This window comes from Corythoichthys intestinalis, chromosome 1, assembly GCF_030265065.1.
Source record: "Corythoichthys intestinalis isolate RoL2023-P3 chromosome 1, ASM3026506v1, whole genome shotgun sequence".
Lineage (NCBI taxonomy): Eukaryota > Metazoa > Chordata > Actinopteri > Syngnathiformes > Syngnathidae > Corythoichthys > Corythoichthys intestinalis.
Window position 1 is genome coordinate 53,563,507 of NC_080395.1, and position 264,409 is coordinate 53,827,915.

The following is a 264,409-nucleotide window of genomic DNA, read 5'->3' on the forward strand; positions in this document are numbered from 1 at the left end:
TGTCCAAATTGAGTATTGCTTGTCATTTTCCCTCCAAAATGTCATGTAACTCGTTACAGGAGTGCTATCAGCATTGCCGCAGGGATTGAAGAGGTTAGCCTGTTAGTGCTCAGACCATACGCCGCACTCTACATTAAATTGGTGTGCATGGCTGTCACCCCAGGAGGAAGCCTCTTCTGAAGACGGTACACAAGAAAGCCCACCCGTCTCATCAGACCATAGGACATGGTTCCAGTAATCCATGTGCTTTGTTGACATGTCTTCAGCAAACTGTTTGCGGGCTTTTTTGTGTACCATCTTCAGAAGAGGCTTCCTCCTAGGGTGACAGCCATGCACACCAATTTGATGTAGAGTGCGGCGTATGGTCTGAGCACTAACAGGCTGACCCCCCATCTCTTCAATCTCTGCAGCAATGCTGACAGCACTCCTGTAACGAATCACATCACATTTTGGAGGGAAAATGATAAGCAGTACTCAATTTGGACATTTAGGCATGTACGTTTTTTCAAAGGGGTGTACTCACTTTTGTTGCCAGGGGTTTAGATATTAATGGCTATATTTTATTTTGAGGGGAAAATAAATTAACTCTTTTATATAAACTGCACACAGACTACTTATCATTGTGTCAAAGTGTCATTTTGCCAGTGTTGTCCCATGAAAAGATAAACTTAAATATCTGCAGAAATGCAAGGGGTGTACTTACTTTTGTGATAGACTGTAACTTCTCCTTCGTTATTAATGGATGGATTGGAATGAAAATTTGTATCATTATATCGTAGGGATATATGTGCATCAATCCTTGGTGCCCGATGTTTTAATTCTTGGTCCCCAGGATTAATTATTTGCGGATTTATCGTTGCCTGTATGTTTCAAATTAGCCAGTAGAGGACAAGCATACTTATAGTATGCTTATCATGTCTCTGGGCTGACGAGACGTTTAGGGAGTCAGGTGGTTGTAGTTCAATTAGAACTTGTCTTCATGTCCCACTATCCCTTTGCAAAAAAATAAAATAAAAAAGAAATAATAATAATAATCCACGACATTATTACAAACTGGCAGCGCAGAAAAGTACTGTAACAGATTGCTGAATAAATGTACAAGAGCTTTTAAAATGGTAAATAAAGAATTATTACTGCAGTACATCTGGGAGTGACCAACCACAATACAACATCCACTATTGACTTACCCCGTAGTTAAAGCTCATTTCTCCTAAATGATGCAATACCACTGACATTTTAGTTTGCAAGTAACATGTTATTTGTATTGTGTAGTGTGAAATGCTCAAATGCTTTAGACAATGTTAGCCCTCCCAGCTATTAAAACCAAACAAAACAAACTATAAAAAAAACAACACAATTTTCTATCAGTCCATATGGCTCTATTTCTACCACACTTTACTCTGCTTCTGTGGCATTTTACAGCAGAATGGAACCCAATGGGTGACTGATCATTTGATTGAAAATTAAATTAATTGCTAACACTTTAACATACTGATTTTTATTGATATGTTGTTGCAACCCTAAAGCAAAAAGATATCACTCTTTCATAGAGGTAAAAAAAAAAAAAAACAATTGACCCTTTTGAAGTCTACACTGCTGGCCAAAAATATCGGCACCGCTGCAATTCTGTCAGATAATGCTCAATTTCTCCCAGAAAACGATTGCAATTACAAATGCTTTGGTAGTAATTTCTTCATTTATTTTGCTTGCGATGAAAAAACACATAAGAAATAATAAGAAAAAAGACATTATAAAAAAATCATTATCATTTTACGCAAAACTCAAAACAAAAATGGCCCGGACAAAAGTATTGGCACCCTCAGCCTAATACCTGGTAGCTCAACCTTTAGACAAAATAACTGCGAAGAACCGCTTCCGGTATCCATCAATGAGTTTCTTACAATGCTCTGCTGGAATTTTAGACCATTCTTCTTTGGCAAACTGCTCCAGGTCTCTGAGATTTAAAGGGTGCCTTCTCCAAACTGGCATTTTCAGTTCTCTCCACAGCTGTTCTATAGGATTCAGGTCTGGACTCATTGCTGGCCACTTTAGAAGTCTCCAGTGCTTTCCCTCAAACCATTTTCTAGTGCTTTTTGAAGTGGGTTTTGGATTATTGTCCAGCTGAAAGACCAATCACCTCTGAGGGACACCCACCTTTTGCTGGTAGTCTTCAGACTTCATAATGACATGCACACGGTCAAGCAGTCCAGTGCAAGAGGTAGCAAAGCAACCCCAAAACATCAGGGAAACTCCAGCCTGGCTTTTTTACATCTCTGGGTCAGAAGTGGGGTCTTCCTGGGTATCCTACCAAAGAGTCCCTTTTCATTCAGATGCTGACGGATAGTACGGGTTCACACTGTTGTACCCTCAGACTGCAGGACAGCTTGAACTTGTTTCGATGTTAGTCAAGGTTCTTCATCCACCATGCGCGGAATCTTTCATTGAAATCTCTAGTGAATTTTTCTTTTCCGTCCACATCTAGGGAGGTTAGCCACAGTGCCGTGGGCTTTACACTTATTGATGACACTGCGCACGGTAGACACAGAAACATTTAGGTCTTTGGAGATGGACTTGTAAACTTGAGATTGCCCATGCTTCCTCACAATTTTGCTTCTCAAGTCCTCAGACAGTTCTTTGGTCTTCTTTCTTTTCTCCATGCTCAATATGGTACACACAAGGACACAGGACCGAGGTTGAGTCAACTTTAATCCATTTTAACTGGCTGCAAGTGTGATTTAGTTATTACCACCACCTGTTATGTGCCACAGGTAAGTAACAGGTGCTGCTAAGTACACAAATTAGAGAAGCATCACATAATTTTTCAATGGTGCCAATACTTTTGTCTTGCCCATTTTGGGAGTTTTGTGTTAAATGATAATGATTTTTCCCCCATTCTCTTTAGTGTTTTTGTCATTGCAAGCAAAATAAATGAGGATATTACTACCAAAGCATTTGTAATTATTATGTAATTATCTGACAGAATTTTAGGGGTGCCAATACTTTTGGCCAGCAGTGTAAATGTCTGACAATCCAATCTTATTTGGTGCACTTGCTGAGAAATAAACCTTTCTAAATAGTTTGAGCTTCATGTCTCCAACTAGGCAATGTCCAGCACATCTATTTCTGTACGGCTCACGTCTATCATACTGTTTCACACTGGGGAGTCTTGTCCCTGATTCAATTGCACCAGAGTGAGTTTGCTGAAAATCTGGTGGTCACCTCCTGCTAATATACTTTCTGCGCAGAACGAGAAGACAGAATGTATTTTCGTCTCTGCGTGTCCTAAACTGCAAGATTTTTTGTTTTTGTACTCTCTCTGGTAAACCATATAGTCCAACACAAATATTTTAATTAGCTGCAAATGTTGTCTCTATGGATAACCACTCAAATATTTGTTCATTGGAAAGGACAACTGGTGCGCCACATTTCTGTTGTGCTTGTCATTTGTGTTTAAGAACAGTTTAAGGACAATGACCGTGAGGGAAAGTGCTTTTTCTCCCTCTGGAGTGCAGCAAGGAGAGGAGTAATGTTCCATGCCCGCTACATGGAACGTGTAATCTCTTTTGAGAAGCTCACAGCAGCTGTTAATTTGCTAGAGAGGAAGGCTGTGGGAAAAGTCTGCTGAGAAAAGAGACTCACTTTTCAGGTATTTATCTTTAGACACACTGCACCATATTGACTCTGCACTGCCCTGGCACCATGAACAAATGCCCCCTTCGATTGGTATCCCTGTAATACTGTATGTCTGGAACTTTTGTGACCTAAGGTAACATAAATTACACAATATGCACATGCACAAATCTGGCCATGGCCCTTAAGTTTTTATATCGTTTTGAGGTTAAAGTCTGAAAGAAAAAGGACTGTATAGAGTGACCTTAGTCCTTTGAGTACAAATATCGTTCTTAACTCAGCATTCAGCTTGCTTTCAAGTAGACAGCTTGGTCTGTGAGTAGTGTGCAGAAACTCTGATTTATGTTGGGAAGTTGTGTTATTAATAAAATAAATCCTAAGAAGAAAAAGTCTTGTAAAGGTCAGTATAGTCGAATGCGTACAAACTTCTAAGAACTCATAATAAAGAAAATTAGTCAGATTTGTTTGAGAAGCTTGTCTCAGGCAATTTAACTGTAATGGCATACTACTGTTTCTTTCTTTTGTTTTGCATTTGAATCATGTTCAAATAAACAATACATACATGTTATTTTACTCCAATTATGTATGGTTACGTTGATATAGCATCAAAGGAAACACTTGACACATCTTTTGACTGTGAAAAACAAGGTAATCTGATTAGTGCTTTAAAACAAATCAAGTTCATTATTTGTTAGTGTGCAAGGCAATTCCCTCATTGAATTCCTCGATCCCTATTTTGAAGAGCAGATGTGCATGTACACGATGGCTAAAGAAAAGTAGACACCTGATGTAAGCATACATCTCAACATGGATACTAGGACCTACTGGTGTAGACTGTTCATCAATATAACTGTTCTAAACCCTACATTGAAAAAAAACAAAACAAAACAAATCAAAACAAAACAAACAAAAAATAAACAAAAACAAAGAATATCAGAGCTTTATTTCCTCACATGCACACAGAAAGCCAAGTTTTTAAATCAGGCTGAGGGTGGGGAAAGGCCAATAAGATAAACTAAATTCTGTTCCAGAGTTGTTGCTCAGAGGAAAAACACATTCTCGAATGAGCTCTAAAAGTGTGTTGTCATCTGGCATGAAAATACACTTTCAAACATTGAGTGAACGCCACCATTTTTGTCAGGGAGGTGAAAGCTGATTCAGTGTTGTCATCTAGCATTCTTTTGGGGATGACAAATGATGCAGCACTGTACTTACTTCAGTCCTCACACACAGTCATCCACTCTCAACTGGGTGGGTTCCGGAAAGTTCTACAGGTCTGGTGAAGAAGCAGCTGTAGAACGTGTTTAAACATACTGTACGCAGCAGTATAGTCATATATTATCTCCATCGGGACTGAATTGCGCAGAATGATGCTATGAGGGCCATAGTCATTATCAGCAGTGATGGTCTGTGGGATTGTGTCTTTCCTGCTTCTGCAGTGTGCACATCACTTCTGTCTGCTCCGATCACAGGTGCTTCAGATCCTGCAACAACAGCCTCAGTGGTGCAGCCATCTGGGCAACCGCTACCGCTACCAGAAGTACTGCCTTCGTCACCTGTATGGAAAAATTAGTCAAAATAGACACTCATACACATGTACGGACTGTGCGAACAGGGCTGAACCAGATTTTAACCAATTTTTATCAAATTCACAACCTGTTGTTATGCTCTGTTCCTGCTGTTGAAAAACACTTCTCAGTCAGTGAACTACTTACCTAATTTTTAATAATAACTTTGATTTCTTAGTCATATCATTACTTTTATATATTTATCGTTAGTATATTCACCTGTATTTATTATTTATTAACCTGTTCAGTTCATGCCCTGCGATTGGCTGGCAACCAGTTCAGGGTGTACCCTGCCTACTGCCCATAGTTAGCTGGGATAGGCTCCAGCACCTCCGCGACCCTCGTGAGGAAAAGCGGCAAGGAAAATGAACGAACGAACGAACGAACGAACGAATGAACTGTTCAGTTCTTCTGTCCATGGGAGCTATTTCTAATTTCAATTTTGCTGTACTTCCTTCCTCATGACAATAAATACATTCTGATTCTGAAAGAAACATATTCAAGATCTGCCTCAGATAGGAATACTCAATTTATATTAATGCAACAATTTTCATAAATATGTTTAGGATTGTTTCTTAAAAAGAAAAAACAAAACATCTGCTTTTTGAAGTCCTCAATCTTACAGCAAGGATTATAGAAATGTTATTTATAACTTAATTTAGTGAGAAACATAAGGTCAATGCACATAATTTACTTTCATTAGCTACCAGATCTGATTCCTGTGCCGTGAGTTTGACGCGAATGGGGGGCGCTCAAAGCGTCAGCGGGACAAAGAATGACTGCTAGGGGGCGCTACATAGTGTATTTGGAATTTGTCTTTACACGGTGTCAAAGATTGCACCTGTCTGACCTACCTGACCATTTTGGTGCATTTTGAAGCATTCTAAGTGGGCCAAATTGAGCTCAAAGGGGCTGCTGAACAAAGAATAACTATAATAATAACAATAATAATAATAATAATAATAATAAAATCGAGGAACCACAATAGGTTACCTAAAAAACACATTGTCACCTGCATGTCCATACTGTTCAGTTATGGATGTGTTCTAAGTCAAATAAAATCAAATCAACTTTTATTTGTTTAGACCAAATCACAACAAGATATCTCAAGGAGAAAACAAAACATGTTTTTTGGTGCAGTAGCCCTATGCTGGATTTTGACCTACTTGAGCATTGTAGCTTTTTATTTATTTTTTTTGCCCCCCCCCCACCCCAAGGTAAGACTAATGCCCACTCACACCTGGCATCCTGGTAACACCACTGCTGTTTGGGATTGCAAAATGTACATATGTTTGCACATAATCTGCCCTTTCCCCCCCTCCTTTAATCCGTCCATCCTTCTAACCACAAGATTATATGCAATTTATATGATGCACATACTTTATACAAAAATGAATCCGCACAACCATAGCGAATCTTACTGGAGTCTTGGAAGTAGATATCATTTCCATTGTATGCATTTTTCAATTTATTGGACATGACTCGCAGAGCCATTATTTGTTGGCGAATTAATGTGTCTGGCCGGGTGATGTCCAAGTTCACTTCAGGGTTGTTCAGTTGGTTGGTTAGTCCCTCTTTCACCACTTCTGGGAAATATCTGGATGGAATAACAAACAACACCAATAATTTTGGTAAATCACCACATTTAATTAACTGGACCTATATTGGTCATTACTAAAAATCTCAAGTCAACAACTGGTTTGAGTTATTTAAGTTCTCCCCCAAAATTACTTAAAATTTGTTTAAGCAACAAATTGCTTCATCATGGTATATTAATTTCACAGCATCTCTACAAATTTTCAACTATGCAGATTACAAACGTAAAAACAAATATCCACAGTACAGATCTTGGTTTCGTGAATCACCCATTTAGGAGGGAGAGAGCAATATAAAATGTTCAGCAGTAGTTATTGTCCCGATCCATACATATTGTGGATCTGCAGTTTTGCATCAAAAAAAAAAAAAGTCAAGTACAGCTTTTTTGTGATAAAGCAAAAATAATTTCATTATTAATGGTCCTCTCATGTTAATGCTCTTTTATTGCTGCACAGCAATTGATTCTGGTTCTAGAGTTGGAGTGGTGTTTAAAACAACCCTGGCACATGCAAGAGAATTAACATCTTTTAATGCACCATCTGTGATTTTGTTATTTGCGAGGGGCAAAGGGGATGGTGTGGTGAAATTATTCAGCCTGTCTCTCTGGTTTGCTGTCAAAGGAGCCAATCCAATCTTCTATACAGCTCAGTGATCTCCACACTGCAGTGGTAATAACTGAAGTCCACACTCCTCTGGGCATTATAATCTTGGTGCTTATAGCAGTTCTCCATACAAGCACTAACCATACAAGCAATTAAAAAGAAAGTGTTATTCTAGTAACACAGTGTTGTTACTTTAATCCCAAAGTACAAAAAACAGACCGCTGGCCAATTTTATTGTGGTTCCGCAGTGGCATCTAATCAAATTAATTAGTAGCAAATTACTTATCCCAAAAACTAAAAGTGTTAGCAACTCAGTTACCTCATTGTAAGAGTAATTAGTTACTCAGCAAAGTAACTGACGTTATTTTTAATGTTCTACATGTCATCACAATATAGATTCTATAATATCTTTCACATAAAAATTTTTATATTAACTGACTGAATATATATTTTCACCTATATAACAGTGTAACATTATACAAATTTTAACTTTCTAATGCTGTGAGGAAAAAAAGCCTTTTTGTTTTTCCCGTTGTACCGAACCATGACCCCCGTACCACGGTGCGTACTAAACCGTTACTTGTGTGGAATCGTCAGATCGTAGAATAAAAGGTACTGTATGCACTAATTCTGGAGGTGATGCATCAGTGAAATTTATCCGTTTAAAAAAAAAAAAAAAAGTCCTCACCTTCCCTTGGTGTGGCTATTCCAACATTGCTCTTCATCAGACTCTGTCAATTTGACATCGCCGCAGATATCGTCTGGTAGATTAGACCAGAACCTTTTGGACATCTGAAATTTCTCTCTAATGTCAATTACCTGCCACAGACCAAAGAAAACAGAGAAAGACATTATGATAATTTGTAGTTAACTGGTTGAAGGAACAAAGTCTTTGGAATACACAAAAGTCACAAAAAAAGTGATATGAGTTTAATTTTATGTTTTCACAACAAAAAGAAACTAAAACATCTGAAATATTCACTTTTTATTTGCACTCATCCAGAGAAATAAACCTTTTGTTGCATATTGAGTTGTGACAACCAATCACCATCGAGAACATACAGGTTACTGTAACATCCAGTGAGAAAGTAAAGCTGTTTTTTGCCAGTCAAAGGAGGGCAAAATTATTCTCACAGTCTTTTGGCACCCCGACCTCTACAACACAGTTCACTATTAATACAAGGACCAACCCATAAATGAGGAAGCATGGAAAATTGTGAGCAAAGCAGTTGGCCTATCTAGCATTGACTTATTTACTGTTATCAAACTGTGAACCAAGATTAGCCATATTTTAACGCAGCCACCAACCACCTGATTGACGAGATACTGTAGGGTGACCATATTTTGATTCACAATTTTACTCACGGTTCACTCAAAGGTGCCTATATCACTTTAATATACTCCTCCGTCTGGATGGAAAAATTCAGTTTTATTTAAAAAAAAAAATTTATATACAAAAATGTATATATATATATATATATATATATATATATGTGTGTGTGTGTGTGTGTGTATGTATATACTGTATATACTATCATATAGTATATATTATATACTATATGGAAATATATATATTTTTTTACTCAACAGGTTACCCAACAGGCTTTATTCTTACTAAAAATAATCAAACAATAAAAACGAAAAAAACAAACAAAAAAAAAAAAGATAAAAAAATAAATGATAAAAAAATAATAATATAATGCAGACCCATGCAAATGTATGTAAGTATACATTCTGTGACTGCGCACGCATGCGCAAATTTGTATCCAAAGTAGAATAAAGGTATTTTTGACCTAATTACTTTTTTGGGTTCATGAGCATTTGATTAGCTACATATTGATCATACAAAACTCTTAACAACTTGGCAGACTCTCTGGGACCACGTCACAGGTGGCAGAGTATCTTAGTGTTCTGTGCAAAGTGTCAGTCAATTTCAACACACGCTAATTGTGAAGGAATATTCCTCCATGTCAATTTGGAATTTCCTTTTATTAACATAGATGACGGAACCCTGAGGCATAAGAAAGGCAGCTACTTAGAATATAATGCAAACATTCAACCAAATACACGAACGCAGAACAATTACTACAAGACTAATACAATATACTGTATCTCTGTGCACGTATAACCCAATATGCAACAGAAGATACAGTGGGGCAAATAAGTATTTAGTCAACCACTAATTATGCAAGTTCTCCTACTTGAAAATATTAGAGAGGCCTGTAATTGTCAACATAGGTAAACCTCAACCATGATAGACAGAATGTGTAAAAAAAAAAATCACATTGTTTGATTTTTAAAGAATTTATTTGCAAATCATGTTAGAAAATAAGTCAATACCAAAAGTTCATCTCAATACTTTGTTATGTACCCTTTGTTGGCCATAATGGAGACCAAATGTTTTCTGTAACTCTTCATAAGCTCTTCACACACTGTTGGTGGTATTTTGGCCCATTCCTCTATGCAGATCTCCTCTAGAGCAGTGATGTTTTGGGGCTGTCGTTGGGCAACACGGACTTTCAACTCCCTCCACAGATTTTCTACGGGGTTGAGATCTGGAGACTGGCTAGGCCACTACAGGACATTGAAATGCTTCTTACGAAGCCACTCTTTTGTTGCCCTGGCTGTGTGTTCGGGATCATTGTCATGCTGAAAGACCCAGCCACGTCTCATCTTCAATGCCGTTGCTGATGGAGGGAGATTTTCACTCAAAATCTCTTGATACATGGCCCCATTCATTCGTTCTTTACACAGATCAGTCATCCTGGTCCCTTTGCAGAAAAACAGTCCCAAAGCATGACGTTTCCACCCCCCTGCTTCACAGTGGGTATGGTGTTCTTCGGATGCAATTCAGTATTCTTTCTCCTCCAAACAGGAGAACCTGTGGTTCTACCAAAAAGTTCTATTTTGGTTTCATCTGACCATAACACATACTCCCAGTCCTCTTCTGGATGATCCAAATGCTCTCTAGCGAACCGCAGACGGGCCTGGACGTGTACTGGCTTCAGCAGGGGGACATGTCTGGCAGTGCAGGATTTGAGTCCCTGGCGGCGCATTGTGTTACTGATAGTGGCTTTTGTTACTGTGGTCCCAGCACTCTGTAGGTGATTCACTAGGTCCCCCCGTATGGTTCTGGGATTTTTGCTCACCGTTCTTGTTATCATTTTGACCCCACGGGGTGAGATCTTGCATGGAGCAACAGATCGAGGGAGATTATCAGTGGTCTTGTATGTCTTCCATTTTCTAATAATTGCTCCCACAGTTGATTTCTTTACACCAATCATTTTACCGATTGCAGATTCAGTCTTCCCAGCCTGGTGCAAATCTACAATTTTGTCTCTGGTGTCCTTCGACAGTTCTTTGGTCTTGGCCACAGTGGCGTTTGGAGTGTGACTGACTGAAGTTGTGGACAGGTGTCTTTTATACCGATAATGAGTTAAAACAGGTGCCATTAATACAGGTAACGAGTGGAGCCTCGTTAGACCTCGTTCGAAGACGTTAGACCTCTTTGACAGCCAGAAATCTTGCTTGTTTGTAGGTGACCAAATACTTATTTTCCACTCTGATTTGGAAATAAATTCTTTAAAAATCAAAGAATGTGATTTTCTGTTTTTTTCACATTCTGTCTCTCGTGGTTGAAGTTTACCCATGTTGACAATTACAGGCCTCTCTAATCTTTTCAAGTAGGAGAACTTGCACAATTGGTGGTTGACTAAATACTTATTTGCCCCACTGTACTAGTATATGTAATTACCTTAAGAAACATGGTAATTACATTAAAAAGAAATTAACTATATCATTTCTATTCAGGGCGTAGGTTTGCATAGGGAAGGTAGGGACATAACGCTACCAACTATTCATGATCCTCAAATTGTCCCCACCAACTTTCAAGCAATCTTATATGCATTAAATAATGAGTTCAGTTATATAGGTAATTTAGATTGTATGTTGTAATGATAGAATTGACCCTACCATTTTATTATTATTATTATCATTATTATTATGTTAAAAATAACATTTAGCCCTTTTCACTTTCTGAATGTGCCGGTCCATTTTTTCCCCCCTCAAATGCATGTTTGATTGGCTGATAACCTGATCCAGCCACAGATCCCAGATCACACTCACACAGCCCCGACAGAAATGCATGTCGACAACATGCCGCCTCCTCCGCCCCTTTCAAAGAGGAGGGCTATAAGAAGTTTTTTTGCAAGTAATTTAAAAAGACGCCAATGTTGTCGAGGTGGAAAACCCATGACCAATTTTGCAACTGAAAGTCTGACCTGCATCAGATTTAACATAACATTAAACTGTGAAAACTTGCTAACCTGCAAAACTCAAGTAGAAAGCTCCTTCTGTTTGTGTTTTCTACAGCTAACGTTAATCAAACTGTGAGAAATGTAGTGAACTCTGTTAGAAACTAGAGAACCAGAAAAAGGTGAGCAAGAAACTGCTAAGAGAGCGACGGGTGCTGCATAACCTCATATGTTGCTCACACAACACAACATACACACAACATAATCATAATTAACTATGTACAAAAATATATGTATATTTTTGCATGCCGCAAGCTACCCACACTAGAGTTGCGATCGACTGGTTGATCGTGATCGACATAATGATCACCCCTGATTCAGTATATCAATTAATTAGTTTCATATTTGTAAGAAATGTAGCCTTGACCCCCATTCACCCAATCTGTTTGGTCTTATTAATGTTCCATCTCGAGCAAAAAGTGTACATCCAGGTTATGCTGTTATACCGTAATGTTGAGACCAAACCTACGCCCTTGATTTCTGTTAGAAGATACCGACAAATGGTAGTATTCATAGCAGGAAATTTTTGTACTTGCATCATTTTTATTATTTATTCCATCAAAAGAATTTACATTTTATGTTCTTCACAGGTCTTGTCTACTTGCATCTATATTGTGTTTGTCTTTGATCCAAACAAGAGAGACGTGGGGTTTTGGCTTGAATATTTAGAACAAGTGGCCACCCGTGACTGATTCCATCTGGGCCCAGCATGAAGTTTGAGTGGGTGAAAAGCAAACAGGAGGGAAATAACGGGGAGGGGGGGTGGACTCATCACTCATCAACAGATGTTGTTACCATTGTGTTTGATATCATGATAAGAGAGTACACAAGTTTACCGGCTCAACAATCTCAGAAGCTGTAGCAATTGAACACGATCCGGTCAGTACAAGAGTAGTCAGTACATAGACACTGCCGTTCAAAACCAAAAATACTGTGCCAAAGTTTGATTTTTAACATGAACAATTTCTACTGCAGTAAATTATTAACATGGTCAGCGTAGTTGCAGGATTATTAATTAATTATCCAGGGGGTGGTGCAAAAGTAGATATAGTTATAAATAAAAATGTTCTGATTCTTGATTTCTGATTTCACAATGATATACCTACCTTTGCACCCCCAGCTTTGATTAAAGCTAATTTGAAGTAATATATCAGAAATGTGTATCAAACTGGTATCCATTTGCATGAATCAGTCCACAAGAAGTAGGTCTCCAAACAAAAATTTCAAAATGAGCTATTTGACCACCATGCTTGCTTCCTAAACAACACATCAGCCCAGAGATATTAAAAGCACAGAAGAACGTGCACGTCCTCTATTGGCTAAGTCGGACCCTGCAGGCAACAATAAGCCCGCATATAATGAATTAAATTAATTAGCCTTGAGACAAAAGAATAAAAACCAGACTCCAAAGTTTGAAGCATGTATATATTTATGTATTCCTAGAATATACTGTAAATTTCATTGTGCTGCTTCCACAAATAACGGAGTAGACTTAATATTACTGAGTGTCCTCCTTAAAAAGAGGAAAAACAATAAATAAAGCAGGCCAGTTTTTGAGACCTCCCTCTGGTTGCTCTATCAAAGAACAAAGCAAGAAAGTTTTTGAGACATCCAACTGGGTGGTTTAAAAATCTTGGTAACCCATGGTATATGATAAAATTGCCTTTTTTTTCTATGTACATAATTACTTCTCGCAGTTATTGTATTGGATACACTTTGCGGGTATTACTACATAAGCTTCATATTTAAAATATTTCTTGCTGAATTATAATCCTATTACGTTTGTATTTCTAGCAATTGTTCCGAGTTTCTATCCATTTCATGCTCACATTGCACTCCCAGCTAGATGTCTCAAGAGAAGAGCTTCCTCTTTGAATTTCTTCTCCAGAGACGTCTCTTTTATGTTCTTGGGGTTTGACGAGGACTTATTTCCTTCCTTCACAGAAAGTTGTCTCATAAAAAACTGTTGCTGGTCCCCGAAAGTGATACAATGTGCACTCACCAACAACAACAGTGAGCACAATTAAATGAATCCCAAAAAGAGAAATGTATAAGCATACAGTATTTGTGAAACATAATGTTGCCTGTACCCTCTATGTTTGACAATCAGATTTATTTAGTAATAAAAGAAAAGAAATCATTGTACTTGGCAATGATGCTTTTGAAAATAATTGGTATGGATGAAACATTATGTCACGGGGCGTACTCAAGCAAATGGGTGAACTGAGATTGATTTATACGTTTTCATTCTGTACAGAAAACATACTTCTTTCATTACATTTGTGCTGCTGCAACCAGATTAGCTACAGATGAACATTTCTCAATGCCCCAGTGCTGCAATACTCAAAATAAACCAAACAGGGTTTCCAGAGAAGATTGAGATGAGTGATACAGATTCACTCTCTGAATTGCACCCCGGGCTCAATCAAACATTGAACTTCATAAAGCCACAATCTATATAGGACATTTTCCCAGAGGCTTTGTAGCTTGTCAACATGCAGTTTGGCAAATTACAGGCTCACTCTTTTTTTTTTTTAAAATGTTAACTTTTCCTTTTTTTCCCCCTTTAGCAGTCATTGTTCACAAGTGTCCGTACCACTCTGTTAAACATACTGTGGTCACAGTTGTCCCTACTGTCAAACATGGAGGAGGTGCTGTTTGTCTCACGCCAACGTTGTGGTTCTTGTGACAAAATAATTACTCAACATGGATCTTTTTTTTTTTTTTTTTTTTTTTTTTTTTAATAATTTTGATAAAAATGGAATTTAAAACAAATAGCTTCTTTTCAGTGGTCAATTTCCACTTCTTTTTAATGATTAAAAAAATAATCAGTGACAAGTGTATTCTTTGTTAATTAACAGAAGGATACCAATACGTTCAGAATGTGTGTGGGTGTGTAAATACACTCTGGCCTCTGGGAGAGATACATTCCAATACATTCCATGACACGGCAGAAGCAAGCGTCATGGTATTATCTGTGGAGATAATAATGAGATGTAAATACCTAAGATCCCCAGGATGTCATTTCTCTGACAATCACACTTAGCACATTAATACGTTTGTAAGATTTATTTACTCTGAGCAATTAGACAGTATTCCACATTAAATATTTGTTTTTTTTTACATGACCCATTCTGGGCTTTGATTTATTGCCTTTTCTCTTTTTTTAAACACTAATCAAACCTGACAGTTACGTGCATGGTATTAGGAACAACATACAGCAGAATAAATATGCAATGGAAAATTTCAGTCAATATTTAATCTGTCCCTGGGCAGTTGTGTTTGCAATCGGTCTAAAGGAACAAAAGCTCTGAAGTTTTTCTTCTACGCAATACCCTCAAATAAACTTAAATTCCTATATATAGCACTAGATCAAATTCAGACTGTACTTTGTTTAAACCGATAGGAGTAGGTCTTAAAAACTTAGTACTTTATTCTCTTTGTCATAACTGCAAAACGTTAAGAGTATTTGCCAAAAGAGAAATCAAATGCTGTCTTTTCAAGATTGAGTTTGAGCTAGACACTGATGCATGTGTAAATGCCCAAGGGCTCACAGTGTACAATTTATTTTTGTATATATAATGAAAACAATATGTTGTTTCTGTATTCATTTACATGCAGTATACAATAATACATTACTGGTCCAGGGTTCAAAGTTAAGTGCTTCCCGATGCCCTGGATCAAGAAAAAAACATACTCACAACCTGAATATACTGAATGGCAGAATGGCCAAGCGAATGAACAAATATATACTTTGAGATGCTGCACGAATCGGCAGTGAAAAAAATAAAAAATAAAATAAACAAAGTGCTCAGCACGAATCGGCGGTGGAAGAATATATATACTGTACATTCTTCATGTATATTCACCCAATACATTACCGGTTTAACTTTTCAGTCCTTTGCTTTTTTTTTTTAAAGATATTTTCTGACAGTAACATCACGGTGGACTGATTTTCACATGTTGGAGCACTTTGGCAGTACAGTCATTCCTCGTTTTTCGCGGTTAACGGGGACCAAAACCAGCCGCGATAAGTGAAAAACCGCGAAGTAGTGTCAAATTAAAAAAAAAAAAAAAAATTTAATTAATAAAAAATTGTCTTTTGTGTGTTCAATGTATTTATATAGATTTAGCATTGGAAAGAAACCCTAATCATTATATATATATATATATATATATATATATATATATATATATATATATATATATATATATATATATATATATATATGTAATTTATCGCATTAACGGGTAGTAATTTTTTTTTTAATTAATCACGTTAAAATATTTGACACATTTAACGCATGCGCGGAATGACCCGCGCATTCATGCATTGCCTCAAACAGATTACAATGACGCCGTTTTTTGCACATTGAGAGCCAAGAGGCAGAGAAAGGCAGTTGACACAGGCATTCATTGAACCGCACCGTTTATTGGCATAGGCTTCAGCAACTCCTTTACAACAAACAAAAGTATCATATAGTTAAAGCAAAACAAAAATAATATTCCTATCTCTCCAAAAAAATAATGTTCACAAAAAGAAAAGCTGGCATTCCCAATCAAACTAGCTATGCAAAATACACATAAAACATACTCAGACTTATTCAAACATTTAGTTTAGCTCAACAAATACAGTGAATGGCAATATTTAGTCACAATATACAAAGTGGTCTCGTACGTTGTAAAGCCAGCACTCAAATGACTCAAATGAACGTGAATGAGCCATTGACACCTTGTGGTGTATTTCAATCACTACCTTACGTAGTTAAAGAACTGTGGAAGAACAGCTGTGACGTTACCGCTCGACGACGTCAACAACGGTGAGCTACTAGTTTATTTCTTGATTGAAAATTTAACAAATTTTATCAAAACGAAAACATTGATGGGTTTTAATATAAAATTACTATAACTTGTACTAACATTTATCTTTTAAAAACTACAAGTCTTTTTATCCGTGGATCCCTTTAACAAAAAGAATATTAATAATGTTAATGCCATCTTGTGGATTTATTGCTATAATAAACAAATACAGTACTTATGTACAGTATGTTGAATGTACATATCCGTCTTGTGTCTTGTCTTTCCATTCCCAAAAAAATTTACAGTAAAACATGGCATATTTTAGAGAATAATTAATTAATTTTTAAGCTGTGATTAACTCAATTAAAAATTGTAATCGTTTGAGAGCCCTAGTATACACACATACTGTATTAGGGCTTTCAAAATTATCGCGTTAACGGGCGGTAATTAATTTTTTAAATTAATCACGTTAAAATATTTGATGCAATTAACGCACATGGCCCGCTCAGACAGATTTAAATGGCAGTACAGCCACTTGCCCACTTGTTAACTGTCTTTTATGGAGTTTTGCCGCCCTCTGATGGCGCTTGGTTGCCACTGATTTTATAGGCTTCAGCACCCATGAGCATTGTGTAAGTAATTATTGACATCAACAATGGTGGGCTACAAGTTTATTTTTTGATTGAAATTTTTACAAATTTTATTAAAACGAAAATATTAAGAGAATTTCTATAACATGTACTAACATTTATCTTTAAAGAACTACAAGTCTTTCTATACATTGATCGCTTTAACAGAATGTTGATAATGTTAATGCCCTCTTGTTGATTTATTGTTATAATAAACAAATACAGTCCCTATGTACCGTATGTTGAATGTATATATCCATCTTGTGTCTTATCTTTCCATTCCAACAATAATTTACAGAAAAATATGGCATATTTTATACATGGTTTGAATTGTGATTAATTACAATTAATTAATTTTTAAGCTGTAATTAACTCTATTAAAATTTTTAATCGTTTGACAGCCCTAATATATATACATATTGTTCTCCTTCTTCTTTCTTTATTTTCCCTTCAGGCATGACAAATCCAACAAACATACAGCATTTATATGTGGTGTTTACAATTAATTCAACCCGAAAAGAAAAGGGCAGACGGGAGAAGCCGAAGCTTATTGAGACCCGCTCCCAGTATACCATAGGACGCAGAAAATATCGTATAACAATTTTTGAAATTCAGATTGCGTAGTGATAACAAGGTTTTTTTTAAAAAAAAAAAAATTAATTTAACCATTCCCCTTGATTGTTCATTTTCCCAATAGTTCATTGTCGACCGTGTCCATGTGATCGTTATGTTGATTAGATCCAGTAGATTAGTTCATAATTCAGTGGTTAGTTTATTCAGCTTTATATATATATTTGAAACATGTTTTTTCACTTTTCCCCCCAATGTATAATTAAAAAAAAAAAAAAAAACTTACAGTATGTATAAATGAATTTTATTAAATGTTTTTTTAAGCACTTAAAAAGTAATTATTACGATAAGTTTTAAACATGATACTGTCCCAACAAATTATTTTTAAACAAGAATAAAGCAGGAAAATGCTTGGCTTTATTAAATGCTTCATTGAGTGATTCCACTCAAATCCACTCAAGGAGCTCACTTACACTCAATGAGTTGCCACAGCAACTGTTTAACAAGTTAAATGATGATTGACGCATGCATTACTTTCAATCTCGGTTCCCTGACATCATCAAACATCAACGTCTTTCAATCATTGTTAACTTTGTCAAGCAACTCCAGTGCACTCACTGCCTGACCAACAATGAGCAGGGAAAGGGAGGTAGGGAGGGTGAGACTACGCGATCGGCTCAGCACAGCTCATCTGTTTTTTTTTTTTTTTTTTAATTGAAAAAAACAAACAAACAAAAAAAAACGATGGACAATAATGGACTGAGGGCGCGAAGTTTGAAGTGCAAAGTAGCGAGTGAAGTAGAAGAAGGATAGATCACTTTAGTGCAGAACAGCATATGTCACAGCAGGTAGCTTTGAAAGCTACCACCCTGGTTTTTCCAAGCCGATGGATTGACATTGGGGACAGGCAATCACACGTAGGTTTAACATAATGACTAGCCAATCAGGGAAAAATATTGAGGTTGTAGGTGGGCCTTTTAGTTTATTATTTTAAACCCAAATTTAACCCTTTGTGTAACATAATCATTTATGAAATACAAAGGGCAGAGGTTGTAATTAAAGTGAACACACGATAGCGGCTGAATATTGGTAGGTACGTGTCACTAGCGTCCTTATCCAATTCTATGTCCTTGGCCTACTGTTACGTATGTAGCACTAGAATGAGAGCTGCAAACACAAGGACGCAGATGCCTTAAATAAAATAAATCTTGAGGCCTACAACTGATAAAGTCCTACACTGTAGACACACACAAAATATATTACATAAAACATATAAACACTATAGGACACTTTTTACGGGCTCTGATTCTTATTACTGCTTACTACTTATCTTACTCTTACTATTATTGACATTTTCAAACTTAGACGATCCTTATCGGGGAGGATGTTTTAGCGCAGCAAATTCATGCTAAACAAACCATAACCTGACTAATATAAGCACAGATGGATGTTTCAAACCCGACTGGTTTCATATCTTATCCCAAGGGTAAAAATTCCATTTGGGGGAAAGGGTTTCACAAACAGATGGTTCTCTGTCAGGTACACTTTCAAAACAACTTGAATATTAACTAGGTTACAGTTTTCTCAACACGCCAAAAAGCTGTGTAATATTATGTAAATTAACCTTTGTATTTTGTTCGGGTCAAAATTGACCCGTTTTCAAGCTTGAATATGATAAAATCAATGGTACTCTTTACATACCCAAACTTGAAAACGGGTTATCTTGACCCGAAAAACAATATCCTACAGAGATTATTAGTATAGTATTATAGTATTAGTATTTTCAGGCTGATTTTAATGACAGGTAAAATTTGACACACTTGCAAAAATGTGGGCTTATCGAACATTGTCACATTTGCAGAAATAATTATCATAACGGTTATTCCATTCAAGCAACAGAAATCATTTTTCCTGTTCAATAATGACAACGACAATAGTATTATATTTGGGAACAGAAGCCTTGACAAAAACAAAAGCAAGCTGCAAATTACTGAAGTGAAAAAGTAACCTCAATGAATATTATACATGGTTTTGCTGTGGGATGATGAAAAGTAATCCATTTGAAGACCACATACTGTATAAAGTCACCAACACTAACAATAAATTTCATCAGAGAGGAGTTGTTCTGCCCAAAGAGCAATTTTAGACCAGTGTTAAATGCATAAAAGTAATTAAGTTGGACTTGGAAGATAACAAAAAAAACAAAAACATGAAAGTGACAGGAAGTGAAAGCCCCGGGTATGTCGTTAATCTCGTGGTATTGTTGGGTTAGTTTTCTGCACAATGACCTTAGGTAATTCACTGTGTCAAATAGTTTCCCAAATAGGATTCCTTTAGTCACAGCGTCGCCTATTTCAACTTCCTTCTCAACATGCAGCATTTGCAGATGCCCTCTTTCCCATAATGCACGCTTTATTACAGGGAAAATGTGAGTCAATGTAGAATGCTTAACAGACAGTGGCATCTTGGCAGAAAAGCTCCTCAAGGGGGAACAAAGACAAGTCTGACAGATCACCTGTTTGGGTCCAAAGGGCCCAAATGGGAAACTGCTCTTCATTTTGCTGGAAAATTGTGATGTCATGGTGTGATCGTAGGTCAGCCTCAAGTACGCTGGTCTTAAGTTTTGTTGTTGTTGTTTCAAATAACTTTGTGGGATCGATAGAAACCAACTAGACCTGTCTAAGCGTACAACAAAAGAAGGTTCAGTCAAATAAATTTCCTGTAGTAAGTGAGAACCACTGTTCGTTAATTGAAAGAAAGTATTTGACCAATTAATGCATGACCTAGGTAAGAAATGATTAGTTTTGCCATTTCACTGACAGATTAAGTATTCAAACTACTCAATGACCAAATTACACTGCCTTTACGAATATGTTGATGGTCATGTACTCATTATTTACTTGACATAGACCACTCTAAAATGAAAAGGGGGATATTTACGGTGCAATTTATTCATCAGGAATATTCTCAACTCTATCCTTATTGCCTGCTTTTTCTTTAATTACCAGTCAGTGTTTTTTGGAGCACACAATCAGTGCTGCCCTTTATTTCTAATGGAATGTGCAAAGTTACTTAACCTTGCAGTGATACCCACTAAAATGATGTCTGAAAATAGACTCCACTCAGCCTCAAATTGTTTGGTAAACACTCTTATGTCAGGCATGTTTATTATCTATTGCCAGCAAAAAGTTCAAGTTCTGTTCTAAAAGTCTTCATTATTTAAACTTGTATTATGTTTCTACTCAATTGAAGGAAAGCTCTGTGGAAAATGCAAAGAGGAGAGCGACAGGAAGAGAGAAAAATGCAGCTGTCTATTCCAATAACAAATGATTGTTTACTTTTAGTTTTCATTTTAAGTGTGTTTGTCTTGGGGAGTTTTTGAAAGCTGAGGCAGAAGCTACACAAAAATGACAATAGAAGGTGTGAACGACAGTCACTGATGGCCATTAAGCTTGAGCAGATGAGACAGGAAATCCATTAGGAGGTTTTTGTGCCAACTCAGTCAGAATTTTATGATCTTGTCAACATAAAATCAGGCTGAGGTCCTATGGCATAAGTCTATAAATATGACTGAACAGCATCAGCTCTTGTTTTCATACTTTATGTAGTGAGCAAACAAACTTGAGTGCTTTTCAAACTATACAATAAACTCACAACGGCTTGAGACGTTGACGAATCATACCCTGCCCAACAATGAAAAGGTTCACTATAATTGGTGTCTACACACCTGTAGTATTTTGTCTTCATTTGATAAGGTGGGTTTGAAACAATTATGTCATAGACACTGCAGACAGTGCACAACACCTCATGCTCCCAAACCTAGTTACTGTCTGATTCATGAAGAATGCTTGGTTCATTCATTTGGAATTCTATAGACAAGTTTCCTGAGCGAAACCATCTTCACATTTTCTGCTACGGACTTCCAGTTTAGACAGTGCAACATGAAGTGCGGTTTAAGTAAGCAGTGTGTAAACAAATAATATTACAACCGCAAAATGCAAAGAATGCAAGGAAATACTATGTGCCCGATCTCGGCATGACTTCCTGGACATAAATGACAAAAAAAACCCAGCAGAACGGAAATTGTTGGCACTCAGAAAAGAACGGAAATTTTGAAATACCAAATTTATAGCCAATGAGAGACGAGCGATGACGCACAGGCAGAGGGCGGTGCGTGTCGCTTGCTGCTGCAGTTACATCTTGAGCATTCAGCTCAACGGCGATGACTTTTGCATTTCGCCATCGCTCAATCGCCTCGCATGTGGCTTTCCCTTAAGACTGAAAGGGAAGCTCAGCTTCCCCAAACGGTGTTGAAAGTTCATTTCCTACATGAACTAGTTTAAACTGCAGTTCACACATTTTAAAATGAACAGTTAATAGTTCATAATTCAAAATTTTGTTCCTGGTTCCACAAATTGAACTACTGTAGTTCTGTTCTTTCTTCTCCTAAATAACTTCTGCAAGCTATAATTGATGGTGTCAATATAGAACCACAGATTTTATCCACTTTAACACTGAAACTGCGCCAGATTCATTTTCGTATTCAATTTCAAATCTGTGTCAGTACTGACTTGTTCGTAAAACTGTTGTTTTGGTACTTGGCTAGTGTTCTGCGCATGTGTGTAACGTTACAAACTGTCGAGAATCCAGCGATTCCAAAGTAAACACCAAAAGGAGGAAGGAAAGTTCTCCTCACACACATCCTACCATGAGGTTGTGCTCAACTCTACTGCACACCGCTCTCTCACTGTTAATGTCTTCTCCGTGCGGTCAAGCATGCAGTATATTTACGCCTTATTCATGTTGCACATGTTGTAGTTTATGATGTAACTTGATTATTTTGCACCTTTGGATAATATTTAAAGTCCAACTAAACTAAAGAATGCTATTCGCCTCCATAAAACCTTTGGAAGCAAAAGCTGCCGTATTTGCTATCACAATACAGCCGTGACAGGCAGCTTGGGTTGCCAGGTTGGATAGTTTTCCGCTATTAGGATTTGTTTTTAAAATTTTTTTTATAGTATGCTTTTAGCCTATAGATTTAGTTTTGTCAGAAAGGCCCTAATTCTGAACTCATGAAGGAGATTATGAACGCCACTCACAATCACTAGAATGAGCGTGTTGACAGTGAATTTCATGAGACAGAATTATGATGTGTTCTTATGATGTGTTCAATTAATGTTTGCCCAAAATATGAACGTGTTCATGAACACTCGTTAATGGAACGGCTACATCGTGCTCCACTTTTGTTCAGAATTAGCTTCTCATCACTGGTTACGATGCGTCTTAATTTTCATTCATTCGCGCAGCTTAACAGTGCGGAAGCTGTGCTTCTCCAGAGTTGACAGTACATTGTTCCTCTACAGCGAAACGAGATGAGTCATTGGCTTAAGGCTGAGTTTATCCCGCCCATTGGACGCTCTGCGTCTCTGGGGGTCTATGGGAAGTGGGCGATGCTTGGCTGGCCTAGATGCTCAAGTTCTGTGCATGATGATTGGATGATCTGTCTGAGGCTAAATCCTTTTTCCACGAGGGGGAAATGAGCGAACCAGTGATCTTGTTGTATTAACATCCGTCTGAGGCATTTTTAAATTTTCATTCCGTTGTTCTGAGTTGAACCAGAGACTTTCATAATCATCATAGTGACACTTGCTTTGTCAAAAACAACTCGTGGAAAATCAAACTTATTTGTAGTGTTTTTTTCTATTGTAGCTGCTTGGTTTTGGAGACTTGACTTCTGGCACTCAAGTTCCATTCCCTACCGATGCCGCTGAGCCCCTGATCCGTCACAAAGCACTCACAGGCAGACACACTTTGAGCTTCCCCTGTTTGAAAAACCAGCATCCGCCATTGCCAAATCAACAATGACAAAGCTGTAAAGGGACAATGTTTTGGTCTTACTGCTTACTCTCTTTGCCCCTAAATGAAAACAAAAGCCTGAAGGCGTCACATGAACTTAGAGCAGAATTGGATAAATGTATGGCACATCTAACTGTGTATTTGTGTTGTTATTGGTCATACAGTAATTGATGGTTCAGTCTAACCTTCGATTGAGCAGAAGAATTGTCAAAGATAAATATCCATTTCTCCTTTGACATAAATATCAGGATGTAAAGTAATAAATAATAGTAAAATCTGTGCATTAGCTGCAAACGAGTACATCAAAAGATTCCTGGATCAACTTCTGCCTTTGCCCTCTCAGTATGATGGTTTCTGTGGCACAATCTGGACCTCAGGGTCTAAATTGTAAATTTCACTGTGTAGGAAAATTGAGTCTGTTCGAGGGCTGTTGGTTTGCCTTCAAAGCAGTCAAACCCTCAAAAGTCACCTTTCCTGCAAGTGTGTCATCTAATTCTTTGTGTGGCATAATGCATGCAACACTGTATATGAGAGTGAAAAATTCTTTTTCTCTGCAGAGAAACCATGGAAACATGTGGTGGAGTACTCGATTGGACAAATATGGCCCCATTCTCACAGTTGGTTGAATCATTTGAGAGAAAGCTAAATGTGCACTACTTTTGTTTTCTTCAGGGATCGAGTAAAGAGGTTTTCTCACTGAATGGGCTCACTCACAGCTTGTGTCTGTTGCGCAAGTGCTCTAAATGACAACATAATGATTGTTATCTTAAAGAGATTATAGACTACTGAGAACACGATGATGGAAATTATGTTCAATTTCTTCCATTAGGCCATTCGAAATTGCAGACTGTTCCAGCATGAATGGCTCTACTTACTGTACAAAATGATCATTCTAAATAAAGAAAAAATAAAAAACATGAGGAACAAATTACATCCAACTAAATTCAACATGAACACCATGGATTGTAAGATTATAATAAAAATCAGAAATATAATTATTGAAACTGTTAGAAACTGAGATCAAATACAAGGTTTAAAATGTTAACTTCAATGATACTCCCAAATTAAGACGTGATCCAATTACAAATTGTCACGCTTACGTTTATAGCTCTACCTGGTTAGAGCCTTGCCTATATACAGTATGGCTGACCTGATTCACTTGGTTGCATGCGCCGTTCTAAGAACCAAAGTCCAATAGACAGCACTTGTCCACAGAAACAGAGAACAATGGATGAAAGAACACGCAAGAATTAGATTAGCATGCTAACCTAACAGAGAAAGGCCTAACATTCATCTTAATGTAAGACAACAGCACTAATGACCCTTGCCTCAACACCAAAGTCGGGTCATCTCAGTTCAAGCAACTCCTCATAATTGTTGCTTCAATCTTTTATGTTATTATTATTTTCTCTCACAGTAAAAATGAAAGCTACAATCAAGGTAACATTGATAACTGTCACATGCAAGCCATTCTAATACTCTAAAAAGATGGGACTCAGGTTCAACCATTTTTACATGCTTGACACCCAATGTGTGTGTGTCAAGTGTGAGTGCTCTGATCTGAATTAACTTGATACACTTTTCCGTCTCCAACATTCTTGCATGAATTCTCATTAACAAAGATCTTTAAATATTCATCATCTTGACAGTGCAAGTAAATGATATTCAGCCATTCATCTTAGAAGAGATTATCATCACAAGGGTTGCGGGGGGTGCTGGAGCACGACCAGCTAACAACGGGCAGGAGGCAGGGAACCCTGAACTGGAACCAGTTGCAGGGTACATAGAAACCGACACACACGCACACCTACGGACAAATTGGAGTGTTCAATCAGCCTAACATGCACGTTTTTTATATGTGGGAGGAGGCTAGAGTACCTGGCGAGAGCATGCAAACTGCACACAGGGAGGCCAACAATCTCATAACTGTAAGGCGGACGTGCTAACCAGTCTGCCACCATACTGTCCGGTAAAGGATAGCCGTTTTTACATATAAGGAATAAACTAGGGCTGTCACACGATTAAAATTTTTAATCGAGTTAATTACAGCTTAAGAAATAATTAATCGTAATTAATCGCAATTCAAATCATCTATAAAATATGCCATATTTTTCTGTAAATTATTGTTGGAATGGAAAGATAAGACTCAAGATGGATATATACATTAAACATACGGCACATAAGTATTGTATTTGTTTATTATATCAATAAATCAACAAGATGGCATTAACATTATTAACATTCTGTTAAAGCGATCCATGGATAGAAAGACTTGTAGTTCTTTAAAGATAAATGTTAGTACACGTTATAGAAATTTTATATTAAAACCCCTCTTAATGTTTTCGTTTTAATAAAATTTGTAAAATTTTTAATCAAAAAAATAAACCAGTAGCCCGCCATTGTGAATGTCAATAATTACACGATGCTCATGGGTGCTGAAGCCCATAAAATCAGTCGCACCCAAGTGCCAGCAGAGGGTGACAAAACTCCAAAAACACAAGTAACAAGTGGACATTTCACTCTGCTCTCATTTTAATCTGTTTGAGCTTGGCATGTGCGTTATTTGCGTCAAATATTTTAACGTGATTATTTAAAAAAAAAGAAAAATTACCGCCCGTTAACACGATAATTTTGACAGCCCTAGAATAAACTAAAAAAATTGCTTTTAAAAGTCAGATTTTGGTTTTAAAAAGATGCGTTATAAAATGATGGTATAAATTAAAATGACCCCAGTGCCGTGTCAGTGTTGAGAAAGTGGGAAGAAAGTGTGATATTTCCCAAGACCATTTTGGTTTAATTGACACAGTGTGACTGGATAAAGGTAATAGAAAGTAAGAGGAATGGAAGTCTTACACTGTGTTGCATTGTCATCCAGACACCCCTCTAGTTGAAGAAGCAGCAGAAAAATGAAGAAGACAAAGATTTAATTGGACACTGGTTGAACAAAAAATAATGGAAATAAATACTCAAGTTAGTGGACCTTAAAGTTAAATGATAAATGGAGATACTTGATAAATCAATGAAACAACTTCACTACAACAGTGAAAGAATGATCAGACCTACTGCTGTCAGAAATGATTAATGTGCATATTTTGTTATTAGCATCAAGGAAGACAAATTAATATTAGAGCACCCTGCTGACCAAACATTTACACAAGCTCTCTAAATTAACTTATAAAAAAATGAATATGATCAAATTTAATAAATTTCTTTCAGTGGAACCTTAAGTGTAAAAACAAAAACATGTTCACATATTTTGCCCTTATAACATACGACCCCAGACCTTAATCTAATTTTTCTATTTGATCTATTTTGGTGATGAAAAAGTATCAGCATGGCTGACGTGGATTTCTACAATACTTAAATAATGCCTATTTAGTAAATAAACATAATCATCTAATAATTTCTAATACATACCAGTCGATCCAGGCTTGTCTCTGTGGTTGTGGTTGGCTTTTCCTCTGGAGTGTAAGGTCTGAAACGAGCACTAAACACGTCTGAAATTCCACGTGCAGACCTGCCTAATCCTGATGGTTTTGGTGGACCACAGCTTTGAAAAAACTAAACGGAAGGAGACAAAATGATGCTTTATAATTAAAGATTTGAACCAGATAATAATCATCGTTATTTTATTTTATTTTTTTGCGGTGTACCTGAACGGTATTCATTTCCAAATGAGAAAAAAATTCAAACAGCAAAACTCAAAAATCTTTATGGCCTCTCTGCCAGACTTGTATTCATGTGTGTTCTGGAGATACTTTGCCTTTGTGGCAAGAGCTGTCTTTTGTTTAACATTTATCAATCCTTCATCATGATTACAATTCTTATATCCTGTGCATCACACAGACAAAGTGATTTTCCACAGGTCAGTGCCACTGAAATGAAGGTACAATGCAATGTGATTTTTTTTCCCGAGAGATCGTAATCTCATAGCAATCTTTCAGCCAAGCACAACCTTTCGGGAAGGTAGCCTCAGGTGCAGAGACAATGGCTAAAGTTATAAATTGCAGCCAGTGTGATATGGGGAAGAATGGGACATCGTATTCATACTGTGTGACCTGTGTGAATCTAGCTGGGAGATGGTCTTAAATACATCAGAGCGGTAAAGCTGAAATAAACCTATTGATAAGAGAAGTTTTTTTTTTTCCTAATAGTTGCTTTAAATTGTTCTATTCCAACAATAGGTGACCAATTTATACCTAAAATAAATTGTAGCGAGAATTAGCTTCTACTGTACTTTTGCATATTAAATAGAAATATTTCCATTTAACAGTAAATCTTGAAAGCATTAGTGCTATTTCTTCCAATTTACTGTGATTTCCCGAATATAACGCACCCCCCCCCCCCCCCCAAATCAACTTGTAAAATCATGGTGCGCATTATAAATGGGTAAATGGATGGAGACAGATATACATATATATTATATATATACTGTATATAGAAAACGATTTAAAAAATAGTTTTTTTTTTTAATTGACACGGCCATGTTGTGTTGAAGAAACGTATGCGGCGATCCGTTGCCGACCATTACGGTATGTGACGTCACCATTTTGTTTCGGTAATACTTCACTCTGATCGGCCGAATGATTTCGTCTGTGTTAAATTCTGCTTTTTTCATTCTTCATAAAGCACAGATTTTAGTTTCTTGAACTCATTTGAGTCAACGTTTATTGCAGCTCCGCAACTCGGACCATAACAAGCATAACAACACAGACTTCCTGTGTCCGTCAACTATATCTGTCCCTCGGGAAACTCAAACCCAAATAACAATAGTTCCTATTGTTACTGTCGTGTCGACAGCGATGAGCTCTCTCGGATTTCCGACTTACGTTCTCACTTTCTCTCACTTTCATTTTACTGTATCAATCCATGGAGGAAATATTTATTCATCATGATGAAACGAGCAAGTTATACAGCAGCCTTTAAAAGAAAAGTCACATCAGTTTTGTTTTCTCCTGGATTCCGGTAAGGTCAAGAAGTTATCAGATCATATTATTATCGTACATATGGTCAGTTTATGGTAATGTTTTGAACTACCAATGTGCTATGCTTGAGGTGTATTTAACCAGTCAGTTAAATGACATTTCTGTATCCGTACACGAGCTCTGTTTTCTTGTATTCTTCTATTTAGTGGTGCTAAAATTCGGATGTGCGTTATACATGGGTACAATAATTTTCCCTAGATTTTACAAGTAAATTTGGGGTGCGCGTTACACACGGGTGCGCCTTATATTCGGGAAATTGCGGTAGTATATTCAAAATTTGAATTGAATTTCTCCAGGTCTACAAGTAAGTGACCATTTTAGCATTCCGAAGCAGTAATGGCATCATGAGAATGATTTATTGTCGTTTTTCATAAAATGAATTGTGGAAAACACTATAGACATTTTGTGTTGCCAAAAATAAATCAATAAAAAAGTGGAGAAAGTTACCTTTGTTGACAGGATCTTATTGTTGTCCTGCATGGTCGTAATGGCCTCTGAGATCTTAATGTCAATTGGCTCAATGACTGTATCAATGTGAAAAGGTCCCTGTAGTCTCTCAGCCACCAGTAACATAGCATCTGTCACAGACAAAAAGGCCGTAAAACTCATGTAAATTAAAGACACATTAAAACAAGTTTCCATACGCACACATCAGTCTTTTTGTCCTTGATGTTTAGGCATTAAAACTGATCATGCAAAACCCCCAGAATGTATGCACCCCAACTAACTGTTATGATATCATCCGAAGTAAACAAAGGCACACAGTACGTCCTCTCCTCTCAAGTCTGGCGACTACAAAAAAAACCCCAACAACAACAACAAAAAAACTCACTCAGTTTTCCATCATGTCAGATGCATACTGGACAATTTAAGAGAAATACAGAATTTTTAGATTACAGTAGTTACAGTGGTGGAATTTAACTAAAAGTACTTCGTTACTGTACTTAAGTACATTTTTGCATATCTGTACTTGAGTACAAATCTAAAGTGGTACTTTTTACTTTTACTTCACTAAATTTTGCAGCACATATCTGTACTTTTACTCCACTACTTTTCAAATTGTTGCCTGCGTTACATGTAACTTTTGTTTTTATGTTTTTTTCTCGTTGTGAATTGATAGTTTAGTTTTCATGCTTCCGGCGCAATCGATAAGCCCCGTTCAACTATACCGTAACTGAGCACTAGAGGCAGCAACACGAGTACAAGATATTGACCAACAGCGAGCAGTGCACCTTGAGATGGGTGGGTGATGCACACTCTTGTACAGTAAGTGGGGGTATGGACTAGACTAGAGCATGAACTATTTCAGGAAATCCCACGAGTCACGTGACGGCAATAATAATCAATGGGAGCGGCCAGGAGCGGGAACACCTAAATAGATGATGATTTTCACCTGTGTTAAAAAACCTAGAGTACCGAAGCGTCGATTTTTGTAGTTTTATTTTTATGGGCCAAGAACAGGCCCAGAGTGGCTAATCGGAATGACTGGGACAAGTCCGGGTGGGCTGGCGTGAGGTTTTGCCCATTAGGGCCGGTCGTAATTTATAATTTTTTATGAAGCTGTCAGTTAAACTCGTTAGTAACGAATTAATGCAACCTCCCTTTATGCGATAAATTATGGCCCTTCCAGCATCCCGTAGTTTGGAATTCAAGACCGCGTGATGCGCTCCCAATGCTGCCAGCTCTGGGAGAGAGTATCATCCTGTTGACTAAAATTCTGGTAAAACGTCATTTTGGGTTTTAATGGCCAAAATGGGGCACGTTGAGGCAGCGTGATGAGTGTGAACCCGTCTGGCCGCTTGACGCGACCAATTATGTTTTTTTTTTTAGCATGTTTGGATGAAAATACAGTAATGAACCTACCGGCGTGTTGGGCAGCTGTTGTGGCCGCCCGAGACACACTCTATGCAGGCAAAAACACACTGAGGCTCTGGGTGGAATCCCCTTGTTATGTGAAGCATAACTTTGTCTTTTTTAGACTAAAATGTGGCACTCTTGTTGTTTATTATTGTGATGCACAGATGCCGTATACTGTGAATGAACATGTAAAATGAAATAATTTGAATGTCATTAAAACCTCCAGCATGGAGGTGCCAGGCACTTTGAACTTTTGTCACTACCACCCTAAGCTCAATAATTTTGGGCACAAAGACACAGATGATTGGGGTGAAATCCACATTCTCAGGGGAAACATAACTTTGCCGTTTTAACCCAAAATATGGCATTCTGAGGTGGTTTAACGGGCGCGAACTCCCCTGAAATGCACAGATGTTCGAAATGTAACAATGCTTTGGTATACAGCTGTTTTGGTGAGTTTAGTCATTTCATCTTTCAAAGTTTCATTTTTTAAAATGTAATTTTATGTCATAAATAATATGAAACCAATAATAACCAATGATATATTACATTAAAGTACATAAAGCACTCCCTGAAAAATTTGAATATCAAGTAAAAGTTGTTTCATTTTGTCAATTTAACATAAAATATTAAAACAACAAAATTGTATACTGTATGTCAATTTGCACGTACCGTATTTTTCCGACTATAAGTCGCATTTTTTTTTTTTCATAGTTTGGCTGTGGGTGCGACTTATACTCTGGAGCGACTTATGTACAAAATTATTAACACATTATTATATCATTTCACATGTTATTTTGGTGTTTTGGAGTGACACTTGATGGTTTGGTAAACTTGTTAGCATGTTCTTTATGCTAGAGAGTTATCTGAATAACTCTTAATAGCTATGTTACATTAACATACCGGCCACGTTCGCATTTCGTTGTTCATGCATCATGTAACATCATCATACTGTACACTTATTCAGCATGATGTTCTCTATGTTTTTTTTTTTTTTAATTGCCTTTCAAGATGACATCTGTTCTATGTGTTGGATTTTATCAAGTACCCCCCCCCCCCCCCCCAAAATTTTTTACTTATACGCCGGTGCGACTTATATATGTTTTTTTCCTCTTCTTTGGGCATTTTATGGCTGGTGCGACTTATACTCAGGTGCGACTTATAGTCCGAAAAATACGGTAATGGCTTATCTCAAGCAGTTCCCTGTAAATTTTCTGATTAAGATTTTCAGCTTATTATTACCACAAACTTAAAAAAAAAAAAAAAAAAGAAAACTATGAATGGCTTCAATTTTCTACACAGTTGCCACATACGTAATTCAAACACCTGCAAAAGGTTCCTGAGCCTTTAAAAAGTCAGTCTAATGTATAAAATAAATTTATAGATTGTACCCCAAAATCCAAATCGAAACTCCACACAAAACCAGTGCTTGAGCCCTTGATCTCAGAACTGTGAGCGGACATGCTAACTACTCTTTGTCCGTGCCTCCCTTATTACAAGTTATTTGGGAAAAAATTATGTTTAATTCATCTTTACAAGTGTAAAGTTCCCAACTCTTGTTTCTAATGAGGCTTAAATTTGAATGATGTAAGGTAAGCACATTGGTCAACTCCTGCGCTAATATGCATATTTAAAAAATAAAATACATTATTTTTGCATTTTAGAAAATGCCATTAATCACAAGTTAACTATGGACAGCATGCGATTAATCGCGATTAAAAATTTTAGTCGCTAGACAGCACGATTATAATTACATTATTTCAATATGGTAGGTCATGATATAAAGTAGGCCAGTCTGTGGCATGAAACTCCAGGGCTAAAAATGAGTCTCACTTCAGCCCTGGCCAACACTGTCTTGACTTGCGTTGGCCCGTTAAAAGAACTACACATTCCAATATCCCCAGTTTCCAACGCTTCGACTTCCTTCTGTTATATTTGTGTGGCTCAACATGGCGAACGGTGGAGGTGAAAACTTAAAGAGACAACTACACATGAACGCAGAAATAATGACCCACCAGTTAAACTGGAGGAGGATGGTCCAAGTTATTACATAACTTCTTGAGAGTGAAACGAGACGGGCCACTACAAAATAAGTGGCGTGTAAAAAATGCATGGGTTTAATAGTAGTGACTCGGGAAGGAGTGGTCTCAATTTGATCTTAAACTGCATTAAACACAATAATCTAAAAAAAAAAAAAAAAAAAGTCAATTGATTTACCAAATGACTAATTTAAAGGTTTAAATAAAAAAAATGGGAGTGGGAGTAATTGTGACTGGGAGCAGGACAGGATTGGGAGTCATTCTACAGGAGTGGGAAGGGATGGGATTTACTTTTTTACTCAACCCCGGGATTGGGATGGAATGGGAGCTTTCCTCTGGGAGCAGGAAGGAACAGGAGTGAAGATCCACACCTGATTCATGCTCTAGTATGCACCTCATATTTGCTCGCAATCCGCCATTAAACTAAATTTTGAGCTTGTTAAAATCCTGTTTACAGTGCAGTCAATTGTATTGCTTGCTTTTTCCATTCTGCAGTTTTTTAATAAATTGAGCAGTCAATTAATTTTCTGGTTCTTTCTTTGCGTATTGGCTCAGATCTCATATATCACATTTTTTGCATCGGGAGAAAGTACATTTACTTTTTACTTGTAAGGTAAATTCTAAAGCAAATATTTTTGTACTTTTACTTGCATAATTTTTTCTTAGATACTTGTACTTTTGCTTAAGTATTTTTTTTGCCCCTGTATCTTAACTTTTAATTAAGTAAAAAAAAAAAAAAAAAAAAGTGAGAACATCATCCACTGCTTAGTAGATCTAATGAGTGCATTTGAACTTGTTTTTATCATATTGCGATAAATTCTTCAACTGTGAATGTAATCCAACACAAAACACAATTACGTACAAAGCACAACACTCAATTTTGTACTTTTTCTTCTCCTTAAAGAGGCACTGAAGATTTTATTTTTAAGTTATTATGTTTCTAAAACTCTGGATTCAATTTCATCAGGTTTACAACATAATTCGCGTTGAAACTGCCCATTATGTAATTTTTCAAGCCATTTAGTTGGTCCTCTTGGCTTAGGTTTCTGCAACAAGCCATGTCTCATTAATATATGCACCTGACTGGATCTAATTTGAATATTCTTTTTTTTTTTTTTCAATTTCAACTCTGCTCTTATTGGCCATCGGTGGAATGGGCGTGTCAGTGGAAAGTTATCGGCGTTGGCCTTGAATGTGGTAACATTTGACACCTTGCAGAGACTTGGACTACAATCCTTTAATAACACCAAGTATCGCTATTTCACAATTCTAGAAAATCAAATATTGACTGACTTGACACTCTAGCTTCAGAGGGGTTCTGTGGGCGCAGAGAGGCCTATCTCAGTATGGAGGCAAACTTTTGTTGGCACTCTCTGGTTCCAAAAAGCATAGATATTCAATAACTCTACTTTAATAAAACATACACTCACTTGGCGCCAACACACTCACGCGAGCGTCAAGGCTGGAGGTCATTGTCATATTGCAGGGGTCCACAGGCAACACAAAGGAGATAGAAGAGGGGAAAAAAAGTCTATCGGAACTAGGCGAGGAGGCTGAATTTTGCCAGCTAGAAAAATGCTCAGCTAGACAGTGAACACCTGTGTATGTGGTGGGGGTGGAGGTTTCAAGTGAAAAAAGTGACAAAGAAAGGAACACGTCATGCGACAAATGTATTGTACTAAACCACATCAAATGCTCCTGTGGTGTTATGCCATGAACTATTTCAATTGCATTGCAATTCCATTTGCAGAAGAATTTTACTTCAAACATGATTCCCAAAAAATGACACAGGTTACACATTTGAAACTTCCATTTCATAGGCATGAAAATATTAGAACATATTTTTAGTGCCTCGTTGAGGACAAATTCTCTTTTGGTTTGGTTAATAACAACATGTATTAATGTAAGTTGATTTTGCCTGGATTTTTGGCTGCACACCAAATATAGTAGATATAACGCAAATATACCGAACGAAAAAGGAGAAAAAATATCAATTTACTGCCTGAATCTTAACAAAACAAACAGACAAAATGTGTGAAAGCAGCCCAGTGACTATTTTTTGGAAGAGCACTCTTTTTTGTTTACGCAACAATTTTAAATTTAATGTGATGCTTGGTTTGATTTCCATCATGAGTTGGCTGGAGGTCAGTGTTGGGGACCAAACTGAGTCCAGTGCAGTTCTTAGCTGCCAGTGTTATTCAGCCGTTTGATTTGTGTGATTGAAAAGCCTCAAGAAAATTCAAAGAGGACCACGACCATATTGAGGCAGTTATTTTGTTTTATAAACACCCAATGACCTAAATCCCATCCTTGACGGACTAATAATCAGTCGAGGGTATACATTCCTTTCTTGCCCAAAGTCAACTGGGTGGGCTCCAGCTCACCTGTGACCCCAATAAAAAGAAGCAATATAAAAACTGGGGGACAGGTTCAGCCAAGTAAATATAGTCACTGCCTTATAAACATTACAATTGCTATCATTGCTATTATATTGTTAAGGGACAAACATTCCCTTTGAGTTTATCATGCACATGCCAGCAGAAAGAATCTTAATTAATAAGAATTAAACAACACAATTTAAAATCTGATGGGTAACGGTGGAGAAAAACAAATAAAAGCCATTACTTCCAGGAAGTGGCCACCCTTGGTGTTGTCATAATTTTTTATCAATGTAAGCACTATTTTAGCCCATCAAATTTGAGTTTCTCGAATTGCCTGCCCTTCCTCGTGACATCAGTAATACGCATTGTCCCTTGCACCTGAGTTTGGGTATAATTGACATCACAAAAAGGCTGTGGTCTTAACCCCTTAATGCCGTATGTGGCGATTCGGTGGTGTAATTTTATTTGTGTTGAAACAGCATTTTCTCCATTATCGGAGGTTTAAGACATTTGTGATTTGCATACATGCTGTAAATACATTGAGTAACTGTCTTTCACATGAAAGTCATTTATACTAGGTGCTGTCAGTCCTTTTAATTTCTTTAACTGCTAACTTAACTATTTGAAATTTGACACCTACTATTGAAATAATCAGGCTATGGTTTACACACAATATGTTTATTGTAACATGACAATCATGTTCATGATTATGATGATGATAATGACATTGATAATCATGATTGTAAAAAACTCCTAAGGGAGGCCTAATTCTTCTTCTCTTTCCACAACTAAAAAAGTACAATAATAAAAAAAAATGAACCATGTAATTATACACAGATTCAAGATGTCATAAAAATACATGATTATGTTTGATAAAGATGGCAAATATACATCTTTCATTGTTTGTATAAAATATATGAGGACACTAGATTCCCTTTCCACTGATAAAGTGGGAAAGTAAAGGAGCCTAGTTATGAAAATGTGCTTGTGTGCAAGGCGTTCTAAATTTCCTCCAATATTGTTTAAAGAGACGATAAAGCTATTTTCCAATATTTTCAACTGTTTCATGCGCAAGAAATGAAAAAGAATCAAATGAAAGTGTGCGCCAGTTGAAGTGTGTTATCTGTGGAGTTTTTATATGAGTGCAATCGTGTTTGCAAGGCAAACTGTTCTGCAAATGTACGTTTTGAAATTTGGTACTTTGTGACATTACACCCTGCCTATTTGTGCTACTTGACCTATTTGTTTTTCCTTCATGCCCAGTAATATTGAGAACACTGAGCAGTGAGAAAACCCATCTGGAGGTTGCCACTTCCTGGTTCTAAAATGTACTGCATACAATATAAAAAACTTTATTTAAATCTATATATTGGCATTTGCCGGGGTTTAGTATAATACATTTGTTGCACGACCAGTTCCTGTCTTTGTCACAGTTTTTTCCTATGAGTTCCACACCTCCTCATGTTAGGGCCTCCGCGCCTCCTTCCTGAGCCCTGCCTCAGGTGAGGGGATTTTGCCTGATTACAGGTCTGATGTCAGATGGGTGGAAAGGCCACAGCTGTGGGCAATTACCATCAGCCAGCTTTAAAAGCCCAGCGGACGCACCACCACATCGCCCGATCAACTCGTCTGTTACTCACGTCAGTTGTATCTCGCATTCCTTACATGATATCTTTGCTCACTGGCTCACGACTACCTTGCTTTCGCCCCAGGTCCTGTTTTCTGCGCGCCCCTCGTCGGATTCCACGCCTGCCTCCCTTCCGAGCTTCCTCGTCAGCTCAACTACCCCGAGCCAAGCATACTTCCACCCGCCACGCTCTTCTCGCGATTGCTAATAAAATACTGCTCGCCAGAAGTTGTCTGCATTGGGATCCCTTCCTGCTCACGCACATCCTAACAGTTTGATCGGGCCATAATGGATCCTGCAGACAAACCCGCCGACTCGCCCACGTCACTCCGCGACCACCACCAAGCCATAGAATTCCTCTTCAATAAGGTAATGGACATTTCCCATTCACTCCAAGCCATACAAGAGCAGCTCACACCACCTCCACCAGCCCGATTAGCCCAGTCAGCCCCACGTCACGCCGCTACCCCTCCGTGCCACATACCCGCAAGCAACGCGGCGTCATCGACGACGGGCCGAGAGCCTCACGTCCCCGTACCGGCCCCGTACGACGGCAACCTCGGCACTTGTCGCGCCTTTCTTGTGCAATGTAGCCTGGTGTTCGAACAACAGCCATCTACTTACCGGGATGACCGGGCGAAGATAGCGTATTTGATCAGCTGCCTCCGCGACGCCGCATTGGAGTGGGCTTCCTCAGTGTGGCAGCATAATTCCCCCGTGTGCAATTCCTACGCCTGCTTCACAGACGAAATGAAAAAGGTCTTCGACCACCCCATTCGGGGCAAAGAAGCCGCCAAGCGACTCATGTCGGTGCGCCAGGGAGCCCGCAGCGTTGCAGAGTTCGCCATAGAGTTCCGAACGCTGGCGGCGGAAAGTCGGTTTAATGACGAGGCGCTACAGGAAGTTTTCATCCGGGCACTGAGCGAATCCCTCGAAGATGAACTAGCCACAAGAGAAGCTTCCTCGCTTGATCACTTGGTTGCTCTTTCGATCAAGCTGGACAATCGGCTACGCGAACGACAGAGACAGCGCCGGGAGCAGCTGGAGGCTCCGCCCGCCCGCGTCTCTCTCCCCCGGCCGCTTTCGCCTCCCGGTCCGTCACCCAGGGCTGCGCGCGTGCACGGTGGAGCGCCCCCGGTCAACAACCCGGAGCCTGTGCAATTTGGCCGAACCAGACTAACTACAGGTGAACGTGAGCGAAGATTTAACAACAAATTATGTATCTACTGTGGAACAGCAGGACATTTCCTTCGCAACTGCCCAATACGCCCGGGAAACTCTGGCTCGCCAGTAGCAGAGGGGCTACTCGTGAGCAACATTCCCTCTCGCCGGCTCCAACTCCCGGTTACTCTCTCCTGTAGGGGCCAGTCACGGACCATCACCGCCTTGGTGGACTGCGGCTCAGATGAAAATTTCATCGACGGGGAACTGGCTCATCAGTTGGGGTTGGTGACGCAGACTTTCTCAGCCCCTTTACAGACCACTGCCTTGGATGGCCAAGTCTTGTTCCGGGTGACCCATCAGACCGAAGCCGTCAACGTCCTCATATCCGGTAATCATCGGGAGGTGAGCCCTTTCCTCGTATTCAGGAGCCCTCACTCTCCTCTTGTCCTCGGGCTGCCTTGCCTGAAAAAAACACAACCCCTCCATTGACTGGTCACACCCCAAGATAACCGCCTGGAGCTCGTATTGTCACGCACACTGTCTTCTGTTGTCACTAATGCCGTCCTGCCCTGTCCCAGAAGTGGAGCCACCCGACCTCTCCACAGTCCCAGAGTGTTATCATGATCTCGGGCAAGTTTTCAGTAAGGAACGCGCAGCTTCGCTACCCCCACACCGCCCGTACGACTGCGCTATTGACCTCCTCCCAGGTGCAGTCCTCCCTAGGGGGCGCCTGTTTTCGATCTCACGGCCTGAGAGGGAGGCGATGGAGCAGTATATTAAGGAATCCTTGGCAACCGGCATTATACGGCCGTCCTCTTCCCCGGTGGGCGCCGGATTCTTCTTTGTGCCGAAAAAAGATGGCGGCTTACGCCCGTGCATTGATTATCGATCGCTGAATGACATCACAGTGAAGAACAAATATCCGCTCCCGCTCCTCGAGTCTACGTTCACCCCCCTTCAGGACGCCACCATATTCACCAAACTTGATCTCCGCAGCACCTATCATCTTGTCCGTATCCGAGAGGGGGATGAGTGGAAGACCGCATTCAACACCCCCCTGGGTCACTTTGAGTACCTTGTTATGCCGTTCGGTCTCACCAACGCCCCCGCTGTCTTTCAGAACCTCGTGAACGATGTCCTCGGAAACTTGATCAATCGGTTCGTGGTGGTCTACCTCGATGACATCCTGGTCTACTCTCGCACCCCCCTTGAACACCAGGAACATGTCCGTCAAGTGCTACAGCGTCTACTGGAGAACAAGCTCTTTGTTAAGGCCGAAAAGTGCGAGTTCCACGTCCCCGAGACCAAATTCCTGGGCTACATCATCGGCAAGGGCCAACTACGCATGGACCCAGCTAAGGTCTCGGCGGTCCTGAATTGGCCACTTCCTGCCGACCGGAAACAGCTCCAGCGCTTCTTGGGCTTTGCGAATTACTATCGCCGCTTCATCCGTGACTACAGCTGGATTGCTGCTCCTCTCACGGCCCTCACCTCCACAGCTACGCCTTTTTGCTGGTCTGACGCTGCCGGCGCAGCCTTCCGTGACCTCAAAGCACGTTTCACCACGGCTCCTGTGCTGGTCAATCCCGACCCAGCACTTCAGTTCATTGTGGAGGTCGACGCCTCCGAGGTCGGAGTGGGTGCAGTGTTGTCCCAACGCAGAGCCGACGGCAAAGTGCACCCCTGCGCCTATTTTTCCCGCAGGTTGTCCTCAGCAGAGCGTAACTACAGCATCGGCGATAGAGAACTCCTTGCTGTGAAGATGGCCCTTGAGGAATGGCGCCATCACCTGGAAGGAGCGTCCTCACCGTTCCTTGTGCTCACCGATCACAAAAACCTTGAATATCTCAAGTCCGCCAAACGTCTCAATCCGCGTCAAGCAAGGTGGGCCATGTATTTTTGCCGGTTCAATTTTAATTTGTCCTACATTCCAGGCTCCAAGAATACAAAACCCGATGCCCTCTCCCGGCAATTCCAGAAGAGCCAGTCTCAGGCGGAACCCTCAACCATCCTCCCTCCAACCTGCTTCCTTGCTGCCATGGAGTGGGAGATTGAGGCGAAGGTGAAAGAGGCACTCAGGGACCACCCCGACCCTCGTGGGGAGCCACAGTCTACGCTATTTGTTCCTCCGGACCTTCGAGCCCAGGTATTAGAATGGGCCCACTCATCTTTTTTGTTTTGCCACCCTGGCATTAGGAGGACGTTGTCGGTGCTGCGACAGCGGTTTTGGTGGCCGACCCTTGTGACAGACGCCCGCTCGTTCGTCCTTGCATGCACGGTTTGCGCACGCAACAAGACTACCACCCGGCCCAGCGCAGGACTGCTACACCCACTACCTATCCCAAGCCGACCATGGTCACATATCGCCCTGGACTTTGTCACCGGTCTTCCTCCCTCAAAAGGCAAGACAGCAATCCTCACAATAGTTGATCGGTTTTCCAAGGCAGCCCACTTCGTTCCTCTTCGCAAGCTTCCCACCGCCTCAGAAACGGCTGATCTGCTCACTCACCATGTTCTCCGCCTGCATGGTATCCCAGCAGATGTGGTCTCGGACCGGGGACCACAATTCACCTCCCAGGTGTGGAGGGCTTTCTGCGCGGCATTGGGCATCTCGGTGAGTCTTTCCTCCGGCTATCACCCGCAGTCAAATGGGCAATGCGAGCGCACGAACCAACAGCTGGAGGCCGCCCTTCGATGCGCCACGCAGGCCCATCCTGCCTCCTGGAGCGACAATCTGGCATGGATTGAGTATGCCCACAACTCCCTCCCGAACGCCTCATCCGGTATGTCCCCGTTCCTCTGCTCCCTTGGCTATCAGCCGCCGTTATTCCCATCACAGGAAAAAGACATTGCACTCCCCTCGGTCCAGGCTCACGTCAACCGGTGCTCCCGGGTCTGGGAACGGGCTTCGCAAGCAACGTGTGTCCAGGCCAACCGCCGTCGCATGCCAGCGCCCGTTTACACCGTGGGCCAGAAGGTTTGGCTCGCGGCCAAGTCCCTGCCTGTGAAGACTGGATCGGCTAAGCTGACCCCCCGGTTTGTAGGCCCGTACGAAATTGTAAAGGTGGTGAACCCTGCAGCCGTGCGCCTCAGGCTCCCTCGTCATTTCCGCGTCCATCCCACGTTCCACGTCTCCCAGGTCAAGCCTGTTTCTTCATGTCCTTTGTCCCCCCCTGTTCCGCCCCCTCCTCCGCCTCTGTCGGTCGACGGGGGTCCTGCGTACCAGGTGCGGCGCCTGTTGGACGTCCGTCGCCGCGGCCGGGGGCTTCAGTACCTCGTCGACTGGGAGGGCTATGGTCCTGAGGAGCGCTCTTGGGTCCCATCCCGGTGGGTGCTGTCTCGGGCTCTCATCCGGGATTTCCACCGCGCCCATCCCGGTGCTCTCCGTCGGACGCCAGGTGGCGCCCGTGGGAGGGGGGTTGCTGTTAGGGCCTCCGCGCCTCCTTCCTGAGCCCTGCCTCAGGTGAGGGGATTTTGCCTGATTACAGGTCTGATGTCAGATGGGTGGAAAGGCCACAGCTGTGGGCAATTACCATCAGCCAGCTTTAAAAGCCCAGCGGACGCACCACCACATCGCCCGATCAACTCGTCTGTTACTCACGTCAGTTGTATCTCGCATTCCTTAAATGATATCTTTGCTCACTGGCTCACGACTACCTTGCTTTCACCCCAGGTCCTGTTTTCTGCGCGCCCCTCGTCGGATTCCACGCCTGCCTCCCTTCCGAGCTTCCTCGTCAGCTCAACTACCCCGAGTCAAGCAAACTTCCACCCGCCACGCTCTTCTCGCGATTGCTAATAAAATACTGCTCGCCAGAAGTTGTCTGCATTGGGATCCCTTCCTGCTCACGCACATCCTAACACCTCAGGTGCTATTTGCCATTTACTTGGCTGGAATATAAAGAATATGCCGGCAGGAATAAGACTCGGGTACAGGTTTGGTGATATCTTCAACCTGCGTGGACTTCAAGCCAAAACCAAGACTTCAGTCATATGAGTGTATGGACTACAGTACTCAGATGATAACGCCATTGTAGCCCACAAGGAAAAAGATCTCCAACACGCTATAGATGCATTAACAATGCCTACATGGGGCCTGATACTCAATATCAAGAAAACACAAGTCCTCGATCAGCAACCTTGGGCCCAACCAAACTCAATGTGCAGACTTTGGAAAAATGTGGAGACTTTCAACTACCTGGGAAGTTGCCTGTCATCCAAAGCCAATATTGATGCTGAAATCCCCTGAAGAATACAAGGACCCCCTATTTGAAAGATGCAGTCCTGTGTCTTTAACAACAAAGATATTTTCAAGAATACCAAAATGAAGGTGTACAAAGCTGTTGTCCTACCAACCCTCCTCTATGGCTCTGAAACCTGGGTTACCTACTCCCACAACCTCCCAGAAGGGATTGCAAACGACAACTTGGCTTGATGACTGCCAAAAGTCAGCCTCTGTAATTTGTCTGGGCTGTAGGTTAGGGTGATGAAGTGGTCTGCGCTGCACCGCGGGGCCTTTCAGCATTCTCCCTCTTTCGCCTTCCTCTCCCTTTACTACCTGGGCATTCACCTTAGGTCCCGGCGCAGATTGCTGGCTGGGCGCCGACGGGGTGTCACTCCTTCCAAGTGGGGATCCTTTCCTGCCCTGGGCCTAGTGGTCCGTGGGGGTCCCGCGGTGTGCCATTTCGGTTGGCTGGGGGTCCGGGAGGGCAGGTGGGGGCGGTTGTGAGGGGCGGTGTCCAAACTTACAGGTGATTTACATAATGCTCGGTTCCCTAACTCACATTGCTGAATTGTGTGAACTCCATCCCGCCTAAACACGTCTTCTTTTGACTTACCATCCCCCCTCTTCTCCTCCATTATTAGGCCCCACACATGTTGTCCACGGGTAAATATAATTACCTAATGACACCACGACTATGTTCACAAGGAGCATAGGCGTGTAATACTACATTTCTTGTTGTTGTTTATTCTTCTCCTCTTCTGACTGCTTCCTTCTCCCCATTGCCCCTTCCTGTTCGCTGCTTTCTCCAAATAATTAAAACATTACAAAGAACCACAATGGGAGTATATCAAACTCCTATGTGATACATCAAAACTGTTCAGACCATGAGTTCAATTAGATTCCTATTCTTTGTGTCTAAGCAGCTGAACAGAGCAGGTAAAAAAAAAAAAGTAGATGGTCATTCTTTTTGCCAGTATTGAGAAGGAAAATTTTCCCTTCTATGTTTAGCAAGGCGATGTTCCTGAATTGGCTGACTTGTTTGGAGTTTTCTTTCTTCGGAATGAAAACCACTAGTTCTTCGAGTAGTGTGACACACAATGTAAAATATAAATTCAAAACAAAAGTCATTTTTACTGTAAGTGCTTGAAACATAGTTGGACAGAGAATGACACACATCGTATGTTCTGAAAGGAGTGCAAAGCTATTTCTTTTCTATATATAAATGTGATTCACATTACTTTGATTCCAACCATAGCGAAGGTTTGAATTGTTATTTTCAAACAACAAACAACATCAAAAGTCTGGTCACTAATATATTTTACGTAACATAATATTAAGGAGGTGTAATTGGATTATTTTCTTCTTAATTTTAGATCAATCCAATTCTAATTCTGCCACCCAAAAATAAAAGCACAATATAAATAAAATATATAGGGTGACATAAAAGGCTTTGGGCACAGTGGATGTACACAAACTTTTCATGCCACTGTATTGCGTGCATGCTCATCAATCTACTATGGTATCATTACAGAATTATAATTGTTGTGTGGTTCTACAAATAGTTTTGACTATCAATAACAATGGAATGATGAAATAAATAATAACAAAATATAATAATACATAAAACCAAATTAAAATTATGAATAAACAAAATAACAATGGAATAACACCATTCGATTATAAGAATTTGGTAGGTACAGTGGTGCACCAAGTCCCAGGAAAGGTGTCAGTCCTTATATTTCCGCAGCTATCCCAGAGCTCTGCTTGGAAGACGGGGAAAAAAATGGCTCAATTCTCAGGGTCTAGGGGGTTGTGGGCAGTAAGGTAACACCTAGAAGCAAGCCATGCAATTAAAAAGAAATGAGCAAATAAAATCAATGAGGATCATTTACACTGTAGTGTCACAGGACTAAACAGAGGGCAACACAACTCTTTGTCTTAATTAGGGAAAAATGTATGTGGCGTGGCAAAATCCAAGATGGCAATACAATGGTCTTAGCAAACAAATTCTTATAAAAAGAGAGATACAAGAAGTCTTATATTGTGCTGTGCCGATATGTGCCGGTGCAGGCTGGGGCCAGTGACGACAGCGGCTGTGAGGGTTTGCTTTGCGAAGTCAAGCAGGTCTTGGCAATTGTTTCAGTCAGCGGTATGCCAAAAGAATGCCACACCAGTCATTTAGCTGGTATACAATGGAGTAGTCAAATAAGCTTGATGCTCAACACAAAAAAGGTTAACACTGACCCAAAACTCTTCTTAAAAGCTGTGTGGCAGGACAAAGGACTCAAATCCTGAAGGACTGCTGGTTTTTCATATGTACTCTGTATAAGGCTGTTCTGTATTCTACTGCACTAATTTGTGTTGAACTCTACTGTAGTATGCTTTACAAGATTGTACACTGTGCAACAATACAGTTCTGCCTAGATCAGTCAAATAGCACAATAATGTAATCCCATTTTCATTGCAATCCCAACCAGCCTCTCGAAAAATAAAATCAGTGTTATTACAATTGAGTGGAATCCAATATAGAGAAGTCCTTTCTTATTCATGTTGTATATACCGTACACAGATACTGTACAACATGTGACAACCATCTTTCAATAACATTGTTTGTCTGACAGATGTAGATGATATATATAGATTCTGATGAAGCAGTGAGAAAAAAAAACAAACAAAAAAAACATCTTGTCTGTCTAAGGGTGCTTTAACCAGGGGATGACAAGACAAATGATAATGATGTGTCCGTCATGATGCAGAGCTGGCTATATTTGTCAAAATGGCAGTTGAGGGATGGCCTTGTATGGAATGGACACAACACTCAACAGGAGCAAACACATAATCTCACACATGAAAACAAACCTAGCTTCCTTCAGGTTTATACACATTGTTCTTAGTTTTCGTTCTTCTATACAAGATGGCAATGACATCCATCCATTCTATATAAAGTGTGTGCGGGAACCTATCGCAATTGATTTTAGGTAGAAGGGAGTGTACACCGCCAGCCGAACATAGGGCACATCCGGACAAATTGTCTAACTCATAGTAGGCCTATGGAAATTTAGGGTCTTTAATTAATCTATAATGTATGCTTTTGTTACGCACGAGGAAATCAGAACTCCAAGAGAAACAGGCGCATCCTGGTATTTGTAACATCTAACCAGTCGGATTTTGCAATTAAAGACATGTACAGAAATGCAATTGTTATTTCAAAGGCTCCTTCATGCAGGCCTTTTGCATTCAAAACGTGACCATATACTGTACAGATCAGATCACATAAAAATGTGAAAAAGAATAATAACTTCAATGTGAGAAGATAAAATGTTTTATTCACCCCATTTTTTTTTAAACGGAGGACTCTGGCGATTCACATACTAGGATTATACACAATCCCTATACAATGCATGATTAAAGATAAAGCTACTAATTTCAATTATTTGTATTTAACATACATAACAATACTGGATGTCGGGACATGACAGTAAATGAAAGTTAGATTACAAGTAGTAATAATAATTCTGAAAATGGAAATAGTTCTTTTAAATTCTGAAAACAAATTTTGCAGCATGCCCTCATTTTCCCAATTATATACTGTATGTAGAACATTGCGTTCCATTGTCTTGATATCATTGTGAAAACCAACACGCCCTACAGTTTTTGGTCATATGCAACATTTGATTTATGAATAAAGCTTTTCTTCTGTAGTTTGTTGACACAACCTCAAGTTTCAGATTTGGCACACGATCATCCAGAAGAAACAAACTGACAAAATAAAATGCAATACGTTAACAAAAAATCCATATTGAAAAAATATTATTGAATTATGTGAAGTTCTTAAGTAACTAAAATCTTTACTCTTAGTTCCCTGGAGTAAAATGAGGCACGAGTGTATTTTTCACTGTCTGTAAATTTTGAAAGCTCATTATTTAAAAAAAAAAAAAAAAAAAAAGCTCGTCTGCTGCAAACAAGTAATGTAATTGGTTCTTGGATTGAGTTATTATTGTGCAATGGCCCCCATATTTTAGCATAATCACTAGAACACTAATTGTATTAAATTGCAATCGACATTTTCAATGTACAATAGAGTTACTAATAATGCTATTTCCGTAATAACTCAATACACACTGTATATTATATCGAGGAACAACAAGTACTAAGCCAACTATAAAGCCTGGCTTTAAAAAGTTTGAATTATTGGATTTAAAGTTCTAGTTAAAAGGCTTTGCACCTTTCTTCAATACATTAAAAAAAAAAAAACATACAAATAAAGTAAACTGTTATGTTTCAGCTGATTTATTCAAAATTGTAGACCTGCCCCAGGCTGGGAAGACTGAATCTGCAATAGGTAAAACGCCTGGTGTAAAGCAGTGGTGTCCAAACAATTCCACATAGGGCCGCAGTGGGTGCTGGATTTCATTCCTACAAAACAAGATGACATCTTTTCACCAATCTGGTGTCTCACAAGTATAATCAGTTGATTGCAGTCAGGTGCTGCTTGTTTTAGCACAAACTTCATTGGTTCAACTGTCTGTGCTTGATTGGTAGGAACAAAAACCAGGACCCACAGCGGCCCTTGAGGACAGATTTGGACACCCATGGTGTAAAGAAATACAAGACAAGACATACAAGACCACTGATAATCTCCCTCGATCTGGGGCTCCATGCAAGATCTCACCCGGTGGCGTCAAAATGATCACAAGAGCGGTGAGCAAAAATCCCAGAACCACACGGGGGGACCTAGTGAATGACCGACAGAGAGCTGGGACCACAGTAACAAAAGCTACTATCAGTAACACAATGTGCCGCCAGCACTCAAATCCTGCACTGCCAGACGTGTCCCCTTGCTGAAGAAAGTACACGTCCAGGCCTCTCTGCGGTTCGCTATAGAGCATTTGGATGATCCAGAAGAGGACTGGGAGAATGTGTTATGGTCAGATGAAACCAAAATAGAACTTTTTGGTAGAAACACAGGTTCTCGTGTTTGGAGGAGAAAGAATACTGAATTGCATCCGAAGAACACCATACCCACTGTGAAGCATGGGGGTGGAAACATGTTTTTGGGCTGTTTTTCTGCAAAGTGACCAAGACAACTGATCTGTGTAAAGGAAAGAATGAATGGGGCCATGTATCGAGAGATTTTGAGTGAAAATCCATCGGCAAGGGCATTGAAGATGAGACGTGGCTGGGTCTTTCAGCATGACAATGATCCCAAACACACAGCCAGGGCAACAAAGGAGTGGCTTCGTAAGAAGCATTTCGAGGTCCTGGAGTGGCCTAGCCAGTCTCCAGATCTCAACCCCATAGAAAATCTGTGGAGGGAGTTAAAAGTCCGTGTTGCCCAACGACAGCCCCAAACCATCACTGCTCTAGGGGAGATCTGCATAGAGGAATGGGCCAAAATACCGGCAACAGTGTGTGAAAAGCTTGTGAAGAGTTACAGAAAACGTTTGGCCTCCGTTATTGCCAACAAAGGGTACATAACAAAGTATTGAGATGAACTTTTGGTATTGATCAAATACTTATTTTCCACCATGATTTGCAAATAGATTCTATAAAAATCAAACAATGTGATTTTCTGTTTTTTTTTTTTTTTTTCCACATTCTGTCCCCCATGGTTGAGGTTTACCCATGCTGACAATTACAGGCCTCTCTAACATTTTCAAGTGGGAGAACTTGCACAATTAGTGGTTGGCTAAATACTTATTTGCCCCACTGTACAATTAAGATCTATACATTTCCACCAACATCTTAAGGGTTTTCTTCCTCTCAACAGATTTAAAATTCAGTAGCAGCAGAAGCCTTTCCCAATACAACCAAGAACAACGTCCCATTGCGACATTGGATTTGCCACTTCACAAGAGAACAAGACACTAACTTTTTAACAGTTGTCATAAAGCTGAGACATTTCATTCAGTACACAGGGGCGTATGTTGAACTGAGGCTTCAGACATGCCACCAGAGAGAACACATGCTATGTAGTCTGGAAGCTTTTTGCACTGCAGACCTGTCACAAATCAGCCAATGATTTAGAAGTAGATTTTGTTGCACAGTCCTCAGACACATCTTGTGCTATAATTCACCTCATTTAAGAAATAAAACAGCAAGTGTGATGGTAGTATACATGACAAATAAAGCATTAGCCTGCAAAATATATATCCGGGGGGAACATTCAATGTGTCTCCTTTCTTTGTCTGCTTTCTTAACAGTGAGGCTTTCTGCAAGCAGCTACTTACAGCCTAACTGCAGTGCTCTATTACTCACTGCTGGAAACTCGACAGAAAATATGTTTGCCTAGAATCTGCTCTCCTTTATCAATCCCTAACAGCAGGGACCACAGCCATCTTTAACCACTCAGCCCAGGTCCTTCCAATAGAAAACACTTTTGCACAGTTGCACACAGAAAAAAGCGAAGGAATGGCTGAACAAATACGATTTCAGTTTTGTCTCTGTAAAGCTTTCGGAGTAGAACCAAACGTAGCACGTCTGACTGAATTCCCACAGAAACTATTCCACGACAGCCATGAAAAAGTAACATTGCTGACTTGAAAAGACACAACAGATAAATACACGCACATGAGAAATAGATGTACCCCCCCCCCCCACACACACACACACACCAGATTAAATAGTTTACTTACCAGTAAAAGTGTTCCATTCAAGATCGAGGTCAGCCTGGTTTGCGAGACAGCCTCTCATAACATTTTGACAGTAGTTTTGGCAGGGCTTGAGCCCAGGAATGTTTCGGCAGTATGGGCAGTACAGCATCCTGGTCATTGCCCTAACACATGCAGGAGCAACATTCACCTAGAGAGCCAGCAAATATACAGAAAGAAGAGTGAAATACATATATGTATATTCAGTAAAATCTATTAAAGGAATAAAAGTTACAGTACATTTCAAATGTGGACAGCAATCAATCCTCTCGATCATATATACAGTGCTTAGCAAATTTATTAGTCCTCTACAACGATGAAGCTCTTTTATTTTCACTGAGCTTTTTCCGCAAAAAATCAGATTGTTCACTTTCTATTAGGGATGTCCTGATCGAATGTTTTAGCACCTGAGTCCGAGCCACCTGATTTTGAGACTCTGCCCATACCAGGTCCCGATCCGATACTTAAAAAAAAAAAAAAAAAAGTTTTTTGTTTTGTTTTTATTTGAACAAAAGTTCCAACCATGTTACAGTACTGTACTTTTTACAGTACTTCCTCTTCCGCTTTTTCCAGGAGTGTTGCAGAGTATAAAACTATTTTTGTATCTTTTGGCAATACCATTGTATTTCTGGATTATTTTGTTACTTTTTAGCCCTTAAAAAGAAAAAAATATATAAATTCGGCCTGCATGATATTGGAAAACAATATCATTGCGATTTTTGGGGGGGTTGCGATATTATATTGCGATATTAAAACTAGAAAAATTTTCTGCAGATAACTTGAATAGCTCTGTTTGGGATAGGCCTGAACGATATTGGAAAAAATTAACATTGCGATATATTTTACGAAGGCTCCACCCTTACTTTTAGCATTGGTTGCACTGGTGCGCCTAACTTTTTTCTTAAGGTGCACTAGCATAAAATGGAGGCGCACCCACATTTTTCATTGCATCACCTTTAACGCCATACTTTTAATCACTCTCAATTTAACATTCATATAATTCGTATGAGAGAGTCCACTCAAATTCACTTATGCTTTGACTCTGACACTGCCGAGAACAGTCTCGTACTTACACAATGAATGAGTTGACACAGCACACTTAAGACTGTGTACCAAGCTTAACGATGATTACCACCTTCATGTCTTTGATCCTAGATCTACCGACGCATCGCTGGGCAGATCAAAGCTACAACTTGTTAATCATTGTTAGCTTTGAGTACCAAATGCCAGCTGCACTGGTGACGAAGAATAACAGTTTGGTTGCACTGCTTAGCAGGAGAGAGGTTGAAAGGCTGTATGAGCATGAAGCAGAAAAGCATATATATATTTTTTTAAATTAAAAACTCGATCCGTTTCACCATTATCCGATCCTCTGAAAAATGACGCGATCGGCCTGATTTCCGATTACTTGATCGGAATGGGACATCCCTACTTATATGCAACATGGGTGAACTGGATAGTATCTTAACTGACTTTGGGGGAGACTGGTTGCCAGGCCATCGCAGGGTGAAATCCCAACAGATATTTCCTGATAAAGAAACCAACTAATGTGCATGTATTTGGAATGAAGTAAGAAGACAGAAACCTGTTTTCCTACTCAATGGAGTTTTGACCACTTTGGAAAATATAAACAGTTTGTTTGTTTAGATCATTTAAAGAAGCTGGTGCATGGACATTGTTAAATACATTTATTTTGCACCGAACACTTCACATAGCCCGAGTTTAGAAATGTAAACATGCACTAGATAAAACAGCGTGACAAAAGAAGGTTTTCAACTCTGTCCATCATGATCTTTTGTGAAGGAGGTGCCTTTTGTTATTGGGACTTGCTACTGCAATGGCTTGAGTGAAAGTGACAGAATTCTCACATCTGCTTCCCTTCAGAGGTGAGGATGCAGAACGGGGAGTACATCTGATAATTGGCCTGTCAGCCTCTGTATTCATGCTTGACTTTAGATTGTGTCCAGCATGTACCCCTGAGACTGCTGTTCGTCTGTGTGTTAGAGTGGTAACACATCAGACAGCAGCAGTCATAAGGTGGAAACCACTGCCTACTTTCTGAAGCTTTGACTTCACCTATCATATGTCATTATGTGAGACAGTTTAGACAGGGAAATTGTACGTAGAAAAAGGTTTGATTTGATACTTTACATTTTTCTACTTTACTAACAAATATTTGTATTTTGTGATAATGATTGAAACAAACAAACATTTGATGAACCAGGAAGTAGTTAAAAACAATGGATCAAATAAACACATGATGATTGGATAGTAAATAGAGAATGCCTACTGCAAATACCTACCGACCTACACTACCCACACTACCCACCTGCCTGCCTGCGTACCTACCTACATATTTAAAGAACGATGAGTAAATTAAAAACTTAGTGATACATTCATTCATATTTCATGTCACTTAACCTTACAAATGTTGTGGGTGGTGATTGAGCCTATCCCAGTTGGTCATGTGCAGCAGGCAAGGTACACCCTGAACTGGTTGCCAGTCAAACACAGGGCACAATGAGACAAACAATCACTCACATTCAAATTTATACCTACAGAACATTTGGAGAAGTCAATTACCCTACCACACGTTTTTGGGATGTAGGAGGAAAAGTGGAGTGCCCTGGAGAAAGCCCACGCAGGTACGGGCAGAACATCTAAACTCAACATAGCTAAACAAATACAACTATCATAATTTTTAGACTATAACGGGCTACTTTTTTCCCCACTGCTTATAGTCCATTGCAGTTTATGGAGCTGCATATCTTTGGATAAAAATATCCCCAAACAATGTGGAAACTTGTGGCTTATACTTCAGTGTCGTTTATATAGGAGCAAATACTGTTTTCTTGTAAAAATTTGGGGTGCAGCTCAAGTCAAGAATGCTTTAGTCAAAACATTCAGGTAAATATTAAATTGATGAGAAACATTGAAAAATTAAAACAAGAATAAAAAAATAAAACATACTCTTTAATAACAGTGTCAGTGACATTTGAGGCTCTGTAACTTTTATCTTTTTCTGTTAGTATTGCTGTCTTTTCTTTGATTTGGTTCAATGAACATGTTATTCTGTGCGAAAACAAGCAGATGAGAGAAGCTCAGGAAAGAGGCAACCAGTGGGATATAGTCTATTAGTGCACTTGCTGCAACTGTTTGGCAGCTGGCAGCAAGGATCAAATTCAACATCTTTGACATTTGCAATCTGCCACTGATATCACGCAATGTCTTGTAAGAAAGCCATTACAGCTAGGTTGCTTGTTGCCATTTTCCACTGCTTCGTGTCATCTGTTTGTGTTATGGTAAATTGTTTATATCGCTCCAGGAGTAACGTTAACAGGGTGACATTTTTAGCAAACGAGGGACATACCGCATCACAGTTAACAAGGTTGTAAAATATCATGCTCGGCTTAGACACAGCCATTTCTCATTTTGAAGACAGACATTAAAGAACTTGCATCTAATAAATCCCAAAGCCGCCATAATAAAGACTGTTTTGTTGGAGACAAAGTACAAGTATTTATGGTGGTATGTAAAGTCAAGTGCAGACATTTACCGGATATGAAATAATGGTTTGTTAAGCACCGCTTGCAATATATGTTTCTATTTTAGTAAGCGGAGGGCTTGAGATGATTTAATGAGGTGAAAAAATAATAATAATAAAAAACATAACAAACCTCTACATTGCTTTACACTGTTTCAGTGCTTTAATATGAGTTAAATACATTGGACAAATGTTTTGTATCTTTTTTGCATGTAATATTCTTTCTGTAATTTTATTCAAGTGTTCGATGATTATGATTTTTTATTCCAAAGAAAGAAACAAAAAAGGAAATTTGTCTTGAAAAAAGCTTTATAAAAGAATGATATACATACATTCACTGTAGTAGCTGTTTTTAGTATCCATAACACGAGCAGCAGCAGTGGAATGATTTTTGTATTATCATTATGACATGCATTGCGAATTATCGCCTTTTGTGGAAATAGAAAAGTTCTTGAAAGATGTTGCCTATGAAGGTTGATGCGAGAGGCAATCAATGTCAAGACACTTTTTATGTGGACGTTTCATCTGTACACTCAAAACATTCTAGCAGTTTAACCCTTGTCTTGTGTTAGGAATCAGCCCATATTTTTGCTATTGAAATAAATTTGATCTGTAAATTAACTTGGCCTGAAAATACTAAACCTTTGCAATATTGTTTTCGGGTCAAGACTGACCCTTTTTCAAGTTTGGATATTTCAAAAGTACCATTGATTTTTGCATACGAAAATTTGAAAACGGGTAGATTCTGACCCCAACACAATACCAGGGATAAACAAGTTTAAACTGCAAATGAGTTTTGTAAACCTTCAAAATGTTACACCCGAAAGAAGCCTGCAAGCAGAGCTGTCTTATCCTTAGTTGTATATTGTTGCTTTGCCCTGCCTAGTCGTTTGTTTTGTGCCCTGGATGAAGGGTAATCTCATAATCTTGTTAGCACATCTTTACAGTTGAGTGACTGGAATAGAGAATTTCACAGCAGGCTGAGGACAAGACTGGGGAGCAAGATGCTCCAAATCCAATGTAAGATTAATACACTGTAATCTACTCAATTGATGTATACGATAGCGCTGCATAGTGTGTGTGAATACTGTATAAATAGGACAATACAATGTGAGTGGGAGCATGTGGAGAAAGTGGCCTGCTCATCAACCTTCTGCTTTAAATGAGCAGTGTGAGCTGTTCATCTGCCAAATAATTCTGCTGCCATAAATTTGTCCTTTTATCAAGGATTAAACTATCTATTCTAAATGTAGTGTGCTTGAACACTGACTGTACAAAGGCTTGAGTCACGAGCCGATATGCTCACCTGATTTCACAGCCCTTTTAAAAATTCGTGCCATATTATCAACAAAGAGAAGACACATGACAGACAGTTTGCAAAAGGCTCTTGGAAAATATCACCTTCCTGATCCAACTGGGTGTTGTCATGCACATATGGTGTGAACTCCCTTCAGGAGAGCAGCTGAAATTGCTTGGTGACACTTGTGAGAAATGACAATATCTTTGCAAGCTACCAAGGCCAATCAAGGAGAACACTGGTGGGACAGCAAAACTGATGCCAAGAATTTGTCTCAGTCGTTCTGTCATAATTTTTGTTATTGAGCACATTGCTTTCACAGTGATTGGACACGGGTGTGGAACTGTGTTGGGGACCCAATGTCCCCACACAATTACACAGCCATTAGCGTCGATAGCACTATGAGTAATTTACCATTGTGCAAAACAGATTGCCACTTGCTTCAAATACAAACATGACAAACAAAACACCTTGGGATGAATGTTACTTTCAATAATATATATATATATATATATATATATATATATATATATATATATATATATATATATATATATATATATATATATAAAGAAGAAGAACATTAAACTCATATTAGAATCATTCCTTACAAGTAGCTTGTCTCTACTCACAGAAAGCTACAGTAAATCCTAAAATCCCACATCAAATGTTTGCCTCCTGCAGCACTGACAAGTTGGCTAATGTCTAATCATGCTGTCAGATTTCTGCTCAGCAAGAAAAGAGACTGGAATGTTTTTTAGATGCTTGATGGGGGGGAAAACGCTCAGACCTTCTATGATCAAAAACAGCTGAGTAAAATGCTTTCATTATCCTTATGTTATGATTGTATTTTTTATTGCCAAAACTTAATTACAGGTAAATCTAAAGTCCATCCATCCATCCATTATCTTCCGCTTATTCCGGGGTCGGGTCGCGGGGGCAGCAGCTTCAGCAGGGAAGCCCAGACTTCCCTCTCCCCAGCCACTTCAGCCAGCTCCTCCGGCGGGATTCCAAGGTGTTCCCAGGCCAGCCGAGTGACATAGTCTCTCCAGCGTGTCCTGGGTCGACCCCGGGGCCTCCCGCCGGTGGGACATGCCCGGAACACCTCTCCAGGGAGGTGTCCAGGAGGCATCCGAACCAGATGCCCGAGCCACCTCAACTGGCTCCTCTCAACGCGGAGGAGTAGCGGCTCGACACCAAGCCACTCCCGGATGACCGAGCTTCTCACCCGATCTCTAAGGGAGAGCCCGGACACCCTGCGGAGGAAACTCATTTCGGCCGCTTGTATCCGTGATCTTGTTCTTTCGGTCACGACCCACAGCTTGTGACCATAGGTGAGGGTAGGAACGTAGATCGACCGGTAAATCGAGAGCTTCGCCTTTTGGCTCAGCTCCTTCTTCACCACAACGTATCACTGCAGACGCTGCACCGATCCGCCTATCAATCTCCCGCTCCCTCCTACCCTCACTCGTGAACAAGACCCCAAGATACTTGAACTCCTCCACTTGGGGCAGGATCTCATCCCCGACCCGGAGAGGGCATGCCACCCTTTTCCGGCTGAGGACCATGGTCTCGGATTTGGAGGTGCTGATCTTCATCCCAACCGCTTCACACTCAGCTGCAAACCGCCCCAGTGAGAGTTGGAGGTCACGGCTTGATGAAGCCAACAGCACCACATCATCTGCAAAAAGCAGAGATGCAATGCTGAGGCCACCAAACCGGACACCCTCAACGCTTCGGCTGCGCCTAGAAATTCTGTCCATAAAAATTATGAACAGAATCGGTGACAAAGGGCAGCCTTGGCGGAGTCCAATCCTCACTGGGAACGAATTCGACTTACTGCCGGCAATGCGGACCAGACTCTGACACCGGTCGTACAGGGACCGAACAGCCCTTGCCAAGGGGCTCGGTACCCCGTACTCCCGGAGCACCCTCCACAGGACTCCCCTAGGCACACGGTCGAACGCCTTCACCAAATCCACAAAACACATGTAGACTGGTTGGGCGAACTCCCATGCACCCTCGAGGACCCTGCCGAGGGTGTAGAGCTGGTCCACTGTTCCACGGCCGGGACGAAAACCACACTGCTCCTCCTGAATCCGAGATTCGACTTCCCGACGGACCCTCCTCTCCAGCACCCCTGAATAGACTTTACCGGGGAGGCTGAGGAGTGTGATCCCTCTATAATTGGAACACACCCTCCGGTCCCCCTTTTGGGGACCACCACCCCGGTCGGCCAATCCAGAGGCACTCTCCCCGATGTCCACGCGATGTTGTAGAGGCGTGTCAGCCATGACAGCCCTACAACATCCAGAGCCTTTAGGAACTCCGGGCGGATCTCATCTACCCCTGGGGCTTTGCCACCGAGGAGCTTACCAACCGCCTCAGTGACTTCAACCCCAGAGATCGAAGAGCCCACCTCGGAGTCCCCAGACTCTGCTTCCTCAAAGGAAGGCGTGTCGGTGGAATTGAGGAGGGCTTCGAAGTATTCTCTCCACCGACTCACGACGTCCCGAGTCGAGGTCAGCAGTACACCATCTTCACTATACACAGTGTTAATAGTGCACTGCTAGCCAGCCGGTACCTGTCAGCTGCCTCCGGAGTCCCACAGGCCAAAAAGGCCCGATAGGCCTCCTTCTTCAGCTTGACGGCATCCCTTACCGCTGGTGTCCACCAGTGGGTTCGGGGATTGACGCCACGACAGGCACCAACCACCTTACGGCCACAGCTCTGATCGGCCGCCTCAACAATGGAGGTGCGGAACATGGCCCACTCGGACTCAATGTCCCCCACCTCCCCCGGGACAAGGGAGAAGTTCTGCCGGAGGTGGGTGTTGAAGCCCTTTCTGACAGGGGATTCTGCCAGACGTTCCCAGCAGACCCTCATAATACGTTTGGGCCTGCCAGGTCTGACCAGCATCTTCCCCCACCATCGGAACCAACACACCACCAGGTGGTGATCAGTTGACAGCTCCGCCCCTCTCTTCACCCGAGTGTCCAAAACATGCGGCCGCAAGTCCGATGACACGATAACAAAGTCGATCATCGAACTGCGGCCTAGGGTGTCCTGGTGCCAAGTGCACATATGGACACCCTTATGTTTGAACATGGTGTTTGTTATGGACAATCCGTGACGAGCACAGAAGTCCAATAACAGAACACCGCTCGGGTTCTGATCAGGGGGGCCGTTCCTCCCAATCACGCCCCTCCAGGTCTCACTGTCATTGCCCACATGAGCGTTGAAGTCCCCCAGCAGAACGAGGGAGTCCACAGAGGGGGCACTCTCCAGCACACCCTCCAAGGACTCCAAAAAGGGTGGGTACTCTGAACTGCTGTTTGGTGCATAAGCACAAACAACAGTCAGGACCCGTCCCCCCACCCGAAGGCGGAGGGAGGCTACCCTCTCGTCTACTGGGGTAAACCCCAGCGTACAGGCACCAAGCCTGGGGGCAATAAGTATGCCCACACCTGCTCGGCGCCTCTCACCGTGGGCAACTCCAGAGTGGAAGAGGGTCCAACCCCTCTCGAGAGGACTGGTATCAGAGCCCAAACTGTGTGTGGAGGAGAGTCCAACTATATCTAGTTGGAACTTCTCTGCCTCACACACCAGCTCGGGTTCCTTCCCCGCCAGAGAGGTGACATTCCATGTCCCAAGAGTTAGCTTCTGTAGCCGGGGGTCGGACCTCCAAGGCCCCCGCCCAAATTGCTACGCACCCGACCCCTTTGGCCCTTCCCACAGGTGGTGAGCCCATGGGAAGGCGGACCCACGTTGCCTTTTCGGGCTGTGCCCGGCCGGACCCCATGGGAAAAGGCCCGGCCACCAGACGCTCGCCTTCGAGCCCCACCCCCAGGCCTGGCTCCAGGGGGGGGCCCCGGTAACCCGCGTCCGGGTAAGGGAAACTTGGATCCTGTAATTTTCTCCATCATAAGGGGTCTTGTGAGCCATTCTTTGTCTGGCCCCTCACCTAGGACCTGTTTGCCATGGGTGACCCTGCCAGGGGCTTAAAGCCCCCAGACAACATAGCTCCTAGGATCATTGGGACACGCAAACCCCTCCACCACGATAAGGTGATGACTCAGGGAGGAGGGTAAATCTAAAGTAAATATAAAAATCCTTACGTTTGTAAAATTGCAAATATTGAGCTTTCAAAAAAATTTAATTACCTACTCCTTGTCCACTTTATTTCAGTTAAAGTGCCTATGACAGCAAAAAGCATGTTTATTTGATATTTCACGTCGCATTGTATGCTCCTGAATGAAATGGACCGCTTGGATGAGTGTGGAAGCGATCAATATATTTATTCAATTTCTTGTATCCTGCACCATGAAAATGAGTGACTTTTGGCCGGAGTCTGGATTTAGGAAGAAGGCGAATGTGAAGTCAGTGGACTAATCATCTTCACTATAAACCATACTATCGTATACAGAAGAAAATGCGGATTCAGCTGATTTTGCTGATTAATTTGTTTATTTTTCGAATCACTCCTGCCCAATGTGCTGCAGGCGTTTGTTGCTGCACCAGGGAGAGGCGTATGAGCTTTTTTGGGTTTCAATAAGATCCTGTTCACCGCTAAAAATGAGCAAAACAAGTCTGACAACTGTGGGACAATTGGACGGACGAGGAAGTGAGTAAGCTACGTGTTTTATATTATCTCAAATACTGGATCATAGCACACGTTTTAATAAAGAGGTGGGTTGCATTTTGTGGGGGATAATGCCCCCTGTCCGCTGAGAGGGCAGGTCGGGCCGCCTCCCTCGACCGATGACCAGCGGTTTGTCACACACCATGGTTGGCGGTCGATGAACACTCGTGCTCGGGCAGCCACGCACTCTCGTCTGCGGTTCTTGATTGTGTAGAGACTTCCACCCCTCTCGGCCGCCTTCGTGCGCCTGCCGAGAGATCGGTATCCTCAGCTTGGGCTAGGGCAGCCACACACGCTGACGTCGGCCGGTTTGCTCACTGAGAATGCGCCACTTTTGGCCTTTATTCCTCCGCTGCGTTCCCGCGGATGAGCACTGCCTGCCTGCCGCGGCCGCAGCAGGGGAACGACGAGACGAAGCTTGCTCGCCACCGGGCCGATTGAAGACGATCACCCCTACCGCCGGGTGTGACATAAATCTGGGTAATTTTGTGTGATTATTCGTGTTCGAAAGGCGAGGAAGACACTTGGAGGAGCCGGTCGGTTCAGGTTAGCATGTAGCCTAGCTATTAGTCTCCGAGTCCCAGCAGGGAAATAACAAGAGCAGGACTAACTCCGGTGGCATAAAATACTGTTCGAGCAGTTTAATAAGTCTGCAGTTTTGACCATTATACAGTAACTTAGTCCTGTCATACTGAATAAATGCATTTTTAATATTTCATATTCCATTTAGCACAAGACTGCTATTTGTCATGACCATACAATTTATTTAGCAACCGGGGAAAAATACTTAGATACAAAAAAATATCCTGTAAAAATATTTGAGTAGAGAGAAAAAACAATGATGACTTTTACAGTCTACTCTAGTCATCAGCCTTTTGTTTGCTCTGAATCTTCCTTCTTCTCCAAGTACAACTCAAAAATATATGGCTGTATGCCAAAGGCTTCCCCTTGAATTGACAATATCACTTGAAAGATCCACACGTGAACCAGAATCACTGAAAAAACGCTTCCTCCTCCATTGGGCTGAATAATAAATCAGCTGAAATCGCTACACCGCCGACATCATCATCTAGATGGAGGCACCAGAGCGCGAACAGCAGATTAAAAGACTCATTTCTCATCATCTGCGCTTTGCCAAATATTTGTATATAGTCGAATCGTCTCAAAATATGATTTTAATTCCAGTAATAATGCTATCTAAGATTTTTTTTTATCGTGTCATAGGCACTTTGTTAATAATGTTCATTAACTCAACTCAAACATTTTTTTAGTTTAATTTGCTTATTAATTACACTCCCCCACGAATCCCCCCAACACATAGATAATATTCATCCATTTGTTCATTTATTCATAAACTCAACATTTCAAAATGAATGAAAAAGAGAAAAATAATAAAACGCGAGAAGGGTCTGTCTGTGAACTGCAAGACGGAGGTGTAATGTGTCTAAGCCTAACCTTATTTCTAGCCCTAAACTAGCACATTATCCAAACAGTTACACTTGTCAACTCTGGGACAGAAATATTCATTAATGGTGCATTTGCTACAAGTGCTTTACCATTATGATACGATGCGGCCACAACACAAGGTGTTCACGATGTATTGTAAGTTAGACAACCTGAGAGGGACAGCATCAATTTGAAATTTGCATAAAATCACACTTTAGCAGTTGGGTGCTGATGACATTCCAACAAACGAAGTGGTGTGTATGTAGTTTTTTTTTTTTTTTTTTTTGGTTTTACTTCCTGGTGTAGAGGTCAGAGCGGTTTTAAAAAGCCTTGCTATGTGTGCACAAGGCCTTAATCGAAACGGCTGCATTAATGTTTAAGCAATAGAAACATAATATTAAATGTATTAATTAGGGTTGTCAAAATTATCGCGTTAACGGGCGGTAATTAATTTTTTAAATTAATCACGTTAAAATATTTGACGCAATTAACGCACATGTCCCCCTCAGACAGTATTCTGCCTTTTGGTAAGTTTTACAGCAAGGCTTTTTGTGCTGTCTAACAGCGAACTCTTGTGGTTGCTTTGCGACATGGTTTATTGTTTTCTTGCTAGTTCAATATGGCTGCACGACGTCTCGGGCTGACGCCTACGTTGTAATGTTGTGCTTATATGATCCTTGGACAAGATTTGTCCGTAAGTATGGTTGTTGTAAAGAATGTACATATTATGTTAGTAAGCGAAATGTTATATTTTTTGTATGAGACGCTTTTTGTTTATGTTTAGTGAACCTGTATAGCGTGCCAAGCTAACGTTGTTGCTAATGCAATTCTTGTGTACTTTTTTTTGTAGTTTCACTACGGTCTAAAGAGGACAATGGTTTGAGGCCATTTTATTAATAAATCAGATGAAAAAGGAAGAAGTTTGATTTTTAAGGCGTCGTTCACTAGCTGTCTAGCTTTGGAAAAAGTAGACGCTTCGGAGTGAAGACAGCATAGACAGATTTAAATGAAAGTAGAGTGAAATGCCCACTACAGTCCTTATGTACCGTATGTTAAATGTATATATCCATCTTGTGTCTTATCTTTCCATTCCAACAAATTATTTTACAGAATATATATATAATTTACAGAAACATATGGCACATTTTATAGATGGTTTGAATTGCGATTAATTGCGATTAATTACGATTAATTAATTTTTAAGCTGTAATTAACTCGATTAAAAATTTTAATCGTTTGACAGCCCTAGTATTAATATTTATTACCTAATTATTAAATGTGCTAAAGTTATGCTATTGATTTAAGCTTACTTAAAAGGTAAGAACAAACACAATGTATTTAATTAAGTCGAACTTTTTGTAAAACTTTCTGTGTTTACACTATTCAATCTACACTGCAAATTTATAACATCTTAATCAGAATATTTTTTTAAGAATGTAGTTAAATAATTTCTTCCTTTTTGTTTTGAGTGTTAAAGATTAGTTAACAAATTAATGTGTCTCATTATTCCACTTTAAGTAAATATTACTATTCGTTCTTATTAAGCTCATTCATGTACATAAAAGTTGATAATTTTTCACCTAAATCTATGTTATGTTTTATAATATTCCGAATATTGAATGGTTTTCGATGCACTTATTTTGTTCATATGGAACTTTCTATTTCCCCAAAACCTTCACCTCAAGTTAAGACTCCCTGTACTTCTAATCTTCAATGTAGGATGAAGCCTAAGATGATTCTAGAGTGGCTGCTGTGAATCAATGCATGTCTGACTGTCTTGTCAGAATAATAATAATGTGGGCAGATGTGTGACTCAATAAAAGAGCACAGCGGTCCCCCTTGCGACCTGCATGAGTCAGCTCAATTGTCTGTCTTTTGCGCACTATGGGTTGGACCTACTGATTTATCCTGACATGAACCATGTTATGTGGCATGTCTAAAGCAGCAGTTGGGACTGTTTATTTAATTTACTGAGACAAGCGCAAACATGTTAAAAGCCTGCCTCTTGCAAGTGGCACTGCACCATGAGCCATTTACCATCTCTTGTGGTTACATGACATGCATAGAATATATTGTTGTCCCTTTGCATCACTGGTTCTGAGATAAAATGCATTCTCTGTCCACCTGAGGGAAGGCCAGCGTCCTATCCTAAATGTCAGAGGAAAAGAGATCTCATTTGTTTGCAAGCAAATGGCAGGACACATGCTGACAACCAACTCTAAGAGCATGTTAAATAAAAATGTGGTGGAATTCTGCTTGATTTAAGATGTCACGTGAGAAACATCATGTTATCTGGTGGCGCAGTCAGCTAAGGTGTCTCGATGTCACAAAAAGTTGAGTAGGAAAGAGATACAGTATATTTTTCTTAAATTCATCGATTTTCTTGGTTTCTCTGAGTATCATGCTGCTCAATATGGCTGGTTTGAGAGTAAGTATCATTAAGAAGTAACACATTATCAAGCACATCCTGTAGTCCTGTAGTATTATGTCTTTGTATTTCAAAACACATGGTGTTGGATATTCTTCCAACATTGTACAGTTCGTCACAGATCAAAATATTTTAATTAAAAAAAGGCATCTCTTCTGCAGCACATTTCGCTATGATGTGCCAAACCTTTTTTGAGCCAGTTACCATCTGCCATTACAGCACTGAGGCCGAGGCCTCATCCCAGGCAAGCTGTGAGCGCCAGCGAGAGAGGACAAGACAGACGCTGAGCTAAAGGGTGAGAGACAAGTGTGTGTGGTGCATTTTTGGGTGGGGAATTAATTTGAGAAAGATTAGATATTGCAAATTATATTTCCAAAGCTAAACTTTGTAAAGGAAGGAATGGTTATAGTTTATGACAGTGTGCAATCTTAATCGTGAGACTAAGCATACAAAATATAACAATTGGTCTCTAGTTTCTCTCACCACTTCAGAATCAGAATCAGAATGGGTTTATTGTCATTATACAAATGTACAACGAGATTGGAGGAGCTTCTCCTTTACAGTGCAAAAGAAATAAAGTTAAAAAAGGAAGCTTAAAAATATATACGTACAAAATAGGCAAATTGTGCACAGTACAATTGAGGTTCAGTGTAAGGGTCACAATATTAAATAATATGTATTGCATTGCACATTGAGTTGTTAAGTGAAAATAATAAATAAATGAAAACAAGAAAATATACTGATTTGGTAATCTTCGGATACACATTTTATTTTCACAGTTCGAAGTTCAAAACAACAACAAGAAGAAAATAACTCCCATTATTTTCTCACCTCCACAACACAAAGAGTAAATGATCAATATTTGATTGATGATTTAACATTCATTCATCTTCAGTACCGCTTATGCTCTTGAGGGTGCTGGAGCCTATCCCAGCAGGAGGGGGCACATCCTGAACTGGTTGACAGTCGCTGTGATAATTTTATTTTTGTGATTATTTTAATTTCAAATTTAATTTATCATAGCTAATATTGTGTGTGGATATTTCATTTCTTAGGTAACGTTAGGGGTCCTTTTTTTGCAGACTGTCGGTATGCTCCAGCGTAACATGTGACGAAAGTGGACTTTCATGCCAGCCTTGGTTTTGCAATTTGGCAAATGGGTGTACTGGAGCAGCAAGAGTATTTCCTTGACGGTTTCATGGCCAATTTATCACCTTTACCTTGCAGCCACAGTAATAGGGCGGTAGGTGGGTCCAACACATTTTCTCTATGGCATGGCTTCCGGGGCGTGGCCTCCTTTTCATCTGGGCTACCGGTTGTGGGGGTGTGTGGTCGGGCTCCGGTCCTGCGCTGCCCCCTGCTGGCTTCTCGGTGCTTCCCTGCTTCTGCCTTCCCCTCTCCTTTCTGCCCAGGTATCCTCCTTGGGCTCTGGCACGGGTCGCTGGCTGAGTAGGTGTTGGCCACTCCCAGTGGGTACCCTGCGGTGTGCCATGTTGGTTGGGGGGTTGCGCCAGTGGCTGGTGGGCCGGTTAAGTGGGTGGTGGTGGCTAAGGGTGTGTGGGGTGGTTGTGCGTCCCTTCACAGAATGCCTGTTAATGGGGGTGTGCTTGGTACAGGGGACCACGCTGGGTCCCAGGGGGATGACGGTGGTCCCCTTGCTGGAGCTGCGGGTGGAGGGATGGGCTGTGCTGGCCATACCCCTCCCCCACCCCCCCGATTGGCAGGGGAGGGGCTGTGGCCCTGGGGCAGACCCCGGGCAGCATTTTTCTACTTGTCTACAGGACTATCACGCATGTAATGGGATTCGGACATGGCTGGGTGCAATTAGGCTAGGTTCATACTGGAGGTCTTAATGCACGAATCTGATTTTTTCGTGTTTTTACGACTCGAGTGAGGAACTCGAACTTCATTGTCTGAATGAGACAAGCCGCACAGAAGTGGACCATTTCGAATCCGAATCTCTGGGTCAATTTATATGAACCTAGCCTTAGACACACTCAAATAGAGAAACTATCGGTGCCAGGATTAGCTGTTGGTCAGGCAGCATAGAATAGGATATCAGCATATCCACACTTACAAGTGATTCACATAATACTGGGTTCTACACCTCACATTGCAGATTTGTGTAGGCTCCACACCACCTAATTGCATCTCTTTCTGACTCTTCACCCCTCCTTTTTCTCCGTAGTCATCCGCCCCCTACATGGTGTCAACCAGAAATAAAATTAGCTAACGATGGCACGAATATATTCCATAATTAGTGTAGGTGTTGAATGTATTTCTTGTTGTTGCTTGTTCTTCTCTTTTGTTTTTATCTCCTTTTCTAATTTTCTTTCTGTCCCTCCATAACCCCTTCCTGTTCACTGTGTTTTCCTAATAAATGAAACAATAAATAAGCACAATGAGAGCATATCATACTCTCATGTGAGACATTAAAACTGTTCAGACAAATAGGACACTCAGATTCCCATTCTCCATGTCAAGCAGCTGAACAGGTAAAAAAATCTTTATTATGTAATATTTCTAAAAATAATCCCAAACCAAATCACAGGGTTTGTGGTCGGGTATTGTGAGGGGTCACACACAGATATGAGTGATTAGGAAGTGGGCGTTCTCCAAGTGCCAATTCAGAACACAGATCTCCATTACCAACATCAAATGCTAATCTGTCCGTTAGGTTTGCTTGCACTTCTTTATTCCAAGCTCTGAGCAAATTAATTTCTCCATTCGTCAGTTATAGCACAACAAACATGCTGTTTTTTTTTTTTTTTTTCAAAGGAAACCTGGTCATTGAAGCAACAGAGTAATGTTAATAAGTGACACATCCCACCATCTTTCCAAGATTGGGTGTTAGATACCATATACAATGGAAAAATTCTTACAGATTAAGTGCATCATATAAAAATATATATTGACAGTAGGCTACTGACTGAATGCTACAGTCTGTTTTAAATATGTGATGTAGAATATAGAGAGCAACAGAAATAACCATTGAAAAGGAAAAAAATAAATAAAATGGCTGGACATTAATTGAAGAACCCTTATGCTTACTGTTAAAATTTTCTGCCAGTTCGTGATAATGAGATAAATACAGTATTACAGTTTAAACCATCAGGAAAAAAATATTCCATTTTTACAAAATACCCTGCTTCCTTCCATCATCACGCCTCAATAGGCACCAGGGAAGAGGCTGGATCCCGTGCACATGTAGTGTAAGTGATAAGTGCTCTAAATACCAAACTTTAAACCGTTCAAAAGGTCCAAATCCCCACAATCTTCTCTGAGCAGGTCTTAATGTGACTGGACTGTGTTTTAAGTACCCGTTGGATAAAACTCTTAATGGTCATCATAAACTGTAATCCAGAGAGATTCTGTTCTTAATCCCAGAGTGGGGTCCATGACAGTGTTCAGTTGGAACGCAGTAAAATCCCATTTTATGGAGTGATATCTCTTCTATTCTGACTTCTTCGCAAAGCAGTAATTATGCACGGCTCCTCGCTGTTTGCATATTGTCCCGTGAAAATAAACACGGGGAATTGGACAAGGATGATTGAAAGAAGTTTTCTCTACGTTTCCTCCCTCATTACATTATTACAATAATATGTATATTATATATATATATATATGTTCCTTAGGAAAGAGGAAACTGAAACCATCAAGCGACATCTGTCACTTGCAAATAATATTGCAACATATTACAGTATTTGTTTTTTTTATTTCAATAATGCTGGAATTTAATGAAAGTTTGTCAAATAATATATGTTAGTGTACAAATAAATATTTTAAATTCATGAAAAAACAGACACATTACGTCTGTTTTTTTTTTTTTTTTGTTTCCTGGCAGAATCAGCGACCTAATTTCCACACTTCTCTCTGGAGCTTTTTGTTACTGCTAGTGTGTAAAAACAAATCATGGGCAACCACTTGTGAATTGCTTCTGAGTTGAGGTGAAGGAGTTCATGTTAGGTTTTGTTACAACATCCATTAAAGCTCTTAATTTCCAGTGTCCTTGTTTGGCAGTTCTGGTCTGGAGTAATTTTTCCCCCTCTCTGTGCCTCAGCTAAATAGAACCACAACACCTTTAACTAATAATTGTACAGTACGTGCCCATCTTAATTGTGTGCAAGATCAAAATGCACAGAAAGTCATTTCTGCACACTTTCTGTGACGAAGTATTGAAAAATCCAAAAAGACATTGAAACTGGCCTTAAATCAATAGTGATGTGATCACTTGAAATTGGCCTTGAATCAGTGACCAGCTACAGTTATACTAGAGATAGATTCATTAAGGGCTTTGTACACTGAAAGCTGTGGGAAGAGGAGGTAATTCTTGGGTCAAGGTGATTTGTCATGTCGAGCTACTTTTCACCTCCAGTTTATAGGCGGTCACCATCTTGACAGCCTTCAGCGATGCCACACTGTTTCCTGGCTGTACTTCATAATTGATGATGGGGCAGGGAATGTGGGATTTGATCCTGACTGTGTGTGCCTGTTAGGTCTAGGACTTGCACAATTCACCATTTTCTATTGGATGTTTTTTTTGTTGTTTTTTTTAAATCACATTTTCCTTGACATGCTAAAAGCTAAACATAATGACTATTGAGAGTTGGTTAAATTAATTCATTTAAATGATAAAAAAAAAAAAAAAAAAAAAAAAGTATTCCCTATCAACCACATTCTAGTGACATCCCAATCCATTTTGAAAATGTTTTTTTTTTTTTTTTTTTTTTTATACATCCAACTAATATTCTAAAAAAATATATTTTTTAAATAAATTATGTATCAATGCCAGCTATGGCTCATATTCCGAACAACATATATTTCCCCCCAAAACAGGAATGTGCCAAGAGTTTGGCATTAAGTCTGCACTTTTTTAAAATACCGTTCAGTTTAAAAGTGTAGTCTGCATTCCCCAGCCCCCTTCTTTTTTTTAAGCTCTTTTAGGTTTTTGGAAAGCTAATTGGTTTTGTACTGTTTTGAAATGAAATGCAATTAATTGCATTTTCCCATAGTATACTATTAGGTTAATTCCTCCACTAAATTTCTTTCAGTTTAAACACACACACACTTAAATCACAAAAAGCAACATTAACTCACCTTGGCAACTCTGTTGGCAACTTCCCGGCCAACCATCAGGCCCTGGACAAATGTCCGTGCAGCAATCAAGGCCCTTGTGACTTGAGCCTTCAGTTTCCTGGGCACATCTCCAAAGGGCTTGAGCTGATCTGAGTATTTACTGATACACTCCAGGTAATCGTCTGTGAAGTGGTACTGGGAGTTCAGTAGCTGGAACATCTGCTCCAGCAGTCTAGACCAGAAATCATTGAGCATTTCCTCCAGGTTGACATTGCCCCCTGTGTAGTAGCGCTTGAGCTCAGTGAACAGATCCTGGAACACCTCTGAGTTTTTCATATACAGCTTCCCAAATGTCCTTGAAAACATGCTGTTCAGAGACCTTTCTGAATTGTCCAGGAGTTCCAAGAAAAACTCTGCATGGATTGATATGAAAGAGGGAAAATGGAAGAGGAAAAAAAAAAAACATATATTATATTGCTGACATTTATACTATGTAATACATTTTTAAATTAACAAATGGCTCACATACAGTGTCTGTCATAATATTCACCTCTTGGATGTTTCCCCCTTTTATAGAATTCAAAATCAATCATGGTCAAAACAATTTGGTACTTTAACCACAAAAATTGATTGGAAAAACATTTTTAATTTCAAAGTGAAAACAGATTTCTCCAGAGTAATGTCGACGATATATAACTATATAGATAAAAATAATTTTTTGCATAATTTTTCACCCTCTTCAAGTCAGTATTTTGTAGATGCACTTTTGGCTGCATCACAGTAGCGAGTCTGTGTGCATAATTCTCAATCAGTCTTGTACATTGGCCACTGCAGTTTTGCTTCATTCTTCATTGCAAAACTGCTCAAACTCTGTCAGGTTGCGGGGGTATCGGGCATGACCAGTCCTTTTCGAGTCCAGCCACAATGTGCAATGTGCATAATTATGTCATAAAGTCCGTATTTAAGTACAAACATCACAGACCATAAGTAATGAAATATTATAATGTACATTAAGATTTTCCTTTTTAGACACAGATATGTATATATGCATCAACATTATGGTAAGCTTCAATTATTCCTTTCATGTTCTTGAAAAAAATCAATTCAGAGCCCAATTATCATAAAAAATTACGAAAAATATCTTCTTTATCTTTCACAAACTGTATTCTTTCATCCTTCATTGGATAATTCAGAAATTAATCAAATCTAATAATTAACCATTAACTACAAACTGGATTCGGTTGAAGTTGGGAAATTGTGTAAAATGTAAATAAAAACAAAATACAATGATTTGAAAATCCTTTTCAACCTATATTTAATTGAATACAATACAAAGACAACAAATTTAATGCTCAACTTTATTTTTCAAATAATAATTAAAACTTAGAATTTCATGGCTGCAACACGTGCAGTAGAAGTTGGGAAAGGGCATGTTTACCACTTCGTTACATCACCTTTCCTTTTAATAACACTTAATAAACATTTCGAAAGAGAGGAGACTAATTCTCTTAGCATCTCGTGGAATTCTTTCCCATTCTTGCTTGATTAACAGCTTCAGTTGTTCAACAGTCCGGAGTCTTCTCTATCGTATTTCACGCTTCATAATGCGCCACACATTTTCAATGGGAGACAGGTCTGGACTGCAAGTGGACCAGGGGAGAACCTTGACTCTTTTATTTCGAAGCCACGCTGTTGTATCACGTGCAGAATGTGGCTTGGCATTATCTTGCAGAAATAAGCAGCGGCGTCCATGAAAAAGACGTCGCTTGAATGGCAACGTATTTTGCTCCAAAATCTGTATGTACTTGTTATGTTGCCTTCACAGAAATGTAAGTCAACCATGCCATGGGAACTAATGCACCCCCATACCGTCACAGATGCTGGCTTTTGAACTTTGCATTGATAACAGTCCGGATGGTACGCTTCCTCTTTGGTCCGGAGTGTCCAGTGTTTCCAAAAACAATTTGAAAAGTGGACTCATCAGACCACAAAACACTTTTCCATTGTGCATCAGTCCATTTTACATGAGCTCGGGCCCAGAGAACCCGGCAGCGTTTCTGGATGTTGTTCATAAACGGCTTTTGCTTTGCATGGTAGAGTTTTAACCCGCACTTACTGATGTAGTGACGAACTGTATTTACTGACAGTGGTTTTCTGAAGTTTTCCTGAGCCCATTTGGTGATATCCTTTTTTAAGGCAGTGCCGTCTGAGGGATCGAAGGTCAATGTCATTCAGTCTTGGTTTCCAGCCGTGGCGCTTATGTGCATTGATTTCACCAGATTCTCTGAACCTTTTGATGATGTTATGGACCGTAGATGTTGAAATCACTAAATTCCTTTCAATTTTGCTTTGAGAAATGTTATTGTTAAACTGTTCAACTATTTTCTCACGCAGTTGTGGACAAAGTGGTGAACCTCGCCCCATCCTTGCTTTTGAATGGCTGAGCATGTTTGGGGAGGCTCCTTTTATGGTACCCACCTGTTCCCAATTAGCCTGATCACATGTGGGATGTTCCAAATAGGTGTTTGATGAGCTTTTCATAGCTTTCTCAGTATTTTTTGCCACCTTTCCCAACTTCTACTGGACGTGTTGCAGCCATGAAATTCTAAGTTCATTATTATTTGGCAAAAAACAATTAGGTTTATCAGTTTGAACATTAAATATGTTGTCTTTGTTGTGTATTCAATTGAATATGGGTTGAGAAGGATTTTCAAATCGTTGTATTTTGTTTTTATTTACATTTTACACAATTTCCCAACCTCAACCGAATCCGGCTTGTATATTTTCTGCTATGGTATAAGCTAAATATCTATAATGTCTAGCTTCTTAATCAGGAAATAATAATGTGCTTTATTAACATGTATTTACAAATATGGAATGATAATGTTTTGAGTTGCTGCACTCTTACACTAAGATAATCCCGTATACCCGTGCTTCCTTACACTTTTTACTTGAGTGTGGTTCGAAGAAAGAGTGTTACCATGATGACAGAAAAAGTTTGTGAAGTCATCTCTGAACTGTGGTTGAATTTGTTACTTGATTAATCAACATGTCAATTCTATCACAGCACATAAGCAAATATAGATTTTAGTCAATCGACAAACACACTTACTTGCCACCTATCACAGATATCATGAGTCACACACATACGCACGGACACACGCTCAACACAGTTGCTCTTTTAGCAACCAGGAGAAGAAACCTCAAATGAGCAGAAGCAATTACACAGTAAGAACCAGCGAGTAGCTTGGCAAGACAGAAAACATGCACGCCTGAAAGGCCACTCTTTGTCAGAAAAGCCACAATCAGGGTTTCAGGTAATAAAATGCATACAGATTAACCACACCTGACAAAATACAGTAAACTACAGTACATACTCAAAGGGGAGTAGCACTATATTCTACACTCAAAAAATGCATATGCACAATTTTAACTTTTAAATAGGTGTTGTTCATTGTATATAAACATTAGTTTTGTGTTTTTACACCTTGCTGAATCCATTGTTGTATTAATCATGCAGGAGTAAATTGAAACACCTATGAAAAAGCATTGCTTGATGTATATGTAATGTGATTAAAGTAAATGATTGAAGTGATTAAATGAATGAAGTGGTTAAATAGGTGTTTTTCATTTATATACAGGGTGACCCAAAAAGATGCGTACCCATGAAAATTTCAATTGTGACTTTGATTAAAAAGCTATTTATTTCAAATTACAACCACACATTATTCAGTTTATGGAAGACCATTCACCAGAGTTTCAGCTATTTCTGTCAATTTTTAGTCAATTTATGGCTTTCCCAAGGTGTGTTCCAAATGTCCACCATTCCGTTGCAAGCAAACCTGTTCTCGTCTGACAAAGTTGTCAATCACTTTTACACACTCCTCTTTCGGGTTGGGAAGGGTTGTGAGAGCTTCACAATGGTTTCAGCAAGACGGGGCACCACCTCATACAGCCAACGAAACCATTGCTTGGTTGAGGCAGAGGTTCGAAGAGAGACTCATAAGCAGAAGATGCGATGTGGAATGGGCCCCGCACTCACCAGATCTCAACCCCCCAGATTTTTATCTGTGGGGTTTCCTCAAACACAATGTATACCAGGGAAATCCACAAACAATTGAGGAACTGAAAACTGCCATCACAGCAAAAATAAGAGCCATCCCGAAAGAGGAGTGTGTAAAAGTGATTGACAACTTTGTCAGACGAGTACAGGTTTGCTTGCAACGGAATGGTGGACATTTGGAACACATCTTGGGAAAGCCATAAATTGACTAAAAATTGACAGAAATAGCTGAAACTCTGGTGAATGGTCTTCCATAAACTGAATAATGTGTGGTTGTAATTTGAAATAAATAGCTTTTTAATCAAAGTCACAATTGAAATTTTCATGGGTACGCATCTTTTTGGGTCACCCTGTACCTATTAGTTTTGTGTTTTTACAAGTTACTGAACCCATTGTTGTATTTATCATGTAAGAGAGTCAATTAAAACACTTAAGAAAAAGCATTGCTTAATATATATGTAACATAATTGCACAAATCCTGTGACTTTTGTCCCTCTGAGGTTGTCGTACAAAGCAAACTGTGGAGTTTATTTTTGGGTGTAAATTATTTTTGAGTTGATTGGTGTTGATTTGGGTGTTGTTTTAACACTAGCAGTGTTAAGATCGCTCTTGGCGCGGTGTCAATTAAGTGAGTTGAACACAGACTCCCCTGGCAGAGTTAAATGTACTAGCTGTGTTAATCAGGTACACCCAGTTTAAGTGCATGTGTCAGAAAACAAAGCAAGCAAGACTTGTGGGTTAAGTGACACCACGACTGTAAGTAGTGTTGTCTCTCAGTAGCTGGAGTGTGCTCGGTTGAAAAACACATAATAGTAAGCCTGACCTCTGTGCTTACTAAAGGGATGTAGAGTCCCTCTGTTACCTCTCATGAGTGGAACGGTAGGGTACAATTGCCAGTTAAGCCCATGTTCTGCACTAGGGTGCCCCACTCATCCAGAATATTAACAACATCACAATGCATCTTTAAAATCAACACTTCTATTACAAGAGAACAACAGGTGGTTACACATTTTGCATGTAAAAGGTTTGAATAGGAATTGCTTAACTTGTTCAAGTTGCTTATTAAGTCTTACTGAAATCATTTATGCATTTTTCATTTAACTACATAACTTAATAGTTACTTAAAGCTGTTGTATGAAACTACTTGAAATAAGGTTCTTGCATAAATACCATGTTTCATTTTTTTGAGTGTATACAGTAGGTCCCTAAACATAATGAAATTCCTTGACACTCTTGTGTATAATGCCCCGACAAAAAATAAAAATAAACAGTACTTCTGTATTAGAAACTACCATATTTTGCTTGTACCAATGTTTAAAAAAAAAAGAAGAAAAAAATAGGTGCAGTAATATTTAATGGTAGTAATTTTGGAATCAGTATTTTCAAAGAAATCATATGCTTTTGTTGATCGGATAACTTTAATATCATCAATAACAACTTATACAATAATATGAATCAGTTTTGATAGTTACAAATAGCAGTTACAGAAAGTCAATTTTGCTTGGATCTGAGAGGGCTATTGATTTTGTGGAGCTGGTTCAAAGCCGTATTTTAGGATTCAAATCTCACATTCTGGCTCTTGGCCATTGAGGAGCAGCAGTCTTAAGGAGGGGTCGATTAGTATTCGATAACAGCCAGTTTTATAATATAAGATAATTACTTTAAAGAAAAACATTTTCAAAACTCCCCCCCCCCTCCATTTTGACACCCCAAGACATTCACAGTGATAAAGGCTTGGAGAAATGCTAGCAGAGAGAAACACTTAGCTTGATTTATTTCAGCTATTTACAGAGAGTATGGCAAAGCAAGCTTTCAAGTAGCACATATAACAAATTGGCACCCTTAAAACATCTCGTCGCCTTCCTGTTTTACGAAAATGAAAAATATTCTTTCTTTTCTTGGAAGATGAAACAAAGAGAGGCGGTAGTCAATCAAAAATCTTAATTGTAGAATGAACTGTGAACGTTGTCGACAAGCATTCCTCAGAACAATCCACCTGGCTCCCTAAGACAGTAATTACATGTGATTCCAGTCCTTTTGTCACTGGCTCCATCGCCATTCTTTCACAGACATTCTCGGAATCCCAAAGTTGCATCTTGCATGGAGTAAAGTGGAAAAAGAAATCGTTTAAAAAACTTTTTTTTTTTATCAATTTTTCTTTCTTTCTTCTTGCATTTTTCCCCAAAACATTGCCAAGACTACACATTGATGGGGACAATATTGTCGAGGTGGTATTTGATTTAGTTAAGGTAAGTTAACCTATCCTCATTAATTGGACATTTACTGTATAATGACATTTTCAGTGAAAATACATTTCAATAAGAATACTTTAATAACTTATGCAGCAATAAACAAGAAAAACGGCTGTTGCAGACCAAATGCATCACTTGATGGCTCGCCTTCAGCCTTAAACTTGGAAGTTCTTATTGTTCGCTCCATTTACTGACTCCTTGAGGCTGACCAGAACCTACAGTGCCTTGCAAAAGTATTCGGCCCCCTTGAATCTTGCAACCTTTCGCCACATTTCAGGCTTCAAACATAAAGATATAAATTTTAATTTTTTTGTCAAGAATCAACAACAAGTGGGACACAATTGTGAAGTGGAACAACATTTATTGAATAATTTAAACTTTTTTAACAAATAAAAAACTGAAAAGTGGGGCGTGCAATATTATTTGCCCCCTTTACTTTCAGTGCAGCAAACTCACTCCAGAAGTTCAGTGAGGATCTCTGAATGATCCAATGTTGTCCGAAATGACCGATGATGATAAATAGAATCCACCTGTGTGTAATCAAGTCTCCGTATAAATGCACCTGCTCTGTGATAGTCTCAGGGTTCTGTTTAAAGTGCAGAGAGCATTATGAAAACCAAGGAACACACCAGTGAGGTCCGAGATACTGTTGTGGAGAAGTTTAAAGCCGGATTTGGATACAAAAAGAATTCCCAAGCTTTAAACATCTCAAGGAGCACTGTGTAAGCCATCATATTGAAATGGAAGGAGCATCAGACCACTGCAAATCTACCAAGACCCGGCCGTCCTTCCAAACTTTCTTCTCAAACAAGGAGAAAACTGATCAGAGATGCAGCCAAGAGGCCCATGATCACTCTGGATGAACTGCAGAGATCTACAGCTGAGGTGGGAGAGTCTGTCCATAGGACAACAATCAGTCGTACACTGCACAAATCTGGCCTTTACGGAAGAGTGGCAAGAAGAAAGCCATTTCTCAAAGATATCCATAAAAAGTCTCCTTTAAAGTTTGCCACAAGCCACCTGGGAGACACACCAAACATGTGGAAGAAGGTGCTCTGGTCAGATGAAACCAAAATTGAACTTTTTGGCCACAATGCAAAACGATATGTTTGGCGTAAAAGCAACACAGCTCATCACCCTGAACACACCATCCCCACTGTCAAACATGGTGGTGGCAGCATCATGGTTTGGGCCTGCTTTTCTTCAGCAGGGACAGGGAAGATGGTTAAAATTGACAGGAAGATGGATGCAGCCAAATACAAGAACATTCTGTTCAAACCTGTTGGTATTTGCACAAGACCTGAGACTGGGACGGAGATTTATCTTCCAACAGGACAATGATCCAAAACATAAAGCCAAATCTACAATGGAATGGTTCAAAAATAAACGTATCCAGGTGTTAGAATGGCCAAGTCAAAGTCCAGACATGAATCCAATCGAGAATCTGTGGAAAGAGCTGAAGACTGCTGTTCACAAACACTCTCCATCCAACCTCACTGAGCTCGAGCTGTTTTGCAAGGAAGAATGGGCAAGAATGTCAGTCTCTCGATGTGCAAAACTGATAGAAACATACCCCAAGCGACTTGCAGCTGTAATTGGAGCAAAAGGTGGCGCTACAAAGTATTAACGCAAGGGGGCTGAATAATATTGCACGCCCCACTTTTCAGTTTTTTATTTGTTAAAAAAGTTTAAATTATCCAATAAATTTTGTTCCACTTCACGATTGTGTCCCACTTGTTGTTGATTCTTGACAAAAAATGATTTTATATCTTTATGTTTGAAGCCTGAAATGTGGCGAAAGGTTGCAAGGTTCAAGGGGGCCGAATACTTTTGCAAGGTATCTAACTGACTCCCGACACAGGTTTGCTTGCTGCCTTGGACCGTCTTGGAAAAAATAAGGGTTATTACAACCTGCATCATTTTTGTGATTCATTGAAAATGGGTAGCCCAATAAGAACTTATTTAAAAAAAAAAAAAAAAAAAAAAAAAAATGAAGCCATAATCTAGCCCCGTCTATCTCAAAGGCCAATGACAAAAAAATAAGAACTGGGAAGTGATCATGGGCAAACTGCATGTATTGTACACACTGGATCCTTTCCAATCAAAGAGCTTAAATGTATTTGTTTATAATAATGGAGCCTAATAAAAAAGAAAAATTAGAAGCTAAAACCAGACAGAGGGCTATAATAGCACAACAAAGCTAATATTAAAAAATTGTGAAAAGACAGGATTAAAGAACAACTGTATCGATCAATAACACATGCAAAATTAATCATAGGCCACTATCAGGTCACTTCCTGTTGATTTGGGGACATTGGGGGGGGTGTCCTGGTCATATCAGGTCATTTGGGGGGCGTGGCCTGGTCATATTAGGTCATTCTGGGAATACTGGGGGGCGTGGCCTGGTCATATCAGGTCATTTGGGAACGTCTGGGGGCGTGGCCTGATCATAGGTCATTTGATGTCATTTGGGGGCGTGGCCTGGTCATATCAGGTCATTTGACAACATTTGGGGGGCGTGGCCTGGTCATATCAGGTCATTTTGGGAATATTGGGGAGCGTGGCCTGGTCATATCAGGTCATTTGGGAACGTTTGGGGTCGTGGCCTGATCATAGGTCATTTAGGAACTTTAGGGGGCGTGGCCTGGTCATAACAGGTCATTTGGGGACATTTGGGGGGCGTGGCCTGTTCATATCAGGTCATTTGGAGACATTTGGAGGGCGTGTCCTAATCATATCAGGTCATTTGGGAACGTTTGGGGGGGTGGCCTGGTCATATCAAGTCATTTGGGAACATTTATGGGGCGTGGCCTGGTCATATCAGGTCATTTGGGGGTGTGTCCTATTGATATCTGTTCATTTCCTGTTGATTTGAGGACATTGTTTTTTTTTTGCCATTGAAAATGAATGGGAAAAAATGTGGACGTCCTTGGCTGTCATGGCATCCAAGTACATTGGCATCAATAATATCTCTTTCCAGTGCTGTTAAATCTGAATAAATACATTGAAAACACCTATGTATTGATGTAAATAAGGTCCGCCTCTACATCGCAGATTTTTTATTTTCATGAGGGGGTCCAGCCGAGGACAACCGAGGCTCACCTGGGCACCAGTATGTAAAGTACGTTGTAGGCAACATAACTAGATGTCTAATATATTACTCTTTGCGTAACGAGCCCCAACACTGGTGTACCCTGAAAAACACTCTTCATTGCTCTGTTCTCCTCCTCCGTCTTCCATAAGATGGCGAGGGAGAGCAACGCACCAATGACTTACTTTAAAATTGCCTGAAGTTCTCAGGCAATTTCAGAGTCATTAAAAAAAAAACAAAGGGTAATGTAATTAGCAGTATAACTTATGACTTCCTGCAGGGTGTAATAAATTAATCTAAGACATTACAATTTCTCAGAGTAATATGTAATGTGTAATATGTTACAACGTCCAACACTGCCTGTAATATATTGTTGACTATTGCATTTTATTGTCCACTGTGGCTTTCTAGTTCATGGACAAATGCAGATGTCCTTTAAAATTTGGTAGGTGTGGCTAATATTCAAATGTGTCTGAGGATCCAGATATTACTAAATAATTTTACAATGCAACAAAAGTTGATATTCACAAGATCTAATTTTATTTTCAATCCAAATGTAACTATAAAACAAATACAAGGTTATAGTGATGAACACCCACCAAATTAACAAGGACAAGTAGGATAGAAAATTTATGAGTGTTTTCTTCACACCTCTAAAATGTACCACCACATAAAATACAGCGTATCACAAAAGTGAGTACACCCTTCGCATTTCTGCAGATATTTAAGTGTATCTTTTCATGGGACAACACTGACAAAATGACACTTTAACACAATGAAAAGTAGTCTGTGTGCAGCTTATATAATAGAGTTAATTTATTTTCCCCTCATAATATAGCCATTAATATCTAAACCCATGGCAACAAAAGTAAGTACACCCCTTAGAAACTATGTACATCCCTAATTGTCCAAATTAAGTATTGCTTGTCATTTTCCCTCCAAAATGTCATGTGACTTGTTACAGGAGTGCTGTCAGCATTGCTGCAGAGATTGAAGAGGTGGGGGTCAGCCTGTTATTATACTACCGCGTTGCGGTGACGGCGCAGCGACTACGGCGTCATTCGACATTCGATAATTCTGCGGTGAGGGAACGCGTAGCTCTGTAATTCACCGCCAAGCCACTAGAGGGGTGTGGCGTTATGTTTGTACGGTTTTGGGGCATGCTTGTTGACTTCCGCTAGTCGGAGAAAAACAATGCAAGATGGAACTCTTGAAAGTAAATATTCTGCTCATCAACACTGAATAAATATTGAACATGCAAATGTTGAGGGGCAGGGGACGCAGAAGACGGTTTCGAGGCGGTCTGGCCGACTTTTGATGCCGCACAGAGAGTTTTAGACTTGGGTGGAGAGAGCTAGCTGTGGCGGCTAGCTTCAAACTGGTGTCGGGCACTGCGTTCAAGCTCTGCAAAACCCTCCAGCCCGATTTCTTTGCCGTGTCCTACAACCAGCCAGTGGGAAGCCATAGCAGATTTCTGGCGTCAATGGAACTTCCCAAACTGCGTTGGGAGCCTTGATTTTAACGTTATCATAAAAAGCACTGAGGCACTCTCAATCAGTGACAATGTATCGTGTGTGAACTATCTGTAATTGAAAATTAAAGATCAAAACAACTCTTTTGACACCAAATCTGTGCTTTATTCTTCATATACTTGAAATGTGACACGTAAATAAGTCACAGACTCACAGCAAACATATGTACACAATAAATGATGAAGTGCACCAACCAAAAATACGACATACTAAAAATACGACATAAAGTGATAAAAAGTTGGCAGTTTTTGGCCGACTGGGTCATCGCTTCGTGTGACCACTCGATTCTGAACAAACACGTCTCGGTTGTTCTTCCATTTTTTTTTTTTTTTCCAATCGCCGACCTTGCCATTTGGCAATCACAATAATGTCTTGACGAGACTTGCTTTTCGATGATACTCCCGTCGACTTGGTCCATTTTTGCATGTAGAAAATAATATTTGATTCTATTCTACAATGGCGCTGATTTCGCGCTAAACCGGAAACAACAGTCTGAGCGGACCAATCACAGTCCGTTTCTGCGGCGTCATACGCGTCTACGCGACGCAAAGGTTAGAAAATTCAAAAGGCGCGCGCCAGGCTACGGCACAGGGTCGTTAACTCGGGTCTTCCTTGACGGCACAGGTCTGACGCGGAAGTATAACTCGGCCTTAAGTGCTCAGACCATACGGCACACTCTACACCAAATTGTTGTGCACGTCTGTCATCCCAGAAGGAAGCCTCTTCTGAAGACGGTATACAAGAAAGCCCGCCCTTCTCATCAGACCATAGGACATGGTTCCTGTAATCCATGTGCTTTGTTGACATGTCTTCAGCAAACTGTTTGCAGGCTTTCGTCTTCAGAAGACGCTTCCTCCTGGGGTGAAAATGACAAACAGTACTCAATTTGGACATTTAGGGATGTACGTAGTTTCTAAGGGGTGTACTCACTTTTGTTGCCAGGGGTTTAGATATTAATGGCTATATTTTGAGTTTTTATGAGGGGAAAATAAATTAACTCTATTTTATAAGCTGCACACAGATTAATTTTCATTGTGTCAAAGTGTCATTTTGTCATTGTCGTCCCATGAAAAGATATACCTAAATACAGTGGGGCAAATAAGTATTTAGTCAAACACTAAATGTGCAAGTTCTCCCACTTGAAAATATTAGAGAGGCCTGTAATTGTCAACATGGGTAAACCTCAACCATGAGAGACAGAATGTGGAGAAAAAAAAAAAAAAAAAAAAAACATAGAATCACATTGTTTGATTTTTAAAGAATTTATTTGCAAATCATGGTGGAAAATAAGTATTTGGTCAATACCAAAAGTTCATCTCAATACTTTTTTATGTACCCTGTGTTGGCAATAACGGAGGCCAAACATTTTCTGTCACTCTTCACAAGCTTTTCACACACTGTTGCTGATATTTTGGCCCATTCCTCCATGCAGATCTCCTCTAGAGCAGTGATGTTTTGGGACTGTCATTTGGCAACACGAACTTTCAACTCCCTCCACAGATTTTCTATGGGGCTGAGATCTGGAGACTGGCTAGGCCACTCCAGGACCTTGAAATGCTTCTTACGAAGCCACTCCTTTGTTGCCGTGGCTGTGTGTTTGGGATCACTGTCATGCTGAAAGACCCAGCCACGTCTCATCTTCAAGGCCCTTGCTGATGAAAGGATATTTTCACTCAAAATCTCCTGATACATGGCCCTATTCATTCTTCCCTTTACACAGATCAGTCGTCCTGGTCCCTTTGCAGAAAAACAGTCCCAACGCATGATGTTTCCACCCCATGCTTCACAGTGGGTATGGTGTTCTTGGGATAAAATTCAGTATTCTTTCTCCTCCAAACACGAGAACCAGTGTTTCTACCAAAAAGTTCTATTTTGCTTTCATCTGACCATAACACATTCTCCCAGTCCTCTTCTGGCTCATCCAAATGCTCTCAAGCGAACCGCAGACGGGCCTGGATGTGTACTAGCCTTAGCAGGGGGGACACGTCTGGCAGTGCAGGATTTGAGTCCCTGGCGGCGCATTGTGTTACTGATAGTAGCCTTTGTTACTGTGGTCCCAGCTCTCTGGAGGTCATTCACTCGGTCCCCCCGTGTGGTTCTGGGATTTTTGCTCACCATTCTTGTTATCATATTGACGCCATGGTGGGAGATCATGCATGGAGCCCCAGATCGAGGGAGATTATCAGTGGTCTTGTATGTCTTCCATTTTCTAATAATTGCTCCCACAGTTGATTTTTTTACACCAAGCGTTTTACCTTTTGCAGATTCAGTCTTCCCAGCCTGGTGCAGGTCTACAATTTTGTCTCTGGTGTCCTTCAACAGCTCTTTGGTCTTGGCCATAGTGGAGTTTGGAGTGTGAGTGACTGAGGTTGTAGACAGGTGTCTTTTATACCGATAATGCTCGTTAGACCTCGTTAGAAGAAGTTAGACCTCTTTGACAGCCAGAAATCTTGCTTGATTGCAGTTGACCAAATACTTATTTTCCACTCTAATTTGGAAATAAATTCTTTAAAAATCAAACAATGTTTTCATTGTTTGATTTTTAAATCATTGTTTTTATTTCCATTTACTAGAGCTAATGAGGAGCATAAGAACTCCTGCACTTTTTGTTTTTGATTGAAATTAAAACAAAGTTAAATTATTTCAGTTATTTTAAAATTTTATTTTATTTATTGTAAAAAAAATTCTGGGAGCTATTTTCTAGGTTTTTATTGAACTTCACAAGAGGTGCTGCTGAGCCTTAGAACTCCCTGTATTTTTTTTGGTATTGTATTTTCTTTGAAAAATGTTCAGAGCGCTATTTATTTAACCTTTTATTAAGCTTTGTAAGCGTTGCTTCTGAGTCTAGGAAATTCAGGGACTCCTAGAGCTATTATTTTCTATTTTTGTGATTCAATAAACATGCTTTAGCCATTTCAATGAAATTCAGTATTTGCGTTATTCAGTTTTTCCATGCCAATTTTTACACTTTTACTGCAAATGAATATCAGCTCCATAAATCGGTTATCGGCCCCTCTAACTACGAATAATCTGTATCGGTCCTGAAAAACCCATGTCGGTCGATCTCTAACATTGGGGAATATATTGAATTAGTTAACTGATAGCTGATAAATCTATTCAACATGTTTTGCAACACATCATTGTTTTAGAAAGTTGTTCAGCCAAAACTCTGTTCCCTTATTTGAACTACAGTATATCCACCCTAAAAAGGTGGGGGAGCAGTCCCTTGCTACACGTGTTTTTTTCCAGCACAGTGACCTGCCATTACACCTACCTTTGTTTAAATATTGAAAGCCTGTGGGGCTTTTTTCAATTGGACGTAAATCAAGGACAAGCATTCTCATGTGTACTGAATATGTAAAACTGGCTCTGTAGTCTTTAAAAAGCCTACCAGATGGGTAACATTTATGAACACAAATCATCCATCAGAACAAGAGCATTTTAATTCTTCAAGTCACATTGCTTTAGTTGTGTGAATATTTCGTTTTTGTGTTTCACTATCCAAAATTAAAAATCTACAAGAGTGGAACTGTGCACCAAAGACTCAGAGAGAAGGAAACACAGTGTCTAGTGATGTTGCCTACATCAAACATCAGGCAGTCGTTCTAACCTCAGAATTAAAGCATAAGTAGGTAATTTTTCAACCTTTATAAAATATTTTCATAACATTTATGATGATATGTCGACTGAAAACTAGTTGAATGACACCTGTTTTATATCTTGAGGGGGTCTGTATCGCTTTCACCGGCATCAATTAACTTTGAGGCGGGTGGCAGGAACCCTGCCACACACACACACACAAAAAAAAAACTACAAATGCGATGACTGCTTTATGGCATACTTCACTTCCCCCTTTCCCCATTCATTATAAAGATGGAAGTCGATGCTAACGGTTTCGGGCGAATTCTGCAAAGATGGCAGCGCAACAGAGACAAAACGTTTTATCTGAGGAGGAAAAAATAAGCGAGACAATCAGGATAAAAGGATAACCAAAGAATAAATATTGGCCCAGCTTTCACTCGCTGGCTTGACTCCCCCCCAACCAAACTCATCAGTGCTGACGAGTTTGAGTGGGATAGGGGGCTTAGCCAGACTAAGTGAGACTGTTGCTGTCATTTGCTATTGTTTAGTCTAACTGGGTTTATTACCTTATTACTTTCATCCTTCACACAGCCGCTAGAAACAAAAATGTTGTTTAATCCACCTGCAGGCAGCCATCATGATTTTACAACACTATGCGGATGATCGCTGGTCCTCGTGGGTAACGCCTCGCTGGTCCTCATGGGAAACGCAGTCTTCCTTAAGGCAAAACAGTACCGCTTTTGTCCACTGGCACTGCTAAAATTTACCAAAACTGAAAAGTTACCAAGTGTTTCTTCAAAGGTGAAGTCTGCACTTTAATTGCAACTGAATTGTTTCATCTAACACTGGAAGTCCTGGGGCTTTTTTGGTTATAAACAAAGCTCAGAAAGGCGTCAAATGACCCCGATACCAAACTGACTACTTGGCTTTGTCAAACGATAGACCACTTAAACAAGCAATCAAGCATACAACCCCCCTTCACACTCCTGTTGAGTCGCTGCCTAGGTGTGAAGGGGGGGGGGGGGGTCACTCTGGATAGCTGCAATTTGCATCTTGAATATTTGCAAATCCAGGGCTCCCTTGGCTTTGTCAAACACGAAGGAACACGGAGATGGTCAGTTGCCGAGTTCTACAATATGCACTGGAAGGCAAGAGAGACGGGTGGATTTCTTGGTGGGTCTTGCAAAGGAATTGGCTCACTCTCATGTGGACCTAAAGAAGGCGCACAAAGAAAAATTGCTTCGGGAACAACCTCCAACACCCAGCCCCGGGAAAAGGGGAAAGTGTCATATGTCATCACATAAAAAATGTTTTGTTTTTTTAATACACCGTCCCTAGTTCTGTATATAGTTTCTTTTGTTGTATTTTTCATACGTTTCTTTATTGAATATAAAGCTTTTTTGTGCGAAAAATGACGTGTTGTGCATCATCAGCCATCCATCATCGGCACTATGACAATTATAGGTCCATACATACAAGAAACAGTGCAACTAAATATTAAGAGCGATTGAGACAGCTGTTCTTTCTCAATGCTGTAATGTCAGACAGTCCTTCGCAAAGAGGCAGCTCTGTCCTGCAAGCACTCAAGATGTTAATTGGGGCAATCCAACCCTGAGGTTTTGCGAGTGTGAATGGGAATGACTAATGAGGACCTCAATGCTCCCAAAAGATATGCTGATTAGAGTCCGATGACCCTTCTCTGGATACAAAAGTGATTTGTATCAACTGATCCACCCTTGGTAGTTCTAGTTTAATTAAAGGCAAGGCAAGGCAAGGCAAATTTATTTATAAAGCACAATTCAACACAAGGTAATTCAAAGTGCTTTACATGACATGAAGATCATAAAAATCACATTTAAATCAATACAACGTAAAAACCAAGACAATCAAAATCGGAAATAAAATTATACATAAAAATCGCATTTAATAACAAACAGAATAAAAATAAAACAAAAACTACTACTACTAATAATAATTGAAATCAGCAATGGAGATAAGCACAAGAGGAATAGAAAGCAAGTAGATTGAAATATATGGACAGTTATGGATATGCAGTGCTAAACAAAAGCGTTTTTAGCCCTGATTTAAAAGAGCTAACAGTTTGAGCATACTTCAGACGTTCAGGTAACTTGTTCCAGAGGTGAGGAGCATAATAACTAAATGCTGCCTCACCCTGCTTGGTTCTTGTTCTTGGAACATGCAGAAGACCGGTTCCAGATGACCTTAGGGGTCTAGATGTCTCATAGGAATCTAACAAATCAAGCATTTATTTTGGTCCAAGGCCATTGAGTGTTTTGTAGATGAGCAGTAGTATTTTATAGTCTATCCTTTGACTCACTGGAAGCCAGTGTAGCGATTTCAAAACCGGTGTAATGTGGTCCAGCTTCCTTGTATTTGTGAGGACTCTGGCTGCAGCATTCTGTACTAGCTGCAGCTTCCTGACTGATTTTTTATCAAGACCCGTAAATATACCGTTGCAATAGTCCAATCTGCTGAAAATGAATACATGCATAAGTTTTTGCATGTCTTGTTGAGTCAGAAGCCCCTTAATTCTGGTTATATTTTTTAGGTGGTAATAAGCGGTAATAATTAAAATTCATTGCTACTCCATACAAAACAAAACAAAAAAAACTAAAATATTGTCTTTATCCAAAAATCTATTGACCTAATCGGACTTCAAAAATATTAAGTGAATATAAAATCCATAAAATGATTGTGTTTACATTAAATTTTGAAACAATTAAACTACAAGGTTTTTCTTTACAGAGCGGTCACTTTGAGTGAACTAAATTGGGAGATAAATGTGAAAGTAGGTATAAATACAATTTTAGAAAGGCTCTTGGATTGTTGCTTACACAGAAATGTATTTTGTAGAACTGCTCCATGCTATTAACCAACATTTTATTTTTGCAAACTGTCATTACTGTAGTCTTAAATAATTGCCACCCTCTATTGTGTGATTATTTAACTTTATGTGATTTCAAGGCCAGTTCACTCATAAATACTGCAGTGGGAGTATCGGACTTCAGCTACATCTGGCCATCTCATCAATTGGACAAAACTCATATCTGGCCGCATAATTATACGACTGAGAGTTATTGACCTTGCACAGTTTCTAACAGATTTGGAATAAACACAGGGTGTCTGTTTACTGTTGTAATGCAGAATTTTGATAAAGCTCAACTTGAATTAGCCCAGAGCAAGTCAGTGTCTTAGTCTAAAATTATCATAATTATCTGGTGAGAAAATTACAAAAAAAAAAAAAAAAAAAAAAAAAGGAAAGCCTTTAGACCTAGAACAGCTTGCTCTTTGAATTTCAAAAATCTTCCAAAGGTTTTCATTGTTTTTTGACTTGTTGTATTTATATGCTTTCTTAATATTGTACACCACTGTTATTAAACCTTCAAACCAAATTAAACCATTTTCTTATGTCACACTTTGAAAAATCACTTAAGTGACCTTTTGTTGTTTACAAGCACAAGTGAAACCATCTGAAGAAAAGCAATTCATTTCAAGAGAAACTGGGACAAAATGATTAAACGAAATAACGTCGGATGGTCTTGGCAGCAATTACATTCCATGCAGAATGTATTTATACTAAACTGTCATTCAGAGTGTAACAAATCCATTTCTATCAGCAACAGCACAAAGAACCCACGGATACCGTAATAAGAAGAAATAATTATAATGATTCATAAACGATGACCTTTTTGTTATCATGTGTTTGTTATCGTTGTGTGATTTAATAAAACAGCTCAAAGAACGTCTAATTGCATCATATTAAACAATCTTGACATTGTGAGTTTCAGACCATTCACAACTGTAAATTGTGAACTGAAAGATGGACTATGGGTATATTTTGTCCTCATGTCAAATTCAAAACCAAAAACATGCTTCAGACATTTATGTGATGTGACAGTTAATGGTAACTTTAAAAACAATCCTACTACAGTTTAAAGGCATTCTATTCTATTCTATTCTATTCTATTCTATTCTATTCTATTCTATTCTATTCTATTCTATTCTATTCTATTCTAAATGTCATTATATGACAGTCACTTTACAGAATTGCTGCAAGTCATGTAAAAATAAGTACAGTTGTACCTCTACATATGAATTTAATTCGTTCCAGGACCTGGTTTGTAAGTTGAAATAGTCGTATGTCGAGTGGGATTTTCCCATAAGAATACATTATAATTCGATCAATTCGTTCCACAGCCCAAAAACCTACACTGAATCCTTAATAGATACTGTAGGTACAATTACAAATTGCAATTGCACATAGCAAAGTAAATAAATTATAAATACAAATCGGAAGAATAATAATAAAATAATAATAATCATAATAATGTAAAAAATTGGGTTCTAATGGGGCGGTTGTGTTTTGCATGCTGTTCCTGAATGCACCGTGACTGACAAGAGCGTGACAGAGGTGTGGAAGAGTGGGAAGACGGACAGTAGCCGTGCTGTGTTGCACAGTTCTGAAATAAATGATTAAAAACCTGATGAGACTTCCTTGCCGATGTTACAATAATAACAATAACAATAATAATGAGAGTCATCCTCAAGATTGTAGATATAGAGTATTCCGGCTGTATTGTCGAGCCAGTTCACAGACTCGCACACATGCTCATTTTTCAAACATTCTCGTCTTTATTTAAATGGTAAGCGTTACCTTTTTCCTTTTTTTCACTACCTGCACTAACCTTCTTGGAACCCATGTTGATTTTCCGCACAAGAAAATCCGCTGTGTGGCCGTCTTGCGGGAAAAGTATTATGTGACGCTGTCATAAATCGTCGTATTTCGAGTATGTCGTCATATATTTGGACAAATGACAAGTCAAATTTAACATCGGATGTCGAATGGATCGTATGTCGATGCGATATGTCGAGGTACCACTGTACGTGTTTATGAGATAAATGTTAGTTCTTCAGTGTTTTATGCATTTTATATGCTTGTTCTGCATAAGGGTGCAGTTGTTCAGAATAATAAATTTAAATCAAAATTAAAAACTAATATCTAGGTATTTCGCACATTTTCTTGTAAATAACGAAAATCTTCCCACATGTCAAAAACATACATTGTTATAAATGTAGTTGTACTTGAATAGCTCCTTTTCACCTTCAAGGCCCTCAAAGCACTTTAAACTACATCCCCATCTACCTACTGGTGACGGAGCATCAAGAGCAACATGGGGTTCAGTATGTTGCTGAAGGATACTTAGATGAATTCATCAGGGCAGAGAATCAAACCCACAACCTCTGTGTTGGGGGAAAGACGACTACCACTGAGCCACGCCACCTGTAGGCTGCTTAAAAACACAAAATTGTCACTAGGCATGACTGTGTGCATGAATGGTTGTTTGTCTCGTTGTGCCCTCTGATTGGCTGACAACCAAATTAGGTTGTACCCCTACTGCCCATAAAGTGGTATAGGCTCCAGCACCCTCCCCACCCTTGTGAAGGATAAGTAGAATGCAAGATGAATAAATAAAAAGTTGAAAAACGAACAGATTTTTTTTTTTTTTTAAATCAAACCTCGTGAGGATAACTGGTATAGAAGATGGACAATGAAAATTTAGTCTAAGCTCTCAAACCAGTACCTTTGGCATAGTTCCACCAAAAATGGTGCTTTAAGGCATCCCGTGTCTATTAGTTGAATGATACATCTCTAGTGGAAGCAAATATAATTATTGACCAAAGCAAAGCATAACATTTAAATGGTCTTGATGACAGGAGAGGTTATTTAATGAGTGACTGTTAATCAATTCTGAATGAATTGGTTTTGCACATTAGAGAGGGAACATTTGTGTGGATAAATCAGTCACTTGACTTTGATGACTGTGCATTTCTGTAGATTGTGTTGTGTGCATTGCTACTAGTAAGGAATTGCATTCTCTTCATACTTGCTACATATAGCAAAAGAACTGACAACATCAATATGAGGTTCTCATAATTAAAAGCTCCTTTCATAGGTTGTAAGGGGATCGCAGGGCAATTTCACACAGCCCATCATTCATGAACTGGCAGCTCATTTAAACATCTTTAAAATGAAAGATGCTGCGTTCTCTGCCTTTTTACCAAAAGAATTTAAAAAAATGTTTTGTTTCTGACAGCTGAGAGAATCCAAGATAATATCTGTGGGAAAAAGCTCAATGTACTACACTTTTATGCTGAAAACTGACAGAAAGAATTGAAGGAAAGCCTCTCCTCGCTCCCCCAAAGAAATAACTTAATGCTCTCTGATAGCAGCAGTGAAGAGGGGCACATATTTGCCTTGGATAATGGGCTTTTAGACATTAATGGTGCACAGCAAGCCAGCCAAACACAGGCATATTACAATTCAGCATCTGTTATATTAGAAGTCGTTCAGTGTCGTCCAAACCTACCATCTGGCTCTGTAAATAAAGGATGAGTGGATATTGGTGCCAATTTCTAAGTTTGTTGCAAGATCTGTTCCGTCTGTTTGTACTGCCACAAACATTTCTAAAAACACCTTAAGACATATTAAACAAGTGACAGAAATCCAATAGCCTCTTTTGTTTTAGATCACTTTATATATATGGCATTAAAATATTAAGTCACAGAGACATAATTATTATTTTTTGTTGTTGTTGGTATCATTAAAAAAAAAAAATCAGCCTTGTGGCCCTTTTATTGTTTGCAAGCTCTTGTCCTTTTCTGAAGCTGATTTAGTCCCTTTTCCCCTTCCTGTATATGCCTATTATTAAAAATGCAATCGATGGGCAAACATTTATAATTTAACAAATTAGTATATTGATCATTTCATGTGGGGTTTTAAAACTATTGCTAATTTTGGGATGCCGTCTGTTTGTACTGCCACAAACATGTCTAAAAACACCTTAAGACATATTAAACAAGTGACAGAAATCCAATAGTCTCTTTTGTTTTAGATCACTTTATATATATGGCATTAAAATATTAAGTCACAGAGACATAATTTAAAATATATATTTTTTTGGTATCATTAAAAAAAAAAAAAATCAGCCTTGTGGCCCTTTTATTGTTTGCAAGCTCTTGTCCTTTTCTGAAGCTGATTTAGTCCCTTTTCCCCTTCCGATATATGCCTATTATTAAAAATGCAATCGATGGGCAAACATTTATAATTTAACAAATTAGTATATTGATAATTTCATGTGTGGTTTTAAAAGTATTGCTAATTTTTGATGAGAAATAACTGTGAAAACAAGCCCAAAGAGTTGGTAAAATGTTACACAGAGTATTAAGTATTGTAATAAACATCTGAAATTCTAGTCATTTAAAATAATGTGTTCATATGGCTTGGCCGTGTCGCTTTCACAGAACCAGTAAATATGCACGTTGTTCAAAAACTTGATAAAATTGGTCCAAACACAGGATAAATCTGGTTGTGAAATGCTGAGGAATTTCTCTCAAAAAAGTAATTAAAGCCTTTTATTAACTCATCCGAGCCTGGTATTTTCACTCAATCTTTTGGTGGGTAGGTAGTTGCATAATACAGTTGACAATGTGACGTCACATGGTCAAACATTTCCAAACCTGCTCCTTTGCAGAGGAGTTTGACATGCAAAGGCGAGTGAGGTCACTTGACAAAATGCATACACGATGAATTTCAATTAGGTCATTCAATCATCAAAACTATGTTATGCATCAAACAATGGAAATAATTCAATTCAGACAGAATTGCATAGTCAGTGCATACTGACTTGTTTTAAAACAGGAACTCAGGTATTTTACAAACAATGTGAAAGACTGTCATGAAGTATTTGATGAAGAAAAACTATTAGGCTTATTTGTATTATACACAAAACAAAACTCTTAGGTCCTAATTTTTTCCCCATAAAGTAAGTATTTGGTGATAGATGAAACACAATTGATGTACACTCGCTAGTTTCCACATCAGAACACTCTCTTATAGGACTTCCTATCATCACATCTCAAAGCACAAGAATAATTGTCCTTGAGGAAATTAATTACCTTTTTGCACTGCCATTCACTTTGGAAAGCGTTTCAGAGTTAATGAATGATGAAAAACTGTCATATCTTTCACTGACATTCATTTTTCTGGTTGGAGTTTCGAGCCAAAGAGTCTTTGATTGTTTATGCACATGAGAATTTAGATTTATGCACAAATTTGATTCAAAGGCACAATGTGTCTACATGCAAAACATGGAGCAGCTTAATTGAAAATAATTCAGGGTATTGAGAAGTGCTTGAGATGAGCACAATGTAGTGCACAATGCAAAATTATACTGTGATACCCTTTTGCTATATTTAAAGGACTTAATAATTAGGCATGTTTTGAGTTTTAGACCTACTGTTAATAATGAGAGTTGCACTTAATATATATAAATAATCTCATTCAAGTTAAACATAAGCAGTGCAAATTAAGTCTGGTTTATGCCTGACAGAGTTTGCCACCTCATTTTGGAATCTGGAATCTAGAAAATGGCATATTATTTGTTGTGCAGTGTATAGTGAACCAGCACTTTAATGGTAATAATTAACCCTCCTAGGGATAGTGGAAAATAGAGTGGACAAAAACATTCAAAATTTAATAGTGAAAAGTAAAAGGCTTTCAGGAAAAAAAATCCTGTAAATTAATTCACGAAAGGGTAATACCAATTGATTTAATTCATTTCATATGTCAGAAATGTGGTTGTGTCAGGTAAAGATAATAGAATGAAATATGCAGCGGATGAAAAAAATCACACTCTGGGCTTTATATTTGCATAACGTGAACACCGCTGAATACTTGCCCGTGTTGGAAAATGTCCTTCGGACCCTAAACCCCAGATGTGACCAGTAAGGTGAGTTAGAAATATAATAAATATCATGATACAATAATAAGTTTTATATTTTAAATGCACATTGTCCACACATTACTGTGATTACAGAGTCATTCATATTATCAAAGTCGCACAAGCTAAAAAAAACAAAACAAAACAAAAAAAAAACAATGACTCAATTTAGCAAGATAACATGATTCCAGACCCTGTCCTCTTTTCCGTCGAATGCACTGAAGGACCGCAGTGCACCACTCCCATTGGGTTGATCTTCTGTGTTGAGTCCATCAGCCTAAGGCTTACACATGGAGAAATAAAATCCTCCAATTTCAGTGACTGTTGTGTTTCGCATCCACAGGGCAATAAAAGACTAGAAAGCCTGCAGAATAGGTTTGTTGTGGTCAAAAATAGTAACTGGTACCGAACAAAAACGGTACAGGAAAAGACATGCTTTCTAAAGGTCTGTTGGTTAGAAGAATTATGAAAAAACTGCACAACTTCACTGACATTGGTGGGTGGGTTACAGAAGTGGTTTGGGAGAACCAAATTACCGGCTTCCAAATGTTAGGCCTATAAATCGAATATGAAACAAAAATAAATAAATGACGAGACCTCCTGCATTTGAATTTTTCTTTATTCTGCAAATCCATTTTACCACATGGCAAAAAAACAGTTTTCCTTCTCTGCCCTGCTGCTATTCGGGGTGTACCTAGCTTACTGCTGGTACTTAGCTTGGATAAGCTGCAGCACCTTAGCGACCCTCATGAGGATAAGTAGAACGGCAAATATATGAATGGATAAATGAATTCATGAAAAATAAATAGCAAAAATTGAAAAAAACAACACTTGACAGTTTTCTAAATCAAACCTGTTTGGTTGATTTAAAACTAGATCTTTTTTTTTCTCTTTGTAACAACAACAAAAAGCAGTATTCAGAACAAAAGGCATGCCTTTCAAATAAAACTAACCTCTATTCCTGAAAAAAAAAAAAAATACAAAAACCTGTATAGACTACGGAGTATAAGTAGTGGTTTATTTACTTTTTTGTCAAACTAATATAAACCCATACAAGTACAAAATGATCTTTTAAATTGCATGCCCTGTTACAATGTCACCCCTAATGAGAAAACTGTTTGGGTGACTTCCTAATGTTAACACAGGAAGCAACATTGCTGTCATTTTTCTACGCCTATTTTTCAGTCGTTCTACTGGCAATCTTTTTCACGTTTTTAAAAAAATACTTTGCAGTAAAATGTTTTTTGTTCCCCAACTAAGCTGCCCCCCTCCCCCATAATTTGGGACATAATAAGTATTTTCTTATCTGTACAATTAATTCAAAGTAAAATATATTCAGTTCTCTTTTCAGTTGCGCAATAATGTGCTATTTAAAGATTAGAATCTTTCTCGCACCCCCCAGGGTTTAGTCCACTCCACACGGTAGAGGCTGAACTCTGTACCATGTGGCTATAGCACACCGCTGCAGGATTGGGTGATACATCCACTCACAAACAAAGACATTCACTCAAATTCTAAAACATCCCATTAATTCAAATCTGGAGGTTCAGATTGTCTGCATAATTTCTCATGCATTGTTTAAAGGTCTACTCTCCATTACTGAGTGCTGTTAAACTAAGCTAAAGGCTAATAATAGCTAAGCATAAGGTGACAGTCACAGACAGGAGAGAAAAGAGAGGCTGCCTGTAATTATTTATTTCTGTCACTCTAAATGGCTAACTGTCTAGATATTGATCTAAGAAATAGGTCAGATTTGAATGACTTCAGATTTATTTCCAGGAAGGTTTTGTTTTTTGTTTTATTAACTTTATTCATGCAACAAATACAAATATACAAGGGGTGAACATTTCACATATAGTTAGCAAAATTACAATAAATAAATAGATAAATTAATTAAATAAATAAATGGGTCAGGTTTTTTCAACACAATCTGTATCGTTTCCAAAGGCTCATGGTTCTTACAGCCTTGGGGTTCAAAGAGAAACTATATAAGTATAGACAAAAAACACTTTTCCAAAAACATGAAAATTTTCTCTTTGATTTAAATATTTTACACAATGTGTTGGCAGAGTAAGCCCTTACAGCCACTACACGTTGTGAACTTTTTCAGTTTGCTAAATCAAGGAAGACAAGGAGACACTCTTCTGCTTGCTCAGGCTATGTCTACAATAGGACAGATAATTTTCTGCAGGGTATTTTTCTATCTATATACCTTTCCACACTTACATTTAAGGGGCGTTTAAGACCCTCCCGCTTCTGCAAGGTACGCCTGGATTTGTGCAAACTACGCATGCGTAGAAAGGACCAGCCTCATATGTTACGTCATTGATCGCGTAGTATACCTCTGAACCGGGAATTCATTACTCGCCGACGGCAAATTTCGAAATTACTGCACCCTCTAGACTGTCATTATTTTGTGATCACTGTTTTTTTCATGAACGCAATTGAACACATCACGCAGGAGAGAGAGTGAAGGGAGAGCACGCTCGGCTTTTACGAGCAGTCGCCGAGTTGTGATTGAAATAAGCCTGACATCGTTACTTGGGATGTTACAATTGATGCTCGGTTGCGCTCTCACCACTTGGAAAATAACAAATAGAAGCGTATGGTGTGGCGCTACATATATTTCCTGGAAGGCGCAACCAGGAGTGCTTGTGCATAACAGTGGCGATCCTGGAAGTGGCAGGTTTTGACAGGCAGAAATGTAATGGCAAAAACTGATTGCGCGCCTCTTTGACTGGGGGTACCACGCAGGTCACTTTCCGGGGTTTAATTTTCCTCTACGCATTTTTATATACTCATGCTCGGTCGGCATTGAGTTGGGAGGGGCCAGCCCAGCAGCTGGCTTATCGGCGACAATGCGGGTGATGAACTCTGTAAAAAACGCTCATCCCCGCATCATCTGTGATGGGAAGACCACAAAGGGGCACTGAATTGAAGCTATATGGTTGAGACGTAGTTTGAAGATTCATGAAAAATGTGTGGAAAAGAAAGGAGGAGCAGGAATGTCGTGCTCGTCCGCCTCCATTGTTTACGATGCCGTCATGCCACACCAAAAAAGGCGACGGCATGACATCACTTCTTTAGTATCCAATTGCTGTACGGAGACAGCGGTCCATATTAAGCAGCGGGTAATATTACCCGCCTACATTTACCGTCTAACAACTAATCCGGAAAATAGGCATACTAGTGTAGCTGACATGCCGTATAGTACAACTAATTACACGTTTAAGGCCATTATCCGTCCTAGAGTAGATGCAGGCTGTCACCCACTGCATACATGCAGCAACTGCATGCAGGAGGACCTTTATTCAACACGCCCACATAGGTGAACACAATGAAGAAAGTTTGCCTCACAATTGAGAGCATGCATGGTTCAACACAATGAATGTGGAATTTTGCCAAAATTAAGACTTAAACAACACATCTTTTATCTATTTCTACTTCTTCAAGGTTGGACAGGCCAAACAAATATTGTCTATAAACTATTTTCAATGACGGCTCAACTTTGGAGTTGATAACATTGTTCCGGTCAACCCGAAAGATGTGAGAGTAAATATACTACTAAAACAGATGGGAAAGTTTCCTCTGCATTTGCACCCCAAAAAAAAATCGTATTAATATTAATTTCAAATTTTACCATTGTTGTCCAGGACGAATTTATTATATTAGCTATTGATGTTTTTTTTTTCTCCAAGGGAAAGCCTATACACTCCTGATCAAAATCAAGATGAAAAATTGCAAGAATCAGAATTTTGCAAATTTGGATGTCAATGAAGTTTTCAGTAGAGCTACAATATGCAAAGGAAAGAAGGTAAATTCTGCACATTAATTTCTGGTTTAATTTTACACTTTCTAATTGTTTGTTTCTTTTTTCTTGCATGTGAGATTTTGACCTATGACTGTGGTCAAGCCCGCCCTCACCCTAAAAGCCAAGTTCAAGTTAAGCGCTAACACTAATGCGCAGCTCCAATGCTGATGTCCTCCGTGCCTCTCTTGCTCTTTGCTGACATAATTGCTGCATGAATTCCGATTTGAGAGACTTGACAAGTTAATGCCTTACTCGAGTTGGAAAAATGTACAAAAAAAATCGGATTTTTGGAATAAACCTAGACTTATTGACACATACCACCTAATGCCACTCTTTGTATTGCAAGGTGAATAAACAACAACTTGTATAAGGGTATGGTGAGTTGTAAGACAATATAAAGAAATAGGTGTCATTTCTTATTTTAACACTGCAGGAGAGGTTTAGAGAGAGTGAGAAAGAATAGCATGATATGGTACCATTCAGGGCTGCAGCTATCGATGATTTTAGTAGTCAATAAATCAACCAACTAGTTGGTTTGAATAATCAAGTAATCGGATTAGGAACATTTAATGTTCTGCAGAATACATTTAAGGAGATGTAAAACAAAGGCTTGCCAAGATCGTACTTTCAAAAGAATATTAAATGCGAATACAAAATGCATTTTCCAAGTGTTTCTTCAAACTATGCAGAATTGCTTTTTCATTTAAAAAATTAATTAAAATACCCGAGTTTAGCTTCAAACGGCACAAATAAATAAATACATAAATAAATGAGGATCTAAGTACAAAAAAAGAACAGTTGGCTGACTTGCATAGCAAAAGTCTGTTTTTTTTATTCATTGCATGTTTACATGTTCATTTGATTTCATTCATTTGATTCTACATCTGGACTCAGCTAGTGCTAAGAAAGTACTAGTATCCCTGTTTGAAGATTAAAGCAACACATTGCAGTAAAAAAATGCTGTATAACACTAACTTTTATCATTGTCCCCCACCCTTTTTATCAATTATTCTGTAAAATTTTACTTTTTGTCCCCCCTCCCCCCCACCCCCGCCATCTTTGAAAATGATCTCTGCCATGGCCAGCGTCAAATCAGGTTATGCCAAGTAGATGTTTGCCACCGAACAAAAAAAAGTGGATGAAAAGATAATTTACGAAAAGGCAAATGGTCCCACTCAGACGAAGAATGGATTCAGCTGTCATGTATTCATGTATCCAGTATTGGGGTGCAGGAGGCTTATACCAGCTAACTACAAGCAGGAAACAGTGTCTATCCTGAACTGGTTTCCAGCCAATTGCAGTGTAAAAAAAGAAATAGCCATTCATGCTTCGCACAAATGTTAGAAGCGATATGAGACCATTTGTCTCTTTCTCTCTGAATAGCACTAAACATTTTTTTGCGAGCGTCACTGGTGATAGTCGTCTCAGCCCATCTTGTTGTAGACAGTTCGGATTTACGAGCAGCCGTGACTACTTGGTTTCAGCAAACTTGAAAGTGGGTGGGTATCATTGTTCTGCCTTCTCACACCACGAAACAGGTTCAAAGTATAGCAATTTCCATTTTTACACACATATGGTTGGCCTTACGCATTACGTATTTCATATTCCTAAATGGCTCATTTTAATACTCCAGGATGCATTTCAAGACATATCTTGATCAACCTTTCAGAAGAGCACCCAGCATTTTCCTTTACATTGAAGCAGAAGCAGATGAAAAGACCCAAAAGGCCAAATCATGTTTAAACGACATTTAAATGACATTTCTTTGGTCTGTTTACCATTTGTTGAAGTAGTTTAACATTTTGCAAAAATAGATTTTTTTTTTTTTTTTTTTTTTTTTTTGTAGTTTGTTTCTAATCCGGACACCAAATTCACGAGTTATAACTAGTTTATTTGATGAACAGCAATGTTTGACGTTTAGTTTCCAATGGCTTAGAGAAGGATGAAAAAAAAAAAATGAAAATCAGCATGGAGCAAATTCGGTTGGAGTTTTCGAATGGACATGTAGCAATAAAAAGCTATAATGAAGCCTTTGAGGTTGATGAACACGATCACTCTATTTTGGAAGTCAGTTGACACTAATTCCTCCCATTGATTTACATGGTGGACCGAAGAGAATTCCCTAATTTTCTTTTACCATTCTGCAGGCAGAGGATGATGAGTTTCTGTGAGTAGTTAGAACTGCAGAGTGACATATACTAGCTGTCAAAATTCTCAATAAAATGCATATTGTCATTTATGTACATGCTTAAAGGCGAAAATTTACAGAAAAACTAATGCCCATATATACAAAATACACAATATAATCTTTCATAATCCAAACCTGTTTTCAAATAATACAGCGGCATAATTTTTTATAGGCATTTTTTAAAATCAGTCTCAAGTGTCATCAGCACTAAATGCAAAATCATTGGCACGATCGGGTACTCTCGGTAATTTTCTGCTATGACATCAACTAAGGGACTAACTAACAACTTACGGATGTAGAAAGATTGCCATGTAGTATAGGCATTAATGTGTGAACAGTCCTCCAGAAAATGCTAAACTATTATGTTGTCATTGAATAATAGAGTGTTGGAAACCAAGATTTAGGGATATCAACGAATGTATTTTTCAAAAAAGGACGCACTTAGATGAGGGTAGGTGAGATTTGTGTAGCAAACGCAGAGTGATTTTCGTGAGCCTGAAACGGGGGCCAGTGGTGACGGTAGGCAAGGAGGCAGGCAGGCAGGTGAACAAAGCATTTCTGTAATCCATGAGCATATCTTGAATATTGCTTGAATATTAAGAGTTTTTAGGATATACTAATCAATTTTCTGAAATGTTGACGGCGATTTCTTCAATTTCTCTCATCACCGTCAGCGATCGCATCATCTGCTCGAGGTTCTGCCTCCGGCTCATAATAATATCAGGGAAATTTCCATCGTCATAAGCAAATTTACTGTCCTCAATAACATCTTCCGCCAAAACGAAAACAATTTCATCTGATTCAATGTCTGAATCACTGAAGAAAGATGAGTTGTCCGATGATTGTGCCGGTTTACGTGTGTTAAAATATTTGTGCAACAGTATCGATATAACTTTGGATTTATCTGCCTGGCTTTGTCAATTCTTAAATTTAAAGGGGAAGCCAAAAAGTATTCCCTGCACTGCCACCGGTTGTGTCGTCTGCTGCCGGGCACAGCCTGAGCGTCCTTTCCAACATTGCCAGTGGCTCCAGGCGGGCCAGCCCACCAGCAATCAAAAGGGAACCTGACCGTCTGACACATAATGCGGTGTGCGGAAACTCCCACAGTTGGTTCTGCTCGAAGCGCTTAGCTTGTGTTAATAATACTGTGAGAGAATTTTATTCATGCTTAAAACACAACCATTATACATTTTATTTTGTATGCTTTGTTATGCTTGCATGACAACATTGTAGCATAGAGCATCATTGTTATATTATTCTGTTTGAGTGTGCCTCCGCATAGCCTTGACTGTTGTAGACTGTATCACAATATGCCCAAATATGGACTGTTATGTTCCTGTGTTTTTCAATGTGCCCTGAATGAATACAAGGGAGGACTGTGGCTTATCAGGCTGAGCTCATCATCTTTCTAGCCAGAGCCGGTGTTCAATGTCTCAGCTCAAAGATGTTTTTGTATGGAAAAATAACCAGGTTTGTGAGATGATGAATTTCGTTTCGTAGTAAGTTTCGTTTCACGGCGGGTTTCGGCACTGCCCTTTACACAGTATAAATGTCCAGCCTCTATTGCACTTCTTTGTACCTCTGGGTGATCACCCAAGAGCTCTTGTTCATAAAGCCTTCGAAGCAAAGCAATCCATGCTTGGGGTTGTATTCATTTCTCTAATCAAGCTATCCAGGTAACACTTGTCTTGGAGTTCAAACTTGAGCTTCCCTGACAAATACATTTCATGAGAAAAAAAAAATCATGAAACAAAACCAAAACGGTACATAAGTAAACAGAACCGAAAATACAAAACAGAAACAGTACAATAAATCCACATGAGCCGTTACACCTTTATCGATCAGTTTACCGAGTTGCATGCGCGTGTATGTGAATACAACTGTCTCCCTCCGCTGATGTCACACCAGCTACTAAACAATGTTTGGCCACTCAGATGAATTGGCCGATTGTCTTCAGAACTCGCGGTGTGGTAAAATCAGCTTTTCCTCAATAAGTGTGGAAAATATTTAACAGAGGTTTTTTCTACATACACTAAATAATAATAGACACAAAACAAATTTAAGTTATTTGGGAAAGCAAAGTATTTCCCCTTAAAAGACAAAGACAACACCATCATCATGTCCATCCCAGCAGAACGAATCTTGCTAAATGAATGACAAAAAAACAAAATTAAATTTTTCTGATGTCTTATACGAGCGAAAAACGTAAATAAAAGATGTCCGTGAAGTTGCCCCCGTCCCATCAGATGCAAATTTAGAAAAAAATTATATCATTAATTTGTGCTAGGTTTCTGAACCGTTTGTGCTGCTATCGTTTTTTGACATATCAAAAATTCGTTTAATTCGGTCAATCTGAGGTCAACCAGCCCCCCCATTTTTTTATTAGAAGTGGCTAAAAGTGTTGTCACTTGTTTGTGCTATGTTTGTGCTGGTTTGCGCCCTAAACATTTACTTTTGTGCTGCTTTTGTTTTTGAAATATTAATTCTGAGTTATGACGTCCCGATTTGGTGCCATTTGTGTATGCTGTTTGTGCTTGTTTGTGCTGTAAAAAATTTTGTTTGTGCTGCTATCGTTTTATAGATATAGAGATATTAATTTTGAGTGATGCTGTCAATCGCAGTGACTCCGTCACGGCTGACCAAGCATAGCAACTCTCTCAGTAACAGAGAGGTGTCTCAAAAAGTAGCGCAAATATAGAACAAATGAATGGCACCTCTTTGGCTCAATTTTGCAGTGAATGGGGGGCTGCGAGTCACGTCATCACTCGAAATTATTATCTCAAACGATAGGAGCACATATGAAAGTTCTTTCAGCACAAACGACCACAAAACTACCGGTAGCCCAAATGAATGACATATTTTTCTGTAAATTTGCGTCTGGTGGGGGGGCCAGCTTCACGGCGGTAAAGAAAAGCTAATACTTTTAGGAAGCGGCCGCTCGAAATGGGGTCAGGCATTTTATCACCAGTGCCAGTTCTACGTGTATTTTAGCCAATTAAGTTTGAGTATCCCAAATTAACCGCCCTTCCTCGTTACACCATTAATACACATCATCACATGCAACTGTGCTTGAATTGATCTGGGTGTATTTGCATGGGAATAACTGGCACCAAAACCATAAGTAAAGTTATTTTTATGGAAGAAAAGATCCACAAAACCATTATCAGAGATCTAAGAAATTTGCGATATGCATTAGGTGCATAAGAAGTTTCAGTGGGATCACTTACATATCTTCCTCAACAAGCCAGAAAGCTCGTCCTTTGCTTAGGTGAATACTGCAACCACAGCAGGTAGCCAGCATGTTTTTTTAGATAATGAGGCGTGTGAAGTTCTAGAAGCTACACGCTAAAAGTAGCACACTTTGTAATACAACATCACTGCCGGTAGAAATCGTCAAAAGTAGTCAGTTTTGATACAAGGTCAAACTTTATTTCGGATATGAAGGGAAGTAGTGTTTGTCTGTTACTTCCTTTTTTTTTTTTTTTTTAAATTAGACATTCGAGCACAGGAATTTTTTTTAAGCAAGCAACTATCAGGAATGCAAAATAATATTCATTCACTGTAACAGTGCTTAATTTTATCCTGTCTATTCCAGTTGGCATGCTTGTTATACAGGGACAGTTGCACCCTACATTGGCAAATAATTGCGCTTCATAAACAGAATAGTGTACAGGAGAATCCTCTGTATTCATTGCAACCCGTCAGAATCACTCTTAAATTGTGGGAAACATTATTATGCATAAGTCCGCTCATTTCCTTACATTCAGAATGGTATGAATCTGAATTAAAACGCCTCATCTGGGTCTGAAATTGTCTATGTGATTGGAATTTGGAAGGCAATTATCTTCATCACTGTATTCATTTGGAAAGTTACAATACAGTCCGACTGGTTACAACGGTAATAAATCTAATCTGGCCACAATTGCCAATTTTAGGAAAAATGATTTGCAAAATAAATAGTTTATCTCATTTTTTTTTCGCTCATTAGCAGATATTTTATGAAAGTACTTTTAAACATATATATAGGCATATTTCTGAACCAGTTTTCATGATTAAGAAGCTGCACATCTGCAACTTTCATGCAAATTGCATCCCTTTTTGTTGCATGGGTCAAATCTGCTACTGTATGTGAGAATAAACAATAATAAATGCAACAACAATGTCACAACAATAAATGTTTTTACTGTCTTAACTTACTTAAATCATTCTTTACAAAAGTAAGAGGTAGAGCCGGGGACCAAAACAACTCTGCACCGATCAACTTAGTAACATTAAATTGTTCTCTCGTTGCTGGTGCTAAGATTAAATCGTAGGTGAAAAGCTCTCGTGATTTGTGAATTTAGACTGCAAAGAAGCATGCCGATTGTAACTGTCAGACAAATGATACATTAATACAGGGTCAGTCATAAATCTATCAGTTTTCCTACCATTTTTCTTGTGTTTCTACACTTTTCCCCATCTAAACTGCAAGTTGGTTGCCTTTGTCTTTATATAATTAGGAATAATTGTCTTTTTTTTTTTTTTTTTTTTAAATCATGGAATTTGCTGCCATTATCTCACTTACGTATATAATAATGTCTCAGCAATGAAACCATTTTGGTCTTCAACCGCTAATGCATGTCCATTGTCTCAGAGTGTGTGCGTTTTCATTGCAAGCCTCTCTTTAGTAGTTCAATTAAGGATAATTTGCCAAGTGGGACACGATCCTAAGGCTTTTTTTTTGGAGGTAAGTGGCCAGGATACTGTGCACTGGAGTCTACACCCTACTATAATTGTGTGTGTTAGAGTGCTACTGAATAATACAGTCACTGTGGCATATTGTTCTTAAAAAATGAGAAATTTAATGTAGTTTTTGTAATGTGAAAATATTTACTAAATATCTGAAAAACATCTGCTTCTAATATCATTGTATTGATATACATTATGTTTGAAATTTTGAAGACCGTTGGTCTTTCACTATAGTACTGTACTTCTATTATTTTGGATAATTACAGCTGTGAACTCTGGCAGCATACCAAGCTATGAATGCTCGCTTCTGAGCTTCTAATGATACAGCATTAATTGTTAAGCAACGCAAACAACATTGTTGTTGCTACCATACCTTCTTTAAGACATGCCTCGGTAACAAATCTCTAAGGCAAAGCAAATTTCTGTTGGATTAATTATCTTGTCAAAAGCCACTTTTTGCTGGGGGCAACTCTGTGTCTGACACAGAGTTCACTACTGACAGACACTGGGGAAGTCAATTAGCCAGGCTCAAAGAATCAAAGTAATTTCCTCCATGGAGTGCATTGAAACTTGTTGAATAGGATGGAGCAAACTGGCTGCACGCACTGTTACTTTACTCCGACCTTGAATATAAGTAGCTTTTTCTCGGTGTGCTTGTTGGAGTGACTGGGTCTGTGTATTAAAGGATTCATGCAGTGTGTTCTATGACTAATCCTTCCTGTAGAGTGGTTCCTGTGTTAGCGTGATGATCTCAAATGAAACAAATAATCATTTCTCTTGAATGTCCTTGAATGTGATTTCTTATGATTGAGATGAAAGCATTTGAAGCATTACAGTCAAAAATAAAAAGAATTGAAGACAGCACATGTCCTGCGACTCTCTGTTAGGGCCTCCGCCCCTTCCTCCTGAGGCCTGTCACTCCTTGGGCAGGTGCATGTTTTTAGCTGATTGCAGGTCAGACGAGTGGAGCGGCCACAGCTGAGAGCAATGAACATCAGCCAGCTTTAAAAGCCCAGCAGACGCTCCACCTCGTCGCCCGATCAACTTGTCTGCTTCACACGTCAGTTGTATCTCGCCTTGTATATGATATCTTTTGATCTCCGGCTTACGACTACATTGCTTTCGTCCCAGGTTCTGCCTTTTGCGCGCCCCTCATCGGATTACACGCCTGCCTCCCTTCCGAGCCTCCGCTTCCTACGCCAGCTCCCCGACGCCGTGCCCAGCGAGCCACACCCGTGACAGCCTTGTGATCATCAATAAAAGATTACTCATTTTATCACTGTGTGTCCACTCTGGGATCCCCTCTTGCTCCCGCACCTAACAGTTTGATCGGGCCATCATGGATCCCACGGACAATACAGCCAGCTCGCCCACGTCACTCCTGGAACAGCACCGAGCGATCGAATGCCTCTTCAGTAAGGTAACAGACATTTCTGAGTCACTTCAAGCCATCCAGGCACAACTCACGCCACTACCGCATGCGCGCACAGCCCCGTCTCCCCTCCGCCACACGACCGCCTCGCCGAGTCACGTCACCGCAACTACCCTGGCGTTAACGGCTGCGGGTCGGGAACCCCACGTTCCCGCTCCGGCTCCTTACGACGGCAACCTAGGTACATGTCGTGCTTTCTTGGTTCAGTGTAGCCTCGTCTTCGAACAGCAGCCGTCAATGTACCAGGGGAATCGCGCAAAGATTGCGTACCTGATCGGCTGTCTTCGCGGAGCGGCTTTGGATTGGGCTTCCTCTGTATGGGAGCAGGGGTCTGCGGTGTGCGGATCGTACGCCCAATTCACCGATGAAATGCGAAAGATCTTCGACCATCCTATCCGTGGTAAAGAGGCTGCCAAGCGGCTAATGTCCGTTCACCAGGGGTCTCGGAGCCTCGCCGAATTTTCGGTAGAATTCCGCACGTTGGCAGCTGAGAGCCGTTTTAACGACGCGGCGCTTCAGGAGATCTTCACCCGCGCCTTAAATGAGTCCCTCAAAGATGAATTGGCCACGCGGGATGAGCCTGGATCTTTGGACGGCCTTATTAATCTATCGATCCAAATTGACAATCGATTGCGGGAGCGAAGACGACAACGCCGGGAACCGCCGACCCCCCCAGGCACGCGCCTAGCTGTCCTTCCACGCCCGCCTCCGCTTCCAGTACAGGCCACTGACGCTGCTCATGTTACATCGCCCCCTGCTGACAAACCGGAACCAATGCAGCTAGGTCGTGCCAGGCTATCCCAAGAGGAACGCACACGCAGGTACAGCGCTCAGTTATGTATTTACTGCGGTCAAGGGGGGCATTTTATTCGCAGCTGCCCGGTGCGTCCGGGAAACTGCTAGGCTCACCATTAGAGGAGGGACTACTGGTGAGCCACATGTCCCACAGTTCCTCACGCCGGCTCCAACTCCCAGCCACACTCTCCTGGAGAGGCCAATCTCGCACGGTCACCGCCCTGGTAGATTGTGGTTCCGACGAGAATTTCCTAGACCAAAGCCTGGTGAGCCAGTTGGGGCTGAGCACGCATCCGCTTCCTGCCCCTTTAATGACTACGGCGCTGGATGGACAGCCCCTGTTTAACGTGACCCGACAGACCGATGCAATTGATGTACTCATATCTGGCAACCACCGAGAGGTGAGCTCTTTTTTTGTTTTCCGTAGTCCGCGCACACCGTTGGTCCTTGGCCTTCCTTGGCTAAAAACTCATAACCCCGCCATAGACTGGACCCACCCTAAATTAACTGCATGGAGCGACTATTGTCATTCACACTGTCTTAAATCTGCCCTAGTGCCTACCTGTTCGGTCCAGGAACCTGCGCAACCTGACCTCTCCGCGGTGCCGGAATCTTACCATGACCTTGGACTGGTTTTTAGTAAGGACCATGCGGTGTCACTCCCTCCTCACCGTCCGTACGACTGTGCCATCACTCTCCTTCCTGGTGCGACCCTCCCCAAGGGACGACTTTACAACATCTCGCTACCAGAGAGGGAGGCAATGAAGTCGTATATCACGGAGTCCCTGGCCGGTGCAGGGTTCTTTTTTGTGAATAAAAAAGATGGCGGGCTCAGACCCACCATCGACTACCGGGGCCTGAATGATATCACAATTAAAAACAAATACCCTCTTCCTCTTATTGATTCCACTTTCACTCCCCTCTACGGGGCTACCATCTTTACGAAGCTTGACCTACGTAACGCCTACCACCTCGTCCGTATTAAGGAAGGCGACGAGTGGAAGACTGCCTTTAACACACCCATGGGCCATTATGAGTATCTAGTTATGCCCTTCGGGCTCACTAATGCCCCTGCGGTCTTCCAAAACTTGGTTAACGACGTCCTAAGCGATATGATTAACAGGTTTGTCGTGGTATATTTGGACGACATTCTGGTGTTCTCTGACACTCCATCAGAACATAAGAGCCATGTCCGTCAAGTACTACAGAGGCTTCTAGAGAATCGGTTGTACGTAAAAGCTGAGAAATGTGAGTTCGACGTTCCAGAGACAGCTTTTCTCGGCTACATTGTAGGAAAAGGGGAGCTACGGATGGACCCAGCAAAAGTAGCTGCGGTTCTGGACTGGCCTCGCCCCGCCAACAGGAAGCAACTACAACGCTTTCTCGGGTTTGCCAATTTTTATCGCAGGTTCATTCGCAATTACAGCCGGATAGCAGCACCCCTCACGGCTCTCACCTCCGTTATCAAACCCTTTCTCTGGTCCGACGCCGCGGACGCCGCCTTCAGCGACCTTAAGAGCCGTTTCACCTCCGCCCCGGTGCTGGTCCACCCCAGCCCATCATTACAGTTCATCGTGGAAGTTGACGCATCTGAAACTGGAGTGGGCGCCGTGCTCTCCCAGCGCCAGCCCGCCGACGGCAAGGTCCACCCGTGTGCCTTTTTCTCCCGCAGGCTCTCACCCACGGAACGAAATTACAGCGTCGGGGACAGAGAACTCCTTGCGGTCAAACTAGCTCTGGAAGAATGGCGCCACCATCTGGAAGGCACCCCACAGCCCTTTGTCGTGCTCACCCACCATAAGAATTTGGAGTACCTCAAGTCTGCTTGAACATTAAATCCTCAACAAGCCAGGTGGGCAATGTTCTTCTGCCGCTTCAACTTCACCCTGTCCTTCATTCCAGGTTCCAAAAACATCAAGCCGGATGCCTTGTCGCGCCAATTTCAGACTGTCGAACCTAAGGAGGAACCCGCCCCGATTCTCCCACAAACCCGCTTCCTTGCCTCCGTGGAGTGGGAGATCGAGCGCAAAATAAAGGACGCCCAGGGTGAGAACCCAGACCCTCGAGACGGTCCCCAGTCTAACCTGTTTGTACCCCAGGAGCTCCGTTCACAGGTGTTGGAGTGGGCTCACTCATCCCAACTCTTCTGTCACCCCGGCATCCGGAGAACGCTGGCTGTCCTGCACCAGCGATTCTGGTGGCCCACTATGCAAGATGACACACGATCCTACGTCCAGGCTTGTACAGTATGTGCCCGCAGCAAAACATCCACCAAGCCCAGCTGTTGACTCCTTCGGCCGCTCCCCATCCCAAGCAGACCCTGGTCCCACATAGCCCTGGACTTCATCACCGGTCTGCCCCCTTCCAAAGGAAACACCGTGATCCTCACTATAGTGGACAGATTCTCCAAGGCCGCCCATTTCATCCCCCTTCGCAAACTCCCGTCAGCCACCGAAACTACAACCCTCCTCACTAACCATGTTTTCCGTTTGCATGGCATCCCGTCAGACATAGTCTCCGACAGGGGACCCCAGTTCACTTCTCAGGTCTGGAGGGCTTTCTGTGAGGCCCTGGGCGTTGGAGTAAGCCTCTCCTCAGGTTACCACCCACAGACAAATGCCCAGTGTGAGCGTGCAAACCAACAGCTTGAAGCGGCCCTCCGTTGCACCACTCAAGCTCACCCCAACACCTGGAGCGATCAACTGCCCTGGATTGAGTATGCACACAACACCCTGCCAAATGCCTCGTCAGGTATGTCCCCTTTCCTGTGTTCCTTGGGTTATCAACCCCCGTTGTTCACCTCCCAGGAAAGTGAGATCGCCGTCCCATCTGTTCAAGGCCACATCGACCGTTGCGCCAGAGTCTGGGAACAGGCACGCGCCGCACTCCTCCGCGCTGCTGAGAGGTCCCGTACCCAGTCCGATCGTCACCGCTCGCCCGCACCTGTTTACACTGTCGGCCAAAAGGTATGGCTCTCGTCCAAGTCCTTGCCCTTGAAGACGGAGTCCGTGAAGCTCTCACCCCGGTTCGTTGGGCCCTTCGAGATCACCAAAGTGGTAAACCCCAACGCGGTGCGTCTCCGGCTCCCTGCACATTACCGGGTCCACCCCACATTCCATGTCTCCCTCGTGAAACCGGTTTCCACTAGTCCCTTGGCCCCCCCTGTTCCGCCCCCTCCACCGCCTCTGTCGGTCGACGGGCATCCGGCCTACCGGGTGGAGCGGCTTTTGGATGTCCGCCGCCGTGGCCGTGGGCTCCAGTACCTTGTGGACTGGGAGGGCTATGGCCCGGAAGAGCGGTCCTGGATCCCGGCCCGGTGGGTGTTGTCCCGCGCTCTCATCCGGGATTTCCACCTGGCCCATCCCGGTGTTCTTCGTCGTGCGCCTGGTGGCGCCCGTAGGCGGGGGGGTCCTGTTAGGGCCTCCGCCCCTTCCTCCTGAGGCCTGTCACTCCTTGGGCAGGTGCATGTTTTTAGCTGATTGCAGGTCAGACGAGTGGAGCGGCCACAGCTGAGAGCAATGAACATCAGCCAGCTTTAAAAGCCCAGCAGACGCTCCACCTCGTCGCCCGATCAACTTGTCTGCTTCACACGTCAGTTGTATCTCGCCTTGTATATGATATCTTTTGATCTCCGGCTTACGACTACATTGCTTTCGTCCCAGGTTCTGCCTTTTGCGCGCCCCTCATCGGATTACACGCCTGCCTCCCTTCCGAGCCTCCGCTTCCTACGCCAGCTCCCCGACGCCGTGCCCAGCGAGCCACACCCGTGACAGCCTTGTGATCATCAATAAAAGATTACTCATTTTATCACTGTGTGTCCACTCTGGGATCCCCTCTTGCTCCCGCACCTAACACTCTCAGAAAGAGGAAATGTTATTTTCATTAACATTTCAGAGTCTTCAGGATTATGCATTGATTACTCTACCTTACAAAATATTGCGAAAGGGAGGGGATCAGTTGGTGTAGGCTGGATATTACACTTACAGCGGTACCTCTACTTACGAAGGTCTCTACAAACGATATTTTCAGGTTATGACATGCCTAAACAGGGAAAAAAATGCCACGTTACGAGTGAAATTTGGGTATCGCGAAAGGCAAAAATAAATCACAGTTTGGGGAGCTGCGTGTATGGGCTGCTACTCGCAGTTTACTTAGTTTACTGAAAGTGACGTACTCATAGATGTTCTGCCATTGGCTATTGCCGAGCATCTTCCTGGCAACCAATTGGCTAACACGGTACAACGTATGTGTATATGACGTCTTCATTAGCCCTTCCGGCTGTAAGGTCTCTCGGCGTCTTCTTGTGAGTGTATGTACCGTATAAGGTAAATTACCAGAATTTTTATTATTTGTTTTTTGTTTTTTTCATTATGCACAACTCTCATTTTGTTTATTGTGCAATAGTAATTGTAACATGTATTTGCTACATGTTTTGATGCATTTTTATGTTTTATAACAGATTTGTGTCAGAATTTTGGGGGGGCTTGGAATGGATTAGGGCATTTGCATGGAAAACGCGTCTCTACTTACATAATTTTCAGGTTAAGAAACTACTTTCAAAACCAATTTCATAAGTAGATGTACCACTGTACTGGCACCAAAAGGTATTTCGCTGAGTAAAGTGTTCAACAAGGCATTCCTAAACCTCAGTGTATAAGTAATAAACCTATTGTACAAACTCCATAAAACACCCAGTTCAAATTGTAGATTATGTTCATTCTCTATGTTTAACCACAACCCTGCTTTAACTGCGGCATAAAATTAAAAGATTCTTGATTGTGACCACTGATTAAAAAAACATCACATATACAGTATGTCATACCTAGTATAGCAACATTCAAAAATAAATGCATCAATCAATTGTACCGCAGCAATCTGCAAGGCCTGTAATTATCATCAGCCTTTGTTTACAACAAATTTTGTGTTTCTGATTTCTAAGCAACCAACTGTAGTGTGCGTGAGGATTTTGGATTTAATGTGGATATGGGACTATGGACTCTGCTTTCCTCATAGTCTCAAGATCTCTTTACATCCGTGCCTGGAAATCACAATGATAAGGAAATGGGAGGAGTACATCATGACCTTTGAGAGCATAAGGAGACATCTTTAACCAGTCTCAAAGGAAATAAAAAGCCCAAGCAAACTTGATTGTCCCTATACTGAAAGTTCATTTCCTCTACTTTTTAAATGTCTGACCAGCAAATTAAGTTAAATAAGAATTAAAAAGAAATCAATTTTTCCAAGCCCTTGGATTTTGTCCTCATCTTTGCAGTAGAGGCTAACAGAAAAGGTATTCCTCTTGTAACCTCCCCTTGAAGCTCACCAGTGGGACCAAGTTAGTGTGTTGTGGACATGCATAGTCATCCATCCTGAAGTACAGAAGTGACATAGGGTTATGGCCTGAGCAGTTTGATGGACGCTGCCACCAACTTTCAGCTAACTCACTCCTGGACAGACCCATATTTTCCCTTTCCTTGGAGAATTTCTGTCTTCCTGACATTCACTTAGTATAACACATGGACACCAAAACAGAAGTTATTTATTCATGAACATTTCCAGGAACAGTGTTTGCACAAGGTTTTATATTTCATTAGAAATGGACATGGGACTGTCACAGAGGTTTCATCTTCATTACCGAGCTAAGGGGTTTAAATCAATGGTTGCCCTGTACTCAGTGCACAGCACCATCTTGCCTAATTCAATGTCCTCTCCAGTGTAATGACATTCTTGTGCCGTTGGATGGCTAGAGTGTCTTACCCTGTCCTTATCCAATGTCAGTGTTTTTAGATATGTATTGCGATTAACGTTTATATAAATAATTGTGACTTGACTTTAAGGGTTATCGTTTGAGATGTTGTTGAGTCACGTTCATACAGTACGGTATATTCCCGGGAAAGACTTCTATCATGTATCCTGCCAACACAATTCTTAATAATATCTTGTGCAAGATGGTCAGCGTCGTTATTTAGTTAGTGTTATTTCATTTATTCATCCATTCCACATCCAAACTGCAAAACTAAAAAACAATTTCTTATATAAAATTCTTGAAATATATACAGATATATATATATATATATATATATATATATTAGGGCTGTCAAAATTATTGCGTTAACGGGCGGTAATTAATTTTTTAAATTAATCACGTTAAAATATTTGACGCAATTAACGCACATGTCCCGCTCAGACGGTATTCTGCCTTTTGGTAAGTTTTACAGCAAGGCTTTTTGTGCTGTCTAACAGCGAACTCTTGTGGTCGCTTTGCGACATGGTTTATTGTTTTCTTGCCAGTTCAATATGGCTGCACGACGTCTCGGGCTGACGCCTACGTTGTAATGTTGTGCTTAAATGATCCTTGGACAAGATTTGTCCGTAAGTATGGTGGTTGTAAAGAATGTACATATTATGCTGGTAAGCGAAATGTTATATTTTTTTGTATGAGACGCTTTTTGTTAATGTATAGTGAACCTGTATAGCGTGCTAAGCTAACGTTGTTGGTAATGCAATGCTTGTGTACTTTTTTTGGTAGTTTTACAAAGGTCTAAAGAGGACAATGGTTTGAGGTGATTTTATTAATAAATCAGATGAAAAAGGAAGAAGTCTGATTATTAAGGTGTCGTTCACTAGCTGTCTAGCTTTGGAAAAAGTAGACGCTTCGGAGTGAGGACAGCATAGACAGATTTAAATGACAGTAAAGTGAAATGCCCACTACAGTCCTTATGTACCGTATGTTGAATGTATATATCCATCTTTTGTCTTATCTTTCCATTCCAACAATTTATTTTACAGAATATATATATAATTCACAGAAAAATATGGCATATTTTATAGATGGTTTGAATCGCGATTAATTGCGATTAATTACGATTAATTAATTTTTAAGCTGTAATTAACTCGATTAAAAATTTTAATCGTTTGACAGCCCTAATATATATATATATGCGTATACGTACAGTGGGGCAAATAAGTATTTAGTCAACCACTAATTGTGCAAGTTCTCCCACTTGAAAATATTAGAGAGGCCTGTAATTGTCAACATGGTTAAACCTCAACCATGAAAGACAGAATGCGGGGAAAAAAAAAAAAGAAAATCACATTGTTTGTTTTTTAAAATAATTTATTTGCAAAGTAGAAAATAAGTATTTGGTCAATACCAAAAGTTCATCTCAATACTTTGTTATGTACCCTTTGTTGGCAATAACGGAGGCCAAACATTTTCTGTAACTCTTCACAAGCTTTTCACACACTGTTGCTGGTATTTTGGCCCATTCCTCCATGCAAATCTCCTCTAGAGCAGTGATGTTTTGGGGCTGTCGTTGGGCAACACGGACTTTTAACTCCCTCTGCAGATTTTCTATGGGGTTGAGACCTGGAGACTGGCTAGGCCACTGCAGGACCTTGAAATGCTTCTTACAAAGCCACTCCTTTGTTGCCCTGGCTGTGTGTTTGGGATCATTGTCATGCTGAAAGACCCAGCCACGTCTCATCTTCAATGCCGTTGCTGATGGAAGGAGATTTTCACTCAAAATCTCTCGATACATGGCCCCATTCATTCTTTCCTTTACGCAGATCAGTCGTTCTGGTCCCTTTGCAGAAAAACAGCCCCAAAGCATGATGTTTCCACCCCCATGCTTCACAGTGGGTATGGTGCAATTCAGTATTTTTTTTTCTCCAAACAAGTGAACCTGCGTTTTTCTATCAAAAAGTTCTATTTTGGTTTCATCTGTCCCTAACACATTCTCCCAGTCCTCTTCTGGATAATCCAAATGCTCTCTAGCATCTAGCAGAACCGCAGACGGACCTGGATGTGTACTATACTTAGCAGGGGGGACACGTCTGGCAGTGCAGGATTTGAGTCCCTGGCGGCACATTGTGTTACTGATAGTAGCCTTTGTTACTGTGGTCCCAGCTCTCTGTAGGTCATTCATTAGGTCCCCCCGTGTGGTTCTGGGATTTTTGCTCCCCGTACTTGTTATCATTTTGACGCCACGGGGTGAGGAGGGAGTTGAAAGTCCTGTGTTGCCCAACGACAGCCCCAAAACATCACTGATCTAGAGGAGATCTGCATGGAGGAATGGGCCAAAATACCAGCAACAGTGTGAGAAAAGCTTGTGAAGAGTTACAGAAAACGTTTGGCCTCTGTTATTGCCAACAAAGGGTACATAACAAAGTATTGAGATGAACTTTTGGTATCGACCAAATACTTATTTTCCACCATTATTTGCAAATAAATTCTTTAAAGATCAAACAATGTGATTTTCTGTTTTTTTTTTCCACATTCTGTCTCTCATGGTTGAGGTTTACCCACGTTGACAATTACAGGCCTCTCTAATATTTTCACGTGGAAGAACTTGCACAATTAATGGTTGACTAAATACTTATTTACCCCACTGTATATAAATTAGTACAAACTTTTTTCTGCTTTGTAAATTATGTTAAAATTTTGTTTGTGAGGGGGGGGAAAAAGGCCTTTTGTATAGTGCCGAAATGAATAGTTCATACTATTAATTAAAACAATTCTTTAAATTGGTAAACTGTATAATTATCGCTTGACTATGTGTATAGTATTTACTAGAAAACACCATAATCGTTGATCTGAGAAATTATCGGAGTGATTGATGTATTTTTGGTCCCTCAGTAATAGGTGATGGAGGTTGTGGTGTGGGAAAAAGTGAAAAAGACAAACTGGACGTGCAACAGACATATTGTTCTTAACCACACCAAATGGACGTGTTTTGATTTAAATACTGCATTATTTATGGCAGAAAACAAAGACAAGTCTGAAAAAGCAGTTTCTGCTCTTGCACCCCTCTTTAAAATGAACTGTTGTGTTTGATAGAACAATATGTCTATATGCTGCCCTAGCTGTTTCATGGCATATTAAGCCCCCAAAATATTTTTAATTTGCCTGTTTTACCCTGGAGACTCCCGTTTACACACACCACACAACCGCTTTTGTTTGAACCCAGCTATAATAAGGTAAGTAATTATATTTATTATTTGAAATGTCTATCATTTTTAGCTTAGAATCATTCATTGATGTCTAATATTTAGTTAAAAAAAAAAAAACGACTCCATAAAATTATTCACTCGCATATTTTAAACTTTTAAATAAACACATTACGTCACAATGAAAAAAATATTGTCTGTAAACAGGTAACGGATATCAACCTCATAACTATTGCTTAATTGTATAGCTATATATATTTTTTTGTTACTGTCGCATTTTCCCGATATTTTAGAAAAAAAAAACCAAACATTTAAAAAGGTAAATATTTGAAAAAGAAAATCTCTACCGCTCCTTGATGTCTGCCATTTCTGCATTGCGACCCTTATAATATTACCGTGTTTCACCCATACAATCCAAAAAATGTCCAGCTAGGGCATTCACAGCTTTGTATTGACACTCGGTGAGACATGCTACATGAAGTTTTTGGATCGAAACAAAGTAAGTACGCAATAATATCTCATTAAAATCATGAGGTCTTTAAATATGCTCTCTCATACTCTCACCAAGAGTTAGGGTTTAGGGGTTCCCATTTTTAAATGCCCTCCCGTTCAAAAATGTTCTTTCTCCAGAAAATTGAGATTATAAGCTTTCCAATGATGTATCACACATGCATATCAGACAATTCTGAAATTTGGCCAAATTGAGGGATCTCAGAGCAGAACTTCAAGTCAGCTGAATGTTTTTTGCCTTATGTATATATTGTATCTTTGGTTCGGTCTAGTTAAGAAATAGGAAATGGCTAACTCGAGTCGAGACAATGGAGACAAGCCTTCCTGCCCAGCACCTTGGCACTCCCCAAGTCAGTGGGTATGGAGAAAAATTAAAGAGTCAGGTACTTGCATAATAATGCTCGGTATGACATCGCACCATAACCAATTTCAAAACCTACCGTTTGCAGAAAGATTTAACTTGCAAACACGATTGCAATCAAATAATAATAATAACAAAGAAAATAATACTAACTAGGCCTGCAAGCAGGACTGAACGGGCCCTCGCAATCTAGCGCAACTCGGACGTCATGCAACTCGGACAGTGTGCAGGTCAGGGTGGTGGCAGATCGTCCTCTCTAATCATCTCATTAGAACCTAACATGCGCGAAAGTTGCCTCTTTACATTCACACACCTAAGAGATAAAAACCCCTATTGGACAGAGGACTACAAAAAAGGAGCGAATAAAGGGTCATCACAGCAACAGACAGAGACATGTGGACATGGGCTGTAAAATAAGTATTTTAAAAGGTCTTGAAACTACAATGACCAACCTGAAAAGAACTGGACATATATTTTTAAAAATGAGTGACTTTCTATTGCCACTAGTTGGCGCTGTAGGGTTGATGCAAATGACCCCTACAGGACCCTTCAGACTATGACTCAACAAGCACGATATGTTTGGCGCAGAAATGTTGTAGAAGTTATGACTGTTCAAAACTTGTGGTGAGACGAAATGGCTTCAGTCATTTTTACTTCTCCTGTTGGACCCTTCTGCTTCAACCAAACCTCAGTACTTTTCATCAGGCACCTGAACACATGTCTTAAGGCTCCCCTGATGCAGGTTTGAGGTGAATAGATTTTTTTTCCTTGGAGGAGGAGCCTGTTTCGTAAAAAAGGCATTTCCTGTTCCCACTAGGGAGCGCTAGGCCTAATGAGTAATATTTCAATGCACTCATGTTAAGGGTGGGATGCCGCATGTACATGCCAGATATGAAAAAGATTGAAGGAGCTATTAGTCCTTTACTGAATTTGTCATTTTGCCGAAAAAATGGCCGACTTTGGCACCACGCCCAGGTCAGACCCATGAATGAAAACGCACCATTTTGAAAAGTTTAGATTTCATATGTCTCCTGAATTGTCTAACCAATTTTGAAGATGATCCAACTGATTCCCTCTGTGACAAGGTCTCAAATGTGCACCCTGTTAATTGATAAAAAATTCACATTCGATCCAAAATACCCGATTTCCTGTTGGGTTTGGAATATGGGTGCAAGAGACTTTTTGGAGCAGTTTTGCACAAGGTATCGACTCCCCAAATTTCATTGCTCTACGTTAAAAAAACCTAATAGGAAACGCCTTTTTGAAAAATTCAAGGTGGCGCCACTGAGCCATTTTGTTACATTTTTTTGTAACGTTGCAAGATTATCGAAATCCACACAAAGCCGCATGTATGTGCAAAATTTGGTGAGTTTTCGTGCATGTCCAGGCCTCCAAATGTAAACTGTACTAGAAATGGACAGAAATTTCACATTCGATCCAAAATACCCGATTTTCTGTTGGATTTGGAATATGGGTGCAAGAGGCTTTTTTGAGCAGTTAGGCATAAGGTATCTACTCCCCAAATTTCATTGCTCTACGTTGAAAAAACCCAATAGGAAAGGCCTTTTTTAAAACTCCTTTCTGTCGCCACTAGTTGGCACTGTAGAGTTGATGCAAATGACCCCTACAGGACCCTTCAGGGTATGACTCTCAACAAGCATGGGAAGTTTGGCGCAGATATGTTGTATATCTGCTGAGTTATGACTGTTCAAAGTATTTTGCGAAACCTCAATATTTTTCATCAGGCACCTGAACACAGGTCTTAAGGCTCCCCTGATGCAGGTTTGAGGTCAACAGATTTTTTTCCCTTGGAGGAGGAACCTGTCTCGTAAAAAAAGGCATTTCCTGTTCTCACTAGGGGGCGCTAGGCCTAATGGGTACTATTTCAATGCAGTCGTGTTCAGGCTGGGATACCGCATATACATGGCAGATATGAAAAAGATTGAAAGTTGTGTCAAGGAATTATTAGCCATTTACTGAATTCGGTGTTTTGCCGAAAAAATGGCCGACTTTGGCACCACGCCCAGGTCAGACCCGTGAATGAAAACACACCATTTTAGAAACTTAAGATCTCATATGTCTCCTGAACAGTCTCACCAATTTTGAAGATGATCCAACTAACTCCCTCGGCGAAAAGGTCTCAAATGTGCACCCTGTAAATCGATAAAAATTTCATATTCGATCCAAAATAACCGATTTCCTGTTGGGTTTGGAATATGGGTGCCAATGCTTTTTTGAAGCGGTTTTAGACAAGGTATAGACTCCCCAAATTTCATTGCTCTACGCTGACAAACCCTAATGTTATAGGCCAATTTTAAAATTTCAAGGGGGCGCCACTGAGCCATTTTGTTACATTTTTTTGCAACGGTGTTAAATTATCGAAATTTACAATTTTCCGCACGTATGTGCAAATTTTGGTGACTTTTCGCGCATGTTCAGGCCTCCAAATTGGCCGTTTTCATTTGCCCTGAAAAAAAAATAATAATAATAATCCTTTGCAAAACAATAGGGCCTTCGCACGCCTAGTGCTCGGGCCCTAATTAGCTATTGAGGTAACACTTTTCAACAAGGGGACACTGTCTATCTTTTGAACCTTATGCATGAAGCAGTTCACAATTTCAGAAAATTACATTAGTGCCTCTTTAAAACCGTGATCAAGAATAGTTTTCCTGTCCGGAGTTTACTAACCAGTCCTCACTGCCATTTAAGGCTGAGATTGACATCAGATTCAGTTTGACGCTAAAAAGAATAAGTGGACCACTTCACTCTTTTGGACTTGCCTGTGCATGCATCTATGATTTTAAGTGGTACTGCACCAGTGTCATGCTTTTGATAGTTCATACATACTAGCACTAGTTACAGTGGTTGATTTAATTCACCGTGACAACAATGGGGCTTAATTTATTGCCTTCGAGCAATCAATTCATCATATCATTAATTAGAAGAAAGCGAAGGCAATGAAAAGTTTCATTTGTATTACTTTAATGATGGTATTTCAAAGTCTCAGGATCTCAGTGGAATTCCTTCAAAGAAACGGGACTAGATTATAGCCTGGAACCTCTAGGGTCACAAATTCCAACCCCAGTCCCTGAAGGATACATCCATTTCATATGGGAGTACATGGAGTTTTCTGTGGTAATTTTTCCATAAGTGAAAATGTCAGCTTCATCCCTTGGATTCCAAGACATTTTATCATGGCAATATTTCAATTTAAGGTTTGCAAGGTTGTGTTGGTCCGAATAAACATTACTTTTTGGCTTGTACTTAATACAATACTTAAACTACAACATCATAACCTCTGACAACATGCACAACAACGAGTATATCACATTGCCACGATGAGGCTAAATATATTTTATTTATGTATTCATTGCATAAATAATTGATATTATACCACACAGAAAGGATTATCTTAATTGCAAATCAGTCCACAAACTTAAACAAGAGGAGGCCTACAGTAATTGTTGGTTAAATATGTAAAAGCTTTAAAATGGGGGGGTGGGGCGTAAAAAAATAAAAATTCCAAAATTACCTATCTAAATGTAAAGTAAACAGATCATTTGCTTAATGTATTATGACAACATGGGTAAATCAAATTACAGCTTATATCTTCACAGCTAAACTAAAAACGTAGCGTAATGAGGACCTTCGAGACTACTCTAACCATTTGATGTCAGCTATGAATTGTTGGCATTTTCTAGATTTCACTTGGTTAAGTACTTCAATGAACATCAAGTATGAATAATAAATGTTAAGCGCAAAGTGCTTGGAAGATAATTTCGTAATTCATTTTACCATTGACTTCAGTTGTGTGCAACTGGGTTTTTTAATGTCTTGCTTTCAATTGTAGTCGTTATGAGTACCGTTCAAAACTGTTTTTAACTTTCATCGAATATTGAACAAAACTTGCTAGACATTGATTATTAAACACAACTTGCTAGATATCTGATGAAATTAATGGATCAAAATATTCTTACGAAGTTGAAAAGAAATATCAACATTGTGAGAATTTGCTGAATTGAAAAATTTTAAAACTGACATTGTTCAGTTGAAGATCACTGGGCCAGCGACAACACAACTTTTTCTCTATGATGTAGCGTGTGACCACATACTCTATAGCAGGCATGTCCAAAGTCCGGCCCGGGGGCCAAATGCGGCCCGTGGTCAAATTTCATCCGGCCCCCAGCCTCTGTCGTAAAATCAATAACGTCTGGCCCGCACACAGACTTAATAAATTGGTCAGCAGAACTGCTACCTGCATATGAAGTAGCTTTCACACTAAATGCTGCTCCTCATTTACCCACTAAAAGGCAGCATTACTCTAAGCAACATTACCCTGTGTGACCTTTTACTCCCAATTTTCTAAAATGGCGACAATCAACAAAAAAAAAAAGACAGTTAACTGCGACGGCCGACGCTTCAAGGATAGGGTGGAAATTGGACTATTTCTTCACTAAAATACGCAACAACTGTGTCTGCCTCATTTGCAAAGAGACATTCGCTGTTTTTAAAGAGTTCAATATAATGCGATATTACCAAACATGACACGCTGACATGTACGACAAGATTACAGGGAAGATACGTAGTGAGAAATTGAAGCAACTTGAAGCTAGTTTACTGTTACATCAGAAGTGTTTCGCAAGAGCCCAAGAGTCGAAAGCCTAGCCACAAAGGCTAGTTGCGAGATTATTGAAATAATAAAGCAAATGTGACACACATGATGGCTTGATAAAATTTGCTTAAATATATTGTTCTAAAGGATGTCAGCCAAGATCGGCCCCCCACATTTTTACCACACAAAATCTGGCCCCCTTTGCAAAATGTTTGCACACCCCTGCTGTATAGTGATTGGAAATTATGAAAAATACACAAAAAATCCATCTATTCCACGAAATCATCCCATCTGAATGTGTTTTCCCCATAGAGAAAATTGAAAGTATCCATATTATGAACTGTGTGAAAACAAATTTGGCTTCAAACTACGTTTTTTTGTTTTTTTTTGGCTTTTAATAGTTGCTGTGATGATCAATTATGAGAATCAAATGAATTATTAGATATTATAAACTGGAGCCCATGCATTAGCAAAATGCAATGTAATGTTATCTGTCAAAAGAGGTTTTGCTTTTTGATGATGCGCTCAAAGAAAGCTAAAAGGAGGGTTAATCTGCCCTGATTAACATACACAAACAAGATAAGCAAATAATCCTTAATGTCATGTAAGCATTAGATTATTTGAGGAATTTGCAGAGGAAATGTGCCATATTACGGGTCAAATGAAAATTAATCATCTTCGTACGCAAACTCTTCGTATAAAAGCACCTGTAAAGTGATTAACATGTCCATGGAAAATCTTGGTAATTCTACAATTATGCTGCAGTATTGTCCTGGTAACCATGGTAGCTCAGTTTCAAAGCATATACATACGACAAGCTGTGATTGCTATAGATGCCCACCCAGATGTTCAAACTGTCCATTTTTTACCCCATAATAATCACAGTTTGGACACCTAACCTAGTCTGCCGTTGTAAAACAGGATGAATAAAGTTTGGGAATCCTTGATAATTTTCAGGATTTTCCTTTATAAAGAATGTGATGTTGGTGGGAAAAAACATAGGCATTACGGAAAGTGTATAATAATTATATGTATATGTATATATTTATAATTGTATTGCTATTTCTCAGTTTGAATACCTTTAGCACTAGTTTTTGGAAGACATATTTTGTTTGGTACTCACAGACCCATGACTCACTTACACAGATATAACCCATAATGAGAAAAGATATTTATGGTGGCTATTTGCAAGTATTTCTCCATTTTGCATATTCTTTAAAAAGTGGCAACATGGAGACCTCAAATTAGTGCTCATATGACCTAAAAATTAAAATTGTTCAACATCATGGTTTATGGGAAGGATACAAAGAGCTAGGTCAGAGATGTCAGCTGTCAGTTTTCACTTTGAGGAATATAGTGAAGAAATAGGAGACAACAGTCACAGTTCTAGATAGGACCCAGAGTGCCATGCAAAAAAAATCTCAAACACAGGTAACAGAGGATAAACAGAGGCAAAGGATGGGTGGAAATTCCCCACAGGTCAGCTGTAAAGATGTAAAACAAGAGTTTGCTGCAGATGGTGTCAATGTGCATTGTTCAACTATTCAGTACATTTTGCAATACGAGATGGTGTAATGATGATGTAATGCTGAAGAGGCCTTTTTGCACGTATGCTACCGTCCTTTGAGGTACTGTATGCTAAAGCACATTTTGACAAGCCAGCTTCGTTTCGGAATAAAAGTACTGTGGACTGATGAAACTAAAATTGAGTTATTTGGACATACCAAGGGGTTATAAGTATGGAGGATGAAGAGCACAGTATTTAGAGACAAACACATGCTACACACAATAAAATTGAGGGGGGTTCCATTCTGCTGTGGGGCTGCGTGCTCAGTACAGGTACTGGTGGTCTTGTTAAAGTTTACACTTGCATTGGTCAATATCAGCAGATTCTTTTGAACAATGTTCAAAATCAGTAACAACGTTGAAGTTGCGGTGTGGCTGGATACTTCAACAAGGCAACGAGCATAAACACAGCTTAAAATCTGCAAAGGCATTCATGCAGAGGAAAATGTACATTCTTCTCAGTTCCCTGGCCAGAAGGGAACAGACTGCCAGCTGCAGTAGACTTTTGTTAGCGTGACTTTGAGCCTCCAGGACTAAGCAACCCTCTTTTGCCAAAAATATCATAGTAAACCTAAAGACAACTTAGTTTGGCAAAACTTGCTGCTATGACCACAAGGGACATAGACTAAACGCAACATAATGGATATAGTCCACACTACATACCCTCATAAGGTAATGGTTTATATTGAATCTCACCTGAATACATTAACAATTCATTCATCCGTATTGTATCACAGAGATTTTGTGTGTATATGAGGCACATAGGGGTGGTGGTTGAGAGGTTGTGCGTCTGCCTGGCCCTGTCAATCCTGGGCTATGCCCTTCCTGTGTGTTGTGTGATCTTCCCGTGCGTGCATGAGTTTTCTCTGGGCACTCCAGTTTCATCCCTCATCCAAAAAACATGCATGATAGACTGATTGAACACTCGAAATAGTATGAATGTGTGAGAGAATGGTTGCGATGCTGCATTCGGCACGCAATCAATTCAAGGTGCACCTTACCTACTGCCCATAGTTAGATGGGAGGCTGCATCATTTTACAGTGGTTGCTGACGTTTTTAATTCATGGCAAGAAAGATTTAAAAAAAAAAAAAAAGTCAAGCTAGACTAGACATTAAGGCCACGTACAGGTTATCTGATTTTTGGCATATTCATTGTGTATGAAAGATAAATTGTTGCACATGCCATAGTTAGATGGGATAGGCTCCAGCAGAACCATGACCCTTGTGAGAAGAAGCGGCTCGGAGGAAATTTTCTGATTGGTTAAATGATAATGGTATATACCATGGGTGTCAAACGATTAAAATTTTTAATCGAGTTAATTACAGCTCAAAAATTAATTAATCGTAATTAATCGCAATTAATCGCAATTCAAACCATCTATAAAATATGCCATATTTTTCTGTAAATTATTGTTGGAATGGAAAGATAAGACAGAGATGGATATATACATTCAACATACGGTACATAAGTACTGTATTTCTTTATTATAACAATAAATCAACAAGATGGCATTACCATTATTAACATTCTGTTAAAGCGATCCATGGATAGAAAGACTTGTAGTTCTTAAAAGATAAATAAAAATAATAAATAAAATATATAAATATATAAATAAATAAAATATATAAATATTTATAAAAATTTATAGAAAATAAATAAAAGATAATAACGAGTACAAGTTATAGAAATTTTATATTAAAACCCCAAAATTTGTAAAATTTTCAATCAAAAAATAAACTAGTAGCCCGCCATTGTTGATGTCAATAATTACTTACACAATGCTCATGGGTGCTGAAGCCTATAAAATCAGTCGCACCCAAGTGCCAGCAGAGGGCGGCAAAACTCCGAAAAACACAACAAGTATACCTTTCACTTTGCTGTCCTTTTAATATGTTTGAGCAGGGCATTTGTGCGTTAATTGCGTCAAATATTTTAACGGGATTCATTTAAAAAATTAATTACCGCTCGTTAATGCGTTAATTTTGACAGCCCTAGTATATACACTACTATATGTTCTCATCTACCTACTGGTGACACAGCACCAAGAGCAACGTGGGGTTTAGTGTCTTGCTCAAGGATACTTAGAAGAGGTCATCAGGCCAGTGAATCGAACCCACAACCTCTGGGTTGGAGAACGACTATGCTACCACTGTACCACCCTGAATTTTTTACGCCAATGTTCACACTTTTACTTCAAATGAATATTGGCCCCTCTAAGTACTAATACTCGGTATTGGTCTTGAAAAACCCATATCGGTCGATCTCTAATATTAACAATATGTTTACTTTGGATAATTGGTTAATGTAACAGCACTGGGAGAAATCTGGGACAGTGATTTAGTTCTTGTGAGTAGGAAACAAGGCACCAAGTAGCAAGCACCTTGGGACGGGGGAGCTGCAGCTTATTACAGTGGTTACTGATGTTTTTAATTGTTTTATAGCAAGTACGATTAAAAAAAAAAAAAAAAAAAAAATCAAGTGAGAAAGTTATATTAAGGTCTTGTGCAAGTGATCTGATTGTGTATGAAAGAGAAATCGCTTCACATGCTAATTAAAGTTTGCAGCTACCAAGTGATATGGAACACATGCAAATGCATTGTGTAAAATCTAGCAATTGCAGAAAATATAGTAGATATTGATTTGTCCCAGAAGTTTGCCACGGTTGGCTGTCGGGACATAGCTAATTTATTTCCCACCCATATCTCTGTGCCTGTCAGAGCAATCGAAATGATAATGGTTGCTTATGTGCTGTCAGTAAAGAGATCACTTTTCAAAAAACACATTTGCCAGGAATGACTTGGTTTCCGAGTATGTGAACCATCTGAATGTATATGATGATGAAATGTGAATGAATGAATGTGAATGAATGTGAATGAATGAGCCAAATTTACACTTAGTTTAATCACTTTAGTTCTTGACCTTTAGGTGAATCATAGGAAACAAGGACAGTTGATTGACAGGTTCAACTTAATTTGTTGTCATTTAGGGTTGTGTTTTGTATACCGCCAAAAAAAACGCTATTATACAACTTATTTCTTTTCAAAAGTTGATTGTACCATTTAAATACAGTGTGGAACTTAATCTAAAGTTCAGCTCACAGAAAATATAAATATTCAGACAACCAGGGGGAAAAAAGACAACTGGGGTAATTACAAGCATATAGCTGAAAAATACAATCTGACACAATTTGATAACTTGTGCCTTGTTTTTGCCCTAATTTTTCACCAGCATAAACAGCCCTTTTCGAGTGTGTGGGTTTTGGGACACCACAGATTAGAGAGCTCTGGGTATTGTGGTTGAGTCTGCTTCAGTTTAAATCGAGTATGAATACGGGATTGTTGGTGTGAATGAGGGGCACAGCAGCTCTCAACATTGAGCAGAGCAGCTCTACTGGGGCACGATCAAAGAACTCAGTCAACCAAAGCTACAGCTCAGCCCAGGCTTTCATCAACGAGCCACAGACTAATCGGGCCGGAAGACACAAGAGCATTGGCCACATCAAACCTTGTCAGAATCTAATGTTACCAAGACAAACATACACACCTTGATGAAACAATCTACTCTAATAACTAATTTGGGGGTGGAACATTTGTTTTTACTTAGGGATCAAATTAAAAAAAAAAAAAAAAAAAACTTTAATGGCAATATGTAACAAAAGACTTGAGACGGAAAAAAAATAGTCAGCCTCCCTATCAATATACAGTGGGGCAAATAAGTATTTAGTCAACCACTAATTGTGCAAGTTCTCCCACTTGAACATATTAGAGAGGCCTGTAATTGTCAACATGGGTAAACCTCAACCATGAGAGACATAATGTGGAAAAAAAACAGAAAATCACATTGTTTGATTTTTTAAAAGAATTTATTTGCAAATCATGGTGGAAAATAAGTATTTGGTCAATACCAAAAGTTAATCTCAATACTTTGTTATGTACCCTTTGTTGGCAATAACGGAGGCCAAACGTTTTCTGTAACTCTTCACAAGCTTTTCTCACACTGTTGCTGGTGTTTTGGCCCATTCCTCCATGCAGATCTCCTCTAGAGCAGTAATGTTTTGGGGCTGTTGTTGGGCAACACGGACTTTCAACTTCCTCCCTCCACAGATTTTCTATGGGGTTGATATCTGGAGACTGGCTAGGCCACTCCAAGACATTGAAATGCTTCTTACGAAGCCACTTCTTTGTTGCCCTGGCTGTGTCTTTGGGATCATTGTCATGCTGAAAGACCCAGCCACGTCTCATCTTCAATGCCCATGCTGATGGAAGGAGATTTTCACTCAAAATCTCTCGATACATGGCCCCATTCATTCTTTCCTTTACGCAGATCAGTCGTTCTAGTCCCTTTGCAGAAAAACATCCCCAAAGCATGATGTTTCCACCCCCATGCTTCACAGTGGGTATGGTGCAATTCAGTATTTTTTTTTCTCCAAACAAGTGAACCTGCGTTTTTCTACCAAAAAGATCTATTTTGGTTTCATCTGTCCCTAACACATTCTCCCAGTCCTCTTCTGGATCATCCAAATGCTCTCCAGCATCTAGCAAAACCGCAGACGGACCTGGATGTGTACTAGACTTAGCAGGGGGGACACCTCTGGCAGTGCAGGATTTGAGTCCCTGGCGGCGCATTGTGTTACTGACAGTAGCCTTTGTTACTGTGGTCCCAGATCATTGTCATGCTGAAAGACCCAGCCACGTCTCATCTTCAATGCCCTTGCTGATGGAAGGAGATTTTCACTCAAAATGTGTCGATACATGGCCGCATTCATTCTTTCCTTTACACAGATCAGTCGTACTGGTCCTTTTGCAGAAAAAGCATGATGTTTCCACCCCCATGCTTCACAGTGGGTATGGTGTTCTTCGGATGCAATTCAGTATTCTTTCTTCTCCAAACACGAGAACCTGTGTTTCTACCAAAAAGTTCTATTTTGGTTTCATCTGACCATAACACATTCTCCCAGTCCTCTTCTGGATGATCCAAATGCTCTCTAGCGAACCACAGATGTGCCTGGACAGGTACTTTCTTCAGCAGGGGGACACGTATGGCAGTGCAGGATTTGAGTCCCTGGCGGCGCATTGTGTTACTGACAGTAGCCTTTGTTACTGTGGTCCCAGTTCTCTGTAGGTCATTCACTAGGTCCCCCCGTGTGGTTCTGGGATTTTTGCTCACCGTTCTTGTTATCATTTTGACGCCACGGGGTGAGATCTTGCATGGAGCCCCAGATCGATGGAGATTATCAGTGGTCTTGTATGTCTTCCATTTTATAATAATTGCTCCCACAGTTGATTTCTTTACACCAAGTGAAGAGTGAAACGTTTGGCCTCCGTTATTGCCAAAAAAGGGTACATAACAAAGTAGTGAGATGAACTTTTGGTATTGACCAAATAATTATTTTCCACCATGATTTGCAAATAAATTCTTTAAAAATCAAACAAAGTGATTTCCTGTTTTTTTCCACATTCTGTCTCTCATGGTTGAGGTTTACCCATGTTGACAATTACAGGCCTCTCTAATCTTTTCAAGTAGGAGAACTTGCACAATTGGTTGTTGCCTAAATACTTATTTGCCCCACTGTATCTTGGTTTGAATTTGGGGACGCTAATCAGGTTATTGTTTTCAACTAATAAAATGTGAATCTCTGGCAATAAGTAGAACCATTAGGCACTCATTGACTAGATATGATGTCTTTGTCTCGGATGCCCCTTCTGTTCAGTTTTCCTCTATGTTATGGTGACGCAGTTAGATTCCCTAATAACATCTCATCACAAATCTCAGGCAACAAACTCAATGTCAAACTATTTCTTCAGAAAATAGGAGATTGAGTAAACCAGGGGTGCCCAAGTCTGGTCTTCGAGAGCCCCGATCCAGCTTGTTTTCCATGTCGCCCTCCTCCAACACACCTGAATCAAATTATCAGGATTGTTATCAGGCTCCTGGAGCGCTTGCTGATGAGCTGATCATTTGATTCAGGTGTGTTAAAGGAGGGAGACATGGAAAAATAAGTTGGAAAGCGGGTCTCGAGGACCGGACTTGGGCACCCCTGAAGTAAACAGTGCCGCCAGTGCCCCGACACACACACACATGCAAAATACATGCCCGAAAGCAACACACCTTTTATGTCAGTGAGTTCATTCCAAATCCTTGTGAATTGGGCTCATTTGAAAAACATACGTAAATATGAAAAAAACTGAAAAGGACAAATACAGAAGTTTTCATTAATTCTGTTCACATATCCTTATAGTCAGCTCCAGTGACAACCGGCTCCAACTTTCCAGTAGCAATTACTCTTGACAGCTCTGACCTTTTGATAGAACAGAAAGTTAAGGAGTATAAAGCAAACATAGCTATCACAGCTTTTTAGCTGTAAGGCCGACAATAAACTGCAAGACCAAGAAGAGCAAACAATATGTTTGCCATTGCGTTCAGCCTCCATATAAAGGACTTATTAAATTGAAATGGAAGTCAATGGAAAAACACAGAAAGATCACTCACGCTGTCCAAAACAATTTTGTACATGCTAGCAAAGTCTGTTAACAGCTACAGAATATTGTACATATTGTATACATTTGGGGGGGCTGAGATGATAATGATTATTGTGATGCCACTAGTACGATGTATGGCCGATTTTTGGAGAGCAACAGTTCTGAATGCGCAACTGGATCAGCTTTTCTTTGTAGACTGTTCAAATTTTCAGGTTAATTCTTCCACGTTTGACATGTTTTACTGTTTGTTTCAACATTAGCAATGGATGTAACAAAAATTGTATACATACTGAAAGAAAGGAGGAAAGTTGAAAATATATCTTTGGTTTCGTTGTTTTTTTTTTGTAGCATCAGTGTAAATTACAATTAGGGTTAAAAGTCAAACAAAATAGCATTTTGGTACACAAGTGTGTCATTGAATTTTATTGAAAAGAAAACTGTTATAACTAGTATTAGCTAGTAATAGTAGCATTATATATATGTAGTATGTATATGATGACGGTGCCATTATCTCACAGAAATATACAATGTAAATCAAGCTGTAATGGGGACAAGAATGAAAAAGTATAATTTAACCAGATGGACCAACCCAGCATCTGTCACTAGTGTTTAAAATGTACATGTCTAAGAGTACCATAGAGGAATGAAAAAAATATTGATAAAAAAGCGAGAAACCTTAATACCAAGCAGTCTTCCCATATCTTATTAATAACAGTCATAGAAATTATTAATCATTCCATCAGGAGTCTGCATTTACAAGTCTGACAGGACTCGCATGAATACATTCGCTGAGAGTGTCTGAGAGAGTAATTCAGTATTCAGAAGTACACGTGTATCTTATCCATCGCACGAACGAAATAAAACAAACTCCCCCACTCCTCCGACTTACCATCAAACTTTTTATGACTGGAAACAAACGTCACCCTCATGTTGTGGCTGCTGTCCTCCACCAGCTTCTCAAACTCCAGTTTGCTCTGCTGGTTGAGCTTGTCTTCCATGTCAGATGTGCAGCAGGTGTATCCCTGAGGACAGACACGCAGGTGCTCACCTGTGAGACAAACACAAAAAGCTTTGTTTTTTCACTCGTCACTCCCACTGCAGTCACTTTTTCAAAGGCTTATACAATGTGTTTGATCACAACCACATTGAGATGTTTTTCTCTCATCCCTCAGATATTAGACAGGCTGTTCTATAACAAACTGCCAATGCATCCTTAACTGCACATGCACATTCTTTGTGGAGAATCCCAAGAACACAACTAATACAATAATAATGGTGTATGAACAAGCAACATCATACAGTCTAACATATTACAAAATACAATTGTCTTATACTCTATCTGCATTTAAAATGAGATATAGGTGAAGAAGCTGCAAATGTACATAGATAATGAAGCACAAGTGAGCAATCATGTACAGTACATTTTAAAACTCTAAAATGTAATTAATCCTTAATCAGTCCTTAGAGAAACACTAGTCTACAGTAATGAGCGCAGCATCATCGCGACAGTTCAGCATAAATCCATTTTCACTTCACAGCAAACTCATTATGGCCCTAACTGTACGAAACAGTCGAAGTACAGCCATCAGTTGAACGAACATTTTCTGGGGAGCTATTAATGCATGACCTGGAGATTTCATGTAGAAGCCACATGTGCTTTTGCTCACAAAAGCATGTGCATTCTTTTCTAGAATAGAAAGGACAATACTTGACTGTTTAAGTCTGTGCTGTACAAAAAATGGATTTGGAAACCAAGCCGTCAATACTACAAAAATCACAGTTGTGTATCTGAGTTGAATACTTTGAGGTAGCAGATTAAAGGCTATTTTTTTTTCTTGGTAGCATAATGACCAGCTTTCGATGTGCATGGATAGTTGCTTCATGTGAACTGAAGTATTCAACATTCAATTTTTTTTATAATACTGACTAAGGATTGGATATTTTTTTATTTTATTTTTAGTACAAAACTTAATACCAACAGCAAATACAAACTCATAAACAGAGGTTTTGACTAAGCCACCACGTGACACAAGTTTGTGAGCCTCACAATTCTGAGGTTCAGGTTTGAATCTCAGCTGGGCATATCTGCGTGGGTTTGCAAGTTCCCCTCAGGTTTCCATAGTATTTCTCCTCCATCCACAGAAATTGATTTGTAACAATAGGGTTGCCATCTATAGTCCATAGGGGTGAATGTGAACGGTTACAGTATGTACAGTACTTTGCAGAGTCGTGTGTGTCTCTTACTCAAAGTCTTTTACAGGTTTTGTATTAACAATGGATGTGTGAAGATGTAACACAAGAGAAAGAAAAGTATCACAATAAGTCATTTAATAAGTATACAATGCAATAAAATATAATAAGTGTCACTCAATAAAGTCATGTAATCGTGTGGCGTAACACAATTACACAATACATTGATTTAAATGATGAAACAACTCTTGATTTATTGTAAGCGTGGTTTCATGCTTAAATGAGTGTGACCATGATCAAATCAAATCAAATCAAATCAAATCAAATCAAATCAAATCAAATCAAATCAAATCAAATCAAATCAAATCAAATCAAATCAATTTGTTTCTATAGCCCTTTACAAAATCCTGAAGGGTCCTCAAAGTGCTTTACAACAACAATAATTATAGTTCATAATAAATAAAAGGCAGGAAAGTATTATACAATGACATGTTTCAAGTCAACATAAAAACACGTTTACATGCAATTCTGTAGGATTGATGCCTTTAATTTGAAGCAGAATTGTTTGCTCATGTTGCAAACTGCACCTGCAGATAGCAAATTGATCTCCTGAGGAAGCACTTCCATTTGATGCGCTATTGTCTTGCTTCACCGCGATTGTCCTAACTATTTCAAAGATATGAGACGTGGTTTGACCCCGCCAAGTCTACATACCATATCAAACAGCCCTTTTCTACTACATACTTGCAGCACATGAAAATAAGTGGGTTGCTGAGAGAAACACAAGGATGATCATATTCTTGTGATTGAAAACTACATCAACAACAACAAAAACCAATGTTTAACTATTTGTCTCTTAATAATTATCTCAAAACATTTGTATTGTGTTTACAAAAGAAATCTACAGTATATTCCCAGTGCCTGTGCAAATATGTTCACCTTCATTACATTTTTTTTCAGCAATAAATACTTCACATATGTTCACCATGTCATCATTATAAGAACATTCATGGAGTGGATAATATTTCTCTAAAGATTTGCGTCCCAAAAAAAAAGACTTGTTGTTTGGCCAAAAACTGTTCATCAACATAACTGTCTTCTACAGGTGATAAGACAAAGTGGGACGTTGGTAACAGTCCCAGAATACTTCAACAGCATCTGTCAAAAATAGCTTGCCAAATCTTTGTTGTGGCTTCGTTTTTCATTCTGCACTTCTGCTAACCCACAGTGGTACTACACGTCTGATTTATGCAGATTTGACACATTCAATGAGTTTTGTCAGTTATTTGTCATTTTATTTTACAAAACAAACGATGGCCAAGTGGGAGGGTGTAGAGTTAGATTTAAATGAGTGTGCATAAAAGATAAACTGTATGTAAGCCTATACTTGAGTGACAATACTGATAGAAGTGTCAGTGTCTTTAAAAAATGCATGTAATATCAGGACAACTGCCTCTGTTTCAATGCCAGGGAAAACAGATTTTCTTAAGCAGTGCCACCGACATTTAAGATGTGTTACGCTTGATCATGAAGTCATGGATAACATTGACGATTGAATGAGAAGCTTGCACACACACATACACTCACGCACAGATGTTTTTTTTTTTTTTTTCAATTCAATCTATGTATCGCAAGTAAATGGTAGAGAAAACAAAGAGGACGGTTTGTACTTTCAGTCCAATTTTCACAATGGCCTTCAAACTGCCTCAAGCGTGCATTTCAGAAAGTAGTCACACGACTACACAAGCTGAAATATCTATGGACATACAGTATGTGATTCTTTGTTGGGGATGAACTAAAATAATTTCAAATCAAATCTATTCAAAATGAAGTGAGGCTGAATAAGACAGTACAAGTGCTGTTTCACAAGCCTTTCATGTACAGATGTGTTTCCCCTCTTGGGAATTTCACCACCAGAACTAATTGTGAAATGTTACAATTATATGCTGTTAGACACCCATCTGTAAAAACTTGGGTTTTGAAACTCATTAAAGGAACTGGATTTTGAGAGACATTGGACACACTAGGCTTTCCCCTTGAAAGATCACAGTCAGTGTGATACGTAAAATTAAAATGAACTAATATGAATGACGTTAGACATGTGGTTCTTAACCTGGGTTAAGAAAGCATGTACTGGGTCGGCTCCGCGGCCTTCTCCCAGTGGGACATGCCTGGAACACCTCACCAGAGAGGCGTCCAGGTGGCATCCTAATCGGATGCCCGAGCCACCTTATCTGGCTCCTCTCGATTCTAAGGAACAGCAGCTCTACTCCAAGGCCCTCCCAGATGACCAAGCTTCTCACCTCATCTCTTCGGGAGAGCCAGGACACCATATGGAGGAAACTCAGTTTGGCCGTTTATATCCGGGTTCTTGTTCTTTTCGTCACAACCCACAGCTCGAAACCATAGGTGAGGGTACGAATGTAGATCGACCGGTAAATTTTATGCCATGAAAATAGTATGTGATGCGAAAACGTGACAATAAAATGAGAATATAGACATGAAAACGAAAAACTGGAGCAGTTTAAATGAGTTTCGTTTCATTTTCAACATGAAAATCAAATGCAAAAGGTAAAATTAATTGTAGTAAATTTGAAATCCGAAGAAATTTGAACGGGAATTCACTTAAATAGTGGCTTGCCTGCTTAGCTACAACCCCTAGCAAAAAGTATCGAATCACCAGTCTCGGACGAGCACTCACTCAGACATTTTATCTTGTAGAACAAACTCAGATAAAAAGCTTGAAAAAATAATGAATAGGTTCAAAAGTGCAACTCTTTAGCATTTAGAAACACTAAAAGAAATCAATAAAAAAAAACATTGTGGTGGTCGGTAAATGTTACTTTTATAGAGCAAGTGCAGGGAAATATATATGGCCTGACATACAGACCCATATCATCAAGGACAGTCAGGCAGTCATCTTTGTGAATCTCACTGGAACAGCACCAAACCAAAGTTCCAGCATCATCACCTCGTCCAATGCAGATTCTTGACTATTGACACCTTGTCCAATGCAGATTCTTGACTCTTGACAAGGTAACATTTGCTGACCACCACAATGTTTTTTATTAATTTCTTTTAGTGTTTCCGAATGCTAAAGAGTTGCACTTTTGAACTCATTCATTATTTTTCAAGCTTTTTATCTGAGTTTGTTCTACATGATAAAATGTCTGAGTGAGTGCTCGTCGGAGACTGGTGATTCCATACTTTTTTGCTAGGGGTTGTATATCAGTTTTGAATTGGAAAAAAATAAAATAAAAAAAATTAACTTCCGAAGGGTTCGGTGATTTCAGATGTGAAACCAGTGTGGGGTTCAGTAACTTTAGCAAGGTTAAGAACCACTGTGTTAGACAGTCTTGACTGTGAATTTCACTTACTGGACACATTATTAGGTACACCAGCTCAGTCAAGCAATATTCATTACCAGCATAGTTATGTAATTATGCCACTTTTTAATTGACATTGTTTGGTTAATATAATTCTAACAATATTTTAAGTTATATGTGGATGAGATCACTGCAAACCGTGAAAAATTGCCTAATTTTTTTGTAGTTTACAAAATTTACAAACTGAAAAATACTGATTTTTCAAAAAGTTTGGATTACCTACTACTTGTACAAATTGATTTCAGTTAATTTAAGTTTAAAAATGTTCATTAAGTCAACTCAAATATTTTAAAATAAAAATTTCAAAAAGTAAATTGGCGACAGCGAGAAGAGTGTCTTGGGACAGCAATACGGGGGCGTAACTGGCATGTGTCTAAGACGAACCCTATTCTTAACCAAGGACATTTTACTCTCTTTTGCAGGCTTCAGATACACTTATCAACTGCTGACAGGGCTTAACCCCATGCTACGAGGTAGCCACAACAAAAGTTTGTCAAAGTGTATCACAAGTTTGACAATCTGACAGGCCCGTCCTGAAATCTGCATAGTACAGTAGATTTTTTTTTTCCTTGACGGAAAAGGCACTTTCACTTGGGGCAGGATATTTGCTTTTAAGAAGCACTACTGTGTGTGCACAAGGCCTTAATCTAAACTGTTGAAGGCTAATCTAGGTTCGTGTTTACTTCCATATTTTCTCTTTTTGAATTTATGTGTACAATATGTAATTAGTTTACATGGGGTCTTTAAAAGTATTATGTGCTTTTGTGTTATCCCTCATTACACTATCGCCTTTGTAACATGAGACGCATGCAATAATGTTGAAGCAATAGAAAACATTCATATTGGACATATTCATTTTTATTACAAACAGTATATTAAATTTGACAAAATTAGGCTTTTTTCAAGCAAACTTTATATATACACAAATAGTTGATCTTCTTTTCCTTTCGACTTTTCCTTTCAGGGGTCGCCACAGCGAATCAGTAGTCAATCGAACCCTGTCTTCTGCATCCTCTGCTCTCACACCAACTACCTTCATGTCCTCTGTAACTACATCCATAAACCTCCTCTTTAGTCATGTCCTCTGTAACTACATCCATAAACCTCCTCTATAGACATTTTCTAGACTTCCTGCCTCGCATATGCAAATTCAGCATCCTTTTGCCAATATACCCACTATCTGTCCTCTGTACATGGCCAAACCATCTCAGTCTGGCCTCTCTGACTTTATCTCCACATCCTCCAACATGCACTGTCCCTCTGATATGCTCATTCCTGATCCTATACATCCTGGTCACTCCAAAAAAGAACCTCAGCATGTTAATAAAAAATCAGAGCTAGTTACTCAAAAAGAAAGAACAGGTTACATTACACAAACTCAATGTATTTAAAGTTAGTAGATTTTTTTTTTTTTTTTTTAAATACAATAATAAGTTTACAGTACAGAATCTTTTTTATTATTTAGAATGTCCGAGTTAACACTGTACTGAGCTTTAGCATGAATGTGGATGGGCATCTAATAAATGGGTAATGTCAGTCAACACATCAGGTGTTGGTTATCAAAAGTAATTACTGAAGCATCAAGGTTTAAATCTTGGCACTGATTGTCTGCTGCCGAAGTATCTTTGGCAATACTCTGAACCCTTAATTGCTCCCACTAGGGTGTATGAATGTGTAAGCGAATTGGTGAATGTGTGCCTGTCAAAAGCGCTTTGGGCTAGCTGACTGCATGCTGTAGTGTTAGATTTAGGCCAAGTTATTTTAACTAGTGAATTACAGTTTTAGCTGAGAGCCATTGATGAAAAGAATGTGCTCTGTACTTATATAGAGGGGGAGTGTCGACTAATGCAATAAAGCCTAAGTGCATACTTGAACTTGGTTTTTGGACACCTGCAGCTCAAACTATTCCCAAATCTATATTCTGATGCAGCATATACGCAAAATAGTCTGGTGTGAAAAATAAAAGTTGTGGAGTTATCTAGGTCATTGGAGGTAAGTGGATTGACCTGGAGGTATGATCATGCAGAGATTAAAGAAAAATCTTCTTCCATACCAATTTATAAGGCTTCTTTTCCCTTGATGTTAAGTGCCATGTACTAGTATGCTGCTGCATGCAAGCAAAGACTCAGTGACATATTTCTATCCTTTTCTAACAGTGTTTCATTAAACTTGGCAGTTGAAGCAACAATTTGTTAGACATCTATATGAGAACAAATAATGATGCATATACTGTACAACGTACCTTGTTTTGAAATTGTTTTGCCAATATTCTTTCACTTTCTTGAAACAGAGAAGACAATCTAATACCAAAGACTATTGCTCAATTCACATAGAAGAATCCCCTGTGTCACCAATTAACAGATTTATGTTACATAAAAACGATGTCAGGTAGACAAACAAAGGAGACATAGCCTAAAAAATTTCTTTTTAGATGGTTGTGCACAAAAGGTAGGATGTCTAGGATGTATTTCCGCTCATCAATTGTTAAATTAACTAATGAATAACATTGGTAAAAATCAGTCTGAGACCAAATTCAAGTTTGACAGTGACTGTCTGCATGTGATTTGTTAATTTTTTGCAATTGCTTTTGATAAACAAACCACGTTCATAGTTGTCCAGATATTTTAGAAATCCAACCATCTTATATGACCAATATTTTGGAGGGACAGTTGAATAAACAGATATACCCCACATATAGACACGTGCTGATTCCTGGTTTCAATTATATCGTGGTATGAAAACGTCAAGGTTTCAAAAATGCAAAATTTTCTGTTGTACCATCTCTAAGGTATTAGCTATTTTTATGTCCCAAAAATGCATGGTGAAATTCCTCACTTGCAGCTGTAAGGCTCAACCCTCCCCCGCTGGTTGTTGCTCAGTGTCAGTGAGTCAGCTGTGCTACAGGATTGCTGTAGGAGGTGAAAATCCTGGACTTTTTTCCCCACACACAAGAAAACGAAATTGCTGGTATGGGAATACAGAAAACTTACAGATGGCCGTGGCTTAGAGGAGGAGGGCCAACTGACATGTAAAACATGTTTGCGGAGGGTGGCTGCCGAGGAGGCAATACCTCCAACATGATTTTGCATTTATACAAAATTAAAGGTTAGTAAACACTGTCATGAACGTTTCCCACCAGCTGCAAGAGTTAACTCCAGTGTGGTTAGTGTCTCTAGTGGTGGTAAAACGTGTTGGTTTTTTTTGGTATCTTGCAACTGCTTGTGTTGAGAAAGAGAGCGTGTGTATGTACGTGTGAAACATGATACTAGTCATACACATGTGCTTTTTATGGAAAATAATTTTTTTCAAATTTTCAAATAATTTTTAGGTTCACCTAAAGGACTGCATTTAAATAAAAAAGTATAATTTATATATGCAGTGCCTTGCAAAAGTATTCGGCCCCCTTGAATCTTGCAATCTTTCGCCACATTTCAGGCTTCAAACATAAAGATATGAAATTTAATTTTTTTTGTCAAGAATCAACAACAAGTGGGACACAATCGTGAAGTGGAACAACATTTATTGGATAATTTAAACTTTTTTAACAAATAAAAAACTGAAAAGTGGGGCGTGCAATATTATTCGGCCCCTTTACTTTCAGTGCAGCAAACTCACTCCAGAAGTTCAGTGAGGATCTCTGAATGATCCAATGTTCTCCTAAATGACCGATGATGATAAATAGAATCCACCGGTGTGTAATCAAGTCTCCGTATAAATGCACCTGCTCTGTGATAGTCTCAGGGTTCTGTTTAAAGTGCAGAGAGCATTATGAAAACCAAGGAACACACCATGCAGGTCCGAGATACTGTTCTGGAGAAGTTTAAAGCCGGATTTGGATACAAAAAGATTTCCCAAGCTTTAAACATCTCAAGGAGCACTGTGCAAGCCATCATATTGAAATGGAAGGAGCAACAGACCACTGCAAATCTACCAAGACCCGCCCGTCCTTCCAAACTTTCTTCTCAAACAAGGAGAAAACTGATCAGAGATGCAGCCAAGAGGCCCATGATCACTCTGGATGAACTGCAGAGATCTACAGCTGAGGTGGGAGAGTCTGTCCATAGGACAACAATCAGTCGTACAATGCACAAATCTGGCCTTTATGGAAGAGTGGCAAGAAGAAAGCCATTTCTCAAAGATATCCATAAAAAGTCTTGTTTAAAGTTTGCCACAAGCCACCTGGGAGACACACCAAACATGTGGAAGAAGGTGCTCTGTTCAGATGAAACCAAAATTGAACTTTTTGGACACAATGCAAAATGATATGTTTGGCGTAAAAGCAACACAGCTCATCACCCTGAACACACCATCCCCACTGTCAAACATGGTGGTGGCAGCATCATGGTTTGGGCCTGCTTTTCTTCAGCAGGGACAGGGAAGATGGTTAAAATTGACGGGAAGATGGATGCAGCCAAATACAGGAACATTCTGGAAGAAAACCTGTCGGTATCTGCACAAGACCTGAGATTGGGACGGAGATTTATCTTCCAACAGGACAATGATCCAAAACATAAAGCCAAATCTACAACGGAATGGTTAAAAAATAAACGTATCCAGGTATTAGAATGGCCAAGTCAAAGTCCAGACCTGAATCCAATCGAGAATCTGTGGAAAGAGCTGAAGACTGCTGTTCACAAACACTCTCCATCCAACCTCACTGAGCTCGAACTGTTTTGTAAGGAAGAATGGGCAAGAATGTCAGTCTCTCGATGTGCAAAACTGATAGAAACATACCATACCCCAAGCGACTTGCAGCTGTAATTGGAGGAAAAGGTGGCGCTACAAAGTATTAACGCAAGGGGGCCGAATAATATTGCAAGCCCCACTTTTCAGTTTTTTATTTGTTAAAAAAGTTTAAATTATCCAATAAATTTTGTTCCACTTCACGATTGTGTCCCACTTGTTGTTGATTCTTGACAAAAAATTAAAATTTTATATCTTTATGTTTGAAGCCTGAAATGTGGCGAAAGGTTGCAAGGTTCAAGGGGGCCGAATACTTTTGCAAGGAACTGTATATACTGTATATATATATATATATATATATATATATATATATATATATATATATATGTTTTTTTTGTTTGTTTTTTTATTTTACCTTAATATTATACATATGTTCCAATTTGCTAATATGTTTTGAAAAATAAAAATCCTGTTCAATGGAAAAAAGTTTTGTTTTTTTTAAAAAGCCAGATATCTCAAAGTAACACATTTGAGAACTTTAATTGTAATACCGTGATATTCTGGCTTGAGGTTATCATACCAGCAGAATATCATACAGGCACATGCCAACTCACATACCAATAAAGGGAGCACACATCATACTACACTTTTAGAAGTTTTTCTCCAGGCTTTCATTTTATACATAATTGTTTTCCTAATGACCCTTCAGGTACTCTATATTGATGCGTGTATTAACAAAGTTGTGAAAAATGCTTGACACATCAACCTAAACACAAAAAAAATAAAAACGTTCACAGCAGACACTGAATTTTGTCAACAGATACTACCTATCGTCAAAGTTTACTGACTGCAATCAGCTGCTCTCGCCAGTGGGATATTGATATACTGTATGGTAATAATTGACTGGCGCAAAATGTTCTTTTGAGAGTTTCTGTCATGGCCAAAGTGAATAAATTAAAAATGAAAAGGATTCCTATTTAGCATAACGTCAGCTTGCTGTCATTAACAGGTACTTGATATCGTACTGATCCACTCTCTTGTTGAGCTCCAAAAAGGTGCGTGTGTTGTGTTTACTGTCGTCTATTGTCAAGGAGGAATGTATACAAAATGCTCAGTATTTTTGCATGTGGAATAAAAATAATCTTCATACACTTCTGGCCAAAAGTATTGGCCCTGCTGCAATTCTGTCAGATAATGCTCAATTTCTCCCAGAAAATTATTGCAATTACAAATGCTTTGGTAGTAATATCTTTATTTATTTTGCTTGCAATGAAAAAACAAAAAAATAGAATGGGAAAATTAAATCATTATCATTTTACACAAAACTCCAAAAAATGGGCTGTACAAAAGTATGGGCGCCCTCAGCCTAATACTTGGCAGCATAACCTTTAGACAAAATATTTGGGAACAACCGCTTCCAGTATCCATCAATGAGTTTCCTACAATTCGTCTTTGGCCAACTGCTTCAGGTCTCTGAGATTTGAAGGGTGCCTTCTCCAAACTGCCATTTTCAGATCTCTCCACAGGTGTTCTATGGCAGGGGTCCCCATCTCCCAGGCCGCGGACCGGTACCGGTCCGTGACGCATTTACTACCGGGCCGCATAAAAATAATAATGTAATAACGACCGCATTCTGGCTGAATTAACCCTGTGCCCCTACTTAACACACCAATATCCCTGTCTACTCTAGATATAATACTATGGCATAGATTAGAATGTCGTCATAGAAATCCATTGATTGGACTGCTTGTAGTACATTTTGTTTGTGTATATAATATATCTATGTGCGCTTGTCCTTGATAATAACATATTGCTAGGCCGCGGGCGCAGCACATTTGTTCCCGGAAATAATTAGCCCCCACACGAGCGAAGATGACTGAAAAACAGACGTCTTTGGAGATATTTTTACGGCGAAAAGGGCACCTGACGAGCTACAACCTCGAAGACCCACGAACTGCGAAGGAGTGGATTCGTGACCCATGTGTGAATAAACCGAGTGATTTGAGCGTGTCTGTACAAAAGGAAGATCAACTTGTAGAGATTGCAAATGACGGCGACCTTATTAAACGTACATTTGAGACAACAACTCTACCGAGGTTCTGGATTAAAGTCAATTTGGAATATCCTGACATCGCTACAAGAGGATTGAAAACCTTGCTACAATTTCCAACACTGTATCTTTATGAAGCCGGCTTCTTAATTAATGTTTAACGACAAGGCAAAGTCGTTAATGGTGAGAGCGGTGTGCAGTTGTTGTGTGCAGCTTACATGGCAGGATGTATCAGAGGAGAACGTAAGTCCTTCCATGATCAAACGTAAGTTAATGTTCCTTTCTTTCAAGAAAGTTTGTAGTGTTTACTGTGGAATCGCTGCATTTGCGCATTTTGCGGCTATGTTTAACGTTGCGCGCATGCGCAGAACCGCATCATTGCAATTTTTGATGGGTTGCAAAATTTGTCAGAACACCGGTCCGTGAATAAAAGACCCAAATAACACTGGTCCATGGTGCAAAAAAGGTTGGGGACCCCTGTTCTATGGTATTCAGGTCTGGACTCATTGCTGGGCACTTTAGAAGTCTCCAGTGCTTTCTCTCAAACCACTTTCTGGTGCTTTTTGAAGTGTGTTTTGGGTCATTGTCCTGCTGGAAGACCCATGACCTCTGGGGAAGACCCAGCTTTCTCACATTGGGCCCTACATTATGCTGCAAAATTGGTTGCTAGTCCTCAGACTTTATAATGCCATGTACACCATCAAGTAGTCCAGTGCCAGAGATACCAAAGCAACCCCAAAACATCAGGGAACCTCCGCCATATTTGTGGGGTCAGTGTTCTTTTCTTTGAAGGCCTCATTTTTTCCCCTGTAAACTCTATGTTGATGTCTTTCCCCAAAAGCTCTACTTTTGTGTCATCTGACCAGAGAACATTCTTTCAAAACGTTTTTGGCTTTCTCGGGTAAGTTTTGGTAAACTCTAGCCTGGCTTTTTATGTCTCTGGGTCAGAGGTGGAGTCTTCCTGGGTATCCTACCATAGAGTCCCTTTTCATTTAGACACAGGACTGCAGGACAGCTTGAACTTGTTTGGATATTAGTCAAGGTTATTCATCCACCATCCGTACAATCTTTTGTTGAAATCTCTCGTCAATTTTTCCTTTCTGTCCTCATCTAGGGAGGTTAGCCGCAGTGCCATGGGCTTTACACTTCTTGATGACACTGCGCACGGTAGACATAGGAACATTCAGGTCTTTAGAGATGGACTTGTAGCTTTGAAATTGCCCATGCTTCCTTACAATTTTGCTTCTCAAGTCCTCAGACAATTCTTTGATCTTCTGTTTTCTCCATGCTTAATGTGGTGGTACACACAAGGACACAGGAAAGAGGTTGCGTCAACTTTAATCCATTTCAAATGGCTGCAAGTGTGATTTAGTTATTGCCACCACCTGTTATGTGCCACAGGTAAGTAACATGTGCTGTTAATTACACAAATTAGAGAAGCATCACATGATTTTTCAAAGGGTGCCAATACTTTTGTCCAGCCCGTTTTTTGAGTTTTGTGAAAAATGATAGTGACTTAATTTTTTTCCCCATTCTCTTTTGTGTTTTTTCATTGCAAGCAAAATAAAATAAGCTATTACTACCAAACCATTTGTAATTGCAATCATTTTCTGGGAGAAAGTGAGCATCATCTGACAGAATTGCAGGGGGGGCCAATACTTTTCGCCAGCAGTGTATTGTACGTTAGACACTTAAAAACTGTGGCAATTATGAGCCTTGAAATATTTTTAGAATTAGGAAAAAAGACAAATGCATCAAAAACAATATCGTAGGCAATTTTCCTGGTCTAACAGCCTGTTTATCTTTTCATCGTTTATTCTTACCAATATATACATTCAGTTCTGTATCAGTGAAATATCCTTACCAAATTATCCCTTGGAGATGTAATGCGTTACATTTATTCCGCTACATTTACCTGTGTAACTTTCTTAGATAAATGTACTTAGAAGAGTAGTTTTACCATGGCATACGTTTTACTTTTAGAGTGGTACCTTGACCTACGATCGCTTCGACACACGATCTTTTCGACATCAGACATAAAATTTGACTCGCCATTTGTTTCTACATTCGACGACATGCTCTAAATAAGACGACCTAGGACAGCGACACAGTTTGTTTTCCCGCAAGACAGACGCACAGCGAATTTTCTTGTGAGAGAAATCAACAGGGGTTCCAACAATGTCAGTGCAGGTGGTGGAAAAAAAGGAAAAAAGGTGATGCTTACCATTGAAATGAAAATGACAGGAAAATATGAGCGTGGGGTGCGCATCCGGAACTGGCTTGACAATACAGCCGTAGAATGTCTACTCTCGACGGTCCTCATCCGACCTCCTTTATCCCCTTCTTCATAAGTTAAGGTGACAGTTATTATTGTAGTAACATCGCCAAAGATATCGCCAGCTTCGTCAGGTTTCTAATCATTTATTCCATCAACTTGTGCAACGCCAACTCTCCCCAACAACTGAACAAAGTAAACAAAATGAAAGTAAAAAGTCCCATCTCACTCAGGTCACTCTGTCAAGTCAGCCACACGATGCATTCACGTACACCATGAAAACACATTCGCCCTATTAGAATCCGATTCGTTACATTATTACAGGTATTATTATTATTATTATTATTCCATTTTTTATTCATAATTGATTTGTTTTGCTCTGTGTAATTGCTATTTGCTATAGTAGCAGCAGCATTTATTAATGATTTAGTGTAGGTTTTCAGAATGTGGAACGCATTAATGGAATTATAATGTATTCTTATGTCAAAATCGACATACGACCATTTCGATTTGCAAACAAGGTCCTGGAACGAATTAACTTAGTATTTATAGGTACCACTGTCCTTGAGTAGATTTGTAAAAAACTAACGCTGCTCTTACTCTGCTACTTTGGGCTGCACTGGAGTCGCTACATTTTATTGTCTCTTCATTTTTACCAGCACAGTGGCTCACCCAGTCTCACCAATCAGACACAGCAACAATAATCAGACGACTCCATTATACCAATTAGACGTAACAATACAGATACATCACCACACACACAACACAAGCTTGCAGTCCAGTCCTATGATCACGTCGGTGTTCTAACATCTCAACAAGTGGCATCTTTAAAGCAACATAAAAAATAAGGTATTTCAGATGGTGCGCTGTTGTCAAAAATAAAATGTGCGGATTTCAAACTCTCTGCTAGTTTTTATTTGGCACTGATAGACCGCGGAAAAGCAGAGCAAGTTTTAGTTTCATGGTGGAAAATGAGTTTATTCACTCGAGGACAGTCAAGGGCTTGGGACGGGTGATTTTCATTTCCATTTTTTTCAGTCGGAGTTTAAAAATGGTATAATTTTGGCCTAATATTCACCTAATAGGTCATAGTATATATGTATTTCAGTATATTTAATATATTTAAATATTTAAATCGATATATTTACTTTACAATCAGTGTATTAGAAATTAGCCAAATATTCTCCATGAATGAGATCACAACAATGGAAATCGAAGAAATAACAAATCTTAACTCAGAAATAAGGAAACAACTCATAACCTACAATCTTTTTCGTAGGCGTGGATCATGAACCTGAAATCCTTCCAGAGTGAACTGCAGCTGGCATTAGTATATACATAAACAGCTAAAGAAGTATGCCGCTCTGAAAAAAAAAAAAAAAAAACGGTGGCTCTATTTCCCATATGAGATAATAGATAGTGTGATTAACTCCCACAAGGTTTCATTAGTCTACCTGGCCAAAGGGCAACAAGCATATGTTCCACTCCATCTGGTACATCCCTTGACCACGCTTGCCTGCACTGATAAAAGGAAACATTTTCTGCATGTCAATTCCAACAGATCCACAGGTTAAAGGACCATTCACTATTAAGTACTGTTCTACTGTGAATTATGTCCAAAAACAATATCAAAAATAAAATTTCAGGAGAAGAAAACAAAATATAGTAGTTAAAACAATGAGAAAATGTGTAAAACGACTAACAATAGTATTAAGATATATTCTGCTTGCCCCTGTAAAATCCTCCAGTTACAAATAATACAGACACATTCATTCTTGCACGGCATTAGATCAGAAATCTTCATGATTGAAGATTGATTTAATTGACTTTTTTACATAATCGAACATGTACGCACACATTCATTACAGAGATTGAGTTTGCGATAATGTGATATAAACTTATAAATGAAAATGCATTTTCTATACTTTTACTTGGGGATGCTTATTATTCTCACTTAATAATTGGATTCTCTTTCCAAGGCATACACCAGCAACCAAGGCTTCCTTTACTGAGCTTAAAATTCGAAGTGTTTTGTGATATACATTTTAATGAGGCACTAAAGTCATTTTCCAATTTGTCAAACTCTTTTATGCATAAGATGGATCGAAACACTCGTGTGCCCTGGTTAAGGTGAGCATTTGCAAGTTAAATCGTTCTGCAGACGGTAAATTTAGAAATGGGTCCGGGTGTGACATCACACAGGTACCTGCCTTCTTCATTTCTTCCTCCACGCCCACTAAAAGCGAGAACACCGAGGAGGCAGGCAAGCAAGCCTTACACTACTTCCTGATTTAAACTGAGCAAAATCAAGTGTACAGTAAATAAATAATTAAATGTGTACATGTTCATTTGCTGTCGTTTAGTACAATACTTTTGACCTCCACCCCGATGCCACTGTTCGCCATCTAGCCGGCCAGGGGCACTTTTTACAGCTTGCACGCCGGCAAATGTTGGCTTACTTGCAACAGTCCTAGATCGACTTTTTGTTTTTTTTCCTGTGCATCACATGGCCTCTAGCCTTGATGCATTGAGTGAATAAGTTGGCATAAGTGAGAGGATGTTTTCTATAAGAAATATTAAAGGAATACCTAAGTATTTTCCAAAGTCTTGAGCAAAATCTTGCCTCTTGACAGACATATGCATCTCTGCTAGAGTGTGAAGTGATTGAATATTTTATTTATGTATAATTGTGACAAATGACATTCTCAGTACTTTTAGCGCAAAATGTTGTGCAGACCTTGTGAAACGGCATCCATGGCTATATAAAATACAGTGAAAAAATAAAACTTAAGTGCCACTTTAAGTAACACTTTATTACAGACCCTAAGGTCTACTTGATTCCAGAGTAGTTCAGAAAGAACTTGATTTTCCTATCTTGTGTCTGCATGCAAGCAGGATTGACAGTGGCTCTAAAACTGTTTTGTTGTTGTTGTGATTTACATACGTATATGCTAACTCTTTTTCGTAGATGCATACTTGTTCAATGACTTATTGACATACTGAGCTGTTTTACATAAAGATCAAAGCTAAGCTAAATTGAAGTGTTCATCAATATTTTTCTCTACTTCTCATCTTTAAAAGATAGTAATAAGATGGCTTCCCCCATTGCACTTAGTTCATTCTCAATGACAGTTATCCTCTATTTTTACAAGAAAGTGTGCACATACTGTATGCTATATGGGCCATTATTACTTGTCAACAGAAATGCATGAAATGGAAGGAAACCCAATTACTGCACTAAATCACATCTGTCTACATGTTGAAGTGGGAAAAATGCATCAAGCGTGATTGATCTCAGTGCTGCTTTGCCATCTGGATATCATCTCAATCACCCACATCACCCGCTTTCAACTGAATCCACCAGGGCTAGAGACCCTAATTGAATGTGTCCAAACAAGATGACATAGATAACTCCCACGATTGCTTCAGCCATATGTTACAACACTTGGAGGGTGATAAAGGAATTGTTTTAACTCACAAATAACTTACAAATCTTGATGCCATAAACACAGGTTGACCTGCTTAATGGTATTTTGTTTCAATCATTACTTCATTCAGATAAACAGGAAGCATAGGTTATCTGCTGCTATCGTATTTTTATCATGTTTTCTTATCAAACTCATTTTTCAGTGCATATTTTGCAAATTTTCCCGAGGACGAGGAACGCCGGAGGCTTTTTATTTTGTGTTGAGACAGAATTGCATCAGTCAGGCGATGTAGTGAAAATAAGGGCCTAAATGAGATATTATTATTCAGTTAGAATAATAAAAGCAAACTCTGTATTGCACAATTGCAATTCCTGCAATGTTTATGGACATCCAATATTGTAATATTATTCCGAGAGACTGCTAGCATTATATTACAAGCCACTATCAAGCAATGGAATTGAACATAATTTACCGAACATCTCTGCAGTTATCCTTAACATTTTGCAAACATCAATGTGTTGAGACATGGAAATTACAAATAATATAGTTTTCGCAAATATGAACAAAATATAATATGAAAAACTGTGATAAAATGTATGAGTCCTGCGTCGTAATGATTTTAGATACTGTATGTTGTCAACAAATATGTCAGGGCTTCAAACTGTATTTCACTTCATTTGTATGTACATATATATATATATATATATATATATATATATATACATATATATATATATATACATATACACACTGAGGAGCTATCGTGGAAGGACAAGCCCTTGCATGGTATGTACCACCGACAAATTGAGGGGGTAGCTGACATGTGAAAAACATACCAGTGGCTGGAAAAAGCTGGAATGAAAGACAGCACAGAGGCACTGATCATGGCAGCACAAGAACAGGCCCTAAACACAAGATCAATAGAGGCCGGGGTCTAACACACCAGACAGGACCCCGGGTGCAGGCTATGCAAAAAGGCCCCTGAGATAGTCCAGCATATCACAACAGGGTGTAAGATGCTGGCAGGCAAGGCATACATGGAACGACATAACCAGTTAGTAGGCATAGTGTACAGGAACATCTGTGCCGATTACGGACTGGAGACCCCAGAGTCAAGGTGGGCGACACCTCCAAAGGCGGTCGAGAACAACCGAGTCAAGATCCTGTGGGACTTCCAGATCGAGACAGACAAACTGGTGATGGCCAACCAGCCTGACATTGTGGTGGTGGATAAACATCAGAAGACAGCAGTAGTGATAGATGTAGCAATCCCGAGCGATAGCAACATCAGGAAAGAAGAACATGAAAAGCTGGAGAAATATCAAGGGTTGAAGGAAGATTTGGAGAAAATGTGGGGAGTGAAGGCAACAGTGGTGCCAGTAGTGATCGGGACGCTAGGGGCAGTAACCCCCATGCCGGGTGCATGGCTCCAACAGATACCAGGAACAACATCCGACATCTCCGTTCAGAACAGCGCAATCCTAGGGACAGCTAAGATCCTGCGCATAACCCTCAAGCTCCCAGGCCTCTGGGAGAGAACCCGAGCTTGAAAATAGAGACCATTCGGCCCAGCTATGCGACACGACGATGGCGGAAAACACTCAGGTGACTTGAAGTTGGCCAAATTTCAAAATTGTCCTATATGCATGTGTGATACATAATTGGAAAGTTTAAAATCTGTTTCTGTGGGAAGAAAAAAATTGAACAAGAGGGTGTTTAAAAAATTTTTTTTGAATTAAACAGCAAAACCCTAAGTGGAGGAGAGAGCATAATTAAATACACCATGATTTTGATGGCATATTATCGAGTACTTACCTCTTTTCGATCCAAAAAGTCCATGTAGCATATATCGCCGAGTGAAACACAACTGTGAATGACCACAGCCGGATTTGTGGGGGATTTTATGGGTGAAACATGGTAATATAAGAAGGGTCGCGATCAGGGACGTTATCGGGGGGGAAATGGGTGGGCAGTGCCCACCCACGGACACGCTCTGCCCAGCCAAAGAAAACTGGATGTAGTACTAAAGGCAGTCTGGGCACCGCGTATGGTATACCATTCATATAGTACTGGTGTGTTCTAAGTCTTAACCTTTGCGTTGTTATGCGCTTGGCGCTACATAATGTATTTGGAGTTTGTCTTTACACGGTATCAAAGATTGCACCTGTCTTGACCTGCCTGCTGATTTTGGTGCATTATGAAGCATTCTAAGTCAAATTGAGCTCAAAGAGGCTGCGGAACAAAGAATAATTACAATAATAATAATAAAACCGAGGAACCACAATAGGTTACCTAAAAAAAAACATTGTCACCTGCATGTCCATTCTTTCTTTATTTATTTATGAATTTTTCTTCAGGCATGACAAATTCAAACAAACTTACAGCATTTATATGTGTTTACAATTAATTCAACCCGAAAAGAAAATACTGTTCAGTTATGGATGTGTTCTTAGGCAAATAAAGTCAAATCAACTCTTATTTGTTTAGCCCAAATCACAACAATAGTTATCTCAAGGAGAAAACAAAACATGTTTTAAGGTGCAGTAGCCCTACACTGGATTTAGACCTACTTGAGCATTGTAGCTTTTTACATAGTGTTCTATCAAACACAACAGTTCTTTTGGCTTAAAATACAGCAGTTTATTTTGAAGAGGGGTGCAAGAGCAGAAAAAGCTTTTTCAGTCTTCTCTGTGTTTTCTGCCATATATACTGTATAGATATACATACACACACACACACACACACACACATATACATAAAGTAGGTATATGTATGTATACTGTGTTTTGTTATCATTCCTTTTTAAAATTACCTTTGTCCGTAGATGTAATTTCGTCCCTATTACGCCGTTCTTCTTCATGGCAACACACACGTTGCCAATGGATTTCTTATGTGCTGACAGGCGGTGGGAGTGGAAACAGGTGCACCAAAGCAGGCAGACAAGGCAGGGCAACAGGTGAGACTCAAATATTTTAAAAAAATGAAATCACAACAAGATACTGGGGAAAAAACTAATACAAAAAAATGTGTACAATTTAACAAAGCAATAAACACTAGGGATAAACCTACTCAGGGAAAAACAGGATCGGTGGCGCAACATGCGACAAGCTTGCTGAATGAAACCGCGTTTCTGTGAGCAGAACACTTTTAGAAAAAAAAAATCACGTGACTTTGGCAGTCGCCACGTCACTTGTCATTGAGCTGTCAAACAATGTGTATATAACAAATCATGTGTGCCATGTGTCAACTGGATGGAGCTTTTCAAAAATATTTACTTTGAAGCAGAATTCTTCCCTTGGAGCCACTCTAAAATGGAGTCCAAAAATAAAAGGAAACTTTCAGCCACCAAGACAAGTACATGCGACATTCCATTTATAACACTAACTCTGATTTTTACATTTTTGACACACATTCCCATTTTTGACACACATTCCCAATTATTCATTGACTATATCTTTAAAACATAGAAACAATGTATATTTAAATCAGCTGAATATATAAACAATACAATGACTGAAATAATATTCAAGGTCACTGATGAAATCTTTAAGATTTATGAAATGCCTTATCTACCTTTCACTAATGACGGGTTATAGAGAACAGTCATGGATGCTACATGATAGCAACACTGAATTGTCAGAGACTGAAAAAAGTGGAGAACTAAATAGAAACAAACTGACGAGACAACAAGGAACACCTGGACGCGACACAAGTGGTTTGGAGAAGCTAATTGGTCAACACAAAGGAAGGCCTGATGAGGATAGGTTGATATGAAAACCTAATCAGACAAGACAGGAACTCAAACTACATGGAAACTAGATTCAACAGAGAACAATTAACTCAATGTATACCAAACCAAATTAAAACACAAACCTGGCAGGACTATTAGACATACCATCTTGACAACTAAGACAGAGCTCCACTTCACACTAATGCACTTCTTTCTCTCAACCCATTGTCGATCCCGCTGGTATGAATTTTATAGGCTAGCAACAATTTGGAATATCAAACGCTAAAGACGGATGTCTTTTGAACACTTCTCCGCTCCATAAAGCTGAATATTTTTCACCATAGACCAGTGGTGCCCAAGTCTGATCCTTGAAAGCCCCTATCCAGCTTGTTTTCCATGTCTCCCTCCTTTAACACACCTGAATCAAATAATCAGCTCATCAGCAAGCTCTGCAGGAGCCTGATAACGATCCTGATTATTTGATTCAGGTGTGTTGGAGCAGGGAGACATGGAAAACAACCTGACTTGGGCACCCCTGCAATAGACTGGAGTCAAAAGTCCTAAGTCCTGTATATTGCCAATCAGAACACAAGATACCAAAAATTCACTCGACTCAGAGCTTAATATGTTGTGAGTGATATGGCCATGTAGTTCAATTTAATTTGTTAAACCCTTGCCACACCTTCTATTGATCCTCAGTAATTTCAGGTTACATGGCAAAAAAAACGTTCACCGTCACATGCACACCAATGACCAACCCACAAAAGTATTCCTATACAACTACGGGTGACAGTCGGCTAGAAAGGTCCGGTACACCGTTCCGGTAACAAACTCGGGGGCGGACTGGGGCGGTGCTTTTATCTGGAAATTATTACATCCATGTTAAAAAAACAAAACTGCCAGGCTGCCATAAACACATCTCTAAGAAGAAAACAATCTACTAACGTCAGATTTACATACACAAGTGTTGACAACAAGCCTAATAAAGTGCTTGTGTAGCGTCATCCGTTTCCACCAACATTTATTATTTATGTATTCCACGGAGTTCTCCCAGCATGTGTATCTGAGTCCAACGACACAGTTGACTTGCGTCGATGTGCGAATGGGCGTAGCAAACCACCCTGCCTGGTCTCCAGTTGTTCGTTCAATTGGCTGACGTACTGACATGTGATCAGCATGGATAGTTAGCTGTGATTGTTTCAAATGCACATGTTTCTGGGACAACAAAAAAAGCAAAGCTTTTTGAATTAATACTTTCACCCCAGCTATATATATTATTCAGCTAGCCCCCTGAATGAGTTTTTTCCACAAGATAAATGTTACTATCAGTGTCGATATTTTCAAAGGAATGTTGACATACAGTAATTCACACACATTCACACTGGGAACCCTTTTCATAGGGTTTTCATAGACTGCTCCCACACACCGGCATAAAACATGATGCAAGTGTATTTTCGTGCCAGCACAGACCACAATGCACGTCAAGGTATTTTGAAATTTTGGGGAGCGATCATTGGCAAGATAGGAGTGCTGATGCAGTGAAGTGTTTTCCTTGCATACAATTTCACAAATAACAATTTTGTGCATGATAGGTGAACTTTTACTATGTTGCCAAACAAGGATGTCTAACTTTCGTGCAAGGTAAGACAAGTGGCTCAAGGCTGACGCCTACTCAGCTCCGCTGACATGAGAGATGGAGGTCAAACTACGTGAACAATGAGGACTGAACAGTATAGTATGAATAGTTAAAGAAATCAATCCGTCCATCAAATTAAATCATCCCTCTAGCCATATGAGAGCGGTGGTTGGTGGTGATATGGGGTTAACACACCGACACAAGTGATCGGGACTTCACCGCACATCTCTTCAGATTCATATAATCTGCCAATTAGGTCTGCTTGTACTTCCTTACACCAAGCATAAATCATGTCAACCTTCTATTGAGAAAACACATTTCCCCTTTCGTCAGGTAAAGGAAACATGAGGAAGCTTACTTATTGGTGCAAATGAGTCATTAGTGTTCAAGCCTTCAGGGACAGATCCTGTTGTCTTTTCAAAGTACATGATTGTGCCTTTCCACAGAAATTCTAAAACCTTGTCTATCAGACCAATTTTCTTGTCTCGGAATCGGGCTTGTTTGTATTAAACAGCAAAGGAAATTAGGACCGTAAGTCTACAATTTTACTGCAATATTTTGCATTTCTCTTGATGTTTCAGCAACTCATCTTAATGGTAAACAGTCATCGCTATGCTGTAAAGAAAGAAAGAAAGAAAGAAAGAAAGAAAGAAAGAAAGAAAGAAAGAAAGAAAGAAAGAAAGAAAGAAAGAAAGAAAGAAAGAAAGAAAGAAAGAAAGAAAGAAAGAAAGAAAGAAAGAAAGAAAGAAGTTGACAATACATATCGGGAGGGTAAAGACTCACAGTGGTGTAGGGCTGAGGTTTAAACAAAACAGCTGGTGGTCTGAAGAGCCTGAGGTAGAGCCTCAGGGTGGGAGATGACCAGCCTACTCATTTACAAGCTAAAACAGGAGGAGAGAAACAGCAGGATTCTTGGAGAAGTAAACCCTGGATTCATTTCAAATTTGAGGAAAGACCAAAAAAACACTGATTTGCCAGGTGCTATCACAAAGTGAAATGCATCATTAGCCACTGAAACACACTTTTGTCACCAGGACTTGAATGAATTAATAAATTGATATGAATTAGGGCTGTCAAAATTATCGCGTTAACGGGCATTAATTAATTTTTAAAATTAATCACGTTAAAATATTTGACGCAATTAACGCAGATCCCGCTCAGACAGATTTAAATGACAGTACAGTGAAACGCTTACTTGTTGTTATGGAGTTTTGCCGCGCTCTGCTGGCGCTTGGGTGAATGACCATCTCGCATATTGCCTCAAACATACAATGAGGCCGTTCATGGACATTAAGAGTGAAGAGAATGCCACCGGCCGCTTGGGGGCAGCGCCGTTCCATACTCATGTTATTTCTTCTAAACGTGGGAGAATTAGTAGTTGTGAGACGTTTATGCTGTATTCACAATGCAATGCAGATTGCTATTTGTGCTCCACACATATTTCGGTAAGTTTTCTTTCTTTTAGTGGCAATTATGTGTCTCTTGTTGTATTTTGGGTAAGATATGTATGTGTTATACAGTAAAGGCGAGTGGACACAGGCGTTCTTTGGACCGCGCCGTTTATTGGCAACTCCTTCACAACAAACATACAGTGGGGAGAACAAGTATTTGATACACTGCCAATGGGAAAACCCATTGGCAGTGTATCAAATACTTGTTCTCCTCACTGTAAGTATCGTTTAGTGAAAGCACAACAAAAATAATATTCCTATCTCTCCAAAAAAAAAATAATGTTCACAAAAAGAAAAGCACTTCAATCTATAGTAATGAGGCCCTATTCTGACATAGTTTAACAACAATGCAAAATGAACTGGCATTCCATATCAAAATAGCTATGCAAAATACACGTAAAACTTAGACTTTGGTCACTCTATTTTTATTATTGTTATTTTTATTCTTCTTATTATTATATTAACTCTACTTTTGATTGAAAATTTTACAAATTTTATTAAAACGAAAACATGAAGCGGGGTTTTAATATAAAATTACTATAACTTGTAACTATAACATTTATCGTTTAAGAACTACAAGTCTTTCTATCCATGGATCACTTTAACAGAAAGAATGTTAATGTCATTTGTGGATTTATTGTTACAATAAACAAATACAGTACTTATGTACAGTATGTTGTATGTATATATCCGTCGTGTGTCTTGTCTTTCCATTCCAACAATAATTTACAGAAAAATATGGCATATTTTAGAGATGGTTTGAATTGCGATTAATTGCGATTAATTACGATTAATTAATTTTTAAGCTGTAATTAACTCGATTAAAAATTTTAATCGTTTGACAGCCCTAATATGAATTAATAAAGAGGTTTTGGTGCAACACTACATGAACCAAAAACAATGACTACTTTACATTCAATGCAATTTTTCTTCCTTTACAAAGACAGCATTACAATTGACACCTAGAAAAATATTCCATGAAAAATATACAGTATTTACATCTATATTATATTTACAGTGCAGGTAAAGAGAAAGGAATTGATTATAAGAGACCACCAAAAACTGAAAAAGTACAAAAATAAACAAATCAACTAAAAAGTCTAAGATAGAGCGCTAAATTCAGTTAACTTTTCAGTGGTTTACGCTTAGCACTTAAAGCAACACCAAGGAACTTTTCAACCTTTATAAAATAATTTCATAACATTCGTGATGATGTGTTGACTGACAATTAATTGAAAGACACCTCTGTTATGGCCTCAGGTGGTTTGAATCGCTTTCACCAGCACTAATCAACTTTGAGGAGGGTGGCTGGAACCTTCCCACAAAAAATCTCCAAATGTGCTGCTTTACGGCATCTGTCACTTCACACTTTCCTCATTCGTTATAAAGACAGACGTCGATGCAAATGCTTTCGCGCGAATTCTGGGTGGAGATACGGTACAAAATCAAACGTTTCTTATTTTCAACATCGTCATATGATATCCATATGTTGGAATCATTACCTCATCACTATTAATTCTTCACAAAGCCGTTGGAAACAGAGTTGTCGTTCAATACGAGTGCAGGAGATCAGGATTTTATGATACTGTGCGCTGGTCCTCAGGGGAAATTAAGTGTTCTTTAAGGCAAAACACAAGGCTTTTGTCCAACTGCGCCACTAAAATCAACCAAAACTGAAAGTTCCCTAGTGTTGCTTTAATTAAATAAACCCCACATTTGCCTGTACCCCGATCACACTCATCAATATTGTCTTAGATCAGTGATCTACCTTGCAGCAAAAGTTAAATTGGGTCTGAAGGGGAAATGAATGAATTCCAACCAACAAATTATTGTCCCGTCTGCAGCAAAGTGGATTGTGTATCAGTATGTCGAGGTGAAGAACGAGCTGAGCCGAAAGGCAAAGTTCTTAATTTATCAGGCGATCTACAGTGGTATGAAAACGTTTCTGAACCTTTTGGAATTTCTCACATTTCTGCATAAAATCACCATCAAATGTGATCTGAGCTTTATCAAAATCACACAGATGTAAAAACTGTCTGCTTTAACCAAAACCAACCAAACATTTATTGTTTTTCATTTTTAATGAGGATAGCATGCAAACAATGACAGATGGGGGAAAAATAAGTAAGTGAACCCTCTGCCTAAGGAGACTTAAAGAGCAATTGAATTTTACCAAACAATTTAATTCAGGTGTGTGCCCAATCAGTGATGAGTGCTTTAAAGCTGCGCTGCCCACTATAAAAGACACACCTGGTAAGAATTGTCTTGATGAAAAGCATTGTCTGATGTGCATCATGGCTCGGTCAAAAGAGCTGTCTGAAGACCTGCGATCAAGGATTGTTGATTTGTATAAAGCTGGGAAATATTACAAAACCATCTCTAAAAGTCTGGATGTTCATCAATCGACAGTCAGAGAAGTTGTCTACAATTGGAAAGAGTTTGGCACTGTCTTTTCTCTCCCAAGGAGTGGCTGTGCACCAAAGATGACGCCAAGAGTTCAGCGCAGAATAATCAGAGAGGTAAAACGTAACCCTAGAGTGTCTTCTAAAGACTTACAGAAACCACTGGCACGGTCCAATATCTCTGCGCACACATCAGCTATATGTAAAACTATGGCCAAGAATGGTGTTCATGGGAGTCTACCGAGGAAACCACTGCTGTCTAAAAAAACATTGTACGTCGTTTAATGTTCGCAAAAAGGCACTTGGACAATCAACAGAAGTTTTGGCAAAATATTTTGTGGACTGATGAAACCAAAGTTGAATTGTTTTAGAGTTACACACAACGTTATGTGTGGAACAGCTCACCAACATCAGCACCTCATCTCAACCGTGAATCATGGTGGAGGGAGCATCATGATTTGGGGCTGTTTTGCTACCTCAGAGCCTGGACAACTTGCAATCATTAATGGAAAAATGAATTCAAAAGTTTATCAGGATGTTTTGCAGGAAAACCTGAGGCCGTCTGTCAGACAGTTGAAGCTAAAATGAGAATGGATGCTGCCACAAGACAATGACCCAAAACACAGATGTAAATCAACTTCAGAATGGATAACAAGAACAAATACACATTCTGGAGTGGCCATGTCAAAGTCCAGACTTGAACTCCATTGAGATGCTGTGGCATGACCTAAAGACAGCGATTCATGCCAGACATCCCAGGAATCTGACTGAACTACTGCAGTTTTGTAGAGAAGAATGGGCCAAGATTAGTCCTGATCGATGTGCCAGACTGATCTGCAGCTACAAGAAGCGTCTGGTTGAAGTTATTGCTGCCAAAGGGGGACCACAAAATATTAAATGTGATGGTTCACTTATTTTTCCACCTTCTTTCATTGCTTGCATACTATCCTCATTAAAATATAAAACCTATGATTGTTTGGGTGGTTTTAGTTAAAGCAGACACGTTTTTTTTCGTCATTGTGATTTTGACAAAGATCAGATCACATTTTAAGGTGATTTTCTGCAGAAATTTGATAAATTCCAAAAGCTTTACTTTTTCATTCCAATGTACATTTCTACCCTCACATATGATCACGCGCTGAGAACAGTAACCAAAAAAAAAAAAAAAAAAAAAAAAAAAAAAAAAAGATCTCAGATAGCATTGGCCAAAATGAGTTTCCTCCGCAGACTGAGTGGACTCTCCCTTAGAAATATGGTTAGAAGCTTGGTCTTCCGGGAGGGGCCCAGAGCTTCTTTTTTCCTCCACATTGAGAGGAGCCAGTTGAGGTGACTTGGGCATCTTTTTACGATGCCTCCTGGACGCCACCCTGGTGAACGGTTCTGGGCACACCACACTGAGACGAGGCCCCAGGGACTTTGTGTACTGTCTGGCCTCAGAACCTCTTTTGATTCCTCTGAAGGAGCTCATCATATTTGCTGGGGAGAGTGAAGTCTGAAGTTTCTCCTCACCCGACCTGGCCTCAGATCAAGTCGAGGAGGGATGGATGAATGATTGATCACAAACTACTATAAATTGAAACCCCCAGGTTAATCATTTGAGGTAAAATCAATGTCGAAAAATTGGTCGGTTAAGTAAGATAGCTTCTCAACCATAAAATAATGAATAGTCTTTACAGTGCATTGATTCTCGGCTCTATTTTTGTGCCTAGGTAGCGTTAGACAGTGAGATAGGGTTACCTAATCAAAATCTACTATGCGAAGAGGCGGGTGTTGATAATTTTACAAAATTAAGTTTTTATGCAGTATGAACAGTTAAATTCCAATCTTTTCAAATTTGACCTGGGACTCTCTCAGATGTGGACATACAGTAAATAGGATGTCTATCCGATGCAGCTGCACTATGAAAATTCATTCGTATACATCAGTCTATACATCAATAACAAGTGAAATACGTCCCCACTGTTCGATAAAAAGAAAAAAAAACAAAAACAAAAACAAAAAAAAACATACGCGAACAAAAACTGGCAGACAAATGCGCTTCTTGGTACCGCTCATGAAGCCATCAGGCTAAAAGAAAATGTTGGCCCCGGTAGCATAAAATCCTCAAAAATTTCCACAAAAGCGTATGGTTGAGACCTCACGAAGGGTCCCTATTTACTTCTTTAAACACTGCAACACGTGTGATTGTCATGGAAGCATTCTCTTTACATTGGTGAAAAAAAAAAAAATTACAAATTTGTCATAAGCTGTCAAACTAGATAAAAACGCACATTGCTCTTTACACAACTTATTTTCTTTTGTTATTATTAACCTTTTCAGAGGGGCAGTCAAGTATTTTGCAACTGAGCTGCTGACCAATGCCTCACACTTAAATATTTTTCGACCAACCGTGAGTATGGATTTTGCTATGACAACTACAGAACTCGTGTGGCTGTTTGTTGAGTATGGAGTCTAAACAAAATTTAAATAAGCGTTAACTGCAAAGCACATGCAATTGCCCATAAAGACAGCATGGATAGAAAATGTGGGAAGAATTGCTTACACAATGAGGCAGTAAAGGGTGAGAGAATATAAATCACACCTCTGACGTTTTTAGGAGCATCAAACTCTCTGTGGAATTTTCAGCAAAGCCTCTTATTAAATGTTTTAATTAAAGCAAGAGTGATTTGACCTGAAGTCAAGATTAACTCTCTACCTTTTTACATCAACATAAAAATAACTCCAATTAGAATTAGGATGATCTCAATTAATCTGCTCACCTCAGGGTGCCAGTGGGATAACACTAGACTGGGTCATGAACTCCTGAAATTGGTATACTTTTTTTTTTTTAAATTAGCGCTAAAGATATCACTGTAAGTATTTTATTGTAAGGATTTGCATGTATATATATATATATATATATATATAAGGGGCTGAACTACCTAAGGGCAAACTTAACAGATGTGCAGGACAGCTACAAATATCTGGGGATCCCACAGGCAAATGGTAACCATGAGGAAGCAACTAGGAGATCTGCCACAACCAAATACTTACAGAGGGTGAGGCAGGTCCTCAAGAGACAGCTGAATGGCAAGAACAAGATCCAGGCTATGAACAGCTATGTGCTACCAGTAACCAGATACCCTGCTGGCATCGTTTCATGGCCGTTGGAAGAGATGCAGGCTATCGACGTCAAGACAAGGAAGCTCCTTACGATGCACGGAGGGTTTCACCCTAAGTCCAGCATCCTGAGGCTCTACACAAAGCGGAACGAGGGAGGCCGAGGACTAGTGAGCATCAGGAGGAAACTACATCCCTCCAAGAGTACATCATGAAAATGCCCCCCAGTGTATCCCTGCCGGTGAATGCCTCAGGCAACAGAAGCCCAGTAAGGAGGAGGACCCTGAGGAGCTATCATGGAAAGACAAGCCCCTGCATGGTATGTACCACCGACAAAATGAGGGGGTAGCTGACATGGGAAAAATATACTTGTGTCTGGAAAAGTCCGGACTGAAAGACAGCACGGAGGCACTGATCATGGCAGCACAAGAACAGGCCCTAAACACAAGATCAATAGAGGCCGGGGTCTATCACACAAGACAGGACACCAGGTGCAGGCTATGCAAAGAGGCCCCTGAGACAGTCCAGCACATTACAGCCGGGTGTAAGATGCTGGCAGGCAAGGCATACACAGAACGACATAACCAGGTAGCAGGCATAGTGTACAGGAACATCTGTGCTGAGTACGGACTGGAGACCCCAGAGTCAAGGTGGGCAACACCTCCAAAAGTGGTCGAGAACAACCAAGCCAAGATACTGTGGGACTTCCAGATCCAGACAGATAAACTGGTGATGGCCAACCAGCCTGACATAGTGGTGGTGGATAAACATCAGAAGACAGCAGTAGTGATAGTTGTAGCAATACCAAGAGATAGCAACATCAGGAAAAAAAGAATACAAAAAGCTGGAGAAATATCAAGGGTTGAAGGAAGAGTTGGGGAAAATATGTGAAAAAGTGAAGGCAACAGTGGTGCCAGAAGTGATCGGGACACGAGGGGCAGTAACCCCTTTGCCGGGTGCATGGCTCCAACAGATACCAGGAACAACGTCTGACGTCTCCGTTCAGAAGAGCGCAATCCTAGGGACAGCTAAGATCCTGCGCAGAACCCTCAAGCTTCCAGGCCTCCGGTAGAGGACCCGCGCGTGAAAGGAGAGACCATACCGCCCGGGTGGCCGAGACGACGATTTTTTTTTTTCAATATATTGCGGAAAACACAGAAAAGACTGAAAAAGCAGTTTCTGCACTTGCACCCCTCTTTATAATAAAGTGCTGTATTTTAAGCCAAAAGAACTGCTGTGTTTGATAGAACAATCTGTCTATATGTTACCATAGCAGATTAATGGCGCATGAAGCTCCCGAACTATTTTTAATTTGTCCGTTTTACCCGGGAAACCCCCGTTAACAGACGTCGAGCAACTGCTTTTCTTTTAACCCTAGGGTGACCATATTTTGATTTCCAAAAAGGAGGACACTCGGGCCGGCCTCGAGATACTTGAATTTACTTGAAGTCCACTCAAAATGGCCTATATAACTTTAATATATTTAAAGTGTGCCTCCTCTGTCTGGTTAGAAAAATTCAAGAACTCCACTCAAAAAGGCTTATATAACTTTAATATATTTAAAGTGTGCCTCCTCCGTCTGGTTAGAAAAATTCAGTTTTATAAAAAAAACAAAAACAAAAAAAACATAGGCCTATTACCATATAGTATATATTATACACTATATGGAAATATTTTTTTACTCTACAGGCTTTATTCTTCCTTAAAAAAAAAAAAAAAAAATCAAACCTTAAGAAAAAAACAAAAAACAAGCACACAGTAGGCTATGTGCCAACTCAACATTTTTATAAATTACTATCACGACAATTGTCATTGACAAATTGTTATTCCCACTCAATTTTTATTCTCATTCAGTGTTCTAGATTGTACGCAAACAATAACCGAAATAAACTGACAAGCTATTCAACCAGCATGTTTCCATACGCAGCAGTTCAAAACTACATTGCCCATAATGCCTAGCGCAGCTCAGCGCACTGATAGCCCCTGTTAACGAGTACCGGGCGAGGCAAAATCAAACTTTGCTATAAAAGTTTAAAATCATCATCAGCGCAACGATGCGACACCAAACAGGATTTTACAGATTACGCCAGTACAAATCTCCGACAGAAGTCAACAGTTGCCATTATATACGTATTTATCGTAAAAAAAACTCTCAACTGGACAGGCGCTCCTATTTAAAATATACTAACATTCAACCACATACACGAACACAGAACAATTAATACAAGACTAATACAATATACTTTATCTCTGTTTACACATATAACCCAATATTCAACACACGTGATCGACATTAATAGGACAGAAACATACAGAAAGGTGTATGGAGCCACGTCTTAAAAATCCTTGCTGTAGTCTGATTTCTTGCCAAACTGTCAATCGTCGTTAGATGGTGGTAATTCCACATGAAACAAAGGGTAAACTGCCAACAAAAAACAAGAAGACTATGTACACCTTCTCCCGCCCCTACTAGTCGGAGCCACATCAACGCAGGCAGGCGCTGCCTCCTAGCGGCCGGAGGGATTCTCTTCAAATTGGTCCCACGCGGTGTGCATGCTATGCAAAGAGGCCCCTGAGACAGTCCAGCACATCACAGCAGGGTGCTGGCAGGCAAGGCATACATGGAACGACATAACCAGGTAGTAGGCATAGTGTACAGGAACATCTGTGCCGATTATGGACTGGAGAAACTAGAGTCAAGGTGGGGGACACCTCCAAAGGCGGTCGAGAACAACCGAGTCAAGATCCTGTGGGACTTCCAGATCCAGACAGACAAACTGGTGATGGCCAACCAGCCTGACATAGTGGTGGTGGATAAACATCACAAGACAGCAGTAGTGATAGATGTAGGTACCCCGAGCGATAGCAATATCAGGAAAAAAGAACACAAAAAGCTGGAGAAATATCAAGGGTTGAAGGAAGAGTTGGAGAAAATGTGGGGAGTGAAAGCAACAGTGGTGCCAGTAGTGATTGGGACACTAGTGGCAGTAACCCCTTTGCTGGGTGCATGGCTCCAACAGATACCAGGAATAATGTCCGACACCTCAGTTCAGAAGAGCTCAATCCTAGCGACAGCTAAGATCCTGCGCAGAATCCTCAAGCGTGGGTTTCCTCCGGGAACTCTGGCTTCCTCCCACATCCCAAAAACATGCATAGTAGGCTGATTGAACACTTTAAATTGTTTGTAGGTATGAGTGTGTGCGTGAATGGTTGTATGTCTCCTTGTGCCCTGCGATTGGCTGGCAACCAGTTCAGGGTGTCCCCTGCCTACTGCCCGTAGTCAGCTGGGATAGGCTCCAGCATCTCTGCGACCCTCGTGAGGAAAAAGCGGCATGGAAAATGAATGAATGAATGAACCCTCAAGCTCCCAGGCCTCTTGTAGAGGAATCGAGCTTGAAAGGAGAGACCGTACAGAACGGGTGGGCGAGACGATTTTTTTTTTTTTTTTTTAAATATATATTTTATATTATTTTATATAAATGCACATATACAATGGGGCAAATAAGTATTTAGTGAACCACTAATTATGCAAGTTCTCCCACTTGAAAATATTAGAGAGGCCTGTAATTGTCAACATGGGTAAATCTCAACCATGAGAGACAGAATGTGGGAAAAAAAAAAAAAAATCACATTGTTTGATTTTTAAAGAATTTATTTGCAAATCATGGTGAAAAATAAGTATTTGGTCAATACCAAAAGTTCACCTCAATACTTTCTTATGTACCCTTTGTTGGCAATAACGGAGGCCAAACGTTTCCTGTAACTCTTCATAAGCTTTTCACACACTGTTGCTACTCTTGCTGATGGAAGGAGATTTTCACTCAAAATCTCTCGATACATGGCTCCATTCATTCTTTCCTTTACACAGATCAGTCGTCCTGGTCCCTTTGCAGAAAAACAGCCCCAAAGCATGATGTTTCCACCCCCATGCTTCACAGTGGGTATGGTGCAATTCAGTATTCTTTTTCCTCCAAGCACGAGAACCTGTGTTTCTACCAAAACGTTCTATTTTGGTTTCATCTGATCATAACACATTCTCCCAGTCCTCTTCTGGATCATCCAAATGCTCTCAATCGAACTGCAGACGGGCCTGGACGTGTACTGGCTTCAGCAGGGGGACACGTCTGGTAGAGCAGGATTTGAGTCTCTGGTGGCGCATTGTGTTACTGATAGTAGCCTGTGTTACTGTGGTCCCTGCTCTCTGTAGGTCATTCACTAGGCCCCCCATGTGGTTCTGGGATTTTTGCTCACCATTCTTGTTATCATTTTGACGCCACGAGGTGAGGAGGGAGTTGAAAGTCCGTGTTATTTTCCACCATGATTTGCAAATAAATTGATTTTCTGTTTTTTTTTCCCACATTCTGTCTCTCATGGTTGAGGTTTACCCATTTTGACAATTACAGGCCTCTCTAATATTTTCAAGTGGGAGAACTTACACAATTAGTGGTTGACTAAATACTTATTTGCCCCACTGTATATTATATATATATATATATCCCCAATGCAGTAAAGTTTTAAAGTTTGTAAATAAAACAATCATCCACTCACTCATCACTGCAAATTCTGTATACTATTCTTTTGAATAGTGAGTACATACAACCATTAGATTTGATTTTGCTGTCTTCATGTTGACAGCATCTGATGTTTCCATGACACACATGACACTCTATGTTTATTTGTGCTAAATGGTTGTTTACTTCCAAGACACTCAGGAGAGTCTAATTTGGCATGTTAAGTCAGTCATGGGTACTGAAAGACAAAAATAAAGTCACCTGAGTAAAAGCTATATGACACATCTGTTGAATCTTCAAGGTTTCTTGTCAGGACAATGCACAGTATATCAGCGCTTTATCAGTCTTATGTGAAGCAAGGGGGTCTATTTAGAGATCCTCAAGAGGCTGAAGACACAAAGAAAGACCCTATACACCTATTGAGCACAAAGTGTTATCAAATTAACACTCTAAAATATACAAAAACGTGTGATCACTATTTTATATGCTCTCCTCAAAAATTCCGGAATATCCTCCAAAATCTTACCTGGTAAAAACTATGACTCAACATAAACACCACTGCTTGCAACTCCCACACCCTTCTGTCAATCACCAGCAGAGAAATGCCAAGGGAAAACATTTTCCACAGAGAACAAATGTCACTGAAATGTATCCCTGCAGCAGTCGTTCTTTATAAAATGAATTTCTTTCAGATACTGTGTTGCTTGTGTGTACCATTTTAAGTGTGAGTTTAAAATACAGTAAGTCTAATAGCTGTAGCTCTGTGTTGTGTGGATATCAGTGCCCCCCTTGATTTCTGCATGCTCTCAATCATATCATGCTAATACCTACACAGATCACTGTTCTGCCAAGTTCCAACATGACACATGCTGTAGTTACTCAGGAGGTTTCAGCCTTAATACTTATCCATTACTGGTTTCACAGCAGATCACAAGAAGCCGAGAAAAGTGCTGTTGTGTAGCAGTCCCATATGCTATACGGGGGCTTTTCGCACTACTTAAAAAAAAATAATAAAAAAAAAAGAAAAGAAAAAAAAAACTCTAAGCACTAAGGAAACCTTTCAGGATTCTTGCACACCGTACATGTAAGATTACATTATTACATTTCTTCATTCGTTCTGTTGGCCAAAACATTTTTCAACCACAATTAAAGATTTAACACACTAACATTCACAAAAAAACAGGAATAAGAGCAAGTCACATGACTTCTCCTGCTGTGTGCCTCGTTCTCATTCTCATTTCTGACAGCCAATTATGTTCTGAGCTGTGACCAAGAATTGCTCACAATTGTCCAGTCATTTAGCAGTCTCCAAATAGAATTCTCTAGGAGGCCGCAGAATTATTGGTGATCTGTACTCTACCAGAAATGGCATGTTTAGATAACACTAGGCAACAAATCAGGGGTGAATGTTGTTTTTAGGTATAACATCTGGTTGTGACTAATTCTCGGGTGCAGAATCCCAGCGTTACCTCTGTTTTTCTCATTAAAGTTTTTTATTTACAGTTTACCTACCTATTACTACATATTACAAGCCGTATCCTTTGTAAGAATATAATAGTAATATTACAAACATTGCAATCATGTCTGTCTCATTCATATTAAATATCATATTTACATTTTTTTCTTGTGGATTAAATTTGCACTGTGATTTTACTCAGCCGGAAAGTACTGAACCTTTGCAGTATATTGTTTTCGGGTAAAGACTGACCCGTATTTAAGTCTGTATATCTAAAACAGTACCATTGATTTTTGTTTACCCAATCATGAAGCAATTTTGACCCGAACAAAATACAAGGGTCAAACACGTGTCTCATATAATGTAACACAGTGTCATATAATTATTTACTCATTTGAAATACAAATGAATAAATTATTACATTAAAACTGAATTTTGATTTATTATGAGATAATTGTATTAATTATAACTTCTATCAGCACTCACATGAGACACATATACATATATATGAATATGGGGGAAAAGAAAATCAGAATTGTATTGTTCGCTTTACATTTAGAAAAAAAACAACAAAAAAAACAGACATTTGGGCTGGTCACACAGTCTTCCAGGATACAGTAAAAGTGAAACCCATTTGCATTCTAAGATCATTTAGACGTTCCACACAGACAGGCGACTTTACTTTAATCCAACACTAAAGCGATGGTAAGCAAACAAACAAAAAAAAAAACATGACCTATGAAATGATGGCACCCCACACGTAAAGAGACACTTAAATTTATCACCTACAGTTAATTGAGTACTCATACAGGTGCACGCACACACGCACACACACACGCACATGTGCATACAAACACAGATCATGTTAATCTCCCACACATCTCATTCATGGTTCTCTCTGAAAATTCATGCTGACTGATAAGACACATTTTCCTTTAGGAGTGTATGTATGTATTGGATGATGAGCAAGCAAGAATAGGGGCATGGACCCAAACACAGCAGAGACGAAAGGCAGACATGCGGTGGTGCAAAACTAAAAAAATGTTTAATTATCAAAAGGTCCAGAGCAAAGTACAAACAAAAGGACATCCAAAGTCAACTCACTATGAAAACTGGCATGGAGATGCGGGTACGGGAAACAAGCATGAGAGCGACAATGACTGAACAGACCCAGGGGTCTTAAATAGCCAGACAAAATACAGCTTGTGAGCACGAAAGATAGGGTTAAAAAAAGTGCTAAACAGAAACACTGGCAATTCTTAATCTGGGTGCCGCGCACGGGCGTATCTGCAAGCTAGCAAGGGGTGGCAGCTGCCAATCCCACCACTGTCCTGCCACCCTAAATGACACCCCTAAAGTGAATGAGTTAAAAGTGAATGACGAAACTCAAATTAATATTTTATATGTATATGGCAAAAAACACAGACAAGACTAAAAAAGCAGTTTCAGCTCTTGCAACCCTCTTTAAAATAAACTACTGTATTTTAAGCCAAAAGAACTGTTGTTTGATAGAACAACATGTCTATATGCTGCCATAGCAGATTCATGATGCATTAAGCCCCCAAATTGTTTTTAATTTGTCCGTTTTACCCTGAAAACCCCCGTTTACAGACGTCGCACAACCGCTTTTGTTTCAAACCAGAAAAAAACGAATATACTTATTATTCAAAATGTCTGTCGATTTTAGCTTAGAATCATTAATTGATGTCTCTTGTTTCGTTTAAAAAAAAAAAACACTTTAAAAAATTATTCATTCACATATTTTAAGCTTTCAAATAAATTATGTCACAATGAAATAATGGCGTCTGTAAAAAAGTTACAGATATCTACCTCATAACTATCGCTTAATTTTATTTATTTATTTTGTTACTGTCACATTTTCGCCGATATGTTAGATGATAAATAATTGAGCCAAAAAAAAAAAAAAACGTTTAAAAGGGTAAATATATGAAAAAGAGAATCTCGACCACTCCTTGATGTCTGCATCGCGACCCTTGTTATATTACCATGTTTCACCCATAAAATCCCCCCAAAATCCAGCTGTGGCCATTCACAGCTGTGTCTTGACACTCAGTGATACATGTTACATTGAGTTTTTGGATCGAAACAAGGTAAGTACTCGATAATATCTCCTTAAAGTCATGGCCTCTGTAATTCTGCTCTCACGTGCTTTCACCTCCAGATAGGGTTTTGCTGTTTGAAAAACATTTTTTTTTAAAATGCCCTCCTGTTCAAAATTTTTCTTCCCCCAGAAAATTGAGATTTTAAGCTTTCCAATGATGTATCACACATGCACATCGGACAATTTTGAAAGTTGGCTAAATTAGGGGTCTCAGAGCGGAACTTCAAGTCACCTGAGTGTTTTCCGCCATATGTTCGCGATATTATCTCCATGGATTGTACAGAATTTTTAATTAACATTGCATTTGTTTTGCATGGTGTTCACCACGGAGCAGCAGCCTGCTGCCATTGTCCTTGTTTGGCCGTGAAGTATGCTGCAGCTTGGAAAGACTTTTGCTTCGAAGAGGAAATGATGAGCAGAAGTAAGAATGGGTTCATCCGATTATAAAAGCATGGCAGGATCCAAGGGAGTTCAGGCTCCTCTGGCGCTTCGGGATATACTTCTGGCTTCTTCAAGTTTTTTCTTGCTTTTTTTGGCTGTATGCTGGAACACCGCCGTCAGTGTGCCATGGTAACACGTACACAATGAATGGATTCATCCAAGCTGCACTCTCTGTGAAAAATGCCTTTAGAGCGCTTTACTCTTCAACAACCCTGTGCAATACAGGTATTTTCCATTCACTGCATGCTTGAAGTGCATATCCTCTATATTCATGGCTTTAACATGTAGTTTTGTCTAAGAATTAGGATGATGCACAACTGATGAGCAGCCTTTCTCTCAGTAGTTAAAACTCATATAAAACAATTATTTTCTGTTGTCTTTTGACACAACTTAACTGCCCTTACTGTGTCCATTACACTTCCATTCATTCATTTACCGGTATTTGTTCATCCATTCATTTATTTCATTTGCTGTTTACCTTTGACTTGCTTCTAATTTACGTTTTGTTATTTTGTCTTATACAGTATTTGAGCTGTGTTTTTTGTATACAGCATTTTGTTGCAGCTTTGGTTGCTCTTAAGGCACTATGTAACATTGAGTTGACTAGATACTGTAAGTGCCATCCAATTTTTCCTTTCGTAGAAGTGGTATTTGACTGACACTTGGCTTTTGAGTAGTGCATTGATTCAATGCATTCAGCTGACAGAATAACTTGAATTCAGGCTATCAAAAGCCAAATATTGTTTAATTGGCAATACTTCCAATCCTTCAAAATCTGATGGGACTATTGTCTGTGTTGTGTCAAATTTAGAAGATATTTATTATAATCATACACAGACTTTAAGTTATGTACTTTATGTTATGAACATCTTTATTTCTGATAACCAAAATTGTTTAACTAAAATTTTCCCAAATTCATGTGAATTCCTGTCAAAACACCTTATCATCAGGATTAAATTGATCAAGTTTCCTTTGTAGACAAATCCATCAGTACTCTTTGATGTAACTAATTTAATAGCAGTAGAAAAAAAGTGAAATGATGTAAAAGGAACAGTCAAGCATCATACAGTATATCTGATCATGTTTTAAAGTTTTTGAAGATTTCAGTTGACCAAGATTTTTTTCAAGTAGACGTTTATATGAATTGTTCTGAAAAAAGCAGAAAATAAAGTAGCTATGTGAGCTGTGCACAAGGACAAACATCTGAGAAATCTATATAACCCCAATCAAACATGTAGTAACTGTTGTGCTGTATATTATTATTTTAGGTTTCAGACAACTCTCCTCTGGGCTACCCTATTTGAATTATAATTCTGAAATGTGATTATGTCAAAATAAACAGCCTTTTAGAAGTTACAACACTCCTTTACTGCTTTCATCTGCAGTCATCTTTTTGTAAAAAACTAGGGCACTTAAACAGAAAGTATTGCAGTCTTTAATTAGTTACAGAAGTAATTATTCTCTTATTTTATTCTTTAATAATATGGATGAATTAATTTACCAAATATTATTAGCAAATATTATACTATTTCTCCTAAGAGACATGTTTCTGTGTTGTTCTGTTTTGTGGATTCATCGTTATGCCAGGCACATTCAAAATATATATCGGCATACTCTGATTGGTTGATCAGTTATATTTTAGAAACATATTTTAGTATGCTATTCTGCACCACTGCAAACCAATTCCATAATAGATACAAATGACCTTTTAAGGCTTTGTTGGAGATCCCATTTGATATGCAATTGTGCAACGTGTTCACATCCAACCTGTAAAAAAAATGTATCACTGCTACTATTGTTAATAATTTTAAAAAGAAAAATAATAATGTGTGTGAAGGGTGACAACCCTCCAAGCTCTGATAAAATACCATAATAAAAATCAATTTAAGGTGTCTGCTCTGATCATTTATGAGGTTCTTTATGTTGGGGATGGGTTTTAGAACTTCGGAGCCCATTAGACTCATTCATTTCTGCAGTTATAGTTCATGTCTATATGTAGATGTAATTCACAATTTAAATGGAAGCTGGATGAATGGTCCAGAAGCCCAAAGAAAAATAGCATAAAGGATAAAATGGGAAAACATCATCTGATTGAAATAATGTAATTGTATTATTCATTAATCTTCTGTACTGCTTATATAAATATTCAAATTTGAATAAAGATTAATGATAGCTTTGGCAATGTTTGAATGAAACTACACCTGTATAAATATGGGGCTTGTGTTTGTCTCTTCAGATATAATTAGCACTTGCCCATGGCTGTCTAAATATTGTTCTCAACAAATTTGAATTTGCAAAGTACCTGATGGAGGGATGAACGCTAATGCTTCTCATGCTGTTTACCACACGTTTAGCAATTTCCCCTGTGGCTCATATATAACCTCAGTTGTGTTTATGTAAAGGTTATTGAGAGACAGTAGCATTCAATAACAAACGGTGTACCGTACATAATGAAAATTGCTTGCTACTAGGCTTGATCACCGCGTCAGAAACCTTTAAAGAAAACAAAATCTTGAAACCATACAGTTACTCTTTATCAACACCATTATTTAAGATTAAAGATATTTTAAATATTATTAAAGAGAGACTTTCTGGATATATATTGGATTCATATGATGACACAATCCTTTTTTTTTTTTTTTGGGACAAAATCTTCCCAAAAAGTTCATGAGAAAATCTGAAAAATAATGGGCCTTGTGATCAGTCAATTATTCAACCAGATGGACATGGTGATTGATTTAAGTGTCCCGAACACAGGCTTCCTGTATTTCAAGGCAACACTGATTACCACATGAAACACCCCTACAAGTGAGAATAATTTACAGTCAGGTGAGTTTAATCAGCAACATTAACTACTGTTCATCCGGGAGACCGTCTCCTAGCACCCAACATATTTAGCTTGCAAATCTATACCATGCATTTTATATACTTGCCTGAAATTGATATGTTGCCCATTTTTAACAAATACCAACAACTTGAACACATCATTAAACAAGTCGGGTGCAGCTTTTGTTTCACGAAAGATAAGTGATATAAAATATGCAACATTTTAAAATGTTGCTTCTTACTTTATAAGTGATGTTGAATGATAAATTCATTAAGCAGCAATGTTTCTGCCAATTGTTATGGAAGTGTCACTATGCGATACGTTTTTGTTGTTGTTGAGTGGCAACAGTGATTAAATTCTGGCCTCTCTCTGCATTTCACTTTGCTTTCCTTATGTAAACTATGTTTACAGACTAATCTCCTTCCCTTTGACCATAAATGTGATTACCTCCACACAAGAGATAATAAAACCTCATATCTGTGCTGTACCAAAGAGCATGAATTAAAAACTAAGCTGTGGCCTTGAGGAATATGTAAGAATTCACATCAGAAAGAATATTTGGTGCTGAGAGCATACAGCCCCCTACTGGTAAACCATATTCTGTGCTGAGTTTCACCAAATGTACCCCAGCAGCTGCATGATGTTCTGTTGAATATGAGCAACAGGTCTTCTTACCTGTCCTAAATCATGTTTTTTTTTTTCTTTTTTTTTTTTTTCTTCGCTTGCCCAGTTCAGGAAACTACTTTTGCAAAATACCGAGTGCTGTTGGAAATAGAAATATCAGTGAATAACACAATTGTTGTAGTGATAGCTTTTAAAATATCTGACCTATTGATGAAATCAGCTGGATGACCATCTGATAAAAGATGCACATACAATTAAAAAAATAATTACACTTTTAAAAAAGCTACATATGAAAATTTGTTTTTTTTTAAAAATATATTTAGGGAGGACAATTTCTTGATGCATTTCCTTTGAGGGTATGTGTGAAGCAACAGCCCTCTGATTACATTATGTTTAAGTTATTTAGAAGTTTAAACACATATTGTCTCTCCAGCAACATTTTTTTTATTTGCAGTTATTTTCTGGTCAATGACATTGATGTGCCATATATACAGCACTTCATAATAATAAAGTAATTGAATATTGAACATGGAGAAACATGATTCTAAATTACCAAATTAACATTACAATTCAACTTTACTTCAATCTTGCCTTAGAAAAATACATTCTACTGTTGCATGTTTCAGACATAAGTTTAGAATGTGATTTTATTTATTTTTTATTTTTTTATTTATTTATTGACGGCCACTGGTAATGATTCTAAGTGTATTTAACCTATAGATAATTTTGCCCCTAGGGGTTGCTGGTGATGACATAGGACAGGCTGTCATGAATGATGCTGTTTGAGGGGGAAAGCAGGAGACGATGACAAGTGCTAAAAACATGGGGTGCCGATGGCAATAGTCTTATATCTTTACCTGATATTTCTTGGTGGGGTACATGGACAAGACTGAACCCTTTGGCGTGATACGCTTGTCTAACTTCGCTGCAGCTCCGAGCCTTGCTCTCGCCACCGACAGACGTGGACAGCATCAGCCACAGGGAGCAGACAACCACTTGCAGTCTCCACATCGCAAACCACAACATGAAATCCTGGATGATTTCTCTCAGAAATTATAAATCCACAAGGATGGGAAACGAAATCTTGAAAGGGTGTTTGGAAGAGGTCTCCAACAATACTTTTGTTGTTCATTTGAGAAAAAAAGAAAGAAAAAGGATGGGGAAAAAAGAAATCACTCGTCTCTTGGCATACGTCCTCATTGTCAGCTCCCTCTTGTATAAGAGGCTCCCGTTGGTTCCGATTGCACTAAGCGCAGACAGCCAGCATGCCCGCTGATGTCAACTTGTCCCGCCGTCGATGTGTCAGTGTGAGTGGAGCGACGTGGAAATGAGACACCCACAACGGCCAGAGCGCACAAAAGGGAAGGGCAAAACATGGAGTGGAGTGGTCGCGACTTCAGCGGCAGAAGCAGCTCACGTCCACGGGCGCGCACTGTCCTCTGTTCTTGTGCATCCTTAATGCGCGCAGCTGCATTGCACATATCGTACCCTCGGGTTGGCGCACACGTGTCTACTGGGGATGTGGGTGCCCTAAAGCGCATCAGGACACTCGGGTCCATTCACCCACTTTCACTTGGCTGTTTGAGCCGCCACAGCATTAAGAACACATACATTTGAAATCAAACTAGTACATCCAAAACAGTATTGGAAAAACAACTTTAGGGAGGAAAAACATCCTTTCTTGCAGGGATGTCAAGAAATACTAGTCCTTCTAAAAAAATAGCATATTGTGATAAAGTTCATTATTTCCTGTAATGTACTAATAAACATTAGACTTTCATATTTTTTAGATTCATTACACACAACTGAAGTAGTTCAAGCCTTTTATTGTTTTAATATTGATGATTTTGGCAAAAAAGTCAAGAAAAAAACAATCCCTATCACAAAAAAATAGCATATCATGAAAAGGTACTCTAAAGAAGCTAATAACCTAATCATCTGAATCAACAAATTAACTCATAACCCCTGCGAAAGATTCCTAAGGCTTTTAAAAACTCCCAGCCTTGTTCATTACTCAAAACCACAATCATGGGCAAGACTGCCGACCTGACTGCTGTCTAGAAGTTCATCATTGACACCCTCAAGCAAGAGGCTAAGACACAGAAATAAATTTCTGAGTGAATAGGCTGTTCCCAGAGTGCTGTATCAAGGAACCTCGATGGGAAGTCTGTGGCAAGGAAAAAGTGTGGCAGGAAAAGCTGCACAACCAGAAGAGGTGACCGCACCCTGAGAAAGATTGTGGAGAAGGGCCGATTCCAGACCTAGTGGGACCTGCAGAAACAGTGGACTGAGTCTGCAGTAGAAACATCCAGAGCCACCGTGCACTTGCGTGTGCTGGAAATGGGCTACAGGAGCCGCATTTTCCAGGTCAAGCCACTTTTGAACCTGAAACAGCGGCAGAAGCGCCTGACCTTGGCTACAGAGAAGCAGCAGTGGACTGTTGCTCAGTGGTCCAAAGTAGTTTTTTCAGATGAAAGCAAATTTTGCATGTCATTCGGAAATGAAGGTGCCAGAGTTTGGAGGAAGACTGGGGAGAAGGAAATGCCAAAACGCCTGAATGCACTTAATGCTTCCATCTGCTGAAAAACTATGAATATGAAGATTTCATTTTTCAGTACGACCTGGCAACTGCTGACAGTGCCAAAACCACTGGTAAAGGGTTTACTGACCATGGCATTACTGTGCTCAATTGGCCTGCCAACTCTACTGACCTGAACCCCATAAAGAATCTGTGGGATATTGTGAAGAGGAAGTTGAGAGACACCAGACCCAACACTGTGGATAAACGTAAGGCCGCTAATGAAGCATCCTGGGCCTCCATAACTCCTCAGCAGTGCGACAGGCTGATTGCCACATTGTAGCAGTCATTTCTGCAAAAACATTCCCGACCAAGTATTAGGTGCATAGCTGATATAATTAACTGAAGGTTGACTTTTTTTGTATTAAGAAATACTTTTTTGTATTGGTCGGATGAAATATGCTAATTTTTTTAAATAGGGATTTTTTTTTTTTTTCTTGACTTTTTTGCCAAAATTATCAATATTAAAACAATAAAAGGCTTGAACTACTTCAGTTGTGTGTAATGCATCTAAAATATATGAAAGTCTAATGTTTATCAGTACATTACAGAAAATAATGAACTTTATCACAATATGCAAATTATTTGAGAAGGACTAATATAATGCACCCAGTCCCCCTAAAAAGCAGGTACAGTAGATAGATACACAAATACATATTTTATCAAATATTAAGACATAACATTTCCTCACTTGTCATGGCAGTGTCTACTCCAGTTGGATTTCAGGGGGCCCCTTGTTAGTCACCAACCAGAACATGCATGGCAAACCCCTTTCAAAGGTAAATTATTCAATGTCATTCATATTCTACAAACAAAATATTAATCAGAGTCAAGGTTTGGTCTCAATATTGGTAGAGACTAATAGGTAGGGATTAATGGTAGGGATTAATTGATAGGCTAAATGATTAATGGTAAAAAAATCTTTATTGACTTTAATTTTCACATTGCAAATTAATAACATCTTAATCTGAATATTTTTCTTAAATCTAGTCGAATAATTTTCTCCATGCATCTTTTTTTTGAGTGTTAAAGTCTAATTAACAGATTAATGTGTCAGATTATTTCACTTTAAGTAAATATTACTATTTTTTTCTTGTTAAACCCATATATCTAAAAGTTGGGTATTTTTCACCTAACTCAAGAAAAAATGCTTTCAAATAATACTTTGAACAATATCTATTCTTGAATTAGGAACATTCCTGACCAGTTTTTTTTGTTTTTTTTAGATTAAATATATAAACTTTTTGCTTAAAATAAATCTGTTTAATATTATTTTAAGCTAGCTATTTTTGTTATTTCCAGAAATCTTAAGTGAGTAAAATTTACTTGAAGCACTGGAAGATAATTTCACTTAATTCTGCTTGATTTACCCTGAACACAAGGGATTTTTTTTTTCATAGACTTCATAATGATATTGACGGGTCACACCGATCATACACTGAGCCTCGCCTTCATGTAGGGAGCCTGCCTACATCAAGAGGAGTAATTCTCAAACACACGCACGCAACGATCTAATGCTGGATTTCGGTTGAAAAAGTATGAAAGCTGTACCGCACACAAACAGGAAGGATTGTCTCAGGAGTGATTTGTTCAAGGATTCAAGGTAATCATTATATTTTTTGTACCATGCATGCATTTTGAAACGTTGTAAAAAAAAAAAAAAAAATCAATGGGAGAAATTAGCTGCTATGGCATTAGCGTCATAGTACACAATAGTTACGTAAAATAAATGGTAACTGCAAGTTTTTTTGTTTTTTTTTTTGCTTTTAACTAAGAATCAAGACTGTTTTACGTCCATATCTATAATGAATTCAGGGATTTAAGCATTTATTCACAAGAATTTTCAATGGAAAAAGCTCTGTGTGATGATAAGGCGGCGCTACAGTGGCTTAAAGACTATAGCAGCACATTTGGCATATTTACGTAAAATAAATGCTAACAGTCTGGTTCTTTGCTCTTTTAACAAAGAATCATGACTGTTTTACGTCCATATCTATAAAGAATTGAGGGATTTACGCATTTATTCACAATAATTTGCAATTTAAAAAACTCTTTGTCTGTGTTTCCACTCGGTCAGCTTTTACGGAGATAGGCCCCCTATTTATCGGCCCTGCGCACCGTGTCCCGTCAGTATCATTATGAAGTCTATGATCAGAGTTTGTCAGGTGTTTTGTCAGGTTTGGAAAAATACAAAGTATTATTGGTTTGAAAAAGATGGAGTTTAGTTCCCTGAGAAGAATGAGACAGTCATGGAGATCAATTTTGACTTAGCTTCTGAATCAAACACAAACCCAATGGTTTTCAAACTAGGGTGGGGCGGGCACTTTTAAGTGACATTAGCAGGGAAGGTTTTTTCATCTCCAAAAAGGGGCGCTGCAAAAACTTTGGAAACCACTCATCATTTCCTCTTTTCTATTGAAATAATTTGAAATCTAAAAATCCTACGACACATACCAAAACCTCCGTGCATGAGACTAGGATCATTCATTCGTTCATTAATTTATTAATGAATTCATTCATGCAGTCATCCGCCTCACCGCTTATCCTCACGAGGACCGTGGGGGTTCCTGACCCTATCCCCGGTGACTATGGGCAGGAGGCGTACAGCCTGAACTGGCTGTCAGCTGTAGAGAAAAAAAACTTTCACAACTATGGAGAATTTTGAGGGTGTTCAATTAATCTACCATGCATCTTTTTGGGATACAGGAGGAAACCCGCATGAGCACCTTGAGAACATACAACCTCCATACAGAAATGCCTGAGAATGAATCCCTATTCTCAGAACTGTGAGGTGTTGTGCCAACCAGTGAGACACCGTGCTACCAGACGATCAACAGATCCCAAATACACGTGGTAGTTTCCAGGCCCATGCAGAATACAAGTGAACAGGGGAACGTACAAATGTCACTTTTATAAGTCCACATAACTTGTTCTGCACTTTAAGTTTTTACCCATCAACAAATACTTGAATATTGAAATAAAATATAGCTAAGGACATTTAGACCATATACTTACTAACTGCACAGTCCAAAACAAATTAACAGTTTATACAGTAATTCCTTTAAGCAAGCTGCGCCAACATAAAGCCAGAACCTTCAACCTTTGATTGTGAGGTTTCCAGTTATATATAAATACAGAAGAAAGGAAATAGACCTTTTGTAATCTGTGACCAGCAGAATTAATGTTCTGCACTAAAACAACAAACGTACAGTTACTTACTCTGACAACATGAGGATGCTTTGAAACAAGCCATCTTTTTAATCTTTAATGTCGTTAATCTAAAGCAATTCCATTTCCTGCAAACTTTAACATAGATATACATGCACAGGAGATAATTGAGTCACTGGCCGTGTTCATGTACCAAGGACCTTTGACCTATAATAGACTCAAAGATGGTACAGACACTTGAACAACGATCTGATATACCGTAGTGTGAAACGTTCTGTAGACCAGAGCCCTGAACAATTGTTACACAAGGAACGATACGCATGTAATGATATTTCTCATTTATTTGCATTTTCTGTGTTGGTTCTTTTACCTTTATACTTAACCCTTTAAGGTACGGGCCTATTTTCTCCGATTTTGCATGCCTTTGATGTTGCCTTTATATCATAATATATATCATTCATTCATTGAGTTTCTAAACCGCTTATCCTCACGAGAGACGTGGGATGCTGCAGCCTATTTCGGCTAACTATGGCAGGGTACACCCTTAATCAGTTGTAAGCCAATCGCAGGGCACAAGGAGACGAACAACTATTCACTCACACACTCACATTTACGGACAATTTAGAGTGTTCAATCAGCCTACCATGCAGGTTTTTGTGACGTGGGAGGAAACTAGAATACCTAGGGAAAACCCACGCAGGCATGGGGAGAACATACAAACTCCACACAGGAATACCGCATATACATATATATAAAAAAGAAAAAATCGTCGTCTCGCCCAACCGGGCGGTACGGTCTCTCCTTTCAAGCTCAGGTCCTCTACCAGAGGCCTAGGAGCTTGAGGGTTCTGCGCAGGATCTTAGCTGTCCCTAGGATTGCGCTCATCTGAATGGACACGTCGGACGTTGTTGCTGGTATCTGTTGGAGCCATGCACCCAGCTTGGTGGTTACTGCCCCTAGTGTCCCGATCACTACTGGCACCACTGTTGCCTTCATGCCCCACATTTTCTCCAGCTCTTCCTTCAACCCTTGATATTTCTCTAGCTTTTCATGTTGTTTTTTCCTGATGTAGCCATCACTCGGGATTGCTGTATCTATCACTACTGCTGTCTTCTGATGTTTATCCACCACCACCATGTCCGGCTGGTTGGCCATCTCCAGTTTGTCTGTCTGGATCTGGAAGTCCCACAGGATTTTGGCTCAGTTGTACTCGACCACCTTTGGAGGTGTTGCCCACCTTGACTCAGGGGTCTCCAGTCCGTACTCGGCAAAGATGTTCCTGTGCAGTATGCCTGCTACCTGGTTATGTCGTTCCATGTATGCCTTGCCTGCCAGCATCTTACACCCTGCTGTGATGTGCTGGACTGTCTCAGGGGCCTCTTTGCATAGCCTGGACCTGGGGTCCTGTCTGGTGTGATAGACCCCGGCCTCTATTGATCTTGTGCTTAGGGCCTGTTCTTGTGCTGCCATGATCAGTGCCTTCGTGCTGTCTTTCAGTCCGACCTTTTCCAGCAACTGGTATGGTTTTTCCCATGTCAGCTACCCTCTCAATTTGTCTGTGGTACTTACCATGCAGGGGGTTGTCCTTCCATGATAGCTCCTCAGGGTCCTCCTCCTTACTGGGCTTCTGCTGCCAGAGGCATTCACCGAGAAGGTCATCACTGGGGGCCATTTTCATGATGTAGTCTTGGAGGGATGTAGTTTCCTCCTGGAGAGTGGCTCTGATGCTCATTAGTCCTCGGCCTCCCTCTTTCTGCTTTATGTAGAGCCTCAGGATGCTGGACTTAGGGTGAAACCCTCCGTGCATTGTAAGGAGCTTCCTTGTTTTGATGTCGGTAGCCTACATCTCTTCCGGTAGCCAGGATACGATACCAACAAGGTGTCTGATTACTGGTAGGGCATATATACACACACACACTCACTCACACACACACACACACACACACACACACACACATATATATATATATATATATATATATATATATACATAGTATATATACATATCATTTTTCAGGACACCATAACCTTCATGTCCAAATTGTTTTCTTCACTGACCAATTATAATCAAAATTTTGGACCCAAAAAGAAAAAAAACTGTAATAATATATTTGTAATATTGATGTCCTATTGACAACCAGTGTTGGGAGTAACGCCGTTATAAATAACGCCGTTACGTAACGGCGTTATTTTTTCAGTAACGGGGTAATCTAACTAATTACTTTTTCCGCCGTTACAACGCCGTTACCGTTACTGACGGTCAAAAGCGGTGTGTTACTTACTCTGAATAAATTGAAGAAACTACCAGCCGTGTCGAGTCGACGCTCTGCTCTGTTGATTTGTCATCCAAGACTTGGGGTGCGTTCAGGTTCGAGAACAGCGCACGTACTTCTGACTCCAAGCTGTTTGTCCCTGCTCATTCAATTAGACAATGCTTTCCAAAGTTTGGTAACGTTTCTGTGTTTGCTACACCTGATGCTAGCCACGTTCCCATCTCCCACTGTCAGCCAGCAATAATTCTGCTTCTATCTTGAGGACGGCTGACGCTTTGAAGGTGACGTGAATTGTCGGGAAACGAGCCTACCTGAATGCCCCTCAAGAGATGCGATGGAAGTGATTGTGATTGGCTGAGGGTTAGAGTCATGTGTCGTGATAAGCCAATCAGAGCCGGTGATTTCACAAGCAAACCGGAACAGCGCGTGCGGCAAACACACACACGCAAAACAGACGCACAGGGTTGGGATGGCAGAGCATTCAGAAGAAAAATTGTCCTTTAAGAGGTGGAGATGTAGACACTATTTCAAGTTTGTCGAAATTAAAGGAAAAAACCTGCATGTAATGTGTAATTTATGTCCCGGGGCAAAGCTTTTGTCGACATCTGTGGTAAGCAATTCAAATCTGCTGAAGCACCTAACAAGTTAACTACCTGTCTGTTCTTCTCTATTCCACTGACTCGAATACTGCTCAGAAAATTTCAAATTCTTTGACATACAACAAGTTCTTTTTAAAGTAACGGAAAGTTACTTTCCCTGGTAACTAGTTACTTTTACTATAGAGTAATTCAGTTACTAACTCAGTTATTTTTTGGAAGAAGTAGTGAGTAATGTAACTAATTACTTTTTTAAAGTAACGTGCCCAACACTGTTGACAACCAAACATGCTCAATGAACTGTTTTGAAGCTTGATAAGGTTTGTTCAACTTGTTATGATAAACATTAAAAAAAAATTAAATAAAAATAAGACTCAAAAGTTTTGCATTTGATAATTCAACAGAAACAGCAGGTATGGTCAAAGGCATTTTTGGCCTTTAAACAAACTATGGTCAAAACAGGTTATATACAGTTGACAAACAGTGCAAAACAATAAAAAATATATATCATGTACAGTATATACTATCTAACAATAAAAAGGGTTTGGAGGATAACCCTTTGTGAGGTTAGGTATTGCACCAACCTGCCTCATCAAAACTATATACATACAATCAAGTTTCTAGAACACACACGTATATATACAAATAAAAAAAAACATTGTGGAAAAAAAATACAGAAAAAAGTCTTTTGAAAAATATTTACAATAAACTAGTTCAGTTCAATTTTTTTAGGCATGCCACTCAGTTTCGTCCTGGAACAAGACACAAGGCTACGTCACATAGCCCACACTTCCAGGGAGTGTCGGTCCTCCTTCTGCCTTTTTCGCACTGCTGTCACTCTTCTCACTCGCCAACTGATCCGAGGAAAACGACAAATTTGGCCCATCCACTTCCTCAAGTTGATGAAATAATGCAACTGCTTGCGCTAAATTCAGTTTTTGATTCATTCCGCACTTTTCACAAAATTGCACGCTCTTTCCAACCGGCAGTTGCTTATTTCTTTGCCTCCCTCTTGTTAGGTGGTGCCTCGCTCGGCAATATATTAAACATTTTCGCATTAGGTCCTTCCATTGTGACGTCACAATGGCTCCTGGGATAGGTAGTTTTTGTGATACTTTAAATTTTGAAAAAAGAGAGGAAATGATGGAAGTATGGACATAAACACATTGTCCATGCTGCATTTTAATTTTTATTTATGAGGACAACAAATGTAAAAAAAAAAACAAAAAAACATAAATTACACTGTGTCAAACGACTTAGTAAAAACGACAGTGAACCTCAACTTCCGCACTTTCAAACGAGATCAACACAACGTACACAACGTAACAAGGTTTCAAAGATGACATGTACGCAGGACACGTGGGCGCATCCAGCAGCTTTAAAGGGTTAATGTACACAAACACGTACAGAATGTGGAAGAGATGCAACTTTGATTGCGCATGTTTAATTGCTTCAGCATGTGTGGTGACATGCCATATACAGTACATTCATATGGGCTTGAAAACATATTTACAAAATTAGTTCTTATTTTCTCAGAAATTGGCTACATTTCAAATGTATTTTACGAAACTTACTGTGCATTGAGTTGTTTTTTTATTTTTATTTTTTGAACTGGTTTGCTCAACATTTTTCAACTGCCTCTGCTGTTGTTCACCAGCTTTCAATTACATTTCAGCATTGACAGAGCTAAATTTGACCTGTTGAGTTCCAGCTCATCAAGACCCAATGCTAACCTGCGTCATGTAGTTTTAATTACCTCTTGTGAGTGGTTTTCTCCCTTTGCTTTACTGCCCTAATAAGATTCTTGTCTTTACTTGTGTTTTTTCACCTACAGTGAATTGATCACTCACACATGTGCACGCACACACTTGCACACACATGCACACAAATGCACTGACCCACACGGTGGTGATTACATTGTGCAGTTCAGTGTTTAAAGAATACGGATCTTGCGCAACCCTTACAAAGTGACGTCATAAACTTCCTAATGATATTGGCGGGGCGTGAGGCCGATTAATAGGGGGCCTATATTGTGGGCGTGGCCGTCAAAGCTAATTGAGTGGAATCACGGACAAAGAACTTTTTGCATCAAAAATTCTTGTGAATAAATGCTTAAATCCCTGAACTCTTTATAGATATGGACGTAAAGCAGTCTCGATTCTTGGTTAAAAGCAAAAAACCTGCATTTAGCATTTATTTTACGTAGATATGTCGAAGTACGATGCTAGTCTGTTAGTCAATGTGGCGGCTGCCTTATGTAAACAGAGCTTTTCTGGTGAAATTTTTTTTGTGAATAAATGCTTACATTCCAGAATTCTTTATAGATATGGACGTAAAGCAGTCTCGATTCCTGGTTGAAAGCAAAAAAAAACTGTGCAGTTAGCATTTATTTTACGTAAATATGTTAAAGAATGATGCTAGTCTGTTAGACAATGTGGCAGCAGCCTTACAACAAAGACCTTTTTAATGAGAAAAAAATGAAAAATATAATAATTACAAATCACTCCTGAGACAATCCTTCCTGTTTGTATGCGGTACAGCTTTCGTACTTTTTCAACATTAATCCGGCGTTGAATCGCTGCATGTGTCGCTGCGACCGACTGCGAATAACTGAAGCGGATTGTGGGATGGCCACCTACTTGAAGGCGTGGCGCAGTGAAGGTCGAATCTGACCCGTCAATATCATTATGAAGTCTATGGTACCGTGCTGTGAAAAACAGAGGCGAAACAATCACTCATTTCCACATCAAACCATGTAGCAAAAAAGTTAACTATGCAGTAACTAATTGGAAAAATAGCATTATTAATTCAACCTCAAGCACATTCATCAATTTTCTGTACTGCTCATAGGTTATGCTAATCTCATCTGATTTTGAGGGGTCGCCCATTGGTCACGAGGCAATTGTGGGGCAAATATAAAGTACACAAAGAACCATTCTCACCCACAATCACACGTACAGTGGAATCTTAACTTAACCTACCATGCAGGTTTTTTGGCAATTTGAAACATATGAAAACATGCTAACCCTACTCAGGCCACAGCCAAGATTTGAACTCTGAAACTCACCTGTAAGATGTACATGCTAATGACCTTGGTACCATGCTGCCATGAACTAGAACATCAAATGCTGTTTTTAATGTAGTTAATGACACTTTATCTACACCATCACAGTAGCCATTTGCTCAGTTTTACCCATTAACGCATACATACAGTATATACTGTATATTGTATTTCCTTGCCACGCTGGGAGCAATTTAGGGCTCAGTGTCTTGCCCAAGGATACCAGACAGTAGAAATGCAGTCGGGATTCTGTTACCACTCTGTTACCCTACAACCCATTATATCAATAGTGCCACAGTTATATGTATTATACTTTTTTATGTGCAAAAAAAAAAAATCATCCTAAATTATGTTCTAATGCTGAAATATGCTGCTGCTGAACTGCAATACCAATGTAAGAAAGCTTTGAAGACTCTAGCATTGGTTAAGCATTTGCAATGCCAAAATACAATGTGAACACCTACTCTAAGGTAATTGCACAGTTCAAGGGTGTCATCAATGTAACCTGATTGAATTTTTAAATGCTTGGAGGCATGTCATGACACCTTCGTAACATCATTGCTATTCTCCTCCTAAGCTTACCTTCAAACTTTCTGCAGAAAAAGTTCTATAGGCTTAAAAAAATGTCAGGTAAGACAAATTTTAATTGTTTACTCATCCCAGTGCCATGATGATAAAAATACAAATTTATACAGTACCTATTTTCCACATTAGAAATGTCAGTCAATACTTAAAGAGCATATGACAGGAGAAAAAAAGTCTTAAATAGCATTATTATGTGAATTTGAATCATATTTTGAGACGATTCGACTATAAACAACAATTTAGCAAAGCGCAGATGACGAGAAGTTAGTCTTTTAATCTGACAGTTAGCCACGCCTACCGTGATAGTGCTCGAGCGTCCCCAACAGGTGGATGACGTCAGCGGGAGACTGGGCTCATCGGTTTTACTATTCAGCCCACTGAGGGGGAATTATTCAGAACGAGGAAAACTCGACGAAGAGAGCCGCAAAATGTCATTGTTTCAGTCTCTCTACTCCAATAATTTTACAGGATATTCTTTTTATCCAAGTATTTTCCCCAATAGCTAAATAAATGGCTTGAGAAGGACCAGTCAGCCCGTCGAGGGGAAACTATTCACAACGAGGAAAACGCGACGAAGAGAGCTGCAAAATGTCATTGTTTCTGTCTCTTTACTTCAATATTTTTACAGGATATTCTTTTTATCCATGTATTTTCCCCAATTGCTAAATAAATGGCATGGTCATGACAAATAACAGTCTTGTGCCAAATGGAATATGAAATAATAAAAATGCACTTATTCAGGATGACATGGCAAAATTACTCCATAATGGTCAAAACTGTCCACTTCACCTTTACTGTCGCACCTCCCGAATGATATTTTATGACACCTAAATCGGACATATGTCATTTCCCTTCCCATACCAAGAGGCGTGGCAGCTAGCCGACATGCTAACCCGAACCGAGTGATGTTTCAAAGTCTTCGAAGCGGAAAATCACACATAACTAGCCCGGATTATTTAACATGACGACTGGGTTGTTGATTGTCTTCGCGGATCGGCAAACCGCCTGGCGGAGAGCAATTTACAGTTCGTTCTCGGAGGAGGGCGGCTGCAGCTGTTGTGCGGCTAACGTGCAGCTAATGTGCACGAAGAGAGCTTTTTACATGCCTATCAATGATCAAACGTAAGTAGTCCTTTATTTAAAGAAAGTTTGTAGTGTTTACTTTGTAATCGCTGTATTAATATTTGACATAATACAAAACAAGATGTTTACTCACTTCCTCGTAAGTCCAATGGTCCCACAGTAGTAGGGCTTGGCCAATTAGGCTCGAGCGTTTACGTCACAGCAGCACGGGATCATGCGAGATTTGCGACAACGCAACCATTGCGGAAGCATCACGGGACATTTAAACTTAGCGGCAACCAAAGATGGAAAAAAGTAAGGAATACTTGCCAGTTCGATACAGAGACAAACTTGTTACCACGGCGAAGGACAGATATGTGAGCAATTTTAAGGATGTGAACAATGTTGACCCTCACGAGCAAGCCGAACACAAATGGAATAAAGATGTCGACAAGCTTCCACCACTACGCGAAATGGACATCATGCTGTATTTAGTGTTTGGTATATGTTACTACACTCATCAGCAATTCCGAAACTACAAATCGCTACAAAGCTACGAACAGTTTTGCTGCGGATGGGTGCAGGATCTTCACTTTATGACCATAGCAAACGGCAACACATCTTTCTAGCAAAGGTAGGCAATGTGTGTTTACATTAGTCTGTGACCACGGATGTACAAATCTTTTGCTGCATAAAATGTAGCCTGTGTACAAATTCTTTGCCACTCTCTCACGTCAAAATATTACAGCTTTTTCATTTAGCAACGACATGAATTATGTCTTATGAAGACAATGCACATGTATGCATGCTAGTTGTTTAGCTTTAGCAATAGCTAACAACAGGCCGACTTAGGGCGTAAAGTTACTGAAATTTGCGTAAACAAACGAAATTAACTTACCGGAGTGGAAGTGCATAGAGCAAACTCAGTGTGTAACTGGAGAATCAAACGTTATGCCCTTCCTTCTGATCGAGGCCACCCATGCCATTCTTCGACGTTTGGTAAGTTCAGATATGAGCTTTCCCTCGCCTTTTCTCCATGTAGGGATCCGGAAGAAACTCAATGGTGTTCCGTCGAGCTGTACATTCTCCTTTCTATTCGATCGGTTGTTGCAATTCTTTACCGCACAATAATTTCCAACCATTTTTAAAGAGCGACCTGTGTTGAAATGCCTCATTGCTTATGTTTCTCGCTTCCACAATGGCGATAGCGGCGGAAACCTCGCGAGTGCCACGTCATACGCTCGAGCCTAATATCCACTGTGAATGGGAACCTTTTGAAACTCCAAAAAGGCGCACATGCCTCTCCCTCATAAAGCAAGATTTTTCTGCAGCCGTTTGGCTGGCGTGATGCGAAAAATAAACGTATTAATCCGCAAAATCAGCTGAATCCTTAGTCCTGTATAGTGAAGAGGAGTCCTTCTCCCATAAACGTCATAGCGCCCTCCTCCTCAATGCAAGACCGAAGCCGGAAGTCACTCATTTTCATGGCGCGGGATTCAAAAAACTAAATAAATGTGGCGATCGCTTCCACACACATCCAAGCGGTCCAGATCATTCAGGAGCATAAAATACCGCGTGTAATATGAAAACATGCTTTTTCGTGTCACATGCACTTTAAAATGCGTATGACACCAAAAAGCATTTTTATTTCATATTTCACGCTGTGTTTTATGCTCCTGAATGAAATGGATCGCTTGGAAGTATGTGGAAGCGATCGTTTTATAAATTCAAATTTTGAATCCCGCGCCATGAAAATGATTTACTTCCGGCTCCAGGTGCGGCTTTAGGACGAATGCGAATGTGACGTAACCCGGGTCAGCATCTTACAATACAGCATTGCTATATAGCATGCAGATGGACTTTGGATTCAGCTAATTTTGCGGATTAATTCGTTTATTTTTCGCATCACGCCAGCCAAACGGTTGCATGCTTTTGTAGCTGCACAAGGGAGAGGCGCGTGAGCCTTATTGAGTTTCAGAAAGTTCCCGTTCACCCCAAGATCAGCCAAAACAAGTGTGCGACAACTGTGGGACCATTGGACTTACGAGGAAGTGAGTAAACATTGCGTTTTGTATTATTTTAAATACTGGGATCATGGCACACGTTTTAATACCGAGGTGGCTTGCATTTTGTGGCTGATTGTCCACCGAGAATGCCACTCGGCCGACGACCGACGGCTTGTCGTACATCCCCCCGACGGGAGAGCACTATTTTTTTTTTAAATTTATTTATTTATTGTCATTGTCATCATCATCATCAGATCATCATAAACAAAAAATCATCAAAAAGGAAATCATTAACAGTTTCAGAGTGTGGACATTATCAGAGTGTGAATTTGTTTACCCGAAGGAAAGACAAGATGAAGACAGACAAGGAAGACAGGAAAAGCAGAAGCTTATCGGAAACCCGTCCCCCTTCCACCCGGGTCGCACAAGCAGCATGTTGTGTATCAGTCCAGTCATGGTCTAACACATTTTGTTCAAAAGTCATTGATTGCTATACTACTATAGTATACTTACTTACTGCTTACTATACTCGGCTTATTGCCCTCTTCGTGTGCCAGGTGTTCTGTCAAATTTTCCACCCAATCATAAATTGCAACTTTGTGTTAAAAATGGCCGCGAATACAGCGATTACAAAGTAAATACTACAAACTTTCTTTAAATAAAGGACTATTTACTTACATCATGGATGGGCATGTAGAAAAGCTCTCCTGACACATTCTGCCATGTTAGCTGCTCAACAACTGCAGCCATTCTCCTATGACTCTCTCGCTGTTTACGTCTTCACCGTGTATTAAAGTATTATTTTGAGATATTTATGTTGACCATCTGGCAGCTACGCGCTCCTCCGACGTCGGCCGGTTTGTCCGGCGGTCATTGTCCAGCTGCTTCATCGCAAACGAGTCGTCTGCCCTCAGCAGAGCTCTAACTTGCTCGCCGCAGGACAGGTTGCAGATCGGCGAAGACAATCGACAACCCCGCCGCCGTGTGAAATTTTCCGGGCTAGTTATGTGTGATTTTTTGTTTCGAAGACTGAAATATCACTCGGTTCAGGTTAGCATGTTGGCTAGCTGTCATGCCTCTTGGTATGTTTACATTCTCCGAAGCCCGGGCAGGGAAATGACAAAAGCCCGACTAACTACGGTAGCATAAAATATTGTTTGGGAGGTGCAACAGTAAAGGTGAAGTCGACAGTTTTGACCATTATGGAGTAATTTTGCCATGTCATACTGAATAAATGCATTTTTATTACTTCATATTCCACAAGACTGTTATTTGTCATGACCATACCATTTATTTAGCTATTGGGGGAAAATATTTGGATGAAAATAATTTCCTGTAAAAATATTGGAGTAGAGAGACTGAAACAATGACATTTTGTGGCTCTCTTCGTCGCATTTTCCTCGTTCTGAATAATTCCCCCTCAATGGACTGAATAGTAAAACAGATGAAACCATTCTCCTGCCGACGTCATCCTCCTGTTGGGGACGCTAGAGCCCTATAATGGTAGGCGTGGCTAACCGGCAGATTAAAAGACTAATTTCTCGTCATCTGCGCTTTGCTAAATTGTTGTATATAGTCGAATTGTCTCAAAATATGATTCTAATTCACATAATAATGCTATTTAAGACTTTTTTTCTCCTGTCTTACGCACTTTAAGAAGACATAATTAGAAGGTCCCTGAAAACAACTTCAACTTCAACAGACATAATTAAAATAATATATTTATTTTTGTTGTAAATTGAGGAGAAACTACTGTAAGTGCAGAAGTCAAACAGCAGCTAATTTAGTTATGATTGGAAAGATGTTTCAGCCCAACTTAGATTTTTTTTAAATGTGATTTTAATTGACTACTAGGGTTTCCCAATTAAGTGAAATATTTTACTTTTCTAAAGGAAATACATCATAAGTCGCCTCCAGAACGCCTCGTACCTAGTCGTCTTTCCCGATGATCAACATCTTGATCCTGCGCCATAATTTTAGTTGTCTAGCTTGCTTTTGATGGCACCATTCCCATTTGCTCAGGGGCTGCTTCATACATCATGTCTTGACTCTCTATGGGATACAAAGAAATCCAAAGGCCTTTTGGAGCGAATTGTGTGGATAGGAGTGACCAACTACAAGCAAAACATTGAATTCATTTGAGGACAGCTAAAATCCTATTAAACACCAGTGGGAAGAAATGTACTGTGCAGTTAGGATAAGGCACCCTTGTAAACTGACTGACTCAAGCAGTGTGGGACAAAATACCTAACCACCATTATAAGAGTCTCAATGAAAGTTAAAGAAATCATTTAATTGCAAGAATTACCTCACAGGTTTCTGCAACAAATTATTCATTACTGTAAGAGTAGTAATTTTGTTTTTTTTCATACATTATGTATCACTATGTGGCATGTCAATACGCTTGTCTCTGCAAAGAAACTAAGAAATTCAGATGTCTGAAACACTTTTAAGATGTTTTAAAAAACAAAAACATAATATGAATGTTAAAACCCTTGTGTCAAATCTTAACATCATGTTGGGAGGAAGATTGATGTTGAACCAGCCACTTGTGTCATGCAAATGAAATGGAAAATCAAATGAACGAATTCTCTGAATATTAATGCAATTTGGTGCATTTGTTTCATAAAGAAGTAATATATTTTATCCTTGATGGATTGTGCGGCAACAGTCACTAAAATGAAAAACTTATTATATGCCGGTAGTATAATAGTATTTGATTCGATTTTTCTGTAGAAATAAATTATTTTTCCACATACAGAGTAAATATTTTCATTTTCTTTTAAATCTGCAAATATTGTTGACATTTCCTTTTAATTTGTGACATAATGCTATAAAAATACTAACTCAAATTGATTTCTGTTAACAACATATAGAACACTAAACAAAAAGGTTCACGAAATCGATTTTGTTTTTCCTCACATCTCAGTGCCAGCAGCCACAAATGCCTCAAATTAAAGGTGTTTTCCCTTTTCACTGCGGTTTTATTTGCAGAGTATTATCACAGCTCGGCTGAGTTAATAAGCCCTTGCTAATGAGGCCTCACGTTGATGGCCAGGAGGTGATCCCGCTAGTGGATCGATAGCTCACCATGAGGAGTCAGCACAAGGTTCATCATGACTAACACTCGCTCCTCCATTGGGAAAATTCAACTTTCAACAGCAAAACCTGCTTCTTCTTCAACTGGTGGTGATTGTACCTGTACGTGAATCCCTGTTTTAAATATAGTATTTAATAATTTTACCTAAAAAATCTGCAGTGAAATAGCCAGGGAACAATGTGGTTTAAATTACTGAGACTTTTCGCCACAAATGCAGCTTGTCAGAAACATGACAGAAATAATAGGAAAAAATAATTACATCAGTACCGACAGAAAGCTAGCAAAATCCTCACTATCTGATGGCTCATGACATTCGCCTATCAGATTCTTATAATATTGTAATTATGTGAGGTTTGATAGTTGTTTTTGTTTTGCTTTAGTTTTTGCTGTGTATTTGCAGTTCAGTATATGAAAAGTAGCTTCACAACTAAAAATCTGCTGTATTAGATGTTGAAAACAGCCTCGCTAATGCCTGACATTGCCAACTAGTTTGTGGACTCATCTTTCAACCAGTGGTGGCGTGTTAATCCCAGAGTCTGTACATGTACGATTTATTTTTTTAAACTTCAAATTGTTTAAGTGGTTTTACGATTATTTTAAATCAGGCTTAGTGACACCACAGCATAGCATGTCGTTACATATGGTTGCCGGTGTATGGAGCTAACTGTAAACATACTGTATGAAGAATAAGGTCACTTTGTTCACATTAGCACAGCAAGCAGTGGAGTGAATAATTAATATAAAACAACATATATTATTCATGAATGTTAAAGACAAATATATGCAATTACAGTAAAGAAATAAAGAAATAACCAAATGGAACAGCTCAGCTTTGTGATAATTTATATAAATAAGCTATCTGAGGAAGGTACTACTATATTTTTTTGTTTTTATTTGTTTTACTTTGAAAACAGCACAAAAGGTCATGACTGTAATTGTGCCGTTTGAGTGAACTGTTGATGCGTAAATTGAGCATAATCTTGATAAAATGACTAACGGTTGAACTCTCTTGTAGCATCACTTGTAGTGGGCCAGCATCCAGCACGTCTGTACAGGTATAGCAGCATTAATTTAGGTTATTGGATGCACAGAGGTTAAGTTTATTATGGTATTCCTGTGACTTGTGATTACTTTACTGCTTGCTCTCTTGGAATTCTGACTATAAAGGAATGTAAACTATAATAACACTAATTAATGAGAATTATAAAACCAATAATTGCTACTTTACAACTGCAATGGCGTACCGCAAGCAACACGTCACTTCTGCTCATTAATATTCATGACATTAGCTACTGTTAATAAGGGGGGACACGCCACCGTTTGTCCCTAATAGGAAATGAATGGAAATCGTGTACGAAAGAGAGGTTTACAGAGCTAAACCTACCAATTCTCTCCGAAAATGATGTCCCTGGTGCCAAATTCACAGGCAAAGATGTGGAAGAACGTAAAAATGTTCAGTTAAAGCAGTACTTCTCAAATAGTGGGGCGCGCCCCCCTGGGGGGGCGAAGAGCGATGCCGGGGAGGCGCATGTGACCTCGGGGAACATGCTTTTTTTTTTTGTTTTTTTGCCGTACTGGAATAAAGTGTACTTGCACATCCACTCAGTAGATGGCAGTGGCACTCTCATTTTCAGAGTGCGAGCAGTATTTTTGAACTAAGGAAGAGCACTCAGCACACACAGAAAACAGATATGAAGAGGAGGGTGCCACCGCCGTTTTCAAAAGCCGTTTTCCGACCGGACTCATTCACAGAGCGACCCACTGTCTTGTCCGGTTCTCGTGTCGCCGCCCGAGAAGTGCCCTTTTCGGCTTGGGATCGTCACGACGACCGCCCTCACCTACGGTTCTACCTTGGTTGCCAAGAATGCGCTTTTTTTCGTGCTGTTTGCCTTTTAGCTTTGACTTTTAATACAGTGGGTGATGAGGAAATACCACTGTTTACTGTGTCTAAAAATAATTATAGCGGACAGCCAGAAGCCAAATCAATGAAGACGCCACTTAAAGACATTAGACCCCAATCTCATCGATAAGCCGCTTGATTGTTTTTCAGTGAAAACGTGCCGAATATTGCCAACAATCATCCTGCTTTGTCAGTGTTATATCAGTAATCCAGTGAGCATTGTTAGCATGCTCATTGCAAAATAACTCCACACCATTGCAAAGGAGGTAAATACTGTGAGCAGCAAAAATAAAAACTGTCCTGTCCAAGGACACTTTTTTCTTTTTTTCAGTTTTGTTTTTTCGGTCAATTTTTTTGGCATATTGTCCTCATGAGTGAATGTTTCTAATCAATTTTAATTAGTTATTATTTACGGATTTTATTACATTTTATTTTTCTGTATCAAATGGTCAAAAATGTACCTTGAGTGTATTTTTTGCAGTTTGGATGTGACTTTTTTTTTTTTAATTCAGGCAAATTGATGCACGTCAAGTCTCCTCTGTTACAAACAAAACAATGTTAATGAAGTTATACTTTGTTATAAGTTGATCTATGTTACTTTTTTTCTTTATTAGAAAAAAAAGGACACAATGTTAGGCAGATGCGTATTTATAATAGTAATTTTATAGACAAATGATACTAGCAGAGAGTTTGGGGGGGGCGCGAAACATTTACGTCTTCCTTGGGGGGGCGTGACAGAAAATAATTGAGAAGCACTGAGTTAAAGAGATGGCTTGAGTGTCGAAGGCTGAAAAAGACGAAGAAAAAAACGAGCCGACCTTAGCATAGCCTTAGCTTTTTTATCTACGCGACTGACAATGACATTCTCTTGTTTCAACAAGCTATACTTTACCACCAGCCCTGTCTTTCTTATATATTATATCCTCTGGTTGTCCTACGTCTCTGACCGTTCTTGGGGATAATTTAGTTAGTTTTGTGTAGCGATCGCAAATGCTACTCAGTGACAGCCAACGAACACTTTGATTTTTTCATTGTTAACAAATCTTAATTCTATAACTTATTTACAATTCCCCCTTACTAAAGTTGTTGGTTTTTTTTACAACAGAAAATGTAAAGGTGGCAGTCAGATTCCATTTTAATTCTTTTCAGGTCATTCGTTGTCAGACAGAAGCAGCACGGCACGTCACGCCAAAAAATAAGTTAAAAATATCAAAATGGCTTACCTCTTTGTCCTCTGAAAGACAATGCCAACCCAAATAAATATTTACTGCATAAATGTTTACTGCCGAAATGGCGTTAAAAGTTGATTCAGTCTTCACATTTTTCCTCCGAGTTTTTGGTTTCGGGAAACGTATGAAGAAAACATCCTTCATATGTCTAGAGTCGTTTCTACAAGTTCCAAAAAAGCAATTAGTGATCGGCATGTTCGTTTTTTAAAGATTACCGAAGAAAAGTAGCACAATTACCATGGTTTCTATGCGAGGGCGGGTCTATAATTTCCCACTCCTGCTTTACTTCCGCTTTACGAAGCAACGTCACGGTCTAAAAATAGCATGCGTGCGGAATGCCATTTTTGAAAATTGGCAATAATTTGTGCAATGATCATCTAAATACAACAACACAACACAATAAACCAAGTAGTAAACTAAAAGAATTATGTACTCAAATGAAACAACAGCAATTGTGTGTTATCCATACAATACTACAATTACACCAAGTAAAGACAAACACTAGGACTTAAAAGTAATCCAGCAAGAAATTTAGGTTCAAGATGTTTCTGCCTTATAATGATTTCAGGTGAAGAGATAATCAGTAACCTGCATGATGGTCTAAATGTTAAATCACAGCGTGCCCATTCCTTGATCATGTTCACACAACATAGAAAAGGTCATGTCAAACGAATGCCAATCCATGTTTGTTTGGCATTATTTAGATTAAACGAGAACAGTTGGTTCACCTTTACTTTCGTGTCAGCAGTCAATTGCTTGGAGAACCAGAAAATTGAAATTCACCTCACGAGAGTGAGGGCACCAGAAAATGGCATCAGCATTTCATGTAAACTATGCAGAAAGAAAGTCTGCTTCTAATCACTGGTCATATACAGTGAAAAGCAGAAGTATTTGCACTCCTTATGATTTTGCAAATTCACTAACTTAGAAAATAGGTAGAGGTCTGAAATGTCAAATTATAGATGCATTTCCACTCACGAAGACAGACTAAAAAAAAAGTTCTTCACCAGGTTTTCACCTATAGAAATGGATATTTTGGCCAATTCCTTCACACTAATCTTTTCTAGATCTTTCAGAGAAACACGAAGTTTCAGCTCCATCCAAAGATGTTCTATTGGATTGAAGTCTGGAGACTGGCTGGGCCACTCCAGAACCTTTATATACTTTTAACGCAGCCACTCCCTTTTCAGCTTGGCTGTGTGCTTCGGATCATTGTCATGTTGTAAGATCCAGCCACGACTCATCTTCAAGTCTCTGACTGAGAGAAGGGGGTTCTGGCTCAAAATCTGACGATACATTTCACCATTCATCCTCTGCTTTATACAATACAGTCATCATGTCCCCTTTGCCGAAAAGCAGCCCCAAAGCATGAGGTTTCCACCCCCATACTTCACAGTGGGAATGGTGTTCTTTGGATTATACTCATCCTTCTTTTTCCTCCACACACGACGAGTAAATGTTGCACCAAAAAGTTCTACTGCTTTATACAATACAGTCAGCACGTCCCCTTTGCCAAAAAGCAGCCCCAAAGCATGAGGTTTCCACCCCCATACTTCACAGTGGGAATGGTGTTCTTTGGATTGTACTCATCCTTCTTTTTCCTCCACACACGACGAGTAAATGTTGCACCAAAAAGTTCTACTTTGGTCTCATCGGACCACGTGACTTTCTTCCATGACCCCTCTGCATCATTCAGATGCTCCATGGCAAACTTAAGACAGGTTTTCACATTTACTGGCTATAACAGGGGAACCTTCTGAGCAATGCATGATTTTAAAACCATTGCACCGTAGTGTTCTACTGACAGTAGGCTTTGAAACTGTGCATCCTGCTCTCTTCAGGTCATTGGCCAGCTCCTGCCGTGCAGTTCTAGGCAGAGCCCTCACTTTTCTCATCATGAGTGATGCCCCACAAGGAGGGATTTTACATGGAGCCCCAGTCCGAGGTAGATTATCAGTCATGTTTAGCCTTTTCCATAGTCCAACAAATGCTGCAACTGTTGATTTATTTTCACCAAGCTGCTTTCCAATTGTCCCATAGCCTTTTCCAGCTTTGTGGAGCTCAACATGTTTTTCTCTGGTGTCTTTCGAAAGTTCTCTGGTCTTACCCATGGTAGCAGTTGGAGTATGACTGACTGTGGGGTGCACAGGTGACAATAATGAGGGCAAACTGATCGTTGGTTACTAATGAGGTAAAAGTGGACTTTTTTTTAAGGTAGACTGACAACTCTGAGTGTCATAATTATTGCTGATTCTCAGGGGTACAAATACTTATGAACCTTAGTAAATTACAAATAAATTATTTTCAAAATTCTACAATGTTATTTCTGGATTTTTTTTAATTTTTTTTTTTCCAGATTATGTCTCTATGAGCGGAAATGCATCTATGATTGAAATCTCAGACCTTTACCTGTTTCCTAAGTGGTTGAACTTGCAAAATCACGAGGGCAGTAAAAACTTCTGCTCCTCACTGTATTTACATGCTCTACTTTTACATTTGCAGAACTGTTGTGAAAATAACAATAAGATTTTTTTTCAGTACAAATTCTGAAACATTTGAAACACACATACACCCTAGCAAAATACTCTCAAATGGGTTTCTTTGCGTACACAACCTACCACTGATGTGACTGCAGTCATTCAGCGCGTCGCCGTAAAATAGAAATTTATATACAGTACAAGGGGTGCGGGTAACAATTTTTGTCTGATTCTCAAAGGAGCACCTGAGGTTATTTCTTGGTGCATTTTTCCCCCTAACCCAAAGATCTCACAGGACGAACTTAAAGTTGCTATGTTTGCAAAATATAACTAATTTAATGAACTACATTAAAGGAAGAGAGAAGCTTTGGTATACTGTACTTAACCTTCATGTGAAAAATGGTTGCCCAAAAAATGTCTTCTTCCTCTTTTCCTTTCGGCTTTTCCCTTTTGAGGTCGCCACAACAAATCAGTTGCCTCCTTCTAACCCAGTCCTCTGAATCAAATACTTAGCATACACGTTTTTAGTTATTTCAAGATATTTCAATTATTTTTTTCTTTAAAATCTGGCACTCAAAACAGTAGTTTAAGAACAACTTTTTATGACATAATTATATGTTCCTTGTTTAACCTTGCTGCTCAACATTATTTTGGAACCATCAACACAGCCACAAAGCACAAATGAAATTATGAATAATAAATGAATGAATCTCTTTATTGTCATTACAACAAGTCTAACGAGATGCATTCCAGGTTCAGGTTTTTGAGCATGTTTACTCCTAACATTGGAATGTACAGTAACTAACAACCATTTTTCTGAATTCTTATTCAGAGGACAAATACTGGCACTGGAGAAATGGAGTCTCAATCAATGCACAACCTGCACCACATGCTGACTATGAAAGACGACATCTAATCAACATGAGTGACAGGAGAAGGGCTATCAATTTAGCCAAATACAAAACCGGGTATTACACACGGGTGAATGTGCACCTTGGCACACACGCATACACACCATGAAACAGACACAGAGAGTGAGGCAATTAAGAGAAAGCCTACATAAGCCTGTAAAACTTTATCAGTAGCAGAATTTAAATGTATCTCTTCTGGTAAACTTGGCAATAGAATAATGTTAACTTATTTTATTAGTGATTACCTGTCATAAAATTTCTCTTGCAAATGCAAATGCTTTTGTAAATTCAACATCAATGAGCGTTAAGTGGGGCAAATCAAATGGGCAAGCACTCAATTATTTCCCTAAGATCCATTAAATTCCATTTTGTCTGTCCATCCATTTTTCCACCCATCCATATGAGAAAATACCACTGTGTTTAAACATGAAACTAAAAGAGGTGGGCATTCAAGACTGTCTCTATATGCAATGTCACTGTTCATCTTGGACAACTGCAAATAATTTTGGCAAAAAATGCTTTGCAAAACCAGACTGAAACTAAATCAAATGAAACAAAAACAATGCAGCACAGACTCATAAAAGTTCAACATGCATGTCTTATTTAGACTTTCTTCTACGGATCACATTACTTCACATTCTTTCAGCTCCAGTTCTTTATTTAGTCTCAAATAAAAAAAGATTCATTTTTGCACTCCCTTTACAGTGACAAGGTTGACATTTCCCCTTCTGTGAATGGAGAAAAAATGTAAGCCTCAGATCAGCTCTCCAACTCGGGAGATTTAGCTGACCTTTAAAAATGCAACAGGGGAAGAAAGAACCTTGCATTAAACTTCAAATGCGGTTGTGAACTCTTAAAAACTCATATTTTCAACATTGATTTTAAGAGAAGAGTCAAATATTAATTTCAGCTAAAATTTCAAAAGTACCGTAAGTTGCTCAAAGATAGCTCTGCATATAATAGCAGTTCACAGATAACATGTTCTGTCCCTCAAAAGGTCGCAAAGATTATATGTGGAGAATATCAACATCCTCTTAATGGATGGTAAGTAAGCTATGTAAGTGATGTATTGTCTCGTCTATGTCACCCCACAAAAAATGAAGACTGGAAGTTCGGAGTTGTATTTTCTTCTATTGTTTAAAATGGGATAGTAAATGCAATGAATGTGCAGTCCAATTTCCAATGTGTTCATGTTGTTTACACAACAATAATTTTCTATGTCTAAAATGTAAGTTTTATGGCGTTCGTCACAATTGTGAGGACCAAAGTGTGGAATTAAGTAGTGTAATTAAAAGGAAGCAGAGGAGGGTAGTAAGGCGTTACATGTACTCCGTTACATTTACTTGAGTATCTTTTTGAGAGAAATGTACTTCTAAGAGGAATTTTACCGCGTCATTCTGTATGTTTTTACTTGAGTAGATGTGTGATGAAATGCTACGATAACTCCGCTACTTTGGACGACACTAGACTCTTTTTTTCTCTTTATTCTACATTTAATTTAGTTTATTTTTTTTCAGCGATGCCAATAGTGCCTCTACCAGTTTCACCAAGGAGACGTTTGAAGTTGTGAAAGTGACTGTTTTTATTTGGCACCGATAGACCACAAAAACCTAAGATAACGTTTTAATTTGATGGTAGAAAATATGCTCATCGGTGCAAGAGTGCACACTAGAGGGCAAGTATGCTCTAGGGCAGTGTTTTTCAACCAGTGTGCCGCGGCACACTACTGTGCCGTGAGAGATCGGCAGGTGTGCTGCGAGAAGTTATCCAATATCACTTTTTTTTTTTACGTCGTCTGGCGGAGTTTGTAACAGTCCCCTCTTTAAATGGTGTTCCTCCCGACATCCACCACGCAGTGGGGCTGCTTTATTTACATTGAATATGTTCTTCTGTTGCTGCTTACTTTTATGTTGGAGTTCATCTGCGAACGCGTGTGTGTGAACCGCTGAGCTCCTGAGTGACGAGTGGTCAAGGTGGATTTATTTATTTATTTATTTTTTTGGTGAATAAATGTGCATAAGTGGAAGCTTCTCCTATTTTTGTTAGTTTTATGCACGCATCCTACATACCACGCCTTACAAGATGCAGTAGAAAAGGAGTAGGTAGAAGGTTGGGGTCGTGTGCAAATGAGCAAGGTATTGCTCGTGTCGCGTTCAAGAACTGCTCGGATTTCTAGCCATTAGCCATCTTGCAGTCTGCGAAAATGTGGACCCCAGCACTTTTACTGTACATCATTTGATTGGAGTCGTCAAGTGTCAATATACACGAAAGTGTCCTTTCCATTTCATCCATATGTGGGACCCTCAATCCCCCACCTGTGTTTTATTCCAGCACATTGTTGAGGACAGCAAGGTAGCTGATGGCTAGAAATCTGAGCAGTTCTTGAGCGTGACGCGAGTTGGTGCATTTGCTCGCATTTCAAAACAAGTTGATTGACTATTTTGTTCGCCTCCATGAATACACAGAGAAAAAAGGCAACTTTTTTCAGAAACACTACAAAGGTAAATGAGAAAGCCCTCAAAGCCAGTTACCTTTTTGCTAAACTTGTTGCTGAATCCAAAAAGAGACAATACTACCTGCCTGCAAAGCCATTGTCAGTGAGATGCTTGCCCCTGATGCAATTAAAGACATTTCTAAAGTCCCCCTGTCTGACAATTCTGAGCTTTTCAAGCCTAACTGCTATAAAAAAAATAATAAATAAATAAACATTAAAAAAAAAAAAAAAAAAAAAAAAAAGACAGAGCTGTTGACGAAGATTCCTGTCAGGATATCGACTTTTTGTTTATCCGGGCTCAAGTTTCACACTGAGTAAGTATATATATTGAGAAATTATTTTATAATTAAATATACTGTACAGAAAGTAATTCTGGAACATTTTTGGTTTGTGGTGTGTCGCGACATTTTTTCCAATGTAAAAACGTGCCATGACACCGAAAAGGTTGAAAAACACTGCTATACGGAATGGATGACTGTTGTAATTTGGTGACTATGGTGTAATTTTTAGCCTAATATAGATTAAAGTGCAAGAATAACAGTTCATATAGATGACGGTGTGCTGAGGAAACAACACCATAGTGAGGTTTGTCGTGTCATGGTCATTTCCTGCTTTATTTTGTAAGTCGTTCCCTCTTTGTTTCAGAGCAGTTGCCCTTCCTTTCCTCATGTCCTCCCTAATCACTAATAGGTTCCACCTGTTCCCCATTACCTTCTGTGTGTATTTATAGTCACTCTACCCTTTGTTTTGTGCCAGAGTGTCTTCGTCTGCTGACGTGCCACCACAGCCTGCTATAGTCCACAGCCAAAGTCGCCACGTGAAGTCCTGAAGAATTTAGTAAGGCTTTTGAGTTTGTTTGCTACTTTGTTTTTTGATGGTATTTTTGCCTTCCTTGTGAAGTGATTTTTTTTGTTGGAGAACCTGCTTTCTGATTGTGAATATTTTGTAAGCATTTCTGAGTTTGTTTGCTGCTTTGTGTTTTTGATCATGTTTTTGCCCTCCTTGATGAAGTGAACTTTTGTTGAAGAACCTGCCTTCATTGGTTTCACCTTAAGAGAGACTGTTAAATAAATCCTTTTTGTTAACCAAGATAACTCTGCATTTGGGTCCTCCTTTGAGTCCAGTTCTGACACTAAGAAAGATAACCAGGCCATGTCACACATTTTTAACTAATATAGAGAGACACAAACGGCTAAAAAGGACTTGGGCTCTTAAGGGTTAAAAAGCATTTGGAAAATGGCAGCGGCAACTGTTTTCGGTGTTGAAACTGAAAATATTGAACACCCTCGGCCTCATATACAATGATCATATGTGAATGTGAGTCACTGTACATAATGCGATGTCTTCCGTGCCTGCCAAAACAAGCTGACATTTTGACAAACTCATTTTAGACATAAGCAGTCACACAGAACTGGAGTATACTTTACGTTGCACATAGTTGAGTAAATTCTTTTGAATGACTGCTTATACTTGTACTTGGGTAATATTATTTTGAAATAACGCTACTCTTACATGAATACAATTTTTTGGCTACTCTATCCACCTCTAACGGGAAGATGAAAAGTTTTTACCTTCACTGAAAATAATGGCTATGTTGGGGGTGACATGCAAGGCTGTACCTATTGTGCTATAAAAAAAAAAAAGCAGAACCAAATGATTGCACAATCATCAATATGATGATGAAAAAAAAGTGCTGGGCGCACTGCTGAGATACAGTAATAACCATTTGTGAAGCTTAGTGTTGGTACCGCCTGAGGAGAAAGGCAGAGGTGTGTGGGTGTGACAGGAGCAAGGTTGACAGCTACTACTATATACCAACTGGTGTCATGATTTGAAAAGTGAACCAGTTGGTCCAAAATGAAAGTGGTTCTTCCATTTTCTTTTTTTAATTTTAAAGAAAGGATGTAGATTTAGATTGGCATCATCTTTGAAAAACGAACAATAACAAGTATACAATATTTTGAACATTCTTTGTGACAAGACTATTGAAATATAAAAAAATTACAATATTACTTCATTTTAATAAGTTTAAATTCCAGATTTTGATGTTTGCTACATTTTTTGTAATGACAATTACCTGAAAATCAGATTTCTTGCTGTCTTGCACTGCTGCTGGTTTAGTATTTGTTTCAGAGCCCATGTGTGTGGCGGTGGGGGGAGTCTCCTGCATCGCACCTCCGACTCATCAGCAGGGTATTTAGAAGTGGAGAGCCAAGAAAAGGGTACCGAGATACTGCCTTGTTAATCATAATTGCCTATTTGTAATCTCTCTTGTTACTAACATCGCAAGTTGTGCTCTGGTCTTGTTTTGATTTACTTACTATTTTTTTTTTTTTTTCTGTTTTGATCCTCTGCCTTGTGTATGTAAAGAGTTGATGGTTTGATTTAATCGTAACCTTTTCTTGTAGCACTCCCCCAATTTACTTACTCTCGGTATTCACTGTCACCTATTTGCGATCGCATGTTTTCTTATTTATTTCTTATTTTCTTATTTATTCTTCCTTGCTTTGTGTCATCTGCTTTGGGCTTCAATCTTATCCACGATTGTGGATCATAACACTTGCCTTTTAAAAATTCTGATTTTGTATATTGATACACTACGGTAGTAGTTTCAAAAATGTTTGTGTATTGCATTTTTAAGATACCTGATTTTTTTAAGTCCATTTGCTGGATAGACAGGATTTAGCCTTGATTCAAAATAAAATTTCAAATAATTTGAATCATTGAAATTAAAAACACTAATACCTTTTATTTCACTGCTGGGCTAATGTTCAGTTCGAGAACACATATGCGTTGAGAAAACAGTGAGCATAGCGATGCGTGAACAGAGATGTTTCGAGGTCTGTACACACAACACGCATACAAAAAACAAAGAAAATGACTTAATGCGAGACACCCAGTTTTTATCTATCGAGCAGAACAAAAGGTTTTTTTTAATGTCGATTAAGCCCCTTAATTTCACCATTAAAATCATTTTTTAAGTTTGTAGTCTATTATACTGTATATTTAGCTGTTTGGATGTTAGTAACACAAGAGTTCAGGTATATGTTGATTTACATATAGTCCTTTTCCTTCTCCTTATTGTAAAATTAATGAAGTCAAACAATACTATGTCTTTATTGCAGCAGCAAAACTATTTTACCATGAAAAAATGCAAACAGATACATCATTTATAACCTGGCTGCTTTAATAGGGGAAAAAAGGTGAACACCACAGTTTTATATGCACATTCACCGAACGCAGACAAATAAGTTTTTTTTTTTTTTTCCAATTTAAAAACGTAACAATATATTTTATTCATGAACAACATGGACTGCATGTCAGTTAAACATAAAATCACGATAGACAAATACAAAAAACGCTAAACATGATTTTTTTTAAACCAAATTTACATAACATTGCTTAACGGAGAGAAGTTTAAATATGTGCAGCTTCAGCTTGGGAAGTGCCAATGTCATAGCATTTTGGTAAACAAAAATAATAATAATAAAAAATAAAAGTCCTCTTTTACAGTACTGTTACACACAACTATCGACAAAAATGTTAACTGGCAAACCTGCAATATTTCAAAATGTAACAAATGAAGCATGACATCATAAATCATCAGTCATATGCTGTGTGTGTGCGAGGGTCTTTGTGTGCGTATATCTTCTTAGGTGTGTGTGTCATGACTTCCAATGATTGCCTGAGGCTAGCTCATCGAACCCAAGGTTAAGAACCAGTGATCTAGGTAATGCAGCAATGCAGATCATCGGAACTGCTTGAATCATTTTTCTGGTCACATCACACATTTACACAAACATGTTGAAGAGCTGCCACATTACAACAGACTAAAGTTGGTATAGTATCGGAAAGAAATGATAATTTTGTCAAAGTGATTCACATTTAAATTAAGAGGGAGATGTTTTATTATTGAGTCTTAGGGAGTAAAGGAGTCAGTGTACAGGTGGAGTGATATACAGTGGAGCAAATAAGTATTTAGTCAACCACCAATTGTGCAAGTTCTCCTACTCGAAAATATTAGAGAGGCCTGTAATTGTCAACATGGGTAAACCTCAACCATGAGAGACAGAATGTGGGGAAAAAAACAGAAAATCACATTGTTTGATTTTTAAAGAATTTATTTCCAAATTAGAGTGGAAAATAAGTATTTGGTCACCTACAAACAAGCAAGATTTCTGGCTGTCAAAGAGGTCTAACTTCTTCTAACAAGGTCTAACGAGGCTCCACTCGTTACCTGTATTAATGGCACCTGTTTTAACTCATTATCGGTATAAAAGGCACCTGTCCACAAACTCAGTCAGTCACACTCCAAACTCCACTATGGCCGAGACCAAAGAGCTGTCAAAGGACACCAGAGACAAAATTGTAGACCTGCACCAGGCTGGGCGGACTGAATCTGCAATAGGTAAAACACTTGGTGTAAAGAAATCAATTGTGGAAGCAATTATTAGAAAATGGAAGACATACAAGACCACTGATAATCTCCCTCGATCTGGGGCTCCATGCAAGATCTCACCCTGGCGTCAAAATGATAACAAGAACGGTGAGCTAAAATCCCAGAACCACATGGGGAGACCTAGTGAATGACCTACAGAGAGCTGGGACCACAGTAACAAAGGCAACTCTCAGTAACACAATGCGCCATCAGGGACACAAATCCTGCACTGCCAGATGTGCCCCCCTGCTGAAGCCAGTACACGTCCAGGCCCATCTGCAGTTCGCTAGAGAGGATTTTGATGATCCAGAAGAGGACTGGGAGAATGTTTTATGGTCAGATGAAACCAAAATAGAACTTTTTGGTATAAACACAGGTTCTTGTGTTTGGAGGAGAAAGAATACTGAATTGCATCCGAAGAACACCATACCCACTGTGAAGCATGGGGGTGGAAACATCATGCTTTGGGGCTGTTTTTCTGCAAAGGGACCTGGACGACTGATCTGTGTAAAGGAAAGAATGAATGGGGCCATGTATCGAGAGATTTGGACTGAAAATTATTTCCATCAGCAAGGGCATTGAAGATGAGACATGGCTGGGTCTTTCAGCATGACAATGATCCCAAACACACAGCCAGGGAAACAAAGGAGTGGCTTCGTAAGAGGCATTTCAAAGTCCTGGAGTGGCCTAGCCAGTCTCCAGATCTCAACCCCAAAGAAAATTTATGGAGGGAGTTGAAAGTCCGTGTTGCCCAACGACAGCCCCAAAACATCACTGCTCCAGATGAGATCTGCATGGAGGAATGGGCCAAAATACCAGCAACAGTGTGTGAAAAGCTTGTGAAGAGTAACAGAAAAGGTTTGGCCTCCGTTATTGCCAACAAAGGGTAAATAAAAAAACTTTTGGTATTGACCAAATACTTATTTTCCACCATGATTTGCAAATAAATTCTTTAAAAATCAAACAATGTGATTTTCAGTTTTTTTTTTCCCACATTCTGTCTCTCATTGTTGAGGTTCACCCATGTTGACAATTACAAGCCTCTTCAATATTTCCAAGTGGGAGAGCTTGCACAATTAGTGCTTGACTAAATACTTATTTGCCCCACTGTAAATTTTCATGATTTTAGAGGTGATAAAGATGATTTTAAGAAATAAAATAAAAATATCCTGCAACCCTCGTGAAGATAAGCAGTGTGGAACATGAATGAAAATCTTAAAAATAGCATCATCAAATGTGCCCAGCGTTTTGACCTGTTCTGGGAGCCTCTGGAGGTGTTCAACTTATCACCAGTTGGCCTCATAGGAACAGCCCTGTATCAGTGAATCATTGTTGAAGGATCCGAGTGTGGTCTGAAATTAACTGGATATTGATTCTGTGCACAGCAGTCCCCATGACAGCTATTTGAAGCTAAATCCCACTCCTCCACATTCACACTATATGGTGACTTACTGGGGATTCAAAATGTTTTCAAACAATAGGGTGTGAGCACTCATGTGGGTGTGAGACTTGTGTAGTGCACCTGCAGGGGAATTAAACACGAGAAGTTAAATTCAAAAGCTCGATAGAAAGGATTTTCTGATTTTTTATTAGGGATTGTTGATCCTCCAACCGATCATAACAAAATGATTTTTTACTATGATTTAAGATTAGCAGACGTTTGTTGCACGCTGATTTTATTTTGTTGTATAGCCTGAGATTATTTCACCGACAAATATAAATTGAATAAAGAAACAAATAAACCCAATCAAAATTTGATACACAATTAAAATTAAGTACACTAAGTGAATAAAACTAAACAAATCCTTCAATTTTTCTCGTTAATTTGACGCAATTTGAATTGTTTGTAGTTAGTGGTATGACAATACATGACATGACATGACATAACGTGAGGGCTTTCTCATATTTGAACCTGATTTGCAACTTGTTAAAGCAGCTCAGCCGGATTCTGGTGAAGTAATTTCATAACATGCCAAATAGGGTCACAATTAAAGTAATTAAACATTGTCCAACAAATAAAGCATGGAAAAATCATTTATATGTTGTATATTTGACAAAATAATCGCGTTTCCGAACTTCGAGCCTGAAAGGGGATGAACCCGGAAGTGATACGTCACACCGAGAACAGCGATGGCAGCACTCCATACGGCCACCATACAAAGTCCTTCAAACAATGATTCAAACACTGATATAAGCGATAGATCGAGCGCAAGGGAGGAGATCCAAGTTTTTGAAGAGCTGGATAAAGAAGAGGTGGTTGGAATTTTATGTTGGACCTAACATGTATTAGCCAGACGCTAATCAGGATGCAAACAATGTGCCTGGACTACCTGACATGGAATGGAGACAAGACCCATCGAGATTACAAGATTGGTAAGATATAGGCTGTTATTATTTTCATGATTTGAAGATGCAGGCATTTGCACATAATTTTATGTTTCTGTCGATCTGATGACATTGTTTAAAAAAAATAATAATCAGACTTCATGTTCATTTTGGCAGATCCGGCAGCTCTCGTGCATATAAAATAATAATATAAAAATGTTGGGGGGAAAGAAGGAGACGAATCATTGATGGCTTTCTCCACTTTATTGTGGCAACAATAAGAAAACAAAATAATAGCGGACTGTCGCCACATTCGACCGCAAAGTTTTGCTTCTCATCATCTCCCCCTCGCCTCCTACTACTCACAGCTCTCCAGTCCCAAGTCTCTTAAACGGATCGTGCATAGTGTCTTCTTATGAGCTTTTTGTTGACAAAGGTATCGAACACACGACGTGCTGAGAACCTTGTTTCTTTATTAACACATGGAGCTAACAGTACGAACACAGCTTGGGGCTCTCAGCAGGCTGTGCAGAGCGATAGATAGAGCCTGTGCTTCTCTATCACACTCCCGCGTCACGTGACCAAAACAAGAGTAACGTTGCGTGCACTTCAGGGTACATCGAAAAACATATCAGAATATTACACGCAGTTACGAGTCGACATTACAGTATAAAATAAAATAATAATGGTGCACTGAGAAGCTGGACAAACAAATCACACTCCTGACATTTAAAAAAAAAAAAAAAAAACTTGAAATTTGCGGCATCTTGGGAGCAAGCAATCAGGATCAAACGGTATTTCAACATGCCAAAAAGACTGTTGCATTTACTGTCTTTTTCAAAAAGAAGGAAGATGGTTCAAAACGAGTCAGAAGAGCACATAGAAAAGAAAGAAAAAAAGGAAAATCCCACAGCATGGCAAGTGGGCATTTGCGTTTTGTTTTCAGCACCATTTTCTGCATAATGTAATGTCCATAACTGTTTGCGGGCCCGTAAAGGGGCCATCGGACAGCAGAGTGGTGACGTAGCGGGAAGTGAGGAGAAGAGTGCGCCGTGAGAGCGAAGTTGGCGGTCGCATGCTGCAGCAGTCCGCTGTTATTTTTGTTATTTGTTATTCAACTGTTGCCACAATAAAGTGAAGGAAGCTATCATTCACTCCGCTCCTTTCTATTTCCCTATTCGGGCTGTTCCGGGACCTGTCCACATGCCATCATCCCTGCGCTGTCATATGTACTTTGCGTTCCGGCACCGTATGATTTACAGTTTAAGCACTGTTCCACAACATTTGGCAGCTCTGCTTTGACTAAGTCATCAGTCATCTATCCAAATATCACACTTACTTTTTTGCAAATCTTTGATCATAAGCAGACCGGTCCTTGTAGCAGAGAACACGACTCGATGATGGCGTCAAATTCATTCGCTTAATGCGAACAAAAGATGTCCATTTTTGTGCCCTGCTATCCTCCAGCCACTCATACAACTTTTCTTTAGATTGAGAACAATACATCGCCACACACCGCGGTGGCATCTTACCGAGAAGCAATGCAACAATACTGTGTGTTCCCTCGCAGTTCTCGGTGTGACGTAATTTCCGAAGATTGTCGAAGAAAAGCATTTTCGTTGTCAAGGGCGTTGCTATGGATTAAACAAAGAATATGCAAGGGTTGCGTTAAAAAAAATAACGAAAATATGCTTATAATTGTTTAGCCATTGATATTTTTCAAAAACATGGTTGGCCAACCTTACTTCACATTTGGCCTTTAAACAGCATACAGAATATGCATAGATCGTATTGCAGCATGTATACATTAAGATAATAAGACTTTTTTAAATAGCATACTGCACCAGAAAATGACACAATTTATGTGGCATGTCATTGTCAAAACTACAGACCTGCTGTATACACAAATAGTAAACTGTACTATGTTTTTATGATTTGGCATTTATTTTTTATCGTACCTAAGCCAGGATAGCAGCTCCTTGTACTGTGATGATCTTATTCACAACTGCATCTAGAACCACACCTCTAGAACCGCACCAGAAAGTTATCTTATTGAATGGTTATGACTAGAGAGTTTTGTAGTAATGGATGCAGAGACGTTTATCAAATTAACATTTCTAATATTTGATAATTTAAACAAGAATGCAGTGCTAGCATTAGTGAAAACCCTGAAAAACTGAAAAAAAGGTCAACCACTTTTACAATTATCATTATCACCTGATGATTTTGTTATTTAAACATACAAAATAATGTAAGGCTGTGGTACAAGTAGGCCAACTGTTGTTGAAATGGGAGCGCTGTTCATGTAAATCGCTGCTGAAATGCAATGTGCATGTACAAAGAAAAAAGTCTCCAGAAACTGATCATTGTTTAGCTGCTGAGTGAGCTATGGATGAGTTGTGTACTGACAGCAGCCATTAAATTGTGTAGAGAAAGCACAAGGTTGCTTGTCAGCCACAAGGGAGATGTCAGTGTTTTTAGTGGAAGAAGGGAAGTGTAATGGACTACCGCACCCCTCATTTATCTCCCACTTAATGTGAATCCAAACCCCTTAAAGAATGCCAGCGATTTCCCACCCAAACTCTGCAAACAGCTTTTTTGCTAAAATTTATGAATAATACATTAACAATCAGGAAACAGTTCTTGAAGTGCCTGTGACATGACAAAAAAATCTTAAATAGCATTATTATTGTAATTAAAATCCTATTTTTAGTCGATTCGACGATATACAACAATTTAGCAAAGCGCAGATGAAGAGAAATGTGTCTTTAAATCTGCCGTTTAGCTCCCTCTATCATTATAGCGCTCTGGCGCCTCCATCTTGGTGATGACGTCAGAGATTTCAGCACATTTAGCATTGAGCCCAATAGAGGAAGAAGCGTTTTCAGCGATTCTGGTTCAATTGTGTATTTTTTCGAACGATATCGTCAATCCAGAGCAAGTATGTGACAAACAGCCATATATGTCCAAGTGGTATTTGGAGGAGGAGGAAGATACAGATAGAGAAAACCTCCCGAAAGGTATTTTATGTCACCGGATTTAGTTCGGCTTTCGTCATTTCCCTGCAGGGACTCGGAAACAGAGGAAAGAGCGTAAGCAAAAGAGGAGGGTAAGAGCTAGGTTACATGCTAACCAGAACAGAGCGACTCTTCCAAGTCTTTTTTCTTGCCTTTCGAAGACGAAAAATCACACAAAACTACTTTGACTCATGTCACACACGGCAGTGGGGTGATTGCTTTCACCAATCGGCCAACCCATGGCGGCGAGCAAGTTTCGGCTCATTGTTCCCCTGCTGCAGCCACAGCAGAAGTGCTCGTTTCCGGGGACGCAGCAGGGGAATGAGTGCCGAAAATGCCGCATTCTTGGTGGACAAACCGGCCGACGTCGGAGCTCGTGGCTGCCCGAGCCCAAGCCGAGTATAGCGCTCTCTAGGCGGGCACGCAAAGAGAGCTGAGGGGGATGGAAGTCTTGACAAAATTGAGAACCGGAGACAAGAGCGGGGCGCTCGGAACGGGCGCTCCCGCTCTCATCTGCCGTTGACCATGGTGTGCAACAAACGACCGGTCGTCGGCCGACGGAGGCTGCCACTCCCACCTTCTCATTGGACAGGGAGCATTGTCACCCACAAAATGCAAGCCACCTCATTAAAACGTGTGCCATGCTCCCAGCATTTGACATGTTATAAAACACGGAGCTTACTCACTTCCTCATCCGCCCAATAGTCCCACGATTGTCTTCGCTGTGAGTAGGATCTTGACACCCAAAAAAATCTCACACCACTCTCCCTGGTGTAGCAACAAAAGCCTGCTGCACATAGGGCTGGCGTGAAGCGAAAAATAAAGCAAAAAATAAACGAATTAATCCGCAAAATCGGATGAAACCGCAGTCCTTCTCATACAACAGTATGGCTGTATAGTGAAGATGATGTCCCTCATTGACGTGACATCCGACTTCTTCCTCAATCCGAGATTGTGGCCGGAAGTCTCTCATATTCGTAGCATGGGATTTAAAAAATTGAATAGATATATCGATCGCTTCTGCGCACATCCATGTGGTCCATTTCATTCAGGAGTATAACATAGTCCGTGTAATATGAAATAAACATGCGTTCTTGTGTCGCAGGCACTTTTAAAGTAACACATCTGTTTTGTCTGTTGGCATGCATGTGAATAGTTAATTTTCATCATTATTGAGTTGATCCTCTGTTTTCATTGAAAGCATTTGTTTTGTGACTGCAGTTAAAAAGGGATTCAGTTTTTTTTGTATTTTGTGTTTTTAAATTATATGAAAGAAATGGGACTACTTAGTGCACATGTTGATAAAAATTTGCAGAACAATTTGGCAATTACTACAAAAATTTTGTTCATCATGTTTCAGCAACACAAATGATAGACAATGAGTGCAGAAAACAGAAGCGGCTTTGGCGTAGTTAATTAACCCTTTAACACCTAAGCCTATTTTGGCCGAATTTGCATGCCTTTGATGTTGCCTTTGTATTTCAAAGAAAAAATTGTTCACAATGGCCAAGTTGGGTCCCTTTTTTCATGATACCTTGAACTTCATGTCCAAACTGTTGTTTTCTTCACTGACCAACTTTAATCCACATTTTGGACCCAAAAAGACAAAAAAAATCCCAAAATCTTTTTTCAAAATTTGTAATGTTGAAGTCCCACTGACAACCAAACATGCTCGACCAACCCTTTTGAAGCTTGATAATATTTATTTAACTTGCTAGGATGAACATTCAATAGAAAAAAATAAGATTGAATAGTTTTATGTTTGACAATTCAACACAAAGAGCAGCTATGGTCATAGGCGTTTTTGGCCTTCACACATGCTATGGTCAAAACATGTTATATCCAGTGCAAAATAGTGAGAGAAAAAATTATATATACTATCCAACACAAAAAGGGTTTGGAGGATATCTCTTTGTGAAGTTAGGTATTGTACCCATCACCTTTTCAAAGGTATATATGTACATGCAACCAAGCTTCTCAAACACACATCTATATAAAATTGAAAAGATTCATCGTGAAGAAAAAATAACATTGAAAAAAAAGTATTTTCAAAAATATTGACAAGTAGTTCAGTTCAATTCAATTTTTTTAGGCATGCGACCCAATAAAGTTTTTTTTTTTTTTTTTTGCGCACTCAAATAAAGTTTGTTTTTGAACATGTCACTGAACTGCGTCACATACAACGTCACACAGCCTACTCATCCGCCGTTTGCGCGCTGCTGTCACTTCAACTCGCCGAGACGCCGACTGAAAACCGAGGAAAACAATGACAAATACAGCTCATCCTATTCCTCGAGTTAATGAAATAATGCATTAGCTTGTGCTAAATTTAGTGTTCGATTCATTCTGCACGTTTAAAAGTCGCTAGCTCAATCCAACCGGCCGTTGCTTGCTACGCGTGTCTCCTTTCCCTTAGTTGGCGCCTTGCTCGTCAATTTATTAAAAATGTTCACATTAGGTTCGTCCTTCTTGACATCACAACGGCTCTTGGGATATGTAGTCTTTTGTGCTGCATTCGGTTTTGAAAAAAGGACAAGAAATGATGGAAATATGGAGATAGACACATGGTCCTTGCAGCGTTTTAATGCATATTTATGAGTGCAATAAAACTATAAAACTCAAATGACATTATCTCCCGTTTTACTTGGTCAATTGACTTCAAATAAAAACTGGTGTGGACATCAACTTCCGTACTTTCAAACGAGAGCAACCAGGGGCAAGTGGGTGACATAATTACAGCATTACGAGGCTTCAAAGATGATATGCGTAAATGTGTCGCATCCGACACGTTCGGTGTTAAAGGGTTAAGAAACAGATGTTAATGTAAACCAGAATGTAAATGTTTCGGAGCGTTTTGTTCTCGTTGTTTTGGTGGAAACTGATTCAATGAATAACAGAAGATTTTCTTCTGAGGTTTAATCCTCACCTTTTATATCTTTTATTATTTTGGAGTACCACTTGCAGACCCACAGAGTAGAGAATGCATGATGATCTATTTTTCTACCTGATCTGTGGTCAGAGGTAGGGAGTAACAAGTAACATTTACTCCATTAAATTTACTTCAGTATTTTTTTTTTTAAAAGAAAAATGTACTTTTAAGAGTAGTTTTACAATGCCATACTTTATACTTTTACTTGAGTTGATGTGTAGAGAAGAAATACTACTCTTAATACACTAATTTAGGCAACACTAGAGTCGTTACTTTTTTCGTCTTCAATCTACATTTACTTAATTTTTACTAGAGATGCCCACAGTGGCTCTACTAGTCTCACCATTTAGATATATAGATATATAATCACATGACTCCATTAGACCAATTAGACATAACAATACAAGTCACATGACCACACACAAGCTTGCAGTCTCAAGTCTGCGTGACTTTTTCAGGATACAGACACCCACGCCCACTCACATTACTCTAAAAAAAAAAAAAAAAAAAAAAAGAACACAAGTCTCACATGAGTTTTGAGAGTCCAGGTGACAAAAGAGGAAACTTGTCAGTGGTTAAAACGGATCCATCAATTTTGGATTGGGCCACTGACTAGTTAAAGCTATATTTAGAATTGCTTATTATTGAAGACTGTGTGCTGATCTAATCGCTCATTTGACATCAAAACTGATTTTTACAATTCAAATAGTTTTTGTTGCATACCAATAAACTAGTGATTTTTGCTGATATTTGCTGTTTTCATTACTCTTACTTTAGGAAAGTGGCGGATTGGTTCTGTTTTGGCATGAGCTACTTGCTCTGCATGAGTCATAGCTTGATATTCCACTTCAACTGATCGGAAATAGCACACATTAGGTTTAAATCGCATGACCTACATGTGTCGCGCCACCCCAGTGATTTAAATGCAAAACAGCAGCTCTTCACATTCAAGTGATTAGTATGCTGCTAATATCCATACTCTTCAGGTCAATACAAATGATAAACACATATGGCAGAGTGCCTTATGCTAAATTTTCTGCTCTCTATCAGGGCAAACAGTGCTGTGAAATGTACATCAGCATGGCCAAGTTCTCATATTTAAATGCCAGGACATAGAAAAAAAAAGTGCTGTATTCGTTGGAGAGAGAAGAAAGCTCTACGCTTACACGATTAGACTCTTTATCCTCCGCTTTACTCACTGTGTCATGCTGCATGGGGGGGTTGCTCCTCAAGCTTTCACAGACAGAGACGTGCTAAACTATGGATTGTGTTATGCATCCAACAAAAACAGGAAACATTGAAGCACTTCTCATATTCCGTCACATTTAAGTGGGTCCAAACATTTGAGTCTGCTGTCATAAATTTCAAGTGTAAAGAAAAATTGAATTAGCCTCTGCACCCTTCAAAAAAACAAACTCGAATGGGAACTTGACTCACCCAACTCCAAATCTTTTAAGCTAGCCAAATACAAAAGCAAATACACCTATCCCATTAATAATGGTACCTGTAGACTTATAAAACAATGTACACACTGCAGGGCATGATGCTCAGATCAGTTTTTTTCCAATATTTTTGCCTAGACATTAACATATGGTCCCGTGTGCAGGTGTGGGTCCCTATATATAGTGTACACTACAGTCTGGTTAATACAAATATTAGGACACTGACACAGCTCTTATTCTTTGCCTCTAAACACCACTGCAATGGATTAAAAAAGGAATGAACAAGATAAGCTTTTACTTTCAGCGTTTACGTTCCCATTTACATCCAAATCAGGTGAACAGTGTAGGAATTACAACTCCTTAAATATGCCTTCCACTTTTTAAAGGGATTAGTAATTGAACAAGCTTCCTATCGTAATCATAAAGTTCTTGTTATTGGGATCTGTTGCAGCCACTCTTCAAGTTAGGAGGTTGTGTTCCAAGTGCTCCTACTAAACCCTACTATTACACTTGCTTTTTTAATCATTTGTGCTTTTCAAACTTATCATGCATCTTCTCCTTCATTTTACTCTCAGATGGTATCACCACGTCTATTATTTTGCCTTTTTCTGCACTTAGTCCAGCACCGCAATGTTGGATTGGTTGGAATACAATGTTCCCACAGAATCTTGACCCTACTATTCTCAGTTACTTTTTGTGGGATTTGGGTACCAATATTTCGTACTGGGCACAGATTACAGCCACTAGGTTGGGCATCTGAGCATCCCTATGTGCTTTACTGTCTCAGGAACATAATTGGATAGTCTGCACCTTGGCTCTGAGTTACTCTGGTATACCCTGTCTTCTGTGGTTCTTATGCCCAGGGTCCGTTCCTGTGCAACCTTGATTAGTGGCTCTGTGCTTTCTGTAAATCCAGCCCTTTCCAGTCACTGGTAGATCTTCTTGATATCACCCACTAGTTTCTGCTGGTTTATGGTCCCTGAGGCATTCACTTAGCAGTTCAACGGTTGAGGCCATTTTCTCGATGTATTCTTGGATGTTTGAGTTTCATCCTGAACCTTGGCTCTGAGGCATTCAAGTCCTGTGCCTCCCTCTGTCTCAATGTGCTGGATTTGGGATGGAAACCTCCGTGCAAGGCGAGGAGCTATCTTGGTTAAAAGCTGTAACCTTGTCAAGCACATGACTTGACGCTCTCCCAAGCAGAAAATAATCACATCTGAGGAAAGCAAAAACATAATGCATGGCTGAGCTAGAAGGCATCCAAAGGAAACACAGCAACGGCAAAAACCAAGCTAACTGAATAATCACATCTCCGCTTGCTTGATTTAAAATCCATTCACAACCAGTGTTGTCACAGATTACTTTAAAAAGTAATTTAATTACTGATTATGCCTCAAAAAAGTAATCTAGTTACTTTACTGATTACTTCATTATCAAAGTAACTGTTACTTTAAAAGTAATCTATCAGTTACTTTTTACCCATTTTTCTCCCTTTGCCGCCTAAACATAAGAATGACAACAGAAAAATGTCATCACATGTAATTGACTTTCCGATGATTGAATTTAAAGGGGAATATCAGAATTTCGCGCTAGTTTAGCCACTCCGGAGCCCTGAAACTAACAAATATCTGACAAACTGCTTGGAATTTGTTGAAATCAACTCCACCGACCAATTAAACCCCGCTAACTTTAAGATTAAGCCTAATGTCAAAACTTCTGAATTTCGGGTTATGGTTAACAGCATATCAGTGCCAATGTAAAACAATGCAAACTGACGGCACGATAATCAACAACACACAAGTGGAATGTACAGTGCAATAAACACAAAGGTGGTGGCGAGCGCGGATGCGCGTGCAGCCGCGCACATTAACAACCCGGAAGTACTCCTCTCAACATAAAACGCGGTCAATTTGGCCACAAAACGTGGCGGCAACTAAGCACTTTACACTCAATCGTAGTTGGACCGATGACTGCCCGTCGTTGCTACGGCAAAGCTACGAAACATGTAGGGGGTCCAACCTTTTGCTGATACCCTCCAGAATGAAGGAAAAATACTCACCTTCATTCATGGATATCCACAGATCAACATTCTCTCGCAACGTCTCAACACTTGCCGCGAATGTCCACCCGCCTCAGTCCCACAACACGTGACGCGAGTCCAAAACAGGAAATAGCTAAGAGGTTGTCATGGAAACACGTACCGGGAACCTTTTATTTTAGCATTTTCTATTCGAAATGCTCTTCGTACATGACTACAATATCCTTCATTCTACATACGTTATGAGGCAATGAAAAAATAGTAACGCAGAGACACTAAGGAAACTAACTTTAATCAGATTACTGGTGTAGAAAAATGAACGCGTTAAATTACTCGTTACTGAAAAAAGTAATCAGATTACAGTAACACGTTACCAACTAACGCGTTACTGACAACACTGTTCACAACACACTAAGACCTTTCCAAGTTGAAGGACACAGTACAGTAAGTACAGTAGTTACTCAGGGTTAAACAACAAACGGGTGCTATTTTGAATGCATGTACAGTTGTTTGCTTAAGACAAGTACAAACAAGTGATGGTACAACAAGGCTTGTAAAGAGCAACGATTATTTTTAAATTTGGAAGGATAAGTAAAACCAGAATTCATTTGAAACAAAATGAAAGCGGGAGAGCGCTGAAAAGAGTGCAAAGTCCCTTAAACCCAAGCTCCACATTAGGCATGTGCCGGGATGATATTTTGACAGTATGATAACCTTAAACCAAAATATCACGGTTTCACAGTATCACTGTATTGTAATTGTAGCTCTAAAATGTGTTACTTTGAGGTGTGGTCTAAAAAAAAAAAAAAAATTGTAATCATTTTCCATTGAACAGGACTTTTATTTTTCAAAACATATTAGCAAATTGGAACATAAGTATAATGTTAAGTTAAAATAATTAAAAAAAAAAAAAAAAAAAATACACAAAATAAAATTGAAATAAATGCAGTCAACCCATAGCTCAACATTATTACCATCAGAACAGAAATGATTGATTTTCCAAAAAACACATTTGTGGATGACTTATACCATGTTTACATTATACACACGCTCTCTTTCTCAACACAGACAGTTGTCAGAGAGAAAAAACACACGTTTTACCACCTCTAGACACACTAAACACACTAAACTTAAAGAGTTAACTCGCCTAGCTGGTGGGAAACGTTCATGACAGTGCTTACTAACCTTTAATTTTGTATAAATGCGAAATCATATCGGAGGTATTGCTTTCTCGGCAGCCACCCTCCGCAAAATTGTTGTACATGTCGGTTGGCCCGTCTGTAACTTTTCTGTAGCCGAAGTATTCCAATACCAGCAATTTCGTTTTCTTCGATGGGGTAAAAAAGTTCAGGAGTTTCAATTCCTCCAGCCATCTTTTAGCACAGCTGACTTATACCCCTTTCCCACTGGCCAAAAAACCCATGTCAACCCACTAACAATCGGCTTTTGGTGGCAGTGGGAAAGGTGCAGCGACCTGCCTCAACCCGTGTCAATCAACCCGCCAAGCGACCTGCGTTAAAATCACCTCGGCTCTGATCGTCATGCAGTGTGAAAGCAAAACCCCGGGTCAACAGTCAACACCCTAATCTACGTGGTGACGTAGGCTCTTACGTGATGCGTCATACCAACGTGCCAGTTGCCTCCCATTTGACACGCCCCACAACCGTAGTTACATCGATGCTCACAACAAAGCTAGTAGAAGAAGAAGGAGCCAGTAGCGCACCACATCGAACAACATGTCCCAGCATTGGAAAGATGATGAGACCTGCCAGCTCCTATCCATCCGTGGAGAAAAGAGGCTTCCATGTTGCTCTGCATTGTTTACTTCCTTGAACTGAATGAATTTGGTCGCACTTGTCGACGCCCATCTTAGTGTGGTGACATAACCTTACACACGGCTGAGGAGGGGTCGGGGGTTAGACGGGTAAAATAAAAAAAAAAAAGACACGGCTTTTTTTTTTCAATGGGAAAGGTGCCAAATGCCAATTGCTAGTGGGTTGCATCGGCTTGTAAAAAACGCGCATTGACCCACTAGTTTCAGTGGGAAAGGGGCATCACTGACATTGAGCAATAACCGGGGGGGAGGGTTGATCCATGCAGCTGCAAGCGAGGAATTTCTCCAGGCATTTTTGGGACATAAAAATAGCTAATACCTTACGGACGGTATGACGGTAATTTTTGACAGTTTTGAATCCTTGACGTTTTCATACCACTGTATACCTTGAAATCGGTAATCGGCAGATGTCTACTCCACATCCAGTCATCAAAAACAGTCGAGGCAGTGTGAAGGTACAGAAACATACATAGAGCTGCCATTGGAAATAGGTCACTGGTGTTTATTGATGAATGTTGATTTTGAAGAGTCAGACAAAGATTTAAAGTCCCACTGTCATTTTTTTTTCATACTAATTAAACTACTGAATCTTGATCATGGCAGTGTTGATACCTGATGACGTCAAAGGAAATACGGAAACTGACAGCCTAATGGCAAACATTTGTGGTTGCAGTTTAGACTCATCAATTTTATCATGTAATGAGTGGGAATACAAAGTTGAAAGTGGCCTAGAAGAAAAATAAAAGTCTCGAAGATGTTTCTGGATTACTTTTACTGTGACCAAGCAGATATTATTTTACCGTTAATGCCTTTAGCTTTTATTGACAAGCAAATAGAGCTCAGGCACTGACAAAATTGTGAATGGTAAATTATTACAAATTATTATTATTTTTTTTTTAAAGCCGTCCGGCTAAAATCCTGCCCAGGGCCCACTAAATTTCCAGAATTACTCCTGGGGATGTCAGTGAATAAATAACAACCCCTACAAGGCCTGTCACTAAAAAGCATCTTGCGTCGGGTGACTGTGTTTAAAGCAATGTGGGTTTTGATCAACCCTTTAATTTCTCGGCCTATTTTGTCTGATTTTGCATGCCTTTGATGTTGCCTTTATATTTCAAAGAAAGAATTGTTCACAATGGCCTGGTTGGGTTCTTTTTTTTCCAGGACACCTTGAACTTCATGTCTATACCGTTGTTTTCTTCACTGTCCAATCATAAATTAACAGTTTGGGACCAGAAAGACAAAAAAAATCCTTTTTTTTTTTTTGGGGGGTCAAAATTTGTAATATTGATTTCCTATTGACAACCAAACATGCTCAATGAATCGTTTTGAACCTCGATAATATTTATTCAACATGTTAGGATTAACATTCAACCCCAAAAAATTTGAATAAATACCGTAGTTTTAGATTTGACAATTCAACATAAACAGCAGGTATAGTCACAGGCGTTTTTGGCCTTTATACATGCTCTGGTCAAAACAGGTTATATACAGTAGACCACCAGTGTAAAACAGTGAAAATATATATACCATCTAACACAAAAGGGTTTCTCTTTGTGAGTTTAGGTATTGCACCGATCACCTAATGAAATTAATGTACATACAATCAAGCTTCTTGAACACACATTCATATACACAAATTGAGGAGACTGACTGTGAAAAAAAAAAAAATGCAGGCTGAGCCAGTGGTGATCGACTTCTGCCGTGCTGACTTCTCCAGCATCTCCTGTACTGACATCTCATCAATCTTCTATGCTGACCCCTTCTCCTCTTTCCAGTGGAGCAGTGAGTGTAGATCGCTCATTATCACTACATATGTACAGTACATGAAAAAAAAAATGTGTAAGTGTTCATGAAAATAACAGTATATGCAGATATAAATAATAACAATAATGGAAATCTATTTAAAAAAAAAAACGTCACTGAATATCTGCTACATCCCTAATCTTCATATAGAAAGAAGAACAACGTCTCAAGTAAAGTTGTCTTACCTCTGCTCGTCAATGTCGTCGCCCACGTGCTCAAATTAGTCCCTCTCTTCAGTCATGGCTCATCCGAAGAAGACGGTGACAAATTTGGACGATCCTCCTCCTCGGGTTGATGAAAAACCACAAATACTTGCGCTAAATGTAGTTTTCGATTAATTCACCAAGTCACACAAAGTCGATCGCTCCTCGCTACCTGGCTACTCTCCTCCCTCCATCACAAAGTCGATCACCGCTCACTACTCTCCTCTCTCCCTTTCGTTCGGTGGATCCTCGATCGGTCTCAGCAGTATATTTAGCATTTTTACATTGTGTGCTTCCATTGTGACGTCGGAAAGGTTCCTTGGCTTTGTGGCACTTTCGGTTTTGAAAAAGGACAAGAAATGATGGAAATATGGACATAAACAAATGATCCATGCAGCGTTTTAATGTTTATTTGAGAGGACAAAAAAACTATCAAACTTAAATGACATTATCTCACGTTTTACTTGGTCAGTTGACTTCAATTAAAAACAAGAGTAAACCTCAACTTCCGCACATTCAAACAAGACCAACCAGCGGCACATTGGTGACATAATTATAACGTGAAGAGGCTTCAAAGACTACATGCGCTGAGGACGCTGGCGCATCCTGTGACTTTTAAGGTTAATTATGAATATAGCATCACACAGCACTGGCCAACCATATACGTTCCGGTTGGTTACCCTTTCGCCAAGAGCCCGCTGAATTTCTCATGTTACTTTTGGAGGTAGTAGCTAGTTTTATGTAAAATGTGACCCTTAGAGAAGAAATTAAAGTTTTCTCTACCGTTGACAGGAGCACAATGGCAGAGCCAAAGTCTGCGATGGATGATCTTCCTCAAGCATGCGAGGAGTAGTGCCGAAAATGTGGAGGAGAGAAAGATGCTTCTGAAACCACGTGAGCGCTTGCAAAGGATGTATTGCATCATAGAGGAGCTATGTAGACATAGGAAACAATAGGGAACAAGCTATTAATGGACGGACACGAACCTGGTTTACTTACAGACAGTTGACATTTGAGCAGGGCGTGGTTCGAGCACAGTTAGCAGACATGCTTACAGCTTCAGTGACCTGACAGGGGTGCCTTATTTTTCTCAATTTTTAAGCCTTAATGCATATATTTAGCAATGTTTTTTTTTTTTTTTTAATTCAAATGTGACATTCTTGTTAAGCAACACATTTTCTTTTGACACAATCAAATTATTCATTAATGTTGACTTCAATTGCATAGTCCCTCTTAGCATTAACAGTCTTGAGTTTTACTTTTATTTCTCTTTGCAAATAATTAGGCAGTGAGAAACAAATTAATTGTGTACAACCTTCTTGTTTATGATGGCTACTTTGTAACCGTCCAAAGTTTCATTGTATTCTATCCGCAATTTGGCACTCATCTTGGCACATTCAAAGCGTAATTAGTTTTAAGTGGTAAGACTGAGAGTTCCCCCAACCAGACTGAATGTGCTTTGTGGACTTGGAGGAGGAGGATGCTCCGGTAGTATGGGTTACTGAAACCCTTTATATGGGCAGTTTGGTCCCTTTACAACCGGTGTCCGAATTTGATCCTAATTGCTGGATGTAAGTGGGATTTGTTTTTTGTGATGGTTGGACTGCACCAAGGCTGCCCTTTGTCACCGATTGTATTCATAACTTTCTACAGAGAGAACATCTAGAGGCAGCCGAGGCCTTGAGTGGGTCTGGTTCGGTGACAGTATTGCAACCCGGCTTTTTGCAGATGTTGTAGTTCTGTTGGCTTCTTTAGGCCATAATCTTTAACTGTCGCTGGAGGGGTGCGCATCTCAGTGTGAAAAATGAAGTTAGGATGAGAATCAGCACTTCCACATCTCACAAAGTCACAAAGCAAAGAAATCTGATTTTCACAAGACTGATTGAAACCACATACGGAAGGTAACTGCATATCAAATATGGACAAGATGCTACTCAGTCTGAAGAGCTCAAATGGGATTTGAGTGTCCGTGACGTCACACTTTCCTGGATGATGCCTTTGTTGGCACAGCAACCTGTCAGGTCTGTCAATAATACAGCCCAGTCTGAACAGGCCAAGATCTGATCTGGACACTCGCTGAAAATAGTGTGAAGAATTAGCCTAAAAATCTGATTTGATTTGAGCAAAGCCTTAGAGATGAGGTGAAAAGCTTGGTCATCCAGGAGGGTCATGGAGTAAAGCCGCTACTCCTCCTTATCAAGCTGAGACAGTTGAGGTGTCTGAAGCATCTAACTGGGATGTCCCTGGATGCCTCCCTGGTGAGGTGTTCTTTGCACAACCCTTGGATCGATCAAAGACACACTGGGGGAACTATGTCATGGCTGGCCTGGGAACACTTCGGGATCCTGGAGGAGCTGGACGAAGTTGAAGCGGGGCCACAAGTCTTGACTTCCTTTCTGAAGCTGCAGACCCTGTGACCAGAACCTCAGATAAAATGGTAGATGGATGGACGGACAGATGGATGGAGAAAGTAATTAAGTAAAAGTGACATTTATCCAAAATCAACACATGTGAACTAATTTTCTATATTCTATTACATTAGAATACTCAATCAAACAATATTACAGTGGAAAATAATACTGATTAAAAAATAAAAGAATCAGTTCATTAGAAAAAAGCAAAATGCTATACAACCACAGCAACGTGTACTTTTTATTATTATATTATTATTAATCTGGTAAGGCTTTGGCACCCAGAAACATTACCGCTTGAATTGAGAAGCCTATGTATATTAAAGTGCCCACATTTTATCTATTCACAGACAAGGACCCAGGGAAGACCCTGGAGGGTGGTGTAGAAAGAGTTTTTCTTTTGGTGCTCTTAATGGGGTTATTGATCATTTTGGCAATGGCAACATTTCTATAAACCAAATGAAGACACTATTGAAAGTGTGCTGTGTCAGACAAGAAATGCATTTAGATTACTTCATTCCACAGAAGCCCCTCAGAGATCGCTATCTGCTCTATTCTCTTTGTCCCTTATAGGTTGCCTGATATTCAAATGTCCATGATGAAATGTTTCAAAGAATAGCTTTCTCTCTAACTTGAATAGCAGCTATTTCTCTTTCAAGGTTGGATTGACCCTTTCAGAGCAATACTGTATATCACAGTGCCTGTGAGAAAACATTACCACTGAGACACTTAACATTAAAATGGTGTAATCATTCAAATAGCATTTGCTGTGGAATATGACATTAAAATGATAAAGAAGACATTTATTCACTATTCTCATGACAGTCATTAGCATGTACTCCAATATGGTGTGAGTACAGATCTTAATTTCCACTGCACATTTAAGATATAACCCTTTTGTAACAACACATAAAGTCATGCTAAATCAGCCAAAGGCCTTCCCCAGATTGTTCCAACAAATTTAAAGCATACAAATGCAGCTGTTCTTGCCCAACCACCAATTATTAATACAGTGTCTCATAAGAATTGTTTCCTTTGTGCACACACCATGCAGTTTTGTGACGGACAGTGGAATAGCTAATACTTTAAACAAAGATTTTTAACAAAGAATGGTAGTTAACATAAAGAGATTGCCAAGGTTTGTAGAGTTCTTTTCATCACCAATAAAAGGATTGTACGCTCGCTTTGATCGTTTGAATGGATTATCACAAAGGCACTTAAGTGGGTTTCATACCACCATATTATTTTATCCTTTAAATCTGATTTTGACTATGCCATATTTCAAAACAATTGTCACTATACACTTACGGTTAATGGTACCCACTTGTCATACTTAGGCTAATTAGGCAAAGATATGCCCTTTCTCTGAGAATGAAGGTGGTCAGCAGAGAACCATAATGCATGGCTGCAGAGCATAAAGTAAATGATGTTAAACTCACAGGGAAAAAAAGAAAAAAAAATCAGAAAAGTATGAAGCCTAGTGTGTGTAAAACTCTATCTAACTCATATTTCAATTGATTTAATCCTCTTTTTCAGACATATTTATTTAACAGATTTTGAGTATGGATTTCCCATCACAAAATTACCAGAAGATGAAATTTTCAATCGGTTATTCTAACTTTTAATTAATTTAACAGCCTGCTAATCTCAATATAATCATATAAAAGATTAATTTGTTACCATTTCTCACCAAAACTGATTCAAAGCATTGATACTTGTTTCGTTTTCATTACATGGCTCAAAAGAATATAGAGCTTCAGTAATTCATTAAGTTAGCATGAAAGTGATAAATAATACCTATGAAGCACTCTCTATAGTGAATTTCAACTTATCTCAAATTCAGGTGAATGGATTGCAAAATGTGAATAAAAATACCCTATGAATAAAAATACAGAATGGGTGAGTTTTCAGCAACACCCGTTACGGACAAATAGGTCTGGCTGACCAAGCCAACTTTTGCTGAAATGCATTTATTGCCTGTTTTATATTTGGCCATGAAATTATGAGGATAAACACTTTTTGGACTGTTTGCCAATGCAAGAGTTTATTGATTTTGTCATTGCTTTAGTGTATCAGTGACATTTAATGTGGATTCACTTGCTTTAATCAGAGAAAATCAATAGCTGTTCAACAACAGTAAAGGTCAACATTGTGAGCCAAATGGAGCTGGACTTTTTGCAAAGAATTAACCCACCCATCCACTTTCTATAATGCTAATCCTGCTAAAGGCCTGTGGGAAGGCAGAGCTTGACTCTCAAAAGGGAGATTACACCCAACACTGGTAGCCTGTCAATCACAGGGCACATATATAGGCAGACAACCTTTGACAATTATACCACATTCACACTATGCTGGCAAAACAATTGCCTTGTCTTACTCATGCGCCTTGCTTGTGAAGAAGAAAATTTATAAAGTACTCCAATGCAAAAAGGATAAAACAATTTTTGCTGCCCAGAATTCGTACATTTTCTTAAAGGAAAATTGAAAATAAATTCCCCTAAACAAAGAGCCCTAAATTTTAAAAAAATCATGTGCCCTAATCCCCATTTAAATTTCAGCTAGTAGCAGGCGAATTAAATCATTTTAATCGATATACAGTATCAATACTTTCACAAGTATCAATTTAAGAAAATATAAATATATGTAAATACAGTGGTACCTCTACATACGATCGCTTCGACACACGAACTTTTCGACATCCGACGTAAAATTTGACTCGCCATTTGTTTCTACATCCGACGACATGCTCGAAATACGACGACAATGGCAGCACCGCAGACGAATGCATGGCGGATTTTCTTGAGTGACAAATCAACACTGGTTTCAGAAAAGGTTGGTACAGGTGGTGAAACAAGGAAAAAGTTGACGCTTACCTTCTAAATGAAGATGAAAATGACAGAAAAATATGAGCGTAGGGTGGGCATCCGTGAAATGGCTCAACAATACATCTCAACGGTCCTCCTCCGACCATCGTTCGCCAGTCTTTATAAGTTAAGCTGACAGTTCTTATTGTGGTAACATCTCCAGAGAAATCGCCAACTTCGCCACGTTTTTATCATTTATTTCACAACTTATTCAAAACAAAAACACCTTCTGTCTGCCGCAATTGACGGTGTTCTCAAGAAAACATTCAAAGTGAAAGTGAAACTCAAGCTCACCGGTCTGTCTCTGGCACGTCAGCCCCGCGGTGCGTTCAGGGTCAGCAAAAAACGTCCGCCACATTAGAACCCGATTCGTTACATTAATACAGGAATTATTATTATTATTATTATTATTATTCCGATTTTGATTTATAATTTATTTGTTTTGCTATGTGTAATTGCCATTTGTATAGTACCAGCAGTATTTTTTAAGGATTTAGTGAAGGTTTTTGGGATGTGGAACGAATTAATGGAATTATAATGTATTCCTATGGGAAAATCCTGCTCGACATACGACCATTTCGACTTACAAACAAGGTCCTGGAACGGATTAACTTCGTATGTAGAGGTACCACTGTATATAAATAAAAGTGAATGTTTAGGTGGGCCCCGCCATTTTCGCACCTCTTTTAACTCACCACATACATCATACTCCATGGGGGAGTTTCGGCGAGGGGCGGTGGGACGGCCAGCAGAGTAGACCTCCATGCTAAGCCGGGCTGTCCTATTTTAATACATACACATCACTACCTTCCCCACACAATCCCATCACGGTGCTAGGTGATAGCACCTAGAAATAGGGCAGTAGGTGGGTCCCACATTTTTCATCTACTGCGTGACTCCCGTGGCGTGGCCTCCTCTCTGCTTGGGCTGCAGGCCGCGGGGACGGGGGGTGGGGGCTCCAATCCCACGTCACCCAGTGGCGCTTCTCGACACTCTCCTGCTTCCGCCTTCCCCTCTATTTTCTGCCTGGGCGTCCTCCCTGCGCTCTGGCGAGGGTCGCTAGCTGGGTGCCAGTGGGGCGGCCTGGTATCCTGCCCTGCACTGGGCTTGGTGGGTCGCTGGGGGCCCCGCGGTGTGCCATGCCGGTTGGGGAGCAGGAGTGGTGGCTCATGGGCATTATGGTTGTGGACGCGGGGGATGTTGTCGCGTCCCCTCATTCCATCCCTGAAGGCCGGTTGATGTGGGCACGGATGGTCTGGGGGACCACCCTGGATGACGGCGGCCCCCTGGCTGAGATGCAAGACGAGGGAGGGCTTGCGCTGGACTAACATGTCTGATGGGATTCACGCATGACTAGGTACAATTAGACACACTCAAGTAGAAAAACTTGGTGTCAGGATTAGAGATCAGATAGCATAGAATAGGATGCCAGCATACTCACACTCACAAGGGATTCACACAAATACTGGGTTCTGCGCCTCACATGGCTGATTTGTGTACACTCCACCTCTCCCAATCACTTATCTTTCTGACTCTCCCCTCCTCTTCTTTTTTCCTTGGTCATCAGGCCCACCACATGGTGTCAACTGGAAATACAACTGGCTAACGATAGCACCAACATATTCATAGTTAGTGTAGGCGTTCAATGTATTTCTTCTCGTTGTTCTTCTTCTGTCTCTCCTTCTTTTCTTCCGTCTCCCCATAACTGCTTCCTGTTCACTGCTTTCTACTAATAAACGAAGCATGTTGAGTGATCCCAATGGGAATGTCATACTCTCATGAGATACATTAAAACTAGAGCTGCACGATAATAACGGTCACCGATAATTATCGGCCGATAATGGCAATTATGATGTCACACAGATAACCCAGATAAAATTAAATTCAACCGATAATGCAATCCGATAATTATATACTAGATTTAGCCTCCAAATGTGCGCAATCAACAGTTTTGTCCAATTCTGCTAGTTTTAAGGAGGTGTTTTTGCAGTGTAGTAAAGTGATGTATGTTAGGAATGGCTTACTTTTAAAGGCATTTTTGTGCAACTTGGGTGTTTACTCTCTAAGTAATTGTTGCCAAAAGCTTACCATTACACAATGTCATTGCCATTGTTTAGATGTTGGAATTTACTACTTGTTCACATTTGATGTGGAAAAAAAATAGCACTAAATTACATTTTTGCACAGTAACATTTGATCTTTGTATACTTTAAAATTTTACATACATATTTGAATAGAATTATCGGCGTGACATTATGGGTTATCGGGTGAAAGGGGCAGGAAATTATCGGTTATCGATATCGGTTGAAAAATGTATTATCGTGCATCACTAATTAAAACTGTTCAGACCAATCGAACACTCAGATTTCCGTTCTCTGTGTCAAGCACCTGAACATGACAGATTCAAATAAAAAAAAAAAAGAAAAAAAAAAAAAAGGAAAATGAATGTGTAATGTCCACTCTTTGAAAGAGAATATTCTATGTTTGACGATTTTTGCAATTTATCATAATGTAAATTATCTAGTGCAGATACTGAGTACATACAATTAATTCATTAATTATTGTATTTATTTGTGACGTTTCATTTCTTTAACAGTTCTGAATGATGGGTAGTATGAAGTTCAAATAAAATATAGGTGTGCCTTTGGAAGTCCATTCTTCTACATATTCCTATTGGAGAATGCAATTTGTTGATTATAATCAGAATCGTTTTTATAGGCCAAGTATATTGGAAATGCACATGGATTTTTTCAACAGGTATGTGCAATAAAGCCACTACTATTATTGTATCATGACCAGTGTTGGGAGTAACGCCGTTATAAATAACGCCGTTACGTAACGGCGTTATTTTTTTCAGTAACGGGGTAATCTAACTAATTACTTTTCCGCCGTTACAACGCCGTTACCGTTACTGACGGTCAAAAGCGGTGCGTTACTTACTCTGAATAAATTGAAGAAACTACCAGCCGTGTCGAGTCGACTCTCTGCTCTGTTGATTTGTCACCCAATACTTGGGGTGCGTTCAGGTTCAAGAATAGCACACGTATTTCTGACTTCAAGCTGTTTGTCCCTGCTCATTCAATTAGACAATGCTTTCCAAAGTTTGGTAACGTTTCTGTGTTTGCTACACCTGATGCTAGCCTCCTTCACATCTCCCACTGTCAGCCAGCAATAATTCTGCTTCCATCTTGAGGACAGCAGAGGCTTTGAAGGTGACGTGAATTGTCGGGAAACGAGCCTACCTAAAGGCTCAAACACACCAGCAACATCAACGATCTCGACGCGATTACGCTTCGGAACGTGGCCGTTAAAGTCAATCAGCCAATGTACACCAGTCGCAGTGCGTCCGCGTGTTAGACACGTCCCAGAAGTGCTAAACGCGACGCACGCGAAAAGAACAGCAGAGTTTGTTTTTTGACGCGAGACGCGGCCCCCTGCGTCAATACTACTAGGTAGGATCGGGCAGGCCGGAAGTCACTCGTGTAAAAATACGGTGGATCCCGTCGATTTTCAAAATAATATGCAATCGTAACTTACAATATAAATAAAATAAATTGAAATGAGCTAAAACACCTGTAATTAATACGAATAATACACAAATCCTGTTACACAATTAAATTTATTCATTTCTGCGTGGTGCTTTAACTTGAGAAAAAACATCAATAAAGCTTAGAAAAATGTTACTAAGAAAACAAATGATTGAGGCATTTAATTTGTAAAATACATGTTAAAATCTTTGTCATTGGGATTGCTTTTTGCTTTAGCACATGACTTCTTTTTTCTTCTTTCTTTCAAAAAGAAAGCTGGCCAATACGCGGGGTCTGAAAGGCAAAGTGTTGTTTTTTTATTACCTTTAAATACCCGATATTCTCGCGCAGTCTTGCAATCCTCGCGTGAACCGATCGAGCCGCTCCACAGACGCGCTGCTCGTGAAACGCGTCCTATGGAAATTGACGCCGAGCGTCACTGGTGCGTTATCGCGGCGGGATCGTTGACGCGACGTTGACGTTGCTGGTGTGTTACCAAATGCAGCCCCTTGAGAGATGCGTTGGAAGTGATTGTGATTGGCTGAGGGTTAGAGTCATGTGTCGTGGTAAGCCAATCAGAGCCGGTGATTTCACAAGCAAACCGGAACAGCGCGTGCGGCAAACACACACACGCAAAACAGATGCACAGGGTCGGGATGGCAGAGCATTCAGAAGAAAAATTGTCCTTTAAGAGGTGGAGATATAGACACTATTTCAAGTTTGTCGAAATTAAAGGAAAAAAACCTGCATGTAATGTGTAATTTATGTCCCGGGGCAAAGCTTTTGTCGACATCCGTGGTAAGCAATTCAAATCTGCTGAAGCACCTAACAAGTTAACTACCTGTCTGATCTTCTCTATTCCACTGACTCGAATACTGCTCAGAAAATTTCAAATTCTTTGACATACAACAAGTTCTTTTTAAAGTAACAGAAATAGTTACTTTCCATGGTAACTAGTTACTTTTACTATAGAGTAATTCAGTTACTAACTCAGTTACTTTTTGGAAGAAGTAGTGAGTAATGTACAGTAACTAATTACTTTTTTAAAGTAACGTGCCCAACACTGATCATGACACAAATTCACGTGAGCTCCGCTTCTGTGTATTCAAGAGGCAATGATTCCCAGTGAATAGAACTAGCGCAGAAAACAAATCAATTCCTGTACCTCCTCATTGCATTTTCACTGGAGCATCAAGAATGTGATTTTTGTTCAAGTGATATTTTGGCATGACTGGAAATCGCTAAAAGGAAACTATTCCTTCCTTTTTAACTTTTAAAAGCAGGTACTCAAAATGAACTGTTATCCTTTCTCTGAAGGTGTCATCAGGCACTGTATTGGGTGTTTCAGTGACAGACTGCTCCGGGTGTGCAGGTTGTAAGTTATTAAAAATGTCCACCAGATGCATAGGCAGCAGGAATGATACAAATCGATTTCTTTCAGGACACCGCAGAAAGTGCAAGTGGATGAGGGCTTGCCTCTTCAGCAAAGCTCTTATTAATTAATACAGTCTCAAGAGGGGATTGCATAATACCTCAATACCACAACTGTCAATGACAGGGCTCATTCCATGGCACACATCCAACTGGAATTTGTAATAGACTTAGAGCAGAGTGTTTGATGAATATTTTCGAGAGCTGATATATGAACATTAAGATGCTGACTAAAACTGCTCTCTCGCATCAGTGTTGAGGCATTTCTAGTGAACTAACTCAGATATGTAGTGTATAACTATTTTTACTTGAGAAATACATTTATAGAAATTATTTAATTATTTCCGTATTCACACGCCATTCAATCTTTCGTCATCATTTATTTGGTGCTAAAGAAAAGCATTGCTGTGTTTATTTTTAGCAGTTTGCACTCTGCATCAAAACATGTAAACAAAACCTGCCATTGAAATTTAATATTGACAATTTAATGTAATGAAAGCAGAAATGATCATAATAGTGTCACGGTGCTGAATAAATAGTTAGTTGTCTAGTAGTACCCATGTTGGTACTTTAATCCAGCTGCTAAACACACTGAAACACACTCATGTATGTAAATGTGTTTAATAGTTGAATTTACAGAACCTGCAATGTTCTGAGAGAAGAACAATACATATACTGTATGGAAATATACGTATAAATATAATAGGATTTAAAAAAGGAATTTACCTCCCTCACGAGCATTTTACCAAGTGCATTTTAGACCAACATTATACCTTTGATGTCGCGCGAGTCAGCAAACCTGTGTTTATTTGTATCATTATTCATGCTTTTAACAACCTAAGAGGTGCAACTATATATTAATTAATGTTTAATGCTAGGTTTTACAGTTATAGAAACTCACCATCTCATCAGCAAGTGTAATAAATGTTGTTGATTGAGACACTAATGTCTATAATGCCATGCAAATGCAAAAGCTCTGTATTTTTCAATCGTTAATTTTTTTTTTCTTTCTTGGAATCAGTGCCAGTATTGTTTCCTCTATGCTGGTGAATCGCCCATGCTGGACATCCATCCATTGCAAGAAGAAATTACAGCTCCAGAAACAATGCACTGCATTTCTTTGGCTGTAAAAACTCTCGAGTAGCTGAACCTAGAGGAAATGAAACAAAATCTCACAGCTAAAATGAGCCATTTCCATTGTTTCAAACAATCAGCTTCCATAGTGCAGTCAGAGGAATGCCCAATACGTTTGGAATACCATTGTTATCCACTGTTGAAACTACCTATACAGCAGACTTAACAGTATATTGTATTTTTTTAGTTGGCTGACAGAGAAAGATCGCAACCGACCATGTTCTTCTTATTTCATATGTGCTGTTACATGTTTCATATACACACATCTCAATAACACATTATAAACACAGTCATTCTGTGAGGGGCAATGAATAACGGAGGTAGATAACTACTGTAAATGATGAAGTGTACTCATAGCAAGTATTGACCACTTCGTTTTTTGTATTATTTTGATTTGTATGTCTCTATCTGTATGTATAACTCATAGCTAGCTAGTCTCTCAAATAGAATAAGGTGACACTGGCAAACTCATGTTATTTAATCTATATTCTTTTAATGGTTCACACTTTCTTTTATTTGAAGGTAGGGGCATCGCCAGTGTGTGCAGCAATACTGATACTAATGCCATTAACATGACAAAACATGCAGGTAAATCAGTGCAGTGTATCAAATGCATCAAATCTGATTTGATCGTACAATAGAGCTTTGCCATCCCATTAAGTGTATACACACATACGCGGAGATTAAGAGGAGAGGTGGCGAAAATATTATTGCATATAATTGACCTTCCAATATATGAATTTAACATTAAGACTTTGCCGGTAAAATGTTCAACCAAAAATTACAATGGGTCAAAATTATTTTTCAGACAGATCTTGTGACTAGTACCTCAGAGACTGTCATTTGCTTTGCTTAGCCTGAGGACAGAAGAGGCAAGATGGATACACCTAATTTTTTTCAAACCTAACCTTTCAAAAGCGACAACAATTACTGAGCGAGAACCAAGGATTGAAGATGTGGACCATGAAATGCCGGACAGCACCGCCAAAATGGTGAAAGGAGTTTCAGTTTGCTCCGCTGAAGAGATTAACCCTCAAAAATGATGGGAAACAAAAAACGCTCATTTTCAACGTATTATTATAAATGTTCCTGGCTGGAATATTCATTCAAAACGGATGTGGTGTCTACTTCCCCACTAGGTAAGACAGAAAAATGTGTGGGCTCACGCACGCAAGCACACACACACACTGATGGGATGCCTGTACATACGTGCATGGGCTAAGCTACTATCCGACCACATACAGTATCTTGTAGGTTAATTTTATTGCTGAGACTGCGTTTCTGGGTCATCAACATTTTTGCCCCCCTCTGCCACGAAAGTCAAACTCTGCCTATGTATACTGACCTGGGAATCTGTTCTTTGCTGGTAAAACAAAAGTCACCTATGTGTACTGCTGCAACAGCAGTGCCATGAAGTTGATGCCATGTTAAATGTTCAGTCATCCCAATGCAATTGTCCATGCAAATAAATGACATTTAGATTGTATTCAACTCATTCATTACTGTATTCTTTAAATTAGCTACAAATTGTTTGTTACTTATTATCTGAAATCAGGAACAGTTATTGACCCAATTGCAATACATGTTTCATTGGCTAATGTGCATTTGTTTAAAAATTAATTATTCGCTTCGGTTGTGTGATCTGAGCATGTTCCTGTTTAATAACATTTGTAACCATTGATCTGCTGGGGCAATTTCACGATTACAACCAACCTATGCACTGTAATAATATATGGTCTCGGTTAACCTTTATCAGAATCTCCTTATTCATAGCTGTTACAGTTTTTTCTGTTGGTCCAGGCAATGCCAACTTCAGTTTTGTCACTGTGTTTGAATGCACCCCCTAACCCAAACTTTCAAACATGTGAACGTCCAGATATTCGGTTTGGATGTTTTCCGAACTTAGTGCACCTCCTCCTTGTCACATTACCGTGGTGCAGAGTGTAGTTTATGATATACAGTATATATATATATATATATATATATAGTAACTGTCTGGAAAATTGTCATGAGTACCCCGCTGCATAACAGTGGATTGTTGGAACGATCCAATGATTGATGAAACATTGGATTAACCTTATTACCGTTAAAGAAGACAAAAAAACAATGAAACGTACTTGAAAGATTGACTTCATTAACACAATATGATACGAAGTGTCTCAGTGGCCATTACTGATTGACAGCTGCTTGTCTTGCCTCCCAATGACATCAGATGTCGGACCGTGCTCTGCACGGCAGTATGCGATGATCAGGCAAGCTTTCGTCTTGTCCAAGACACACTGCAACATTATGACACAATGGCGTGTAATCTGACACTACAATTGTCGGGCAAGACCCAAAAAATTGTGTAATCTGTGGAAGGCATTACACACATAGTGAGCCTCTGGCACACTAGGCATTGGTCGTAATACATTCTTTCTTTTCACCTCTATGCAATAAGTTCTCTCTCTATCTCTTGAGGGTTAGTTTACTCTCTTCATAACATTTGCTCATTGCAAAAACGCAGTGGTCGTGCAATTACATGTAATTTTAGGTCTTCTAAGGAAAAAATCATTCCCCAGGGTTCATATGTGCCCCCCTCGGGGTCATGAACCAAAATTTGAGAAGCACTGCATTGACAGCAAGAATTCTTTCTTTTATAAGGACCTTTTGTATCTTTTTATTTGGTATCGTTACACTTTATGTAAGTAACAATAGGTACATCCCACTACAAATTTCACAGAATTTGGTCACTGGTACACAAATGTTAAAACCCATCCTCTGTCTCATTATCTCTCTCTACACCTTTGTGAATGTTTCACTGTGTCTTGCACTTGCCACCATGTTTTGTACAAAGTGAGGTCACTTGGCTCTGTTGATGACTGTGGCATGACAAGGCCCGTACCTTGCCTCTGATGCTCGACTTCAAACTATATTGTCAGGAAAAATGCCCCCCCCCCCCCGCCCCCAGGAATGGATTCTTTGGTATAAAAATTGGAGTTGTATCAAATCTATTATCAAACCTATGTAAGCTACTTAATATGCTAAAAGACAGTTGCTCTGATGAAAAGTGAACATGTGAAACGCCAGTATGTTACAGAGCACAGCTTTTTTGAAGAGAAGTTTCCTTCTAAATCAGAATTCAGAAGGAAAGAAATGAACAGGTTGAAGCAGTCATATCAAGAGTCAAGCAAGGTTATTGTTAAATTTATGACACAACAACAAATTGCAACAGAGTGCTCACTCAGAGTGTCGTGGGTGTTGGCCAAACATAACTAGCCATTCTCTGATGGAGATATAATAAAATAGTGTATGACTGAAGCGATGGCAGCAATGTTCGAAGGAAAATATAAGGAGGAAATCACAAAAATCAAACAAATCTCATTCTCAGATTGATCAACCACAAGACACACTGAAGTACTGGCTGATGATGTGAGTAAACAGCTTTGTGACCCCCAAATGCCATTTCTCTCATTGAGCAGTGTTTTACAGTTAAAGTTATTGTCAATAATTATTATGTTTGCACCTTATTGACAGATCTTGTCAATATTTTAGTGTACATGTATAAAGAATGTACTTGCATGTTTTTTTTTTTTTTTTTTTGTATTTTCATTTTAAGTCAAGAAAATGTTTTGTTAATTTATTTCTATTTAATCACAATGTGCATGGAATTTTTGTTTAGTCGAAAGAAAACCACCTTTACCACCTTCGACCTGCCTTGTATTTGACCGATATTGATAAATGGACTAATGCTTGTATGTAGAAAAACAGTTGTAGAACTTCAAGATTTGTGTTTGAGGACCCCTGCTGTACATTTACTCACACGTGTTGAAAGTCTAACACAAATATAGTTCCCAGACTCAAGTGTCATGTCATGCTAAACCACAGTCATGAACGCATCTTCATAGACATTAGAGTCATGTTCACAAGACTTTGCGTCCCCAGTTTTTGGATTTGGAGTCACATTTTAACAATTCCAACGCTAACAACGCAGATTGGTGGTCACGTTTAAAACAAAACGCACACGATTAAAACATGTAACGTAAGTGAAATTCTCATACATAAAAATAGCGAATTGGGAAAAAAAATTAGACTCAAAGATTTACAGCGTAATACAAATACATGTGTCAAATACGACCACATACGGCAGGCGAATGTCAAGTTGTGCATATGGGGTTTTGACAGCGATCTTAATCCATAACATTGTAACATTGCCTTAATATTTATGCAGAACATCTTCTGTAATCTTTATTTCTATTTTTAATACTTAATACTGCCGTTCTATCTCATTTCTGAAGGCATAGATGGAAAGTGGTGTGTCGCTTTTTCACAAATAAATGTTAAACACAGATATTTACACTAAGTGAAATATTAATTGGCAGTCCAAGCCGCTGTTGATTTCTTTAATTCAGATCATCTTTGATTATTGCTTATAATGCAAGGGAACATCTTCTGACTGCTGACATTGTGCTATCTTTCTGTCCCACTTTTGAACAAGTCCAACTTTCTGTGGGTCAAGTGCAATTCTAAGGCTACTGCTGTTGTGCCTCTAGGAAATGGACAAGCAGAACAGATCTGCCTGCAAATTCGAGGTTGACGCTTGAAGCTGTCGGACCACAAGAGAGCAGACAAACTACTCTGGGCAATCGATGCATAATTTTCTGATAGGCTCAGACTGTGGAATGATAATATTAGCTTAGGTTAAATTATTGCATAGTACAACTATATATCTAACCAGAGAATGCAAATATAATTGTGTACACATTTATCAATTACTCTTTTTTCATCAGTGCCGGACAATAAGATTTGAGATGACTGTTAACATTTAATGGCACTGGAGCAGAGCAACAGTTTGGTCCACTTTTCTCTGCAGGATTCTTGCGCTTAAAAATTAAGGAGCAACAAATGTGTTGTAGTTTTACACTGCCTTTCAAAAACTGCTACGGTGAGAGGGTGCTGAAATGTTGCGCTTGTACTTGCATGTCCTTGTTTTTTCTTGCACACAGGCAAATGTGTGGGAGAACAAACTTAAGGTTCATTGGTGGGGGAGTATGTTGACGGTATTCATGACTCTTATAGTTTAGAATTAATGTTGCTTCGCCACACTTTAAGGACATATTCACATTCTTGTTCCTGCATTTTATGGACATGAAGTTATGCAATTTATTATAAATGAAACAGTCATACATCAATGGGAAGCATGAAAAGAAAAAAATGTCCCTCTTCAATTTGTTGGTTACCAGAATGAATCAATAAAATGTATAATGGTTTAAAACTATGCTTTTAGTGGTAAAAAAAAAAAAATACATACAACTAAATGAGTCTAAATTAACAATAACAACAAATAAGAATAACTGCTGTTGGTAATCTGTTGTCATAAAGGGAAGTATGTAAATTGTTCCTCTTTATTCTATAGTCTAGTGCAGTACTTCTCAAATAGTGGGGCGCACCCCCCTCGGGGAACATGCTTTTTTTTTTTTTTTTTTTTGCCGTACTAGAATAAAGTGTACTTGCACATCCACTCAGTGGGTGGCAGTGGCGCTCTCATTTTCAAAGTGAAAGTAAGCAAGAGCACTCAGCACACGGAAGAGACTCAGGAAGAGCTGGAGAGCTGTGCGCCGTTTTCGAAAGCCGTTTTCCGGCCATAATTAATATTTTTTAAATTAATCCCGTTAAAATATTTGACGCAATTAACGCACAAATGCCCCGCTCAAACAGATTAAAATGACAGCACAGCGAAAGTTGTATTTTTTTTTTTTTTTTCGAAGTTTTGCCGCCCTCTGCTGGTGCTTGGGTGTGACTGATTTTATAGGCTTCAGCACCCATGAGCATTGTGTAAGTAATTATTGACATAAACAATGGCAGGCTACTAGTTTATTTTTTGATTGAAAATTTTACAAATTTTACTAAAACGAAAACATGAAGAGGGGTCTTAATATATCATTTCTATAACTTGTACTAACATTTATCTTTTAAGAACTACAAGTCTTTCTATCCATGGATCGCTTTAACAGAATGTTAATAATGGTAATGCCATCTTGTTGATTTATTGTTATAATAAAGAAATACAGTACTTATGTACCGTATGTTGAATGTATATATCCATCTTGTGTCTTATCTTTCCATTCCAACAGTAATTTACAGAAAAATATGGCATATTTTATAGATGATTTAAATTGCGATTAATTGCGATTAATTACGATTAATTAATTTTAAAACTAATTAACTCGATTAAAAATTTCAATCGTTTGACACCCTTAATATTTACCGAACCGCTCGCAATCGAATGTTAGGTTCAATACAGTGCTGTATTGAACGCTGGCCTGAAGTCAGTTTACATAGGCCATGATTGCATGCTGCCACTACATTTGCAGTAATATTCAAGAGGGCATTCATTCATGATTGGGATGATTATTGAAGAATTTTAATGATTCATGAGGAAGCTTGTTCTTGATTTGTGCTACTGTGATCATGTGAGTTTTGTTTTAATAAACAACGTGCTGAGCAAGCAAATTGTTTAACGTTATTCCTGTAGTTTACTGAAATTAATTGCGACCCCATAACCGAGTTAATCGTGACTTTTTTTTTTTTTTTGTATCGTTACACCCCTACAGTAAAATATGCCACCCCTCTACAGATTGTGACCCTATCTGCCCCCCCCCCCCCCCCCCCAAGAAAAAAATCCGAAACACGCCCCTGTGGACAGCAGTCAGGTCGGCAGTCTTGCCCATGATTGTGGTTTTGAGTAATGAACCAGGCTGGGAGTTTTTAAAAGCCTCAGGAATCTTTCGCAGGGGTTTTGAGTTAATACGTTGATTCAGATGATTAGGTTAGTAGCTTCTTTAGAGCACCATTTCATGATATGCTAATTTTTTGGGACAGGGATTTTTGTTTTTTCTTGACTTTTTGCCAAAATCATCAATATTAAAACAATAAAAGGCCTGAACTACTTCAGTTGTGTGTAATAAATCTGAAATATATGAAAGTCTAATGTTTATCAGTACATTACAGAAAATAATGAACTTTATCACAATATGCTTATTTTTTGAGAAAGACTATAAGACATCTGAAACATCTTTCTTCTTGTACCTTGTATTTTTTGCCGTACAACACACATATGGACGATTAGGGCACTTGTTCCTCTTAGACATGTACAGAACATTCGGGACCGAAATGTTTTCTCTCAAATATGACTAAAAATGTCACTGAAATAACTTTACGTTGGCACGAGCAAATAACCCGGTAGCTCACACTTCTCGTTAGAGTTGTCCGATATTATCCTGTAGCTGATAACATTGGCCGACAAAAGCATTTTAAAATAACGGACAATATTGATGGCTTCTGTTGTACAGGGTGTATCTGTCTTAAAGTATATACATACCTGTAGATCAGATAGTAAATAAGTAAACAGAGCTCATTGAAGGATGAATTCATCATGTTGAAAATTCATTCATTTGTCACATCGTTGAGTACACATATCGTAGATAGAACAAAGGAAGTATTTGGAAGCTGCTCTTTTCATTAGGGAGGATTAGAAGAATATTAGCTTTAATTGAATTTGTTTGAGAAAGGTTGCTTTATTTTCAAAGGTCAGTTAGGACAATGACATTTGTGGAGCATTTGACTAGATTACACTGAGAGCAGTTTATCCCTGCTGGGATAATAATGTATAATCTCATCGTTATAACGAAACTGTAATTAGAATTGATGAGGATAATTATGGAAACACACATAAGAGTTATTGGCCTGTTTTTAAGGCTCAGCTCTCCTCTTTTAAGAAAAGCACCAATGACCTCATTAGAAGGAAATTGCCACTAACCATATGAAATTATTGTACCTTTCCTGCAGTTAGTACACTCCATGGATGTTTGAGGAATCACATTAAGGGTCTTTTTTCGTATTTTTGCGTTCGTTACCTAATTAACAAAACTGTCATTTCAGTCTGCTTGTTGCTTAATTAATAGTAAAAGCATTTATTTGCCTCTCTTTTCTAAACAAACCTTAACACAAACACGAACGTTGCAAGAAAATACACTTGTCTCAAATTTTACGACAGAGCAAACAGGCTCCATGTACTTCGAGGGCAGTAACAGTCAGAGGTAGGTAGTAAGGCGTTACATTTACTCCGTTACATTTATTTGAGTAACTTTTTGAGAAAAATGTACTTCTTTGAGTAGTTTTACCACGCAAAACGTTTTACTTTTACACACTATACTACTATATATACTATATATATATACTACTATACCCTTTAACACTACTCTTCTTCCGCTACTTTGGGCTACACTAGAGTCGTTACATTTTTCCTCTTTATTCTTCACATTGACTTAATTTTTGCCAGAGATTGCTGACAGTGGCTGTCTAAGTTTCACCAATAAGACATCGTAACAATAACCATATGACTCCATTATAAAAATTGGCGGTAACAATGTTTTTTTTCCACTAGAGGGCACTCATGTTCTCTGGATGGGTAGTGTTCAATAGGGTTGTTCTGGTCTGAATTTGAGGATTTTTGTGTCATCTTTTTGGCCTAATATGGTCATGTAATTGGTTAGTACAGAATAATAATAGCAGTGCATATAGACAAGGTTGTGCTGAGAAAAAAAATATATACAGTGGTATAATAATAGATTACTATTCCATTAATTCGTTCCAATGCCCAAAAACCTACACTAAATCCTTAATAAATAATGCTGGTACCATTACAAATGGCAATTACACATAGCGAAACAAATAAATTATAAATAAAAATCAGAATAATAACATAACAATTCCTGTAAGAATGTAACGAATCAGGTTCTAATGTGGCGGATGTGCTTTGCGTGCTGTATCTGAACGCAGCACGTGGCTGACGTGACAGTGAGATAGGTGTGGTAGAGATTTTACTCTTACTTGCGATGTTTCCACAAAAATAATTGTCACCTTAACTGTTAAAGACTGGCAAACTTCTTGGCACCCATGTTGATTTCTCTCATAAGAAAATCCGCCATGCGTCAGTCTTGCGGAAAACGAACTGCAGCGCTGTCATAAATCATCCTATTTTGAGCCTGCTGTCGGCTGTAGAAACAAATGGCGAGTCAATTTTTACGCCGGATGTCAAAAAGATCATGTTTGTAAGCCATCGTATGTCGATGTACCACTGCACCATTAGTTTAAAAAATTAGACATTTAAAGTAGTTACTCACAATGTTACTTATTACATGAGTATTATTTTCAAATACTTATTTTTACTTGTACTTGAGTAAATTTTTGGATGACTGTTTTTACTTTTACTTGAGTAATATTATTTAGAGGTAACATTACTCTTGAGTAACATTTTTGACTAAACTGATACCTCTGGTAACAGTAAACATTTTAGCTTAAAAATAATTTCACTTTATCACTCATACATTTTACCATTTGTATACTAGTATACCATACATTGAATGAGCATATACAATAATTTATCCAAAGAAAGTAATTCAATCAAGCCAACAGGCTTAGGCACAAGAAATCTCATGAGCTATTTATATCTATTTTTATATTTATATTTATCTTTTGAGGACAACTTGTAATGATGACTGTATTTCCCTTGAGCTCATTCTGTCTCATTAATGAATGCAGAATTAAACTGGAATATGGTGTTGGAGCATGACTGTGTTGACCCACAATGTACAGTATATTAAAATTACAACTATAGTTAACTTTTCAACTACTGCAATTTTTAGAAAGTGTGTGGAATTACACTTTAGCATTTGGTCTTAGCCTGTTGGGCCCAAGGGATGGACAAAGCCAACAGCAGAACCTCAGGATCTGTACAGTGACAGAGATGATGGAGAGCCACATTTAGCGAAGATTAATGTGTGTGTGTATGTGTATGCGTGTGATTCTGAGCGAGCGAGAGTGAGAACTCAGAGGAATAATCACTCATTAGAGCTGTTTTGCTGGGTGATGACGTGACAAGGATGAATATATCAATGCCTGCCCTTTGGTCAGCAACTATAAGAACTACAACAAATGGACGTAATGAAGTGTCATAGTCTCGCAGAGTTTTGGCACTTAACACTCGTATAATTGTCTTACATTTGCAGAAATTCAGATTATCACTGCTGCTGTATTATGTTAGGACTTACAACTTCTTTGGCAAGGCCGTTTGGGCCTATCAGCTCCCCTAATATCTAACTATAATTTTTAGTATTAGAGTTTTAATATTTCATTTTGACCAGTGACATTCCAGCCCTGGTGTACCAAAAAAGGCATGCCAAAATACCCTGTTTACCTTGCAATGGGACAGTATGTGGTCTTTTGTTTTCCTTGGGTTGAAAGCAAACCTAACAATATTTTGTGCTTATGTATGATTAAAAAAAATAATCATACACCAATGTCTTCTTATGAATATTACATATTTTTTCTCCACCAATGAGATGGCAAAACAATAAAAATGTTCTATACTCACTCCCACTCTACGTCACTTGAAGGCTAAGGGTCGTCGGCTGGAACACCTCTCCAGGAAAACAGGTCTCACTATTTATAAACAAATGTACAAAAAACACATATCAACCTATAATGCTTCGATTATCACGACCAAAACCCTTTACTACTTCAGAATAATCGCCACCAGTCACCAGACCACTCCAACTTCAATAACTTCCGCCCCATATCCAACCGCCCTGTCATCTCAAAAATCCTCGAAAGAACAGTTGCCTCCCAACTCTACTCTCACCTATCCCAGAATAACCTTTATGAACAGTTTCAATCTGGTTTCCGCCCTCTACACAGCACTGAAACAGCACTCGTTAAAATAACCAATGACCTCCTCATGGCAGCTGATTCTGGACTACTCTCCATCCTTATCCTCCTAGACCTATCTGCAGCCTTTGATACCATTAGTCACACCACACTCCTCCACTGGCTTTCCACTATCGGCATCACCCGCACCCCGTTGAACTGGTTTTCTTCCTACTTTTCTGAGCGCAGCCAATATATCCAACTAAAGTCATTTAAATCTAAAACCTCCCCTCTTACCTCCGGTGTGCCTCAGAGCTCTGTCCTGGGCCCCTACTTTTCATCATATACCTACTTCCCTTTGGCAATATTTTTCGTAAATTCAACATCCACTTTCACTGCTATGCCGACAACACCCAACTTTACTTCACTTCTGAACCCTCCTCCTCTCTCCCGCCCTCATCTCTGACTGACTGTATCACTGAAATAAAAATCTGGTTTACCCACAACTTCCTAAAATTTAACAGTAATAAAACTGAGGTTCTCTTGTTGGCTCTAAATTCACCATCTCAAAAAACCATAACATTTCCCTTACGATTGACAACTCCACTGTTTCACCCTCCCCCAAAGTTAAGAGCCTAGGAGTAATCCTCGACAACACACTTTCCTTTCGATCGCACATCAATAACATCACCCGGATTGCCCACGTTCACCTCCGCACCATTAATTGCCTCCGCCCTTCACTCACCCCACATTCTGCTGCAATTCTGGTCCACAGCCTTGTCACTTCCTGCCTGGACTACTGCAACTCTCTCCTCTTTGGCCTCCCTCATAAAACTCTCCATAAACTACAACTGGTCGAGAATTCAGGTGCCCGAATCATAACCCCTACCCCATCCATCCACCACATCACTCCAGTCCTCCAACAGCTTCACTGGCTCCCGGTCCACTTTTGAATTCAGTTCAAAGTTCTCCTCCTCACATTCAAGGCCATCCATAACCTCGCCCCTCCATACTTGTCTGATCTCATTCATGTTACTACTCCCTCATGTGCCCTTAGATCCTCCTCCTTCATACAACTGTCTGTCCCCCCCGCTCGCCTCACCACCGGCTTTGGAATTCACTCCCACCCGACCTCAGGAACACAGATTCCCTCCCCCTTTTTCAATCAAAACTCAAAACTCACCTGTTTAGACTAGCCTGTCCACAATAATCAATAAGTTGTGGTTTTTTAACTGCCCATACATCTCTTTTAGTATTTTAAATTTCCTTAAACGTTCTATACTTTCATTTTCTCACTTTTAATATGTTTAAATGTTTTAAGTGATTGTACGGCGACCTTGAGTGCCAGAAAGGCGCCTTCAAATAAAATGTATTATTATTATTATTATTACTCGGTTGTTGGGGGGGGGGGCAATCACGGACAATGTCATATTATAACACAACCCTGTTGAATTACAGCCAATAGGGTAAAAGAAGCAAAACACATCAGCTAATTGCCAGTAGGTGAATGAACACGCTCCTGTTATTTACTTTATCCGATGCCTCGTCTCACAATATGAACAAAAATCTTTGCGATCAGCATACAGTATGTAAGCTATAATTTATGATACTAGCCTTCACTAAGAATAGGCCATTAGAGGTTAAAAATAATGTTATGAAAATAAACAGTTTCCAAAATATGTTTAAGGAATGTTTAAAGTGAGAATGCAATTAAAAAAACAACAACAACAACGATTAGTACATTGTTAGATTATTAAATGTGAAGGTTTTATGAGTCAAAGTCGTTTAAAGAGGTCTAAACAGTTTTGTTAACCTTGACAACCTTCACTGATGTACTGTGCCTCAGGTTTTCTGGAAATTACCAAGTGATTACCTCAATTCATTTTTCTTAATGAGAATGACATATACTGTGTAAACGTTCCCATTATCAGACTGGTAGTCTTCCCTGGGACTGCACCTAACCCTTCCAAAGCAATCTCTGATCTATTAATCATGGTCATTTTAATGAGGTGCAAAGGCTCAATACTCCAAAGACGAAACAAACCCCAAAGACAAAGATGTGAACTTAAAATTTGATGCTATGAAATACGACATTGCATCATCAATGATAATTGCAAAATAAATACTTTATATATATATATGGCGGAAAACACAGACAAGACTGAAAAAGCAGTTCTGCTCTTGCACCCCTCTTTAAAATAAACTGCTGTATTTTAAGCCAAAAGAACTGTTGTGTTTGATAGAACAATGTCTATATGCTGCAATAGTAGATTCATGGCGCAATAAGCCCCCAAACTATTTTAATTAGTCCGTTTTACCCTGGAAACGCCCATTTACAGATGTCGCGCAACCGCTTTTGTTTCAACCTAGCCATAAAAAGAAGGTATGTAATGGTATTTATTATTCAAAATGTCTGTCATTTTAAGCTTAGAATCATTAATTGAAGTCTAACATTTACTTTAAAGAAAAAAAAAGATTTTAAAAAATGATTCACTCTCATATTAAACTTTTAAACAAATGACATCCCAATGAAAAAATTGGCGTCAGTAAAAAAAGTCACGGATATCTACCTAACTATCGCTTAATTGTATTTTTTTCGTTACTGTCGAATTTTCCCTAATATTTTAGATGATAAATAATGGATCCAAACAAAGAAAAAATGAAACAAAAACATTTATAAGGGTAAATACAGTATATAAAAAAGAAAATCTCGATTACTCCTTGATGTCTGCGATTTCTGTATCGCGACCCTTGTTAAATTACCATGTTTCACCCATAAAATCCCCCCTAAAATTCAGCTGTGGCCATTCACAGCTGTGTCTTGACACTCGGTGATACACACTATAAAGAGTTTTTGGATCGAAAAGAGGTAAGTACGCGATAACATCTCGTTAAAATCATGGCGTCTTTAATTATGCTCTCGCGTGCTCTCACCTCCAGTTAGGGTTTTGCTATTTGCTCCTGTTCAAAATTTTTCTTACACCCAGAATATTGAGAGTTTAAACTTTCCAATGATGTATCACACATGCATATAGGACAATTTTGAAATTTGGCCAAATTGGGGGTCTCAGAGCCGAACTTCAAGTCACCTGAGTGTTTTCCGCTGTATACATAATAGTCTGCCCACCTCACCTGCCTTGAGGCCGCTCTCCCAGCACATTATTGCGAAAAACAAGGCGCTGGCCACCACATACTGGTAAAAACTTTTCAGTGGCCTACCAAACCTACAAATGGTTGCTGTTGCACCATATAATAAAGTTGTCAATCAGTACTCTGTACTTGTCCTCATCATCGTCCGTTATATGTCTGTTATACAAGCGCATCATCATCATCATGTCTTTGTACTGGGTCAGGCCATTCTCCAAATCTATGTCACAGGCTAGTTTCATGGCATGCAGGAGATTTACCCTGTTGTGAGGTATGCTATCAAATTCATTCCATCTTCATGAGGTGGAAAATTTAAATACTGTTCAGGAAAGGGGATTACAATGGAAGGAAAAGACTAATAAAACCTGGTTTCATGTTGAACTACTCCCCTACCTGGAGGGCTCTATGAAAACTCACATTGTCCCACACAACAATATAGACAAGATGCTCATCCTGCAGTCCCTATTGAGGAGGAGCAGCAGGGGAGGTGTTTCAGGGTCCCGAGTCGGCATGACAACCCCGTGATTGCTTATGGCAGCACCAAATGGGACACTGCCGCCAAGCATGCCCAGAGACTATTTCTATTTTATTCTGGCCCAGATAGCAAAATATATCAGGAGCAGACATGGCAAATTTCGCCCCAACTTCGTAAAACTGATCCGCCCCAGTGTCTTTTTGAACAATGGCCCAAACTCAGTATGGAGTCACTTGCCGGATCAGCAACCAGTTTTAGGCCAGAACTGGTCCAAAGTAGCAGACACGACATTAATGTATGGCCCGGATATGGCACACATGTTACCCAATCTGGACCAGATATGTATCAAAACTGTTTTCAGTATTAAATTTGGAGTCCATTTGTTCAATGTATCATACTGTAATGTGTTTATATTGCAAATTAATTCTTTTTCACACCATTTATTAATGCTAACATATAAAAACATACAACAACATAATATAATATTCTTTTTTCACAAAATATTTTAATTGGAACAAGCAGCTCATCATTAAAGATGACCCATTTTTAGACTGTAAACAGCATATTGTATTTGTTAAGGTGCTAGGCTAACGAGGGACCTAATTCATTGACGATGAGAGGGAGTGGTAGATATTGTCCAAAGAATCCGGTGGGCAGTTTTGTGACAGAACAGGTGAATGGGCAGGCAGGCTTTTTGCCAGACAAGCAGTTCAGGATCGAGGGGGACAAACACAAAAATGAGCTCAGTATCAGGATTACAAGATTCTTTGTTAGCTGAAAGTCACATACTTGTAGGTGAGTTGTTGATCTGGGAATGATGTGAGGCCAAGGACTGGTTTATTAAGTTGCTGACGATGATCAGCAGCACCTGGTCCGCGGCTCACCCATCTGTGCAATCAAGGCCACAATTAAGGCAAAACTGTCATAGTTCTGATCCGGGCCGCATCTGGTGGGTGCACTGACGTCAAGAGGGGGTTTGAGCACGTTTAATGTGCACGGTCCGTCCGGGAACAGTGCGTAACTATCATTTGGAGTGTCATAGTGCTGATCCGGGCCGCATCTGGCGCACTGACGTTAAGCGGGTGTGATTGCTAAGCGGATCTGGCGAGCTGAGGCCAAAAACGGCAATCAGTCGCCTGCTATTGGGGTGGGGTCTTTCCATCACATCCAGTTGAAAACCTCTATGAAAACCTCTATGTAGAAAACATATTGTAAGTTGTACAGAAAACATTATTTAGGCCAGGGTTCCCCAAATCGGTCCTCAAGGCACAACACACAAGTCTTGGTTTTTGTTCTAACCAACCCAGCATAGACAGTTGAACCAATGAGGTTTCTGCTAAAACAAGGAGGACCTGACTGCAATAAACTGATTGCACTTATAAAACACCAGATCGGTGAAAAGCTGTCATCGTGTTTGTTTGGAATGAAATCCTTCACCCACAGCGGGCCCTTATGGAATAGGTTGGAGACCCTTGATTTAGACCACTACAGTAAATCACTACTTATATTAATCAACATTTTATGCGTCTGGATTTATACCAATCTGTAAATACTGAGGGCACGATCAGCAGTATTTAGGTTGACATTGTTGATACCCTGAAAATCTACATGGTCCTCAATGTTTTGCTGAATTTCACAAATTGTCATGAGGCTGTTGGCACGGAACATATCGACAATTAGGAGTCCCATTGTGTGGAGAGTAGATAGCTGTCCACTCAGCCCTATGTTGCCTATGTTGCAGCTCGTCAATTCTACAAAAAGAGAACATGCAGTTACAAAAATCTATATTTCCAACAAACAATCAGGCTAAACCTTCACCGCAGCACTATAGGCACAGTGATGCTCTGAAAAATATTACTTAGAGGATAACGTTGAAGTACAGTCATACAGTAATTGTTGTCAACATTTACAAACTATAATGTGAAAAAGGAATGGTGTTATTCTTTTCTCTAAATCTTTGTATTATGTTCGACACAGCTAAAGTTTCGTTGTACCCTTGGTCCTCCCTCGTGGTCAGATCATGGTCAAGAACATGGTGAATCAGAGTAGGTCTGATGTCATAAAATATTACTGTTGTTTTTCTTTGTTGACAACCTGAACCCCTCAAGGCTGTCATACAAAGTCGTCCTGTAAAAAAACCTGTGTTTTAATTGTGTTTACCTTTGCCACCTGTGCTCACAATTTTGCGAAATGGGTGCATCACAAGTGAGAAAAGCTTAGGGTTTTGCCAAAGGAGTCACTGATTCAATCAGAAGGTTCAGGCAAGTGAGCACTTGGGTCAGATAATCAGGTTTAGTTTTTTAGCAATTAATTTAAAAATTAAAATTCTGGTCTGAGTCAACAATTTACTGTGGGTTTCAAAATTGATCATTATATTTTGAGAGAGAGAGAGAGAGAGAGAGAGAGAGAGAGAGAGAGAGAGAGAGAGAGAGAGAGAGAGAGAGAGAGAGAGAGAGAGAGAGAGAGAGAGAGAGAGAGAGAGAGAGAGAGAGTGAGAGTGTCTCAACATAACATATCACTTTACCTCTGTTTCAGAGGGCCACAGACAATTATTTCAATGTTGTCTTAAGTTGAGCTGGAGGAAATTGTTTTGCATCCATATACAGATAGGTATGTTAAAAGAGAGCAATTCTCTGAGAAACCCTGCACTGTTTTTTCCTGGGATGCAGGCAGGTGCAATTTATCAGATTGTATCAGTTGTATGGCCATGGTGTGAATTGAAATTTTCTTTCAGATGTGTCTGTTCAGAGTGGTAAAATGTTGACTTTTTGCTATCTTGATGTTGACTGTGACTTTTCTAAACTTGTTTCCAATTATTTGCATTGCAGAAATGTGCATGTTCACTGGCAAACTCCCTTAAGTGCCAGGTCATGTCGTGCTAAAATAAGCATACAGTAAAATATTTTTTTAATAAAAGAAATTCGTAAGAGTGTAAAAAGTGTGACAGCATTCATCGGTTTCCCCTACATAAATTAAAGACCATAACTAATAAAGTCACATTTTTTAATGGCCAAACAGCACTAGTTTTTGAAGAGTAATTTAACTGAATCCAACACATTGCTGTTTATTTTTTTTCCCCCGACACAGATTATGGGAAAATATCAGAAGTATCCTGTATTCTAAAATAATGTGTGTTAATAAATATACAGTGGGGCAAATAAGTATTTAGTCAACCACTAATTGTGCAAGCTCTCCCACTTGAAAATATTAGCGAGGCCTGTAATTGTCAACATGGGTAAACCTCAACCATGAGAGAGAATGTGAAAAAAAAAAAAAAAAAAAAACAGAAAATCACATTGTTTGATTTTTAAAGAATTTATTTTCAAATTAGAGTGGAAAAAAAGTATGTGGTCACCTATAAACAAGCAAGATTTCTGGCTGTCAAAGAAGTCTAACTTCTTCTAACTAGTTCTAATGAGGCTCCACTCGTTACCTGTATTAATGGCACCTGTTTTAACTCATTATCGGGATAAAAGACACCAGTCCACAAGCTCAGTCAGTCACACTCCAAACTCCACTATGGCCAAGACCAAAGAGCTGTTGAAGGACACCAGAGACAAAATTGTAGACCTGCACCAGGCTGGGAAGACTGAACCTGCAATAGGTAAAAATCTTGGTGTAAAGAAATCAACTGTGGGAGCAATTATTAGAAAATGGAAGACATACAAGACCACTGATAATCTCCCTCAATCTGGGGCTCCATGCAAGATCTCACCCCGTGGCGTCAAAATGATAACAAGAACGGTGAGCAAAAACCCAGAACCACGCCTGAGGACCTCGTGAATGACCTACAGAGAGCTGGGACCACAGTAACAAAGGCTACTCTCAGTAACATAATGCGCCGTCAGGGACTCAAATCCTGCACTGCCAGACGTGTGCCCCTGCTGAAGAAAGTACATGTCCAGGCCCGTCTGCGGTTCGCTAGAGAGCATTTGGATGATCCAGAAGACAACTGGGAGAATGTGTTATGGACAGATGAAACCAAAATAGAACTTTTTGGTAGAAACACAGATTCTCGTGTTTGGAGGAGAAAGAATACTGAATTGCATCCGAAGAACACCATACCCACTGTGAAGCATGGGGGTGGAAACATCATGCTTTGGGGCTGTTTTTCTGCAAAGGGACCAGGACGACTGAGGACGACTGATCTGTGTAAAGGAAAAAATGAATGGGGCCATGTATCGAGACATTTTGAGTGAAAATCTCCTTCCATCAGTAAGGGCATTGAAGATGAGACATGGCTGGGTCTTTCAGCATGACAAAGATCCCAAACACACAGCCAGGGCAACAAAGGAGTGACTTTGTAAGAAGCATTTCAAGGTCCTGGAGTGGCCTAGCCAGTCTCCAGATCTCAACCCCTTAGAAAATCTGTGGAGGGAGTTGAAAGTCCGTGTTGCCCAATGACAGCCCCAAAACATCACTGCTCTAGAGGAGATCTGCATGGAAGAATGGGCCAAAATACCACCAACAGTGTGTGAAAAGCTTGTGAAGAGGTACAGAAAACCTTTGGCCTCCGTTATTGCCAACAAAGGGTAAATAACAAAGTTTTGAGATTTGGTATTGACCAAATACTTATTTTCCACCATGATTTGCAAATAAATTCTTTAAAATTCAAACAATGTGATTTTCTGGGTTTTATTTTTTTCCACATTCTGTCTCTCATGGTTGAGGTTTACCCATGTTGACAATTACAGTCCTCTCTAATATTTTCAAGTGGGAGAACTTGCACCATTAGTGGTTGACTAAATACTTATTTGCCTCACTGTATATACGTAGAGTGAGCTTCTTAACTTCTTGTATTTACCACAATGGCCATTCCTGAAGATGTGTTTCTTGTATTTGTATTCTTTTATTCAGTAGGGCTAACTTGAGCCTCTTTTAAACAAACATGAAAATGCTGCAGAGTGAATGAATCAGTCTTGCTTACTGCTTGTTATATCTCCAGCTGTATGTGATTCAAATCATTACAAGCTGGACCTGATTCAAGTAGCATCTACGGGACGTACTCGCAAGCTAACAATTTCCGTTTCCCATGCATGGAAAATAATGTACTTTTCACTTACTGTGGACAAACATAAGAGCAGAATCAAAAGTGCAAAAATACTTTTGACAAAAGGACAGAGGTTTTAAGATTGGACTGACACGTCATCAAGCTGAAAATGTTCATTACATATCCAAAAACATTTCATAAATGTGCCTTTCCTAAAACTATTTAAAGACACATTAGAGCAAGACATTTCAGTTGCATTGTCATATACTGTAACAATCCTGCAGGACACAAGTGTTAGACAGTATATCGATTTTTATTTTATTTTATTTGAAGAGTTAGCCTGCCACATACTGGGCTATATTTTAATTGTGTTTTTCCCCCCATGCCTTAAGGTGATGTACCTTTGTAAACGTATTGATTTCAGATGCAACACCAAATAATAAACAATGCATACTAATCAATCAGGCTGATGGCACTCTATTGATTCTGAACTAAACGCCTTCCTGTGCGTTAGCTTCCTGACACCACATATTCTGTTTTCTTTCAGGGAAAAAGAAATGGAGCAATGTTTTTTTTTTTTTTTCTTCATGAATTTGTTCAGAAATAAATTACACATCAACAAAAGCTCATCAATTTACTTGAGAATCTGACAATTCATCTTTCAAAATGAAGCAACTTTTAGACTGAAGCAGTGTTGTTTCAAAATATTTGTGTGAAGAATACAGAATTTCCTGGTGTCTAATTGCCCAACTACGGTTTCAATTTTAATAATTTTCTAATTCATTGGAATAAAAATAAGTTAAAGGACAGTTCAGAGGGCGAATGATTGCACATTGAGTTTACAGGCCTCACAGTTCTGAGGGTCAGTGTTTGAGTCTTGACTGGTTTCCTCCGACATTCCCAAAACATGGTTGCTATATTGATTGATGGCTTTGCATTGTGCTTAAGGGGCCATTTACATGGTGATGGCGAAAACAGAAGGCGAATACGCAAGCTTTTGATTCCAACCTCTAAAGTGAAACGATTCGTTGTAAGGCTTTCTTTGCAGCCATATAAATGGAACACTGTCGCACCGATGACGTAAACACTCGCACACGTCACTTTAAGCATGCGCAGTCGCTAACCTAAACATTCACAACAGCAAATATTGCGGAAAGTTGGCTTGTTCTTTGTGTGGTACATCACATGTTTGCATTTTTGTGCCTTTTGAAGCAAAAGCTTCAGATATTGCACCATTTTACAAAAAAAAAAAAAAAAAAAAAAAAACGTGTGGGCTTGGAGTGGGCAGGTATGTTGTCTTCTGGTCTGAAGAGGTTGTTATTAAGGAAGTGCAACATTGGCAGTTGCCTTGTGAAACTGCACTGCTACCTTGGGCTGGCATGAATACTACACCGTTTTCACCCAAAATTTTGACATCGTTCGATCGGAGACAGAACCATGTAAATGCAAACATTAAATGGATCGTGTTCTGGTGTATTTGTCGGAGCGTCACCATGTAAGTGGTCCCTAAGTGTGAATGTGAGTATGCATTCCCTTGTTATGTGCCAAGCAATTTCCTGGAATGTGCACCGCTTCCAGTCCAAAGACCCTATTGATGACAAGCGATATACGTAGATGATGAATGGATAATTTACATACTTTGAATAGCTACAACACGTAAATTTATTTGAAGATAGTTTGCATGCATCCAGGATTTAATTTCATTGAGACACTTGTGAAGTCATGAGTAGTTTGTGTCTGGGACGGTTTTAGTGGAATTGTACAGTTGGATGTCCATGTTCACGGATGATCTGACGAAGGGGAAGGATGTCAAGCAGGGGTGCCAAAGTCCAGTCCTCCAGCAAAAATATTGAGGGTAATTCTTTTTTTCTTTGAGTTATACTTTGCTATAACTTAGCAATTGCAAATGGTTTCGCATAGTTTACTCTGGGGCAGCTCATTAATATTGATGATGTTGATTACAGCAGAGCTGAACTCAGAAATCTACAGAATTTTGTTTCCCAATGCGAAGAAATAAAAATATGCATCCAATCTAATCGGAAGTGCCATCATCTTGCAGTAAGATAATGTCCTCAAACAAATACACTCAAAACAATAAAAATGTTCAAATTCAAATGATTCAAATGGGCCAAGTCAAGGACACACACCAACTTGAATATTTTTGGTGTGTCAGTAAAACTTGATGTTTAGTTGCGATCCTTTCACACTTTCACTTAGTCTGGACAGTACAAATGCTCTCCCAAAAAAGGGTCTGCTAGCTAGTACAATACTTTATTTTTATGTCTAAACACTTTTTACCATTATGAATAATAAAATGAAGACATTGGAGGTTAGAGTTTAGGTTAGGTTAATACTGTCCCACAGTAAATTGTTGACTCAGACCAGAATTTTAATTACACTATTTCTCCACTGATGAAAAACTAAACCTGATTACCTGAACCCTCTGAATCAGTCACTCTTTTGGCAAAACCATGCATTATATGCGAAATGAATGCATCACAAGCTTCATCACTATACAGGTGCATCACTATACAGTACATATATATATATATACATATATATATATATATATACTGTATATACACACAGTGGGGCAAATAAGTATTTAGTCAATCACCAATTGTGCAAGTTCATCTACTTGAAAAGATTAGAGAGGCCTGTAATTGTCAACATGGGTAAACCTCAACCATGAGAGACAGAATATGGAGGGAAAAAAAACATAAAATCACATTGTTTTATTCTTAAAGAATTTATTTCCAAATTAGAGTGGAAAATAAGTATTTGGTCATCTACAAACAAGCAAGATTTCTGGCTGTCAAAGAGGTGTAACTTCTTCTAACGAGGTCTAACGAGGCTCCACTCGTTACCTGTATTAATGGCACCTGTTTTAACTCATTATCAGTACAAAAGATACCTGTCCACAAGCTCAGTCAGTCACACTCCAAACTCCACTATGGCCAAGACCAAAGAGCTGTTGAAGGACACCAGAGACAAAATTGTAGTCCTGCACCAGGCTGGGAAGACTGAATCTGCAATAGGTAAAAAGCTTGGTGTAAAGGAATCAACTGTGGGAGCAATTATTAGAAAATGGAAGACATATAAACCCACTGATAATCTCCCTCAATCTGGGGCTCCATGCAAGAGCTCACCCCGTGGCGTCAAAATGATAACAAGAACGGTGAGCAAAAATCCCAGAACCACACGGGGGGACCTAGTGAATGACCTACAGAGAGCTGGGACCACAGTAACAAAGGCTACCATCAGTAACACAATGCGCTGCCAGGGACTCAAATCCTGCACTGCCAGATGTGTCCCCCTGCTGAAGCCAGTACACGTCCAGGCCCGTCTGCGGTTCGCTAGAGAGCATTTGGATGATCCAGAAGAGGACTGGGAGAATGTGTTGCCCAACGACAGCCCCAAAACATCACTGCTCTAGAAGAGATCTGCGTGGAGGAATGGGCCAAAATACCAGTAACAGTGTGTGAAAAGCTTGTGAAGAGTGACAAAAAACGTTTAGCCTCTGTTATTGCCGACAAAGGGTACGTAACAAAGTAATGACATGAACTTTTGGTATCGACGAAATACTTATTTTCCACCATGATTTGCAGATAAATTCTTTAAAAATCAAACAATGAGATTTTCTGTTTGTTTTTTTTGGAAGGGGGTTTCCACATTCTGTCTCTCATGGTTGAGGTTTACCCATGTTGACAATTACTCTTTATATCTCTCTCTCTCTCTCTCTATACATATATATATATATATATATATATATACATATATATACAGTATATACAGTGGGACAAATAAGTATTCAGTCAACCACTCTAATCTTTATATATATATATATATATATATATATATATATATATATATATGTATATATATATATTAGGGCTGTCAAAATTATCGCGTTAACGCGCGGTAATTAATTTTTTTAATTAATCATGTTAAAATATTTGACGCAATTAACACACATGCCCCGCTCAGAAAGTATTCTGCCTTTTGGTAAGTTTTACAGCAAGGCTTTTTGTGCTGTCCAACAGCGAACTCTTGTGGTCGCTTTGCGACATGGTTTATTGTTTTCAGTCCAGTTCAATATGGCTGCACGACGTCTCGGGCTGATAACGTTGTGCTTATATGATCCTTGGACAAGATTTGTCCGTAAGTATGGTTGTTGTAAAGAATGTACATATTATGTTAGTAAGCGAAATGTTCTATTTTTTGTATGAGACGCTTTTTGTTTATGTTAATGAACCTAAGCTAACGTTGTTGCTAAAGCAATGCTTGTGTACTTTTTTTTGTAGTTTCACTACGGTCTAAAGAGGACAGTGGTTTGAGGCCATTTTATTAATAAATCAGATGAAAAAGGAAGAAGTCTGATTATTAAGGCGTCGTTCACTAGCTGTCTAGCTTTGGAAAAAGTAGACGCTTCGGAGTGAGGACAGCATAGACAGATTTAAATGACAGTAGAGTGAAATGCCCACTACAGTCCTTATGTACCGTATGTTGAATGTATATATCCATCTTGTGTCTTATCTTTCCATTCCAACAAATTATTTTACAGAATATATATAATTTACAGAAAAATATGGCATATTTTATAGATGGTTTGAATTGCGATTAATTGTGATTAATTACGATTGTTACGGGTCCCAAAAATGGTACCAGACAACAAATACAATAGTCTGTGGAACAGACAAAAGTGCATGAGGAACGAGGACACGATGTTGCTCACGTGCTGTCCAAATTCAGTCTTTTTAATTTCAACATAATGACTCAAACATCCCATTCACATCCGCTTAAATTAAATGTCTTCATGCTCAATAAAACGAAAATCTATTCAAAATAATATTTGCAGTTACAAGAATACATATTCTTCCAATCAATAACAGTCTTGCTTTACTGTGATGGATACAACTGACATCTGTTGTTCTTTTCAGCTGTACGACATACTTTCGCCACAAGGGGACGCGCGCGGACGAATATAACGGTTTCATTGTCAGTCTTTTCTTTTCACATCAACAAATAATCATTTTACACGTTCTTGAACAACACAGATAATGTACAGAAAGTTCGCTAAATACCTTTACTAAACAACATGTCCGCTATATACATTTATTAAACAAAGGTGGGAGAGTAATGACTACAAGTTTTGTATGACGCAATCTATATCGCAATCTACAATTCTACTAGTGACGGGATCTGTCGTTCACTTGAGAAAACGAATCCATTCCGGTTCGTTCAGTAAAACGATTCGTTCAAACGAATCGTTCAACGAATCGTTCGCCCCCCTCATCTCCCTCCCCACCCAAATGAATCGTTCGGTTAGTGAACGGGAAGTGACGTTGCCGAACGAATCACCAAAGACCGCTTCGCAGTATAACTGAACGGGAAGTGACATTGCTTGGTCCCTCCCTCTCTTGCACATTGACCACTCGTCGTAGTTTCAGAAATGAGTGACAGGCGATATCATTCTGCTCTCAGAGACAGCCTCGTCTCCCTCCCGCTGCTGAAAAAAGCGAGGGAGAACTTCCGCGTCGTCTGTCCTAGTTCTATGGGCTCAAAGTCATGGCTCGTGCTTGCATTTCGAATTAGGACACGGTTAAACATTTTCCTTTTGAGGGGGAAGTCGGGGTTTGGGGTCGGGGGCGCACGGACTTTCTTTAGCATGATCGTGCTCACATATACAATGCTGCTGCTAACAGCCAACGCGGCATGCCTGCTGTCACGAAAATAAAAATAAATCGAAAGTTTAATTTCTAATTATGGAACGGCCAACACATCATATTAACCTCTCGCTCTGTTGTATTTTTGTTTTTTATTATTAAGATGATCGTTTTGAATTTTTGCACTGGTATTAATAAATAAAATAATCCGGTCAGCTCCCCTGTCGTCCCCGCATCTCAGATCGTCAAATGCTGACGAGAAATAATTGTTTGCTTTATGATTTCGCCTTTCTACTCTCATTAGTCTGTTAAGAAAAATGTAGACATATTGCGACATCTCCCGTGTCCGTGCGCTTTGTTTTTGGGGCGCTTGAGTAGCACATGATGGACGGATTGACATAATTTGTCAAACCAACCGACACCCTCTGACACGAAAAAAAAAAAAAAAAAACCACTCGGAAAAAATTGACATGTATATACAGTTTCATTGCAAATCAGTATTATGGTGATCATACTAAATATTATTTTTTTTCTGTGCACATATGAGGTACATATCGCTGCCATGAAGCCTCCATATAGTGACAGTTCTCTGCCCGCTTCACTGCCGTCGTAGCTACGCGTGTTTTAAATTACTGTAAATTTGATAGTATATCGTCATAGGCACAGTCCCGAGTCTGTTGAGAAAAGTAGAACACTAAACCATGCTCGCTAGATTTGTGTGGTGTTTTTGTCTTTTTGAGCAGCATTTGATAGGCTCCACGTTAACAAATATGTGACAAAGTCGTTTCCTTTCATTTTATGACTCGTTCACCGCATAGTCATTACTGGAAAGTCAAGTTAGCAGCAAGCTAGGTCAGGAACCGGAGGACCGAATCACTGAACGGGAAGTGACAAAACTCAGTCTTTCCCCCCTGCCTGCACGCTGGCTGCTTATTGGCCACACGTGGAAATGAGTGACATACGCCATGATTCTGTTTCCGCTCCCTCCCCTGCCCGCGATGAGGCTGGCGTCTGATTGGTCGTGTGCGATGTCAGAAGACGCTGCCGCTTGCTCAACGCCCTCCCACGCAGCGAACAAGCGCCACCAACTTCATAGAACGAATCAGTGCAGATGGTGATTAGTTCGGTCTCGTTCACCCAAACAATTCGTTCAAAAAGAACGAATCGTTCGCGACCGATACAACACTACAGCAGAGGGCAAAATAGCCGTTGCTATCACTTCGCCATGAGAACGCAGTTTCTTTTCACTTTCTTTTGTCAATTAAACTTCTTAAACGACCATCATACTTGCTCTTAACATACAATCAACACAATAAAATTACATTTGACTCAAAATTAGTCAACATTGGTGAATACTGACCTGTGGAACAGACAAAAGTGCATGAGGAACGAGGACACGATGTTGCTCACGTGCTGTCCAAATTCAGTCTGAAATATGGGCGGAAGTCCACATCTAAGACGAGGCCAGACGGCAGCATTTCCGGTGTCAAAAGTTCCACTTACTTTTTCCTTTTAATTATACAATTAATAACAAAATGAACCTAAGGGTGAATTTTGTTCCTTGTGAAACCACAATTTATATTAATATGATTACATATTTTTGTAGTTACTACACGATTAATTAATTTTTAAGCTGTAATTAACTCGATTAAAAATTTTAATCGTTTGACAGCCTTAATATATATATCTCCCTCCATCTCCTCTGGGGGGGGGGGGGGGGGGTATATCTACGTAGGAGATGCTCTGTCACCCCTGATGTTCTGCATAGGCCTAAACCCCCTCAGCCAGATCATCACCAAGAGTGGTTTCGGGTACCGGTTCCGAAGTGGAAGAACCATCAGTCACCTCCTCTACATGGATGACATCAAGTTGTATGCCAAAAACGAGCGTGACATCGACTCCCTGATGCACCTCACGAGAATATACAGCAATGACATCGTGATGTCATTCGAACTAGATAAGTGTGGGCGAATGGTATCCAGAAGAGGGAAGGTGATCTCAACTGAAGGGGCTGAACTACCTGAAGGCAACATAACAGATGTGCAGGACAACTATAAATACCTGGGGATCCCACAGGCAAATGGAAACCATGAGGAAGCAACTAGAAGGTCTGCCACAACCAAATACCTACAGAGGGTGAGGCAGGTCCTCAAGAGTCAGTTGAATGGCAAGAATAAGATCCAGGCCATTAACAGCTATGCCCTACCAGTAATCAGATACCCTGCTGGCATCGTATCCTGGCCACTGGAAGAGATGCAGGCAACCGACATCAAGACAAGGAAGCTCCTTACAATGCACGGAGGGTTTCACCCTAAATCCAGCATCCTGAGGCTCTACACAAAGCGGAAAGAGGGAGGCCGATGACTAGTGAGCATCAGAGCCACTATCCAGGAGGAAACTGCATCCCTCCAAGAGTACATCATGAAAATGGCCCCCAGTGATGACCTGCTGGTGAATGCCTCGGGCAACAGAAGCCCAATAAGGAGGAGGACCCTGAGGAGCTATCATGGAAGGACAAGCCCCTGCATGGTGTGTACCACCGACAAATTGAGGAGGTAGCTGACATGGGAAAAACATACCAGTGGCTGGAAAAGGCCAGACTGAAAGACAACACGGAGGCACTGATCATGGCAGCACAAGAACAGGCCCTTAACACAAGAGCAAAAGAGGCTGGGGTCCATCACACCAGACAGGACCCCAGGTGCAGGCTATGCAAAGAGGCCCCTGAGACAGTCCAGCACATCACAGCAGGGTGTAAGATGCTGGCAGGCAAGGCATACATGGAACGACATATCCAGGTAGCAGGCATAGTGTACAGGAACATCTGTGCCGAGTATGGGCTGGAGACCCCAGAGTCAAGGTGGGCAACACCTCCAAAGGTGGTTGAGAACAACCGAGCCAAGAACCTGAGGGACTTCCAGGCAGACAAACTGGTGATGGCCAACCAGCCTGATATAGTGGTGGTGGATAAACATCAGAAGACAGCAGTAGTGATAGATGTAGCAATCCCGAGCAATAGCAACATAGGGAAAAAGAACACGAAAAGCTGGAGAAAGATCAAGGGTTGAAGGAAGAGTTGGATAAAATGTGCCATTTAAACAAATGTGGGGAGTGAAGGCAACATTGGTGCCAGTATAGTGATCGGGACACTATGGGCAGTAACCCCCAAGCTGGATGCATGGCACCAAATGATACCAGGAACAACGTCCAACGTCTCCGTTCAGAAGAGCACAATGATAGGGACAGCTAAGATCCTGCGCAGAACCCTCAAGCCCCCAGGCCTCTGGTAGAGGACCCGAGCTTGAAAGAAGAGACCATACCACCTGGGTGGTATGGTGGTACTGTATATTCACAGTTTATGTAAGTACTGTATGTTTTAATAACAAAATATCTTTGATGCAAAAGTGTCTTTTTACATTAACCAGCTTGTAAGGTTTACAATTCCTTTCAATATTATTTCATACATTAATGTTTGGATTATTCCCACTACAGCAGATTGCACAATACTCTCACTTATCTTAGTTTATATCAGTGCATTTACATAAATGTTTTAATTTCACACACTATATCAGAATGCTTCTGGTTATCTTACCTTTACTATTCAGTATTTATGCATTTTCTTTCTAACTATATACTTTAAATGTTTGATTTTTTTCCCACTAGAGCAGAACACTCATGGTTATCTGAGAGCAGCCACCCACCCAGGCTAAATGGTGATAAAAACAAATACACCTCTGCACTAAAGCCAGCTACAGGCCATGGAGGATGTTTAATTTTTTTTGTTTGTGAAACTGTAGTTTTTGTAAAACTGCTGCTGTCGAACAGCAAGAAAAAGCATAAATCAAGAAAAATGGCTTTTGAAGTTGCTAAAATGTTTAGTTTGAATCAGGAGTTTTCAACCTTTCATAACATTCTTAATCTGTATCGTTTCCAAAAAAGGTGCTATCATTGGTAGGCTTACTTGTCATGAAAAAAGAAAACGTGGTCTATTAATGATGGCATGATGAGCTTGAATTAATGCATAGAGAGCCTTGGGCCAAGAATAACCAAATGTATGGATTGTTTGACTTAGCACAAAAACAAAACTAATTAAAATGGATTTGCAGTGTTTAGCTGAAAAAAAGTTTATCAAGAAAAATGTGGTTAAAATGTCTCTCTGCACAAAATGGTCAAGTCCAATTTATTGGCCCAAAGTTATTTGCAATGCCGAATAGCTGTCTGACGTTGTGTGGCTTGACTCTTCATCTTAGGTGACCTCACAATATTTACAGTACTGGATGCCCTATTAGTTTCGCTCACGCCTACTCAATAACAACCAAAAAAAAAAGATAATAAACACGGATGACCACCTCCTTTGCGTGCCTAGACCTGTTTAAACCAGAACATTGTACTGACAGCGGAAAATATGACAATAACAACGTTATTGGTAGGTGCAAGGGAAGCCCAGTCATCAACTTGAAATCACTTCCATCCCTAACATGGCAGTGCACATGAAAATTAACCATTTGGATAATTTTGACAAATACAAGATTGGAACACAAACTCAGTGGTATATCGACGTACAAACACCTTAACATATGATCCTTTCAACATCCGATGTAAAATTTGACTCATCATTTGACTTGACATAAAAGGAAATGCTCGAAATATGACGATTCGCAACAGCGTCACGATTTCATTGTTTTCCCACTAGAGGGCAGCTTGGCTGATTTTTCTTGTAACAGAAGTCAACATGGATCCCAAGAAAGTTAGTGGAGGTGGTGAAAAAAAGGAAAAGGGTGACACTTAGCATTGAAATTAAGATGGAAATGATAGAAAAATATGAGCGTGGTGTGTCCGTCAGTGACCTGGCTCGTCAATAGGGACGGAATATGTCTACTATCTTAACAGTCCTCCTCCTACCTCCGTTTGCCGGTCTTTATAAGTTAAGGTGACAATTATTATAATGTGTAGCATTGGCAAGGAAGGAGCCAGATTTGTCAGGTTTTTAATCATTTATTTCAGAACTTGTGCAAAACCACACGGCTACTGTCCGCTGTGGCCGACGCCAACAACAACAGAACATGAAAAGAGAATGTAAAAAGTTCCCACTGTTCCGCACCTCTCTCCCCATCTCGTCAGTCACAAAGTACGTTCAGGAACAGCACGCAAAACAAAACACATTAGAACCCGATCCGTTTCATTATTATTATTATAAATATATTATAATTCTTGATTTGCATTTATAATTTCTTTGTGTTGCTATGTGTAATTGCTATTTGTGATTGTACCTGCAGTATTCCTAAAGGATTTAATGTAGGTTTTTGTGCTGTGGAACGAGTTAATTGAATAATAATGTATTCTTAAGAGAAAATCCCGCTCGACATACAACCTTTTCAACTTACAAACCAGGTCTTGGAAGGAATCAAATTCGTATAAAGATGTACCACTGTATTATAACACCAGATATTTATCAAACTGCACAATATTGCTCTGGAAAAATACATACCTTTTCAGCCGAGGTATGTTTTAACAGATGAGAAAGAACAAACAGTACATGATTAAAATACATACAGGAACAATAAATATTGAATAAATAAGTGTCCGAGATACTTTCGCTTTGCTTTCTTCCGCATTTCTGCTCGGGACTTCTGTTTTACACTTTTTCTAACCAAAACAACATGAGAGCTGGACAATTTGGAAATACTGCATCCATCTGCCATCATCATGACATGGGAGGACAACATGTTCATGAAGGCAGATGTGGAACCAAGCTCGTGCCACCACAAAGATCGGGTGTTTATGTAGCCATGTTGCCGCTGTGTTATGGAAGGTATGTTTTTCCTATCCCTACATTTTCATGTGTCCAGTGCTCAAACAATACTAAAACTAAAATCTTGCGAATGAAACAACTTGTTGTCATTGATATTGTTATTACGACGATGATTGTAATAATGATGATGTTTGATATTATTAACTCCAACTACTGTACTGCTGTGGCTGCAACACATACTATCTGCTGCTAGCCTGTTGATAATCAGTACATGTAGTATGGCATAATGATGTTAAATTTGACTACAATTCTGTTTTGCGTCACAGCGGAGACGTCATGAGCTTTGCTAAAACTAGTTATACAACAATAAAGAAATGGGGAAAAAAAACACTCCTCTACAACAAGTCATACATGGGCTTCTTACCCTAAATGCACAAATGCAAGTCTTACAAGTTTTTGTTCGTTTGTTTACAGGCGGAAAACTCTGTTAAGCTAGGGAAGACAAATTGACGTGCCTCACAAGAACACTTACTGTACGTTGATGGACATATATCGAGACTATGTGCATTCTACTTTGATGATGGAAGGCTGGACTTATGCTCCAATTTTGTATGCCGCCCATGTTTCCTTCAGGAAACCTGTCCATAATTAGGAGGCTTCTTTAGTTCAAACAAAATTAAATGATCAGCGTTAAGCAAATCTAAGCAAAAAAAAAAAAAAAAAAATCTTATTAAACTGGACAGAAAATCTTAACATCATGGGTCAGCTGATTATGTACATTTACATTATTACGGTAAATGATGGAAAAGAATATTCAAACAAAGCAGAAATAGCTCTTCCAAATGATAATAGATATTTAATGAATCTAGTTTCAGATTACCAGATGCATTACCTGTATCCAACAAACGTTTTCTCACTAATATAGTATTAAGGCAGATAACCAAAGAAGGAAAACAATAGATGCATTGAGCCTCTCTCCCATGGCATATCATTAATCTTTGACTAGTGGTACTGAACCTTATACTACCAAAATTATTATAATTAATTTAATTCATTCATTCAGTTTTTAAATTGAATTATTTTGTGTGTTTTGTTTCCCTAGCTGTTTACCTACTTTTGCAAACACACGTATACATGCACGAGGTAGAAATAAACAGTGATAGAATTTTATTATAGTGTTCGATGACAAGTATGGCCTTTCTTCTCACTGTTCACACTCTTTCTAAATGAAAGATTATAGGTCATTTCTGCAGCTAATGATCTCAAATGTGAGTACCATGACCCTAATGATTAGCTAATGCAGTCTCTGCAGTAGGTATAATATTACTCTATGCGCTTTCACTCACGGTGTAAAATATCTAATATAATCCTCCTTGCAGACATATCAGGTTATTAACAAGGTGGAGGAAATGAAGTCAAAGTGAACATATCTACGTATGTATCACTACAACAGTAGCTTTGATATAATCAAATGATGTTTTGACTTGTATTTAATAGTTTGATAAGAAAGTGGATTAAAGCAGCCAAGCGAAAATATAACCACGATCTCAATATCTGATTAGGTATACTCATGGATGTGGTAGTGAGGGTAAAAATTTACCTAAGTACACAATGCACACCCATATTTTTTCCATGTTTTTCATTTTTAATGAATGAATGAATAAAAAATATATATATACAGTATATATATATATATATATATATATATATATATATATATATATATATATATATATATATATATATATATATATATATATATAGATAGATAGATAGATAGATAGATAGATAGATAGATAGATAGATAGATAGATAGATAGATAGATAGATAGATAGATATATACATATATATAATGGGAAAAATTATTGATAACAAATTATTTTAACACGGAATATATTATTTCTCCGATAATTAATTTTCTATCATATTCCTAATTTTGGAAATTTGGAAATTTTTACAGTCTGAAGGCCTGTCAAGTCACCCCTCAAGTAGATGTTGCTCTTCTTCTTCTTGTGTACACAACCCTTTGAAGTCCAAGTGATCATCTTGAAACTTGGTAGCTACACTGCTGGCCAAAAGTGTTGACACCCCTGCAATTCCGTCAGATAATGCTCAATTTCTCCCAGAAAATAACTGCGATTACAAATGCTTTGGTAGTAATATTTTCATTTATTTTGCTTGCAATGAAAAAACACAAAAGAGAATGGGAAAATAAATTAAATCATAATCATTTTACACAAAACTCCAAAAATCTTGTGATGCTTCTCTAATTTCTGTAATTAACAGCACCTGTTACTTACTTGTGGCACATAACAGGTGGTGGCAATAACTAAATCACACTTGCAGCCAGTTAAAATGGATTAAAGTTGACTCAACCTCTATCCTGTGTCTTTATGTGTACCACATTGAGCATGGAGAAAAGAAAGAAGACCAAAGAACTGTCTGAGGACTTGAGAAGTAAAATTGTGAGGAAGCATGGGCAATCTCAAGGTTACAAGTCCATCTCAAAAGACCTGAATGTTTCTGTGTCTACCGTGCACAGTGTCATCAATAAGAGTAAAGCCCATGACACTGTGGCTAACCTCCCTAGATATGAACGGAGAAGAAAAATTTACGAGAGATTTCAACTAAAGATTGTGCGGATGGTGGATAAAAAAACTCAACTAACATCCAAACAAGTTCAAGCTGTCCTGCAGTCCGAGGGTACAACAGTGTCAACCCGTACTATCCATCGGCGTCTGAATGAGAAGGGACTCGATGGTAGCATACCCAGGAAGATCCCACTTCTGACCCAGAGACAATGAAAAGCCAAGCTGGAGTTTGCCAAAACTTACCTGAGAAAGCCAAAAACATTTTGGAAGAATGTTCTCTAGTCAGATGAGACAAAAGTAGATATTTTTGGGAAAAGCCATCAACATAGAGTTTACAGGAAAAAAAACAAGGCCTTCAAAGAAAAGAACACGGCGGTCCTCAAAGTCAAACACGGCGGAGGTTCCCTGATGTTTTGGGGTTGTTTTGCTGCCTCTGGAACAGGATTTCTTGACCGTGTGAGTGGCATTATGAAGTCTGAAGACTACCAACAATTTTTGCAGCATAATGTAGGGCCTAGTGTGAGAAAGCTGGGTCTCCCTCAGAGGTCATGGGTCTTCCAGGAGGACAATGACCCAAAACATACTTAAAAAAGCATTAGAAAATGGTCTGAGATAAAGCACTGGAGATTTCTAAAGTGGCCAGCAATGAGTCCTGACCTGAATCCCATAGAGCACCTGTGGAGAGATCTTAAAGTGGCAATTTGGAGAAGGCACCCTTCAAATCTCAGAGACCTGGAGCAGTTGGCCTAAGAAGAATGGTCTAAAATTCCAGCAGAGCATTGTAAGAAATTCATTGATGGATACTGGAAGCGGTTGTTAGCAGTCATTTTTTTCTAAAGGGTGTGCTACCTAGTATTAGGCTCAGGGTGCCAATACTTTTGTCCGGCCCATTTTTTGAGTTTTGTGTAAAATGATAATGATTTAATTTTTTTTCATTCTCTTTTGTGTTTCTTCATTGCAAGCAAAATAAATGAAGATATGACACTCAAAGCATTTGTAATTGCAATCATTTTCTGGGAGAAATTGAGCATTATCTGACAGAATTTTAGGGGTGCCAATACTTTTGGCCAGCAGTGTATGTAAGATGGGAAAGTATCTATTGCTCCTCCAAGCCTGATTTTGTGGTTACTTTTATTTTTTGTTTCAGGGCTGATTAATAAATTTCAGACTTATTAGTGCCTGTGCTGCCTGTAGGTTATGAGTAGAGGGCATGCCCACACAGCCGTCAGCCTGTCGTGTGCTTTAGCATACTCGTATTTGTCTGGAAAGGGTCTGGATATTAATAACATAAATTCATAGAATTAACTTTAAATCCCAGCCCTCCAACATACTGAACACGCTGGGGGGTCTCTTGGTGGCGCAAAATGGTTTAGTGCGGCAACAACAACCGGCCTATTTATGCTATTTCGACTGCCCAGGAGTGGGTCTCAAAACGCTCTCATTTACTTTGTTCTTACTGTTTGTCTTTTTGGGGTGGGCACTAATCAAACTTGCTACTCCTCCATTATTCGTGTACAGATTAGAATATAATTTTGGAGGTATATTCAAGGAACGTATACACATCGCTCTTCAGAGTCCATTTCTTATTCCAGGAGTGACAAATTACATTAAATAATTGTGTACTTTAATGTTGTCTGTCGGTCCGAGTTAGCCAGTAGAAATAATCTGAAGGTTGTACTAGTTAATTTTGCTCTTGTTTATGTCAAATAAATACCCATACATTTTTTTGCACACTGTCATGGACAGAGACCCACTGAAGTTGGGAGTGTACATGGCTCAGAATTTGGTCCCATGCTCCTGCTTATACCGGTTAGTATACATCACATCATGTCAAGATGTTTCACATAATTTGTTTTGTTGGCTCAACGAGAGAAGAAAAAATGAGTTAATGATGAATTATACACACCACGTGGTCACTATGCTACCCAGAATATTTGATATTTTTGTTTTGTTTCGCCCCCTGTAAATTAAAAGTAAAACAAAATGTTTTACTTTTTTCCTACTTCAAAGGAGAGTAGCTGTTGATGTTCCTGCCGTTGAATGTAGTGATGAGACAGGATGTAACTCATAAGTGAGTACTGCTGGCTGAATTGTGTAGCTCCTCTAATACAAGACCCATGGGAGCAAGCAAATGGAAAATACGGGATAGAACTTCCTCACATCTCAGGGCTTCACTGGTGCAACTAGATTGTCATCACTGTCCATTTTTATTCTGCCAGCTCAAATCTCCTTATATTACTGTAGAGTGCAGGAAAACATAATGACGCCCTCTAACAAACCCCTCCATCTCCCACCCGCCATTCCATTATTTATGCAGAGTTACAGCAGCATCTACTGGCATTCCAATATAAATGCAACACATGCAAAATGCATTAAGAAATTCAATTCCTTTTTATCTTTAACTGAATTCCATTTCTTGGATGTCTGTTCACACGTCATCTTGTTTCATCTTCAGGATAATTGAAACCTGTGGTGGCTCCTATGGGCTGGACTATTAAATAAGATGTGCCACTGGAGACACTGTACACAATAAATGCATTCAATATACATACAATACATAGATTCTTTGTAACAGGGATTTCTTTTTAAAATGAATAATACCTTTTATAAAATGATAATTCACATTTAGAAAGGAGATTTAAAACAAAAATACAATATTTTTAGCTGGAGATTCATCAGAGTAATACTTTTTAGATTATTTTTTTTTTTTAGCACTGGCGTGACCCCCCTCCCCCCAACGACAAAAAATAAAAATAAAAATAAATACAATAAGTCAATTTCATACCCAACCTTTTACCCTTCGAAGCAAACCCACTGGAGTCCACATTTTCCCAGCTTTCTTTTTGTACTTCTGGAAGGATTGTCAAAATTCTCTGCAGCAACATCATCACAGCAGTCTTATTGTCAAGAAGAGTAATTTTATTGACCGCCTTGAGTTGGAAAGAGTGTGGAGAGGGGAAATCACACAGAGCTTTGTAGAGTGATTAGGAGGTTTCCTTCAGCAAGAAACATTCTTGGCCAGAAACTGGGATTGTGAGCATTCACAGAACATTATGGTAAAGTAACAATGATGAAGTATACATCATAATTACCCCCCACACCTTTTTTTCCCCACCCGATTTTCAGTCCCTGATTCTTAGTGCCCTATTAGTATCAAGCCATTTATGAAATATCACAAAGTATTTTGTCAAATACCTTGTATGGATTTTCTCAAAAATATTCTGGCATTAACTGATATCAAGGAGGAGGCAGCTCGATTGGCTGGGTCAAAGGTGGGGAAACAGCAATGTGATGTCATCATGAACAAAGGAGTTAGCAAAGCAAAAACAACCTGTCCCTGAATGATTTACTCATTATTTTTCATTTTAGTTGTCTAGATTATTGTTTTTCCAATAGCATGGTATGGTTGCATGTCAGCTGCTAAAAACACAATAAAATAAAACAACATGGTGCCACGCACAATGCCTTCTGTGCGTGTAGGATTTGGCTGCAGCGGCACTGGGTGTGTGGCTAAAAGTTTCCAGTAATGCTTCCACACTCAAGCGTCCAGCATGTCGACCCTGACCTTCATGACGTGATAAGTTTCATGGTTGGCGAGGTCCTATCATTGTGATCAGATTTTGAAATTTATGGCACAAACAAAGTGGTCCATTTGCAATTAAATAGGAAGTCAGAGGTACAGTACATTAAATTGATTTAAAAGATTAGCATTCATTTTACACTTAAGAAATGCTTTTTCCAGGGTTTGAGCTGTGCTTTGCAACTTATCAGTTATTCAAAAAGCTGTCCAGAAATTGCAATGAACTAATAAAGAACATTTGTTTCCACACACACACAGCATTTGAGAATAGAAACAATAATGTAATATTTTATGATAAAATGTAGTATTTGATCGGCGATTTGTTTTTTTAACTATTCAAATTTGGCAAGGCTGTTAGCAGCAATCTTGTTTGCTTTCTGAGGTAGTTGAGGTATTTACATAAAGGATATGGTGGCTCCTTGAACTCTTGTATTTTATTGGTTGACTGGAGTTCAGTTAACTTTGGAGTCCATTCCTTCCATCCATCCATCCATCCATCCATCCATCCATCCATCCATCCATCCCACCCGACCGACCGACCAACCGACCGACCGACCGACCGACCGACCGACCGACCGACCATCCATCCATCTCCAACAGCCAAATTTAGTCTTTTAGAACTGATTGTGGCGTGAATTCTGTTGGACACAATGAGGTTTTTTGTTACTCCGGTCCAGAAAAACCGTCAAGGG

At 39.4% G+C, this 264,409-nt stretch overlaps 1 protein-coding gene and 1 long non-coding RNA gene across 5 annotated transcripts; one reads left to right on the forward strand and one right to left on the reverse strand.

Moving 5' to 3' along the window:
• Positions 1-646: 646 nt before the first annotated feature.
• gpc6a (glypican 6a) lies at positions 647-169,432 on the reverse strand. Of its 4 annotated transcripts, none has more exons than XM_057832538.1 (10): positions 168,848-169,432; positions 126,569-126,727; positions 66,947-67,338; positions 48,478-48,643; positions 29,000-29,130; positions 26,985-27,128; positions 26,421-26,450; positions 8,085-8,215; positions 6,620-6,795; positions 647-5,186 (listed from the first exon to the last, which is right to left on the reverse strand). In XM_057832538.1, exons 1-10 carry the CDS (start codon positions 169,014-169,016, stop codon positions 4,969-4,971), a joined length of 1,716 nt encoding a protein of 571 aa, XP_057688521.1. In that variant the 5' UTR covers positions 169,017-169,432; the 3' UTR covers positions 647-4,968. The 4 variants fall into 4 exon arrangements, with proteins under 4 accessions (XP_057688521.1, XP_057688547.1, XP_057688529.1 ...); XM_057832564.1 differs by lacking the exon at positions 168,848-169,432 and adding an exon at positions 146,504-146,663; XM_057832546.1 differs by lacking the exon at positions 26,421-26,450.
• A 46,630-nt stretch (positions 169,433-216,062) lies between these two features.
• LOC130918946 (uncharacterized) lies at positions 216,063-231,575 on the forward strand. The gene is made up of 4 exons (XR_009063864.1): positions 216,063-216,186; positions 216,255-216,356; positions 230,200-230,240; positions 231,362-231,575. It is a non-coding gene; the product is annotated as an uncharacterized LOC130918946 (long non-coding RNA).
• Positions 231,576-264,409: the final 32,834 nt, after the last annotated feature.

Bases quoted from the DNA above. Each gene is read 5' to 3' on its own strand.
- gpc6a (XM_057832538.1), bottom strand. From the start codon at position 169,016: ATGTTGTGGTTTGCGATGTGGAGACTGCAAGTGGTTGTCTGCTCCCTG. The intron at 26,451-26,984 runs GTATGTATTAGA...TTCTTCAACTAG, and splicing joins AGACAAGCCTGGATCGACTG to AGGGGTGTCTGGATGACAAT. The intron at 6,796-8,084 runs GTGAGGACTTTT...TATTCCATCCAG, and splicing joins AATAGCCACACCAAGGGAAG to ATATTTCCCAGAAGTGGTGA.